This window comes from Macrosteles quadrilineatus, unplaced genomic scaffold (assembly GCF_028750875.1).
Source record: "Macrosteles quadrilineatus isolate MER2022 unplaced genomic scaffold, UCM_ALF_1.0 Scaffold_1__1_contigs__length_201487025, whole genome shotgun sequence".
Classification (NCBI taxonomy): domain Eukaryota; kingdom Metazoa; phylum Arthropoda; class Insecta; order Hemiptera; family Cicadellidae; genus Macrosteles; species Macrosteles quadrilineatus.
Genome location: NW_026542594.1, coordinates 148172159 through 148407573, shown reverse-complemented (window position 1 = coordinate 148407573; position 235415 = coordinate 148172159). Strand labels below are relative to the sequence as shown.

The following is a 235415-nucleotide window of genomic DNA, read 5'->3' as shown; positions in this document are numbered from 1 at the left end:
TTTGCCCCGTTTTACTTCATAAGTGAGCTAGTTCGCATGGCTCAATCACGTCCTGGTTGAAGTTCGTTCGCTACGCTTACTCACCTTTAGAATGGAGCTCGTTCGCTGCGCTTACTTGCCTTCAGGTTAGCTCGTTCGCTACGCTAACTCACCCCCAGGTTGAAGTTTGTTCGCTACGCTCACTCAGCTGTACCCGCGGGCTTGTAGCTTTGCCCCGTTTTACTTCGTGAGCTCGTTCGCATGGCTCAATCACGTCCTGGTTGAAGTTCGTTCGCTACGCTCACTCACCTTTATGTTGGAGCTCGTTCGCTACGCTAACTCGCCTCCAGGATGAAGTTCGTTCGCTACGCTCACTCACCTTTTGGTTGCAACTTAGCTGTTGTCATATATTAAAAAAAAAATAATAGTGCTGCACCCTGTTGGTAATCCTTGTAAGTTTTTAATGCTTTTGCATATCATAAAATCAACTTTTTAGTTGAAACAGCTGACTAAATTATTTAATTCCCTTTTAATATGAATACTCATAAGGTTAACATGGGGAACTATAGAGCCACTGGGGCAGAGCCCGAAAGGATTTTTGAAATAAGAATATGCATATATGTTAATCGGGAATGTGAGCTATCATCATGCCAAATTTCAGCAAAATCCGTCCAGTGGTTAATGCGTTCACTTGTCACAAACATACATCCATACATACATCCAAACTTTCTCATTTATAATATTGGTAGGAAGTTAGATTTCCCATCCCCATAGAGTTCAAAGTTGTTGCATATGGTTGTAATTCTAGCCAGTTTTCGGATCAAAATTGAGCCTCCAACAGAGTGTACTAATTGAAATAACTGATTTCTGTAGAATTCACCAAGTCTTCCCGTGCTGATAGAACCACTTTTATAAGCTACTAGCTGTAACCCGCGGGCCTTGCCCCGTTTAACTTCTTAATTTTGAAGATGATCTCGTTCGCATGGCTCAATCACGTCCTGGTTGAAGTTCGTTCGCTACGCTCACTCACCTTTAGGTTGGAGCTCGTTCGCTGCGCTCACTTGCCTTTAGGTTAGCTCGTTCGCTACGCCAACTCGCCTCCAGGTTGAAGTTCGTTCGCTACTCTCGCTCACCTTTTGGTTGCAAATTAGCTGTGGTCATAAGTGTAAAAGAAATAATAGTGCTGCACCCTGTTGGTAATCCTTGTAACTTTAATGCTATTGAATATCATAGAACAGAACCAACTTGTTTAATTGAAACAGCTGTTAAGGTTCTTCCATTTAAATATGAGTACTCATAAGGTTAACATGGGAAACTCCAGAGCCACTGGGGCGGAGCCCATAGGTCGGAGGGTAAAATCCTTTCTTAGTGAGCGTCTACTACCCAAAAGGAAGATGCCTGCCAAGTTACAGGTTCCTAGGTCTTATGGTTTCTGAGATTTCGTGGTGAGTGAGTGAGTGAATGAACGAGTCAGTGGTATTTGAGCTTTATATATATAGATTTGTTTAATTCCGCTAACTAATAATAATAATACCCCTGCCACAGCAACCTGACGACTAAGCGAAATTTCCCTTTGTCTGAATTGATTTTCAATCAAATTTATTTAAATAACATTACAATAGATTTAACGAGTACTTATTTGCTGCTACAAGAAAACTAATAAAGTGTGTCATTTTTTAATTTTCTCCGTTACCAATAACCGTACAAAAAAAACTTTGATATACTAAATTTGTGTTTTACGCTCTTTAATAAGGTCTAGAGAGATATTGGGAAATTTTGTGTTTTGAAGGTCAAAAATGAGAAAACCCATTTTTCACACCCATAAAAGCCCACGTAAAACCCCGTTCCCATGGTCCAATCTTGCTGGTTCACGAACTCATTCAAGTTTATCCCGCCTTACACCTTCAAACAAAATTTCATCAAAATCTGACAAAACTAAATATGTATACGCCCGCGAACGCGATAACTTGGTTAATGTTTGTCCGATTTTGATGAAATTTGGTTAAATAAATCTATGTCTTCTTCTTCTTCTATCTTCTATATAAATAAAATTAGAGTTTTGACTGTACTTTGTTCAGAATTATATACTTTTAGGTTATTTATACGTTTTATACATTAAAAAGAAGCAGAAACGAGTCTTATCTCTATTTCTGTCTGTCTGTCTGTCTTTCCCTTTGTCTGTAACACTCAAGATGGCATTTTACGCAATCTTCTCCGTGAAAACCAGAGTACCTATCAAGATCCAAGTCATTTTAATGTATTCACTGGATTGGCGAGAGTGTCTTTAGTGATTTAAATATAGCCTCACTACTTTGTAAATAAAATTACGGACGTTCAAAAATGCAGTTTTGTGTGATTTTTGTCAAATTTTCGTTCAATTTTTATCACATAATCGTCTATGAAATAACGAACAGCTGTTCGGATCAAGATTATTTTTTCTAGCTGTCAATAATATGTTTACAAATGTTGTTTACAAATACCGCAACCATTTCGAATCACGTTTTGAAAGCAAATCCCAACCAAGTGAGATTAAAAACGTTTTTCTTACATAACGGATTTAATTAATCGCAAGTGCAATAATATAGTCTAATAGTGTAACCGTAAATGAAATTAAATAACTCGACATCGTCCAAATCGGAACCAGAAATGCTTTGAGTATAAAATGTTTCTTGAGTTTTGACAACCAGAAAGAAGACCTTGAATCAGTGTTGTATAGGGCTGGGACACTGAAATGATCGTCGCCAATAGCTTACAAAAAAGGTTTCCACTCATTGACGGCGCTTCAATGGCGGTTGTGTAAAGTGTAAAGTAAAAAATCACAACTGCAGTGGGTGATTGTAACAGAGGTTTAACAGAGGAAGTGCTAAACTCGCTTTTCCAATGTGTCACTCGTTTATAATATTAGTTAGGAAGTACGATTATATGAATAAGGCTTTAATTATCCATGTTGCAATATATAAACTAATAACTGCATTGATACGCACGTAACTTCATTGATAGTATAAATCAAATAAGGAAAATGGAAATTCGATTAGTCTGCAGGTTTGCTGCGGAAGGGGTATTAATACCAATACTTTACACTTTTAACAACGCATCTACGGACCACCAATGATGTTTTGTGACGCGTGGCTACAATACTAAAACGTGTAGCGCCTATATACCGAACCACGGCAACCTCTGTAGCGACTTCTGGCCGAGACTGTACCGTTGGAGCTTATGAAATTTGGAGATTATGAACCGCATTCTTATCGTTGGAGTTTGTGAAATTTGGAGGTTGTGAAACGGTAGTATTTGAAAGTTGTATTTTTGGAGTTTATGAAATTTGGACATTATGAACAGCTCTGTTTATTTAATATATTAACGTTGGACATTGTGAAATCACCGTTGGAGTTTGTGAAATGTGGACATTATGAAACGGTGATTATTTGAAAGTTATAGTTTTGGAGTTTATGAAAATTTGGACATTATAAAAAGGCACTGTTTATTTAATATTTCAACCATTGGAGTTTGTGAAATTTGGACATTATGAACCTCACCCCTTTTCAAATTACATTTAAGTTTAATGAGTACATAGGTTGCTGAAACAGGGAAAGTAATATAGTTTTTTTTTTTTTAGTTAAACGTTAACAGATTAGTATGAAATAAATAATTTTTCCAAATTTGATCAAAACATTTTGACAAACAAGCAATAATATAACTCAATAGCTCCTTCATTAAACTATGGTAACAAAACAGATTTGCAATAGTCATGTAAAAAAATATATCTTTTTTTACGTCTAAAATTAAAAATAAAACAATTAATTGTGCTTCAATCAGTGAATGACAAGCTTCTTTACATGCATGAACAATTGAAACCAACAACGACACAATCACGGACACTGTAGCAACTCTTGGCCAAAAGTATTTTTTTAAATTGCTAGGTGAAGATTAATATTGATGTGGGTTCTTTTTAATGAGAATCAATGTTTCCAAAATAAAAAAAAATTGCTTAGTCTGCAGGTTTGCTGCGGCGGGGTTATTTAATGGCGATTTCACCATAAAACCCCATAAAATAACGGAAAAATTAAATTTTCTCGAAAATGGCCTAAACAATTTTGTTAAAAATATTGTATTTTTTAGCCCTTTAAATTGTAAACAAAATGGTAGAACTCCCATTCCTGTAAAAATTACGGTTGAAAGTTATTATAACTTACATTATTTTCTTATAAAAACCCATAAAATAAGGGAAAATCGGATTTTCGTAATTAGTCGGTTTTATTGTAATTAGTATGTAATGGTCCTAATAATTAATATTAACATAGTGAAACCTCAATTGCTATAAAAATTACGGTTCAAAAGTTATTGTAACTTATGTTATTTACTCATAAAAAACGGAAAAATGGATTAAAAAACCCCCGGTTCTGATTGAAATTCGTCTGTTATGGTCCTTATAAAAAATAGAGTAACCCCCCCCCCCATTCCTGTAAAAATTACGGTTCAAAATTTAATGCAACTTTTGTGATTTTACCAATTTAATATCATAGTTACTGTTATCGCTTACCCTTGATAAAGGGTTTTGACAAGCTAATGGGAGAAAGTATGTGTCAGATTACTGATACAATTTATTTTATGTCCTCCTTAACTCATCGTGGGAACCCCCCCCCCACAAATTCCCATTATCCAATCATGTTAGTTCGCGAATTCAAGTGAAATAAACGTCGGTTTACACGTCTGTACCAAATTTTATCAAAATCAGATCATGTTTGCTCGAGTTATCCCGTTAACGGACATATCAAATATAATTGAGCGAAGCTCACTTTCCCTCACTTTGTAACTTCTTTGTAAGAGCATCAGAATGTAATGGCTTGACCAATTGATATGAAATTTGGCCAACAGCTAAAGAATACTGAGCACAATGTTTTGGTAAAAAAATATTTTCGAATTTCCTTCTGGCTTTTATTTTACGGGTCACGCAATTTCGCTTGTTATTTTAATGTAAGTTGAAAGAAAAATTATATTGGGTTTATGGCATATGGGTTTATCTCGTTTCATTTAAATAAGATAAACATATGTTAATTGTTTGTAACTGTTTTGTTTACATTTCAATTTTTACTTTCATCCTAGGTTAAAGTTGGAAAGTAACAGTTTATCAATGGAAGTAACAGTTTTGCTATATTTGTTTTGAGCATTCCTCAAAGGCCACGTCGTAATATTGGTCGTCGCACCAATAATGCAAATATTGTAAGAGAGTGGCGTCGTGAACAAGAAGAACCAGAGATGAAGCAGTGGCGGAAGAAGCTGATAATGATAGGCAGTTAGCTAATCAATTCCAACATGAATTAGATGCACTAAAATTTTACACTTGCACTAACTGTCATCGGCAACAACTAACAGCTTCAAACCAATCACCGATTTGTTCGCGTTGTCGTTCAAATGCAACTAAATTCACGGCGTTAAATAATATGGATGTGTCAAGTGTCCCGAACGAATTAACTGACCTTACTATTGTAGAACAAATGTTGATTGCACGAGTACATCCTGCTATGCTCATTTACAAAGTACAAGCAAATGGTCAGGATGGCCAGTTTCACTACAAAGGTACAGTAGGCTATGCATTCTTTAGAACTTAAATAATATCGGGCAAACAAACGGTGAATCTGTTGAAAGGGAACATATTGTAGGGTGTAAGCTGCTTTAGACATTGACAATCTTTAAATAAAGCTTCGCTCATTTATGCGTCTAAAGTGTAACGGCAGACTACCCTAGTCTAAATATATAAAAGACAAAGTCCTCACTGACTCACTCACTCACTCATCACTAATTCTCCCACTTCCCATTTACCAAGGATGCTGAAATTCGGTACACCGATTCTTTGGGTATTAAATAGGAAAACTAAGTAGTTTTTATTCTGATCGGGCTTTCGGGCTCCACCCCAGTGGCTCTGGAGTTGCCCATGTTAACCTTATGATTTTTCTTATTTAAAAGGAATTAATGAATCTTAACAGCTGTTTCAATTAAACAAGTTGGTTCTGTTCTATGATATTCAATAGCAGTAAAGTTTCAAGGATTACCAACAGGGTGCAGCACTATTATTTTTTTTTATTTATGACAACAGCTAATTTGCAACCAAAAGGTGAGTGAGCGTAGCGAACAAACTTCAACCTGGAGGCGACTTAGCGTAGCGAACGAGCTAACCTGAAGGCAAGTGAGCGCAGCGAACGAGCTCCAACCTAAAGGTGAGCGAGCGTAGCGAACGAACTTCAACCAGGACGTGATTGAGCCATGCGAATACTTATGAAGTTAAACGGGGCAAAGCGCGGGCACAGCTAGTATCCTATAAAATATTATATTTGGTCATATGGGTGCTGTTTCATGGGTGTAAGGAATATCAATTTTAAACATTGAAATCCAGCATCAGTCAGCACTAGCAGTCGAGCTGATAAGACCCTCTCTTATCTTAGCGCACGCACGCGTTGCAAGTTTGAAACTGCTTGCGTTCAAACGCGTTTTCACGTGTTAAAATTTTACCTTTTTTAACATAATTCATGTGTAAGTGATTATGTCGTGCTGTGGCGTCTGTAACAAATCGTCCGAGGACACCGTGAATACAGTGAAATGCGTCTCATGCGGGAGTGTCTACCACGTGGAGTGCCTCAAGAAGCAAGACGGCGAATCTGTGAAACAAAGGTCGTGCAAGGACTGGAAGTGCAAGGAGTGTCGTCAAACAGCATCCAGCGGAGGCTCTGTGACTTCAACCACGGTAATCACTAAGGAATTTCTCGTTAAACTCTTGGATAATTTTAAAAATGAAATCTCTAAGGACCTGAAAGCAGTCAAAAATGAAACTTTGGAGTTAAAAGAATCCGTTCAGCATATGTCTAATTCTATTGATGACATAAATAAACAATTTTCCGAATTTCAGAGAGAATTAAAACAAATTAAAGAAGAAAACCAGAAGCTACGGGCAGATAACGGTTCCTTAAATAAAAGAGTCACTGAGTTGGAGGAGAGGGTGCGTAATATGGAGCAGTATAGCAGGAAAAATAATGTGGAGATTAGCGGGATTCCTAAAACAGAGAAAGAAGACGTGAAAACGATCATCAAGGAGGTCGGGAAGGCGCTGGGTTTAGAGGTGCAGCCAAGCCACATCGCAGCAGCCCACAGGATCCCATCCTACAACCAGGCACGGGTACCGTCATTGGTGGTGCAGTTCACAGAGAGGACAATGAAAGAGGCTTTCATCGCGAACTTCAAGGAGTCTAGGAAAGGAGGTTCACACCTAACTGCGAATGACATCAGTCGCAGCTTCCCACACGACAAGGTCTACGTCAATGAACATCTCTCGCCTGAAAACAAGTTGTTCTTCAAAAAACTCAAAGAAAAATGCCAGGAACTGAAGTACGCATACGTTTGGAGCAGAGACGGGAAATTTTTCGCTAGAAAAACTGAAGACGGTAAATCAATAAAAGTGAGTACTTATGAAGATATTTACCAGCTTAAATAAGCAGTTCAAATGGCTACGTTCCTAGAAGTTATTTTTGTCATTTCACTCAGTTCGATTTATGAAATTCTATTTATTTTAAGTATTTTTTTAACTTTTTTGTAGGTTAGCGAATGTCATTTACAATCTCCAACGAATATGAAACAAGTTTACCACATTTTTACAAAGATATTAGTAACGGAGGTTCGTTAAATTTACTGTATGCCAATATTAGATCTTTAAGAAAGAATTTCAATAGTTTTTTAGCAGAGGTTAACAGTGTCATAAATAATATTAATTTTATTGTTCTAAGTGAAATTTGGGTCAATGAAAGTGAAATTAGTTTTTATAAAATTCCTGGGTTTAATTTATTTGCTTGTTGTAACGATAATTATAGAGCTGGAGGGGTGTTATGTTATGTAAATGAGAGTATTGATACTACACAACTAAGCTTTAAAATGACCACTGCTGATGTTTTGCTTCTGCGTGTTAGATATAAAAATGTTTATTTCAATGTGTTCTGTTTTTATAGGTTGCATATGCACTCAGAAAATGATTTTGTAAATGAATTTTCCGATACTATTAATAATGTAAAGGGTAATACTATTTTGGTCGGGGATGGAAATATAAACCTATTAAATACTTGTCAGCCATATGTGCAAAACTATTTCAGTCTGTTACAAAATCATGGTTTTATATCTATGATAAAGAGCCCTACGCGCATAACTAATCTGTCTAAAACACTCGTAGACCATATTTTTGTAAGACATCCAAACATAACTGTTTTTAAAAGTATTATTTTTGATATTGGTCTAACAGATCATTGTTTATTGGGGTTGACTTTTGATTTAATGTGTAAAGGTAAATTAATAGATGATTCTAGCTTACTCAAACAAAAAGATAAAATAGATTTTATTTTATTCAAAGAAAAGTTAGAAAATGAAAAATGGGAAGACATTTTGCTTTCAAATGATGTTAATTATTGTTATAATATTTTTTATGAAAAACTATGTACTGTAATAAATAAATCTAAGTTAGCTTTTAAGTACAATAAATTTCAAAAATCTAAATCGTTAAGTCCATGGATAAATACTAATTTATACAATAGGATATCGAAAAGAAAGAAGTTATACGTGTTGTATAGGAAAAGGCCATTCGATATACATTTTGGAAAGTATTTTAACGAGTTCTGTGTCAAATTAAGAGAAGATATTGATTTTGCTAAAAACCAATTTTTAGCGAACAAAATTAATAATTGTCATGGGGATTCTTCTCAATATTGGAAGGTTTTAAATAATGTGTTAGGTACAGCTGATAAGAAAAATGTAACTGAAGTTGAATTGGAAAACAAAACAATTTTAAATGATCACAAACAAGTTGCCGAAGAGATTAACAAGTATTTTATCTCTGTCCAATGTCAAGGTCAAAGCTGCAACGGGCCTCCCCCTCCCCAGCCACGACCCTTGCATTGTTCTCCTCACTCCTTCTTTGTTGCTCCAACTACCATTCCCGAAGTTTTGGCTACCATAAATGGGTTGAAAAATAAAAAATCAACAGGTTTTGATCAAATATCTGTTCAACTTTTAAAAACTGTCTCTAAAATCCTAGCACCTGTTTTAGTCCACATGATTAATCTTAGTTTTGCATGTGGTACATTTCCTGAAAAACTAAAACAAAGCATCATAGTGCCCATTCATAAAAAAGGCTCGTCAAAAAAATTAGACAATCTCAGACCTATTAGTTTGCTCTCAGTTTATTCTAAAGTTTTTGAGAAATTAATGAAAGTCAGACTTACAACATTTTTGGATGGTTTAAATTTTTTCAGCAACTCTCAATTTGGTTTTAGGAAAGGAAAGTCGACAGAAGATGCCCTAATTACAGTCACAGACAAAATTTATCAAAGTTTAAATAGCAAAAACAAAGCAACAGGTTTATTTGTTGATTTTAAAAAAGCATTTGATCTAGTTGACCATAATCTTTTATTATCTAAATTAGATGCTGCTGGTGTTAGAGGTGTAGCTAATAATTGGTTTTCTAGTTTTCTCTCAAACAGAATACAGCAAACAAAGATCTTAGACCAACTAAGTTCTCCTCTACATGTCAGGACAGGTGTTCCACAGGGATCAGTTACCTCTGCAACCCTCTTCCTCATATTTATTAACTAGCTGTGTACCCGTTCTACGCACGGGGATCTTATAAATTCAGTTGAAACCTTACATCCAAGAAGATCTTAAGCTTTTGAGTGATTGGTGTAAAGCAAATAAAATGCAGGTAAATGTTGATAAGACAAAATACATAAATTTCAGTCTAATAAATAGTTTTAACTTTCCAAACAATCTAGTTTATCATTCTTCGAATTGTAATTTAATTTCATGCATTTGCAAATCAATTGAAAAGGTCAAGCATTTTCGATATCTCGGAGTAGTTTTGGATGAAAATCTAAACTGGGACAAACATATTTCCACACTACATACAACAATTAAACAAACTATAAGAGTTTTCTATTTTATAAAAAACATTTGTAATACCTTCTTACTTCGAACTCTTTATTTTGCTCTTGTCCAATCAAGACTCCAGTATGCAATTCAATGCTGGGGTGGAACTTTTAAAAGTTATATTGAAAAATTAAGGTTTACACAAAATCATTTTTTAAGGATAATAACTAAAAGTAATAAGCGTGAAAGCTCTTTCCCGTTATTTTCTCAATTGATAATACTCCCAGTTCAGCACTTATATATTTTTAAGGTTCTAAAACTCTTCTATGTACGCAGTGGAAATACTGGGACAAGCAACCTTTTGTATAATACTAGACAAAACAATCAAGGCATTTTCCGTTTACCTAAAGTAAACAAGTCTTTGTTCAGACATTCTTATCAGTATAATGGTCCTAAATACTTCAACCAACTGCCGGAAGATATCAGATTTTGTTTGACCTTAGATAAATTTTCTTCAAAATTAAAACATTGGCTTTTTAATTATCCGGACGTATATTTTCTTAATAATATACTAATATAACAATTTACATCAACCACTCAAAGAATTTTTCTTTTTCTTTTTTTCTGCAAATAAATCCGTCAAGTTTCGCTATTTTTGTAATTTCCCTTTGGTTTTCCAGTTTACGAAGAGGCAATACATTTTTAGTTATAGGAGTATTTCTGTTAACTTTAGGATTTAATTTTTTAAGCTCTAATTTTATATTCCTATGCTTAAGACGCCACAGAGAGCGGCAACTTGTATTTTTCAAGTGAAGAGACTGGACTCAGTTGTAAATAAAATTGTTTCATTTTTTTTGTTTTACGTTTGCCACGATTACTGGATAATGTGGCAACGTAGTTCCAAGTGATTGTATTATTTTGTATTTATTTGTTTTGAAGGAATAAACTCATTATTTCATTATTTCATTATTTCAAATGAGGATTTACTTTGTTAGTGTATAAATACAATAGGTATACTAAAGTATATTTCATTCATGGTTAAGTGGTTTATAAGTCACGTGTTCTGGCTTTCACTAGAGGGTGAATCAATAGGTTCAACTGGGCCTCTACGTGGACGTGGAGGGAGATATCTATTTTGCGGGCGAGGAAGTGACGGGGAGGACCCGGAAGATGTAGAGCCCTCAGCAACACCAAGCAACCCTTGGTGTATGACAGTGGTGTAGCAAGGCTTGAGCACCAGAACATGTCTCTGTTGAGAGCAGAGGTCGGGAGGAGTGTGCAGTTGACAGTCGTCTCCAGGAACCATCTCCTCCACAGTCGTAAAGTGGCGAAGGAAAGCCACAATGGAGAGCAGAGCCGCTGCCTGGGAGAGTACGCAGGCGGCAGCAGCTGCGTGGAAAGAGGCCCCGTATCGGTGTTCCAGATGGTTGTGAAAATTACGGTCCGCAACTACATCGCTGAGACTTGCAGCAAACACCATCAAACCACAGGCGAGGACTAGACCTGCAAAAGTTACCGTAGCATTACCATTTTGTACATACTAAAATTAGTTTGGTTAAATATTACAAATGAAAGACAGCCATCCATGTTTTTAAGATCAGACTACTAGGTTGATTTTGTCGGGACACTAAATATGGAAACCCAGAAAACCGAAAAACTGTTGTATATTGTAAGAATCATGTTACAATAGTTAAACTAGAGGTGGCTATGGACTCTAAATTATAATCTTTCCTTCCTTCAGGAGAAGTCAATAGCCTGTATTAGTTATACATACTAGAAGAGTACCTGTGTCTTGTACGGGGTTGGCGTATACATGGAACGTGCATATTGCAATTATACTTCATACTCGTGCTTTGCGTTTGCAATGGGGGAGGCCACGATTTTGCAAAATTTGGTTCTTTAAATTTGTATAAGTAAATGATAAAAAATTAGCTTTACAACTGCATCTAATTGCCTGTACGTTCACTACCGCAATAGTACAAAATGTTTTATCCATATGGACCAGCGACGCACATATGCGACGGTTGGTTCCTACCTAGACTGCCGTCGCATATATGCGACGGCTAGTCACATTATACAGACAGTCGCATATTTGCGTCAGTGTTCCAATGTTATCAAAGCGATTATCTATATATAAATCCCAAACTACCCATGAACTTTTGAGAAAACTCCCATGAAGTCACACCCCCATAAACCATTATTTTTACGGCAATGGGGTTCATACCATCTTGTTCAGAGTCAATAGGAGTATAAGATACTAAATAAATCAAATTACCACCAAGAGTAAACAGGCCACAAGCTGCCAGGCTCTTGAGGTCACTGAAGCAATGACTCGACACAACCAAGAGGTTTGCAAGACTGAGCATCGCAGTAGCAAGAGCAACCAAAGGAGTGGCGTACCTGTAACAGCCTCAGTTAGAGTTACACTAAAATAACAGAAATGCATTTAGTCAACATCATTGCACTCAAACGTCGACAATATAAAACACACAGAATAAAGGCCTAAGGTTTTACGGTAGGATATGAATACTAATTGCACTATATTAATTGGTTTGATTCAATCAACTGGATACTATAATGTAGGCTATAAAAGGCAAAGCCCTCACTGACTCACTGACTCACTGACTGACTGACTGACACACTCACTCATCACTAATTCTCCCACTTTCCATTTACCTAGGAGGCTGAAATTCGGTACACCGATTCTTTGGGCATTAAATAGGAAAACTAAGTAGTTTTTATTCTGATCGGGCTTTCGGGCTCCGCCCCAGTGGCTCTGGAGTTTCCCACGTTAACATTATGATTTTTCATATTTAAAAGGAATTAATGAATTTTAACAGCTGTTTCAATTAAACAAGTTGGTTCTGTTCTGTGATGTTCAATAGCATTAAAGTTACAATGATTACCAACAGGGTGCAGCACTGTTATTATTTTTTAAATTTATGACAACAGCTAATTTGCAACCAAAAGGTGAGTGAGCGTAGCGAACGAACTTCAACCTGGAGGCGAGTTAGCGTAGCGAACGAGCTCCAACCTAAAGGTGAGTGAGCGTAGCGAACGTATGTCAACCAGGACGTGATTGAGCCATGGGAACGAGCTCATCTTGAAAATTAAGAAGTTAAACGGGGCATAGCCCGCAAGTACAGCTAGTAACGTATAAATGTAAAAGATTTGTTTAAAAACTGTTATTCAGTCAGAATTAACAATATAATATACAGGGTGGTCTGGACCTAGCGTTATAAATTTTTTCGGGTGGTAGAGCAACACAAGTGTGACTCAAATCTACAATTAAAAAATATATATTCCATACACCCACTTGCAGAAACATTACTTAGATTTTTTTTAGAAAAACCTGCACATTTACACAACATTTTAAAATTCCTCTAGTATTTTCATACATTTTTCTAACTTTAACACTACCATCATATTCTCCATTAAATTCTATGTAAGAATAGACAGCTTTTGGTGAACCCAAAGCTTCAGAATTGCTATTTAAATTGATTAGAACTAAGAAATTTTGATTTTCACAAATATGATGAGGCTTCTTTTTAAGTACAGCTATTACAGTTATAACTGTAGAAAACATGGTTTAAGGAAAACAAAAACACACTATAACAAACCAAAAAGACACGCATGATAGTTTTTATTATTATAGAAACAGCATGAGGCTGCAACAAAATTTGTATCTAGACAAGTTCAAAACAAATTCCAAGTATTGGATTGATAACCAAACTAAAATGCAAGTTCATCTATATAAATAAAATTAGAGTTTGGCTGTACATTGCTCAGAATCATAAACTTTTAGGTTATTATTACGTTTTGTTTTATACATTAAAGAAACCGGAACAAGTCTCATCTAAATTTCTGTCTGTCTGTCTTCCTGTCTGTCACGGCCCAAGAGTCATTTTACGCGGCCTTCTCCTGAAAAACGAGGGTACATATCAAGTACCAAATCATTTTAATGTATTCACTGGATTGGCGAGATTGTCTTTAGCTATTAAAGTATGGCGTCACTGCTATGTAAATAAAATGACGGACGTTTAAAAACCCAATTTTGAGAGATAACGAACAGCTGTTCGAATCAAGATTATTTCTTCCAACTGTCACTGATATGTTTACATCGAATGTTGTTTACAAATACCACAACCATTTCCGATCAAGTTTTGAAAGCAAATCAAAACCAAGTGAGATTAAAAACGTTTTTCCTTACATAACGGATTTAATTAATCACAAGTGCATTAATTTGTAGGGTATCCGTAAATGAAAATAGAGATTCTTTGTGTATAAAATTGTTCTTGAGTTTTGATAACCGGGAAAAAGACCTTGAATCAGTGTTGTATATTAGTGTAGTAGAAATAACTGAAAATATAGCTTAAGGTGGAACTAATTGCAACAGAAATGATTCTTGCTGTGAATGGTAGGTAGTATGCTTCTAATCAACATACTAAAAGTATACACCCGTACTGTGGCACAAAATACGTTTTTTTGGCCGCCATCTTGAAAAAAATGTCAAAATTTGAATACTCGTGTTCTGTATGTATTTAGAACAAATAATAAATGTATTTATCAAGGTACAATTTTAACCAACTTTATTCAACACATATTAAAAACAAAGTGAACATGTAAACATTATAACCAGCTGATAATAGTTATAGAATAAATTTAAGTAAATAAGTAAAGATAGACATTTAGGATGTAACACCTCCCCTTCTTAGTGAGTTTCATAAGTTAAGTCTATCGACGGGTTTATGTGTCCGTTTTGATCGTCTCACTGTCATAGCGGAAGCTGGTGCCACTGGAACATCTGACATGTTGTTACTGGTCTCTGGTGCCACTGGTATGTTGGGATCATTGGCCTCTGGATTAATGTTGTGATAATTTGTTGCGTGGTTTTCGGTTGGTTCCTCTCTGACTTCTCCAAAATTTGTTGGTATGAATACTTGATTTTGCTCATTCCTTAATGAAAATTCACACAAGTCCCTCCCTGAGCGTCTAATTTGGTCTTGATGTCGTCTGATTGGGCCACTGCTTGTGGTTATTTCATAATTTCTTGGTCCTTCTTTTTTGTTGATCTTTCCAAACCCCCATTTGTTGCAGGTTCCATAGAGGCGGTAATCTTTGTAAATTTAGTCGAATTACCCATTCTGGCCAAAATATCATCAATGCGGGGCATGTTGTGTTCTGGTATTACCAAATGGGGATTGAGGGTTACTTTGTAGTCTCCACACAGTCTGATATTCCCATTTGCCTTCATAATCGGTACAACTGGAGTAGCCCAAGAACTCTGATTCACCTTTGTAATTATACCTTCTTTTTCTAGTCTGTCGATTTCTGCACTAACTTTTGGTAACAAAGCATAAGGTAGTGGTCTAGCTTTTTTAAAAACTGGTGTAGTGTCAGGCTTTAAGTTAAGAAGTGCTTCTCCCCCTTTGAAACGTCCAACTCTTGGTTCAAATATGGATTTAAATTCCATTAAAATATTGTGTACTTTGGGATTTGAGTGTTTAACTCTATCCAAGTCAGCTCCGTGAACGTTATGTATGTCTGACCAATTTATTTTAATGGATCTCAGCCATTCCCTACCAAATATCGTATCTCTATTACCATCGACTATATACAATGGAAGATATTTGGTTTGGTTACCGTAACCAACCTGAACAATGGTTTTACCCAATGGAACAAATTCATTTTTGTTGAAATCTCTTAAGATTATGTCTGGATTCATTAAAGGTCTGTGTTTAGGAAAAAACTTGGAAAAGTTACTTTTTGACATCAAAGATACTCCTGCTCCTGTATCTAGTTCAAACGGAATAGGTTTCCCATTTATTTTTATGTTTAACATAATTTTCCTAAATTTATCTTCTGAGGTATTCATAGAACAAATGTCAATAACATTAGTTTCCTTATAGAGGGATCCAACAGAATTGTTCATATTTTGTTGTAGAAATATTTCATTTTGATCTTCGAAGGAGTCTGTTATTTGTTTTACATTTCTTGAAGTAGTGTTAAATGTAGTCTTATTTTGTCTTTGCAATTTGATAGGTGCATTAGGATTCCTAAAACAAATCTTTGCTAGATGCCCTATTTTTTTACAGAAGTTACATGTTGTATTTTTGTGTTTGCATTCAGATATGTATTCATGTAACTCTCCACAACGGTAACATTGTTTAATATTGGTACTGTTTTTAGGTTTTTGAAAACTTTTCTGTTGTACAACATTTAAGTTAACCGGCAATTCATTGTTTTCATGATTGAATTTTGATTGGATTGTTATTGAATCGTTTTGAGCCTTTTCAATTACTTGAGCCATGTCTACAGCTTTTTCAAAACTCAAATCACTGTCACTTAGAGTAATTAATCTTGTCTGTATTTTTTCATCCCTTAGTCCGAGTATGAATTGATTTCTCAGGGCTTTTGACAGAAATGTGCCGAAATTACAATATCTAGACAACTTTCTAAGATCCAATGAAAATTCAGAAATGTTTTCTCCTTCATATTGATGTCTACAATGAAATTTGAATGTCTCTGATACTTCATTTGGTTTCGGTGTAAAATGTGAATTAAGAGTTTGAACTAATTCAGCATAGGATTTAGTTATAGGTGATACAGGATGCAATATATCCCTAAGTTTACTGTAAGTGTCTGATCCAATACAGTGAAGTAACGTAATTTTCTTTTTATCTTCCGAAATGTTGTTATAAATGAATGATATCTCTAGTCTTTCCATATACATTTCCCATGTTTCATATCTTTCATTGAAGGGCCCAATCAATGCTGAGTTAATCATTTGAATGTTTTGAGAGGTATTTGAATTACTTGTACTCACCTCCATCGTCGCCAAATTGTTCTGTATGTATTTAGAACAAATAATAAATGTATTTATCAAGGTACAATTTTAACCAACTTTATTCAACACATATTAAAAACAAAGTGAACATGTAAACATTATAACCAGCTGATAATAGTTATAGAATAAATTTAAGTAAATAAGTAAAGATAGACATTTAGGATGTAACAACTCGTAAAAATAACTTTTTGGGTATCAAATTATAGGAAATTTTATGCTGAAAAATGTTGTAATAGTGGTTATAAGCACTATTTAGAAATACGATCGTAGTACAAAATAACCCTGCCGCAGCAAAGCTGCAGACTAAAAGAATTTCCATTTGTCTTAATTAATTTTCAAATAAATCTAGTAATTCAGGTTTAAAAATCTTTGTACAACTAAATCTAGAGTTATACTAGACCGATTTTATTGCCTAATGGGTCGTTGGAAAGCTTAATTCGTGTAGATTTTCAAATAATTATGAAACTTTGATTTTTTTTTAAGATTTGCTAGGTGAAACCAAGATTTGTTGAGGTTGCAAGCATGATCTTTTGACTATAAATCGATGATAAATAACTCAATTTTTAAACAATATAGGTTGTTTGTGATTTAGCAGTGTGCTTTAGGTAGATCCGATCTTAATAATCAATAATTCCAATGGAAGCTGGTATTTCACTGAAGGTTTTTAGATAAAAAAACATATAGGATATTTTAACTGCTGGAATACATTTTTAATTGAAGTAAAAAATGAAAAATCCAATTTAATTTTTTTCGTAGAGTAATACATTTGATGGATTAGTGATGATGCTTGATAAAAAATATGTCCTTGCATAGCTTTGAGACCAAAATTATGAAAATCGATCGGGTAGAAGAGCCAAACGAACTCGAAAAAAAAACAAATTTATCTCCCGTAAGTAATGTACAGGGAGGCGGTTTGTGCATGACTCGAAATATACGTCAAAACGAGTGCTGATGCTTGATGGCAAATCTATGGTGCGTCCATACCTTTAGCTTTAAGCAAGATTTACACTATGTAGCAAAACCTGCTATATAACTTTTGCTATATACCATTGCTATATAACTTTTGCTGTATGAACAATTTACGGACAATTTTTGTGATTCTTTGGTGCTCGTGTTATATGCTATATGTAGCACAACCTCATTCGCATTCCGTATCGCAATGCGCGTTGAAGAGACATTGTTCGTGGCAGCTATCGCGGGGATCTTGGAAGTCAGAGAGAGAGGCGGAAGCGAAGATTTTAGCAAGTTTTAGGTTCGACCGCTTCTTGCTTCAAGAAATAAGTACAGTATAGCAGATTTATTACGGGACCTAAATGATGACGAATACGCTGACAGTCCATGATTAAAACGGGAAATACGGCTTCAAAAACGTTTTACGTATAACCACAACGCCGGTTGTCCACAGAACAGTTCAATTAAGTTTATAATTGCATCCCGATCCTACGCACTTTCCGTCACTTTCCGTTTCCAGTCCTTCCATTGTAAACAAAGATCGCTGAGCAAAACCGTCCGCACCCAGGATAGTCCAGGCGCTGAGGGGGTTTGAGCATGCATAAAAGTGTAACGTAATTTGACTTTTGATTGTTTCTATGGGTACCTAGTAGATGAAGAAAATCGATGTTGTCGCATTTCTAGGTGGTTAATAACATGGGGGGGAGGGGGTGAAGTTGGGGGGCCGCCCGGGGGGCCGCCGCGCACAAAATAGCTTATATCTCGAGAACTAAAAGTCATATGAATACGTTAGACATGTCAAACTGTGCAGAAAAATGCATTCTACAAATAGATTATGTAGTAGTTTCACGGAAATTGACAAGAAGTTACTAAAAATTATATTTTTTAAATTTACGATAAGTATAATCAGGAGTATAATGGTTTTTATTGTTGTTTAGAACCACTAATTTTTTAATTGACAACTTTTGAGAGTAGTACACAATAGGTAAATAGTACTTCTGTATAATGAAACTATTGCGGTACATAACTTAACAGCTATACAATCCTCAGATCCAATAAACATAACACAAACAAAGGCGCAAAACGCGTCGCGGTCATTGTTCCTGCTGCCGTAACTATTAATGGCGAATACAGTTCAAGCTGAGACTTATATTATACTTTTAGAAAGATGGATATTCAGAGGATTCATTTTCATATATATATAAAATAGTATTGAGCGACTATGTAGCGGGAAATATAGTTTGTAAAAGAAGAGAGTTCAAAACATATTTTGGCGGTGGATCGTTTCCATCACCATCTGAAACTGCAATAAATTCCCTACAATTTATACATCTCCGAATCTGAGGTTGGTTATAACAATTTTATGTAGTTTTGAAAAGGTCATAAAAATTATGTTTTCGTAAAAAAATATTAACATTTCACATTTTGACGTAAATTAATCAGGAAATTTCGATTTCAACTACATTTAACTATACATTTTTAGAAAGAGCTTTTACTCTTAAATTATGCAGTGTAACAAGGCTACAAATACAAGCTAGGAATACAATGGAAACTCCATGTACAGTATCTAAACTTAAATTTATTTCATTACAATACAAAATTGATGGTAAAAGAAAAGAAACTAAGGGTTCACAATAAAAGTTGACAAAGGGTGGCAAATGAATTTACTAAATTAAGCTTTAGGCTAGGCCTATTACAATAGTTCTAATTTAGGTTGAGGGGTTATATTGCATGGATCTTTATCTCAGGTGGGGTGATCGAGCGGCGTTTGAATTTAATCTTGTGATTATATATAGCCTAATTAAATTTTGTTTTGAAATATAAATTATGTTCGAATTATTTTCTGAAAGGTTAATTAATTTATGTTCTATATACGCTTCTATTAGTTTCTTGACTTTTAAATTCTGGTACAAAAGTTCAAAAGTTAGGCTTAAAAGTGTTGTAATGGCTTCGATCCAAGGAAAGAAAATGTCTACTGGAGTGATCTCACCAAAATTGACGTCTTCTTCACAGTTAAATTTCTTGATGTTGTGTAGTTATTAATGTTTGTAACAAGGACGGATCTTCTTTAATCAAATTTCACTAATTTATTCCAAATATATGCACTTTAAAAAAAATGTTTATATTAAAATATGCAGTTTACAATTTATATCTTCATGCTAGCTCAGCACTCTTAGAAGTGAGGAAGGTTTGATGCATTGTTGCATTCACATGTCAAAGCTGACTTTATCACGGAAAATTGTAGGCCACTGTTCACACATATATTATAACAATTTTCATTTGCTATAGAGCTAAATTTGAATTTTGACAAGTTATTTAAGTAAAATTATATTGAAATTGAAGCAACTTTGTTACAAAAAGTTATAGGTTATTATATATTTAAATGAAATAAGGTTATTTGAAAATGTTCTATATTATAATGTATTGAATCAATTACCTATTGGTCTGTTTGGCCATATATTATACAAGGTTTGATAAAGAGAGATGGATTGACATATTGATAAAAGTAAAAACATATGGTAAAAATTAAATTATTCTATTGAAAATTTTTGTGAAAATACTAAATTGTTACAGCAGTATAATATTTATTTACTGTTGATGCAATAAATTTATTTGTCATACAACAATTAAATACAATTTGGTAATTAAAGTAGTTTGGTAGTTTTTTATAATTTTATTTTTATGCGTATAAAAAAAAACCATTGATATTTCTACGTAAGGAATCATATTTTACACAACCTTAACTGGATAATATGGATAAAAACATTATTTTTATGATTTTTGCGGGTTAATTTAGACATTTCTTAGTTGAATAATCCAAAAATTTGCAAACATCTTGCTACTACGCCTAAAAGCATTGCTGAAAAATATAAATTTTTATATTATTATATTCTACATTTATCACTGAAACATAATATATATAATAGATATCTACTTATATGGGCATGTAACTGTTCTCTGGTGAATTATATGGTACCACTACAAAAGGGCCAAAATATAACCACCACTGGTACCCAGATAGGGTCAAGGATTGAGAGATAAGAAGTAAAATTATAATGCTTCGAACTTCAACTAATCAGCTGTTCAGGTCAATTTAATTGTTAACGATTGGTGCTATGATTCGTTGCATTACTGTCAGAGACAATGAGGGGCAAAGATAAAATAACCTCTCTTTTTAAGTTTTGAGTAGTGGTTTTTGGTAATTAAAATACTGTTGCAGGTTAATTAATGCACACAACTCGCGTAAATAGTGTTAACGACACTCGTAGAAGTTTTTAAGGCACTCGCCAAGGCTTGTATTTAACATTTTCTACTCGTATCGTTTACACTACCTTTACGCGATCGCCGAAACAGCTGTTGCACCAATTGTACAGCCTGGTCAGATGATGGAAACGTTCAACTACCAAATTTTTTATAAACTCTCTTCTTTTACAAACTATATTTCTCGCTACATAATAGTCCCTCAATACTATTTTATATATATGAAAATGAATCCTCAGAATCTCCATCGTTCTAAAAGTATAATATAAGGGACGCGTTGCAGAAAGTCAACAGTCCCGGAATGTCAAATAATTTATACCTGTGCCACTAGGTCAAAAACTACAATGTTTGCAGTGTCTGTAGATCAAAAATCCCAGTAAGTCAAATAGTACAGTCCGGGCTAAAAACGGGAATGTTGCTGAAAGTCAACAGTCCCGGAGGATCAAATAATTTATACCTGTGCCGCTAGGTCAAAAACTACAATGTTTGCAGTGTCTGTAGATCAAAAGTCCCAGTAAGTCAAATAGTACAGTCCGAGCTAAAAACGTGGTCTATGTTAAAGCAATTGACTTATTGGTAATTTGACCTAATGCAACAGCAGTTTTAATATAACGAAATACGGTAAAATACAAGTTCAGTTTCGCTGAGTCAACAGTGCCGGAAGATCAAAAGCAATAAAAGTGAACGTCGATTCAGTGTAAAGTAGACCTCCTGCAACGCTTACTACACCAACAAAACTTGCTTTTAGTTACTTCGTGTTTTGTCATAATTAGAATAGAGCTAAAATTATCATATTTGGTACATAGCTTATCTATTAATGCTTCTTGCCAACTGTTTGGTCAACACTGTAAATAGGTATAGTTTATGTAATGAAAAGCCTTTCGTCAAAATTTGTGGCATAAAATACACGCAAGGACGATCTAAAAATTTCTGGTTATTATATACGTTTGTAAAAGGAGATCCATTTAATTTTGGAACTATTTTATAAGTTATAATGTAGTCTACACATAAACTGTGTAAATGTATTACGCCTCGGAAGGGTTGAAACCTGTCCAAACTATCATATATATTATTAAAACGTAAATATGGTTTTTTCACATTCTGAATCAACCAGTCGACGGATTTTCATTATTTTTGTGTTGAAATAAAGATAATTTTGAGAACTAGGGAATGTCAAAGCCATAATTATAATTAAGGGTCCCAGTTTTTTAGAAATTAAGTTTCAATTTTTAAGAAGTCTAGCAGCCAACGCTTACCTTCTAAGCTAGCTTTTAGTACAATATAATTTGCTTAACATAACAGCTGTAAACATTCAGCATTTGGAAACAAATTTAAAGACATATTTAGAGTTGACATATTTATACTATGTGTAATGCTGACCATTGATCCATTCAATTCTTAGGTATGAGGATGGCAGATTAATTAAATATGCATAGTAAAATTGTAGGATGTTCAAATTATTTTTAAAGGAATCTTTATAATCATTGATTCGTTTTAGTCCCATATAATTTGTTTTAACTAACAACTGGTTGAATGTAATATTGTTCTATATAACTATTACGTTTTTGGCGAATATCCCATATAGGGAATAAGCTATTACCGTAGTACTTATGGTAACACCTGGACCCGCGGGACCGATTTAATTTTTCGTTTTGAGGTCCCTAGAGGCCAAAAACACCATCCGTTCAAATTCATATATACAGGGTGATCAACTCACGGAGTCCACCATTGGGAAATCGGAAACGGTAAGAATTAGAGAAAACTTTAAATGGGGCACATACCTTTAATTTTTGTGGCAGTTAAAATATGATTTTAGTTTTTTATCATGTTTTCGGATAGAATATGCAATTTAAAAACTTTGTTAGCTTTGACATTTTTTTGATAAACCCACTCGTTTAGGATTACAGCCTATGGAAAAATGACTTCCGGTTAACATTTTACATCATGTAGCTCCTAAACGAGTAAGTTTAGAGCAAAATTGCAAAAAGTAAATCAGTCTTAGAATTGCATCTACATTCCTTTAAGACTATAAAATAAAAAGTTTTCCACTTTTCAAGTTTGCCGCCATTTTTTTAAATAATATAATTCATATTTTTAATGAATTTTATGGTCTTTTTGGAATGTGGATGCAATTGTAAGACTTTTTTACTCTTCCCATTTTTGCTATAAACTTACTTGTTTAGGAGCTACATGATGTAAAATGTACACCGGAAGTCATTTTTCCATAGGCTATAACTCCTAAACGAGTCGGTTTATCGAAAAAATGTCAATTATAAAAAAGTTTTTAAATTGCATATTCTATCCGAAAACATGATAAAATATAGGGTGTTCCATAAGAAATTTCAAATTTGGCCGCCATTTTGGAAAATGGCGGCTGAATTTCAAAAAACTAAAATCATATTTTTAACTGCCACAAGAAATAAAGGAATGTCCCCCATTTAAAGTTTTCTCTAATTCTTACCGTATCCGATATCCCAATTACAATTGAAATTGTAATTGGACACTAGTAAGTACCAGTGCACTTGTTGCTACCTCCCCCCTTCGGTTTCATGTATTCCTCTCAATCACTTCAAACCTAGGAGGATTAAACATTAATGTTAATTAATGTTAAATCCTCCTAGATTCAAACCTTAAACACCCAGATCGAAACTCGCCTGTCGTTATTTTAACATCGCTTAATTTTTTTTACTATATTTTTCAAAAAAGGAAGATTAAATTGATTTACTTTGGATTTTAAAAAGTGGACGTTTTATTTTATTAAAGATTTATGGTGATACGTAAATATTGTGGTATAGTAAAGTATATTATATTGTAGTTAAGTGTTAAATTTCGAAATTTTAGGGTGAATCGAGATGAATCTTTTTTTATAACATGGGTCTCTCCTACCTTAACGTACATACCAAGTTTCATAAACATCGGTTGGAAAAGTGTAAAGATAAATATTTGTATGTAAAAAATGCAAAATGGCGGATATCTGGTTAACGAAACGATTTTGGAAAAAATGTTATCCTTCATTTTCTGTTTATTTTGACCCAAGGAATTACTAGGTAAATGGTCTCTCCGCTTATTTTTAATACCTTGTTTGTGATGTATTCTTATTAATATAAGTGAAAAATGTAAGCTGGTAATACAGAAAGATGTTTTATAAATAATATGAATGTACTGGTAATCTGTATATTCATCTTTTTCTTGTCCTTAGAACTGTAAATTAAAAGTCCACTCAGCAGTCGCATCGTACGATGTAGTTCTTTCCATGCGTTGCGAAATGCTAAATTTGCCGTCCTCTTCAACCCAAGTTATCTATTGAACCACTGATTGTAAAAAATTCAAAAAAATATATTTTACCCATCACACTTTTGGCTACAACTTTGCCACAGACAAAACCTCTCTAACCCAAAAACAAACAAAAATCTCGCATGCTAACTTTTTCATGTTAGAAATCACGATTTAAAACTATTTCACCATACATATCAATTTTTATTAATTATATCGGTATATAGTTTAAAGTTCCAACAAAATAGTCATTGAGTAGGACTAACCAAGAAGCTCTGTGCCAATTTTCAAAATCTTAGCACAACTTTAAGTACACCAAAACACGAAATTATTGAAGTCATGCGTCGAGAGGACTATCGTTGTTTTTAACAGATTATACTTTTGACCTTCCGGCACTGTTGACTCAGCGAAACTGAACTTATATTTTATCTTATTTCGTTTTATTTAAACTGCTGTTGCATTAGGTCAAAATCCCAATAAGTCAATTGCTTTAACATAGACTACGTTTTTAGGGACGCGTTGCAGAAAGTCAACAGTCCCGGAAGGTCAAATAATTTAAACCTGTGCCGCTAGGTCAAAAACTACAATGTTTGCAGTGTCTGTAGATCAAAAATCCCAGAAAGTCAAATAGTACAGTCCGGGCTAAAAGTTTAGTCTATTTTAAAGCAATTGACTTATTGGGAATTTGACTTAATGCAACAGCAGTTTTAATATAACGAAATAAGATAAAATATAAGTTCAGTTTCGCTGAGTCAACAGTGCCGGAAGGTCAAAAGTATAATCTGTTAAAAACAACGATAGTCCTCTCGACGCATGTCTTCAATAATTTCGTGTTTTGGTGTTCTTAAAGTTGTGCTAAAATTTTGAAATTTGGCACAGAGCTTCTTGGTTAGTCCTACTCGATGACTATTTTGTTGGAACTTTAAACTATTTACCGATCTAATTAATAAAAAATGATTTGTATGGTGAAATAGTTTTAAATCGTGATTTCTAACATGAAAAAGTTAGCATGCGAGATTTTTTTTGTTTTTGGGTTAGAGAGGTTTTGTCTGTGGCAAATTTGTAGCCAAAAGTGTAATGCGTAAAATATATTTTTTTGAATTTTTTACAATCAGTGGTTCAGTAGATAACTTGGGTTGAAGAGGACGGCAAATGTAGCATTTCGCAACGCATGGAAAGAACTACATCGTACGATGCGACTGCTGAGTGGACTTTTAATTTATCTAAGGACAAGAAAAAGGTGAATATACAGATCACCAGTACATTCATATTATTTATAAAAACATCTTTCTTTATTACCAGCTAACATTTTTCACTTATAAGAATACAGCATAAACAGGGTGTTAAAATAAGCGGGGAGATACTTTACCTAGTAATTCCTTGGGTCAAAATAAACAGAAAATCAAGGATAACATTTTTTCCAAAATAATTTCGTTAACCAGATATCCGCCATTTTGTATTTTTTACATACAAATATTTATCTTTGCACTTTTCCAACCGATGTTTATCAAACTTGGTATGTATGTTAAGGTAGGAGAGACCCATGTTATAAACAAAGATTCATCTCGATTCACCCTAAAATTTTAAAATTTAACACTTAACTACAATATAATATACTCTACTACACCACAATATTTACGTATCACCATAAATCTTTAACAAAATAAAACGTTAACATTTTTAAAAACCAAAGTAAATCAATATAATATTTCTTTTTTGAAAAATATATTTAAAAAACAGGCGATGGTAAAATAACGACAGGCGAGTTTCGATCTGGGTGTTTCAGGTTTGAATCTAGGAGGATTTAACATTAATTAACATTAATGTTTAATCCTCCTAGGTTTGAACTGATTGAGAGGAATACATGAAACCGAAGGGGGGAGGTAGCAACAAGTGCACTAGTATTTACTAGTGTCCAATTACAATTTGATGGATTTAACCAAAACCTTTTCTATTTCACTTATTTTCAGCTGTTAAATTTCAAACGATACGTTTTAGCGACATCATTAACGTTATTATCATCATCCTCGTTTGAGTTTGGGTTTGCAGCAATGTATTTTTATGAATAAAACCTTTAATTTGATACCAAACTTGACCTCTGCTGCTATTAATTGACTGTATGCACTATTAATTAACAGCTGTGTCTAAGGATTATGTCGGCCTTAGTCACAAACAGGACAACAAGATCGCTCCACTCATCCCACACTCATCTCCATTCATACTTGGCTTAAAATGCATACATTTTGTATGGTCGCCATTTCAAAGCAACATGGCTACATTATCAATGACAAACGTGGAAAACCTTATACGAGTGTGAGTAAGTCCGAAAACAACTCTAAAAAACAATAAGCAATAAATTGCAAGAACCGTTGCTTATATCATTGGGTATACACGTATGTACTGACGTGTATACTCAATGCTTATATCGAACGAATGTACATCGTGAGAATTTCCATTAGTTGTTCCATTTAGTTGTGTGTCCATTAGTATAATAGTTTAGTTGACTCTTTTAAAGTCAGCGGAAATTGTGACTGTTATTACCCTTGAAATAATGTTTGTGTAGTACTTTGCAATCGTACCAATGCTTAATAGAATCATACGATTACAATATTCTGGCTAGAATATGTCGCATAGAGTGGTGACTACTGTATCTTTTTGGTTTGCTTGTAAAACAGGATCAACAGAGATTTTCCATCGACTTAAACAATACGATAGGTACTCTCAAACTGTTCATTGCTATAACAAACTATCACACAGTTTGATGAATATTTGTGTGTAAACCACATACAGTACACCTGTAGTCTATCTATTTTTCCTTTTATTTTTCCAAGACTTTATAGAAAATCACGCATTACAAGATCAGTGAAGAAAGGTGTCAACCTTGTTTTATAGGTAAAGAAGAACACTGCTTCATGTCAGAGCATTCAGTTATCTTTCAGTTATCATTCAGTTTACCAAATATTTGGTGAGAATTGTAAATGCTAGTCGACCTGTACCTACCCTTCTAGACCTGTACGTAAAAAGAAATGTACTGTACACTGTTTAAGCTCGTCAATTGTACTCTGGATGAATGGGCAAGAGATAAGAGGGGCCCAATCAGCTGTTTGATAACGGTATTCGTGCGGTTTACTATTTGAGTTTCCTCGTTCATAATTCTACTATAGGCTTTATTTCTGCATAATACAACCGACTTGCTTGCCCGTAAAATATTTGGGATTGAAACTGTTTAATAGTAATAGTATTCATTAACGTATTATTATTAAATTTCTTGTTGTCCTATTATTCAACAGCGACTCGAAAACCCTTGTTTCTCTGTAGTACAGCAATATTGTTACGCACAAGTATTAAGATTGTTTAATACTGACATTGCATTATTATATTTTAATTTGAGCCTAATTACGACGGTCTACGTACACGTTATTAGTGATATAGTAACATTGTTTATTATCATATTGTTGTATTACACGAAAGACATTAATTTACGACGATCCTTCGGCTTACATATTATTGGATCATTTGTTTACGTATCACGATTGTAAACGTTGATTGTTGGGGTATAATTTTAGCGATTTAAATATTATACAGAGCACCTACGGTTAGGAACAAACTCCTACAACAGTTTTATTGTTATTTAACATACTAATCAACAATAACGTTTGCCGCCAATTGTATTAAATCTAATATGGGTCCTTGGAACCTATTTTTGTTAGTTTGGATGTACTATCTCTTCCCGATGGTGTAAGTGCTGACTGAGCCAGAAGACAGGCAAAAAACAGCCTTGCAAGAACAACGACTCATCCGTGCCTACCACGACCACTCCCGCCGTTATCACCGTGACACTGGCGTACTACACCCAAGGCAATAGTTTTAGCATAGATTTATCATTAACTTTAGATACTGCAAGTAGAGATTTCATTTAAGAGAAACAGATAAAGCATTGACTTTGGATACTACAAGTAGTCATCCCATTTATGAGAAACAATTATACAATTGACTTAGTGGACTTGTAGGAGACATCTCAATTACGTGAACTATATTTAGCATTGACTTTGCAAAAGTATTGGATTACAGTACTATGATAGCTCCGCTCAAAATTGCAAGCAGACAACTGCATTGTACACCTAGTACATATTAGTACACGCAAAATAATGCAAGGGACCTTGAAAGAGGCCTTTGGCATTTCGCACTGGCTACTCTCTACAACACGGGTGAATCTGTGATCTCTGTAATTTCTAAGTTTTTGACTGAGTTGGACTCATTGTGCAGTGTCTTGGATATGAAGAATGGTTTATTTAAAACACTAACTGTCATTATTAGTGACTTGTTCTGTTGAACGTTAACTGTAAGTAGCTATATGTGATGTCTTCATGTGCTAACCTCACTATGGAAATGGACTTGTATGTGGTTTAACTTCTGGCCAGACTAGCCGTGTCGCCACTCATATGCAGGCTGCCACTTTGTGTTGCGGACACTAATTTTCCCTGTCCGAGTTGTGGTCGAGATTTGCTGCACTTCATCTGAAGGCGCTCGCCAGTGACACGGGGAAGCGCATTACTGCCACAGGACCTTTTGCCTTCAAGTTAGCAAACACTTCCTGCATCGCACAACTGAACTTCTACAGCATCGCAGAAACGGAAGGCGGTTGGAAAATTCAACTAATTCCAGGAACTGCAGGGGTGTCTACTCTACAGCACGGATTTAGCCTACCTCTTCATTTAGAGTTGACAGCATTTGAACATTGGATGGCCTTTTATATATTTATTTTATTTGACTAACATTTTTTGTTTTTAATTATTGTTGCTGCCTTTTTTATTTCTTTGTAAATAAATTGCCTTTTATTAGTTATCTGTTTTTTCCATTATGGTAATGACAAGAAGTCAGTATCAATCCAGGGATGTACTTGATGACAATATGGAAAATGTAATAATAAGTCTTACCTCTAAATTAAATTCTCTAACAGCTAACCACCCTGATTTAGACTTAAGTGACCTTGTTTCTAGTATTGAGTTGCTAATGCAGAAAACTGAGACTCTTAGCTTGGATTTTGATGTGCAGCATGAAAGCTTGGAATCTGCACAGGCTGAAGTTCATTTGTTAAAGTCTAAACTTGGTGTTGAACAAGAACTGAGAGCGAAGGAGATGAACAACTCTTTTAAAATTCAGGACGAAGTTGACGAAGAAGTTACACTTCTTAAAAATAAAATAAGTAATTTAGAAAGCAAGTTACATGATCTAGTACTCCAATGTAGGGCTGCGGAGTTAGCCGCAAACTCTGCTATAAGTGAGCTAAAAACTGAAAAAGAAACCAGTATTAAACTATCTGAACTTAACAATAGTTTAAATGATGCAATTTCCCATGCAAAAAGTAAGATTAATGTACTTAGTGACAAGGTGCTATCTCTAGAAAGTAAAGCTGAACCATCTTGGAACAAAAATTTATGGGCTGATGATAATACACTTAACTCTTATTTTGAAGCGATGTCAACAGCTATTAGTAACAAAGATGAAATTGTTCTTTTTGGGCCCTCACAAACTCACTTGTTAAAATTGTGTAGTCAGAGTAACGTCTCGTCTGTCTTTGAACAACTTGTTTCTAGTAAGTTGAAGTTTGCTCTGTTTTGCCTGAATAACTCTGATAGCCCAGATGAGGACTCTGGTTCTCACTGGAGTCTATTGTTTTGTGACATGCAGAAATGTAAAGCCTACCATTTTGACTCTTTGGGTGGATTAAATGCTCATTCTAGCAAACTGTTAGCACACAAATTGAAAATCGATAATGTTATGGAAATGCCTTGTTACCAGCAAGACAATTCATTTGAGTGTGGGCTAAATGTTTTGGTTAATGCAAAACACATTTTACAGTTTTATTGTATCAATAAATCACACCTGTGTACATTTGAAGAGTGGTGGGGAGTAAGCAGATACACTCATCTGTTCTGCGGTGAATCACTCGTTGCTGTTCCTTCTGAGCTAGCATCGCAAAGTGATTCAGATACATGTGAAGATGTTGCAAACGTAAATTCAAACACGTCAGGAAATGATGAGTGGGCCACAGTGGGTCCCAAAAAACGCAGAAAAAGGCGAGTGTGTCTGAGTACCCCTGATGTAGTATGTAAAAACAAGTTTGGTGTGCTCACAAACAATCCTGTTATTTTATGTGACCAGGATAATAGTCAGTCTGATTTGAGTAGTGGCTCTGAGAGTGAGTCTAGTGTTACTTTAAGTAGGCATATGCCAAAAGCAAAGAAAAGAGTGTCACATTTGAAAGCTGGGACCACGCCATCATGCTGTCCCTCGGAGGTTCGTGAAAGCATGGATGATGAAATGAGTCAGAAGAATAAACAATCTGATTGTTCAGAATCCAAAATAAAGTCTAGTTTCAGTAATGTTTTAGTTATAGGTGATTCTATGATCCGTCACGTAAGGCCTGATTTGTTAAACAAAGGAGCCATTGTAGAATGTTGTCCAGGTGCTCGTATTCAGAGTTTAAAAAAAGTTCTGTTGAAATATGTTAACCACAAAGATCTAGATGTAATTCATATCCATGTTGGCACGAACAATCTGAGGAGGGGCTACAGGGGAGGTCCAGGGTACAATGGGGGCCAGGGCAAGCGCGAGGCTCTCCATGACATGGCTGACCTGCTGTTTACTGTAAGAAACAAATTTCAAAATTCAAAAGTTTATGTAAACAGCATAATAATTCGATCCGACCTTGGGTATAAAGCACTTCATGATTTTAACACACAACTTGATCTTATGTGTAATAATTTTGGAGTCATGTATGTGGAGGCCAACTGCTGGGTCGCGCGTGGTCATCTTGCCCGTGATGGAAGGCATCTCAATCGAAGGGGTGTGTTGCGTCTTGCTTCCTTGTTTGATGCGGTGATCTCTGGGGCACTGCGTATGATAGGGAGGACGTCACAATGCATTCCCCAGGCGGATCCGGTGACTCTCGGGGCGGACCCGGTGCCGAGCTCTCAACCTTCCCAGGAGGAGAGATCAAGGCCGGCCGTCCCTGGGGTTTCGGGAAACGAGCTGGCAGGGGCCTGTGCGTTGCGCATTTGAACATGCGCTCGCTCAACACAGGTTTTGAAGAGATGTCTGCACTGACAACTGATTTTGACTTTGATGTACTTGGCGTCACTGAGACTTGGCTTGGGTCAACTACCCCCTCCGATCACTATGAGATACCTGGCTATACACTCCTTAGAGCCGATCGCACGGTTGGAACTGGTGGTGGTGTCGCTGCCTATATCAAATGTGGTATAGTCTTTGAACAGGTCCCTTTGGCGAGTGTTGATCCAGGCATTGAATCTATCTCATTGATCCTCAGGGTGAGGGGTGTCAAGCTCTGTGTAGCCTTTGTGTACAGACCCCCGCATGTGAGCTACACCTGTCTTGGCTCCTTGCTTCGGGCATTGTTTGTGGATGTAGCAGTTCAGGTGGACTATGTGGTATGTTTGGGTGACCTTAATATAGATTTACTATCTAACTCCTGCCCTGAAGCTAAATATCTTCGACGTCACCTACGTTTCCATAACAGTGTACAGCACATCACTGAACCGACTAGGATCACTGACAGCTCAGCAACTTTGATTGATCATGTTATAACAAATAAAGCGTTGCAGTTAAATAGATGTGGCATAATTGACACTTCAGCTATACTTTATCATAGAAATAAGAAAATCACCGACCATAAACTTGTTTATTGTGAATTAGAAGTAAAAAAAGATAAATCTATGTCCAAGTTTGTAACCTACAGAGATTTTTCTAAGTTTAACGTAGGAGATGCGATTTCAATGCTACAGAATGTCGAATGGGGATTAGTAATGGGCATGAGCAATGCTAGTCAAATAAATTCTTTCATTTGCTCTTCTATAAAAAATATTTATGATAAACATGCACCGCTAGTAACAAAGAGAGTGACAAAGAAAAAAGCACCATGGAGGAATAATGAAATTATTATGTTAACAAAAATGAAAAATAAACTAAGGAGGAAATTTTCAAGCTCAGGGCAGGATGTAGACTGGGTGGATTACAAAAAAGTAAGAAACAAACTTAACAGGGCTGTATGGAAGGCAAAAAGAATTTTTTTCTCAGAAAAACTGTCAGACTGTAAGGATACAAGGACTTTTTGGAAATGCCTAAAACAGAGTGACATAGTAGTAGGAAAGGGCAGAAATAATTTACCAAATGATTTTAAGTCATCAGTTTCTTGTTCTGTAACACACATTCTAATCCTGATGTATCCCTCACTACATTTCCGCCTTGAACTGCATTATTTGACGAGCGTCTGGTTTAAATACATTAATCGATTTACAAGCTACATTATGAAATATTCATAATGTACCTTGCAAATCGATTAATAGATAGTCTACTAACTAATTTACTCCCTACAAATAATCAGGTAATACATTATTTAATACAGTGATATCAATGACAAATGTATATGATACTTTTACTAATACAATATTCTTAAATTTATTACACCTATTTGCAAATGTTTCAGCTACCTTGTCCACAGTAACATTTACATTCGTGTAGTTCTTGACAGAAGACTTTAATACAAAACTAGATGTATGTCTCTTGGACTTGACATAATTTCAAAAAGAAGTGATATTGTATACAACTCACAACAAAAATCAAATAGTTAGTATACGCTGTCCTAATTGTTATTTTTACTTCCGATTTTATAGTTGTAAACAAGGCAATAATGGTGGTTGGAAAACTTAAGTTTTTCGCATACTTGTCTTAATTTACAGATTCGGTTGCATCCTTTGTTAACCAAAAAGGATATTTACATTTATTGACAAAATAAAACTTAGACTGATCGATGATTATAAATTCGATGACAACTGCATTTGCATCACCATACTTATGCAAATAGGTCCAAAATAAATCTCTCATAGACAATATAACTTATAAAGACCGGCCTCTGCAGTAATATGGTTTACCGTACTTATTAATTGCGTACTTATTAATTTACCTTACTTATTAAAAAATAGCAAAGTGCCGAAAATTACCAATTTGTGGGTAAACCAAAGTAATCCAACCTAGCTTACTCTAACCTAACCTAACCTAACCCATGCTTAGATCAGCAAAGTGCCGAAAATTACCGATTTTGGGTAAACCCAGCTTAGGTTAGGGCTGAGGAGCTCAGCTAAAGGTTATTTTAGGGAGTCCTTGGAGGCTAGTGGCCATTTTGGATAATTTCAAACAGCTGCTGAAGAGCGATTTATCGTCCAAAAATATTTTTTCAAACACCAAAGTGATTATAATTTAACATCGAGTATAGTGTGAGATTAGAAATGTTCTTTGTAGTTTTTTATTGTTCTCCAGTGGAGTCAATGAAAGCTAACAGCCATCTTGGATTTGTCCCCCATAAGAGCGATGTTAATTACGTTAATTTCAGACAGCAGCTGGAGATTTATTTACAGCCCAAAAGTATTTTTTCAAACATCAGAGTGATTGTAATTTAAATATCTAGTATATTGTTAAATTATAAATTGTCTTTGTAGTTCTTACATTGTTTTATGAGTTACAACGTCTAGGCTCCAAGGACTCTTTTACACTCTTTTATTGACACTTACCAGTCAAATGTGGCGATATTAATGATTTATAACGCTTTTAACGATTTTCAAACGTGTTTTTCGTGGTGAAATATGTGTTTGCTGAAAAAGTGCAAGAGGAAAAGAAGTTTGAAATGACTCGAATAATAAAAAATAGGCTTCCATTAAAAGAAAAAAAGATTTTTCAAGCGCTTATAATCGCCGATTTCTAAAGCTTTTCTCGATTTCCAAACGTGATTTTCAGGGTGAAATAGTCGTTTCCCCCTAAAGTGCCAAAGGAAAATAGCATAATTTTGGTAGATAAGGTAAAAAATGCGATAAAACATAAGTAGTGCAAGTTCAGTATTGCCTCCTGGATTTCACCAATCACGTATTCAGACCCTAATTCCAAAATTTAGTTAACCTTGCGCTGAATTTTGAGATAAATATTGCAAACCCACAACGGACCTTTCCAGTTCTTGCTTATCTTTACCGCATATCTCTCTTATCTCCAAGACTACAGACTGCGCAATGAAGGAGGGTCTCGTGCCTATGCCTAATCTGACGAAGAATGAGCAAGAGCAATCGTACATTTGTTTTTTTAATTGTGGTGTAAAACTTTTTAATTTATGTGTAGATGTTATTTAATTTCTTGTTATGTGAGTTTGAATTTAGTATGGTAGCCATTTCAGAAGAAAGTATTAAAGTAATTTGAGATGTTAAGATTATGAAGAAATGTCATTTCTTTAACAGAAATACTAAGATAACTTCTCAAAATGACTTCTAAATTGTTATTTATTTTGCTAATGCAAACAAGCATCTGTTTAGTAAATATAATTAAATTATTTCGTTTATTACGATTGTGTTAGTGTATATTACTATCGATATATCGAACTATTGACAAGAATGCCACATTTAGCTACCCCATTCAGTTTTCATATTTAAAAATCATATCTTACAAACAGAACTTTCCAAATTAAACATCAAAATTATTTAACTGACCTTTACCCTATAGAATCAGGAATCCCCAAAGGAAGCGTACTTGAACCATACTTGTATATTCCCTTTACATCGGACCTACCAGAAATTGTAAATACTATCGTTGCCACATTTGCGGATGATATGACCATTTTATCTGTCCACGACAAACCGGTTCAAACTACAGCAAATTTACAGTTAAACTTGGATGAAATTTCACATTGGTTTAAAACATGGAGGTTCAAAATTAGTGAAAATAAATCAGAAAACATTACTTTTACCCTAAATCTGGCTACATGTCCTCCAGTATCCATGAACAATATTTACCACCCTAAAGTAACAGAAATAAAATACTTGGGCATGCACTTAGATGCAAAGCTTAATTGGAAGGCACATATCTGGACTAAAAGACAATATCTAAATTTTAAAATAACTAAGCTTAATTGTCTTCTTGGATCTAAATCAAAACTTAGTACACAAAATAATGTTACTTTGCAGAAAAGTTATAAAACCAATTTGGACTTATGGGATCCAACTTTGGGGATCATCAAGTACATCAAACATTGAAATTTTTCAACGATACCAATCAAAATTGCTACGTAAAATTGTCAACGCACCTTGGTTTGTTACTAACAGAACACTTCATAATAATCTTAGAATTTGAAAAGTCAAAGAAGAAATTACAAAATCTAGTGAAAAAAGATAATCAAATTGGAAAATCATTCAAAATCGTCTTATACAAAACAACTTTTGCAAAACTTATGACAGCTAGCCTGACCATACTACTGGAACGAATTACACGCGGTTGGTACCAAATGAAAGATATTTTCCTGTAGATGTGATGAATCCCTTTATTGAGCGGAGCGAGCGAAGCGAGCGAAGCTCTTATACGTCGACTTTTATGCATTTCGTAATACGCAAACTCCTCCTAGACGGCTGAATCAATCGTTTTCAAATTTTGCATGGTGATAAAGACCATATCGGTGAGTGCCAACATCTATATGGCGTTAAAAAAGTCTGTCAGGAATCCGTAGAAAAATGAAACTGAAAATTACATTTTTTTAACATTAGTCTTATGGGTTGCTAGGTAACCATGTTGGCTGAATTAAATAACAAGTAAAAAGTAAACAAAAGATTTGAAGTTTTAGCATGTGCTCATAATAAGCCAACTACCCACAGTATACTAGGAAATTACAAATACAGTACAAAAGGAAAACATCACTTGTTAATATTGAGCAAAGATTATACTTAAGATTACTCGATACATTGTAGTCAAGGGTAGCAGTGCGAAGTCTAGGATCTGTTTATGACGAATACATTAAGGTATCTGCAATCCTAAAATGCTATGGGAAGGGAAGGAAACAGGTCCGTGACGTAAGAAGTAGTGAAGGAAGTAGTATAGGCAGTCATAAAATGCTATGGGAATAGAGGGAAACAGGTACGTGACGTAGGAAGTGATGAAGGAAGTAGTAAATGCGAGCAGTCCGGAGTGTGGGGACTGTTTATGACGATAAGATTAGGGTATCTGCAATCCTAAAATGCTATGGGAAGGGAGGAAAACAGGTCCGCGACGTAGAAAGTGGTGAAGGAAGTAGTCAAGGCGAGTAGTCCGGAGTGCGGGAACTGTTTATGACGATTAGATAAGGGTATGGGCAATCAAAAATGCTATGGGAAAGGGAGGGAAACAGGTCCGCGACGTAGGAAGTGGTGAAGGAAGTAGTCAAGGCGAGCTGTCCGGAGTGTTGGAACTATTATGACGATTAGATAAGGGTATGGGCAATCAAAAATGCTATGGGAAAGGGAGGGAAACAGGCCCGTGACGTAGGAAGTGGTGAAGGAAGTAGTCAAAGTGAGCTGTCCGGAGTGTTGGAACTGTTTATGACGATAAGATAAGGGTATGGGCAATCCTAAAATGCTATGGGAAGGGAGGGAAAGAGGTCCGCGACGTAGGAAGTGGTGAAGGAAGTAGTCAAGGCGAGCTGTCAGGAGTGAGGGAACTGTTTATGGCGATTAGATAAGGGTATGGGCAATCCTAAAATGCTATGGGAAGGGAGGGAAACAGGTCCGTGACGTAAAAAGTGTTGAAGGAAGTAGTCAAGGCGAGCTGTCTGGAGCGTGGGAACTGTTTATGATGATTAGATTAAGGTATTTGCAATCCTAAAATGCTATGGAAAGGGAGGAAAATAGGTCCGCGACGTAGGAAGTGGTGAAGGAAGTAGTCTAGGCGAGTTGTCCGGAGTGTTGGAAATGTTTATGACAATTAGATTAAGGTATCAGCAAACCTAAAATGCTACGGGAAGGGAGGAAAACAGGTCCGCGACGTAGGAAGTGATGAAGGAAGTAGTCAAGGTGAGCTGTCCGGAGTGTGGGGACTGTTTATGACGATTAGATTAAGGTATTTGCAATCCTAAAATGCTATGGAAAGGGAGGAAAATAGGTCCGCGACGTAGGAAGTGGTGAAGGAAGTAGTCTAGGCGAGTTGTCCGGAGTGTTTGAAATGTTTATGACAATTAGATTATGGTATCAGCAAACCTAAAATGCTACGGGAAGGGAAAAAAACAGGTCCGCAACGTAGGAAGTGATGAAGGAAGTAGTCAATGTGAGTAGTCCGGAGTGTGGGAACTGTTTATGACGATTAGATTAAGGTATTTGCAATCCTAAAATGCTATGGGAACGGAGCGAAACAGGTCCGCGACGTAGGAAGTGGTGAAGGAAGTAGTCAAGGCGAGTAGTCCGGAGTGTGGGAACTGTTTATGACGATTAGATTAAGGTATCTGCAATCTTTAAATGCAATGGAATGGAGGGAAACAGATCCATGACGTAGGAAATTGTGTAGGATGTAGATGTGTGGATTTATGTATCTCCAATACTACGGTGCTTTCAGAGTGAACTAATGATTTTCCCCGAGCAAAGCTCGGTCCCCAGGTACTATAATCAAATGACGACACTAGCTTGAGGTTCGTGACGTAGGAACAGGTGAAAGAAGTAGTAAAGTCTAGCAGTACGGACAGTGGGGATGTTTGTTGCAATTAGATTAACGTATATAAAATACTAAAATGCTATGGAAAGCGATGAATACAGGTCCACAACGTAAGTGGTGAAGGAAGTAGTAAAGGCTGGCGGCAGTGCAGAGTGGGGGAACCGTTTGAGCAGATGGATAAATGAATTTGTAATACTTAAATGCTATGAGAAAGGAAGGAAACAGGCCAATGACGTAGTAAATGGTGAAGGAAGTAGTAAGGCTAACATCGCAGAGTGTGGGAACTGTCTTTGGCAATTACATTAATGTATCTGCAATCCTAAAATGCTATGGGAAGAGAGGGAAACAGGTCCACGACGTAGGGTGTGGTGAAGGAAGTAGTAAAGGTCAGCAGTGTTGAGTTTGGGAATGGATTAATGTATCTGCAATGCTAAAATGCTACGGGAAGAGACTGTAGACTGTAATATGTTAAAATGATTACGAAGCACAAATCGATACATATTTTCGATACATGCAATCGTTTACAATCGAAATTTACAACTGAGTTGACAACAGCTGATTTTTACTCCATAGAGGCTAAAAACGATTTTTACTCCCTAAATATTAAAAATGCTACTTTAGACCCGCAGCGCATGCATGAAAAAATACTGTTTTTACTGCAGTAAGACAAAAACAATATAATATGAACCCTTGATGACTCCGCTCAATTTTGTGGATGCCTCTGCGAACGCCACCTAGTAAATTAAAATAGGCTCAAAAATAAACACAAGAAACGAATTTAAAATTTTAAAAATAACTTGGGCCGTATGGGTTGCCATGTAGGTAACGAAATAACAACTAAATGTAAACAGAAAATAAAACCAAATAGAAGAAATTCCATTTACATGTCTTATTTATAGCATAGGGTAAATATAGATAAGTTGGAAAAATACATACTTTTGGTCAAGTTTCCGACCACAAGGCGAGCTCTCATCTTGCACTAAATTTATTGGACAATCACAACACCATTTACGACATTTAAACCTCCCATTCAGATTCGGCTGTGTTATCAAAATTATCTTTGTCAGCTAGTGTTGAGAGTGGTAAATCACTATACTTTTAACGTTGTATTATTGTTAATGTATTTGCTTATTTTTCTACTTTTGAAACAGACTGTAAATTAAATAAAGTTGAAACCCGATTAAGCTACAACCCATTTAATAGTATATTTCGTACCTAGGGCCAAAATAAGGTTTTGCCGGCTCGAGATAGTTCGACTTCGTCTCGATCGAGAGCTGCAAAACCATTTCGGTCCGTGGTACGAACGCTATTTTGCACCACACTATACCCTATTGCCACTATTCACCTCTATAATAATGCACACTGATGGTTAGCACAACTACAACTTTAAGGTTATGTGAAGAAATAATTCGAGGCATCAGCAAAAATAAAAATAAATTGTTGCTAGGCAACGGTGACAATAAAATAATTCTATGGATACTGATTGTGTATTTAATATGCATTCATGTTTTAAGTAAGTAAGCGGGCAGCTAATTTTGCGGCCCTAGGGACCAGCGACCACAGAATTAAAATTAAAATTTTAATTCTGTGGTCGCTGCTAGGGACCTGCTCGGTCCCCGAATAACGATGACAGCTAAAAACCTAATAATTCTATAGAATAACAAGCTGTACCCGCTGGCTTTGCCCCGTTAAACTAATTAATTTTCAAGATTAGCTCGTTCGCATGGCTCAATCAAGTCCTGGTTGAAGTTCGTTCGCTACGCTCTCTCACCTTTAGGTTGGAGCTCGTTCGCTGAGCTCACTTGCCTTGGGGTTAACTCGCCTCCAGGTTGAAGTTCGTTCGAAACGCTCACTCAGCTTTTGGTTGCAAATTAGCTGTTGTCATAAATTGTTAAATTGACACAGCTGTTATGATTCATTAATTCCTTTTAAATATGAAAAATCATAAGGTTAAGATGGGAAACTCCAGAGCCACTGGGGCGGAGCCCGAATGCCCGATCATAATAAAAACTACTTAGTTTTCCTATTTAATGCCCAAAGAATCGGTGTATCGAATTTCAGCCTCCTAGGTAAATGGGAAGTGGGAGAATTAGTGATGATGCGTGAGTGAGAGTGAGTGTGTCAGTGAGGGCTTTGCCTTTTATAAGTATACATAGCACATTCAACCAGCTGTTAGTTAAAACAAATTATATTGGACTAAAACAAATCGATGATTACAAAGAATACTTTAAAAAATAATTTGAACATCCTACTACTGTATTTTACTATGCACATTTAATTAAACTGCCATCCTCGTACCGAAGAATTAAATGTATCAATGGTCAGCATTACACATACATAGTATAAATAAGTCAACCATAAGTATGTATTTGAATTTTCTTCCAAATGCTGAATTTGTGTCACAAATACTGAATGTTACAGCTGTTATGTTAAGCAAATTATAATGTACTAAAAGCTAGCTAGAAGCATTGACTTATTGGAGAAGGTTAGCATCGGCTGCTAGACTTTTTAAAAACTAAAACTTAATTTATAAAAAACTGGGACATTAATTTTAAATTATGGCTTTGAAATTATCTAGTTCTCAAAATTGTCTTTCTTTCAACACAAAACTAATGAAAATCCATCGACTGGTTGATTCAGAATCGTGAAAAAACCCCATTTACGTTATAATAATATATATGATAGTTTGGACAGGTTTCAACCCTTCCGTGGCGTAATACATTACACAGTTTATATGTAGACTACATTATAACTCATAAAATAGTTCTACAATTAAATGGATCTCCTTTTACAAACGTATATAATAACCAGAAATGTTCAGATCGTCCTTGCGTGTATTTTATGCCACAAATTTTGACGAAAGGCTTTTCATTACATAAACTATACCTATTTACAGTGTTGACCAAACAGTTGGCAAGAAGCATTAATAAATAAGCTATGTACCAAATATGATAATTTTAGCTCTATTCTAATTATGACAAAACACGAAGTAACTAAAAGCGAGTTTTGTTGGTGTAGTAAGCGTTGCAGGAGGTCTACTTTACACTGAATCGACGTTCACTTTTATTGCTTTTGATCTTCCGACACTTTTGACTCAGCGAAACTGAACTTGTATTTTACCGTATTTCGTTATATTAATCCTGCTGTTGCATTAGGTCAAATTCCCAATAAGTCAATTGCTTTAACATAGACTAAACTTTTAGCCCGGACTGTACTATTTGACTTTCTGGGATTTTTGATCTACAGACACTGCAAACATTGTAGTTTTTGACCTAGCGGCACAGGTATAAATTATTTGATCTTCCGGGACGGTTGACTTTCAGCAACATTCCCGGGCGGCCCCCCAACTTCACCCCCTCCCCCCCATGTTATTAACCACCTAGAAATGCGACAACATCGATTTTCTTTATCTACTAGGTACCCATAGCAACAATCAAAAGTCAAATTTCGTTACACTTTTATGCATGCTCAAACCCCCTCAGCACCTCGACTAGGAGGCTACAACTGTGAACTGTTGGCACTAAATGCTACATATAGCAGATGCTAGGCGAAAAATATATGTATATCATTGCTAAAAATGGCAGTGTTAGATGTAGCTCGTATTTCTTTTGCTATTTACCGACTCCCGATGGATAGCACAATTTCTCTGTTACATATAGCAGTGTTTTATAGCACTTTTGAAAAGTTACTTTTTCTTCTTCTAGCAAATTTTATACAACATTGCTAGATGTTACACAAATCTGCTATATAGCATGTTTAGCTACATACAGTAGTGTAGACCAGGCTTATGGCCAAAATTATGAAAACCGGTCTAGAAGAGCTAACCCGACTTGGAATGAAAACCCAATTGTTTTTATAGATGGCAATAATTGATTTACCAGTATGTATAATCTAATCATACGAAACATGAGTTAATAATTTAACAGCTTATCAATATATTGTTATTTAATAGATTTTTCTTTGATTAAATATTGTTGTTAATAATTTGCATTTGTGTTTAAAGTGTGTTCCTTATGTTAAGTGTGTGATTCTAATGTTATGTGCTTAATCTGTACCAAATATTAGTGAGTAAAGTGGTGTATGGATTTCATAACCATTATTTTGATAGAGACCGTTGTATTTAACCCACAATGGGCTCTGTTGCTAGTCTATTAAATAAATAACATTAGGTTTAACGAAACGAGTACCTAGGTTTGCTGCTAAAAGGAAACTAATTAAGTGTGTTTTTAGTAAAATATTAATTGTTTAGTATAAAATAAATAAATCTTCAAAGTTTTATCAAAATATATCCATAAACAAGGAAACTACAACTTTTTACCATATTCTCCATAAGAATAACATGGGGATTTTAAATTTCCAATTTTTTGAATTTTCCCCGTTACCAATAATCGTACAAGACCCCTTTGATATACTTAACTATTTGTTTTTTAAGCTCTTTAAAAAGGTCTAGAGAGAAATTGGGAAATTTAACGTTTTAAGGGTCAAAAATGAAAAAAACAAATTTTAAAAGTATAAAATAACTTATAAATAAAATACTTTTCAAATGCCACGTTTTTAAACGCACCTTTTTTCGCCCATAGTGCATCACCGTTAACAGTATATTTTAAATTCAACCATTATATTCTTTTCCAGCATGAAATGTTCTATAATTTGATACCAAACCAGATTTTTTAACAATAGTTTAAAATTTTACACTTTTTTTAAATGACGACCAAAAAACCGTATTTTGCGTAGCAGTACAAATGTATATTTTTAGTATGTTTTTTAAAAGTGTATTACCTACCATTTCTAACTGGAATAATTTCTGTTGCAATTAGTTCCACCTCAAACCCTATTTCTACTGCACTATATGGCTGGGAAACTTACATTTTTTAAATGAGCGTTTTCAGTCGAGACTCGGCACAAGACCGACGCGCGTCTACATGTCCATAGTAAAAATAAAAGTAGGCATACCGTGTATTTATGTTTTATTCGTCATGTGTATAAGTGTACAGTTCGTGTATGTGTTTAAAAAAACTCCAAGACGCACCTAATGGGGAAGCTCAAGACCTTATAGGACTGATGATGGCGATTTAATTTTGCCGAAATGCATCTCCTGTAATAGGATACATTAGGATCGACCGGCGGCCACAGGTAATTAATTTAACCTTTTATTGATTGTCATACCGATCCGGAACAACAACAAACAATATAAATTGAAGTTGTGTATAATAGTTTGGCCAATGAAAATATGCAAACCAACTGCTGTTTTTATGCAGGGTGTTTTTTTTAAACTTGCATCTTTATTTATGTAAAAACCGCAATAGATAGAAATATGCAGTTGGCGGGAATCATCTATTGACGTAGGGGGCACAATTTTTTGAATTCAGCGTTACATTCACATTCCCCCCCCCTTTCCCCCCCTGCCCCCAACTTATTATTTTTTTTTTTTAAATAGCAAGGTACCCCTTGTGACATATCAAATAAAAGAGCATGAAAAAAGAAAATGTTTGATGAAAAAAATGGAAAATCGGTTCATTTGTGAGATATCCCCCCTCCCCCCCGGAACTTAATTTTTTTTAATAGCAAGGTACCCCTTGTGACATATCAAATGAAAGAGCATGAAAAAAGAACATTTTTGGTGAAAAAATTTTAAAATCGGCTCATGAATTTGTGAGATAATCCCCCCCTTTTCCCCTACCCATAACTTGTTTTTTAATAGCAAGGTACCCGCCCTTGTGACTTATCAAATGAAAAATAAATTTCACCAAACATTTTCTTTTTTCATGCTCTTCCATTTGATATGTCACAAGGGGTACCTTGCTATTAAAAAAATTTAGTTCCGGGGAGGGGGAAATATCTCGCAAATTTATGAACCGATTTTCAATTTTTTTTCATCAAACATTTTCCTTTTTCATGCTCTTTCATTTGATATGTCACAAGGGGTACCTTGCTATTTAAAAAAATTAAGTTGGGGGCAGGGGGGAAAGGGGGGGGGGAATGTGAATGTAACGTAGAATTTAAAACAATTGGGCCCCCTACGTCAATAGATGATTCCCGCAAACTGCATATTTCTATCTATTGCGGTTTTTACATAAATAAAGACGCAAGTTAAAAAAAAAAACACCCTGTATATGAAGGTTTCAACTGAATACTAAAAGAACGGCTACACAGCTAGTTTTATTTTATTTTCGAAATGTCCTCCATTCTCTCTGATGCAGGCTCTAGCACTTATATCTAAACTAGCTCTTAAATCGAATGCTATTTAAATTGGGAATAAATATGTCTTATTTATGGAAATATTTTAGTAAAAATGAAATCAGACAAGTGGAAATTCGCTTAGTCTGCAGGTTTGCTGTGGCGGGGGTATTTTTATTGTGCATTTCCAGTGCTTTGCGTTTGCAATTGGGGGAGAGAACGCGGAGAGGTTAATTGAGTACGATACAGTAGTTTTATCCCATCACTGTACCTAATTAACTGTTACACAACTACCATTAATCTTAGCAACAACATTCAACAGTAAAGTGCAGTTTTATAATTTTTTCGTTCTTTTAATTCAGTTAACGGTTAAAATATATTAGGCTCCTTGTTGATACAGTGTGTCTGGTCAGAAGTGTCAAATAACATCTTGTGTCTAACTGCATGATATGGTGTTTGAATTATTCTTATTTGAGGTTCCCGATTCTAACAGTAAATTAAGAGGATAAAAGTTAATTTATGTTTATTTAAAATTAATGGCAGTTGTTATGAGAAAAGTTAGTTATATTTCCATGTCAAAATGATTCAAACACATTAACAATATTATCTATTACAATTAATAGACAGGCATGTTTCTTTAAAACCTTTTTTCTCAGCTCGTCTTCATCACAGGGAAAATCTATGCATACTATTAGAAAGATAATAATAGGCTAACTTATAATACTGTTTATGGATACCAACCCTTCTTAAGGTACTTTTACATCGCTACGAACACATTATTATTTAATGATAAGACTGTTACTATGAAAGTTTAGACACCCTTGTTTGAATTTCGCCCACCAGACTTGAACACAGCAATGCTTAGTAAAAGCATGCCATTTGTAAAGCAGCGAAATGTATGTATGGCTGTGAAAGTTCTTTACTCTTGAGGATACAATCATATTTCAGGTATAAGGAAGAAAGATATTTCTCGTGTTTTGTATTCGGGATTCTTCTTACTCTACTACCGTGGACTCACCCGCTTGCTCGCTGTGATCTTCTCTGTATGTGCGATTTCAAAACGTTATTTTTAATTCAATGTTCAAAGTTAGTTGATGTTTACCAGTTTCGCTGGTAAAACCAGCAAGACTAGAGGAATTCAAGTAGAATTCATCACTGGAGACAAACAGGTTTGCACGTGTATTCTCTACTAACATCCACGGGCGTTGCACGTAAAACAAGTCTCGGGGCATTGCGGCTTGGGAGGGAACACTCACCTTATCTCGCTGATTTTTTTTGGGTAGCGGATTTTTATCACCCTGGAATTTTACACCCTGTACAAACGTAACGTCACAAACCAGGGGGTAAAATTCCGGCCGCAAACTTTTGAGTTTTGCGACATCAGTTCGATGGATTAAACGCGGAATTAAACGTATATTTTCACGGTTGTGAATTTAATCGGAACACATCAAATTATAAAAACCTAGAGTGTACGGGCCGGAATTTTACCCCCGGACTTTTACCCCCGGAATTTTACCCCCTAGCCAGGTGTATAAATTAGTGGGAATGGTTAATTCTCTTCATTAAGTTTTAATTTAATAGTAAACATTTTATTGTTAAGTAGCCTATCCTAATTTATTACAACAGTAACAATAGTAACATCAACTAATCGAACAGGTTTTTAATTTTTATTTTGAGATTCGAGTATCAGGATTCGATCATTGAAGCCAACTGTTGGTTAATATGATCAAAATTAAACAGCGAATTCTGTTTACTTAGTTGAGACTAAACATAAATAAATAAAGATAGGCTACTTAATAGTAAAATCTTTACCATTAAATAAAAATATAAATAAGAAAATCAATCATTAAAGCTACAGACATTATTTACAACATATACGTTCAAGAGAGTAATGCTGGCAAGTTACAAGGCGATAAGTGTCCGGCGACCGACCGCCAACCGCTGTTGTATGTTATTGAATTAACAGCAAAACTTTGGACCTTGTCCAAGTGTGCGAACCTTTCTTTGACTTCTCCACTACACGTTTAGCTGCTTATTCTTGTAACTGCTGTGTGGTTATGTTGGTCTGTTGTTTGGAATGCTTATTTTCAACAATTATTTATTATCTGCGTTCTACAAACACGAATACGGTAACATAAATTCTTTCTTTGATACGCCCACCTAACCGTTCAGCAAGAATACAAATAATTATTTTAAAGACTAATAGAGTTGGCCAAATTATACAGGGTGAAAGTTAAAGCAATACAGTAGCTATGGTTAAAGTGTCAATCCACTTTTTTGGGGGGTGTATACGAAAGAAGTCAATAAAATAAAATGATTATTTTCTAAACAATACAAGCAGAACATATTTTTTTAATATTTTCGATAGATCCGAGTACCGAACCTATTGAAGTATAGAACCTTATTATTAAGATTCTAACCTTAGATATGCGTGCATGCGATATAAATATAAATAAAGAACTATCCAATCTTATAAATTACATTATAAATTTTAAAATAAAATAAGCTGGTTCGATTTTTGAGCTCTATTCAATTTTAGTTTTGTTCATTTCTAAAAGATTTAAATTTAAACTTTAAGATACATATATTATTTTCAATTGGTTTGTTTGGCCAAGTTTCTAATTACAATCCAAGTCAATAGCTCAACACTGGAAATAAAGTGTGTGTCCATCCTAGTAAATGTAACAACTGTATCTGTTGTAGTCAATCTTAATAATCTTAATATTTTAATAGAAGTGGAAAGCAAATTTGAGATAACAATAAAACTGCTGTTCATTGAAAAGTGTCAAAGTTAACCTCAACATTACCTGTGTACTACATAGTTAAGTCTCTGGGATGGGGCCAGTGATATTGCCACCATTCGTCAACTTACTGGGCGCGGGATCCAGGTCTTTATCTTTGACACTCTTTCTCAGGAATTTATAGTTGAAACGATACTGGAATACTTAACACTCTGAGGGGAACTGCAATCGTCCTGCACAGTTCTTTATCATTTAATTGGTTAAGTATGCATTTTTAAACAAATAGAACTTTCTGATTAGCAAAATAGAATGAAGTTAACAATCGTAAGGCTTTGCATAGTCGGAGATCTCTAATACAGACAGATTACATGACTTTTGATCCTTTTGAAGGAATTTCCCATACAGAAAATGAGCTATTGCCGTAGGTCTCACGGTAAAAGACCCGAGACAGATTTACTTTTTAGTTTTGAGGTCCTCAGACTCAAAATAACCATCCGTTCAAAAAATTCATATATATTATAGGTGAGTGTCCATTAGCACGATACCCGTAACTCGAGTAAATATTATCCAATTTGGATTAAATTCGGTACAAACTTATAAACCAACATTTATTCGTACGAGTTTCCAAACCAATTTCTAGTTAACAAATAATGTAGTGCATTGAAACATGTTTATGCAGTGAACGGTTAAGGAGAATATTTAAAAAACCAGCAATCCAAAATTCACACGTTATTCTAATGGAAAATACATGTTAACTGTTGGAGTTTTTATGGGTATATTTTTATCAAATTTGGAAATTGTTTATATGTTACACTAAACTATTAACATTTCACTAAAAAAAACATGATTTTCCCTGTTGCAACAAAAACAATTACTCATTAAACCTAATTTTATTCCAAAATGGAATAAATATGAAATTTTTATAACCATATCTTGGTGTAAATCAAATCACGTAAAGAGGTATGGCTTAGTCTACAGGTTTGCTGTGGCGGATTTTTGATTTTTCAATGGAGCCATTTAATATAGAGGTCTCTATTCTGTCCTTATCCTTATTCTTTGGAAAAGACAAAAGTAGGATCAGAATCACCGGGTCGCATCTCTGACACACAGTTAAAAGTCTCTTGTAATTAGCCGGATTTGAACTCGGATCTTCCTGATAACAGTCCCGCACTCTAATCACTAGGCAAGCAACTCCCAAGTTTAGAAAAATAAAACAAACCACACTAGTTGGTATTTTGAAGGGGGAAAAATATAAGCACGTTTCTATTCCTAGTTGTATCATAGTAAAAGTACCATTTTGAGAATACGGTAATAAGGTTCAAATTTCAATACCCAATCTCAGGTTAGATGAACAACCTGAAATAAGCCTAATAAAATAAATTGTGAAAAGCAATTCTATCTAATACAATTGGTTTTTTTTTATGAAAATTTAAAAGATATTACAAGAATATCTTATTTAATTTGTATCTACTTTTAAAATTATAACTACTATCTGATTTATACAGCATAGTGTTAAATCTTGTGCATTTAAAGGATATTATTCATTTTATGGATTCTTTCCAATGTTCAAATAAAATTAAAACACTAACCAATAAAGTGAGTAGGATAGTGTATCCAATACCTCACGTGCTGTTCTTATTGGACATTGGTTCTACAGTATCAACATCGCCAGTTATTGACGTTTAGATTTTAAAGTTTTTATAGCAACATGTTACAGTGGCTGTTTTTGAGAAAGCTCATAATCCACTTTTAAACAAATTCAAACGGGCTATCTAAAACAGGCTATAAATATACTGGTACTTTGATGTTATTTTGAACCAGATTATCTGTTCTGCTTGTTTCATTAATTTAGATGCCGGTAATTTATTAATTTTAGCAGTGCCAGTAGAATATGTACTGTATTAAAATTTAAGGAAAGATACAGTAAATACTAGCCCAGATAAATAATACAAATGGCTAGTTAATATTGTTTGACATCACATCATTTAGCCTTTTTACTATCGGTGAAAAAACAACTAAAACAGAAGATTTATGGCTACAAAAAGTATTAGAAGCCAAGGAGAAAACTCTTTAATGTTGAGACTAATACGTGTTCCATTACTTTATGTGACTCTTTGTTCATTTCTCTTTGTAATTCAATTTGTTCAATTTTCCTTAACCAAACGTTTTGTATCCTAGAAGTTTGTATACTCGTTTCGTTTGTTAATTATTGTTTACAGTAATATTGGCAAATGTTATTTTAGCTGATGAGTGAACAAAAAAAAATATATACTATACATAGCAAGAATTTACTACTCAATCAACTACCTACTCGATATCTAGCACAAGCCGCATACAATCAGTACCTAATATCAGTCAATTAGACCTATCCTGGATACATAAGTATTTGTGGTTCAATATTGCTCCATTTAATTGCAAACACGAGGTGTTTCTAGTGGAAATCATGTGTACACCATAAAACACAAGACGAATTAAGCTGTTAATTTAAGGTCTAAAATAAACAACAGAAATACTTTGATCATATAAAAGTAACCACTTTATATCGTACCTCGTTTTTGTGATCAATGATGGTGTGAACTCTAGAGCTGACCACGTTATTCCCAGGTCTGCCTCATTCACTTCCCGCCACCCTGAGTATGGGATCAGCTGACACCCCGGCATCGGCAGTACTAACAACAAAGATTACTTCAACTTGTCAACCAATCTGTGCCTATTTGATTGTGAGTTAGGTAACTAAACCAACAGAAGTTCTACTATAGCTATTTCATCTCAACCCTGGGAAAGTTTATCTGATGATTGCTACAGTTACAGCCTCATTAAAATACCTTAAACTGTAGACAAACAAATTAATTTACCCAAACTTCATATTAACTAGAAAATAAACACACTCCTCGTTTGTATTTTATATTCGATTTTTATATGCTTAGGTATGAGTTCAAGAATGGATCGTATACAGAAATTCACATAGACTGTTTTATTAATAACATTCAGAATACGTTTAAGTAAACGCTATGATATATAATGCAATGAGTCAGAAGAAGATCGCAACGGTCTTTATTGTTATCTGGTGTAAAGATTGCGTATAGCGTGGCAAAAATTTAACTGAGATACTTACAAATGTATGGTTCAGATAGAGTGGAAGACAGCACTCTCTTGAGAGAAGCGCAAACACGCCATAAACCTATCCTAAATGTGACGCAACAGGATTTGGTCCTGGATCCTGGCAGAGTTAGAGGTTCTCTTGTGTATAGCCACCCTCCTGTCAGCACAGCACCGACAACTGAGATAAGGGACAATAGACCTGCTGTGACACCGAGCCGTGCCACCAACCCTCCACCACCACAGCACATGACATTATCTGTAACATCTTGCAGACATTGGTAACAAGATAACGTAGGTAAGTGACAACAGACCTTCTGTGACACCGAGCCGTGCCACCAACCCTCCACCACCACAGCACATGACATTATCTGTAACATCTTGCAGACATTGGTAACAAGATAATGTAGGTAAGTGATAACAGACCTGCTGTGACACCGAACCGTGGCACCAACCCTCCACCACCACAACACATGACATTATCTGTAACATCTTGCAGACATTGGTAACAAGATAATGTAGGTAAGTGACAACAGACCTTCTGTGACACCGAACCGTGGCACCAACCCTCCACCACCACACCACATGACATTATCTGTAACATCTTGCAGACATTGGTAACAAGATAATGTAGGTAAGTGACAACAGACCAGCTGTGACTTCGAACCGTGACACCAACCCTCCACCACCACAACACATGACATTATCTGTAACATCTTGCAGACATTGGTAACAAGATAATGTAGGTAAGTGACAACAGACCTTCTGTGACACCGAACCGTGGCACCAACCCTCCACCACCACAACACATGACATTATCTGTAACATCTTGCAGACATTGGTAACAAGATAATGTAGGTAAGTGACAACAGACCAGCTGTGACTTCGAACCGTGACACCGACCCTCCACCACCACACCACATGACATTATCTGTAACATCTTGCAGACATTGGTAACAAGGTAATGTAGGTAAGTGACAACAGACCAGCTGTGACTTCGAACCGTGACACCAACCCTGCACCCCCACAACACATGACATTATCTGTAACATCTTGCAGACATTGGTAACAAGATAATGTAGGTAAGTGACAACAGACCAGCTGTGACTTCGAACCGTGACACCAACCCTGCACCCCCACAACACATGACATTATTTGTAACATCCTGCAGACATTGGTAAGCATACATTGTAGGCCTGCAACTACTACAGACTTTTGGTTTTTTGATATTTATAAATTTTGGAGGAAGTATTTTTTTCGTCAACATATTTAAATAAGTGTTTTGGGTGGAAATATCCGTGTTAATTGGCTCACGGATATTAAATCTACGGAAAATGATGATTTTAACAAATAAGAAATCGATTGAGTTTGATTAAACTTTAGTACCGTATGTTATGGTCCTTTCAACTTTAAACAACGTGGCTCCATCTCCAATGCTGTAAAAATTACGGAACAAAAGTTATTGCCATTTTTGTGATTTTCCGATAAAATCTCATTGTTACTCCCTGTGCTTATCCACTATGATAAATTATTGTTGTCAAGCTAATAGGTGAAAGTAGACCTATGTATATTTTTCCTTTTAACGTTCAATTGATTTATTATTTCGGAAACTCTACATACATAACAATTTGTTTGTTATTCATAGTAGTAAACTACTGCTGATAACTCAACAGCATTTTTAGACATGAATCTATGAGTTAATTATAGTACTTTGGACTGGGGACGGCTTGGAATAACGTTTTAATAAATCAACTTAAACTGCGCTTAATTTACAGTTTTCCTGTGACAGAGAATTTAAAAATAATCAAATTGCACCTGAACACACCATATACAACCAAACTGCGGGCCTTTTGATTTTCTCCGAAATGAGAAAACAGTGACGGCACAAATTGAAAGCATACGTGTTTGGTGTGTAGCAGACCACCACAACGTTTCACTCGGTTAATTAATATTCTATCGCTGAATACCGCACCGCGTTACGCCGAAATTCAATTTAAGCCAATTGAAATCCCCTTTTCAAACCGATGTTGAGTTTATTTGAATGTATAATATTTTTTAATTCGAAGTGCAAAGGTAGTATTTAAAAAAATTAAATATAATATTTTGTATTGCAGACCAAATATCCAAAAATTGTAAAACGTTTGATACCGTATCCCTGTATTGACAATAAATTAAGGCAATTGCTCGGAAACGTTTCTCAAAATGTCTGTATATTTGGAACTTGTTATGTAGCTGTATATCATCTATATTGTTAACAATATTCCGGATTTTCCAGCACATGAAGGCAACAAAAAAGTAGCATATGCAAATACTCCCACAGACCTTTTACTGGCGCATTTTTCTTTTCCTATTAATTTATTTTGCATATGCTATTTGGACCTACATGGTATATTAGCCTGTATTGCCGAGACTCAAATATAGTTTATGTCTTTGATCAAAAGCAAAAGAACGAAGTTTCCTAGAGGTTTCAACAGAAAACTGATATTCGCCAAAACATATTTCAGAAAACGTATACTTAACAAATTGTGTTAAACTATAAACCACTTTGATCCAAATATAAAAACTAGTTTCTGAGCAATATTTTATTTTGAATTAAAGAAGCATGAGTTGATGACAAAACCACGTGCGTCGCTGAGTTAGTCGCGATATTCGGGTGTAATTAAGGGCTTAATTGCTTTGAACCTTTGCAAGTCTATTAATATGCGTCATGGTTCCGTCACCTGCGTTGACACACGTGCTACATTATTACTACTACTTAGGCCCACGCACGAATGGAAATGATTTTGACGCTGACGTATTGCATTACCAGAGTTGGTTATTTATTTTTGTTTACATACAATCCGAATTTAAACCATACAGCAGCTTTTACTTTTTTATTTGTCTGTTCGTAGCAAAAATAACCGAGTGTTTACATACTCGAATGTTTAACTTTACAAACAAGTCAAAGGGAAGCACATATAGCTTAGAAGTGGCTCTGTGATGAGGAGTGACCGACCAAGTCAAACACCACCGAGCTGACAACTTGTGACCCGGAATGGCAACTCTGTATCGTAAGATAAACTAAGCGGAAAACTGGCCAATCGCCCTTCTAAATGTAAAACTAAGATTGACTGTTGTTACATATAAAAGCACAGATTAAAGAATACACAGTAATGGCACAGAGGTACAGAGAGGTGGTAATTTCACTTATTTACAAACACTTTTTGTGTAAGAATTGAGATTTTTTAATTATTTATAAAATTCCATTATTTTTAAGAAATTTTTTGTTTGGTAGATTTTTAAAAATCTGGCATTTTTTTGAATTTTTATTCTTTTCGAAATTTTTGTTTTGTATGAAAGGTAGACATTATTTCTTGAAATTTCATCAACATGTTTGTTTTTTATTTACAATTTTAAAACACTAAAAACTTATCTAAAAGTGGTATGTATTTTACGCATGAGAATAGTTTAAACATTGGCATGTTATCGTATAATGTAAACTTGTTAGAAAAGCATCATACATTAATAGCCCAAAACACAACAACTGCCAACTGGGTCTCATTTCACCCAATAAGGAGATGTCTTGAAGGTACTTGAGAACAAATTAAAATGTAGATAACTGTTATATTTAGTTTATTTTTTATGAACTCTATCGATTTGGAAGATCAAATTACATTTCGTTATCTTATTCCAGGATGTTGTCACCTTGTTTTACAGCTATCATCATGAATACATATATCAAAGCGATGGATATTCGTGTAAAAGCAATACGTGAAGTTGGCTGAGCTAACAGATAAGAAAAACAACTCAGTTTTAACTTGGTTTAGCGTCAGCATAGTAAGTTTCTGAATTTAGATGACTGCAACTCATGCAACATAACTTTTTCAGATATCTGTCTCGGTGAATTTTGGTCGCGTTAGTTAATATACCAATAACATAATTTAATTAAAAAAATCAGGACTATACATAAACGCTGTTTTATTTATCTTGTGGCATTATTAATATTGTGTTGCTTTCCTGCAAAAGAGCCAAAGTAAACAATGTAGTCCAAATACTAGTCTTAAATTAGTAAGTTATATTAAACATTTAAGTATTTTTAATGTAGTTCGTGTCGTGTGTTAAATGTGTTTGTCGTTTATTGAATCGAAGCTATTCAAGCGGAATTAATGTATTTTCTTGGAATGACGTGTTTGACAATAGCAGTTCGCCGAAACATGTATCACTTAAAGGTTACTTTTTGGAACTGATAAAAGGTAATGTAAAACCAATTTACTACTAAATATTAACAATGTCTCATAGTCAGAAATACCTGTGTATGTTGAAAATTGCTCAGGGCAAAAATAATGTATTTTCAGTGCAGAGTTTGAGTTCGATAAGAAAACAATACAAAATATATACATATGCACTCTTGGTTTCATTATAGAGTTGAAATCCCATCATTAGCTAAAGCAAATAAATAAGGTTAGCAACTTAGCTAATAATATTTTGAAATCCCCTCTTTTAAAGAGCCTCACCTGTGCGGTTTCGGGCATCTGGTTCTATATAGATTACAGCTTCTAGGTTTGTAACTGCACTTTATAATAGTGTAAGTAATTTACCAGCCAGACCAGAACAACCCCCTTGGTAGGCCCCTAACTACGAAATTTAATTACACCCAAAGATGACGCTCGACTACAAAAATCATTAATACCCCCGCCGCAGCAAACCTGCGAATTTCCATTTGCCTGAATTGATTTTTATTTAAATAACATTTAGGTTTAACGAGTGCCTAGGTTTGCTGCTACAGGGAGGCTAATAAATTGTGTTTTTGATAAGATATTAGTAGCTTAGTATAAAATAAATAATTTGCCAAGTTTTATCAAAATATATTCGCACAACAAGCAAACTACAACATTTTACAATATTCTCCATAAGAATAACATGGGGATTTTAAATTTGCATTTTTTACATTTTCTCTGTAACCAATAAACATACAAAAAGACTTTGGTATACTAAATTATTTGTTTTTTAAGCTCTTTAAAATGGTCGAGAGAAATTTGAAAATATTGTGTTTTGAGGGACAAAAATGAGAAAACCCAATATTTACCCCATAAAATCCCCCGTAAATCCCTTCTACCATGGTCCGATCATGCTGGTTCGCGAAATCATTCAAGATTATCCCGCCTTACCTTCAAACCAAATTTCTTCAAAATCGGAGAAAAATTACTCAAGATATCGCGTTCACGGACGTATATATCCTCTTCAGGGACGTTTTTTGAGATTCAAAGACATTTGAGATTTGTACGCAAATGAGTACAGATATTAAAATCAAATTTCTGGTTTCGTTTTAAAAGATAATGTAGTAAACTAAATATTATTTGAAAGGTGAAAGCATATAATATCATAAACAAAAATTATTAAGTGTATATGTACATTATCAATGGGTTTCAGAACACATCAAAGTTCGCAAATTTACTGATTCACACATAACCTCACACAGTGTCCCGTCCCTTTCAACTGAATATTTCGTTGCCTTAGAAACATGTGGGCAGTGTTGCCAACCAACCTCTTTGATTTTCCCCGCACGAAACGACGGAAATCCTCGATCTTCCTCGCAAGGATACTAAAATTACTCGCAAAATCCTCGTTAGCATCAAAGATTAAAATAATTTGAAATTTCCCCATATTAACATGATAATATACGTTTCCAAATTTTCTTTTTTTTTACTAGAGGTGCAAATAACCGAACATACATGCATAACCTATTGTACTTGAAAAATTATGGGTTTTTGTAAATAGTATGAGTGAGTAGAGTGTGGTCTAGCCATAGACCAACCAACACAATGGAATTATAATCTATGATTTAACGCATGCATTATAATCAATAGTAAAAGTAGGTTTTCCATCCCTGAACCCTGATCCTTTGTCAAATCTCATCTTGGTTAATTTGTGGGTGTGCTTATGACAACGTCAAAATTCTTTAGCAATAACAAATCATAAACTATTTTTTTATTTTAGGGTATAATAATTCACTTAAGGTTTGTATTAAATCACGACCACCTAAATAAGAAAAAAACCTGCGTTTATACGGTACCTGAAAAAATACATTATAAATTATATAATACTTATAACCTTCATTAATAATAATATATTAGCTATTAGCTTTGAAAATTACATTATAAATCATTCAGATGGGGACGCCACCTAGGTACGTATTTTTACACAAATTTGAGTGAAAGATGAGTGTAGAATGGTGTGAGATGATCTGTGTTAACTTTGTTACTGATGACAAAGCTATTTCATCAGACAGGATAATTGATTTAAAGCCAAATCATCATGAACAGCTGAGTAATAAATCATAATTTGTTAGGTTTTAATAATTTCACTTTCACTACGTAGGCCTAATTGAAAGAAAATTTGAACTGAAGGCAACCAACAAACGACAAATTTCTGTAGCCTACAGGTGAAAAAGCTAAAAAAGGTGGGGTAGTTTGTTGTTAAACACACATCGGTTCCAGTCATATCCTCATAACAATAGTTCAATTCGAATTCACATTCGCTTCATGATTACAGAATTATAGCACGCAGCTCAGCTGAGTCAGTGACTAGTGAGCTGAGTTGACATAACAGCGACAGCTGGAGCTGAGCATAGAATTAGTACTTCACTTCACCATACTTCACTTCACCTCAGTCCAGTTTCCAGTTCGGCAGTTCTAATTTCACCCTCGTTTCATTTGTCTTCTTCTTCATCTACTTGTTCTTAGATCTTGATTGGTTGATTTATTGATTGATTGACTTTTTTCAGTTGCGGAAACTGTTCTTTCAATGCTTATATTCAGAGGGATTTTCAATATATTCTTAAAGAGACCCAGGCACTGAGAATACTCGATTATCAGAAAAATCCTAGTAGCTTTACCTGAAAATCCTCGAAAATACTCGCAAAATCTGAATCCTCGCATAAATCCTCGCGGGGTCTGGAAATCCTCGAAAAACGAGGATTTTCCCCGCAATTGGCAACACTGCATGTGGGAAGGAAAGGAATCAGTGCTACCAACTTTTGAGAAGTTAATGTAACCAATAGTAACCACTGTACAAATGTGGGTGTTTGAGAATCCTACTAATATTATAAATGAGAAAGTTTGGATGTATAGATGTATGGATGTAAGGATGTATGTTTGTGACAAGTAAACGCATTAACCACTGGACGGATTTTGCTGAAATTTGGCATGATGATAGCTCACATTCCCGATTAACATATAGGCATATTCTTATCTCAAAAATCCTTTCGGGCTCCGCCCCAGTGGCTCTATAGTTCCCCATGTTAACCTTATGAGTATTCATATTAAAAGGGAATTAAAGATTTTATCAGCTGTTTCAACTAAAAAGTTGGTTCTATGATATGCAAAAGCATTAAAAACTTACAACGATTACCAACAGGGTGCAGCACTTTTTTTTTTTTATTTATGACAACAGCTAATTTGTAACCAAAAGGTGAGTGAGCGTAGCGAACGAACTTCAACCTGGAGACGAGTTAGCGTAGCGAACGAGCTAACCTGAAGGCAAGTGAGCGCAGCGAACGAGCTCCAACCTAAAGGTGAGTGAGCGTAGCGAACGAACTTCAACCAGGACGTGATTAAGCCATGCGAACAAGCTAACTTATGAAGTAAAACGGGGCAAAGCCCGCGGGTACAGCTAGTAATACAATAAAATTGAAATAAAGTTAATGTACCCATATGAGCCTTACTCCCTGAAGAGGATATACAGGGTTAGTAAAAAGTCTGGAGACCCCCTGTTAATTTTTTAACGGCCCATACTAGAAAAACTAAACTCGTCACACCTTTATGGCATGTTATGAAATACTTTTTAGGCATAACCGCCACTTGGTGTACATCCCCAAAATTGAGGATTTTGGGGGAAACTCAAAAATTTCAAATGGTAAATTTTAAATGTTTACAATTTTAAACGTTAAGCTCCATTGAGTGACCCCTCATTTTGAAGGTCCTGGTAAAAGAAAACCAACAACGCAAACTAGAGGTCTCTATCTAAATCTAGTAAAACATGGCAGCCAATTGAAATTCTCAGAAGTGAAATTTAACTTACAGCTTTCCAAGTCTGGAGACCCACGGAAAATTTGTAACGGCTCACACTAGAAAAAATAAACTCTGCACACCTTTATGGCATGCTATGAAGTACTTTTTGGGCATAACCGCCACTTGTTGTACATCCCCAAAATGGGGGATTTCGGGGGAAACTCAAAAATGTTTAATGTTAAGCCCCATCGAGTGATAGTCCCCTCATTTTGAAGGTTGTGATAAAAGAAAACTAACGACGCTAACTAGTGGTCTCTATCTCATTCCAGTAAAAAATGCAGCTGATTGAAATCAGAATTAACTTGCAATTTTTATTCAATTGGCTACCATATTTTTCTGTGTTAAGATAGAGACCTCTAGTTTGCGTTGTTAGTTTTATTTTATCACGACCTTCAAAATGAGAGGTCACTCAATATGGGTCTTACCATTTGAAACTTTTGAGTTTCCCCCAAAATCCCCAATTTGGGGGGTGTACACCAAGTGGCGGTTATGCCCAAAAAGTTCTTCATAACATGCCATAAAGGTGTGCCGAGTTTAGTGTTTCTAGTATGGGCCGTTAAAAACCTAATTGGGGGTCTCCAGTTTTTACTAACCCTGTATATAAAAATTTGAACGAGTAGAGCCACCTACGATAATAGCTACTTTCCTATAGGGAAATTCGCTAAAAAGAGGTAGACATTACATTCCTGGAACCTAAAAAAACCAACTAAACTTGATATTAATAAGATACTGGTACGTTTAATCACTTTACAAGAAATGCGTAATGATTTATATATTCTAGCAACGGCACGTTGGCGTTAGATCCTACTTGTTGTAAACTAACAGGATTTGCCTGAACATATCTCGTGCATATCAATTGAGCAGGTTACCAGTTTATATACAAACCTGGAAACACGAACTAATCTGATATTACCAGAAATACAAATCAAAGGGAACCTGAGTTATTTAGGGACGTAAAGAGTACGGTTAAGCTGATGGGATTCCAAACGATACATTTCCCAACAGTAAAATAGTAGGATAAATGGAAAACCTGAATAGTAAATTTTAATTGATTATACTATGCAAAATTCTTTCTAAAGGTTAAGATAGAGCCACTGGTCGCGGCACCTCTAGGTTTATCGAATTCGAGTACATTATTTTGGAACCTTTTCCGTTAATTCACTACGAATGGACGAAAGGCGTGAAGGTCGTGGTGGAGGTGTAGGCTACAGCAATAATCTTCGATGACGGCCTCGGCTGTCTTAATATCCCATCGGATTAAAGATAGTTGTGGAGGATATAGTTAAAAATGGGAGTCAATCTGATACTGAACCCTTTTTAAATCCTCCTCTTAAAAGTACATGGAAAAGAACTCCGATTTAGGCCTGGATTTCTTACCAAACTAATAAAATAGGCTCATCCGAAGAATGACACGTAAAGAAGCAAAGATAATTTCAAAATCTTCAACCAATTTTTATTTGTGCAGATTATCCCCAATATTACTAACGAAAGTTTTTTTCTCTAGAGGTGTATAAAACAGCTAACCAAACGATAATTTTATTCTTTCATTAAATGTCAATTTTTTCTACAGCATAACAATACAATTTTGAGTAGTAAAGTTATACATTGTTCGATTTTAAAGTTTACTGTTTTTTGTTTGGTCCTGTAAATTTCCTTCACAAATTTTTCAGTTCAATCCAGATTGTAAAGTATAAAATATATTTATGTTATAACAAATACGTGAAAGTAATCGGGGATTTCTTGAAATAAATCAATATAAAAATATTTTTACCTATCATTCTTTTTAATTACTTTCACGACAAAGTGATTAGTGAGCTGACAATACTTACAGTTGGTCTACACGACACTTGCACGTCTTTACGGAGAGGCGGCAGTAGACTGACCAGGGGGTGTAGCAGGCATTGGGGGTGTTCCACCTCACGATGCGATATATCGAAACTATTCATCCGATAAAGCCCACTCAATCATTCATCTCTTTACGGGCGTATAAAACATAACATTTCGTACAATAAACTAAACTAACCCACACAGGGTGTAAACAAATGCACCCTCATCTCTATTAGACACGTTTCGCATGTGTCGTGGAAACATATTCACAATAAATGTTCAAACTGGTGGCATCCCATTACGTAACGAAAAATGAGCTTAAGTATAAACATAGATAAATCATACTCCCTTGTGTTGCTTAGTCTATGGTATAAATAAACCTTCAAATAGATGTTGAAGATGCATCTGAACTGAAGTCATAGCAAAGGTGTAATGTATGGTTTCGACTGCATTCTTGACAAACGCATTGTTGCATGGTTTGCGGTTGTTAACATGTGATTTACAATGGTGTGAAGTAATCAGCTGACCACTTGTCTATAAATAATACCGAATGTGCAATAAGGAGTTTTTGGAAATAGTTATTTGTGTAACTAGTGGTGAAAGTGGCACTTTGCTGCACACGAGAGCAATGTTTACGCACGAGCAGCAGGCGAGTGCGGAATGATCTCGAGTGCAGCAAAGGCCTTTTTCACTCGTGTTACACATTATATTTTTCCTACAGTCACTATTAAGCAAATAAATAATTAGTCTTTCAAACACTATACAACACGTTTTTAGGTTCAGCTGGCAACACAAATGGTGCCCTAGAGAAAGTAGTACCCGCAGTCCGTATCACTCCGCTATTTATCCTGGGCAAGAAATGTGCTCCGCGTTTTGAGAATATAGTTCCGTATGTTTTTGTAATTTGAAGTGGTTTCCGCGCCTAAAAAAAATGCTTTAAAGGTATTTTCTTGTTTATTAAGATCGTAGGAATGTTTTAAAAACGTTTAAAAGAAAAGTCCAGAAAGTTCAGAAATACCGAAACTATAAACACGAAATGACAGGTTAAATCGTAGTTATAATAGTCAATCAGCTGCTCATAGTATTATTATCTTTAAGTGTTGCCAACCTATTTCCAAGCGTACATGGATTACGTGCATAATAGAACCACGCTGTTTTGTGTTGTTTCGTTGGAATCCTGGTGTGCGGCAAAGTATAAACCGTACGACAAAGTATAAACCGTACGGCAAAGTATAAATATGCAGCAATTAGCAGCTTTCTGTACTATAAACAGTACAAGGAAGCCAACTTTGTCGGGTGACCGTAGGAAAATGTTATTCATATACTTTTAATTTCAATCCATACGATTACTAATGATTTGTGTACCTACTGTAATTACCATTTACTACGTAAACTAGTATCTATCTATAATATGCTACATATACAGTAAGAGGCTCGCTAACTCCGCTCAATTGCGTGAGATGATTATTTGCGTCAAAGTTGTGGGAGTCTGGAAAGTCGTAAAAAGCTGGGAGATGGTTCAAATTAAGGATCTTGGAACAACTGGGAAAATAATTAAGAAACCATAATGTTTACTGAAATTTAAGGATAAAGTGAAATATTTTAAACGCCTCTACTCCGTGTTGGTGGTAAAATAGTGGAATTTACAAAATGTTTAACAAAAAATTTTATATAACGTGAATAATGTTCCCCATAAGAATAGCATTCGAAGTCATAAACAGCTGATTTTTGTTAACTTCAGTACAGGTGATCGTGATATATTATCAAGCCTATAGGCCTACACGATGTTAACATTTGGACTACTTATTTGTCAGTCAACTCTGCTTTGTATGCTATAATAAATTCAAGGATAACGTAATATACAGTTATTGAGATGTTTTAGTTACATCTCTGCGTCATGCCTTATAATTTTGAATTGTTATTGTCTTTTTTATAGTTGAAAGATTTTTTTATTTGTTAATCAAATTTAACGTGGTAGAATTATGGGAGATGGCTCAAATTAACCTAGTGATCTTGGAACAAATGAGAAAATTAGAAACCATGATGATAACTGAAATGTAAATATAATGTAAAATATTTTACGAAAGCATTATAATAAACAGTCTTCTGTTAGTGGACAGTAGTCGTAAAAAAACTAAGCTTTGTTTTAAATTATTTTGTATTTACATATCCTTACACATTAGAGTAGTTCCTAATAAGTATGTTTTGGATGTATTTGATTCTTCAGTGAATTTTTATTACCCTGAACACCAGATGAAACCAACAAAGGTAGGGAAAAATATATGTGCAAAAGAAGTCAATATCAAAGTAGATGGAGATATATTATCACAACCCCTATTGAGAGGACTAATAATAGACATAACAGAAGAGATAAGTTAAACAGCAACGAGTGGTAATCAATGTTTTGTAAATAGTGATTACAAATATTTTTTTTAAGTAGACTAATTGTTTACTGTGCAATCCATAAACATATACGAGTATGATTCTATAAACTTGCAGTAGGATAGTATTTCTTACGATTTACGACGATTTGTTACGTGTCTTTAGACCATCTTGGACCGTTCTCTCCCCCCCCCCCTTTCCGCTGGATTTTAGACCTTGTTGGGGACAAGAACATTGGGTTTCGTGATCTAAGCTTAAAGGACACGTTACAAAAATCAGACATAAAAGTACAACTGAGTTACTTTTATAATAAATATAATCTCCTTCAGATCCCAGAAAGGTTTGTGTGAATTTAATGTATAAAACACAACATAAACAGTATTAAGATGTAACTTTCGTTCTTTTGTTTACAACAAGCAAAATAAAAAGCCACAAAAAGATAATATGTAGTTAATTGATTCGTAAACAGTTTCTAACGTATTAAATTTGATCATAATCTTAAAGTTGTCGTACGGTATTTAAATTAGTAATTTCCAGATTTGGTGTATTACGATCGTTTGTTCACCTAATTTGTAAGTTAAAGAAGTAAGAACTAGGATAACATACCTTCTAGATTTTTTTTATTTCACGTATATGGAATATTGTATTTATATCTTCACTGTTTTACATAAGCACAATGTAATATAGGTATTTATATGTGGTATGTGTAAGCCAAAATCCATAAGATCCAAAATCTACTTCTTTTGTGTAACCAAACAATTGAGTAGTTACACAAACCAATCAATTGTCATAAGACTTCCAATGCTAGATACAGTACACTAGTGATGCGTCTCAACTGTGTCGTGGGCACTACACAACGGCGTGTCCACTTGCTGAGTGCGGTGGAACAGGCTGTAGTCTATCAGGTAGGACATGCGTTCCTTGCTGTAGGACACCATGGGCTGGAACCTGTGTCCCCACAGCACCTCAGAGGGCAGATAACTGGTCCGCGCCTGCGAGGTCTGGCCTGTAGACTCCGTCGTGCCTTCCATCACCACGACGATCTCGAACCTGTCGTGCATCAGATCTGCGGCACTCATGCGGTAGAGGGGGCTGTGCTCGTCAATCCGATGCACCACTGTCATCGGCCAGATCATCACCAACTCACTGTCGTAGTCGTCTGCCTGCACCTCCAGCTTGTGCAGGTACGGAGAGATCAACTCCCCCTCTTTGGTGACGTAGTGCCGCAGCAGATGCACACGCAAGCTGACTCCGATGAGATGAGACTTGTCTCTTATGTCTCCGACTCTGAACATGAGGCAGAGTCGGCCGTCACGTTGACTTATCACGGCGTATCTGCTGAACAACAACGTCTGGGTCCGTTGCTTAGGACGAGCCATCTTGGCGAAGACGAACCCGACCATAAACGCTTGGATGACCATCCCCACGATGCTCTGGACACACATCACGACCATCGCCTCGGGACACTCTTCCGTGGTGGCCCTACCACCGAATCCGATGGTGCTCTGGGTCTCGACGCTGAACAGAAAGCATGACCAGAAGCCCTCGATGTTGACGACACAAGGGACCCAGTCGTCCGGTCTGTCAGGGTCCAGGTCTCCGTGAGTGATCACTATCAGCCACCACACACAGCCGAAACCGAACCAGGAGAGGAGGAAACTCATAGAGAATACGATGAGAGAGTAACGCCATTGGACGTCGACCATAGTTGTGAAAAGGTCTTGCAGATATTTTCTATTCTTTTTAGAGACGTGAAACTGGACGACGTTCTTGTCACCATTCTTGAGCACAGCACGTCTCCTGAGCCTTCGATGCAGAGCTCCTGGACTACAGCTACGTCCTCGGACACTGCTGTGGGTGTGCAGCGGCCTCAGCGACCCTGCCTTCAGCATCAGCTGGTCCGTCTCGCTCAGCACGCTAGCGGACATCGCCTCGTGTATCTGCGTTTCTTCTTCCATCACACACTTCTTCCACACCTCTCAATATACTGACTCTAACTCTGACGTAGAGCTGTTAACACCAGATTGTTTACTACTGGGTGCTAATTACTGTCATCTAGCAGACTGTGAAGGTTTCACAAGTGGCGGCTGCTATATTTGGTTACATCATTGACCGTACAAACTACCTACTTGAATGTTTAATTTTAGTTACTGAAATATTGTGTACTTGAAATTAGATCGTGTGATAACAAGTGGAGCTATCAATCCAGAACCAACAACAGTTCCTCATGTAAACGAAGCAGCTATGAGTAGCTTGCCATTAATCTGGATAGCCAAATGATGAAATGCAAAGCTCGCAGATCTGTTACTGAAATATGCTAAAGTATTAAATGATAATACATTAGACTACTTTAGAATTACATAAAACGCTAACGGAGCAACGAAACAATGGAGCGACGGAAAATAATAAAATTACAAATTATAATATGGGACAAACCCATTGGTACAATTCTGTGTATAGTCAATGGTACAATTAATTAAAGCGTTCTTCTTGTTTTGCAAACATGTGTTAGCGATACCAGTATTTTAAATTGTTCAGTTTGTTTGGTCGTTTTAAGAAATTTATATCCCTCGAACTTTACTCCACTATCTCTGTAATACTGTGAATTCATAATAAATAATTGATTAAATAATATATTTGCTTTTCAATTAACGACAATATATTGAAGAAGAATTTGTAGTACCTTGGCAAAATAGTATACATTTTGACACGACGATTCAATTAACGTTATGATTGTAGTCATTTTTGGAACTATTTCTTCACCAAAATTTGTTTACAAAGGGTAAATGTACATACAGCAGTCCTGCTCTACTCTAGTTTTCCTCTTTTTACCAAAGAAACTTAAGCAACTATTTTAGCTCCGCGACGCATGTTTTTAAAACATCTGTGTGTGCTGCACCATAACGAAAAACATTCAAATCTACAGCAGACATGTACAAGTAGGCCTACAGACAGAAGTACAGATTTGATTTTGCGTTAGCGCGATAACTCGAGTAAAAATGATCCGATTTTGATGAAATATAGTACAAACGTGTAAACCTACGTTTATTCGAACGAGTTCGCGAACCAGCATAATCGGACCATGGGATCAGGGGTTTTTGGATGGTTTTATGGGGTAAAAATGGGGTTTTCCCATTTTTCCCCTAAAAAAAAAAGATTTTGGAATTTCTTTTTAAACCCTTTTGTAGAGCTTAAAAAAATAAATAATTTAGTATATTGAAGCGCTGTTGTATGCCTAACGGTCACGGAGAAAATTAAAAAATAGTGTAATTTAAAATTCCCATGTTATTCTTATGGAGAAAATGAAAACTGATGTAGTTTACTTGTTTATGGATATATATTGATAAAATTTGGTAAATTTATTTATTTCATCCTATACTATTGACGTACCTATTGTAAAAAAAAAACACTTTTTACCTTTCCCGTTGCAGCAAACCTAAACACCCATTAAATCTAATGTTATTTAAATTGGGAATAAATATTTCTTATTTATGGAAATATTTTAGTAAAAATGTAATCAGACAAGTTGAAATTCGCTTAGTCTACAGGTTTGCTGCGGCGGGGATATTTATAGTGTACATCTAAAATCAACAAATTTATTGTATTTTAATTGTTTTACCAATCTAATAACTGTTCTAAACAAAAGGAATCTTGAAAAGGTAAATGGGCATTGGCACTGGACTCATTTTACCTTATAGGAAACTAGTTTTGGACCCTAAACTGCACTTGCACATGGGCCCCTTCGTAAATATTTATTTTTCATTGGATTTTCGGATAATTCACAAATCACAAATAACTTTCTTCGAATGGTAAAATTTGTTCAAATATGTAAAATATGACATAATTTTGGAAGATGACATATTCAGTTGTATAAAAGCAGTGTAGTCGATAATCGATATTTTCATATTGAGAACTACTTAGCCTCAACAATTATTAATAGTTTAGTACAACACTAACCCGTATTAACATTGTTTTCAAACCTCGCTCTATTCCTGACCTCGCCCTTGCCTCGGTCAAATATTAAATAGAGTTCGTGTCAAAAAGAGTCACACTTTAGGCCCTAAATATGAAGATACATAGATTTTTCAGCTGTATTTTTTTTAATGCCATATTTGATTACCGAAAATACCGTTTGGGCTATTAAATGCAGTAGTACAAACACACTAAACTACATCAATTAACAAAACACAATATAAATAGCTTATTCCATGCATTAAATTCTCTAAAAGCGGTTTTGTATTGTTTTCGTATATTAGATGTATATTTTACATGGGTAGGCCTAGGACTAAGATACTTTAAATACCGCTCCATTGGCTGCTACGCATTATTTGCGAAATAACCCATTTGAAACCTCTCTATCACTTGACTTGAAACAAGGTACTTGAAATCACTTTACCTTTAATGACCCATTGCGTTCCAAAAATTAGTTCGGAAGTAAAGAAAATATCAACAAGTTTTAAAATAATGTTAGTTTATGCTCGGAGGTTGTAGAAAATGGGCCTACTGAACAAACTTAACCAACACTTTTTTTTATCTGTAATCAGATATTTTATCTTTACTTCGAAATATTTATTTATATTTTTAAAATCTCTCGGGAGCGGTCCTTCCACCACGGGGAGCAGTTAGGAACCTGTACCTCTTAACCTCTGCTCTTTGACCAAACTTTCAAGTTTAAGTATTTACAGCTGACTTCAATTGATATATTTGACTATTTACATTTTTCCAAAATGCAAGCATTGAAAATTTGGAAGCCTATGGGGCGTAGGTCAAGGGAAATATGAACATAAAATGATTTAATATTGCATTGTCATCTATTTGTGAGCTGTTTCAAGAGTTTCAAGTCGCTTGCTCATCGGGAAGTTGGTTTAAAATCGATTGCAAAATTTGTACTGAACAGATTAAAATGTATGCAGTTTTTATACTAAGTAGACAAACTTAATGATGGCAATCATCCAATGGATATGAACACCACATCCACCTCCAATTATAGGCCTACACTACTCCCTGCTTCCTACTGTATAAGCAAGGCCCCACAGGAAAACGGGCCATGCTGCAGCGCAACACTACGTCACAGTGGTGGATATGACTTCTTTACCATTAAAAAATACCCCCGCCGCAGCAAACCTGCAGACTAAGCGAATTTCTATTAGCCTGATAGGATTTACACTAAAATGTCTCCTTAAAAATATCATATTTATTCCCTATTTAAATAGAATTAGTTAAACGAGTAGGCCTACTTAGGTTTGCTGCAACAGGGAGGGTAAAAAGGTGGTATGTTAATAGGTTAGTAAGAAATTAATGTATTTTCCAAATTCGGTCAAAATATGTTCATAAACAAGCAAACTACAACAGTTGACTTTTTCTCCTTAAGAATAACATGGGGATTTTAAATTTACAGTTTTTTGGAATTTTCTCCGTAACCATTAGATAACGCTTCAATATACTAAATTATTTGTTTTTTTATGCTCTACAAAATGGTGTGAAAAGAAATTGTAAAATTTTGTGTTTTTAGGGTCAAAAATGGGAAAAGCCTATTTTTACCCCATAAAACCCCCCATAAACCCCCGTTCCCATAGTCCGATCATGCTGGTTCGCGAACTCGTTCAAATAAATGTAGGTTTACACGTTTGTACAAAATTTCATCAAAATCGGATGATTTTTGCTCGAGTTATCGTACCCGCGGGCTTTGCCCCGCTTAACTTCATAAGTATTCGCATGGCTCAATCACGTCCTGGTTGAAGTTCGTTCGCTACGCTCACTCACCTTCAGGTTGGAAATCGTTCGCTGCGCTCACTTGTTTTCAGGTTAGCTCGTTCGCTACGCTTACTCGCCTCCAGGTTGATGTTCGTTCGCTACGCTCACTCACCTTTTGATTGCAAATTAGCTGTTGTCATAAATTTTAAAAAATCATCCCTTTTATTGTTTATAATACAGTACTTTTATAAAGGTTTTTATGTTTTAATATTTAACATTGGAGAATTTAAACGTTGTTAAGTGCACAGGTGTGCTGCGATTGGGGTTTAATACATTTGGACTTATTCAAAAGTAAAATAGTTTTCTGTGCTGCACTCTGTAGAAACACTGTGGCACTATTTCAAATCATGGCTAATGCTAATACAGAATGTTGTAATTATTCAAACCTACAAAACAGTTGGTAAAAGTAAACATCTGCTTTTAAATTATATTTATTTGTAAACATTGTAGATCAAAAAGTCTGACATTGGCCCACTTAAAACCCTCTGGGGCAGAGCCCTTTTGATAGATCTGCACCAAACTTCACTCGAACCATCCTTGAAAGATGCTTAATAATGCCTGAAAGTTTCATTACAATCTGTCGAGCGGTTTTGGAGTCCATAACGTATATACATACACACACACACACATACATAGTTCCTCTTTTATAGATATAGATATAGATATATATAAATATATATATAAATATATGTATAAATATATATAAATAAAGATTAAACATTAAAAAACTTAGTACCCAAGTAAAATTATTTATTAAAATATTTACTGACTATAGTTTCGGCTCTAAGGCCATTTTCAAAGTAAACAAAAATCTAAATAAGATATGTAAATAAATAAATAACATATGATATTATAAAACTTTTCTAACTTGTAACATAATTTTGTCTTCATTGATTAATTTATATACTATATGATGTGTTGTACTTATTTTCATTAAAATTTTCTCAATTTTGCTATTGTTTCATATATTGGGTTATTCAATTTTGGAATCATTGTATTTAAAATATTTGATTTGTTATTTTTGTAGTTCATATAAATATTAATTTCTTCTTTTACATTCAATTTTTCTCTGTCTTTTTCAATTTCTAATATTGTTAAGTTGTCTTCGATCTTAGTAAACTTATGTTTGGATTTTAGTAAATGATCTGCAAAATTTGATTTCATTGATGTTTTGTTCTTCGATTTGTATGCTTGTATATGTTCGTTGAATCTAACTTTAAAATTTCGATAGGTTTGTCCAATGTAGTAGTTGTCACAGTCAGAACATTTAATTTTGTATATACCAGATGCATTGTAAATATTTACTGTATTGTTTGTTATAGGATTGTTGGTTTTATTGTGTATTATTTTAAAAATGTTATTTTTCACCACACTATGATGTTTTTGGCTGTATTACATACGTTAATTGGTGGCTGAAAGTTACGTTTTGCTGGCCATGCCAGCTGTCATCGTAATTTGGGGACCGAGCAGGTTTTTACAGGCCGGGGCCGCAAAATCAGCTGTCCGCTACTTACTTAAAACATTAATGCATTTTAAATACACAATCAAAATCCATAGCACTGCAATAGAATTGTGTTATTGTCACTGTTGCCTAGCAACTATTTATTTTTATTTTTGCTGATTCCTCAAATTATTTCTTCACATAACCTTAAAGTTGTAGTTGTGTTGACTATCAGTGTGCATTATTATAGTGGTGAATAGTGGTAATAGGAAATAGTGTGGCGAAAAATAGCGTTCGAACCACGGACCGAAATGGTTTTGCAGCTCTCGATCGATTTAAGTTCTCGACTTCGTCTCGAACTTAAAAACTATCTCGAGCCGGCAAAACCTCATTTTCGGCCCTAGGTACGAAATATACTATTTCGTTCTGTAGCTTAATTTTACTGGGGTATGTTTGAATGTTTTCCTGATTGCTTTGTTAAAATTGTTGTTGTATGGGACGCACATGAATTTCTTTTCTTCTTTGTGTTTTGAATTGTTTTCTAAGTTTGATTTTAATTCATTTCTTTTCTTAATTTTCTTCTTGATCATATTATCGATCATTTTGCTTCTATATCCATTTTTTTCAGCTAGATATTTTATAGTGTCGACTTCTTTCTTGTAATTTTCTTTATTTAAAGGAACATTGACTAATCTGTGTATTAATGAATGAAAAGTTGCAATTTTGTGTGTCCATGGATGATTCGAATTTTTTGGAATTATTATGTCTGTAGTTGTGGGTTTTCTGAATATGTTAAAAGAATGTTTGTTGTTTTGGATGGAAATTGTTAGATCTAGGAAATTGATTTCTTTTTGTTGGGTTTCTTTGGTGAATTTAATTTTCTTATTAATATTGTTGAGATACGTTAATAATTGTTCAGATTCATTGTCATTTCCTTTAAATAAGCATAAAATGTCATCTACATATCTGTACCAATAAACAATGTTGTTTATGAAAAAATGAATGGATTTGTTTCATTAATAATTTTGGATTTTTCCATTTCTGTCATAAAGATTTCTAATAAAAGTCCTGAAAGGGGAGATCCCATTGGTAGACCATCTTCTTGAAGATAGAAAGACGAATCATAACTAAAGTAATTTTGTTTAACAGTTACCTCTGTAAGTTTGATAATATCATTTATTTCACTTATTTTCAATTTGTTGTGGTTTATTAGGTTTCTTTTTAATATAGATAATGTTTCTTGGTTGGAATATTCGTATACATATTGTTTACATCGAAAGATAAGAGTAAAACATCGCTAGGAATATCTATATCTTTAATTTTGTTGATAAGATCTTGGGTGTTTTTCAAAGAAGAATCAGATTCTAAACTTATATTATTTTTGATTTTGTTGTTTAAGTATTTTGATAGTTTGTATGAAGGTGAATTTATGAAGTTTACTACAGGTCGAATTGGTATGTCTTTTTTGTGGGTTTTGGGCTGTCCTCTTAAATTTGGTGCTTTTGAATTTGTTGCTTTTAATAGGATTTTATCTTTCTTATTGATACTTTTGCATTTCGTTATAGTATCATTTATTGCTTTTGAAAATTCATCCGTTGGGTCTTTCGTTAACATTTTATATTCATTGTTTTCTATGAAAGTTTTAACTTTGTTGTTGTATTCATTTTTAGATATTATAACAACTGAATTGCTTTTATCAGCTTTAGTTATCATTGAGTTATTTTCTTTCAATTTGTCTGTTATGGATTCAATAAGTGTTATGTTTTCTCTTGTTTCTGATTTTGTTGTTTTGTTGATAGTGTTGTTAACTAATTTATCAAATTCGTGAATGAAATTAAATCTCATTGGATCTTGAACATCATCGTTTTGTTTTTTAATTGCTATTTCCATATCTATTAGATCTCTTTCAATTGTTTTAATTTTGTAATCTAAATTTAGATTTGTTTTTAAAGACTTGCCTAACAGTTCATTTTCTTCATTGGTAAATTCAATGTTTGTTAAATTTTGTACTGGTTGACTGAATTGTTTCTCTATACCATTGCTCTTTAAAATTTGATGTTTTTGTGTTTCAATTAGGTTTTCAATTTACTTTTTGTGCGTTTCCCTCTTTTTAGCGAATTTCCCTATAGGGAAGTAGCTATTACCGTAGGTGGCACGGTAAGACCTAGACCCGGGACCGATTTACTTTTTCATTTTGATGTCCCCAGAGGCCAAAAACACTATTCGTTCAAATTTTTGAGCGGAGCGAGCGAAGCTCTTATACGTCGACTTTTATGCATTTCGTAATACGCAAACTCCTCCTAGACGGCTGAATCGATCGTTTTCAAATTTTGGATGGTGATAAAGACCATATCGGTGAGTGCCAACATCTATATGGCGTTAAAAATAACTCTCAGGAATCCGCCCCACTGGGTCTCAAAGTTTCAATGTAATCCTTATGGAAGCAGTATTTGACACATAAACACAAACATATGATCAGCTGTTGACTTTTGAATACAGTAGATAAAGAAATAGCTGATAGCATTATTCCACAGATATTTGAACAAAAACGGTATGAATCATAAATATAATCAAATGACGACACTAGCTTGAGGTCCGTGACGTAGAATATGCTAAAGGAAGTACGGGAAGCAAGGAAGTAAGGGTGAGCAGTCTGGAGTGTGGAAACTGTTTATGACGATTAGATTTAGGTATCTGCATTCCTAAAATTCTATGGGAAGGGATGAAAACGGGTCCGCGACGTAGACAGTGGTGAAGGAAGTACTAAAGGTTAGCAGTCTGGAGTGTGGAAACTGTTTATGACGATTAGATATAGGTATCTGCATTCCAAAAATTATAAGGGAAGGGAGGTAAACGGGTCCGCGACGTAGGAAGTGATGAAGGTAGTAGTCAAGGCGAGCTGTCCGGAGTGTAGGAACTACTTATGACCATTATATTAAGGTATTTCCAATCCTATGATGCTATGGGAAGGGAGGGACACAGGTCCGTGACGTAGGAAGTGGTGAAGGAAGTAGTAAAGGCGAGCGGTCCGGAGTGTGGGAACTGTTTATGACGATTAGATTAAGGTATCTGCAATCATAAAATGCTATGGGAAGGGAGGAAAACGGGTCCGCGACATAGGAAGTGATGAAGGAAGTAGTCAAGGCGAGCTGTCCGGAGTGTGGGAACTGTTTATGACGATTAGATTTCGGTATCTGCATTCCTAAAATTCTATGGGAAGGGAGGAAAACGGGTCCGCGACGTAGGCAGTGGTGAAGGAAGTACTAAAGGTGAGCAGTCTGGAGTGTGGAAACTGTTTATGACGATTAGATATAGGTATCTGCATTCCAAAAATTATAAGGGAAGGGAGGTAAACGGGTCCGCGACGTAGGAAGTGATGAAGGAAGTAGTCAAGGTGAGCTGTCCGGAGTGTAGGAACTGCTTATGACCATTATATTAAGGTATTTCCAATCCTATGATGCTATGGGAAGGGAGGGAAACAGGTCCGTGACGTAGGAAGTGGTGAAGGAAGTAGTAAAGGCGAGCGGTCCGGAGTGTGGGAACTGTTTATGACAATTAGATTAAGGTATCTGCAAACATAAAATGCTATGGCAAGGGAGGAAAACGGGTTTGCGACGTAGGAAGTGATGAAGGAAGTAGTCAAGGCGAGCTGTCCGGAGTGTGGGAACTGTTTATGACGATTAGATTAAGGTATCTGCAATCATAAAATGCTATGGGAAGGGTGGAAAACGGGTCCGTGACGTAGGAAGTGATGAAGGAAGTAGTCAAGGCGAGCTGTCTGGAGTGTGGAAACTGTTTATGACGATTAGATTTAGGTATCTGCATTCCTAAAATTCTATGGGAAGGGATGAAAACGGGTCCGCGACGTAGGCAGTGGTGAAGGAAGTACTAAAGGTGAGCAGTCTGGAGTGTGGAAACTGTTTATGACGATTAGATATAGGTATCTGCATTCCAAAAATTATAAGGGAAGGGAGGTAAACGGGTCCGCGACGTAGGAAGTGATGAAGGTAGTAGTCAAGGCGAGCTGTCCGGAGTGTAGGAACTACTTATGACCATTATATTAAGGTATTTCCAATCCTATGATGCTATGGGAAGGGAGGGACACAGGTCCGTGACGTAGGAAGTGGTGAAGGAAGTAGTAAAGGCGAGCGGTCCGGAGTGTGGGAACTGTTTATGACGATTAGATTAAGGTATCTGCAATCATAAAATGCTATGGGAAGGGAGGAAAACGGGTCCGCGACATAGGAAGTGATGAAGGAAGTAGTCAAGGCGAGCTGTCCGGAGTGTGGGAACTGTTTATGACGATTAGATTTCGGTATCTGCATTCCTAAAATTCTATGGGAAGGGAGGAAAACGGGTCCGCGACGTAGGCAGTGGTGAAGGAAGTACTAAAGGTGAGCAGTCTGGAGTGTGGAAACTGTTTATGACGATTAGATATAGGTATCTGCATTCCAAAAATTATAAGGGAAGGGAGGTAAACGGGTCCGCGACGTAGGAAGTGATGAAGGAAGTAGTCAAGGTGAGCTGTCCGGAGTGTAGGAACTGCTTATGACCATTATATTAAGGTATTTCCAATCCTATGATGCTATGGGAAGGGAGGGAAACAGGTCCGTGACGTAGGAAGTGGTGAAGGAAGTAGTAAAGGCGAGCGGTCCGGAGTGTGGGAACTGTTTATGACGATTAGATTAAGGTATCTGCAAACATAAAATGCTATGGCAAGGGAGGAAAACGGGTTCGCGACGTAGGAAGTGATGAAGGAAGTAGTCAAGGCGAGCTGTCCGGAGTGTGGGAACTGTTTATGACGATTAGATTAAGGTATCTGCAATCATAAAATGCTATGGGAAGGGTGGAAAACGGGTCCGTGACGTAGGAAGTGATGAAGGAAGTAGTCAAGGCGAACTGTCCGGAGTGTTGGAACTGTTTATGACGATTAGATTAAGGTATCTGCAATCAAAATCTGCTATGGAAAGGGAGGGAAACAGGTACGTGGCGTAGGAAGTGGCGAAGGAAGTAGTAAAGGCGAGCAGTCCGGAGTGTGGGAACTGTTTATGACGATTAGATTAAGATATTTGCAATCCTATGATGCTATGGGAAGGGAGGGAAATAGGTCCGCGACGTAGGAAGTGGTGAAGGAAGTAGTAAAGGCGAGCAGTACGGAGTGTGGGAACTGTTTATGACGATTAAATTAAGGTATCTGCAATCATAAAATGCTATGGGAAGGGAGAGAAAAGGCCCGAGACGTATGAAGCGGTGAAGGAAGTAGTCAAGGTGAGCTGTCCGGAGTGTGGGATCTGTTTATGACGATTAGATTAAGGTATCTACAATCTTAAAATTCTATGGAAAGAGAGGGAAAAAGGTCCGCGACGTAAGAAGAGGTGAAGGAAGTAGTAAGGTGAGCAGTGTGGAGTGTGGGAACTGGAAACCGTTTGTAGCAGTTAGATTGATGTATCTGCAATGCTGAAATGCTATGAGAAGAGGATGGAAGCATCCCTCCGACATATAAAATGGTGAAAGAAGTAGTAAAGGTTAGCAGTGTGTAGTGTGGGAACTGTCTTTGGCAATTACATTAATGTATCTGCAATCCAAAAATGCTATGGGAAGGGAGGAAAACGGGTCCGTGACGTAGGAAGTGGCGAAGGAAGTAGTAAAGGCGAGCAGTCCGGAGTGTTGGAACTGTTTATGACGATTAGATTAAGGTATCTGCAATCATAAAATGCTATGGCAAGGGAGGGTAACAGGTCCGTGGCGTAGGAAGTGGCGAAGGAAGTAGTAAAGGCGAGCAGTCCGGAGTGTGGGAACTGTTTATGACGATTAGATTAAGGTATTTGCAATCCTATGATGCTATGGGAAGGGAGGGAAATAGGTCCGCGACGTAGGAAGTGGTGAAGGAAGTAGTAAAGGCGAGCAGTACGGAGTGTGGGAACTGTTTATGACGATTAAATTAAGGTATCTGCAATCATAAAATGCTATGGGAAGGGAGAGAAAAGGCCCGAGACGTATGAAGCGGTGAAGGCAGTAGTCAAGGTGAGCTTTCCGGAGTGTGGGAACTGTTTATGACGATTAGATTAAGGTATTTGCAATCCTATGATGCTATGGGAAGGGAGGGAAATAGGTCCGCGACGTAAGAAGAGGTGAAGGAAGTAGTAAGGTGAGCAATGTGAAGTGTGGGAACTGGAAACCGTTTGACGCAGTTGGATTAATGTATCTGCAATGCTGAAATGCTATGAGAAGAGGATGGAAGCATCCCCCCGACATATAAAATGGTGAAAGAAGTAGTAAAGGCTAGCAGTGTGGAGTGTGGGAACTGTCTTTGGCAATTACATTAATGTATCTGCAATCCTAAAATGCTATGGGAAGAGAGGGAAATAGGTCCACGACGTAGGGGGTGGTGAAGGAAGTAGTAAAGGTGAGCGTGTTGAGTGTGAGAATGGATTGATGTATCTGCAATGCTAAAACGCTATGGGAAGAGACTGTAGACTGTAGGTTAAAATGATTACGAAGCACGAATCGATACATATTTCGATACATGCTGTCGTTTACAATAGTAATTTACAACTGAGTTGACAACAGCTGATTTTTACTCCATAGAGGATAAAAACTATTTTTACTTCCTAAAGAGAAAAATGTTACTTTAGACCCGCAACGCATGCATTAAAAACGACTGGTATTACTGCAGTATGACCAAAAGAATATAATATAAACCCTTGATGGCTCCGCTCAATTTTGTGGATGCCTCTGCGAACGCCACCTAGTTATATATGTATATATATATATATACTTATGTATATATATATATATATACGTCCGTGAACGCGATAACTTGAGTAATTTTTGTCCGATTTTGATGAAATTTGGTTTAAAGGTGTAAAGCGGGATAAACTTGAATGAGTTCGCGAACCAGCACGATCGGACCATGGGAACGGGGCTTTACGGGGGGTTTTATGGGGTAAACATTGGTTTTTCTCACTTTTGACCCTCAAAACACAAAATTTCCCAATTTCTCTTTAGACCTTTTTAAAGAGCTTAAAAAAACAAATAATTTAGTATATAAAAGTATTTTTGTTCGATTATTAGTAACGGAGAACATTAAAAAAATTATAAATTTAAAATTCCCATGTTATGCTTATGGAGAATATTGTCAAATGTTGTAGTTTGCTTGTTTATGAATATATTTTGATCAAACTTGGCAAATTTATTTATTTTGTACTAAGCTATCAATATTTTACTCAAAAACACACTTTCTTAGTTTCCTTGTAGCAGCAAACCTAGGTACTCGTTAAACCTAATGTTATTAAAATATATTTAACTGAAAATCAATTCAGACAAATGGAAATTCGCTTAGTCGGCAGGTTTGCTGCAGCGGGGGTATTTGCTATTATTGGTGCAATCCATTCTTGTATATATTCAAACATTTCTTCAATCGTATCTTCATGAAATATGGTTTTTGCTTCTTCATGTAGTGTATTTAATTTTGTTTTAATTAAGTGTAGTTTTTGGTAGCCTATAAACTTTTGATTTCTTCTTTGATCCAAATTTGTTTTGCTGTTCTCAATGTTCTTTGAGCTGCTTGAGTTTTTGAATTTGTTTTTAACTATAGTCAGTAAATATTTTAATAAATAATTTTACTTGGGTACTAAGTTTTTTAATGTTTAATCTTTATTTATATATAGTAGCCCTATTTTTCTATTTTTCACATGTATAAATATATATATAGTACCTGGGGACCGAGCTTTGCTCGGGGGAAATTATTACTTTACTCTGAAAAGTATTGCAGATACATTAATCCACTCCCAATCTACACACTGCTAACCTTCACTACTTACTTCACCACTCCCTACGTCGTGGACCTGTTTGCCCTCCTTCCCTATACCATTTTAGAATTGCAGATACATAAATGCCACAGACAGTTCCCACACTCTGCACTGCTAGCATTACTACTTCCTACACCATTTCCTACGTCATGGACCTGTTTTCCTCTCCTCCCTTCTCGTAGCATTTTAGGATTGTAGATACCTTAATGTAGTTCCCATAAACAGTTCCCAGGCTCCAGACTGCTCGCCTTTACTACTTCCTTCACCACTTCCTACGTCGCGGACCTGTTTCTCCCCCTTCCCATGGCATTTTAGGATTGCAGATACCCTAATCTAATCGTCATTAACAGTTCCAACACTCCGGGCTGCTTGCCTTTACTACTTCCTTCACCTCTTCCTACGTCGCAGACCTGTTTCCCTCCATTCCCATAGCATTTTAGGATTGTAGATTCCTTAATCTAATCGTCATAAATAGTTTTCACACTCCAGACTGCTCGCCTTTACTACTTCCTTCACCACTTCCTACGTCGCGCACCTGTTTCCCTCCATTCCCATAGCATTTTAGGATTGTAAATTCCTTAATCTAATCGTCATACACAGTTTTCACACTCCAGACTGCTCGCCTTTACTTCTTCCTTCACCACTTCCTACGTCGCGGACCTCTTTCCATCCCTTCCCATAGGATTTTAGGATTGCAGATTCCTTATTGTAATCGTCTTAAACAGTTTCCACACTCCAGACTGCTTGCCTTTACTTCTTCCTTCACCACTTCCTACGTTGCGGACCTCTTTCCATCCCTTCCCATAGGATTTTAGGATTGCAGATTCCTTAATCTAATCGTCTTAAACAGTTTCCACACTCCAGACTGCTCGCCTTTACTACTTCCTTCACCACTTCCTAAGTCGCGGACCTGATTCCCTCCCTTCCCATAGCATTTTAGGATAGTAGATAACTTATTTTAATCGTTATTAACAATTCCCACACTCCGGATTCCCATAGCATTTTAGGATTGTAGATACCTTAATCTAATCGTCATAAACATTTCCCACACTCCGGACTGCTCACCTTTACTACTTCCTTCACCACTTCCAATGTCGCGGACATGATTCCCTCCCGTCCCATAGCATTTTAGGATTGTAGATAACTTGATCTAATCGTTATTAACAGTTCCCACACTCCGGACTGCTCACATTTATTACTTCCTTCACCACTTCCTACGTCTTGAACCGGTTTCCCTCCCTTCCCATAGCATTTTAGGATTGCAGATTCCTTAATCTAATCGTCATAAACAGTTTTCACACTCCAGACTGCTCGCCTTAACTACTTCCTTCACCACTTCCTACGTCGCGCACCTGTTTCCCTCTATTCCCATAGCATTTTAGGATTGTAGATTCCTTAATCTAATCGTCATAAACAGTTTTCACACTCCAGACTGCTCGCCTTTACTACTTCCTTCACCACTTCCTACGTCGCGCACCTGTTTCCCTCTATTCCCATAGCATTTTAGGATTGTAGATTCCTTAATCTAATCGTCATAAACAGTTTTCACACTTTAGACTGCTCGCCTTAACTACTTCCTTCACCACTTCCTACGTCGCGCACCTGTTTCCCTCTATTCCCATAGCATTTTAGGATTGTAGATTCCTTAATCTAATCGTCATAAACAGTTTTCACACTCCAGACTGCTCGCCTTTACTACTTCCTTCACCACTTCCTACGTCGCGGACCTCTTTCCATCCCTTCCCATAGGATTTTAGGATTGCAGATTCCTTATTGTAATCGTCTTAAACAGTTTCCACACTCCAGACTGCTTGCCTTTACTACTTCCTTCACCACTTCCTACGTCGCGGACCTCTTTCCATCCCTTCCCATAGGATTTTAGGATTGTTGATTATTTAATCTAATCGTCATAAACAGTTTCCACACTCCAGACTGCTCGCCTTTACTACTTCCTTCACCACTTCCTACGTCGCGGACATGATTCCCTCCCGTCCCATAGCATTTTAGGATTGTAGATAACTTGATCTAATCGTTATTAACAGTTCCCACACTCCGGACTGCTCACATTTATTACTTCCTTCACCACTTCCTACGTCTTGAACCGGTTTCCCTCCCTTCCCATAGCATTTTAGGATTGCAGATTCCTTAATCTAATCGTCATAAACAGTTTTCACACTCCAGACTGCTCGCCTTAACTACTTCCTTCACCACTTCCTACGTCGCGCACCTGTTTCCCTCTATTCCCATAGCATTTTAGGATTGTAGATTCCTTAATCTAATCGTCATAAACAGTTTTCACACTCCAGACTGCTCGCCTTTACTACTTCCTTCACCACTTCCTACGTCGCGGACCTCTTTCCATCCCTTCCCATAGGATTTTAGGATTGCAGATTCCTTATTGTAATCGTCTTAAACAGTTTCCACACTCCAGACTGCTTGCCTTTACTACTTCCTTCACCACTCCCTATGTCGTAGACCTGTTTGCCCTCCTTCTTTATACTATTTTAAAATTGCAGATACATAAATGCCACAGACGGTTTTCACACTCTGCACTGCTAGCCTTACAACTTCCTTCCCCATTTCCTACGTCATGGACCTGTTTTCCTCCCTCCCATTACATTTTAGGATTGCAGATACCTTAATTTAATCGTCATAAACAGTTCCCACACTCCAGACTGCTCGCCTTTACTACTTCCTTCACCACTTCCTATGTCGTGGACCTGTTTTCCTCCCTTTCCATAGCATTTAAGGATTGCAGATACCGTAATCTAATCGTCATAAACAGATCCCACACTCCACACTGCTACCCTTGACTATAGAATCTAGTACCTAATCTTCAGTATAATCTTTGCTCAATAGTAACAACTGATGTTTTTCCTTTTGTACTGTATTTTGTTTTGCTAGTATACTGTGGATAGACAAATTACAAGCTACAAGTCTTTTGTTTACTTTTTCCTTGTTATTTAATTCAGCCAAAATGGTTACCTAGCAACCCATAAGACTAATGTTAAAAAAATGTGATTTTCAATTTCATTTTTCTACGTAATTAGATTTTTGATGGCAGTTCTAATTGCAGTAAACTCGTTTTTAGGCCAGAAATAAACTATATACAACATTTGAAGAAAATCGTCGGAGCCGTTTTCGAGATCTTGGTGCAAGCATACATACATACATACATACATACATACATACATACATACAAGCAAACTTTGCTCGTATTAGAGTATAGGATATATATATATATGAATTTGAACGGATGGTGTTTTTGGCCTCTAGGGACCTCAAAACGAAAAAATAAATCGGTCCCGGGTCCAGGTCTTACAATGAGTACTAGGGTAATAGCTTATTCCCTATATGGGAAATTCGCTAAAATCTTACAAACAGCCGGACTATTTACCTAAAACATATGGGATATGGCAATGAATTTATCAATGAATCTACCCACTAGTGTGACGTCATAGATCCTTCAGCATGGCTCGTGACGTCATGCTTGACGAGCATTACGGCCTGAGGATGGCCTGTTTTTCTAGTGGGGCCTTAAGAAGGGAGAAACTGCAACTGGTTATTCCCTTGTCTGTAATATGAGTTGCCAACCATAAGCAGGTATGTGACAATCCACAAGCTTAAAGAACCAAAGCGATCAATTCTTACTAACTAATGAGATTGATTGCTTTGCTAAACAAAAACAAAAATAGCTATTCATGTTCAAAAACAGTGTTTAACGACAATTTTTCCGAGGCAATTGAGAATGGGTTATGTTATTTATTCTTTTGCTAGCATAAGTCTTTTCCAACCTTAGTATGAACTTGTCTTGACATGGTTTTATTTTGCAATGATGCATTGATGCATCAATACCTGAATTAGGCCAGAGACAAAAGAGACGCCGCCGGCGACCGTTGAATATCAGAACACTGATCCCAGGGTTCTGAACCTCCAGAAACGCTGTGTAGTTCAAAACACAAGGCACGTTGGAAAAGTCCAATTAAATAATATAACATGTATTTAATTTATTCATGATATAATTTATATGCCAAGGACTTAACAAACACATCTTCATTTTCAATGTTGTGTGTGATACTTAAAAGTAATCTTTGGACTACTCTACAGGCATTGTAATGGTAGCATAGGTAGCTTCCACTTACAAATTTACCAAAACATAAAATTACCTAGGTTTCCAAATTTACATTTTAGTACAATTTGTCCCACACATAATTATTTTTTAAATAAATTTGACCCACATTGTTCAACGGGTTGTTTGTCGCCTATCCCCCAGTATGGTGTAGGCAATATCCAACAAATCTTGTCTATCGATTTCGGTACATTGCAGTCAAGAATGTAGGTAGGTACTGTAGATCAATCAGGCTGTGGTGGACTTAGGAAAAAGTCAGAATTTTATTTTTACTTACGTAGCATTGTCAAGTAAGAGTTAGATCAATTGAGGGCCTACTTATCGAGTCACTTTCTATAGAGAGAGGCAAAAAGCATAAATAAGAGAAGCAAATGGTAAGTAAAGAAAAAAAGAGATGGCAAGACTTAAGAAAATTGCTTATAAAGATGGGTTGAAAGAATGAGGTTTATTGATCAATAACATTTACTCATGTGTTTTTCTTGTAATCCATAATATTTGTTACACAAATTTTTATTTTTAAATACTTCTATTTGTTTATATCGATGCTCACTCCGCTCAATTGGCAGACATGAGGCCGCATACCTAGTATGTAGGCTATGCTTTAACTGCAAAATAGTATTCAAGTAGGCCTACAGTATCGTAAAACGTTGCAATAAAATGAGTTTACCGAGGAGTGGCCGGGGCTGGCACGACTGTTTGCCGGGACGTTTGTATCCATTACCCTGCTACATGCAGGCCAGTAGGGGGACGCGGAAAGGTCGCCCCCGGAAACATCATCCCCCTACGTCATATTGACGTCAGAGACCGGGGGGTGATGTTTCCGGCCACGGACACTCAATTTGAGTTGCAGCATGCACTCGTCGATATGACGAGTTATTTTTGAGTTTGCGTATTAATTAGATAATTATATTCACTTATCATATACAATTACCAGATTTTCTAATTAGAATTGATGTTAACCGGATACGTTAACCCCGATCGTTTTCAAAATGCACACCCCGGAAAGGTCCCCCCCTGCCATGATCACCCCCGGTATACCTGCTGTAGGGCTTGGGCTCGTGACTCGAGCCAGCTATTGTTCACAAGGGTAGAGACTGTCCCATATTACCACCGCTCGACTGAACTCGCAAGAATGGGAAGGATTTGGTATTATTACGCAAATGTTGTGGATATTAAGATAAATACAAATTAACACTTTGATATTGTGCTTTCTCTAGACATTTCCCCTTAATTTTATACATCAAATGATGTATAAATTACATATAGTTTTTTTCCGTCAATTAATATGAGCATGCTTCAACGACTCAACATCATAATACAGTCAGTACATACTTGACAAACATATTTTCACATTTCCTAATTCTTAAATTGTAAACATTGAGCAATAAATGATGTATATAATTTTTATACATTTAAATAATTGTCTGGATTTTATGGTAAAATAAATGCATTGATAATATTCCTGATTTGATATTGGTGAAGGACTCTTTCCCGTAAAAAGAATTTAGAAAGTAAATAGTGTATTGGTTAGTTTCTTCGGCAATAAACAGGAAAAAGCTCCCACTGTTTACGTTTGTGTTGACAGAGAAGCAAGCAACAGTGTCACATTCACTTTATTTCATGATTTCACACTGCTGATATTAAATAACTAAATTGACATTGAAGTAGTACAGTTATTCCATGAACGGTCGCCCATTGTTTTGAAAGTTACACATTTAAATCTACCTGTAGTTCGCAGAATATTAATACGTATAACTTAAAAGTTACGTACAACTGTATTTATAGCAGGAAGTATTTTTTGTAAAATAGCTTAGACTTCCCCACTTCAGGTATCCCTCCCAAGAATACCTGAGCCAAATACGTTTGTTTAACATAGTTAAGGAAAAGTTAGTCAGTTATTTACTAAAGTCAGTTTCAACTTTTTACCATAATTCGTACATTAACATAATTCATAATTATCAGTGTTATCTAGCCTGTGTACTTAATTAATTTGGAAGGGGTTAATTTGTGAACAGAACGCCTCATTGAGTTTTAAACAGATTTTGAAAATGTTAATGTAATTTGTAAAAAGTATACTCTGAAGTTGCACTAACAATAAAATCAGCTCTAAATATGGTAGGGGATTTTCCCCAGTGTTTTCTAGAGACCTGCTACACCGGTTCACATTTTTATAACCCTCAAAATTTTGGTATATCGATATAGACTACACACATTCTACAAACATGACATAACTTTCATGGCATAAACTTATAGGCCTACTTACACAGATTTGATTTCAGACAAATCTTAATTTTACCCAAGGGTAGAAGTATTAGAGATGTATAGTTTAAATTTACAGATTTCCTGAATACGAAGATCCGTTACGGTAGGAAAAACAACATTTAAAATTGAAACAGTATGCGGGCAAACACCGACGATCAATATTTAAGTAAACTACTTGTAACATAAAAACGTCAATGACAGTTTGAAACCAGCTGTTAGTTAAAACAGCACTGAAACGACTTTAAATTATTAGCGTCGGCTGCTAGACTAAAAAAATTAAACTAAATAAACGGTATCAGCATTCTGACACATACTTTCTCCCATAAGTTTGTCAACAACCTTTATCATGTGTCAGTAGTGAGACTAAATATACGCAAATGGGATTTGTACAATTTTGTTCAGAATTTAAAGGACTATAACATGCTAAATTTTATCAAAATCGTTCGGGCCATTTTTGGGAAATCCGATTGTTCTGTTATTTTATGGGGGTTTTAAGGGAAAATGACATAATTTACAATAACTTTTGAACCATAATTTTTACAGAAATGGGATTTGTACCATTTTGTTCAGAATATAAAGGACTATAACATACTAAATTTTTATCAAAATCGTTCGGGCCATTTTTGGGAAAATCATATTTTTCCGTTATTTTATGGGGTTTTATGGGAAAATCCCCATTAAAAATCAAAATTTCTAAAAAATTAAAAAAGACTATCAAAACTGTAAGGACTATAACATACAATGTTAAATCAAAGCTGGATTTTTTTCTGTAATCCTATTTTTCATTTTTATGGGGTTTTTATGGGAAAATAACATATTTGACCATAACTTTTGAACCATAATTTTTACAGATATGGGATTTGTACCATTTTGTTCAGAATTGAAAGGGCTACAACATACTAAATTTTTGTCAAAATCGTTCGGGCCGTTTTTGAGAAAATTCGATTTTTCCAGTTTTTTATGGGTTTTTATAGGAAAATCCCCATTAAAAATAAAAATTTCAAAAAAATGAAAAAAACGCCTGGAGATACCATGGATTAGAACCTACATACCAAATTTCATCAAAATCGGACCACAGGTGTGGTCTCTAGCTCTGTACACATCCAGACACACAGACACACACACACACACACACACACACACACACACAGACATCACTTCGAAAACCACTTTTTTGGGTCCAGGGGGACCCAAAACGAATATACCCACTCAAAACTCAAACTCGAAAATTTTGACGAAAACAATACTTTCTCCATATACTATGGTATAGGGGAGAAAGTAAAAAATGAAATCATGGCATTGACATTCCCTTCCTTAGAAAATTTTATTTATTTAAACACAAAAATCACGAAATCGCGAAAGTGGTTGATTCAGAATCTTGAAATGAAAAAAAAACTCTGTCACGTTTAAAAATATAATATATCTCAATTAATTGCACACTCTAGTGGAAATCGATGAAACCCACCCATAGGAATTCTTGCTTATCCGTTTACTTTTACTCTTTGCGTTTTTGTACCTACATGCCAAGTCAAGTCTTTTATTTATTTATTTATTTCCCAACGGATTGCACCTTTTTACAAAATATGTGTATACAATTTAGATGGCATTTGCAATATTACTATCTAGAAAAGTAATAACAATGGTAATAACAAAGTGATAATAAATAGTAATGGCAAGTAATAACAAATAGTGATAACAATAGTAATAACAAATAGTGATAACAATAGTAATAACAAATAGTGATAACAATAGTAGTAACAAAGTAATAACAAATATTAATAACAGAAGAATAAACTAAAAAGAGTATCAACAAAGAACATGAACAGCAAGTTTCAGCGATGAGAAGACAAATGTGCAGATGTGCTGGAGTGTGGTTGCTCAAGTGATCAGGGAGACCTTCTTTTTGAACCGGAGGGGCTTCTCGCCGAAGAAATCCAGTTGAGCAGCCGCCGTGCTACCAGCCTTGAGTAGACGGCTAATTCCGCTGTTGTAAGAGTAGTAGGCTGGGAGAAAGCGTCTGCTGAATATAGTCCTGGAGCGGGTGCCTCTGGGCGTGGTAATGTCGATACCACTCAGGATGTTGGGACAATCGACAAACCCGTTAACCAGCTTGTAGAGCATGAATATGTCGGCATGATGACGTCTTAAAACATTACATTTAAAACAATTGTATTCAATCTTCCATAAATTACAAGAAACAGTGACTCATCCATTTTCTCCGATTCCGAATATTTGTGCGCAATCTTGGCGACTTATGTTCAGTCTCCAGCATTTTGGAGGTGTTCGCAATTCAGACACACCCGTTCCCATAGTCCAATTATGCTGGTTCACGAACTCGTTCTAATAAACTTAGGCTTACACGTTTGTAACAAATCTCATCAAACTCGCAGCGTTGTTGCCCGAGTTACCGCGCTCACGGTCACATATACAGGGTGTATTTATAAAGTCCCGCATGGGCTTAATACTGTATTTTCAAAACGGCAATAGATAAATCAATAAGATTTGGTACAAAACACCACACCTAAAAACAACGTTTTAAAGACTGTCAGTTTTCTGTCATATAATGGGGACATCCCGCAAGGACAACAAAGGAGTCGCAAGGAGTCAGAAGGAAATCTTAAATAAGAGCATAGGTTGATATTTACAGATAACTGTAGGCATATTCTACAACTTAGTAAAACGTAATTTTTTGTATTAAAGCCATTTTTCATTTAGGACACAAATGATTTTTCTTTTTGCTTTCTTTATATGTTGTGCTCTTGGTTTTTATGTTTACCAGGTTTTTAATGATTTATTTGTTGCCAAAAACAATTTAAGAAAATATGTTTCATTATTTACTTACATTATTTTTACGTAGTTAAAATGACTAAGTATTTGATTTGATAGTTTGAAATATTATCAACACATTTTTCAACCTTTTCCCATATAAGAAGGTGTCCAAACACTACCAAATAGGTAAAGGTACTACAGTAGCAAAATGTGTATTTATAAAAAGAAATAAAAATAAGAATAAGAAACGAAACACACAAATTTAAAGTGCGTATCACAAAAAATTTATCTTTATGTTTTTTTCTTCTTTTTGTGCTCTTGATTTTGATTTTGATATATTTTATTGTTTTAATTATATTGTAAATGAAGTTTGTACCGGTACTGTATGAATTCCTTGACACTTTGTAGAATATTAAATTGTTATTCAGTTATATTTTTGTATTTTCTTTCCATAATTAAAATGTACAGGCCTAATAGACGATTTAGTACTCATTGTGTGAACAGTATTTATTTCTCAATTCAAGTGCCTGTCTTCCAAACTTTGTTACAAAATCCTAAATTTGTGTTAGCGAATTTCCCCTATAGGAAATAAGCTATTACCGTAGTACTCATGGTAAGACCTGGACCCGGGACCGATTTACTTTTTCGTTTTGAGGTCCCTAGATGCCAAAAACACCATCCGTTCAAATTCATAAATTTGATGAAATTTGGTACAAGCGTGTAAACCTACGTTTATTTGAACGAGTTCGCGAACCAGCATGAATCGGGGTTTATGGGGGGTTTTATGGGGTAAAAATCGGGTTTTCCCATTTTTGACACTAAAAACTTAAAATTTGCAATTTCTTTATAAACCATTTTGTAGAGCTTAAAAAACAAATAATTTAGTTTATTGAAGCTTTAATTATGCGCCTAATGGTTACGGAGAAAATTCCAAAAATCTGTAAATTTAAAATGTCCATGTTATACTTAGAATAAGTAAACTGTTGTAGTTTGCTTGTTTATATACATATTTTAATCAAATTTGGAAATGCATTCATTTCATACTAAACTATTATCATTTTACAAAAAAAACACCTTTTACCCTCCCTGTTGCAGCAAACCTAAGTACTCGTTAAACTTTGATGGTTCAAAACTGGACCCAGCTGTTCCTGATCATTGGGCTTTAAATAAATGGTCCTGGCTAATGAAACCGCTGATCTTAGTCAGTAGCAAAGCTACACAGATCATCTCACACCATTCTACACTCATATTTGGGTTAAAATACGCACCTAGGTGGCGTCCTCATATCAATTGATATTGATATATATTGAACTAATGTTATTTAAATAGGGAATAAATGTGATATTTTTACAGAGACATTTTAGCGTAAATCCAATCAGGCAAGTGGAAATTCGCTTAGTCTGCAGGTTTGCTGTGTCGGGGGTATTTTTAATTTTAATTGGCACTTTATGATACATTAATTGGAGTATATACGAATGTTACTATCGTTTAAGCAATGTAATACAAGTTTACAGCTCAACATTTCAAATTTTGATTACATATTAAAAATTTGAACTCACATATATTTTCCCCTTAGTAATTATGAAACATAATTTTGCAAACATCAGTAGCAAAAAAGTTTTCTAAACATATACATCTTATAACAAAACTAATTTAATGGTATATCAACACTGATTGCAAGTCCTCTTCTCGATTTAAAGTGATTCTGATATTTTGATTATACTTTCATTATATTTTGACTCTATTCCAGTGATATGAAACTAGCCTAGGCTGTTTCTGAATTAAGGTACTTTTTGGCATAACCTTTAGAATAGTATCATTTACATATTTGTAATTACTAACAAAAAATTATTTCGATAAGTTTAAGGGATTAATCCCCTAAAAGATATTATTATGTTTATTCTTATTTAATAATCTGTTTCTAATTTTCAAATTATTAATTAAATCGGGGCCAAACCTAAAGCAATGCGATTCATTTTTAATACATTTAGAAATTATTCTATTTTTAACAAATGTGTTGCTTAACAATTACCATAGGGTGTAAGGTAAGTTTACTGATGTTGATAAGTATAACTACCATTTAATGCAACAGAAAAAATGTATGCTTTACGCATTATCGTTGGTTATGAATTAAGTATAAAAGAATCATTTTTTAAAGTCAATCTTTGCTCGCATTATTTAGTTGTCTTAGAAGTTCATACACATCTAAATCTACTGATTGATATTCCAGCACAGCATCTGCAATTTTCTTCTGTGGAAAAGCTGTTGTCCAAGCGACAATAATAATGAACGAGCGGCCGACCCTCAGAACAATGGACTGGGGAGGACGGGCAGCAGGTAGGCTGCCGAGCAGCCCAGCCCTACTAGGGGTAGCGTTTCAGGGGGGGACGATTCCGGGGTGTACATAGGGGATGCCTTACCGGGGAAGACCTTTCCGTTTCTACTTGTTTGAATTAAATTAATAACATAATTAGTTCATATCAACTAGATTTTGATAAATTACTTGTCAAGCCCTTGGGGGGGAACGATTCCGGTCGCGGACATAGATTTTATACCAGCTGGTTGTCTGGTTTCGTGACGTCACGTTTAGCCTGGGGGTGATGTTTCCGGGGGCGACCATTCCGGCGACCCGCCAGTAGAATAGCCGGGACTGGCGAGTCTTCCCCATGCCTTCCTGTGTACCCCAACTGTCGCCGGCTTCGGTGGCCAGCTCGTGTTTCCCTGGCTTTAAGTACTATGAGCGAGCACCAAGCTCTAATATTTAATTAAGCTAATTTTAATGGGTATTTCTCAGGTCTATAATGTAGTGTATTTATTGAAAAAAATAATATTGTCTGAGCTCTCATGTTTTGATGAAAAAGAACAGTTGATGATAAATGATACACGTTGTGAACTAATGCTGAGGTACAAGCCCAAACCATCCTGACAAATATATTTTTACCACTACAGTAGCCTCAGCATACCACAGGGTATAAAATACTTTCCTAAATTTCGACTCCATGAATTTTCACAAATACTTGTAATAATTAAATCTGCACTGTTGCTCTCTTATAAAAACTAATAATGTTACAGTTGTAATAGTGATGGAAACAACCGATTGAAAACAACCGATTGTTGGTAAAAAACCGACTCAATCGGTTGTAGTTTTTGCAATCGGTTGAATTTTTAAACGACTGATTCGACTAAATTCAGTTTTAAGACTGAAATCAGTTGAACGTAGACTGGAAAAAGAACAATAGTAGTTTATTTTATACGATTGAAAACAGTTTGAACTGGAAACAGTTTTGGTAAAAGTTATAGACTGAACAAGTCTTTATAAGCATTTCGGTTGTTTCTAAAATGTTTCCATTGTATATGTAAACAGAAGCTTTCCTGTCTTGACAGGAATGCTCACTTCCGGTGGTCTTCTTAAACGCAAATCAAAAGTTTGTTGACAAGTAAAACGTATCATACAAAACATGTAACCTTTAAACCAATAATGTTACACATTTTTTTATGTTAAACAATTCTCTCTAAAATTTGTTTCATTTATTAGGAAAGCAAAGCCATTACATTTACCTAATTGTATTTGTTTGAATTTAAGTAATTTTATTTGGACAAGCATATTTTATTTGCATAAAATAAAACATTTCTATAGTTTAATATGGTATTATTTCAAACCATTAAGTATACAGATATAATTTTAACAAAATTTATGAACTTGTGCACAGCATTTTGTCACTGCATAGTTTTTTTTTAATACCAATAACTGATTTAACAATACAATATTTGACAAAGAACATCACCAATAATTTTATTAATGCCAATGATAAAAAATAACCATTTATAAAAGTCATTTAATGAATTATAAGAACCGAAAGTTTATATTTGTTGGAAGACGCAAACGAATGTTTGAATCAGAGGTTATTAGAGCCTAAAACATTCATTTAGTCTAAGCCTTCTTTCACACCAGCGCGGTGCGGGACCGTCCCGCACAGGACGAAGCTGTTTAGACTATTGATTCATATGGGAGCTTTCACACCAGTGCGGGTTGACCCGGACAGACCTAAACCTCCGTCCGGGTTGAAAAATCACCCGCACGAACCTAAACTTCCAATGCGGGTCGAATCCGCAAGAATAGTTTTTAGATCATGGGTTCTTATGTACGCTTTCACACTTGCGCGGGACGGGCTGGTTTTGCCCGCACATAAATCAGTAGTTTTGGCTGTCTATGCATATCAGTGGTTGAGTGTGGTTGATTTTGTTGTACTCTTGTTAATAGGCAAGTTTGCTGTTCTTGGTATTGAGGTTGAAATTTATATAGAGATTATTAGTTTGGTCAAGCTTTATATTTTGGTTTAGTTTGAAGGCCAGCGTGTATGACGAGATCATGTTTGAAGTGCGAGATTCATCCCACAGCTGTCACCATAACTTTTAAAAACACAAGGAATTGACATTTTTAGACACACGGCATCAATCCAATTAGGTTATTTAGCAAGGGGGCACTGTATTTTATTTTCGGATACAACAAGTAGCATAACCACCTTACTTTTATTTATTTGAATGAAATGCATCCAAAAATCACAAAGTTTCAGCCTGAAAACGCCCGGATCCGGGCAGCTAGTGTGAAAGGGCCTTGCGGGTCGCCCCGCATCGACGGTGCGGGACGGTGCCGCACCGCGCTAGTGTGAAAGAAGGCTAATACTATGCTTTCAACTGGTTTCATTCGGTGTTTAAAGAGACTGGAAACAGTCATCAGTCCGAATAGTATGTACGCAACTGTTTTCATTCGGTGTTTCATTCAACTGAAAAAACCGACTGAACAGAAAAATAACCGATTGATCGATCGGTTGTTAAATTCAATCGGTTGTCCCATCACTAAGTTGTAACTTATAGGAAGCAGTAAGTATCCGATAAAGGGATACTTAATTACCTATTATTGATTTTTACCCTCATCTTGTGAACACAAAAACATGGACCCTCACAAAATATGTTTTTGGTAGACACATACTCTTAATGAGTTTAACTGAAGGTGACATAATGCTTGATAAAAAGTGTATTTCAGAAAGAACCATTTATCTGGTCAACTTATACCAGCACTGTCCATGGTTATATAAGAGGGCCTCACCAAATTTTGCGACAAACAGGTTGCACACCAAGGTTGGCTGACTGCCTCTTGGCTGGGAAAGCATCATCTTGAACAGTCCAACTCTGATCAAGATCAAACCTAATGGTCTTGGATTACTGTATTAACACCAGCAGTAAATTTAACACCCCAGTGTTATATCTCTAGCACCCTTGTCTCAATACAGATGTTGATCACATTTCAGACAGAGTTTAAGCTATTTTGTTGGGTTATGCTTACAGAAATAGCAGCGATCACAACTAAAAGTTTTTTTTTTATTGCACCTGATGGTGAATACAACATCTGCTTTTGGTACCACAGAGTAAGTGATACTTGGTACTTAAATCAGATTACGGTAAAGGCGGGTTTCCTAGGCGCGGAAGTAGAGACCGGAGAGCGGACTCCAACAGTCTTAGGTAATTTAATGTTACTGTTTTCCTAGAAGCAGAGCAGAACACCATGTTAATCTCTTTTCCGCTCTCCGCATTCCTCTCTCCGCTTCCGCCCCTAGGAAAACCCAGCTTAAGAGAGAATTGAAAATTACAATAAGGGTTGGAATCAAAAATTTCTAAGAAAGTACAATAATTATTAGTTTAAACAAACTAATGAATATAATAGGTTACTTGCTGTCTTCGCAACCCTGAATCTAATGAAAGTAATATTTGTTTCAGGTCTTAAATATTAACAGAATTAATATAGGTAGGATTCAATTGTTTTTCCACTTCGTTCTTACTCGGCCCTCATATATTGTCAACAGATTATGTACCTGGGTAAAAACGCTTGTTTCACATTAAAATTGTAATTTATTTTAGGTAAAATCATCATAACATAATTGCTTTACAAATACAAATGTGCACATTTGAGCAGGCTACCATCTCTTAACAAAACATATTCATACAAGTTGATTTGCTGTAGCTTGGCACTGAGGTGGGACCACCCAACTGAGGGATTTATTGTATGTATGTACCTTTTATTCCATCTATTTGTGTTACAAGACAGTTAACACAATCATTAATATTTACCTCCTCTCTGCCCAACAAATCAAAACATGTTAATATTTACACTTATAGATGTTTTGAACTTAATTGGTATATGTATACTTAATTGGTAAGGAGGTTAATGGGTGATATTATTGTATATATCAACAAAGTTAATTTGAAAACGTAGTTCAACTAGTGGTTTAACATTTATTGACTGAATATACAATGTAAAGAATTTTTTTCTTGGTGTGGATAAATAATGGAATCATGGGAAGGAAAGAAGAAAATCATTTCAAAACATATTTATAAAACTCTTTAATGTTTGCAAATTAATAAATGTGTCTGTTCATTTCGAAAGCCAGCACAAGTATGAGAACTCACCTCTGTCAATAACAACAGTTAGGAAATACCACTACACAAAATAAACTATCATCATTAAAATTAAGATAAACAGATTCAACTATATATTTTATAACACATACAACAACATGGAAATATCAACAAAACATTATAAATCAATTTGTATTAAGGTTTTTATTTCGTTTTATTTTTTGAAATATATTGGCATTACGTCAGCACTCACTCGAACATTAATAAAGATGGCAGTTTTGTGTTCACTTCATTCTTGAGAAATCGGGTACTTTGGTTATTGTCACTAAATAGTATATATAGTGGGGCGGCGAAACCAACTTATTTTGAAGGGGAAAAAATTCTGCAATGACACCATCGAATCTTAGATCACCGATTGCGGTATTAATATTTAACACGTTGTTACTACACTTTAATAATGAATATCAACTTTTATACACATTATTTTTTATGAACATCTGTTTATGTATAATTTAACATGCGAACATGTTTAAATCGTTCTTTTCTCAACAAATATGGGTCACACGGGCACTCGCAAACGATGCAAAATAAAAGGACTGTTTTAAAATATTTACAATGCAATTATTAAAAGTGGTATTCGTCTACTAGCGTAACATATTTCCATAGCGTTTTCAGTTAAAAGAACAATGAAGTACTTTGTAACAACACGGTCAAACTAACCTAAATATACATCTAAAATCTATTTATCGAACGGTAGTGTGACAGAGAAAGCAAGAGTGGATGCTGCAGAGTGGAATGGTGTGACGACTGACGACCTCACACTACGTTGAGCAAGAGGGAGGGACTCCTGCCGTAACTTGGAATGGTTCAACACGCGCGCAACACTTTTTAAAATATTTTTAAAGAACTAATTTTAAAACATTAACTTTCTATATATTTATAAACAAACTCATAACTTGCGATTAATATGTAATTTCTACATAATCTGTTATCGTATATTACGTTAAATTCTTACATTAGAGTCAATAATTTATTAATATCTTCCTTACATCTATGATCCAAAAATATTGGACTCAAAAACAGATGTGGGGAGTCGGCTGCGAGGCCATTTCATGGCTCGTGGGTTCGGCGCCAAGCCCGACACCGACGACAATGGTATTCTACAACTGACTAAAATAAAAGTAATTTGTTCTCATAAAACGTCAACACCTTTTGCAACTTAGACTTTGCGTATTCTGGCACTTAAAAAAATAATATCATAACGAACAACTCGCGCGAGTCCTCTCTCGCATTTTATAAAAGACATAATATCTATAAATATAATAAAAATGATGATGATGACGAAGAACCTAATAAATGCTGCAATAGGTGTTAAGGAGTGGGATGTTGCACTAGCACTGTTGTAGCACTTGTTTTGTCCCTAAAGGTTGCCTACTAAAACGTGGCACAGGCTCTCTAGTAGTAGGTTTCTTGTTCCAACCAGCCACCAGGGTTTCTACGCAGGTAGAAACGTCGCACCTCATCATATATGAAGATAGAGATCATGAAGGGTATTGCTGGTAACCACCAGACAAACCTACAATTACAATAAAAATGTTTTAGAATTTTAGCATAATCTGGTTAGTATAACACAAGTTAAAGAGTATTTTTTTATTCACTACACTTCTACGAGTTATGCTGTTTTAGTTATGTGTTTACAACCTGCGAAACATCATATTTTCAACAACTGTCTATTGTTTACTACCGAAAGTAACATTGTTTACAACTCAAAATTGTCCACTGTCAACAACTTCAAACATTAGTTATTGTTTTATCAACTGTTTAAATTTTCAACAACTAAAGTAAATATTAACTTTGAATTGAAGGCATAAGCTAAAAAATTCTATGAGTTTTGCAATGAAGAAAAATATTATTCTTTGTAGTGTATTGAAAAACGTCCAAAACACGTGTGAAAGTGGGTCTATACATATTCTTGACCATTTAGAGTGCTCCATAAATCTCGCACTTCAAACATGATCTCAAATATGTAATGACTCACTTTCTACTCTTGTTATGAAATATACTATTATTAATCAAGTGGGCTACTGGAGCATTCAAATTATTTAAATTTCACTATAAAACAACTGTATTATTTGGTTGATGCTAAATAATTTTGAGAATTTGTTGGGTTTTCTGCTTCTGTGATTTTTATATAATACAGTATTAGAATAATGTATGCTGGAATAAAAATAGTCATCATACTATCAAACCAACAAAAAATCTTTAAAGAAAGATATTAAACAATCAATCAATAAATTTAGAAAAAACGTAATTTATAATGTTGTTGTAAACCTAAAATAATGGGTTGACAGTTGAACTTCTTGTTACAAAACTTTACAGTAAAAAAACATCTTGAGCATCACTTTAAAAATGTTAAAGTTTTAACAAAACGAGAGTGCTATAAATAGTTTGTACAAATATACATACTGTACTGAGGCAGTTAAACCAAACTGGATTGATTAATTTTTGGACAAACTTATCATACGAGCCTAAGGATTATTACTGTGGAACCCCTTAGCTAAACTGAGTCCCTTAATTACAATACAGATACCCAGTGCCTAGTGGTTAGCATCTGTCATTACAGCAGTAGCTTAGGGATCTAATGGTTGAAAATTGTTAAATTTTAAAAAGCATTCCAGGGGATAATAAAAGACAAAAAATTAATTGTATAGTTACAGTATTTCCTCATTACTTATTATTTAAAATATTTTATGAGTCATGTTACTACTTGCTACATTTAAACATCATTTGATTTGACCTTAAATCCATAAAATAAAATATTTATACTTTATTATCACAATTGCTATTTATTTTATAAAATACAAAAGAAATATAACTGATTATCTTTTAATGACGATTACAAAATTACAGTAGTCACAATTGAAATGTGAAACATTTGAAATTTTTTGTGGTTTTGTGAAAACAATTTTTTTTTTTGTTATTGATGACATTAATAATAAATATCTATTGTTATTGGTAATGAACGTATAGAGTGTGGGGACAGATAAAACACCATTTCACAATTCTATGACACTGAGCCAGGCTTCTTAGTAAAAAAAGTAAAAACGTACAATTAATTGTAATAAAAAATATAAACAAAGTCCAAGATTGAACAGCAAAAACATGTTTTCCCAAACTTAATACAGTATGTAGAGGAACAGGGCATCTCAATCCAGATAGGGGTTAATACACACAATTAATAAACACATACATGGTTAAAAACTGGAACAAAAACTCTAGAAACAATAACAACAAAACCTGTAACAATGGAGTCTAAAATGTTATCTAACATCTACTTTAGAATCTTATGTTAACTTACAGACTAGTCCAAAACTACGAGCTTGATAAGAGTAGATTGTACGTACAGTAGTATGAAAGCGAAATATACCAGTGAAGAGCAAAATAATAAGAAATAGAGAGGTAAAAAGCATTCATTTATAACTTGAAAAAAGTGAGATAGTAGGATGAAAATGTGAAAAACTTTGAAGCAGTATCCAACTCAATACTAAGGTGACGTATTCTGGCTGCTGCAGGACAGATATTTTATAAAAAGAGCGAAGCTAGAGAAAAGACAAACTAATACGAATTAATCTCATGAAAACTAGTGTAAGAAAAGATAACCCCATGTTGTGGTGTGGCAACCAACAACCAAACTGCCCCTGAAATGACAACATTTAGCTAAGCTGCTGTTGAAGCTGGCAAGTAAAAATGTAGCTTTATAAAAATGTAAAATTTATGAAAAATGATGAAACAATAATGTGATGATAATGAAATTTGACAATGTACTCTGCAACGAGGCAACTGGCGACACCCCTGACACAAACAAAGCAACATATTGAACAAACTCATTGGTAGTTTGAAAATCATTTATTCTTTGAAACTTTTAAGATATATTATGTATAAATATGGATTTTCAGTAGTTATTTTACTTTATTTGAAACGATAACATTTTAGGAGTTAGGTCTTATTCAAATTGTAAATGGTAAGGATAATATTCTTCAACATCAGGCAGGATTATATTTAATTCGGGATTTTTTTCGGGACAGGATTTGTTCCAAGAGTCAGTGATCGCGGATGACCAATGTGACGTCTTCGTGATCGCTGAAGACACGAGAACCCTTTATAATTAGTATAGTATAGTTATTACAGTTACATTAAGTGCTGGGATGGTAGGCCAAAATACCCGTTTGTGATTAGCCACCTGTGTTTTTGTAATAAAACTTGTGTTCTACAGTTAAATTGCACCAAATAATATGTAATTTACTTGTTTGAAAATAATTATTGTTATCTAAATGTTTTTACACATTCTTAGTTTAACAGTGTAAAGAGACTGGCAATTTATTTTGTTTGTCATTAATGCCATTTGAAACAGGTTTTACTTGACACTTTAAATGGCAAGAAATATCTTGTCCCATTCCAGTCCCAAAAATTGAGAAGTAAATAAAATTTCATTCCAAACTAAAAGTTCAATCCTGTCCACTACTTAGAATTTGTGTTTTTTTGCTATTAAGGGGCAAACAAAATGAAACTTCAATATGTCCAAAACAGCCAACAAAAACATCTTAGAAAAATCTTCGGCATAATTCAAAGCCATTTTATTACAACAATAGTTGTAATTTAAACATTTTTATTCATGAAGTTTTGTTTACCCAATTGATGTTTAAACATATTGAATTGTATCTAGCAAAGTTTACAAAATTATCATTCATGTTTTATAATCTTATAAGCATTTTAAAAGGACTCAAATAAATTTGGCTGTTATAATCATTCTATGTTTGAGATTACTTAAAAAATGTATGATTTCTTTTTATAAGTGGTAGTTATCATGTTTATAGTTAGCAATACAACTAAGACCCTTATATTATGTTAATTTCAAAACTGGACGGATTAGTTTATTTTTAATTAATAGCAAATATTTCCAAAACAAACTGAACTAGAACAAACCAAAGTACAAATCATAACAAAACTACTAGGAAGTTACAAGGGGGGAATATAGTATTGCTTAGGAGTCTGACAACTGATCGCAGTATTTACCACAATCGTTTAAACCATTTGCAGTTAAGTTAGTGTAGTGTAAATACCCAAACAGTTAGCATCATTAGTGTACGAAAATATACAACACCACCAACAAGAGAATCCCAGCCTAAATACAGACTACAGTACTCCCTTTACAAGCGTTAGGAATGCAGAGAAGTCAAGACAAAGACATACAAGAAGACAGCACTCAGAGCCAACCAGGACCAAACCAGAACCAAACCGAATTGACTTACTTAAGAGGGTACATCCTAAGGCCTTTGTCCATTCCTGGTGTGTATGAAAGGAAGCAAGCCAGAGCTGTTTCAAACACTAAACCGAAGTTCAGTGCCCAATTTCTGAAACATTGATAGCATATGTAATAAATGTTACATCTGACGTGTGTTTGGAACACGACTTACTTTAGGGGGTACATCCTAAGGCCTTTGTCCATTCCAGGTGTGTATGAGAGGAAGGCTGCAAGAGCTGTTTCAAACACTAAACCAAAGTTCAGGACCCAATTCCTGGAACATTCATGTCAAGTTATGGCTAAAACTAAACAACGAATAGTACGAGTTAGAAACAAAAGTGCATGCATGATTATGTTCATAATAAAAGCATTAGTAGCTTTCAAGGTACTAAAAAAAAACAAAAAAATGGAAAGATATTCTCAAAAGCATAAAATAGTAATGTAATTTTATTTAATATTGGTATAAACAAACCAATCTTAAAAACATTGACAAGGCATATGGAAAAATAACTAAGTATAACCAATTTTTGACAGCAAGTGATTTGATATAATAATTGATAAAAACAACTATTTGAAAAGAAAACCACTGAAATATTATCAAAATACTTTCTTTTTTTTAATTGTGTTGATTGGATGAAAATAGTTAGTAAGAACAGTTAACTAAAAAATTACCTTTGTTCTGGTTGATACCTTTACACATACCAGACCTCTGGATGACGCTACCTAAGGTCTGATGAAAGTGTGTACAGTGTGAAAAAAGCTATCCATATTTTACACTGTGGTTGAAACGTAGGAAACCTGAACAGTTGCATTTATTTACAAACAATTTACAACTGCTTTGGAATAAATTTTTTTATATTGAAAACAACAGGTGTAACAATCAATTATTTTAAGCTGAAAAGAATTTAATAAGTTCTCAATGTAAGTTTCATCAACAATTTCATTGATTTTTATATGAATGAGTTCTTTTCTACCAATAATAGTGGCCAGATTACTGTCGACAATTTCATGATGGACAAAATATGTTGTTTTAAAATTTAATACCGGGTGTCCACAAAAGATTATTTAGGTTTAAATATAACCCATGTTTTCACCTTTCAACATAATGTTGTTCTAGTGTTGGTTGTGTTGGCCACATGGTTTGGTTTTGTTTCAGCCACCATTGTCGGCAAGTTTGTTCATATAAGTTAAATAAACAAAGAAACCCAAAATTAAAAAAAAAAATTAACTGACCGATACAAATAGTGGGCCAACACAATAATCTCCTAGTTTTTCAGATTTAACTTAGTTTAATTTCTCCTCAAGTTGTAAAAAAAAAAAAAACATTTCAGTACACAAACTAAGGGCAAGGGCTTGTGGATACCTATTAGCAAGTAAGGAGAAAACTTTACAGTACGTGATTTTTTTTATGTACAATAAGCTAAATGGTTGCTTATGCATTTTTATTACCGAATAAAATTAACCCATTCATTTGCGGACACCCGGTGTATCGCTCACGAATAGATGTTACACAACCTAGACATCTACAGGCCTAGGAATATCTTTGATTCCTGTGAAGGCATAAAGGACTCTGATAGGGTGTACCTCATTCCTTGGTGGATGATGGAGTTTCGCCTTGTTTTGCAGATGATCAAGTCAGCCCACTGCACTACAACAATGGAGACGAAGAAGGCGGTGTGACACGTGTACTCAAGAGCCTTGCGGTCTCGGTATGTCTAAAACACATACATCAAGATAAGAACAATTATGTTTGTATGCTAACATAGCTCAGTGGCAAAGAACTTCCAAAACATTTCTTTTTTTGCCTAGATTTATGATAATTATATAAAAAACTACTTGTTAAACAATTAAAATGATCTTTAAAAATCATTGCACAACTTAAAAGATACTAAGGTGTGGTTCTATTCACTACAACTTTTAGCTGAGTGAACTCTTACATACCACTTTATTTGACACATTCATTGTTCAACAAATAATCGGAACATAATAAGAAACACACAATCATGATAAAAAACGCTAAGGTACCATCAGCAGGTGGATTTAATTTACTATTTTCAATAGTAAATAGCACATAGCATGGCACATTTTATCCCTCACTGATTTCAATCGTTTTAGTTGGGCTTTCTGAATCCATATAAACTGTTAGCATATTTTGAAATCAATCAAAAACACATTTCTAAAAAAAAAAAAATAACAAACTTTCTGGAAATCCTACCCATTCTTGGCCATATGAGTCTGTGAGATCGTTGACAGCCTTTGAATCCCACTGTTTACGGATTCCAAACAGTGTCAACGGCAAGAAGCCGTTCTCAGCCATGATGACAAAGTAGACGAAGAAACCAGCAGCAGCTTGGATCATACCAATCTGACCATACGCCATTGAAATCAACCTGTAATCATTGAATCAATTAAACCACTTGTAAAACTTGGTTTATGATATCAGTTTGATGAACTAATTCATATTCATGTTAAAAGCAACACTTATTTTATATGTCAAAGACACAAAACAAGATACTAATTGGCATCCTTCCTAAGTTTGATTATAAGATAATACAAATATATTGGAAGACATTCGATGAATGCACAAGTTTTCTATATTTGCTACATTCACTTGAAAGATATTACTCCATGAAAATTTGCATTTGAGCTATTTTAAAAGGCTATTCTCTATTCCTGTATCAAGAAACATAGCATAATTGTAAGAGGTTATTTATACAAAATCTTTGTTATACATTGTTAAACCTATTATTTAATAACTTCTAAGAATAAAACAAATTCTTAGAATTCTTCGATTCTTTAGAACCGTTGTTACCAACATACATATAACTGAACATTAGGACCTTTAATGAGTAATATTACTGTATAAAGAACTCAATATGTCTAAAAGTTACAATTATTTTCTAATAGTTAGAACAGATAACAGATTGCTATTATATTTTTTAAATCTTGAACGTTTGAAAAAAATGCTTTCCTCCAAATGTTTTGATGCAATGTAAGAAATGTATTTGAAGAAAACCCTTAGCATGTCAGGTAAAGCATAATAACATTGACTTCGGATACTAAAGTATAACATCCCGCCAATATGGACCAGGTATTTTTTGTAAAAACGAACATAGGTACCTGTAATTCTGTAAGCAAGTCACAGATTACACTAGTTTCTAAAATTCCTCTTTCTAAATTTTTTTGTTACTGAGATAGTTGACATGACATAAAAGATGAATAGCTTACAATATATTGTTTTATACATTTGATTTGGTTAAAAGTCTGCATTAGAAATCACTCATTTATCAGCGCATTCTGTCGGCAGCTCACTTCAACTATGTCCAATTTGATTTTAAAACTTGTGAAAACTTTAACATGGGGATGGAAAGTCTAGTTATATCAATAGTCAAATATAATAACTTAATAACTATGAAGGGTGAGCCAGATGTTTTTGAACAAGCGGAAGTGAGTGTGTCATCACACAAATACACAAACCAACTTGTGAATATGGCCATTGGGCACTCCTGCGAGTGAATCTAAGGTTTAGACAATTTCTTGTTGAAAAACAGTATTTTAAATACAAAGCACAACACCTTTTAACAATGGATCTATTATCTTTACATTGGAAACTAATGGAGAAAAAGTTTCATAAGCCATCTTAGTAAGCTGGGATGGCAAGCAGGGCCGTCGCGTGGTTTATTAGCGCCCGGGGCGGGATGTCGTTAGGCGCTCCTCCCCCGCGAGAGGGTCCCCGAGGTCGGCCGTCAACCGGTCGGGTGAAATAAAAATAGAAAACACTGCAGCTGCTTGTGTCTACAGAGCGACACTGTGATATTGCAATATTGATTTATATTAAGATATTTAAGTTGGGACAGGGCCTTCAACTCCATAGTGGGGTTCATTATTATGCTATTATTACTGATACATAACCAATGAAAATCTAACAACAACAGTGGCAGAATACTTGGCATTATTCACCCTCTTGTACCAAAATAACTTGATTCATATCTGTTTAGTTTCCAATGTAAAGACGGTCGAAGACAAAATCTCGCTACATGACAATAGATTTTAATTAATTTTCAAGCCAAACAAACAAGTTATGTCAGGCAATAAAATATTTTTCAAACAAAACTTCACAATTAAGCAAAAATCTTTTACAATGGCTCACCCTGAATACAAAACAATAGAAATTTCAATAAGTGTTTAAAACAGCATGCAGTGAAAAACATAAGAAATTTTATAACTAACACAAAGTTATAAAGAATCACTCTTTTGAGAATAAGAACAAATGCCGTGCATAGAAAACCAAACACTTGGACTGCCCATGTATTTACTCTCATTGCTCATTAACTAGACGAGACGACTAAACTCGTACATACTGAGGAGGTACAGTTTACCCAGTGACTGTTATACTGGTTTCTAGGCCAATGTAGCAAACATATTGCAAAATCGTTCCTTTATACACTAGGTTTTTAAGCTTCAACGCTTTTCAAGAAATTGCTAATCAAAGATAAAGTGGTCCTTTATGTCACACATTCCTGAAGCCAGAAGAAAATAATCTGTTAAGATAGTAAAACTTTTTGTAAATTTTACAAAAGTTCTCACTAAAACAGTTAACAAAAACGGGTCCCTTTTTTAATCTTTTGTCTATACCAGTGACAATTTATAAATTAATTCAATTTAAATGCTTTTGAGAAAAAGTAGTCCAAATCCATTTAAGTTTTGAGTATGTGCCAGAAATTGAATCCGTCCCTCGCGCACCGAAGTCTGAGACCCTAACCAGTAGGGTGGCAACATACCCAAATTCTTATGCAATATTAAGAAAAAAATAAAATTGACTGGATTAAATTCTTAATAGGCTGTTTGAATTGCCAATAAAAATCATTGGAAATTGCAATTGAAGACTCAAGTAGAGTTAAGTCTAAATTTCAATGGTTGCCTTTAAGAAGATTTTTAAAAAATTAACAAAAACTCAATATAAAATGACGAATTTCCAATTAAATAATCAACTCGAAAACAAAAACCATTCTTATATTTACAAACATCAAAAATGTACTTGAAAGCTACAAAAAGAGAAAATACAATATCAAAGTAAAATAATACTATAAAAAATGAATGTTAAATATCTTCATAAAGAAATACTTACCTTAAAAAGGAAGAGTGCCAAAAAATTGTGATAACATAAACATATTGACAACCGATCACATAAATATAGAGACGAAAGTATTCATGCCCCACACAGCCATGCTACAGCCACACATTCGGTCACAAGGGCCACCACAAATACAAAATCACTCTGTCACATCATTAGTTCTGTATACTCAATAGTCATTACTGTACTGTATATCAATTATATCATTATAATATAATATAAACATTCAACTATCTAGACACTACATTTTCCTAACTCTATTTAAATCAGCAAAAAATAACTAAAATATTTAAGCATAAAAAACAAAAAATAAAAAACAATGTAAAACAAAACAAATATTGAATGGTAATTTACTTTTATTAAATTTTGAAGTTTTCTATTTCTGTGATGTTCCTGTCAGAACCCAAACTTGATAAGATAATGCAGATTAAGTTTTAGTTTTACTACTGCTATTTTTTTTCTAACAATTTAATTATACAAATTTCTTGTAAAAAACTAGTAATTCAATTTAATAATAGGCAAAGAGATAGTAAATGTTAGATGAATAGTTGAAATTATTGATTGTTAAGTATAATTTATAATTTGCGGTTAAAACACTTTAAAGATGATGTTTGCTAACCTTTAAAAATAGATTTCAACAGAAGAGAAAGTGAAATTGTAAAAAAAATGTTATCAGGGATTTTGAATAACATGAAGATATGTAAAAGAATATAAAAAACATACAGGCATTCCGTTTTTGAAAAAAATAAAGAAAAAAACATGTAGTGTACAAGTGGTTCCCACCTGTGGTTGACCAAGTTATCCCTGTACGGATCGCGAGGCTGGCGTTTCATAATGTCCGACTCTGGAGATTCGTATGCCAGAGAAATGGCAGGCATCTAATAAAACATTGCAGTCACAGCAGTGATAGAAACATTACAGGAGCAGAGTTATATCACAGTCACAAGTATAGTCGGATGAAGATTCTGCAGCGCGGGACAAGTGAGTCATGCAGACAGTCGCTCCATAAGCCGTCGTGTCAAGAAGAATAAGAATAGAGGAGAGAAAGAAAAGCCGTACAGGAGGGGGGAAAGTGAGAGATGAAATGATTGGAGCAACGTGCATCGTGCGAGATAACTTACCCTAAAGACACTGCTAACTCACAGCGCCGTCTCAAATATCTCGGGATAGTGGAAGAAATTGATCTTATATTCACCTTACAATTTAATATTAATCAATTACCTTTCATTCACGAGTTTATCAGTGAATGGATTTCGTGGTTGCCGCTTCATGATATCTGATTCTGCTTCTTCGTAGGCGAGGGAAATGGCTGGTACCTGAGATTGACATGTTTTAAAACACGATGGATCAGTCTTAAATTGATTTAAACTGTAACCACAACGACTAAAACCTACCACACTGTATTTCTATACTAAACACTAAAAACAAAACAGAAAACTAAAACCCATTGACTGAGTGGCTAATCGAATTTGCTAAAGTGCTAAAGGTAAAACTAAGCTATTAAGCGTTCGGTGCAGGAGTGACAAATGAATGAAAGGTTTGAGTGCTAATCAAATCTACAAAGCGGTTAGGAAGAGGAGGGGTATTGTCCTCTGCAACTGTTAAGTAAAATAACTAGGATTATTAGTCGAGACGATTCCTGAAATAACAAAAGGGAGTTAGTTGTCCATGCTGTAAAATCCACAATCTGAAGTTAATTCCACCCTCACACACCTCCTAACTAATACCTTGCGTTGACCAAGGAATCGGTGAAAGGGTTCCGAGGGGGTCTCTTCATTATATCTGACTCAGCAGCCTCATAAGCCAATGAAATAGCAGGCACCTAAACCCACCAGTGTAAGAGAAAGCACCCACATGACATACAGCAAAATTTTGAGAAAATTACTGTTCACCTCAGATTGTGGCGTTATGTTGAAGTTGACTAGACTGTAGTAAAATTATGACTATAAAGTAGTCATAATTAATGTATACAGAGTTAAAGTAGAACTCCAATCATCCAAATCAATAGGGACCGACCACATTCTGATGATAAAAATTGAATAATTGGAAATTGTATTTGATAGGAAATAGTCAGAGTCAAGCCAAACTTTTATCGCCGCAATCGCAGAACGCGTCTGCAAAGATTACACAACCGAAAAATTCACGCTTTTGCCGCCATTGCAGAGGAAAATGATTATTTTCCGTGACTGCAGGAGAAGACGAAGATGGCCACAAGACCGTGGAAAATGTTCAACATTTTGCTGCAATCGCAGAAAACGATAATAATTTTTCCGTGATCACGGGAGACGATGATGATGTCTACATGATCGAGGGAGATAACTCCAGATCAAGGAGGACGACGATGTTTACGGGACCGCAGGAGACAATTTGATGATGTCTAACCTAAACGACCGTGGGAGATGTTCAGGATTTGCCGCAATCACAGCTTCTACCTTCGTTAATAAACAAGCAGTTTTTAACATTCTTTCTGTAAGCGATTCGAATCGTCGGCGATTCGGATATTTGGAGTTCTACTGTATATACTATTGGAGGCATTGTGTAAAATATTCTATAAAATTCTTTGAAACTTGGCTAAAATTGAAATATGTTTGAATTTCACAGCAAGGAAACATGTTGTAATCAAATAGATATACATACAAAAACATTCTAAACAAACAACTTGATATTGGGATGGGTGGCAGCCACACAATAAGAGATGAGGCGATCATTCCCCACTTACAAATATATTGTTCTACACTACTGCCTTTCAGGCCTAAGCTACTACAATGCTACTTAGTGACTAAACTAGGCAGAGAAAAGAGTAATAGTTTCAAAGTACTTGAGGTATTGCTTTCAGTTATCCATCACAGTGTTAAAAATGTCAATTCTGAAACTATCTTTGCATATCAACAAATAATGCAGAAGGACTTAAATAGTAATCTAAAACTACAAAATTAAAAAAAGTATACACATTTTTTGTTACTGAATAATATGAGTTTGAGTTCAAGTAGTATGGAAAAATATAAAAATATTTTGAAATGACCAACTGAGGTTAAATACATAATTTTTTTAGGATTTAGAGCAAATACTGTGATAAACAACAAAGAAATGGCGTGCAATCAGTAACCAAATATTACTGATAGTGATAGTGTTATTTGTTAAATAGCTTAGTTTCTTTCATACAGCAAAAGTAATGCTGCTTGCACGTGTTATTAATGTTCAAATGGCAAGAGAATTGCTATAACAACTGGCTCAGATTAAAGCTGCATATCAGAGTAACAAGTTAAGCACTTAGCATATAAAGTAACAAGCACCGCCGTGAATAAAGCGGAGCGTAAAACCACAACCTGGTACAATAATTTGCCAAATAAAAAACCGTTTTAGTTTTTATGTAAATATTTAAAAAATAGCATGATATTAATACAAGTTTGAAACTTCAACTCTAAATTAAGGCTTTTTTTGTGTGAACAAAAAATACAAGAAATAAATTTTGACAGACATTTTAAACTTGCCAAAAACTTATTTAAAAATAAGCCTGAGGATAGGAAACTATGGCTGAGTTTTTCTTGAGACTACTAATTATTAAAGGTATTTATTTTTTTTCAGTATTCAACTGCCGAAGGCTATCTTTCAAACTTTATATAGCTACATACAAACAACAAATTTTTGATGTATGCCTGAACTGAGATACAATGTGATTAAAATAGACATTTATAAATCATTTATTTTTTAGTTGTTATTAGATCCTATCTAAGATTTTCATAGTTTTACTATTATTAAAATGGTCTATACTGTAGGCATGATCAAGCCAGTTATGAAAAAAGCCATATCACATTCCTCATAGAAATTTGTAAAGAATTGTAGATAGTATGGTGCAATCTACGAAAATTGAAGATGTAAAACAGTGCTCAAAACCACTCAGTAATGTCAATGAGATGTCTTATGTTCCTCCAAACTACTTTCTTAAAAACAACTAAAAATACCCTAAACACTACTGTTAACTTTGTTAAACAGAATTATAAATAACAAAATATGTAATGTTAAGGATGTAACATAAAGCAAAAGAGCCTAGGTTTTAAGGATTTTTTGTGAGGATAGCAGACTTGCCTAAATGGTAAAAAGTCCAAACTGGCATAATAGAGAAACAACTTTACATTACACACAAAATTATATTAGACATTGGACCTAAAGAAATCTCTCTCTTCCTTAGTTGAAAATGCTGTCAGCGACAGTGATGTGTATGCTTCTAATGTTTTGTGTATTATAATGTAAAGTTGTGGGTCTATTGCGCCAGTTTGGACTCTTTCCCATTCAGGTAAGCCTGCTATCCTCACAAAAAAAATCCTAAAAATATGTAATGTATTATATTTTTTTAATTCTGGATTTGATGTTTATATGACATTTGAGTTATGTTTAATAGCTAAGGAGAATAGTGTTATTACCTCCCTAGTTAAGGATAATTAATAATAAATAATAATATTATTAATTAACCTAAAAATATCATTAGACGTAAACATTCCACGGTAATTATTTGCTCAGAAATGTAGGCTAAATATATTTACAAAATTGCAAAATTCATAATGCTTTATTTACAAGGGTTAAGAAATTTGATGTGTTTGTCTTTTACTTGGTAAGAGTACTCATAAGATCTTACTAATCAATGCCACTAATAAACTGATACTGAACTCACTAGTCAGTGATACACTGATATTTTATGATTTCAAAACCATAGGGATAGCAAGATGACCATAATTATAATCAGTAGCTAAACAAGTTATATTGTTGGACATTACATCTTTGATCTTGTTCTAACTTGTGCTAAAATGGTATTCAGGTTCTATTCTAACCCCTAGGTCATATATGCATATCACGTAAGTTCTAATTTACTAACCCTATCTAATCTATTTTTAGAACAAAAAAGTAAACTAATATGCTTACCATGTCAGTTCCCAAATCGATACATAGAATGGTGACGGTACCCAGAGGAAGAGGAATGTCCAATAGGATAAAAGCTAAGAAAGGTGAAATTTCTGGAATGTTGGATGTCAACGTGTATGCAATGGATTTCTTGAGGTTATCAAAGATAAGTCGTCCCTCCTCAACTCCAGTGACAATGGATGCAAAGTTGTCATCAAGTAGAATCATGTCGGCAGCTTGCTTGGACACGTCAGAACCTGCGATACCCATGGCTACACCTGCAAAATCCAGACCACAACAGTTAGATATCACATCTTATAAAACTGTTACTTAGACGGTTGAAATTGTGAATTCCAGGTAGTTTGTTTGGAAATTGACATGATAATGTCGCACATTATATGTACGGTATGTTGAAGTTTGCCAGGTTTTGTCTCAATGTCGGTCAGTATTTAAGTGAAAATGTGTCTCCAAGGAATCAGAAAATAATACAAGAAAACAATATTGAGAAGACAACATATCCTATCCCTTAACATTAACAATTCTAATAAAAAATGAAAAATGAGAAGTCCTTATGAATGCTAAATTAAAACATTTTTTGATTTTTTTTTATGCTCACAAAAAACCATTTAAGTAAGTGATAATTTAGGCCTACATGAAAGTACTGAGTTTACTGTAAATAAACTATTCAGACTATTCAGTTATTGAAAGTATGGAACAGTTAGGTTCAAAGTAAAAGCCCTCGTACCAATATCAGCCTTCTTGAGGGCAGGAGAGTCATTGACACCATCTCCAGTGACAGCCACAATGGCTCCCATACGCTGGCAGCCCTCCACAATGATCAGCTTCTGTTGTGGGGATGTTCGGGCAAACACAATCTCAGTATGGTATCTAAAATCATTCACAAGTACAACTCAGAAAACAGAAAAGATAAAATCTAAACTAAGGTACATACTTTGGTCATGGATGCTATAAAACCACTATGCTTTATTTAAAATTCCAAGTTAAAAAAGAGTAGTCCACATAAGTAAAACACAAACGTACTATTTCTTAAAATATGAACACTTTCCAGTACATAGCACTCACAGCTAGTTTAGTCAAAGGTTTTGTTAGTATACTCATACTGTTTGTTTCTATTAGCTATACTCAATTTACATGTCTCATGGAACATGGAATTTACATGTCTCATATCCATTTTTGTATCTTAACCATTGTTAGAATTTTGTGTTCAAATTAAATGTTTTCTGACTTTAATTATTGGGAAAAAAACTGTGGCCTGAAGATTGCTTGTAAATAAAGAGAGAATTAATTAAACAACATTATACTTTGGGTACTTATCAATAATGTTAATAGTGTTTTAAAGTTGTTTTTTTTTCAATTGAGATTTCTGCAGTATTCATTACAATCCAGTGTGCAGTATTTACCGAAGGATCTCATCCAGCTGGTCAGCTCCTACATCTCGCAGCTCTGTTCCGTGGACCACAGCAGCCTTGGCCTCACGAGGGTTCACTTCTGATACTGGGATGTTCAATCTCTGAGCGATGTCTTCCACTGTTTCGTTGCCTGTAGAACAAAACAATATGTTGGACAATGAAAAGTGTTTACATCATGTCAAAAATACCAATGTTTGGTCAATTTTTAACACTTATTCTGAATACTACGAATATTAAGGATTAAATGGCAGTCCCAAGAAGATCATTTCAGTCGTTAGTAATTTCCAAGATTAAAAAAATAGCTACTTCACCATTTACTTGATTGATGTTTTTGAATGGCAGCTCTTTTTAACGTAAGCCGTGTTTACACGATGCCAATTGGCGGGCAGGCTACCTGCTTCAGGTAACTTGAAATACACTAGAGGCAAGTAACCTGCCTGCTCTACTGGCCTCTTGTAAAGCGGCTTTAAGGACAATCAAGAACTAGTGTGATGTAGGATATATCTCTGTATGTTCACTGCAGTATGTGTGATGTCTAAGTAAATACATTAATTATTTTCAACATGGTTTATATTTGTTTGTCACTAGACTGCCTTTGATTTGATATTTTCTACTTTTGGAATGTACCTTCAGAGATGATTCCGACAGACTTGGCAATGGCCTTGGCAGTGATAGGGTGGTCACCAGTGACCATGATGACCTTGATACCGGCAGATCGGCACTTGGCGACGGCATCAGGCACAGCAGCTCGGGGAGGGTCAATCATGGACATGAGTCCCACAAACCTCATACCAGACAGGGGAAAGTTGGGGTCGTCACCGTCAAACTTGAAACCCAGGGGAAACTTGTCCGAAGGCAGCATTTGGTCACAGAATCCTGGAGAATCAATAAACCTTATATTTAAACGGGAAATATGTTTATTAACAAAAAATAAGATTGATTCGACAAAACTAGGTCACATGTACGAGGAATATATTAAATCAATGATATTTTTAAATCAATTAGATATAATTGTTATTTTTTTCTTGATTTTATATATTAAAACTTTACAGGGGGTTTTTAAATTTCAAGATTCTGAATCTTTCGTGATTTTTGTGTTGAATGAAGGATCATTTGGAAAGGAAGGGACCTTAATTAATACCATAATTTAATGGTACCATTCCATTTTGTAGTGTGCCATAATTTTAGTTTGGGGTTTCAGTTTAATATAAACTGAGTTTTAATTTTTTAAAGTCTAGCAGACTTTGAAACAAAATGAATTTGAAACAAACTTACAACAATAGTGTCAGGATTATTTTGAGTTTGTTTCAATTTAATTTGATTTAACTAACAGCTGTTTTAAACTGTCACTAAAAAGTATATGTTTGAAATTTTTAACTGTAAAGGATGTTCAGAAAATGTATAATTTTAAACTACATATATCCTAAACACATCATAACCCTTTTACATGTAAGTGGTAAGAGTATTTTACCAAGCACTCGCTCTCCAAGACCACCCAGTTCCAGGTAGGCGTTGTTGAATGCCTCCTTCATCTCCTCATCCAACACCTTCTCCTTGCCTCCGATGAAGATGGTGGAACATCTGTCTAGAATCCTCTCAGGAGCTCCCTTCATCACCATCAAGTGACGGGGGTCGTTGGGGTCCTCTGTCTCATGGATTGATACCTATAAAAAAATACAACTTGTATGAGCTACACTTGCTTGAGCATTGAAAACAGTTACTGTTAAAACCTTGAATAGTATCATGCAAAATTCATATAAAAAATCATATAAATCATACAAAATTATATAAATCATATAAAGCGATAGCCCAAATTTTTAAGCAACAGAAAATAACATAATAAGATACGAGGAAATATTTAAAACAACTAATAGTTATCTAATAGTTATTACTACTAAAGGGAAGAGGAGGCAATGGATAGAAAAATCTGGAGGCAGTGTGTTGGAGAGGCAAAGTACCACCTTGGGTACCAAGAGCCACGGCAGTAAGTAAGTAAGTAGGTATAGTTATCTTATCCTCAATAACTGGTCTTAAAAATGACTTCAAATCAAGGATGGACTAAATATTTATTTCAGAAATTTCGGGACGCGTCCTTCTCAATGTCAAACAGTTAAAATTAAAATTATGATGTGCTAAATTCAGTCTTGGCAATGGCGGAAACAACATCATTGTCACTGGCCATACCGGCAACATCTCCGGCGGTCGCGGGGATGTCTTCATCGTCACTCAAGGCACAGCAAAATTGATGACCATTGGAACAAATCCCGAATCAAATGTAATCATGTACGAATGATCGGAAAGACATTTTTTTCAGAAGTTTCAGAACTCGTCCATCCCAATGTCAAACTGTTAAAATTAAAATTATGATGTGCTAAATTCTGTTAAGAAAAGTCCTGTCTTAAGTTTTGAATAACCACTACTAACTGACCTGGTATTTGTTTGTTGAGTTGAAGGGAATTTCACACACTTTCCTGTTTCGTCTTCTGATTGACAAGACGTCTCCTAGAGCCAACTCCATGCATTTCAACAATGCTGCCTCAGAAGCATCACCATTAACTTCTCTGAAAATTTATATCACCTTGTAAAAATATAATAATAATAAATAATAATAAATAATAATCACAGCTTGGAAATAGTTAGCTATTTAAGAAACAAAAATAGTATATTTTTATTACTTTTGTAGGGGGAGGAATGATTTTAGTTAAATTTAGACTAATCTTTAATTACTTTGTCGAGGACCAAGTAAATTACTGTTTGATGTAAGTTAACTGACAATAATTATCAGAGTCAAGACAAGCAGTGTTGTTTCCTAGGTACAGTTGTTAGGTTGCAAACAACATGGGCTTTCATCTATATAATAATACTATTAGACAGAAGTCGCACACACACAAATCTTTGCCTTGTGCTGCAGTGGCTTAGTCACTACAGAAAAACCTGCTGATCCAAATTACATCTGATGGTCTGGCACTTTCAATAATTCGGCATCTATCCATAGGCTTAAACTTTTTTGTTTTTTAGGAAACAATGGAAATGGAAGGTTCATACATTTGATCATGAAATTTTATCATCATCATTTGAAGGTTCATTCACCTTCAATATGATTTAGTACAATTAAAACTTACTTCTTCAGAATAGAAACACCTTCCTGGCCTCCCTTGAACTCTGCTCTGTTGCAAAGTGTGGCGATTCTGGCAAGAGCCTTGAATCCAGGGCTTGTGCGATCGTATTGAACACCTTGAAAAATGAAACAAACAATCCTTGATATAATCTCTATAGAATAGATCTCTTTAAGTTTACCTAGGCATGTTTCTTTAATACTTTAGAAGAATTTTTCAAAGTTTAAAATAAATTAAGAAATATGTGTATAAGAAAAAACTTTTACCACTTTTTTAAGCTTGCTATGATAAAGTACAAGAAGGAAACGTGACAAGTAGAATTTTAAATAAAGCTATTAAAACAAATAGCTGTCAGAAATATTTTATATTTAAATACCTCTTAAACATAGCTTTTATCCGAGACAAATGTTTGTTTCAGCAAGAGGGTTATCTGCACCACTAGCAAGCTGGGTCTACCTGATTGATCTTCAGTGGTATCAGCTTCGATGATCTGATTGTCAAACCACATGTGCGCAACTGTCATCCTGTTCTGTGTGAGGGTACCGGTCTTGTCGGAGCAGATGGTAGACGTGGAGCCCAGGGTCTCTACAGCCTCAAGGTTCTTGACCAAGCAGTTCTTGGAAGCCATCCGCTTGGCTGTCAGAGTCAGACACACTGTCACCGTGGCTAGCAGTCCCTCGGGCACATTGGCCACGATGATACCTGACAACACATGCACATATAGAGAAAAAACTTATATTGTTAACACTTAAATATGTCCACAACTTGATAATTTGAACTGTTTCTATTCTAATTCGTATAAAAGCGTGTATACTATTTTTTAAGTAAAATTCCAGGTGTTTCCATGTTTTTCCATGGATTTTAAAAGTTTTTCCCAGGTTCCTGTGTGATTGTTTAGGCCTTTAAGTATAACAAATTCAAGGCCCACAGATTAACCTTTGTTTATCATATCACATTTGTACCGGTATTCCTAATTGTTCCAAAATTCTGTGAGCTAGTGTTGCAAAATTAATAATCCTTAATAAGGACACGTAACATGATCATTTTCATCATTAAGGTCATGAAAATCCATCTCCCACTACTGCGGCAAAATCCAGTTTTTTTTTCAAACTCTAGTGGTATTTGTGGTTGGTATACACCTTGTATAAATATTCCTGCCAACCTTATCAATTTACACGCAGCCTTATCAACTGGCAAAGTTGTAAAACAACTGAAATTGTTTAGTAGCTGGTATTAAAGTAATATATTCATCACTATAAAATATTTTGGACGGGGTTTCCCAAGGCTGAAAACTTCATTACGCTTAGCATGTACCATGTGAAATATTCATTCTCATTTTTCTGGCCATGTTTAAGAATATATACCTTACACCTTATGGTTTGTCAAACTGGATATCTTACCGATAAGGAAGATAACAGCGTCCAGCCAATGGTAACCAAGGGCGAAGGCAATGATGAAGAACGAGACTCCCAGGAACACTGCGACACCAGTAATGATGTGGATGAAATGGTGAATCTCCTTGGCAATGGGTGTCTCTCCTGTGTCCAGACCTGAGGCCAGCCCAGCAATGCGACCCATCACTGTGTTGTCTCCACAACTGATCACCACACCCTTGGCTGTGCCTGTACAGTAGTTGTAATGTCACATTTATAGTTCTCAACAATTAAGACTTTCAAAATATAAAGAAAACCCTGACATATAAAAATTCACAATCTCAAGAAAATATTACTGGATAATTTAATTCCAATCATAAATATTTCAAATAGATTTTGCTTAAATATGTTTTAAATCACTTAAAATGATTCGCAAATTTATGGAATCGCTTGTGATGGTTAAAACTAAAATGATTTCCTGTGCATTTTTAGATTTTTTTAAATCAAAGTGTAAAATGTACTAGTCAGATCAACTTAGCATCCAGCTGTACAGCTAATGCCTAATACGGCAGATAAACAATACTATAAGTTGAACTAATAGTTCTACATCGTAAGGGACAACAGTAGAACATTACATCTCTGTCAGCTATATCTGTTATTACCTTCGACTGCGTTTGTTGAGAAGAATGCCAGATTCTTGGTCTCCAGAGGGTTTTCATGAGTGAAGTCAACGCCTCGGCTCTGAGGCTCTGACTCACCAGTCAGAGATGAGTTGTCTACCTTGAACCCTCGGCATTCGATGATCCGGATGTCTGCAGGAATCCTGTCACCAAACTTAACCTCCACCACATCTCCCAACACGATGTCTTCTGCTCGTAGTGTCAGTTTCTCTCCTTGCCGAATAACTGTTGCAAACTACACAGAACCAAACAACATTCAGATCTCCTCCTATCAAATTTACTTTCATGAATAGCCTACTCTACCCTATTATAACCTAAATTGTACACTGTAAAACATATGTGTAAGTTCTATATAGAAACTTCATATAAATACTATTCAACCCTAATTTGAATTTTTCCAAATGACATTTAATAATTTTCCATCAGAATAAACTCTGTGCAAAAACTTTTACAATCATCCATAGCCAAGGTAGAAAATAGATTTTTTTATTGCTATATCTTTATTGAATTTACCACAAATGTTAGTCATGTTTATATTTTTGTTGAAGAGATATTTATTCCTATTGGTCCATGTAGGATGATAGTGTTCACTCAACATTGACATATTGTTGTAAGTGTCTAAAGGTAGATAACAATTGTGTACTACACTTTAAATTTCTGTATTACCAGGATTGAATGAATCAGATAGCCTCTTTCACTAACTCAATATGGCTCGAGTCTTCTCGGTGAGTAGTCAAAGAATTTGTAAAACAGCATAACAGCAATATTTTCAAGTCTCCTAATAAATGGATATATGATGTACTACTTATATTATTTGTAGTATTGTTTTAAATTATGATGGCATTTTTGCCAAAACTTTACGCTTGGTAAAAACAGTTCACTTGACACTTTGAGGCTATATGGATGGTATTAGATGCAGATATCTGCTAAGCAAAGTCCACATTTGTTATCTTCCTCAAGAGTTTTTGTAGATCAGTAAAATATTTGTGTTCAATTTATATAATTATACAGGAGGTATTGTCATAATTGAGAAACTTTTCAAGGTTATATTTTAAAGGAGAGCCAATTGGCTGGTAAGCATTTCTTTGTAAAGGAACATAAATCAGCAAGCTTACCTGAGAAAATTAAAGAGTCCAACAACTAAAAGATCCTACTCAAACCTCTTCAACCTACTCTCTGAACAAGTTTTACATCAGGAAGAAATATCAGTGTTATGTGTTGTGTTCTTATTGTGTATCTATTAGTTCCAGGACTTTAATTTTCCCAGGTTAACTTGCTGAACTCTATCTCCTCTTTTGTTCAAAAGAATTAATCACTTATAAATCAAGTATAAATATATATTCACTGTAAATAACTATCATTATGTGACTAAGACTAAACTAGGATAAAGATACTGTACTACTATCAGCCATGTGTGGGGATGGGGCACTACACATCAAAAGCTGGTGGGGTGCATCATGCATCTAGACTATTAAATTGATAAACCTTTGGAAACTTACAAATTCTTATCTTAACTGTAATCCTTATAACTAGGGAAAAGACACAGGTTGAATCTCATAATTTTTTAAAACTATTGCATCTGAAATCCGACAAATAATATTGTACGCTGAAATATGTTTTCATTTACAATAGGTCTTGGAAAATATGACATTGGTAAGAAATAGGTTTTTAGTATAAACCAACAACAAATGGTATAATCATAATCACTAGTTTTAACTCTGTAAACTGACATATTTCCTCTTAAATACACTTTGAACATCTAGTACAATATCTTGACTTACTTATGTATTAACAATTTAGAGCACAAGTAAAATATGTATATAAATGGCAATGACAAATAAATATCACAAATTTTGTTGGGTAAAAAATCACAATTATTATGAAAGACTGAATGGATTGAGGAATAAATTTGCTGGTAAAAATTTAAGGCAAATCGATTAGTTTAAAACAGAATAGGCTTTTAAAAGTTTAAGTTGTTTTAAAACAACAAATTATGAAAAAATAATAGCATGATTTCCTAAATGCTCTGATCTAAATAAACAATGTATTTTAACTGTTCTATAATCAAACCCATTTCACAATCATGCAAAAAGTATAACCATATTTTATGTTTATGGTTAAACTCTAACCGATTTGAAGATCTATAACACCAAACATAACCACACACCAGACCTAACGTGCAAAGTGACAATTTTACATCTGTTTCATTGTTATGTAAGATAGCAATTACAAATGTACTAGCCTATCACGAAAAATAGTGAAATTTTCAATTATGATTGAAATGTAGTAGTAAACTTTATTTTTTCTTCATTTTAATTGTTAGGATAGGTTGTCGTTATAATTTCAGTAGAAAATGTAAAGGCCAGGAATCAGAAGAAAGTGTGGCTTTAAAGTACTCATCGTAATAATCAAACTACTAAAGTATTATAAACAAAAAGTCATATTGTAAAGATTATTCTTGTGAAAAACATAGTCTTACAAACTTTTTCTGGTTGTATATAAAAACAATATTATATAAAAACACCATCCAGATTTGGTGTTGATATTAAATATGTGAACAAACAATGCATTTATTTATTTTTATAATTTCTAGATCTCAGAACTTCTAGAGTTATCTGTCCTGTTGTAGAAATTTTGAGGATATTAAATTGAAGGTTAAATGTTGTGTTAAATGTGGACTAGAAGAATCAACTTAGGTTCAACAGGTTTTTTTCAGAGTAACAATAATTCTTTCACTTAACAATACAAACATTACTTTGTGAAACACCTATGACTGGGGGCTTTTGTGATGATGTGTGGTAAAGTTTCAGTTTTTTATAATTAATGACTAATGAACTAAAGTGAATTATCTGTAGGTGAGTTTAGCCAATATTGCTCAAGTCTAGGTGTATCTTATTTTTCTTCGTGTGGAATAATATCAATTTATAATAAATCAAGTGACTTTTGGAAAAAATCTAAATAAAGAAGTGCTGAAAGTAGCAAGATAACTGAAGTAGCATGAAGTAACTTTCTATATAATAGTAAACTAGATCAGTCTTGCATCCATAGGGATCAGTCAAAAGAAGGAGAATTGAAATTTTACAGTAATAAGAAATAAGAATAGGAATGAATGCATTATTGTCATTACTTGTCAATGTCACAATTAATTAATCTCATGTGATAAGTCCACATAAACTAACACACCAAAACCCCAAATAGACGCTAAAACTATTACATTCTTTAACATTAAAAAAAAAACATTCTTCATAAAATACAGTTCAAACTAAATTCCATACCGGTACTAAATTTATACCGAGGAAAAACATTTGAAATAAAAAGTGTATATTTAGCCATATTTTTTTATTTATTTGTGTAGCATTAACTTAATAGAATGTTTTTAAATAACTGAGGTTTGATTTCTATTTGAAAAAAATCGTAAAAAATATCCAAAATTTTTGCCCAACATGTTTTAGAATAGCATTTTCACCAAATAGAAAATTAAATTAAAGGTTTTTTTAATACACATAAATCAATGAAACTTTAAAGGCTGTGTCCTCTGTTACCCCACAGGTAGTAGTTAGTCGGGGTTTTACTATAGTTTGGAATTTAAGGAAAAATTTGACAGACAGGTTGTGATGCAAAACTTGAAAGGCTCATTAAAATATATGTTTATTTGGATAAATTTAATCAAAATCAGAGAATTGAATGCGATTTGTACTCAAGTATAACCACTTAAACTAACGGTGTGGGGATCCAAAAAGAAAACAACAGTTTGTCTCATAATAAATAAATATGAGTCATATATGTGTGTTTGTAGATTTTCTTTTAAAACATGTTAAATTCCCAATATAGAGTTATCAACTAACCAATAAACTCACAAAGTGATACTAACCGTTGGAAGTTGGTGTTTTTAGTAATTTTGATTTGATTCCAAGCTTTTACAGCTTTAAAAAGTCTGAAATTAAAAACTGAAAATGAAATGAACAGTTTGAAAATAAATTGTTGATGTGCATAATTAGAATTGGGCAAATCTGTCTTGCGTGATTACGTTTAATATTGTAATTTATTTCTTGACTAGGTTTGATTTTTCCAAACCCCCCCCCCCCCCCCCCACTCCAAAATACATCCTCATCATCAGTTGATAAACATAATGTCATGTAAAGGATATAGCCATTATAGTTCACTGTTCTCCATTTTGCTGAGGCTATGGAATCATGTGCGACTCCTGGATTAATTTAGAGCTCATTCGTTATTGAGAACTTATTTAAGTTTTTTTACTTGTTTAACAATTAAGGTTTTGATATTAATATTGTGCAATTCCAACCATTGTTAGATATAAGCAGGCAATTTCAATTAAATGATTAAATATAGAAAATTAGAAAATAAAATAACCCAAAACATACATTAGTGAAAAACAGGTCTAATCTACAATATAAAAAATGTAAAATGCACGAAGTATAAAAGTGTTGTAGCAAAGTATTTAAAAATATTAATTTGAATCAAAAGCAAAATGGTTAATAAAGGATGCTTCAAAGCTTGTAGTAGAGCATTAGTGACACTTTAGTAACCCACATAGCAAAAAGTTTTAAAATATATAGACAATTAGCAGCATGTTTCATATAAATTAGTAAGTGCTCAATTTGTTAATAAATCCAAGTGTAAGGCATTATCAGTAACACAAGCGAGAATATTAAAAGACGATATATCAAAAATGTCGATTGCGAGATACGTAAAAGTTAGTCATAACTATCTCTACCTAGCCCATACATTGTTGGAACATTAAGTTTAAAATATAACTTAACTATAATAAGACGGATTCCAACCGATTACCTACCTGCGGAACCATATTTTTAAAGGACTCCATTATTCGGGAGCTCTTGCTTTCTTGGTAGTAGGAAAAGATTCCAGTAACAATGACGACTGCCGCCAACACAATGCCCAGGTACAACTGCGAAAGCGTGACATACAACTAGACTATCGAGCACTACACAAGCAATGACTGAGGAGGCCACGCCAACGCCAACACACGACCACACACGTCTATGCCGGCTCTGTCATGCAGCTACAGAGTGTACCTAACATCAGAGCTGGGGAGGAACAAGCTCTCAGAGGTTTACTAAATGTTTAGAAAGTTTGGTTTGTAAAGTGGCAGAACTTTATAAACCAAACTTAAGTGGAACAACAATATTTTAAGAGAGTATGATACAAGTGATGTCAAAACCAAACAAACTGATAAATTTATTCTTTGGATATATCGCTTGTAGTCGGTATCTAAGTATCTACTGCTATGAGGTGCATGTATGTAGTGTTGGGCATGCGATGAGCCGGCATGATCAATGATGGGTGTATGTACACTGGCATGACGAAGCAAACACCTCTCTTTCTGTACAAGTCGTCTGATGCTGAAATATAAGATGGAACATTACATCTACCTCGGTTACTGGAGCGTAACCTATACTGCTTGGATATTAGTGTTCTATCAATGACATAGGCAACAAAGACGTTTGAAAGAAAAACAAAGGCTCGTGTTGTTATATAACAGTCATCGCTGTAATATAATAGCCTAAAACAAACCTTGATCCAAGCAATATAGGTATACGGCTTCCAGATTACACAGACGGGCGGGGCAGGAGAGGAAGGGTGAAGCAGAAGCCTGACTAGTGCTCCGGTCCCTTACCTGTGGGACCAAATTTTTAAAGGATTCCATGATGGCGGAGGACTTGGCCTCTTGGCAATAGGAAAAGATGCCTGTCACAATGACGACCACAGACAGAACTATTCCCAAATATAACTGTGGAATAGACATCAGAAACATGTAATCGGGGACACCATTCAAATAAAAATGAAATCTACATACAAAGGCAATATGAGATGGGCCATTGGGTAAATAATAGAATGCAATAACGATGAGTGATGGCTAATAAGAATAAAGGAAGATAACCAAAAATGTGGGTTATATTTAGTTCTACCTTTGGAAAAATAATAAACATGAAATAATTGTTTAAGGATCACTACTTGAGTAGAGGTAGTATGTATACCCATACATGTAACTATGCTATTAACAAAGAAAACTGTTCTAACACAAAATTTAAAAGTAGAAGATAAGTATTATAAAATAAAAGAATACAACCAAGGAAAAGAACAACCAAGGGGCTAACTGAAGACAATTATAAAGAAACCGTAAAATTTTTACAACAAATCAAGATCTTTTCAAAACAGAAAAACCAACCTGTCAAGTTAGTTCAAAATAATAAGGAACTACTGTTTGGAAGAAAAGGAGGAAATATAAGACTTTGAACACAAAGTACTACAGCAAAACTCTATTAGCAATTGACGTACGAACTGTAGACAAGAACAAAAATCATAATTATTGAAAAATAGAAAGAACTATTAATAAATACTTTTACATCAAAAGAAATAATTCTTGGATATAATTTGACATGAGTGAAGTCAAAACAAATTAGGGAATGATGAGATAGTGGTCGGCAGGGAATAGGTCCTCTGGTGAAAAAAAGAAAAGGATATTAGTTTAGGATTAAGGGTAGGCTACAAGGTGTAGTTTATGAACAATGTACAAAATAATAATACAGTCAATAAACTGATAGACACTAGGGGACCAAATAAAACTTTATAAGTTTGGTTCTTTGAGACCAACCGAATTGTTCTCAGCAGTCTAAATATTCTATTACAGTATATTTAAAAGTGTTTTTTAAAGAAAACTGGATAGTCAAATAGGGTTTAATCGTGGATGTATGGACTTTGTCACATTAACAAACACAGTGACATTTAGTGTATTATTAGCAAGCAATACTTTTAGTTGGGAAATTGCTTAAGCGTAATAATCTGGATGTCACGTTCATCCGTAGCGTAAACACTACTTGTCTTGAAATTCAAGAACTTTAAAACTCTCTACTGTGTATATGATCATAATTAAATATAATCTTATAAAGATTTAACAATCATTCACTAAAATTAACAATTTTAAATTTCAAAATTTTGTAGGGTAATCAACATGTTTGTACAACTATGGTTTGGCACCTTGAAGGCTCTGAAGTCCATTTAATACTTTCTTTCCTACAAAAATATTTAAGGAACACAAAATAATAGTTCCCATATAAAAAAAAAATTACATTACAGTATTGTTGGTACTGAATTTTAAACATTCCTTCTTAATTGAAAGCTTAAGTATTTGAATTACTTTGAAGATACTTGAATTTCGATTTATGACGTCCAGCACGATCACATGAATTACCAGAAATACTCACATTGTCATCCGCAGGCTCTTCTACAGTGCTAGCCTGGATTGAATAAGCAATAAAACATAGGATAGCACCTATCCATAGTAGGAGGGCAAAACCACCAAACAACTGCTTGCAGAACTTTATCCATTCTGGCGTTGTTTTTGGAGGCGTTAATGCATTCGGACCATCTCTTTCTAAATTTTCTTTCGCTTTCGCATGCGTTAACCCCTGAAAAAGAACAATTACCCATTAGTTAACCTGAAGGACCATAAGTAATCATTTAATACCTCATTTTCCAAAATAAACTTATCACACACTTTTTAAATAAGTTCTATATTTCGGCACAAACCTTCTTCAAGAAGGCATATGCCGAAATAAGTTTATTTTGGAAAATGATTTAGCCGTTTGGCGGTATTATGAAGAAACATTTAATACCTCAGCAATTGACAGCATGCTACCAACCAACCAAACGTAAAAGGTGAAAGAGAAATGTTGGAACTGAGAGGTTGTAAAAATAAGATTATTTAAAGACCGCCGGTTAAAATTGAGAACCATGTACTATATATCTTTTTAAGGGAAGGAGTGAAAATGCTTTTACGCGTAGGTGGCCTGCCTGTAGTGTGAAACTCCCTCATTGATCAGACTAGAGACTACAGTACTCAGTAAAAACCCCTCTACTCTGTTGAACACAGATCTAGGGTTCTTTGTCATGTTAATTTTCCCAGGTTTGTCACATGGGACTTCAGTCCTTAGAACTCGCGCTGTTTCTGGCAAGTTTTATAAATATATTAATGTCAATAAAACAAATATTTTTGTAAAATTTATTTTTTTTTCAATTTTTGTATTGAGGGCCAAATGTACAGGGCATTTCATTACTAAAAGAGGTGAGGTTAGAGAATATTTGCTATTTTGTAAATTTCTAATAATTTTATATAACGGCTAGGATTCAAATCTGAGTTTTCATTTATATAAAACATGATTAGCCTAATACTGAATAACTTCTACAGGTAAACATGTTCACTAGGAAAATAAATACTAGAAATGCAAAAAATTATCGGAGTCAACATGTTTGATGTTTAAGACATTAATTTTAAAACAAATCCCTAAATAAAAATCCACAAATTGAAATTCCACTGATTCCATTACTCACTACTTATCAACTAAAGTAATCAAAGTGAGTGTATCAATGAGCAATGAATGAGTAGTGTTAAAATGGTTTTCTTATTAAGATGTTATCTGGATGAAGAGGAGGAGGGGGTATAATCGATTCTGCTGTTTCTCAGAAATACATGGGTAAAAATTAAGGTATAACCAATAGACAGATTATTAAGCCAGTTTTATTTTTATCAACAGCGCTAAATAGTGCTTCTGTTTGAAATTCATTATGTTATTCATTATGTTATATAATATTAGAGGAACAAATCTAAAAAATGTCTAGTTCCTGTAGAAAATACATTTCACATTAAAGGCAATGGCTAAACAAACAGTAGTTAATTACTGAAACAAGCATTTTTCAGCTTTTGTATGAACTTTTAATTTATGTATACACTTGGCTTTTTTGGACTACCTATTAAATTTGAACACTTTTTAATATTTATGTTAAGTTTGGGTATAAGATGTGAACATTCTACAACCTGTATCAATGGTGAGTAATTTCAAAAAAAATAGAAAAGTGGTGATGTCAACAGTGAAAAATAAGGGGTATAAAATGAAGGACATGGGTTTGAAGAAGTTTGTGTGAGAGGTTTAAAGAATAGTGAGGATATAAAAATGAAAAGCAAAGCAACTATCATTCTTATTTGAACCAATGGTTAGGTTAAATCCAAACAAAGCCAATGTGTTGGTTTAGTTGATATAAAGATATGCAATGAAACAGAAACGGTGTAAAATAGTATTGTTAACTGGAGCTGTTGGAATCATTTGTTTTAGTTCTAAAAGTATATTTATATTCAAAATCTTAAAAAAAGACCAGAACAGCAATAAAAAACCTTTTGTTGAGTTTGCTCAATAATTGTTTTTGTAAAAAAATAATTCCAAGTTGTCAACATATAGACCAATTTTTATTGTCTTAACGTAAATCAAAAGAAATAAGTGACAATGGAAATTTAAAATACAGTATCAAGAACTTACAAGTTTAGAAAAAAGCAACTAATCTAATAATAAATATTCTTCTTAAATATTACAAATATATCGTTACACAAGCAGCCTATTTGAAAATATCTAAATTTTAAAAGATGGATATGTAAGAATAATAAAACTTAATTTGCAGAATATCAAGGTGTATTTCAAGTTTTTCACTGCTTTCCTTTGCATGTTATGGCAGTTTGCTGTAAAAGTGACATTGTCCCGTATATTTTTAGTGTTTGGCAGCCACATTGCATTGTGTAAGCCCAATTCAACAGCCACAGTCGTGTGACCCATTTCTCCTTTACTTGCTGCTTGACAATGAATTAAGTTGTTTTTAGAATTTTACTCTGAGAAACAGTAACACTTTTACAAATATTAGTTATGTTTTGATCCAAGCCCAAATCCAACGTGGTGGTAGTTCATGAATTGGTTTGTCTGTATGGTTAGTTATATAAAAAAACTCTGAATCAAATCTTTGAACCTTTAAGCACAACTTCATTTATAATAAGCACGATACAATGTTCTTTAAAAACACAGAGGACATTATACAGATTGTTACAATCTTTCAGATATTTAAATTGAATTATAACATTCTAAACTGAAAAAACACTACCCTAATGTAGTCTAGACAAAAACTGTTACTAGTAATAATTCCCTAATAGGGAAAACTGCCTTACGTTCCTGCCAAAGAAAGTAATAGGTCAAAAGGTCTCTAAATGTCAATAAATTAGTAATTGGATTCTGATGTTCTGGATCTCAAAATAGTGATACAACTGAGTGACACAAAAATGGGTGAACAAAGAATGTTTTATCTTTATAAAACTGCATAGATTATAAATTTGTGGTATGTTCAGTTATTATACAGAGAAAAACACTTATTTCTACTTACTGTGTCCGGATGTGTACTAAACCTTTGATATAATTCTTCTACTGATATTTTATGAAAGTCAATATCCAATTCTTGTTTGAGGTCATCTAAGTCTCCTTTTTTCTGCTTTTTGGTCCGTTTTGACTGGAAATAAAATACAATCAGTTAGAAAAAGTATTTAAATGGTCATAAACAATCTTTATTATTATATATATTAAGTAATAAAACGCTACAAAGGTTTACCTAGAAAATGTGTTTTTTTATTACCTGCATATTTTGTTAACCTGAGGATAAAGATTAAATGTGTTCTTTTTAAATCACATACAATCCAAATTTTGTACTAGATAATATTGGCAAAGTACATTCAAAACATACTGAAAAACACCATAAATCTGACAGTCTCAAGTGGATCTCTCAGCTAAAGCCTTGTAATTGGTAAATGATTAATATGATAGTTGAAGAACACTTGCACTGTTGAAAGGTAATGTGGAGTTATATAACCACACAACATGATTGACAGGTCGTAGTCAGAGTATTCAGGTTGAAAGCGGAGAGCAGAGAGCAGGCTTGGCGAGTTGTTTATCAGTGTTGGTGTATACAGATATCACACCTGGCTGTAACCAGCTGACCTTCACATCTACATCTCATCTACTCTGGTTACACTAACACTACACTCAGCCACCCACCCGATCAGCTGATCATCATATCATCAACAACAATATAATACACGACAATGCAATGTATAGCAAATGTGCCAACAGTGATGTTAAATCTAAAAAATCACCATTACAACATTAAGTTACTTATTAGTGACAGCATTGAAAGTGTAGAAGAGAAAATACTCCTGTAAATAGGATAAAGAACAGTGAAAAGCAGATACAACAATTACAAGAATATAACATTTTCATCTGAACACGTAGATCTGAGTTGCACAAATTATACCACCAAGGGGTGCAATCCTGGAAAGCAGAAAAAGACCACCTACAGCATATGATGACAGAAGCTAGATGTGAGAAGCAGTGATGCGAATGAAGAAATAGAAGGTGAAAAAGTTATAATTAAACTGAAGGAAGAAATTAAAAAATGGAAGAAAAATATAATGATGAATTATGAAAGTAATAAAAACAAGGTGATTCATGTAGATAATAATTTTACCTAATAATCATTAAATTGACCTGAGAAAATTATGAACTGTGTTAAATGTTTTTTTTTGGATGGTAAAATAAATAATCATGTAACATTAATTCATTGTAAAAAGTTATTGGTAATGTATCATTTATTAAAAATGTGTTGAGTTCCAATTTGAGTTTAGTAGGTTCACAAGATCTTCCTGTTTTTGACAAGATTAGACTTACGTAGAATAAAAGTCCTCTTTTTGCAAAACAACTCAATTTGTGAAAAGTCAAATTGAAAGGGAATACAGAAGAGAAATGTTTAGTATGTGGGAATATAAAAAACATAAATCAAACTTGTTTGGTTAAAAAAATGAACAGATAGTATCATTTTAAGGGGAATAAAGAGTGATAACTAACTGAGTGTTTTAGCACTGATTTTAAACTCGTAGTGGACATTTTATGAAAGAACACTTCTGAGGCAAAGGAAGCTACCTTATAGGCCCAAAGGAAGAACACTCATTGACTGAAAAAATAATCGAGTACATTAGCTTAAACACTGCAAGCATGTCTACATCAAAGATGATTGTAATAAACTATTAACTTCCCTTTTGTAGAGAGCCTACTCAGGTGAACAAGCCACTCATATTTTATAGTTTGGTATATATAGTATATGGGACTTTAAATTATATTCCCCCCAAATAATAGTTTTCCTACTTTTGACAATCTTAAACAAATCTAAAATAAAACAAAGTTGAGTGGGCCTAAACTGTAAAACTTGCTTTAAATTTGTAAAAATAATCAGTAAAATTGTTTTATTTTTCTCCCTCTAAAAAACGTTGTGTTTTATGTCAGATTGCATGTTGCCCAAACAATACCTTAATAAGGCAGATTTTTTAAAAAAATTAGGAAGAAAACTAAAAAATGTAAGTAAAAGATAGGGTTCTTGACAGGCAAAATTAACAAAAAAAAAAACATGAAGAGGTTTACCCATACAGTAAAAACTCCAAACCAAGACTCAAATAAGTCAATTTAAAATTGTTGACTGTATATCAATGAAGATTTATTTTGGTCTGTGTCATAAAAGAATACAACTCTGGGTTGTTCACATCATAGGCACAAAGTTATTATATAAACGGGGTATTGTGTTTTAAGAGTCTTGGTTTGAGATTTCACTATACCACATAACAATTGACAATATACCACTTGACTCAGTGATCAGATCATACTGCGATTGTGCTGCAAGCAACATAAATGGCAATTAAATTACATTATTGGTTAGTAATTACATCTCAATAATAATAGCACAAGAGAAGTAACTGCCACCAGAAGAAGCCACAAGTATTGCTACATCCATAAATTATTGGTTAAGTAATGTTACAATAGAACCAGACGTACCAACAAATCAAATGTTGTAATATAATTAATCAATAGACAATAATTAACCATAAAAATATTATAAGGTATGCTAAATATGAAGGTCAGTGTATTATTTCAAAAATACTTTCTCCTCCCAAAATAATTGTTAAAAACTGCATTTTTTGTAATATACGTTATAGACTGGGCGTGGTACGTCTAGTTATATTGGAGTACGTGAGAGATGAGAGAGCAAGAGAGAGAGAGACAGAGTGAAGTGAGAGAACAGCCGTCACCGCAGTGTAGTAGGCCTACTGTAGTTGTATACCTTGAGTTTGCCATCAGCTGTTTTGTTGTCATCTGGAACAGAACGCACCGTAGCCACACGGTACGAGTCGGATCGTCCCTGAAACACCAACACTTAGCTATTCAGCGACACACAACACAAGCGACAGTACTCTAGCTCGACACTTACGTTACACTTACACAAACTATAGTATCCTAGATCTAAAAATAAAAATAATCATTACTGTATTAAAAAACTCATTTTTACACCTAATTTCCTTATCATACTCTTAATTAAAGCACAAAGATACGTTGCTCCTTTTTACCAATTTATCATACATTTATTCTTGTTTTCCTTATTGCCAATTACGAAACGAGCTAATCTATGTTCTTCTGATCGACCGTTTCTTCCAACATTCAAATGATGCATTGAAATTGTATCTTAGATCAATTTAACAAGTTTTGAAATAAGAATATTTTATGTAAACAAGAATAGTAAATCGATGTTCAGTGAATGCTGAACCATGACGGCCAGTCTCTATTGGTTAGGTAAACTGTAATACCGAGTGACGTGCAGTGCCAATCACTCACCCTATCTATCACTTCATGGGATTCTATTTTTGTGAGCAGAGGGGGTCATTTTACACGGCCAGACGTCCGTCAACACAAATACAGAACTAGTCATTAGGCGGTACGCGGTACAGTACAGTGATTGCGCAACTCGGCGATTGATTGGGCGTTCGCCAACCACAATTTGTTGGCATATTGATACCAAACTGCAGTATATTTAAATCAGATACCTTAAAGGTATTTTTAATTAGTAGAGTTAATTGTAAACTTAATTCGTCGACGTTCCGTTGCAACATGACAAAATTCTCTTCCCACTCAGTAGTAAATGTCTGTATACTGTACTAACAAAATTCCGCGTAAAAAGCAGCATTGCACGATACGTAGCTTACTTTTTTAGAAATGAGGACGACTTTCTTTGTTGATTGGCAGCTTGAGTTCATCAAGTGCACTACGTATTGGCGAAAATCTTGTAGCCTAATCTTGAAAACATATTTAGCATACAAAACCCCTTGTAACTTTACTGTCCCATTACGAAACTTAAACTAACAAAAAAGCCAATTATCAAGAAAGGATCTAATAAAATGTGATTCAATATTACAGTGTAAGATATGACGTCAGAGAAAGAGTGATTTAAATAGTGTATAACTCTGCTAAAATCGTACTCGACTGGAAACACCAGTCATCAGGGATGAGATTATTATTTTAATGATTACAGTGGCGACGTCAGACGCGACATTAGCGTTACTATACTTACAAGTTTTGGTTATGATCTCTGATTTAACAAATATCTTTGATTTTATCCACCCAATGAATGAATGTGAGTGCTATGACTGGGGACGGTTGCCAGAGTAGCCTATTGTTGAAATCAAACAAACACGCAGCTACAAAGCTTGTATTTGAGCAATGTTTTGATCAGCAGAACTGGCAATATTTCGATCACGAAACATAAACCTATTTTCATGTTTTAACACTATTCGTGCGGTCGACATGTTTGAACATAAAAGTTGCATTTATTTCAATGTTAAGCAATTGCGGGAATTCCCGTCATCAGCACCCAACGTGTTAATATAGCAATTTCTTTGTGTTATAACTACAAAGTTGAACCTTTATTATACAGGGCTACATACATACATACATTGGGAAGTTTATTAAAACACGAGGCGAAGAAGAAAAGTATTAAAGTATTAAGAAGGAATTTCTATGTTGCGGTCACGCGATGTTTCGGAGTCAGCGTCAGCGATTATAGCCTATCATATTATTTTAATGTACCTTGTTAGTAATCTTTTATCTGAAACTTTTGAAGACAAGTGGCAAAACACACTATTACAAATACATTACACAGTTTTTATTTTTTGCACAATAGATTGCCAAGAGTATTTAAAATTAGCGCGGAGTGATCGATCATGGAGTTCTCCAGGGATGCATTTCGGGACCTCTATTGTTTCAAGATTATAATGAACGGATGATGATGGCGATGTCCTGATTTTTATTATGATTCCATCCTCTCGTCATCTAATAAAGATCTTCCGTAGATCAACGAAGGTATGAAACGCAGACTACAAAAGGCTTCTAACTGGTTAGCGGCAAACTGTTTTTAAATAAACCGTGAAACCCCCAAGGATTGTTTGTAGCTTAGCTTAGCTCAAATTCCTCCCGTAAACAAAAATCCAGTGAAGCTTTTGGGGGCTGGGTTTCATAAAAGGTTCAGTTTGGACCAGCACATCGACCAGATAACAAACCGACTCCCACGTACTGTATCTCCTTCCTGCTGCTGAAGTTGAGGTCGTTTGTGACAGTGACCTATGGTCCTATTTTGTGACTTCTTCATGTTTGGGACCCATGGCACTGTTCATTCCTTCAATACCAAGAAATGGAACTAGATGTTTCCCGAGTTCGACTCTCCAGAAACAGCTATCTACAAATACAGGGACTTGAACTTTGTAACAAAATGCCAATGGTCACCAGAGGCTGAAAAAAGGTTCAGAGACAGGCTGATACAGTATGTATGAACATACGATTGTCAAACCGCAGTTTCAGGGCTATTCAATGGAATTAAAATTATATTAATACCCCCGCCGCAGCAAACCTGCAGACTAAGCGAATTTCCATTTCCCTGAATGGATTTACACTAAAATGTCTCCTTAAAAATATCACATTTATTCCCTATTTAAATAGAATCAGTTTAAAACATACTTAGGTTTGCTGCAACAGGGAGGGAAAAAGTGTTTTTTATGTAAAATGTTAATAGTTAGTAAGAAATAAAAACATTTTCCAAATTTGGGCAAAATATGTTTATAAACAAGCAAACTACAACAGTTTACTTATTCTCCATAAGAATAACATGGGAATTTTAAATTTACAATTTTTTGGAATTTTCTCCGTAACCATTAGGCGCATTATAACGCTTCAATATACTAAATTATTTGTTTTTTTTAAGCTCTACAAAATAGTTTCGAAAGAAATTGCAAAATTTTATGTTTTTTGGGTCAAAAATGGGAAAAACCCATTTTTACCCCATAAAAGCCCCCAATAACCCCCGTTCCCATGGTCCGATCATGCTGGTTCGCGAACTCGTTCGAATAAACGTAGGTTTACACGTTTGTACCAAATTTCATCAAAATCGGATCATTTTTGCTCGAGTTATCGCGCTAACGGACACACATATATACTGTATATATATATATACAGGATATATATATATATATATATGAATTTGAACGGATGGTGTTTTTGACCTCTAGGGACCTCAAAACGAAAAAAAAATCGGTCCCAGGTCCAGGTCTTACCATGAGTCCTATCTGGGGGTAATAGCTTATTCCCTATATGGGAAATTCGCTAAAACTAGCTCTATTTAACCGGGTCGACAGGGATTATGAACTCGTTTCAGATTGTTCAAATTGTCGATTTATTTATGTAAAGTATCTGCTTAATTTCATAAAGATGGGACAGGTTCAGGGGACTCTAAAACAGAAAAAAAGAGTTTTCAGCCCGGTATCAAAAGAGAAATCTATAATACCTCCATAGAGTAATCTGCTTACAAAAGGATCGCGTAACGCAATGTAAACCTTTGCCTCGACAATTGCCAAATTACCTGAACACTCCACTTGGGTAATTGCTGCGACAATACGGTATTGTTTTCGTTCGCATAATTTCAGGCCGATGACAGAGTAGGACGGCAAAATCGTGAAAGGCAAGGAACCCACTTAACTTGCCTCATAAGATTTTTCACAGACTGAACTGGATTTGAGCAATGTTATAGTGTTGGGATAGGCCACACAAGTGTAAAAAACGCCCACGAACGCGTTCGCGTACCTAGTAAAGTTTACGAGGTAAGTTGCGGTGCAAGTAAAATCGTCTATTACACAACACAACGAGTAGGTTTTGTTTTGTAATTACGTTACCCATGTGACACAAGATAAGCTTTATCTATAACTACCGAAGCCGAAGCGAGGACTGGTAAACAATGAATTATTCATGATTTAAAAGAAAACAGAGAACACATAGTTAACCGACACCAATGCCACATCCTGGTTAATAGATAACAGAGTCCACGGAATGTATGACTACTAGCTGACTAGTCGTTGATATTGCACATACTTGAACACTACACACTGGCGTATTTACAGTGCAGCTCGCCTCAGCATAGCGTTCACCTGATAACAGAGTCCAGCGAATGTATGATTCCTCGAACACAGGCAAAGATATGTTTTAAGAAGAGTCCAGTTGAATAGGATATGAGGGTATACTTTCGTCGTATTTACGTGATGTTTTATGAGTTGTTCAGCGCATTGGTCAATCACAGCTCAATATAACGGTCGCTGAGTGTGGTCACGCCCACTTATCAGCTGCCAGGGAGCTGCTAGGCCGCGGGTCGTTTGGCACACTCCTCTAGCTTGGCCACTTGGCCGACAACCGACATCGACAAATTATCCTATACTATAGAAACAGTAATTTACTATGACTGTTGCAACTGCAATCGTGACATAGGCTGGGGTTGTTTGTTATTTGGATCTAAACTTATTTTACCTTCCAACGAAGACACATAGTTTTTTTACAATCGGAAATTGCACATAAACTACGCTTATAGACTTTTAATTATACTGCCCCTTTATACGGTACTGTATATTAAAAGGGTTTACTGCATTCCTGTTGGTTCATCCAATTGTGTATTTAGTAAAATGGTGGTGTTTTACCATATCCAAAGACAATTAATTGATCATTTGTTTCGGTTTATATACTAAGAGTATATAACTGTATAACTATTATAATATACTATAACTTGTTTAATATACTAGGTTGATCGATTACTTTTTAAAATGCAGTCCATTCATAATATATACATGCCTATCATAGTTGTTGTTGTTTTTTATGAGAATAAAGATCAAAACCCCTTCATTGGCCTTTATGAATAAAAAAAATCACTGGTTCTCTTTACACAAACCACTCAATCGTAAATTAATTGTTTGCGAGAGTTGCAAGAGCACGAAGAAGGTTCGAAAGTGTCGAGTAACATTATCGTGAATTAACAAAGAAAAGGATTAAGGGAGAATTAATGACTCCGAGCAATCATTGCATGACAGTGTTGAAATACCACCGCCACAACAAACCTGTGACTAAGACAATTTGAATTAGTCTGATTGGATTTGTATGTACTTAAATATTTCCATAAACAAGACGCATTTAGATTTTACGAGCACTTAGGTTTGTTTCAACGGGGAAGGGAAACAGTGTTTTTGATCACATGTTAATAGTATAGATAGTATCTACATATATAGGTTAAAATAAATACATTTGCCAAATTTGATCATATCAACACTTATTTATAAACAAACAATCTACGTCAGTTTTATTTTAGGCCCTGTACACATGAGGGTGGCAGCCGCCGCGGTGGCCGCCTAGGACCGTACACATGGCAGCGGTTGGAGCCGCGGTTACGCTGCGGTTGCAGTGTGAATTGTCCGTCGCTCGACAGCCAGTACTGTATTTACCCAATTATTTTTCTTTTAAACGCGTAACGCTTGACAATTCTTTTCAGCAAAAAACTCAACTAACTCTTGCCACGCAATCTTTTTTAGTTTATGTCCTAAACGTATCTTCTTTTTGTACTTCTTTAATGAACAGTCAAAGTTTTCTGGTTCCACAGCAGCACGCATGGCCATTGTAAACTTACACTACGAGCACTACATCAACTCCAGCCACAGGTACACACTTCACCAACACAGAGAGAGAGAGCGATGTCCACAGAACAAGCGCGCAGATGTCTGTGATCCTATAGTAGCAACTGCAGTCAACCGCGGCGGCTACCGCCCTCATGTGTACGCTCTCATGCCAACTCTAGTAACTTCAACCGCACGGGAGCCGCGGCGGTCGGAGGGAAATCTACGACCGCCGCGGTTTGTTGCGGTTGATTGGAAGTGGGCGGTTGCATGTGAACGGTCCCATTTGCTCCTTTGTAATTTCAACCGCCGCGGTTCCCGCGTAATGGCAACCGCGGCGGCTGCCGCCCTCATGTTTACATGGCCTTACTCTATACAAATAATACTGTATAAGAATTTTAAATGTATTTTTTCCCCGCAACAACAATGATACAAATGCTAAATTATACAAATTTGGTTTTTAAGCTCAACACGAAGGATGTAATGCAAGATGAGCCTTTCCACGTTTAAGTTAAAGGATAAAATTTGGAATAATATTTTAAATGTCTAAACCTAAACTAAAACCGCTTAACAATGTATTACCATGAACCAATCTTGTTGGTTGGCTAAATAAATCAAGTTTATCTTACTTTACACATTAATGCCAAATTTCTGAAATTTGGCATTTCCTCAAAATGGGACCAATTCATTAAAATTACAAAAAGTAAATATGTCCATAGTTCTAGGACTTTCCGTTCCACCAAGGTACATTTAGCTTCTTCCTCATCGGGAAATTCGCTAAGAGGTCTCATTCACGAAATAATAATGTCAATTTAGTTTTACGTTACTGATTTCAAACGATTACGAACTCGAATTACCTGAGAAGTAAAGATTTTTTCCAAGCAAGATGATAACACTAGATTATTCGCACTGTGTTATTAAATTTAACTGTCACTTTTCAGGTTGATGTGATTATTTTATAAACCTTTCTTAGAGCAAGTTAAGCTGAATAGCTGATCACTAAAACTCAGCTGCTAACGGAACGATAAAATAACAAAGATAAAAAGATATGCTGCAAGAAGTTGAACAGGTTAAAAGTTACATACTTGTGTAACTTCATGCTAACACTGACACTGTGGAGCCATTGACATACATCGACACTACACCCAATATATGACACAGTAAGCAAATGTAGTGTTAGTGTTTGATGAAGAGGTGTTAACAGGGTCGACACGCGAGACACGGTCGATGGTAGTCTTCCCCTGACGGTACTTATGTAACTTCATGCTGACACTGACACTAGAAAGCCATTGACATAATTTACATACATCGACACTATACACAGCATGTATGACACAGTAGGCAAAGGTAGTATTAGTGTTTGATGAAGAGGTGTTAACAGGGTCGACACGCGAGACACGGTCGATGGTAGTCTTCCCCTGATAGTACTTATGTAACTTCATGCTGACACTGACACTAGAAAGCCATTGACATACTTTACATACATCGACACTACACCCAGCATGTATGACACAGTAAGCAAAGGTAGTGTTAGTGTTTGATGAAGAGGTGTTAACAGGGTCGACACGCGAGACACGGTCGATGGTAGTCTTCCCCTGACGGTACTTATGTAACTTCATGCTGACACTGACACTAGAAAGCCATTGACATACTTTACATACATCGATACTACACCCAGCATGTATGACACAGTAAGCAAAGGTAGTGTTAGTATTTGATGAAGAGGTGTTAACAGGGTCGACACGCGAGACACGGTCGATGGTAGTCTTCCCCTGATAGTACTTATGTAACTTCATGCTGACACTGACACTGTAGAGCCATTGACATACTTTACATACATCGACACTAAACCCAGCATGTATGACACAGTAAGCAAAGGTAGTGTTAGTGTTTGATGAAGAGGTGTTAACAGGGTCGACACGCGAGACACGGTCGATGGTAGTCTTCCCCTGATAGTACTTATGTAACTTCATGCTGACACTGACACTAGAAAGCCATTGACATACTTTACATACATCGATACTACACCCAGCATGTATGACACAGTAAGCAAAGGTAGTGTTAGTATTTGATGAAGAGGTGTTAACAGGGTCGACACGCGAGACACGGTCGATGGTAGTCTTCCCCTGATAGTACTTATGTAACTTCATGCTGACACTGACACTGTAGAGCCATTGACATACTTTACATACATCGACACTAAACCCAGCATGTATGACACAGTAAGCAAAGGTAGTGTTAGTGTTTGATGTAGAGGTGTTAACAGGGTCAACACGCGAGACACGGTCGATGGTAGTCTTCCCCTGATAGTACTTATGTAACTTCATGCTGACACTGACACTAGAAAGCCATTGACATACTTTACATACATCGACACTACACCCAGCATGTATGACACAGTAAGCAAAGGTAGTGTTAGTGTTTGATGAAGAGGTGTTAACAGGGTCGACACGCGAGACACGGTCGATGGTAGTCTTCCCCTGATAGTACTTATGTAACTTCATGCTGACACTGACACTAGAAAGCCATTGACATACTTTACATACATCGATACTACACCCAGCATGTATGACACAGTAAGCAAAGGTAGTGTTAGTATTTGATGAAGAGGTGTTAACAGGGTCGACACGCGAGACACGGTCGATGGTAGTCTTCCCCTGATAGTACTTATGTAACTTCATGCTGACACTGACACTGTAGAGCCATTGACATACTTTACATACATCGACACTAAACCCAGCATGTATGACACAGTAAGCAAAGGTAGTGTTAGTGTTTGATGTAGAGGTGTTAACAGGGTCAACACGCGAGACACGGTCGATGGTAGTCTTCCCCTGACAGTACTTATGTAACTTCATGCTGACACTGACACTAGAAAGCCATTGACATACTTTACATACATCGACACTACACCCAGCATGTATGACACAGTAAGCAAAGGTAGTGTTAGTGTTTGATGAAGATGTGTTAACAGGGTCGACACGCGAGACACGGTCGATGGTAGTCTTCCCCTGACAGTACTTATGTAACTTCATGCTGACACTGACACTAGAAAGCCATTGACATACTTTACATACATCGATACCAAATACAGCATACGTTAAAAGGGAAAGGTAGTAGTGTTTGATGTAGAGTGGGTGACATAATTAACAAGTAAAATTTGTATTTCAGGTACGTTTACACTCGTGAAAAGTAAAATACATAGTAAGGACTGGCACTAATATACCTCATTTTTCATTTTAGTTTCCAAATCATTCCGTAAGATATTGGCTGTGAAAATTGTATCTTAGATTATCTTTACAGATATTGGGCCCTTGATAAGAAATTGCGCGAATAAGTTACATGATAATTTACTCACTACAGTAATTTAAATGCAAACCTAACTCTTTCAAAGCTAATCTCAGATCTATAAACTCAGCAGGGATCGGATTTAGTTCCTTTTTTTTATTTCTATAAAGCATCATAAAACCTATGAATGAATTAATACAATTAATTGAGAACCAGGTTTAGTGCAGTTACACTTACAAAAAGACAAAACGAAAATTTGATCAATAATTGTTTAAAAATAACAAAAATAAAATAACTCATCCAATATGTTCGAATAAATTAGATTTAAAAATTCCAGATTTTGTACTCTTAGTACAAATAGTTAGCAAATAGTTAGTAGTTAGCAAATTAAACCTGATCAGTACCTAATAGAATCTAGGTTACGAGCTTAAACCGAGGTCTTCGTAAACATTTGTGGTTTGTGAGTCAGTGAATCGCCGAGTGCGTGTTGATTTGGTTATCCTATACGTTTGTTTGTGGGTTTGTTTGTAATTTTTTCCCGAAATCCAGATGGAGGATTTAAAATAAATATTTTAATAAGGGAAATGTGACTAAAAACTTGATTGGCGAAAGCCACTACCTCAGGAAACCTCTTTCGTTACACAACTAATTTAAAAATTAAAATTTGTACATTGCCCTATGGGTTGGCAAGTAACCATGTTATTATGAAATAACGAGGGACAAGTAAATAAAAGACTTGTAACATATGTCTATAACAAGCCATCAACAGTATACTAGCAAATTACAAAGTACAGTTCAATAGGAAAAACATTCGGTTGTAATTATTTAGCAAAGATAACACAGAAGATTACTCGACGTGGGAAAAATAGCTACGACCAAATACTGATTATTTTACTTGGCTCTCTCTCCCACCAAATCTTATTCTTTCAAGTAACAAAATTGTTAACAAACCTCCATTAAGCAACGAAATAAATATTTTAAAATATTAATATTTATCTTTTGTAAATGTAAATCAGAAATTAAACAACATTACTAATCAACTGTTTTCAATTTAAACGAGCAAATAAAGCAATGTTTATGCAAAGATAAGCTATTATAAACGAGTGATTTAGCCATTGATTATAAATTTTACAAAAATACATAGTAGGGCCTATATTGTTGTAAAAACTGGAGCATGTGTTGATGCGAATTTCGAGTTGGTGACGTTAGAGTGCACTGGCGTTGACTCAATGTTGCTCTATCAGGGAAGGGTAGATTCCACAATAATTATCAGTTATCAATCATTGAGATGGGGACGCCACCTAGGTGCGTATTTTAACCCAAATATGAGTGAAGGATGAATGTAGAATGGTGAGTGATGACCTGTGTAGCTTTGTTACTGACTAAGATCAGCGGTTTCATTAGTCAGGATCATTTATTTAAAGCCCAATGATGAGGAACAGCTGGGTCCAGTTTCTATCTGATGCACCTACTGTTTATAGTACCATGAAAGGCCAAGTAATAATCATTATATGGCTAGCTGTATTCAGTTGAATAAGTTTTAAAATTTATTAAATAACAAGAATTTATTTGATATGAAATTCATACGGGAGTATTTTAGGAGAAGTTTTAATTTTACTTTTTAAGAAAATATAGTTTACAAAATGTAGATGCCACTAAATGTTAACAAAAAAATAACATTGGCATTTGTCTCAAAAAGTTTAACTTATTGATGTTTTTGATAAAATTGTAACTATGATTTTAGCAAACCCTACTTTTAGAGTAGACATACATGAATGATAACTCAAGAAAAGAACTTAATCGCCAGCTATCTTATTTTATATCCTGTCTCATGCTTTGATGAGCAATGTCTGAAAATTTGTGGCTTTTTTATCAACATTTATTTATTTTTACTAAGGAAAGAATTTGGCTGCAAATGTAGGAGTACTGACTTTTAGGGCTAACAAATGTATTGGTAGACCAAAGTAGAAAGTAATTTGAACTTATAATTAATCAAGAAAATATCCAATTAAATTATATAAAAATTAAGTAACTATAGTAGGGATTTTTAATTGACATAAAACATGCTAAACCCCAATCAAATACCAGAATCTCAATTTCTTTAGAAGTAGGAGCGCAAAATCTAAAGACTGTCACCAATTATATCGCCGGGAAAAGAAGGTATTGGGTTACACGACAAAATTTAAAGAGAGCGATTTCGAATCTAAATTGATTTTTTTTAAATATTTTTCATATGCTGTCATCAGAGCATGAAATTGAACAACGGGTTTCATTTTCTAGAGGGGATAAAAATGACGTACGAGTAGCACTAATGTTTATGCACAATAAGCTTTGGTTGAAGTGCTTGGACCATGAGTCCATCCCTCTTCAAGCAAGCACTAATGTTTAGCCATCTCAATGTTATTTTATGTCATATTTTATTTAAGATTACAAAGGACTTATTATTTCAGCGAAAAACTGTTATGGTTTGCAATAACCCATGTTTCGTATTATTAAATTATTAAATTATTATTATTAATAAACATTATTAAATGTGACTGTTTAAAATACCTATTAAAATACCCTAAATTATTAATATATAATATCATACTAATATTAAAAATGTTAAAGTTTGTGTGTTTGTTTGTTTGTATGTTTGAGGATCAATCACGCATTAACTACAGGACGGATTGGGCTGAAATTTGGCGTGATGATAGCTCACATTCCCGATTAACATATAGGCCTACTATCTCAAAAATCCGTTCGTGCTCTGCCCTAATGGCACTGTAGTTCCCCATGTTAATCTTATGAGTATTCATATTTAAAAGGAATTAAAGAATTTTGTCAGCTTTTTCAACTGTTTAAGTTAGTTCTATGATTATGTAATAGCATTAAAAAGTTATAAAGCTTACCAACGGGGTGCGGCACTATTATCTTTTTTGGATTTATGATAACAGCTACAGTTGAACCATTGACTCAAAGGTTGAACTAAGCAGCAACAAAAAGCTGTGATATGCAATGAGAACTGTCAAAGTAAGATGGTTTACAGTTATGTTTATGTTTTTAATTTAATGAATAATTTGTGATATTGTGCGAATGTTTGATATTTATTTATTTTCTATGGTTTCGATGTACTGGTGGAACGTGTGGCTATGGTAGATGTGTTATACTATAGCATACAGTAAATTTAAAGAACCAAATTTTCTCAAACCGTGTTCTCTCCCATTGCAAACGCAAAGCACGAGTATAACTGCAATGAGCATTTTATACTTACCCGTACGAAGGACGGATACTCTGCTAGTTGTATTATAATATTGATTTCATTATTAAACCTTATCAACCTAGCAAGGTTAAGGGCCCCCGATACTAACGTATAATTGAACAATTACTTATATCACGCACAATGTTCATGGGGTGAAACCATTATTGCATCAAGAGGGTTTTTCCAACTACTGTACTACTAACGAAGGAATTCCGGTATTAACTTTAAAAGTAGATTTATGTGGGTAGCAGTGAAACAGCATGAATAAATATGCAATAAAAACAAATGCAATCGTTGGGATTATGTCTACATATAGCTAAATAAATTGTTCAATTGTTAGAATCATGCTGTTGTAGTAGGCCTACTAATTAAATATACATCAGCCGGTAAAACTATACTCGTGCCATTGACCAAAGGATTAGATTGAAATAACTGAAACCATGTCAAATAATGTAAAATCTACATTTGATAAACATTCGGTATAGACAGGGATACAAGAAGTTAACTTGATGGAGTATAAGTACTTCACATTTGTATATGAAACTACCTAGTAAACCGTGTACGACAAACTATTAGGTTGGAGTTATTGAATCAATTTAATAGGTTATGACTCTACCGACCGACTTGACCTACGAGTTTATACATATTTAGCTAGTATTTGATCAAAGTAATTAAGTCAAGTAATATACAAAGACAAACCAGAATTTCATAATGAAAGTTCAGGATAAAAATTATACAATCTTTATAGTTAAAATCTAAGGAGGCTATATCTCCTAACAATCCTATTAATTCAGAAATACTATTAAAATTCAACTGGAGGAACCATTTGACTAACAGTTAGAATTTGCAAACTAATTTTAATTAATCAGTTTGCCTTGCACTAATTCAAGCTTTAAGCTGTGTTCAACATAACATTCACGACCGTAACTAAACTTTTTCTTCGCACTCGTCCAATCTCCGAATCTATACATCCACGACTCTCATCACCAACGTGTCTTGGCCAGTTGGATTTTAGCTCTATTTATGATTATTGAGCAAACGTTATTGAAAACGTAAGAAATTACAAAAGATAATACAAGCAATACAATTTAGAGAATATAATTTGAAAACTATTTAATAACGCGTGGTTAACCTACCATTTTTCCTTTTAACACTTTTACTCACTTCAGTAATCGTACACATAAACGTGGAAATGGGACATCTACTTTAAACATGTAATGGCAGAAGTTCTGGAACCTTTTACTTAGGTGTTTACAACTATAATGAGGAGAATCGACATTAGACTTTAAGTAGAGTTCATTATTCCCATCTACGAATATCACGGGTGTCTATGGGCAAAGAACAGTTCAGTATTCGATAATTAGTATTCAGTTTTCAGTAATGGGAACAACTATATCAATTTTCCTATGCTAGAACTGCTACTGTATAACGTAAATTATAAAGATAAGTTACTACGAATTTGTATTGATAAGTTGAATTATTTATGAACAAACTACATAAAATTTGTTTATGATTGAAAAATACATCAAACTTATTACAGTATAAATTGACTGTACGAAATATAAAGTTTTACAAGTGATTGTTTCGCAGGGACGTGTGTTACATCATTACAAACGGATAATGTAGCTCAATAATGCATAATTGATCAATTACTTTTGGATTCTGCCTAAATCGTTCAGCTATATAAATTACTAATGGTGAAATTCAAATAATTTTCAACCTTGGAAAATATCAGAATTTTCAAGATGGCCGCGATCAGTTGCTGAACGCGCAACTCCGTTAATCGATCTCGAAAACCCGAGCATGATTCTCGAAATGAGGTCATGCCAAAGCTACAAAAACCTAAATTCATTGTATTGTATCCATGAAATTTCGACACACGAGAACTTTATACATTCAGTTTTTGCGTTGAATTTCGTTTGAAAATTTAAATGAAAAATCTAAATGGTCCAAACTTGAATTTTCAGCAGCCGCTTTATTTCTTAGTATTCGTCGAATATTAATTTTCTGCTTCGGCAGTAAAAAATGAAATCGTAGAAAGTACCATAATAGTGATGTGATAAACTCCTTCTACATAGCGGTTAAAGGAGTTTACATCCAAATCCAATCGATATTAGTTTGAAAAAAGTGTGAACTCGATATGTCTGATGCTTACCAGAGGTGAATATACAATACAGTACTTATTATGGAACTTGTCTGAGAAGTTTCTTCACCTGCCAAATATACAGTAAAGGCATACTACATATACGTGAAAGTAGTGGTTGGATTAGTTTTATAAGTTAACTTGTACAACGAGTCGACAGTGATACATTATACAATATTCATATTGTCTCCGCTGAACAGTGCGAGTGAGCCGGAACCGGCGTGTTCGCGAGTCCTCTCGGTTACTCCCTTACATTATTACACTCAGCGTAGTGCAATGAACAATTGTATTACGGCTTTATTCGTATTTTTAATGCCTATATGTTTTATAAATTATACATTTTCATTACCGGTATCTACAGTATATTTATTTAGCAGATGGGTTGAGTGACTTGCGCGCCGGGCGGCCCACCCTCGCTATCTCGGTTCTGATCATCTGATCGATACCTCTATCTGCCTCTTGTCTATTGTATACCCATTCTTTTCTTTCTCTGATAGCCCTAATGTAATTGCACTGTCACACTATCTCGTCACTTAGCACTCCATTTGACACATCACCCGTCAATCACGGCCTCAGGCACCTTGTCGAACCTATTAAAAATTAATGGACTCCTCATAATTGAATGGGTATTTTTTTGAAAATTGTAAGAAGATCGGCTAGTTATTTGATCGGCCTAGTAGGTGATTGATTGATTGATTAACTACAGGGGTTGGTAACTGTAACTGACCTTGTCCTCTGGCATGGTGGAGGAGGAGGTGCGGGCACGGCGGGGTAGCGGAAGACGAGGGCCCGGGGGCACTCACAAACACGGGCACGGGACACTACACTGACTCGACACCGTCCATCAAGAAAAGACCCCGGTCGACCGGCCACTGACGACGACGACGACCCTGCTACCTCCTGCAATACCACTTTATTGAAATATCCTACTGGAGGGGTCCGCTGGCTGACGTCACACTGCGTCACCTCCTCTCCTACCCCGCGTCGGCAATGTTCGCTCGTGTTCGGCGCTGCTCGGCTCCTAGTCAATACGCGCCGGCCAGGTCAGGTCGTACCTCTCGCACACACGCGCCGCCACACCACCGCCACCGCCACCGCCACTCAGGCCTAATGCCTATCAGCTAAAGTCTTCCGATACAAGTAACGTCGAAAAGCATTTAAATAAAATATTAACATTTAGATCCAATCAGTCCAAGTATATGTAATTTGATTAAATGAACAGAGTTTATTACTTTAAACAAAACGCAATATAAGAAAGATTTATTGGGTTATTCAATGAACAAGAGGGGTTAATTAATATGTTTTAAGCATACAGATACAAACGCACAAGAAATTTAAAGAATTTGAACTTCTTGGGACCTAACACTGAAAAAAGTGGTATAAGGTTTGGTATAAATGTCGCCTAGAGAAGGAGAAGGAGAAGGAATCTAGAGAGGATTGCTGAACGCGTTCGATAAAATACCTTATGCAATCAATATCGCGATAACATAGAGAGCATATTCGTGTATGAAAACTCAACATTGGCCTTCGCTGGTAAATAAAAAGGATTTTGGCCAAAGTAGATTTTTTTTTACTTTTTGAGCATAATATTAATGAATGTTTACTTTAAGCATTTTCTTGCCAAATAATTAAGTTTCGGCTAACAATTTTGCACTGTATTTTCAATTGGGATCGCTACTAAATGATGTTAAGTTTATAGCGTCTGTTCTTATGTTTTTCAATTGACTGAGGATGGTCGAGATTACAAGGGTATGTTTGATTTATTTCCTCTCAATATTCGATTCATGTGTTCTAGTAAATAAGAAGAAATGTTGTTGAAAACCCCCATAAAATACAATGTTAGGGTAAGGTATTTATTTACGACAGCTTAGTTTTCTTATCAGTACAATTAGTGATACAGTGCAAGCCATAAAAAGTCAAGGATCAGAGTCTTATCTCGTCTCTTATGTTAGGAGACATACACACATTTACTTAATTTAGGCATTACTATAGCAAGTCACGTGTGCATTCAAGATTTTATTGAAAATATTCTAAAAATGATGGTTAGTTTATAAACTTGATAGTGGCTGTAATCTTTAATGAAATTTAAAGTTTCGCTCTAAACCGTAGTAAGCCTAACGTCAACTGTAAGATATTATCATTTACCTGTGTGAGCAAAAATATTACTACCATAAAAATATGAAGTTAGTATGGTTTTGTAATAAATATAAATAAATCAACTAACAACTTCGTCACATTAAAACACATAAATTTAACATTTTTGAATTTAAACACAAACAACTTGCTAGTGCAATTTCGGGCTTTTGCAGTAGAGGCGGTTTATTATTTATATTTAGTATACTTCTCATAGGCCTACGTATTATTTTCAAAAAAATAATTATATAATTACAATTAACCACTAACTGTTTCATAAAGAGGTGTCCAGACATTTTAATACCATTCACAAACAAACTAATTTACCCTCTAATTCACGCATAGGCCTATCTAGAGGTGTGGTCTTGCAAGAAGAGTACAATCAATGAAAATGATGGTTCGTAAAACACGAACAAATGAGTGTAAAGCAAAGGTCGTCGCGAGAAATGTGTCGGTAAAGACGTTTCCCATTTCTATAAGAAATATTTAATGAGTCGTTGCTATTAGCTATTGACTGAACTCGTCAATACCTAACACAGGCGGGTCTTTTCTACAGACACGGAAAGTTAACATTTACTGTTCTTGAGTTCATGACATTTTACATCGATTGAACATGGAGAGTAAAATGATGAAACAAAATGATGGTTGAGAACTTTTATTATCAAGAGACCCTGTGGTGTTGGGATGGCAAAGGGATCACGGGATGGTTTATGTAGATTAAGGTAAAACTCGTACAGGCCGTAGTTACATCACCCTGTTTTACAAACACTTCGGTAGTTTTCCAAGATACACTACACACGTAGCAATGGCAGCGTTTGGCCGACCAATATGGAGACATTCCAAGGATTATCTTGGGCTCTCGACACAATCACGTTTTAAAATAAACTGGCAACACAAGGCACATTACCGTACACCAATCAAGCTGCTAGCTGCCTATGCAGTACTGGCCCTATGTGGCTACAGAATCACAGTTTGTGGCGACATCAGTCCCTAAACACATGTCATTTCAGTTCTAAGTTTGCCGACAGTTAGTTATCTTAATGTGCTGAGGAGATCAATCGGGCACAATAACTCTTGTCACCAAACCACAGAACGACGGACCACTTTCAGTACCAAACTTCTGAGTTCAAAACCAAAGCTGGAAATGTATTAGGGCATAGCTACTGTATCGATTTGGTTTTACTGAAAATACGCTTAGGGAATGTTATTATTAAGGATGGATTGGGTAAGGCTTAGTATTTCGAAAGAAAACAACTATTACGAAGTTTAAATTACAAGGACCAAATCGGAAAATGCCTACACTTTGCACATATACCGATTATGCTTAAAGGCTAAGTTAACAAGGTAGATTAGACAAACACAAAACCAGTAAACGAGGTCCTTGGTATGACAGTGATAACACTTACTACATTGCTACCATTGACTTAACAATACAGACTACAAAAGAGAGAAAGTTATTGCTAACGCGTATTGCATGTAACTTTTGCGGAGATCGTAGAGTAATAATTAACAATACGTGCCTGATCTCAAATAGATTATTATAGGTTCAGGAGACATGAATCCCTGCCTGATATCATAATATACAGTAGAGTTATTATATGCTCATGATGAATGAATTCCTGCCTGATCTCATAATATGTATTAGATTATTATATGCTCATGAGACATGAATCCCTGCCTGATCTCAGATACAGTAGATTATTATATGCTCATGATACATGAATCCCTGCGTGATCTCATATATAGTAGATTATTATATACTCATGAGACATGAATCCTACTTTATATGCTCATGAGACATGAATCCCTACCTGATTTCATATACAGTAGATTATCATATGCTCTTCTTGATATTCCTAATATTTTTCCGATTGTGATCTGCTAAAGTGACATGAGTCCATGCTCGATCAAAAACCGATTGTGTAGCCTACATCACTCCTAGTAAGGGTGATTTACCATTTCTGCATTGTCTCTCAACGGATAGGTATATCTGAGGATGATTTTATGTTTTGTTTGTTTACCTCAGAAACGCCTTACCATCAAACTCTTACACAGAACTTCATAATGTCACAGTTTTGAAATGACACATTTTTAACCAATATTTTGAACATTTGTTCTTCTAAAGGTTTAACCAGAACGTCATATGGGACCTGGATGTTTTCCAACGTCGGCGGCGCTGTCGGTACGTCACGATGATGCGGACGCGTCACACACAACACAACAGCAAACACGATAATAGAACAGGGCGACCTCGCGCCAAGCGCCCGCACCGTCTGGGCAACACCAACACCAACACCGCACGTTACAATAACGTGTCAATGGTCAATGGTAAACACCAAGTTGAATATTGATTGGGATCTGTCAAAACGTGACCCCCTCATGGCGTGGATTAAGTTGCAGCGTTCCTTGAACTGGTGCTCGGCGGAATCTTATTTGAAAAAAAGTTCACATCCACCTCTGCAGTATGGAAGCACTATTAACGTATAGTACTATTCATTCTCAATTAATTGTTGTGCACTAAAGCCAATCTGTAAGAAATGTGACGAATGGTGATATTTTATATACACTACCACTACGCGAATAATAACATTCTATTCCAATGTTGGCTAGTTTACGTGTGCTGCTGTGGACAACTCTTATTCCCGCGATGGTAGGTTTTAAAATGATCGGTTATTTTGTATTGGCCAATGGAAGAAAAAGTGATTTGGCAAGAAATCCACTGTACAGTAATGTGTAAAACCTTTAACCCTACCTGATATCAAGGGTTTGTCTTAAAAGTACTGGTGTGTGGTTCGCATAACTGTTGACATGTTAGACTCAAATTGTCCACAATTTTCGCAGAGATTAATAATTAAGGAGATACAAAATAAATTGATTTCAAATCAAATAGGTTCAACTGCAACTGACCGGGTTATTTCAAAATCTGAATATTTTTTTAATAGCTAACAACTTTAGAAAAAAAATTAAACAACTGCCGAAAATATCAAAGTGTTATGCTTAAAAATAAATAAATCCAATAACCTATGTAAATCCACTCACTACATCTTATTAAAATACCCCCACCAGAGCAAACCTGCCGACTAAGCGAATTTCCATTTGTCCGAATTGATTTTCAATTAAATCTATTTAAATACTTTAGGTTTAACGAGTACCTAGGTTTGCTGCTACAAGGAAACTAATAAAGTGGGTTTTTAGTAAAATATTAATAGCTTAGTATAAAATAAATACATTTTCCAAGTTTGATCAAAATATATTTATAAATAAGCAAACTACAACATTTTACAATATTCTCCAAAAGAATAACATGCGAACTTTAACAATTTTTTGGAATTTTCTCCGTTAAACCGTACAAAAACATTTTGATATACTAAATTATTTGTTTTTTAAGCTCTTTAAAAGGTCTGGAGAGAAATTGGGATATTTTATGTTTTGAAGGTCAAATATGAGAAAAACAAATTTTTACCCCATAAAACCTCCCGTAAAACCCCGTTCCCATGGTCCGATCATGCTGGTTCGCGAACTCATTCAAGTTTATCCCACCTTACACCTTCAAACCAAATTTCATCAAAATCGGGCAAAAATTACTTGGACAAATTATTTATATAGGCTACATATATAAAAATGTACACGAATGGTATTTTCGGCCTCTGAGAACATCAAAATTAAAAAAGCAAATCGGTTCCGGGCCTAGGTCCTACCGTGTCACCTACGTTAATAGCTACTTCCCTAAAGGGAAATTCGCTAAAATGGATAAAAAATTTCCCATTGCATTTTCAAAAATTTTCAGGGTGAATTAAACATTTCCTTATCAAATTCTGCATCATGAAGTACTGTTTAAAGCAAGTATGCTTCTACTAAAAAACATTGGAAAATTAAAAAGTTTCTGTTTTCTAGGATATAATAGGGTCAAAAGGAAATAATAGGGCTAGCTACGGCGCCACCACCACTATAAGTCTGGGCGCGGTGCGAGGCACAGTGCAACCCCATCGATCTCTTCACCACAGCCACAGCAGCGGCACAGTATCTATACATTGGGGTTGTACACTACTGTGTCACGGCTATAGTGGAACACCTTCATTGGTACATATTCACGTAATTTCACTGGGCCATCACTCTTTCGCATTAACTCGTCGTCACACATTATCAATCTTGACACATTAAAGATAGTTTCTATTAGTTTGATCATTGCAACCAGGATCAACACATTGCATTATGTCTTCGAATTTCGCCCCGCTACTAACTGAGCGCTTAGTTAAATTTTAACAAGTATGATATTTTACGAGTTAGAGTTTTTCTGGAATGTGTGTCTTTAATACCACTTACATTAATTAGATGTGTTAAGTGGTTTGCGATCCTTTTGTTTGCATCCAGGAACGGCGTTAACCGACGAAATCCGTTTAAAAATTTTAAGAACTTTAATGTTGGGGTTTAACAGATAATAATGCAGCCGATGGCTTTTGTAAAAGGCCCCTAACGTAAGAAACAACTTATCTTAGTCAGTAACAAAGCTACGCAGACTTTTATCCAATCTACACTACACCTACATTCATATCCAGCTAAGAGACTATAGTAGGTAGTCTCTGACTCTGATTCAATAAGACATAACATATTATATTGTTAGTATGTAAAAACATTGTTAAACCATTGTTAAAAATTGTAAAAACATTGTAAAAATATTGTTGAAATGTAAAAACATTTCACCCTAATTAGAGTTAAAATTAACTTGATTCACCATAACTCAACGTTCAAAAAACAGCAATTTCCAAAGGAATAATACAGTTAACTGGGTACTTTTTTTTATAAATGGGTCAAACAGTTATCAAATATGCAAGCCTTGCAAAGTTATTCTTTTCACCGGGCTAAAATAAACCATTTCTATTCAGAGCACAAACCCGATTTAAAGGTTGGTAGATTTTTTGAGTGGATTAATGGGAAGTGGGCCTAGGGCAGCGGAAATAAAGAATCAACAAGAGCTAGAGGAGATGAATGAATCGTCCTTGGGCCATGTAGTGTTACACCATCACCATACCCACTATCATTTGTTGGCGGTTGGTCTACGTCCGGCGCGACGACGACTCCGCCCCCGACTACGCTGACCCTCAACACAAGGTTCAATCCCTTGCTACTAGTGTACCACCAATATCATCAGCACTAGTTGGCGGTTTGTCTACGTCCGGCGCGACGACGACTCCGCCCCCGACTACGCTGACCCTCAACACAAGGTTCAATCCCTTGCTACTAGTGTACCGCCAATATCATCAGCACTAGTTGGTGGTTGGTCTACGTCCGGCGCGACGACGACTCCGCCCCCGACTACGCTGACCCTCAACACAAGGTTCAATCCCTTGCTACTAGTGTACCGCCAATATCATCAGCACTAGTTGGCGGTTTGTCTACGTCCGGCGCGACGACGACTCCGCCCCCGACTACGCTGACCCTCAACACAAGGTTCAATCCCTTGCTACTAGTGTACCGCCAATATCATCAGCACTAGTTGGCGGTTGGTCTACGTCCGGCGCGACGACGACTCCGCCCCCGACTACGCTGACCCTCAACACAAGGTTCAATCCCTTGCTACTAGTGTACCGCCAATATCATCAGCACTAGTTGGCGGTTTGTCTACGTCCAGCGCAATGACGACTCCGCCCCGACTACGCTGATCCTCAACACAAGGTTCAATCCCTTACTACTAGTGTACCGCCAATATCATCAGCACTAGTTGGTGGTTGGTCTACGTCCAGCGCAATGACGACTCCGCCCCCGACTACGCTGATCCTCAACACAAGGTTCAATCCCTTACTACTAGTGTACCGCCAATATCATCAGCACTAGTTGGTGGTTGGTCTACGTCCAGCGCAATGACGACTCCGCCCCGACTACGCTGATCCTCAACACAAGGTTCAATCCCTTGCTACTAGTGTACCGCCAATATCATCAGCACTAGTTGGCGGTTTGTCTACGTCCAGCGCAATGACGACTCCGCCCCGACTACGCTGATCCTCAACACAAGGTTCAATCCCTTACTACTAGTGTACCGCCAATATCATCAGCACTAGTTGGTGGTTGGTCTACGTCCAGCGCAATGACGACTCCGCCCCCGACTACGCTGATCCTCAACACAAGGTTCAATCCCTTACTACTAGTGTACCGCCAATATCATCAGCACTAGTTGGTGGTTGGTCTACGTCCAGCGCAATGACGACTCCGCCCCCGACTACGCTGATCCTCAACACAAGGTTCAATCCCTTACTACTAGTGTACCACCAATATCATCAGCACTAGTTGGCGGTTTGTCTACGTCCAGCGCAATGACGACTCTGCCCCCGACTACGCTGACCCTCAACACAAGGTTCAATCCCTTACTACTAGTGTACCACCAATATCATCAGCACTAGTTGGTGGTTGGTCTACGTCCAGCGCAATGACGACTCCGCCCCCGACTACGCTGATCCTCAACACAAGGTTCAATCCCTTACTACTAGTGTACCACCAATATCATCAGCACTAGTTGGCGGTTTGTCTACGTCCAGCGCAATGACGACTCCGCCCCCGACTACGCTGATCCTCAACACAAGGTTCAATCCCTTACTACTAGTGTACCACCAATATCATCAGCACTAGTTGGTGGTTTGTCTACGTCCAGCGCAATGACGACTCCGCCCCCGACTACGCTGACCCTCAACACAAGGTTCAATCCCTTACTACTAGTGTACCACCAATATCATCAGCACTAGTTGGTGGTTTGTCTACGTCCAGCGCAATGACGACTCCGCCCCCGACTACGCTGACCCTCAACACAAGGTTCAATCCCTTGCTACTAGTGTACCACCAATATCATCAGCACTAGTTGGTGGTTGGTCTACGTCCAGCGCAATGACGACTCTGTCCCCGACTACGCTGACCCTCAACACAAGGTTCAATCCCTTGCTACTAGTGTACCACCAATATCATCAGCACTAGTTGGTGGTTGGTCTACGTCCAGCGCAATGACGACTCCGCCCCCGACTACGCTGACCCTCAACACAAGGTTCAATCCCTTACTACCAGTGTACCACCAATATCATCAGCACTAGTTGGTGGTTGGTCTACGTCCAGCGCAATGACGACTCCGCCCCCGACTACGCTGACCCTCAACACAAGGTTCAATCCATTGCTACTAGCGTACCACCAATATCATCAGCACTAGTTGGTGGTTGGTCTACGTCCAGCGCAATGACAACTCTGTCCCCGACTACGCTGACCCTCAACACAAGGTTCAATCCCTTGCTACTAGTGTACCACCAATATCATCAGCACTAGTTGGTGGTTGGTCTACGTCCAGCGCAATGACGACTCCGCCCCCGACTACGCTGACCCTCAACACAAGGTTCAATCCCTTGCTACTAGTGTACCACCAATATCATCAGCACTAGTTGGTGGTTGGTCTACGTCCAGCGCAATGACGACTCTGTCCCCGACTACGCTGACCCTCACCACAAGGTTCAATCCCTTGCTACTAGTGTACCACCAATATCATCAGCACTAGTTGGTGGTTGGTCTACGTCCAGCGCAATGACGACTCCGCCCCCGACTACGCTGACCCTTAACACAAGGTTCAATCCCTTGCTACTAGTGTACCACCAATATCATCAGCACTAGTTGGTGGTTGGTCTACGTCCAGCGCAATGACGACTCCGCCCCCGACTACGCTGACCCTCAACACAAGGTTCAATCCATTGCTACTAGTGTACCACCAATATCATTAGCACTAGTTGGTGGTTGGTCTACGTCCAGCGCAATGACGACTCCGCCCCCGACTACGCTGACCCTCAACACAAGGTTCAATCCCTTACTACTAGTGTACCACCAATATCATCAGCACTAGTTGGTGGTTGGTCTACGTCCAGCGCAATGACGACTCCGCCCCCGACTACGCTGACCCTCAACACAAGGTTCAATCCATTGCTACTAGTGTACCACCAATATCATCAGCACTAGTTGGTGGTCTACGTCCAGCGCAATGACGACTCCGCCCCCGACTACGCTGGCCCTGAACACAAAGTTCAATCCCTTGCTACTAGTGTACCACCAATATCATCAGCACTAGTTGGTGGTTGGTCTACGTCCAGCGCAATGACGACTCTGTCCCCGACTACGCTGACCCTCAACACAAGGTTCAATCTCTTGCTACTAGTGTACCACCAATATCATCAGCACTAGTTGGTGGTTGGTCTACGTCCAGCGCAATGACGACTCTGCCCCCGACTACGCTGACCCTCAAAACAAGGTTCAATCTCTTGCTACTAGTGTACCACCAATATCATCAGCACTAGTTGGTGGTTGGTCTACGTCCAGCGCAATGACGACTCTGCCCCGACCATGCTGGCCTCAACACAAGGTTCAAACCCTTGCTATCAATATCCCACCAATATCATCAGCACTAGTTGGTGGTCTACGTCCAGCGCAATGACGACTCTGTCCCGACCATGCTGGCCCTCAACACAAGGCTCAATCCCTTGCTACTAGTGTACCACCAATATCATCAGCACTAGTTGGTGGTTGGTCTACGTCCAGCGCAATGACGACTCTGTCCCGATCATGCTGGCCCTCAACACAAGGTTCAAACCATAGCCACAAACCCTTGCTATCAATATCCCACCAATATCATCAGCACTTGTTGGTGGTTGGTCACCGCCCCGGCCCTCAATAAAAGGTACCGACATCTTAGTTATGAAATTTAAATCATGAAACTGTGGCTTTAGGTTTCCGAACCTTTGCTTTCCACCGCTTTAGTAAGAACAAATCTCGGAATCTATCCAAGATGGATGGACATTTAAGTCTATGTCCGACCTGGGGCCCCATAAGGCCCCACGGCAACGATATCTTGGGTTCTAATCTTGTACCTGCCCCTGCAACAACCTTGTTCAGTACAATGCAGTCCACCTTTGTACTGCATCGGGTCCCAAATGCTTTGCTGGATACGTTCCACGGCAAGGCCTCTGTGGCCCATGTGGACGGACAAATGCGAGGTTAAAAAGGCCACAAACCTCTTAAAAACATCTTGAGAGCCCTAAAACCACTATAACAATTTCTGAGTTGTTCGTGTGTGGTATTACACAATTTTAAAACTGCAAATATTACACATAGCAAATTGTATGATAATTCTATACACCTCCAATTGAAACATCATTCGCGTGTGTAAAAATTAGGTACTCTGCCAGTTTTTAATGGAACCCAGCAACCAGAAAATGTCATAGGCTTGTTTCCACCAGTTGAACTGAAGGGGGATAGTTATTGCATAATTGCAATAAACACAACCTCGCCTAACCCTAAATTAATTCATTTAAAGCCTATCTTAAGCTGTAGCTGTAAAGTAAATCGATTTACGTGGTAGTGCCAGATTAGATAGTGACGGGACGATGAGATTATATTAACCACTCGATGTGGATTGAAGCGGTCGCATCTAGTTACGACCTTTCTTTTGTTGAGGACCTTTTGTCCGCCGTATCCTTGTATGTTGTAGTGTACGACCTCCCACTATTCATCATCAGCACGCCAATGCCTATAATGCATCCTCTTTGTTCATTTAAGTTAAATGAAACCGTTACACACTACTAATTTGATGTTTTTTCTTGATTCCATTATGTTTTGAATCCGAAACCATGACTGGAGGATACATATTTTTTTATTGCTATGCAATGTTTTATCAGCTTAACATCAAACAAACTGTGGGAGTGTTAGTTTTCATCATCTAAAGTGTCTATTTAATTTGGATTTATGGTTCTAGCATTTTGGAGACAAAGATGCAATATTTTTATTCAAATAAACATTTTACATTGTAGTTGATATTTCTGTAGCCCGTCCCTTGTAAACAGGTGCCATAGATAACTATAAGTAATACAAAATATGTACTGTAAATGCTTATTTTATTCTCAGTGATTCTACACCCAAATTGGAGGTGTTGGTTGTTTGGGCTTATTTGAGGTTTTGATTGGGGATGTATAAAACTTAAAGACTTGAGTTTAAAACAGAACTTAAACTCTAAATTATATTATAAGAATATAATCTCACATCTTTTGGATATTCACTCTAGAATCATCTTGAATACTCAAATACTAGAGCTCGCCCCGTGGTCGAAGACTCAACCAATAGTATATTTCATTACTAGGACCGAAAGTGGCATTTTCCGGAGCGCGCTCAAGTTTTTGTGTGAGGCGAAGCCGAACACAGGAAAATCCAATTTCACATGCGAGGCGAAGCCGAGTATGTGAGAGCTATTTTCACGTACGAGGCGAAGCCGAGGACGGGAATAATGGAGCAAGAGCCGGAAAATAACTTTCGGTACGAGTTATGAACGATACTTTTCATCACGACGCAAAAATACACAAACACAGAATAACAGACCTCAGTAATATTACAACTAGTTTATTTCTAAATTATTTATTTTAAACATCAAAATAAAATCTTCTAAAAGGAAACCTTTGTATATTTCTCGATTAATCTTTTTTTAAACATAAAAAAAATCTAAAGGGAACCTACTTCACAATCAAAAAATTAGAAGTTTATGGTTATGTTTATTGTACAGTTTTCATTGTTGGAGACATTCACTCCTTCGTTTAAAAGTTTTTTCTGAAGTTCTTGAATCGTTGAAACGTTTGTAGTGGTCGTGTTTGTTTCATCAACTTTTCTTACTTTTCTCTGAGGACATTCTTCATCTTCTGAGTTGTTAAACACATGATCAATGTCAAAAAAATCTATTTGGCTTCCTGAATGTGTTTTTTCTACAACATTTCTGTTTGTATTCTCAGCAGCTGTTGAACTCATTGCATGCGGATTTTTAAACAGTTTTCTTGACAGTTGTAATTTTCTTCCAATGGAATTTTCTATGTAACTCTCTGCGACATTAGAGGATTTCCAACCTCCGTGTGATTTAAGGGCAAGTAAATCCCCTCCTCCCTCAACTAGCATGGTGGCTGAGGTACGCCTGAGGGCGTGTCCAGTATAGCGCTCCGGTTCGTCTAATTTAAGGTATTCTGCTACCTTTTTTGGGATTGAACTGATTGTGTGACCCCCTACATTTTGTCCCACGCATTTACCCTTCCTGTAACCAATTAAAAATCGGTTACTTTTCATTTGTCTGGGGCGCAATAACAAATATTTGCGAATCAAATCACATGGTCTATATGGACAGTTGTCATTGGTTATGGTAAAACTGCGTTTAATGTGTGTTTTGCCATCGTTGAGAAACACGACAAAAAAACTGCCATTGTCTGTAATATCTTCTACTTTTAAATTTATAAGATCGTGGTTTCGACAAGCTCCATAAATACCGAGCGTTAGGATGACTTTGCTCAATAGCCATTCATTGTCAGGAGCGTTAACCATGAATCTTTGAATTTCGTCTTCAGTAAAAACCTTAGCTTTTGTAGGTTGATAACCCACTGATTGACGTTTAAGAAATGCTAGAGATTTGTTAAATTTGGATACATCCACATTTTCTTTTAATTTCAAACCACTCTTTATCATAGAAAATTTACTCCACAACGTTGTTGGTTTCATGCTTTTAGATTTCTCAGATAAATATACTAATAAAACTTCGTCACTTACATTCTTTGGTAAAACATTGTGTCCTTGGCACCAGTCCATAAACTTCCTGAACTCCTCATTATACCTCTCTCTCGATTTCTCTGGAAGGAGGTTTTTGGTTATCTCTAAAGCTTTCTTCGATAAATCGTCCGAAATAATAGACATATTTTGGCCGCTTTTAAATACGCACTAAGCTAAAAACACAGCAAAACAAGCTTATGCCTGTTTATGTTTACATTTAGATTGTCAAAAAATAAAAACAGCTGATTCAAATCATTAAATTAAACTGTAACAAAACACTAGCGCGCGTAGTGAATAAATGGAGAACTAATTGAGAGCGACGAAAGTAAATTTAGAGCGAGGGAAAATCAGCTGATCGATTTTTCCTCGCCCTAAATTAGAGCTTGGGAAACGGCTACTTTCATTGATGTCAGCTGTTATCGAAAATAGTTACTTTCGTTACGGAGTGATGAAAAAGTATATACAGTATTGTGCAACTTCTCTATTTTCGCCCCCCCCCCCCGCCATAAATAAAACATGAAACATGGAATTTCTTACATTTGTTTTGATTTCCTGTTTATTTTTTGTTTATTTCAACCGATATCCTTTCTTTTGGTATAACCATGTATAACCCATGTGTAATTGGGTTTAGTAGTATGGCCAGGCTAGTTGTCGTAAGTTTTGCAAAAGTTTTTTTAAAAAAAGATCTTAGTTAGAAACAGTGTAATTCAATATTTTTTTTTAAAAAAGGGGGGTTTGATGACGGATTTCAACGTGTTTATAAGAATGTAATGTAATATTGATTCATAAAAAGTATGATTTTTTTTTATTTAAAGCCGGTAAAGTTGAGAGCTTTACATGATTAACTACAGTTCTGTAAAACAGATGCCTGGACGCAATCGATAGAACAATGTTGACTAACTGATAACGTAATACAGTACAGCCATGTTCACAGTATGGCCCAAAATACACAAAACTTGTGGTTATTAAAAAGCTGTTGTTGAATTGTCGACCAGTTGTCACTACTGTTGCGTTCAATGCTTAACAGTTTGTATTATTTGAGGTTAGTTTTTGCCTACACAAAACCTGAGTGGGGAACGATTCGAAGTTCATCTTTCGAAAAAAAACTTTTTGTCGAAAATTGGCTGTGAGGATGGGCCCCGTTTAACACACATAGGATTAAGTTATAAGACAAATGTTTACAATAACTCTCAAAATGTTTATGTATTGATGCTTTAAAAGGTTTGAAAATGACAATTTTCAATGAGATTCCGCAAGCCACCGCTATCGAACTCAGGAACATACAACAACTCATCTTTGTCCAAATCAAGTGGTCAGGGCTTTGGTTCGCATTATTTATGTCGGGTCACAATAACAGGCAGTTATAACCGGAGAGAACCGTGGTGTCCGTCTATTTGTTAATTTCCTCTCCAGAGCCTGGACAGAGTGCTAATTGTGACATCCTGACAAGGCACTTGCCACTTGGTATGTGGCCGTCGTGTGGTCGTGGCCCACGGGCTCAACGCGTGATACCCTCTACCGCTCCACTGCCATACAGATGTTAATAAATAGTTATGGCTCTGCAACTAATGCAACATCGCATTCAGTAATCAAACTACATTATAAATCTTTGACAATCAAGTTTATATAAAACAGCGACGAACAAATTAATAGGTGCGTTATTTATGTTGTACAAAAATGCAGGATAAGAGTAGATTGGAGTGATATCCATACAGAAGATCGATTGTTTCTTTAGAGAGAACTTTTAGTGTAATCATCAAGGACATATTCAAGTATGAGCCATCTTTTAATGCTATGTAGAAAAATACGTCTTTAACGACAAACTTTTGTTAAGCTACGTTTAACGCATCTTATCAAGGCCGCGCACTTACATCAAGAAATTACTTTAATTACACTATGGTTTATTTTCGGAATCATGAAATTTATGTTTTACCCCACGTAAAAGGTATGTGTGATGCATGCTGTTTCACATATCAAACTATTTATTGTACTGTATTTACAAATAATTACAAAGCCGCAAGCCAAGTTGACGTGTTTGCACTAGGGAGAGAGGTTATGCAAATTTAACAGAGCGGTCTTGACAAGCGGCCAGAAAGTTTGCAATCGCCAAAGCGGAGCCGAACAAAAACTGTGTTAATTCTAAAAGCTGCTAGCCAATCAATAAGCAAAACTGTTGGTAACACTGAACGCGACCTCACCCCTACATATTATGCACTAGTGATATGAAATGCGTTAAGAACTAATAGATTTGGCGGTTACAGCTACGCACACTAACCATACACACCTGCTTCTCTACCACCTGCCAGTCATAGTTATGCTGTTAAACTACTGTACTGTACTTTCAAAGTCGGAATTGTGATGCAGGGTCTAGAAAAATCATACTTTTAAAACTACAATAATTCACTGATTAGTCTGAGCTGCAGACAACATATTGAATTGTTTACTGAAAACAATCATCCGTTCGAAACCTGAGATATTTTCTCCACGGTACTATGACGTGTTTGCCTCACGGGGTCACAGTACACACTATGTACTATACAGTAACAGTGATCGACGAACATTCAAATTAACATTGGCCAGGGCGAACAAGGAACATTTCAATTAACATTGGCCATTGCTAGGAAGGAGCATTTTCAAAAAAACTGGCCACGGCGACCAAAGAGCATTTCTATTAACAATGGCCAGGGCAGTCAAGGAGCATTTTCATAACATTGGCCATGGCAATAATGGCAAACACTGGTCATGGTAAGCAAAGAGCTTTTCCATTTACACTGGCCAAGGCAAGCAAGGAACATTTTCATTACAACTGGCCACGGCGAGCAAGAAGCATTTCTATTAACACTGGTCACGGTAGCCAAGGAGCATTTTCATAACATTGGCCATGGCGAGCTAGCAGAATTTCTGTTGACATTGACCATGGTGGACGAGTTAAATTTCCATCAAGATTGGCCATGGCAAGCAAGGAACATGTTTATTTCGATACATAACTCCACACACACACACACACACACCACTGACATAACCGGTTGTGCGACTTGGACTGGAACACCTCAACGTAACCAACACTAACCTAGACTTAGCAAACTCGCAACAACCACCATCAGCACATCAGTACCACTACAGTACTACCACACGATCAGCTCAACCAGCTAACCGACTCTGTGCAAATAATACATCAAACTTTATAGCAAATGTGACAATGATTATTTCACAAGACTCTAGTACTATTTGTCAGGGGACAATCTAGCTGACCTATTAATTATTAGTTGAAAAAAATAAACCCACTTTAACTGTAACAAATAATGTTTAATCGTATAATAAGTTAGTGATGCATTATACTGATAATAATAAGTTTAACCACTAGCTTTTTACTACTCCATTTTTATTACTCCATGCTAAGAGCAAATCTTCGGTATTAATATTAGAAGAGAAGTAACTTGAATTAGGAACTTATTATTAATATTAGCAGCATTTACTAAATGGAAATAATTTTGTTTCATTTTAATACAAGCAACAAAAAACTTCGATTTATCGCAGCCAGAGTGCTAATAATTAACTGTACTAGCCAAGATCATAACCAAGATCATAAAACAGATCTTTCTACAGGTTAACATATTTCGAAAATATTTCTAAAGAAGGATTAATATGAGAAGGCAACCTTTTATTAAACTAAAGATCGGGAATATATTTTAGACGGAAAACGTATTATGCTACAAATAGCAGCAATTTGAATTATTTGTTCACACAATTTTTAAAATATTCGAAATTTTGAAATAGATTAAAAACTTATTTCCGGGATTAAATATAACCAAAATATTGACAGTTTAAATTTAAAAATCAATTTCTTATTGACGAATAAATGACATTTTTGATCTCCACTTCTTTGGCACGCGTCAGTCGCAAGCGGGTTTCCAACGTAGGAGCACATAAAAGCCCGCGATAGTGAATTAATAGGCTAAGGGAGTATGTTATACATGATACTACTGTGTATCAGTGCGATGTTCTATTAGCACAGTTTCAAGAGAGTAGACAAGTCAACTATAGTTAATATATGCTATTAGTAGGACTTTTCGAAAATCCTAAATGATTACCAATGCATAATAGTAAGGTACTAAATTTAGTTTTTCAAAGAATCTATCAATCAGAAAGGGCGTTCAACCAATCCGACGCATGGCAACCTATTTCAAATACTACGTGCTTGTATAGAGATACAGAATCTTTTGTAAAATGTATGAAGGTGGTTTTAAAAAAAATGTATTGAAGTCAACTGAACTGCCATGCAAATTCATTGCTCTTGGACCAACTCCGAAAGTTTGATATATAATTAGCAGTCACAGTAGAATGGGTCTCATGAACTGTGTTTAAGCTTACAAATTAATAACAATCGTTCGTTTTCAAAGCATAGCTTTCAAATAAAGCAGCAGAGGCATGGTAAACTAAATATTGTAGGTGACCTAATAGAAATAGTCATGATTACATTATGCTATGTTAATTATTTTAATTGATTTTTGGTGTCAGCTCAAAATAGGCTACACATTAGTTTATTTATGATAATTAATTAGGAGTTAACCCAGTACGTCAGACACGCACTGACCTGCATACTTGAGTGATGAGTGAACAACAAGCTATCATCAATGTTTACAATGTAACGAATCAGAAATTGTAATTACTTTGCAAGGATTGAGTAAATTTATAAATAAACAAAATATATTGAGAAAAATATGTGAACGTAATAATGTAGGTACCTAAGTCATATTATGAAATGTTGTTACCTAAAATTGAAATTGACACAAAATATTAATTAGGGTCAGCGTATTTTGACAATAAACTTGCGAAAATGCACTATTTAATAGAAGGTGGACACAAATAACTTGAGTTAATTTCAAATTTTACCACGGTAAAAACAAATTCCCTCATCGCAATAAACGGCTTCTCGTTCACTCTTTTTATACCCACCAACTTACATGAGTATTTCCCAATAAAACCGTATGCCCACTTTCCATGTAGTTTCTAAGTGTGCTTTTCAGGATATCATTCGATCGATCATCAATTTGTATACACGATGAGTAAATAACCACGATGGAATTACTTGGTTTCCAATGCTATTATGAGTGTGTCTGTGTGTGTGTCGCTGATTCACAGACAAGAGCGCCAACAGGAAGGCATGGAATCGCATGTGTACCAGTAACAGTAACAGAGGAGGTGGACGGAGGTGGGAGCACGCATAATGAGGATGTGAGTAATTTGAAACACTGAATGAATTATTGCAAAAAGCCGCGCGCCTTCCAGACGACTCTCGGTCGCCCTACCAGCTACAGCAGCTTCAGCACCACACCGTCAACACGTCAACATACACCCACCCTCCTGGCCAAGGAGGATTGTACTATCCAGTGGACTTGGTACTAGTAGCACCAAAGTAAATTGTAGCAACCAATATTCACAGAGGCATACAAGCTAAACTGTGACATTTACTAACCACTGTTGTTCAGAATTGGCCTCATCTTGTAGCACCGATGAAGTAACATCCAATATTCACAGAACTACAAGCTGAACTGTGACAATTGCTGACTACGGCTGTTCAGCATTCTTGGTCTCATATTGTAGCACCGATGCTCAGGGCCGTATTTCCCTAACTGCAGAAACGAGGGTTGCCGGGTGCCTCTCACTTAAAGGATTTTTTCTCTAGATGAATTAATTTCACCAATAATCTATTAGGCGATCGCCAAAAGCACCTGCCACGATTAAGTAATCGTAAATCACGATTTTGCCACGTTCGCAGGAGACGATAATGAAGTTATGCGACCGCAAACCATCTTTACTACTGTATTTCACCGTGAACGTAGGAGTTGTTCACGATTTTGTCGCGATCGCAGGAGACGATAATGAAGTTATGCGACCGCAAACCATCTTTACTACTGTATTTCACCGTGAACGTAGTTGTTGTTCACGATTTTGTCGCGATCGCAGGATACGATAATGAAGTTATGCGACCGCAAACCATCTTTACTACTGTTTTTCACCGTGAACGTAGTTGTTGTTCACGATTTTGTCGCGATCGCAGGAGACGATAATGAAGTTATGCGACCGCAAACCATCTTTACTACTGTATTTCACCGTGAACGTAGTTGTTGTTCACGAATTTGTCGCGATCGCAGGAGACGAAGTGATGTCTCCGCGATCGTGCAAGATGTTCACTATTTTGCATTGAACGTAGGAGACGTTCAAGATCCCACCCTGAGCACCGAAGATGCCCGCTTTTGTCGCGAGCGCGAAAGACGAAGACTACCGCAACCGTAGTATGGGAAATCCCGCTAATTTTTTTGTCTGTGTTTACTACTTCGCCGCGATGTCAGAAGTTGTGTAGACCAAATGTAGTGTAATTATAATATGTTTAAAAACATTATTTACAAAGCAATCAGATTTTTACGCGATATCTTGAGGTCAACTTTTTTATCAAACCCGAAGTAAATCAAATATGGCCCGGGTACCCCTAATATTACTATTTGAAAAATTAATGGAATTATTTATCACCTAGTCTACTACTGTAACCTCCTAGTTCTATTGGTCGATCGTATTGTCGAATACAAAAGGTCGCGTTTATTGGGTTGAATCAATACCAAGTAAGTGTATTCATGAACCCCTAAGTTATATCATAGATTAAACAAAATGATGGTGGTCTACGGATCCATAAACTGAAGAATAAGAATAGAGGGGCGTCTCTGGTGTGAGCCACCGGGGCCTTATAGATAATTACGGCCCTGCTGATGCTAACTGTAGCATAGTACAATAATCACAGAACGACTAGCCAAACTGAAGCTTTTGCTTACCACGGTTATTCAGCATTAGCCGCATATTGTAACACCGATGCTAACGGTAGAATACAATATTCACAGACCTACTGGCCAAACTGTGAAATTTGCTTACCACGCGGTTATTCAGAATTAGTTTCATATAACACCGATGATAACAGTAGAATACAATATTCACAGACCTACTGACCAAACTGTGAAATTATCTAACCACAGTTATTCAGTATTAGTTTCATATTATAGCACCGATGATAACGGTAACGTCCAATGTTCACAAAACTACTAGCCGCACATATTTTGTTTTATATAATTAATTTTGATGACACACGCGATAACTTGAGTAATTTCCCCCCGATTTTAATACAATTTTGAAGATGTAGGGCGGTATAAACTTGAATGGGTCTACGAACCAGCAAGATCGGACCTTGGGAACGGGGTTTCACGAGGTAAAAATTGGGGTTTCTCATTTTTGATTCTCAAAACATAAAATTTACCAATTTCTTCCTAAAAAAATTTAAAGAGCTTAAAAACAATTGTTGAGTATATTGAAGGTTTTTTACGTTTATTAGTTACAGAGAAATGTTAACAAAATTATAAATTTTAAATTCACCTGTTATTTTTGTGGAGAGTAAGTAAACTGTTGTAGTTTACTTGTTTGTGTACATTTTTTGGTCAAACTTCGCAAATTTATTTATATTTTAACTAAGCTAAGAATATTTTTGAAAACACACTTGTAGCAGAAAAACTAGGCACTTGTCAAACCTAATGTTATTTAAAAGATTTAATTTCAAATCCAATTAGACACATGCGAATTTGCTTATTCTTCAGGTTTGCTGTGGCAGAGGTATTTTTAAAGTGCCATGCCGCGGACAAATAATACAGTATTATACCCGGAGAAGCCAAAAAGGGATCTTTGTTAAAAATTGTGGGTTGTCTTCGCTTATGTAGGCTGTGATATTTGTCACGGTATAAATATAAATGGCGAGAATTTGTGAAGAAAGTAAAAAGCTTTGCAAACTATAACAAACAAAACAAAAATTAAAAATTAGAGCAAGTGTAAAAACTAGATTCGTTCTGTGGCGCGGGGCGGTCACGGTATCGGCACTGTCGCAACGTTAGCAAAGATGTGGTCTATGTAGGGTGTATTGGTCAAGCTGGACAGGAAACAATCCGCTCACTACAAGTGACCTTAATTGCCCCTCTCTCACTGCCTCTATCTCTCTCCTCTACACATCATATATAGAACTGAAGTCCGTAGTCAAATTAGAACACATTTAGGGGTTATCACGACACACTCCGTTCAAAAACAGAAACACCAGTGACAAAAAATGATACAGAAAAAACCTTTCTCGTATGTGACCCGACCCCCTTTGTGGTGTATCATATGAGAGGCCACACATTGAATGCACTAACAAAACTAAGTCGAACAATAAAATCCACCGTTATATGAGCGAGTACACACCTATTTGGGCATCGACGATAATTTCACTCAATCTATATAGAACACTAATCCAGCTGCTAGGAGGTCACAAATTATGGATATTTAGTCATGCACTGTGGGTGCGATACTCCCTGGTGTGGATTAACGTCCACACTAGTGACTACTACGACTATCCGCAGTACTATCCTGATAAGTAGAACAATTCGCTAATTACAAGGCAAATTGTCGTTCGGATTCCACTATAAACTTTAGGTACCTTAGTTGCCATTGGCTATATGGGTTATTAATTAACAGCTGTGTCTAAGAAACATATTGGCCTTAGTCACTAATAAGACTACAAAATCATTCATCCTACACTCATCTCTAATTCATACTTAAATTAATTTAATTAATTTAATCTTTAATTCATAACTTAAAATACCTAAATTAGTATGGTCATTATTTCAAAGTAAAGTATTACAGTAAGTGTTAAAGTAACACAGAAACTAAATTTACTGATCGTAAATTTTGTCGAACATTGTAAACCGTCAGGTGAAAAAGGCACAAATTACATTTTGTAGAAAGTTGTTTGTTTCAACATAGGAGAAATAATTAAAAATTGAGTGAAGGAGAGTGTGCGAGGCGGAAGATTGGACACCGTAGCTGAGTTCATTTAGGAGCCAGGATATTGGAAAACATCGATTCCGGGGACAGAAAACAACTGCGACTGGTTCATCAAAAGTAGGAGCGACTACAACTTGTCGGCGGGGCAGTTACGAACTACTCAGTCAATGATAATCGATCGATGAACGCACCGTTGCGATTTTACTTAATTGGAAACAATTTTTTTTTAATACTTCCATGTAGATGGCAATATGAGTAAATGGACGAATTATTGTTTTAACGTATCACAATTGACGTTACGAACGCTACAACCTAAATTTCATTTTACAATATTAACAAAAAAAAGTGTAATGGTACGCTAATAATAATTTCCTCTGTGAGCCTAATCACTATATAATTTTATAAGACATTACGTATCGTGAATACATTTCTTTATATAATACAACGTTCAAAATATAAGTTATTCTAGACAGCTTAGAATTACTGTAATTAAAATAACTTTAAATTATAAATCGTAAAAATAATTCTTATTTAAGATTCAGAATACTAAAAACCACAAATCTGTTAGCCTGTTATTAAAATACTGTAGTAAACCGTGTAGTGAATTAAAAAATAACAATTAAAGTTGAATAAGTAGTAATCCATTTGATTTCCACTTAATTTACAATACTATATCCAGTAGTTTAATCACCACTCTAAAGTTAATTAGTTTATCCACCTTTCAATTTACGTCCAAGTAAAGTATTGATTAAATTCCTCGGTACATAGATGAATCGTATTACTTAACCAATAATTGCTGGAATCGCGGCGCGGAACGGCCTAATCAAGCTTGAGATAACATTCAACAATACGTAACTATACGCCAAAAGAACAAGTTCCTACTGATATTAGATCTTTACTTGGAGTTGCTAGAGTTTCAGTAATGATGGTGATTTATGGCATTTCCATTCAACATGAAATTAGGATGACATTATGTACTATTTCTTCAGGATCATGTCAATGTATATGGGTACAAAACACACAAGTAGCTACTCGATTATGACTTTCTACCTAAAACATTATATTCTCCAATCTCGCATGTGATACAACTTATACGATTAGGGTTTCTAGTAGACGCAACTGGGACAACTGTGGTCTCATATATTGATGGTCTATTTTTGTCTACATAGGTTTAATCATCTCGTTGACTTCTATCAATGGTTTTACTAGTGCCATGAAATAAACTGCCAGTTATCTCATTGGATAAAATCAATAGCTGGCATTATTTGGATTGGCGTTTAATGGAATCGTCTCACATTTGCCGAGCAAGTTAGGTTTAGGTTAAAGTGTAGGCCTAATTTGCTTTTTATCACTTTTCCGTACGCCTTAGCGGTATGGACCCCAAATTATTTAGATTTTGGAATAGTTGCTTCATTAAAACTTCCATCTTTTATTCGAAATTGATCCAATGTGATGGTTTTAAAATAATGTTCGTAATCTTTATTGGCTCGAAATTAGATTGAGAACCATATGTAAACATGTGAGTTTCCAATAACATTATAATTCGTGTAAAATTCATCCGATTGCGATGAACTTTGGTACAAACGTGTAAACATACATTAATTTATTGGAACGAGTTGGAAATCAGCATGCTCGGACTATGGGAACGGGGTTTTATGAGGTAACATCTGGTTTTTCAATATTTGAACGTCATAACATCAAATTAATGGAAATACTTCTTTACTTTTTTGTAGAGCTTAAAATCAAATAATTTAGTATATTGAAGCGTGTTTGTTCGCTTAATGGTCACGGAAAAAATTCCCTAAAAATGTGAAGTTATTTGTATAGAGATAAAGTATTGTTGTAGGCTTACTATGTTGTTTATGGGTACCTATAATTTTATCAAATTAGGCAAATTAAATTACCAATAGTTTTAAATTTCTCTGAAAACACGCTTGATATTACCTTCCTTGTAGCAGAAAACCTAAGAACTATTTAAAATATTGGTATTTAAATAGTAAATTAATCTGACATTTGTAGGGAACTAGCAGAGTACCCGTCCTTCGTACGGGGTTGGGATACTAGTATAAAATGCTTATTGAAGTTATTGGAGAGAACACGGTTTAAGAAAATTTTGTTATGTTAATTAATCAGGTATGCTATAGTATAGCACATCTACCATAGCCATAATAATGTTCTACCACTGCACCTAAACCATATTGAAGAAAGTATAAACAATAGTGCTGCACCCTGTTGGTAAACCTTATAACGTTTTAATTTGATGCTATTTAATAGCATAGAACCAACTTGTAAAGTTGAAACAGCTGACGAAATTCTATAATTCCTTTTAATAATATGAATACTCATAACGTTAACATCCAGAAACTCCAGAGCCACTGGGGCGGAGCCCGAAAGAATTTTTGAGATAAGAATATGTCTATATGTTTATCGGAAATGTGAGCCATCATCATACCAAATTTCAACCCTATTGGTTCAGTATTTTTCGCGTTTACTTGTCATAAACATACCTCCATCCATACATCCAAACTTTCTCACTTACAATATTAGTAGGATATATTAATGGAAATCCGAAAAGGGAGATGGAAAATCACTTGGCCTACAGGTCTGCTGCAGCGGGAGTATTATTTTATTTGCCTATTTTTTGCTACTACTTAATATAAAACTCAATAGAACGTTTAAAGCAGAAACTGGTGCAAATTACGAAGATTCTGCTACAAACAGAATACTTCGGAAGCGAATTGTGTTTTGGTTATAAGAGGAAAGTAAAATGCATATAATTTACGAGGCTAAACAATAAATCTAATATAAAATACAGAGTGGGCGTAAACTAAAGAAGCAGCCTTTGAATCCACTTAGCCTAACAAAGAGGTGGTTTCAATTGCGATGAGGAGCTCTTCAAGATGGAAACAAAGACTCGCCCGCAGCACTAACACTGTTCATTCTACTGCTACAAACATCTGTGAAGCTTTGCATAGCCTCTACCCGCTTACAACGGCTATCTAGAGCGATCCTCCACCGCACTAACACTGTTCATTCCACCGCTACAAACATCTGTGAAGCTTTGCATAGCCTCTACCCGCTTACAACGGCTATCTAGAGCAATCCTCCACCGCACTAACACTGTTCATTCCACCGCTACAAACATCTGTGAAGCTTTGCATAGCCTCTACCCGCTTACAACGGCTATCTAGAGCGATCTCCACAGCACTAACACTGTTCATTCCACCGCTACAAACATCTGTGAAGCTTTGCATAGCCTCTACCCGCTTACATCGGCTATCTAGAGCGATCCTCCACCGCACTAACACTGTTCATTCCACCGCTACAAACATCTGTGAAGCTTTGCATAGCCTCTACCCGCTTACATCGGCTATCTAAAGCAATCCTCCACCGCACTAACACTGTTCATTCCACCGCTACAAACATCTGTGAAGCTTTGCATAGCCTCTACCCGCTTACATAGGCTATCTAAAGCAATCCTCCACAGCACTAACACTGTTCATTCCACCGCTACAAACATCTGTGAAGCTTTGCATAGCCTCTACCCGCTTACATAGGCTATCTAAAGCAATCCTCCACAGCACTAACACTGTTCATTCCACCGCTACAAACATCTGTGAAGCTTTGCATAGCCTCTACCCGCTTACATAGGCTATCTAAAGCAATCCTCCACAGCACTAACACTGTTCATTCCACCGCTACAAACATCTGTGAAGCTTTGCATAGCCTCTACCCGCTTACATCGGCTATCTAGAGCGATCTCCACAGCACTAACACTGTTCATTCCACCGCTACAAACATCTGTGAAGCTTTGCATAGCCTCTACCCGCTTACAACGGCTATCTAGAGCAATCCTCCACCGCACTAACACTGTTCATTCCACCGCTACAAACATCTGTGAAGCTTTGCATAGCCTCTACCCGCTTACATAGGCTATCTAAAGCAATCCTCCACCGCACTAACACTGTTCATTCCACCGCTACAAACATCTGTGAAGCTTTGCATAGCCTCTACCCGCTTACATCGGCTATCTAGAGCAATCCTCCACCGCACTAACACTGTTCATTCCACCGCTACAAACATCTGTGAAGCTTTGCATAGCCTCTACCCGCTTACATTGGCTATCTATACTCCGTTCAAACAGCCGTGGCACCTGACGGGTTAGGAGAACTCATAGAAACCCTTGGGGCCTCCTAATCCTTCAGTTGCCACGGCTGTTTGAACGGAGTATAGAGCAATCCTCCACCGCACTAACACTGTTCATTCCACTGCTACAAACATCTGTGAAACTTTGCATAGCCTCTACCCGCTTACATCGGCTATCTAGAGCAATCCTCCACCGCACTAACACTGTTCATTCCACCGCTACAAACATCTGTGAAGCGTTGCATAGCCTCTACCCGCTTACATCGGCTATCTAGAGCAATCCTCCACCGCACTAACACTGTTCATTCCACCGCTACAAACATCTGTGAAGCTTTGCATAGCCTCTACCCGCTTACAACGGCTATCTAGAGCAATCCTCCACCGCACTAACACTGTTCATTCCACCGCTACAAACATCTGTGAAGCGTTGCATAGCCTCTACCCGCTTACATCGGCTATCTAGAGCAATCCTCCACCGCACTAACACTGTTCATTCCACCGCTACAAACATCTGTGAAGCTTTGCATAGCCTCTACCCGCTTACATCGGCTATCTAGAGCAATCCTCCACCGCACTAACACTGTTCATTCCACCGCTACAAACATCTGTGAAGCGTTGCATAGCCTCTACCCACTTACATCGGCTATCTAGAGCAATCCTCCACCGCACTAACACAGTTCATTCTACTGCTACGAATAAGTATCTTTGTATAGTGCCTCCGCTAACTACAGCCTTATGTAGCATTGTTATCCGATTCAATAATACAATTTATTAATATTTTACAAGGCAGCTGCGATTGTGGTTCTGTAATGTCTATACGAGGTGCGGATTTTAACATTTCGATTTAATTTTCCCTTAACCTCTCTCTGGGGGAGGATTAACTTATGTAAATTAACGTTCTTAATATTTATCACCCGTATAGTAGTCTCGCGCTCTTTAAGGTGGTTATGTCCTAGGACGGCTTAACATTTGATGTAAGAAGCCACAAAGAACATCTGCTGTAAGCATATGGTTTTAGATATAACATTTCCCGAGAAAAAAAAAACTCTCAGTTTGTACGCGCGATCTCGATCTACACGAGTTGATATGCATACATTACACACTGAGCAAAAGACATGGACATGGTTGAAATGGAAATTTAACATCGCAGTCGGGTAAAGTTTGGCTGTTAAAAGCGATTAACGTCAGGACGTGTGCATTCTTCCTAAGACGGAAAAAAGGAAAATAATAACTAATTAAGAATGTGCAATACAACTTGCAGTTCAACTCTAGTAGGCAACTTTCACACGAAACTATTATGGGTCATACCCGAAAATATTGTCTATGTTTCCATCATGACATGTGTTAATCCACATAATAAGACTCTACATTCAATTAAAAGTTGTCTATTTTTGTATTGACTTCACCGTGCAGTGATCCAAACTGACGTGTCTGGCTGGGATTATGTCATGTAGGTTCGCGTGCTAATACATGTCACTTACGAGATGACGCGGGTTTCATTATGAATTAAACTTTAACCAACACAAGTCAGACACGCCCTTATCATTTGCACGCGCCAACCCGCAGATTGGTATTTAGCATTTACACTAATTAAAATCCAATTTTAGTCGTCATTACTAATAGGAGATGAATTTGAATGGTTGGAAATATTGGAAATATAAAATATTAATTATATTTATTCTATGATTTCATTTTAAAACACAACAAATGCCCATCGAACACATGGGTTTAGTTAGAACGTAAATAAAAATAATAATAATTAAGGAACACGAATTTTTCTATGTCAGGTAAAAAACCGATAGATTTGAAAAATAGCTTTATGTTTCACACGTTAAACAAATGCGATAGTTTTTCGTGTGGCTCTGCAGTCTATTGGGTTCCTGACCACAAAGAATTTAATGGTAATGTTGAGAAGGACCTGGGTGTGTTGCAAGCCTAATATGTGACTCGGACAAGGGACGAGTTCGATTCCCGCAAGTTCACAAAGATTTGTGGGGGTTTGAACCGCTTTTACTATTCAAAGGGTGTGATTCTACCAAACAACATATCGCTGGCTCTGGCGCTGACAGAAAAATATGTGATCTCCGTTATATTCGGTATGTTAATTTCATGGGGAAATAAGACTAAAAGTATCACTTTATGAACATTTGAATCCGATCCTGAAACACTGACGTCTGAATCAAGAACTCTCGTGTTCACCTTCTCGACCGCCACGCCGTCTAACGTTATATTCATTTGAATTATTTTATGTCAAAATAAGAGTACTGTATTTAAAATCCAAATTCTAGCGACGATATGTGGTTTTGACATATTGCTGAGTGCACTCAAATCAAAGGAGCACACACACACACTGGTTCATTGGTCAGCCTTGTTGATTCGTTTTCAAATGTGTTTTCTTTCAATACATGGTACATTCAATTCTCCTAGAGAAAAATTGCAATATAGCAAAATTGCAATCTGTCTCTGGTTTTCGAGGATATTAATATTTGTAGAGTAACTAATAAAATGTTTCAATTTTGAACAAGCGATTAAATTACCTTATAATAAATGTAACAGGAAACATTGCATTTAATAGTGATGTGTTATCATTGATTACATTATTAAAACAGCGACTCTTGAGGCTCACTATAAAAATCACATTTTAGAAGTAGAAAGGTTTACACTCCTGAGGATTACCTGACCTCCTGGGGGACTCCTGAGGAGGTAGACTCCTGGACCTCACAAACGAATAGGATGATCCTAGCGTGCTATTGGGTATGAGACAATGCGATGGGGAAATAGCCAGTGGTCGTGGTAGGTCGATTTGTTAATTATGGAAATTGAAAAAATAATCAGCGCTGTAATAAAATTAAAACTTCAGAACGAGAGAAATTAAACATTAAATGCAATATACTATTGTGACAGTAGCGAACAGCCTACACATAGAAATATGACAAATAGCGGGTATATGAATTGATAATACGTGTATTGTGTCTGAATTACGATGTTGTCATTAATCATTTTACCCAGTCTGTTTTATGATTTCGCGTATAATTAATTATGCTTTCAGCAACAGTCGGACTTTAACAAATCAGGGGAAAAAGTATTTCACTGACAATAATAACCTTGTCGGTTCCTTTAAATTTATGAACTATCTTTTCAAGTATATTAGGGGATCGATAAAAATGTAATTTTAGTAAGAGTACAGTAGGCCTACCAAGTTAGTTCCTTGAATACGAGATTTTTAACTTGTATGTAATTTTAAGTAACCGTTGCTACCGGGTACAGATTGACGACGAGTGGATATTCAGAAGTTGGGCATTTCTTTGTGATAGGGTGGAGACTTGTGATGCTTAGTTTAAAACGACATTACAGTTTGTTCCTAATTAGGTATTTTGATTGACGTTTTCTTTAAATTTTGTATTTTTATCAACTATTTCAGTATCAGTACAACTTATTTGCCACTGCACTGGGAAAAATACATTGTTTGGTGCTTTCGCGACCGAAGTAGGATTCAATACGACAAATACGTGATATCCAGATAGTAATTCATTCCCATTCGGGTCACATAGAAATTCAAAATCTGATAATAAGTCCATGATGATGAGATGTTGGTATGGGTATAGTGGGTACTGTATTGTGTTACAGGGTAAGGGTAGAGGGTTGTGTAAGGTTGAGGGGGCCTGGATCGATCGGCCCGGGCTTGGACTAGTCCACCTCCCGGGGGTGTGTTCCTCACCTCACCAAACCTACATCATCATCATACACTCCAACATTTTAACATCCAATTGTAAAATAACTAAAATCAAACGCACCTAAATAAACAAACCTATGTGTCTAATAGAACATTGTAAACGCGTATTCACATGTTTTACCTAACGATCAATATGAATATCCCTCTTTTTCTTCCACCATGAAACTATGTTTTAACTGACTACACTAGGCGGCATGGCCTACAAACATGCTGTGACGGGACGGGACGTATGTGTAATTTGTTTAAACGGTTAACTAACAAGAGAGTGCTCGACTTAGGTAATTGTGATAAGACACGATTAGAGAGCGAGTCAAGGTCAAGGGGCGAGATAGAGAATAGCAATACACGTAGGTTTGTAACAGTTGTGCTTAACTATGGTAGTTTATATACAAGATTTAGTGGCCGAGTCCTAGACAAATAAAGTAGGAAGTAAAATGTAAAATACAGCTCAACTAATAAAGGAAGCCACCCTCTCTATATTAGGAATTAACACAACGATAGCCGGCATTGGATAGTTAATACCATAGAGTTTTTATTCAAATCGAAATCGCTCGATAAATATTTCTCATTGGCGACCACAGAAGGCGGGGCTTGGGGAAAAATAATTCCCCAAATTTCCTTAATAAGTACTAATGGATTATTTGAAAAATATTTTTTTTATCATAACTGTTAAATAACTGTCAGTTAAACTACTTTAAAAAGGAATTGACCTTTAAAGTTGGGTTTTAGCCAAGGTACCACAGAACACTCAAGCTAAGGTCGATTACATTTGACCTATTTCGTCTGGCTCTAAGCACATTATTAATCGATGATCTACGAACGTGTAGAGATGCTAATTATTGTGCGTTCGGATTGATCTAGGAGTAAGATAACAATTGTAATTCCAATAAAGCGTGTTCATGAATAGGATTAAGACTAACAGTTCAAACAAAGGAGCTGGGAATGCTAAAATGTCATTAGCATAGAACCATAAACCCCTGAATGAACGTGTCCAGAGCGGAAAATGTCCAATATTTGATACTTAGCTCTTCCCTTCCCACTCCAATGTATAATTAATTACTGGCGCATTGTTTGTAATTATTGTTTAAATGTTACTTTGTGCATGTTCTTTTACCAGTCCAGAGTTCAGCGCATCGTGTCCAAGGTTATTTGTGAGATACGGTCTGCACACTAGGTTAAACCTTTACATTAAGCTTACAAGGACATAAATAGTGCCTGGAATCGCAAAATATACAACTACATATGAGTGGAAACTACATGACGGAGTTTTTCAACGCATCCAGATGTAAAAACATGTGACTATATTAATACTACAACTCTGTACATGCATCGATAAGCATAAGCTAGCTTATTTCGATTGCAAAAATAACTACAATACATTATCCAACTTAGAATAATGTTTTTTACCAAAAGGTTTGCCACAGCATCATGACAAGAACAAGAATATATCAAAAAGCTTGTGCGGACATCTGATATGTACCAATAAAAAAGGTTTAGTTTTGCTGTAGTGGATTTATTGACTTAACTTGAGCATTACAGGTCAGAAGGGCTGAAGTCTAAACACATTTGCATTCAAGGGACAGGACGCTGATTTACTATGTTGTTTTCCAAACATTAACAAGTGCTAATTGGGAAGCAAAATGTCCAAGGTTAGGCAGACAATAGTGAAGCAGAAAAGACTATGTTTAGTCTGTTCTAGTAATTTCCATCACAGTCGCCTGATACTCGGTTGGTTGTCAAGTTCTTACAACGACGGTTCCTACAAAGTCCTGAAACTATATTAGTCTGACTGTATGTTGTATAGCCTACTGAAATATGTCCAATAAGGAAATTCTAGTACACTAGTAATGCTTATCACAATTAAAAACATGACAAAGAGTCATATATTAGGTAAAACTGAGCCTGAGCTCCGTATGGTGGTATTTTAAGAAACCATGCATAACACATTAATTGTTTGGACATCCCTACTCTATTAGCACAGTTAGGACATCATTGAGCCAAAGATGCAATTCAATCCTGAGACGAGGGCGAGGGTTATTGGTTATTGAGCTTGATTTGACGAGACCGAATTCAGTTATTCATTTAGACAACTGTAGAAGATGAGGGAATGGTAAACAATTACCGAATAGAGGGTTTGTATTTTATGTCCCCTTCTGCAATGAATGATGTAAGAACTTATTCTACTACACATTATACTACCTAGTTTCTCAGACATTTAAAGAGATGTTTTGATGTTAAGATAGCTAAATCCATAGTAAATACCCTACCCCCCACAGTAAACCTGCAGACTGAGCGAATTTCCAATTAAATCTATTTAAATAACGGTGTAGGTTTAAAGAGTAGGCTACCTAAGTTTGCTGCTACAAAGAAACTAATAAAGTGTGTTTTTTTTTTTGTAAAATATTAATAGCTTAGTATAAAATAAATAAATTTGCCAAGTTTGATCCATATATATCCATTAACAAGCAAAATAAAACATGTTATAATATTCTCCAAAAGAATAACATGGGAATTTTAAATTTACAACTTTTTGAATTTCCACTGTTACCAATAATTGTAAATAACAATTTGATATACTAAATTATTTGTTTTTAAGCTCTTCAAAAAGGTTTAGAGAGAAATTAGGAAATTTTTTGTTTAGAGGGTCAAAAATGAAAAAAAAACCCAATTTTACCCCATAAAACCCCACGTAAAACCCCTTCCCACCGTCCGATCATGCTGGTTCGCGGACTCATTTAAGTTTACCCCGCCTTACACTTTGAAACCAAATTTCATTAAAATCGGACAAGAATTACTGAAGTTATCGCGTTCACAAACACACACACACATATATATAAATTTGAACGAATTGTGTTTTTAGCCTCTGAAGACATCAAAATGGAAAAGTAAATCGTTCCCGGGCCTAGGTCTGTCTATAGGGAAATTCGCTAAAATAATAAACTTATAACAGTAGAGGACAACTAGCTATTTTCAATACAATATGCTAAACCTTCACAATACAATAACATTCCCCGATCAAACGGTTGCAAACAGTTGAGTAGGGGTCGGCAACATGTGGCGGAGAGCAGATAAGGGTAGTCCCCAGGGTTATGATGTGCGTTATATGCCATCGTACGATGCATGTCTGTCGTCTACTCATCATAGTGCACGTCAACTGCTCAACTACAAATATGGTCAACTACGGCAATCAGTGCATGAATCTACTTTGCTGGCTTTGGTACGTCATGCCCGCTCATTACGGATATTAGCATAGATAAACCTACGCCTTCTTGTCGATCAACTGAACTGAATTATTAGGTAAATCTTCAAGGAAATGTTTGAATATTTTATTTCTAGTTGTTAAACAAATATTAGTCATTTTACCAAGTAAAACAACATTTTTCAAAATATTTGCTTGCTCACTAGTATACATATCTAAAGAATTATTGACACACTGTAAAATTCACCAAAACACAATAGAAACATTCAATCGACGTCAGCAATCAGCAAACTCAAACATCCTGCAAACTGAGCATGAAACAAATATCTACACAGGCTGCACATTTTACAGTGGGATGCTTGCAGTGTCCGAAGCCATGTTATTATCTTGAGGAGAATGTGATTACACTGAATCATACACTACACTACCTACAAGACTAGCATTCTTAAATTACCACGTGTCTTAATTGGAAATGACATACGTTAGATAAGATCCTGCTGGATTATTCTCGGACATCTGAAGTGTTAACATGGCTGGCATCGATATATGTTTATAGTATGCATAAAAGCATCCAAAAATCATTTAAGTTCCAAAATTTAAAATACCCCCGCCGCAAAAACCTGCAGACTAAGCGATTTCCATTTTCCTGATTATATTTTCACTAAAATATCTCGTAGAAAATGTCAGATTTACTCCCTATTTTAAAAACATTAGTTAAACTAGTAGGCCTACATAGATTTTCTGCAACAGGGATGATATAGGTAATGTTTTTAATGAAATATTACTAGTTCAGAATTAAATAAACAATGTTTCTAAATACACAACAATGTTATCAAAATATGTTAATAAACAAGCAAACTACAACAGTTAACTTGTTTTCCTTCCAAAAGAATAACATGAGAATTTTAAATTTACAGCTTTTTTCAATTTTCTTCTTAACCATTAAGCGCAAAACAACGCTTCAGGAAAATAAACTATTTGTTTTTTTAAGCTCTACAAAATGGATTAGAAAAAAAATTGTGAAATTAAATGTTTTTAGGGCCAAATGGGAGAACCCAATTTCAACCCCATAAAATCTTTTTCAATAAACCCCTCATAAATCTGCGTGTTCCTATAGTCATGCCGGTTCACAATAACGTTCCAATAAACGTAGGTTTACGTTTGTAACAAACATAATCAAAATCCGAACATTTTTGCAGATGGTGTTTTTGACCTCTGCTGACCTCAAACAAAAAAGTAAATCGGTCCAGGGTCCAGGTCATAGAGTGAGACATACGGTAATAGCTTAGGGCTACTACTTATGGGAAATTCGCTTAAAGTTATAACTTATTCTAAAGGATCAAGATCAACAACTTAACAGTTTTAGACCTACAAGAAAAATTACTAGTTATGCTTACACCAAACTACTCAACATGGGCTTCATGGCCTCAACCGTCAGAAGCATATGAATAAAAAAATATGTCAGTGGTTATGCAAGGCAGAGTTTGCTTAGAATAAGAAATGCAACAATTAGGCTGTTCAATATATAATTTGGCAGACTAATGTATAACCAATAACAATTAAAAAAAAAATTATCAGTCAAATGACTTTGGTTAAACAGTTCTACATTTAATTGAGTACCAATTCCTCCCACATTTGATACAACCCATAAATTCACCAGTAACATGATTGGTATGAAGTGCATCAATATGAACAGTAGCCAGTAATAGACCAGATAGTTCCACACTGATTTCCCTAAGGTCTCTGAATCTTCCGCCTTGTTACTGTATGGTATTTGGATTTGGAACAATTTTTGTTTCTTTTGTACAGTAGTATAATTTCCGATAATAAAGTAATATCTTTTATACCTGTTTTTAGGATTCGTTAAGGAATTTATCATGGTGGTCATAAGATGTAGATCCTAAAAAATTCAAAGTTTTGTCCCCAGAAGTCAATAAGGAATTAAGGAATTACTTTAAAACATATACGGTAATTCAGATTATTGCTTTCTACAAATACTTTTTAAGGAGGTTAGATGGGTGGCTAAGTAGTTTTGGGAATTGCGGTTATCAGAAATTTACCAAATCAATCCTGAGAAAAGTCAGTAGCTTTCCATTGGTTTGGATCTCGAACTGGCTGACCTTCATCATTGGGTTTTTAAAACTGGTCCGGCTAGTAAAACAGCTGGTTTCAGTCAGTAACAAAGCTACACAAGGTATCTCACTTATCGCACACTCAACTTTCATTCATTTTTGGATGTATACACCCAGTTTTACCCCAATCTTACTCAGTTATAATAGAAATACATAACACATTATCCTTCCCATATTTTATAGAGTTTAAAATTTACTTAATCGCCTTTTACTACAACAATAGGTACAAATTTAATATTCAGATATAATACTGTGTTGCATCATTGATTATTGGATACTGAAGCAGACACTCCATCTATCTGAACCAGCTGTCACCATTTTTTTATTAATTGATAGGTATGAAATAAATGAATCAGCCAAGTTTGATCAAAATATATCCATAAACAAGCCAACTAGCCAACTACAACATTTTACAATATTCTCCAAAAGAATAACATGGGAATTTTAAATGAACAATAATTTGAATTTTTGACGTAAACAATAACCGTACAAAAACACTTTGATATACTAAATTATTTGTTTTTTAAGCTCTTTAAAAAGGTCTGAAGAAAAATTGATAAATTTTGTGTTTAAAGGGTAAAAAATAAGAAAACCCCATTTTTACCCCATAAAACCCCCCTTTAAATTCCGTTCCCATGGTCCGATCATACTGGTTCGCGAACTCATTCAAGTTTATCCCGCCTTACACCTTCAAACCAAATTTTATCAAAATCGGACGAAGATTAGGCCTACTCAAGTTATCGTCAAAATGAAAAAGTGAATCTGTCCCGGGCCTAGGTCTTACCATGAGACCTACGGTAATAGCTACTTCCCTATAGGGAAATTCGCTAAAAGAACTTAGTTCTGTGAGCCACTCACAGAATGTGCTAGTGTCTAAAATTCTATTTCCTACATCTTTTTTTGTTGCTGACACAGTTGATGGGTCATAACAGTTGTTGCTATGGCTCACAATTAGTCGTTTGATCAGTTTGGCTTGGTAAAAAAGTTGGTGTATGACAGAAATCAGTATATAATTAACATCTGTAAAATCTGTCAGTGGCTCACATCAACTACTACAACGATTTTGATTTAAAAAATGTTAAAAACTTGAAAATGGGGATGGAATGTATAGTTGTATGAATGGTCAAAGGTTGTATGTATTGTATTATTTTAGACAGTAAGAGCTGGTCGCTTTACTTTTATTGGTATGAGGAAGAGAAAAGAGTAAAGGAGACAGTACTAACAAACAATTAATTTACAAAGTTTTAAGACTATCTGGAACCTACAATGAGCAGTCACACCTCTTCACCCTCACACATTATTTCCTCACCCCAAAACATAATTGTGTTCGTTGTAAAACAACAGTAGGAAAGCAATATGCAGCAGTGAAATGGTTTCTGATTTTTTTAAATTAGTTTTGAAGAACTACAATGCTTTTTTTTAAGAAAATAGGTACCTGATTACCATTTCCTCCTTATAAGCAATCCCAGTGTATTAATCCCAATATTGTGATTATTTGATGTTTTTGTCATCTTTTTTTTAGCGGAGCGAGCGAAGCTCTTATACATCGACTCTTATGCATTTCGTAATTCGCAAACTCCTCCTAGACGGCTGAATCAATCGTTTTCAAATTTTGCATGGTGATAAAGACCATATCGGTGAGTGCCAACATCTATATGGCGTTAAAAAAGTCTCTCAGGAATCCGCTCCACTGGGTCTCAAAGTTTCAATGTAATCCTTATGGAAGCAGTATTTGACACATAAACAAAGACATATGATCAGCTATTGACGTTTGAATGCAGAAGATAAAGAAATAGCTGATAGCATTATTCCACAGATATTAGAACAGAAATGGTATGGATCATAAATATAATCAAATGACGACACTAGCTTGAGGTCTGAGACGTAGGAAGTGGTAAAGGATGTAGTAAAGATGAGCAGTCTGGAGTGTGGAAACTGTTTAGATTAGATTTAGGTATCTGCATTCCTAAAATTCTATGGGAAGGGAGGAAAACGGGTCCGCGACGTAGGAAGTGGTGAAGGAAGTAGTCAATGCGAGCTGTCCGGAGTGTGGGAACTGTTTATAACCATAAGATTAAGGTATCTGCATTCCTAAAATTCTATGGGAAGGGAGGAAAATGGGTCCGCGATGTAGAAAGTGGTGAAGGAAGTAGTAAAGGCGAGTTATCCGGAGTGTGGGGTCTGTTTATGACCATTAAGGTATTTGGAATCCAATAATGCTAAGGGAAGGGAGGTAAACAGGTCCGTGACGTAGGAAGTGATGACGGAAGTAGGAAAGGCGAGTTTCTCGGAGTGTGGGAACTGTTTATGACGATTAGATTAAGATATCTGCAATCCTACAATGCTATGGAAAGGAGGGAAACAGGTCCGTGACGTAGGAAGTGGTGAAGGAAGTAGTAAAGGCGAGCTGTCCGGAGTGTGGGAACTGTTTATGACGATTAGTTTAAGGTATCTACAATCTTAAAATTCTATGGAAAGTGATGAAAACAGGTCCACGATGTCGGAAGTGGCTTAGGAAGTTTGAAGTCGTAAAGTATGAGCATAGTGTGAGAACCGTCTGTGGCAGTTAGATTAATGTATCTTCAATCCTAAAATGCTATGAGAAGGGAAAGAAACAGGCTCCACGACGTAGGAAGTGGTGAAGGAAGTAGTAAAGGCTGGTAGTGCAGTGTATGGGAACCGTCTTTGGCAATTACATTAATGTGCAGGAGAACCTCTTTAATCCGAACCCCTGTAATCCGAACGTCCACTAATCCGAACGCCTCATTGCTGTACTCTGTACACAGTACAGTAGTTCTTTATTGTATATTTATTTATTGATATCCGCTCCATAATTATTTCAATTGTAATGTACAGTACTGTTTATTCCCTATGTTTACTACTGTATTAAATAAACACTGTATTTTACTTTAAAAAGAATTTTTTTCTTTTCCCTATTTTTCTCTTTTCCCTAGCTATTGTTATGTAAAAACAACAATATGTTCTGTAATCCGAACTATTCAATAGTTCGAACTACCCCCGGTCCCAATTAGTTCGGATTAGAGAGGTTCTACTGTATCTGCAATCCTAAAATGCTATGGGAAGAGAGGGAAACATGTCCACAATGTAGGGGGTGGTGAAGGAAGTAGTAAAGGTGAGCAGTGTTGAGTGTGGGGATGGATTAATGTATCTGCAATGCTAAAATGCTATGGGAAGAGACTGTAGACTTTAGGTTAAAATGATTACGAAGCACGAATCGATACATATTTCGATAAATGCAATCGTTTACAACAGAAATTTACAACTGAGTTGACAACAGCTGATTTTTACTCAATAGAGGCTAAAAACGATTTTTCACCCCTAAAGTGTAAAAATACTACTTCAGACCCGGAACACATGCCTTTAAAACGACTGTTATTACTGAATTATGACAAAACAATATAATATGAACCCTTGATGACTCAGCTCAATTTTGTGGATGCCTCTGCGAATGCCACCTAGTTTAAATTTTGTTTTACTAAGTTGTGTGCATTGATTTGGTATATTATATCTCTTTTTCTTAAAAAATAACTAATTATTTCAGTTCAAAGACACACTTTCAGTAGTTATCTATTTACAATTTTATAAGGTTTGGTAACTTTTCTGGTTATTATCGAATACTGTACCGGTATTATGAAGTGCAGAAATTTAACTTGTGTTACCTTTTCCTCTTTTGGTTTAAAGAATGTTTTTAAATTGAATTTAAACAATTCCAATTTAGCCTCTTATATTAAGATTTTTTCTAATAATGGGCTGGCGATAAGATTTTAATGTTCCTTTGATCTAAACTCAGAACAAAACTAAAAGATCCTACATATAGGTAGGCTACAGACAAATTTTGTAACTGCGAAAAAACGCCATGAAAAACATAGCTGTTTTTTTTAATTTTTTATTCTTTTAGAAAATATGACAATGGGTGAGTTTGCTATTCCCAGAAAACAACTAAAATATTCGTCAAGTAGCAATTAAAGTGTTGTCAAGCAACAACAATTTTGTACCATGGATTGACCCTAATTTTTGTGAAAAGAACCTTTTGACACCATTTGAAATATGATGGCCAGTTTCATAGAAGAAAGTTATGTACAAATAATTCCAAAAAAATAGGAAAATGAACGGAAATGCAAATAATTTGATTAAAAGAAGGTTTGATATGGTTTAATTTCATACCATCACTACTACATCACTTTACTAGCTAACATAATTGGGAGTATTTTTTTAGGGAAGCGAGGTATTGACAATTGTTGAATAAATAAAATAACACTTTGTTACTACCATTTTTCTAATGGTAACAATCCTATGCACTGCAACACCTAGATAAGTTTCATCGAAGATACTTTTATGTTCTGTTTAAATCCAAAAGCTGTTCATTGTAGGTAAGAGTGTGTAGTGTTGTCGTGTTGTAACCACAGTCACACAACATAATCTGGTTAAAACTGGATTTTTAGAACGTGAATCAAACGTGTTTCATTTACATGGCGATAGCATGGCTGCGGGTTGCTATGTAAGGTTTGGCTGCTAACAGCTTGTCAATAACAGGTCTGATAATGTTGATGTGCAAAGTAGGTCAGGGTCAAAAATGTTATCAAATAACTCAGTCACCATGTGTCAAGGCCAACTGTGTTCAAACAACCTGTCACCATTATTGATTTTACTTGCTTTACTTTTACTCATCAAAAACAGCTACAAAGCTTGAATACAATTTTTCACATAATAATATTACATCCCAACTTTTCTATTACAGTAAGGTACATTTTGGCATAACGAGGTTATCATAGAGGTAATGACTATTTCTTGATACTTATTAAAAACTAAAATAAATTTAACCAAGAAATTCTCAAATGTGTTACACTCTGAAACCGGCGGACTTATTTGTTCAATTCACGTTCCTTAGAAAATAACCAAGGAAATAGAATTGTCACTATTACAAATACTAGATGTATTTCAACATAGCTTTTATGCCAGAGTAATTTTCCATTTAAAAAAATGTAATTTCATCTAGGCTATGTGCTGAATAATAACTGTACAAGTTTTAATAATTAGTTTATATCACATAAATGACAAATTTACAATTAATTTTAACTAAGATTCATTATGGAAATGAAAGATGCTGCCTAAGTTATGCACTACACAAAAATGTTGTCAAACACATTAGAAATGTATCTGTGAAATTATAATTAATTTTTATTTACTAAGATTTAATGTGTGCTAAATACTCTTGAAAAAAAATCTCAAAGGAACACTGAGGTTGTCTTTCATGATTATGATATTTTCCCGGAATCCCATTCTTCTTACTAGATGACAATCTTAAAAAAAAACCAACGGAACACTGTAAGTGAATTGACGCTCCACCATAGGGTTTATTATTTCAAATTAACTAATTCAATACAAAATTCACCTTCAATCAGGAGAATTTTTCCCTGTCATAAAAAATTCTGGTATCAGAAGGATGGACATTCTCAATAGTATTTCAAAACACATCTTTGTTTTTAATTGCAATGCACACCAACCTTTTTTCCCAAAAGGTGGTTTGGATTAACTGCACATTCAGACTGGCAGAACTGTATTCTACGGTGCTGGACTGCTGGTGTTATTGCTAGTTTACTGGAATAATGTTTAGAGCGACTTTAACGTAGCAGAAAGTCTTTCAATATTGAATTTGAACAAATTCTTAAAAGCTGCATTTAAATTAATTCAGAGTAGAAGCAAGTAGACGTACCAAAGGGCTTAGACTTGGGAAAATGGTGATAAAAGATTTTCACAACAAAGGTTCACTGTCTAGCCTGAGCAAAATACTGGAAAAGCACAAACCACAGGACATTACAGAAATCATTAGATAAAAGTCATGATTAAAATGAAAAGAATATTACTGAAATTAATGAAAAAAAGTATAATAAAATCACAAAATTAGATTGGGCATTGCATCACAAACTTCAAGGAAATAAACAGTAATTGAGCCCTACAAATAATGAGAATCGGAGAAACTGAACTAAATATCCAGTTGCAAACAGGGGTGATTCATTGTACAATAGGGAAGGGGTAGGGGGAAACAAAACATATGATTGAGAGTACATAGTGGTTGGCGACAGGGAAGGAACAAACGATGTATCTGACCTAGGCGAAGTGGTGGGATCGTAGTTTAATTCATTTTCTTCTTCAGCTTTAAAAATGATATTTAAAAGTTCAAATTTTACTTTGTTTCGTAAAATGTGTCAGCCAAGTTTTGAAAAGATCGCTCAAAAAGCGAACAGTTGCCACGCGTGGTAGCGAGCGTGGCACGTGAACGTGCTGTGTGAATGGTCTCATATGATAAGCAGGGAAGCGATATTTTGAAAAGTAGCTAGCGTACATCCAGCTACATGTGCGGTGTGGAATGGCCTTTATCAACGTTGTTTTTATGAACTTCCCTATTTAATCAATACTAGCAGCAAAACCCAGCTTTGCCCTATTCTAGTGATTATAGAATTAACTTATTTTCTGTTTTCATAGATGTACTCATAGCTTGGTGCTATTAAATCTATATGTATAACATTCTTTGTAGCACATGTTTCCTTAAATCTATCTTATATACTAAAAGACTTTTGCAAAACTTATGACTGCTAGCCTGACCATACTACTGGACCGAATTACACGCGGTTGGTACCAAATGAAAGATATTTTCCTGTAGATGTGCAGAATCCCTTTATAAATTAAAATAGGCTCAAAAATAAGTACAAAAAAATAATTTTAAATTAAAAAAAAATAACATGGGCCTTATGGGTTGCTAAGTTGGTGACGAAATACCACAAAATATAAACAGAAAATCAAAACCGATTAAAGAAATTCCAATCACATGTTTTATTTACAGTGTGGGTTGAAAATAGAGAAGTTTGCACAATACATACTTTTGGTCGAGTTTTCGACCACGGGGTAAGCTCTTGTACTTATTTAATACGCAAGCATGTTTTTTGTGACAATTACTCCTCCGAAAATACTGAACTGATTGACATGTTTTTTATGTCATTGGAAAGAGCATACCGGTAACGTGAAGTTGTGCAGGAAACTTTCTTTTTAGGGAAGCAGTTAGATAGTGAGGCCCTGGGGCCCTTTAAAGTTTTGTATTTCTCCATAAGATTAACATGGGAAACAAACATTGCTATCAAACTCCAGCTGATGTCAAAAATTAAAAATGAGAAGAAGAACATATGTTAATTGTAAACAGTCAATAAGTTTGCTAATTTAACAGTTTGCTATGAACATTTACTTACTGGTTGAAATGAAATATTTACTACTGTATTTGAAATTGGGTTGGCGTAAATATTACAATGGAAAAAAGCGAAAGTTGGATAAATTGATATACTAAAAAGAAAATTGAATTAACACTGTGCTGCATTTCTTAGTAATCATTGAAAGATCCTATTTGCAAGCTATGGAAACATAGGAAAGTCATAGAACACCATCAAGGAGGAGAAATAGAAATATTGTTTTTTTTTTATATTTATAATCGTTATTATGGACAACCTAATGCGGCTACGAGTAAGGCTATTTGTAGAAAACACTAAAAAACAAGATCAGGTTTTGAAAAATGATAAGATAATTACAAGAAATGTTAATTATATCGATCTGTTATGTACCTATATCTTGAGTATATTTCATAATCTTTGAGTCGACTCTTTCAAAGTCATCTGAAACTATTACTGTTATTCGTTTTAAAATAGCGCCTGTAATACTTCTAGCAATTGCTCGAATTCAAGCAACAGGGACACTAGTTGCAAAATAAAATATTAACAGCAATTAAATTATCCAGCTGATCATAATGTAAAATATATGTTCTTCATAAGGATAACATGGGAACTTTAAAAGCTACTGGGAGAGAGCCCAAGGGTGTTTTTCAAAAATGTAAGGTCAGTTTGCAAATCTACGCACCTAGACGAACATTTGGTTATATAATATGCGAGGTTAAATCATAAAACAAAAAGCCTTATTGTTCACAAAGTTTCATGTAGCGTATTAATAATATAGAAGGTAGATTTTTTTCACGCCATTGAAGTACCCTAATCTGTGGTTATACTATAAAAATCTTGCAACCCTGAAGAATTTGGTTTTGTAGGATTCTCAACTATACAATGAATGACAAATTTCATGTAGGCTAATACAACATGAGTGTTAGGAGTGGATGATACCTTCTATCCCAGTGACAGCCTAGCTCACTTGGGGCCGACCATTAAGCAATTTTCGTTACAATTCAGTAATAGCTACAACGTCACTCTCTCTAGTGCTCCTCAAGGCCCTACTATATCATCATCTAGCAAACCCTTGCAAATATCTGCATCCAGCCTGACCCTTCCTATTCAATGTCAAACAATCAATGTGAATCAATCTCAATTATTTTTTGGGGGATGTAGTTGGTGAGTGGAAACATCATAAACCGAGTTTTTGGCACGGTCAGAATAGTAACCTAGATTTGTTCATTCCCTCTTTGAGGATCAACAATTTTGAGTATTAACATCCCACACTCATCATGCATTGACATTGTTACTTATCAAAAACAAGATAGAAAGATAGAAAATATTTTACATTACTAACAACTAATATACTGATTGTTCTTTAATACTTGTAAAATAATTAGGTTTTTAATCTGTGTCCGCTAATTTGTTCCACCATGAAACTGATGCTGTGACAATTAGGTCATTGGTCACAGTGATCCAAAGTACACTGCAGCAGACCCAATGAAGATCAACTGTGTTGCTGTCCTGAATCTGAATTGTATAGGCTCTAATATGGTTTGGCATTACAAAAGTGTAGTACTGTAATGGAACCACTGGGTACACTAAATGCATCACAATATGTGCAATATTGTGAAAAGTAATGATCTCTTTGGTATTTCATAGAGCTGTTTAGGCAATATAGTGTTACCTAGCGTAACAGCTTTTTATATTGATTCTAACTAAATTCAAACCGTTAATGTAGTAGAAATGAAGAAGTGTCGTAGTGCTAGTTTTTTATGAATTTCCTACTATGTTTTCCATGATTTTAAGAATTAAAGTAACTTGTATTCAGCGGTCACAAAATTGAGTGTTCAGTCTAACCTTAAAACAAACCAAAGTTATTGCTATAAGGAACATATTTGTTGTTAATTAAAATGAACCATCAGTGAATGCAGCTACACTGGATTGATATGTTAAGACAGCATGTCCACTGACTTGGTTAAAACAGCATGGTGATACTAAGAAAGTTTGTGTACCCATTTCACACAGGACACAGGACTCCAGGAACAATTTCAGATCACTCTGGTAAGAAGGGAGCTTAGGAACACCCTTGGACCACCCAATCAGATTCTCTTTCGGTAGGTCATTCTTTGTCACATTCCCGTCCAGAGAAAAGTGGACAAATTGAAGGGAATCGTCTTCCAAGGTAGAAGGTAGCATCAGGGCTGAATACACACTGGTGGATTTTCGTCCCTCCATACGATTGCACCCTATGGGACACCACTGCAATAATGGAGGTATAATAATAGATGTTGGGAGATACAGTGGCAGTTTTTTGGAACACATGGACATCTCCATCTTTGAAGACAATCGGGTAATATTGAACTCTTCAAGTTCAAATCCAAGAAGGTCTGGGACAGCTTCACAACAGTACATCTGCAAATGGGTGATACACTATGTTGGGCCTCTTAAACTCAGGGATACTGGGGAAAAAGCTATTGAAAAGCTAGGAAACACAGTTTCAGATCTTGTAGGCCTATTCTTTCTTTGAAATTTCTCTCCTACACATTTCAATCAGACATTATGGATTCAGAGGTTGATGGAAAGGGCTTGCCACAACACGATGCAACTAGACACATTGGGGCTACAGGGAGAAATTGCTTCCTCTGAGAGCTGAAGAAAAACTTCAAAAACTGTCATCATACAAATGTTTTATACAAATAAGTTTTCAATTGTTTATATTCGTTCTAAAACGCCTGCTGTTATTGTAATGAATCGCTTTGGTAATTCGGTTATTCTATGCGTTCTTCCTCTTGATCGATGCCCCGAATATTGACGTCGCAGCTTTCGTTTATGTAATGCATGACATATTGTAGCGTTACTGTTTGCAGAACGAATAATTGTTTTGCAAAAAAAAATTGTCAACTTTCTACAGAAATATTTACTGCAAATAACAATTTTATTAACTTGTTATAAGTATTTTTAACATTAACCTAGGTTAGATGTAAGTAAGGGCCATGTGTCCTTAACTTTGCCTGTGAAAAAAAATATAAATAAAAATAAAAAAACAACCTGTCAGGCAGTCTGGGCTTTCTGCAGCCCTCCTCGTCTTTGTGTGATAATGTTGCAATGTCGTCTGTAGTTCTGAATTGAGGCAAAATTGCTAAAAAATCTCTTAACCCATTTTTTCTTAACTGCAAATTTTAGAAACCGGGATTGTGGATGTCGTGCGAGTTTTCTAGTGCTTGCCTTTTTCAGCAACAGATCTTTCCTAGAACCGTGACATTCAATTGCAGACTGTTTTTTTAGTTTTTGTGAACTATATTCAGATTTACTGTGGCAGAAAGGCAGGCCTAGTTTATAATAAGACGTAGTGGAAAGTGTAGAGTTAATAGTGCCGGTCATAAAGAAAGAGAAAAATTCTACAGAGTGATTATTACAGAAAAATATCGGATTCAGTCTGGAAAAAAACTGTGATAAACGGATCAAAAAATTTACTTTTGATTGGTTAAACTATTCAACTTTTACCCATATAGCAAAATAGCTGTATCACATGCCTTCACACAAAAGGGATTAAAATTCATTAGACACCTTGATTTTTGTGGTTCATGAAGGCAAATTTTCTGGGCTAGTTTAAGAAATGCCAGCCAAATCCAGTGTAAAAAGTAAAATATAATTTCAACAATTAATTATGGATGTGATAGTGTGGCTGTAAAAAAGACTAAATAAAGGTTTTTGTGTAGGACACATTAGTCTAAATTTGAATTGGCAATAGGGTGTAAATTTTGTCTAGAAGAAGAGGACATTTTAGTTCGGAAAGTAAATCCATTGGATTTAAGATTTTACCCTGTATAACTTCTGTAATGACGTCATTCGCCTATAGGGTCTGATGATGATTGAAGTGACCAATCAAAATTAATCACCACTTACCATCTTTTATATGTATTTACCATCTTGTGAGTCGACAGTAGGCCTAGTATAAAATATACATAGGCTATTTTTTTATTTTTTTTTATTTTTTTTACATTTAAAAAATCTACTTTCTATAAATTTAAGAACACATGTACAATGCTGATCAAGAAGTTATTTCAGTTAGGCTCACATAATTTTGTTTCTAAGAAGGTGGTTTTATAATTTCAATCACCAAATGTAGGCAACTGCAATGGCATTTTCAGAGAGATTTTGTTATAGAATTAGCATTTTACAATTTGGAGGATGACATTATCTATATGTGTTTTATCGAAGTGAATTTGTCTACATTCAAAGAAATATATATATTTAATTAATATTCATGAAGATTATCATTGAAAATGTTCCTTGGTGGTATTATAATTAGAAAGTTCATATTGTAAACACACTGCATGAACAGTCCTTTTGAATTTTTTTTTTAAACAGAGCAGACATCAAAATGCATTATGCAGGGTATGTAATAAATATTATATTAAACACAAATTTTTAACGATAATTCAAGGTAGGGTAACCCATGAGACTAATAATTTGTACAAAATAATTACTAGAATATAGACCTATAGGGGCTATTGCCCCTACAAGCCACTAGTCATAACTAAGTACAGATCAAGAAAATGCCATGGCAAGGGACGGGGGCAGGGCACGCCACAACGAAAGTCTCAATTCCTGTTTTTTACGTCTCTGGATAATAATGACAAAAAGTTATACGGTTATACTACCATAGATAAAACCATATTATGTTTTATCTGTGATAAAACCAAAGACCTTTATTTCTTTTGTCTATGGATAAAACATACTCCCTCATGAAAGACCATCAAATGTATGTACGTCTGACGTCTGATAAGAAAAATCAATGTAATTGTAATATTGGCCACCATTTTGGATAGAAAAGAGATAGCTGTCACTTGGTTAACAGTCCCCACAGACAACGGGCCAGTGATGCAACAAGGTAAAAAAACCATTTTGACAACTATCATATGACGTCACTAATCATCATAACTAAGTACAGATCAAGTGACGCACATATGCCACAGACATCCCTGTAGACCTCTGCAGAGAATTCAGGGCCTTCAAATAGACTGTTACGAAGATATAAGGTTTTTGAATTACATTGGACAACGACGCGAACATGCGACGTCAGTCTAGGTATTTTAATGTAACCAGTCCCTGTTGTATATAGGCAACGGGTCTCTGGTCCATATGAATGAAAAATTTTGTGTTATTGCGGTAGTGAACATGTTAAACTTTTGATACTTTGCAATGAAATGGTGACCATACAAAGTAGGTATTTTAAGCCAAGTATGAATGGAGATGAGTGTAGGATGAGTGGCGTGATCTTGTAGTCTTGTTAGTGACTAAGGCCGACATATTCCTTAGACACAGCCGTTAATTAATAGCCCATACAGCTAATGGCAACTAAGGGACCTACAGTTTATAGTGGAATCCGAACCACATTTTTGCCTTGGTATATACGAATTGGTCTAATTATCAGGATAGTAAACTGCGGATAGTCGTACTACTCACGCGTGCGGACGTTAATCCACACCGGGGAGTATCGCATCCACAGTGAATTCCTATTATGTAAATATCCACGATTCGTGACCTCCTAGTAGCTGGATTACAGGACGTCATTACCCGTAAACTTAAGTTATACCTCGAACACAAAACTAAGGGGACCTTTACAGATTTTAAGATATTGAATTGCTAAGAAACTTCATACTAAAATCATGTAAATTTTTATTTTTTCCCAACCCGGTAACCATTAGGTGCACAACAAGGGCTCAATATTCTAAATTATATGTTTTTTAACCCTCCGAGTGTCCCTTGTTTTGGCCTTAATGTCTGCCTATTTTTGGCTCATTTGCAAGGTTTTATTAAAACGGATCTGAGAAGCTTAAAAACAATGTTAATTATACTGTTCTATATACCATTTTGTTTGGAAAGTCATGGGCTTCAATATTATATATAAAACATAAGGAACATTTGTTTAACAAAATTTTTAGGTTTAAAAAAAAAAATTTTGGAAAATTTTCAAAAAAAAAAATAAGTTCGGGCTCAATGAAATTGTATAAATTATAGGCCTATAAATATTTGAAAATAGCCACTTTGTTCTAAATTTTATGAGGATTACAAATATATAATCATATAGTGAGGTAAGTTATAAAATAAAATAAAAATATTTTGGAAAATTTTCAAAAAAAAAAAATAAGTTCGCGCTCAATGAAATTGTATAAATTATAGGCCTATAAATATTTGAAAATAGCCACTTTGTTCTAAATTTTATGAGGATTACAAATATATAATCATATAGTGAGGTAAGTTATAAAATAAATAAGTTATGAGTGAAAAACAGATTTCAGTACATTGCGTTTAGCTAAGAATGCATAGCCTAACCATAGCTAGGAATCTGGCTGATAATTTACATCAATATCACTACCTACTTCTTCAGGATCATCAACCAGCCCTTCAAAATCACTTAAATCTTCTTATAATAAACCACGTCCCCAGGTATATCACTACTTTTGATTTTTAACACTAAAACAATGATAAACTTAATAAAACACATCAGTCATCGGTCCGAGGATAACCAAGCTGTTTACAATTACGCACGTCAGCTGTCTGCTACAATTACGATCGGCTCGGAGAACATACAGCGCTGAGACAGACCTCTGGAGAAAGCTTATAATTTAACGAAAAGAACGATACCTAACTCGATCCAGTTCAATCCGATTCAGTCAGTCATAGAGCCTTTGCCGTAAACAGTGTTCGTGAGTCGCTGCAGCGACGCATGACACTCGGAGGGTTAAGCTCTATAAAAATAATGGTTTAGAAAATAGATCTTAACATTTTTTGTTTTGAGGGTCAAAAACAGGAAAACCCAATGTTTACTCCATAAAACACCGCTTCTATAGTCTGATCATGCTGGTTTGCGAATACGTTCAAATAGACGTAGGTTTACACGTTTATAACGAATTTCATAAAAATTGGTCTTAACATGCAATATACGTGGTAAATAGCTACTGATCTCTAAGGACTCTAGGTACCTCTTTACCTTTTTGATTAGGCCTAACTTAAGTTAAGGAATGTGTCTTAAAGGAGTTAAAAAAAAAACCTTAGCTTATCAGGGAATTATAGGTACATGATAACTTAGGCTTGACAAAAATAAATCAGAGGATCATCTTCAAATGGTCCAAAGTCGTTTGGTCCACAGTTTATATTGCCGTTCGTTTGGTCCAAAATCGTTTGGTCCAACAGTTAAAAACTCGTTCGTTTGGTCCAAAATCGTTTTATCCAATTTCATTTGGTCCAAAGTCGTTTGGTCCACAGTTTATATTGCCGTTCGTTTGGTCCAAAATCGTTTGGTCCAACAGTTAAAAACTCGTTCGTTTGGTCCAAAATCGTTTGGTCCAACAGTTAAAAACACGTTCGTTTGGTCCAAAATCGTTTGGTCCAAAAGTACAGGCCAAACTAGAAGTAAAATGTTGCATTGTAGAGTAAACTTATGAAATATACTGTACGTTTATATTGCCGTTCATTTGGTCCAAAATCGTTTGGTCCAACAGTTGTAAAACAGTTCGTTTGGTCCAAAATCGTTTGGTCCAAAGTATAAACTATTGCGTCCCTCACATTGAAGGCGTTCAAATATCCCCCGTCGTATACAATAATAATATTAATACAATTTTTGCTTTAAACATGTTGAGTTTCTATGTTTTTAACGTTAAAGACGCCATGTTTTGTTGTATTCAAACCACTAAAGCGTACATAAACAAACTTAATGCTCAATAGTGTATCATACGGTTGGAAATCTTATAAATTAACAGTTTTTATCACATTTGGCGACCTTCTAATATACAGAGTGTTCAGTGGACCAACGTGTTTTAAATGTTTATCATACACCTTAATTTGTATTGTTGTACCGGCACCTATTTACAATGGAGTGTTTACTATTGATCATGGTTGTCTATAATTCTTAATCAAAAGGTTAAAATAGAACATGAAAATTACATTAATTAGCCTACTCATATTTTCTGGACGTCCACAAATTCCTGGTAAAAATTTTGTCTTGCAGAATTATATATAAGGATCTTATTTTCTTATTTTAAAATTGATGTTCTTCTGTATAATGTCATGTTTAGCAATATAACGTTCCATTACGAACAGTTATATAATCTTAATATTACAGTAACTCTTTCAATCATTTCTTATTGCATTATGTTATATCTATTGTACTGGTTGGTGTCTGCCTTTTTGACTACTTTTGCCGATATTTTGTCTTATTATTCAATACTGACAGATCATCACGAGATTATTGTTATACATGTGTATTTAATCATTGGGCAATTTCCCATTAGGCTATGTAATACGATACAGAATAATAAAAGTGCAGAAGGCTTTTACAGTCTATGAAAATGAATGTTAAATAGGCTACTTTTATTTATCATAGACATATCATTAAGGTACATCAATAATTATAGGTCTACTCTTTGTGATATGCGTAATTGTCTGAGACAAACATTCAGGCACGTTGCCCATATTTTTTTTTAATAATAGTGGTTTTCAGTAACTGGATAAAATTTTTAATAATTTTATGAATAAATGCATGATAAGTTATAGAAAGTTATTAATCCTAAATTCCAGTTTATTACATACTTTTAGAGAGTTTACTTTGATGCATTCATTCAGCTTAGTGAAAGAATACACAATGGAGTCAGTGAATGTTATTCAACTAAAGAAGTGATGCGCATGTTTACTGGCGCTACTCAGCAACAAAAATTATTGATCTCTCAAAGTTACTTACCCAGATGGTGACATCAAAAAGGCCCAAACTCCATACTATAAATAGTTTCTCAGACCAAAGTCAATTTAATGCGCTTGAATTGTGGCATTTATTAATTCGGCTTATATTTCTCGTAACCAACAGATTGTTCATCTGCAGAAGAAGATCAGTGTGCTCTTATCGTGTCTAATAACATCCAAACACAGAAACCTTAAATTACAGTAGTACCTATATCTTGACAGATGGTTTGCAGTAGCATCTGAGCCAGTAGAGCCACTGGGGCGGAGCCCGAAAGGATTTTTGGGATAATAATATGCTTTAATATTAATCGGGAATGTGAGCTATTAACATGCCAAATTTAAGCCCAATCCGTCCAGTAGTTTATGCGTGATTGAGCAACACACACACACACAAACACACACACAAACTCACAAACTTTTAGATTTATAATATTAGTAAGATTAAAAAATAAACCATCTGTTTGACATTAAATGCAAACTCAAAGCAAAGTCAATATTTATCCACAAATCTAGGGAATTAAAACGCGTTGTTTTAAGATTGACTGGGGATAAAAAGTAAACATTACACAAACACATTATATATAAATAAATATATGTATATGTACGTGTTTAGAAATGCAAACATATATATTATTTAGAAACATATCACAAAACAACAAATAATAGGCCTCGGAAGGCAGGCGGTTGGGTTGACGACGTGACGGCGATTATTTGAACGCCTTCTATGTGAGGGACGCAATAGTTCATACTTTTGGACCAAACGAACTCGTAATAGAGTGTTGAATAAAACGACCCGATCGAATGGTCCACAGTGAAACGTACAGTCTATTTCATAAGTTTACTCCACAATACACAATTGTAATTCTGGTTTTGCCTGTACTTTTGGACCAAACGATTTTGGACCAAACGAACTGTTTTAAAACTTGTGGACCAAACGATTTTGGACCAAACGAACTGTTTTAAAACTTGTGGACCAAACGATTTTGGACCAAACGAACTGTTTTACAACTTGTGGACCAAACGATTTTGGACCAAATGAAATACTCCCCAACTGGATCATAAAACGATTTTGGACCAAACGAACTGTTTTAAAACTTGTGGACCAAACGATTTTGGACCAAACGAACTGTTTTACAACTTGTGGACCAAACGATTTTGGACCAAATGAAATACTCCCAAATCAGAAACTTAAGTTGTAAAATTAAATGATTAGGCCCATTAGAAATCATAATTGATAATCGACTATTTCCTTGCAATTAAGTTCAGCAATGTTTAGAGACCTCATCAATATTGGTCTTATGGGCGTGTCGGGAAAAACATAGCCTAACTTAGGCACAGTGTTAAAATGCATATACCGATGAGTTAACCTATAATGGCTTTGACATAATAATCAGTTAGCATATATACATAACCTAATTGTTCTTTAGAAGCCAGATTAGAATTAATACTAAGATAAATTGCAAATAAGTTAGTAATTATAACTTACCAAGTCTGAATTTTTGGACGCCATCTTTTGACAACAACTTTTCCAGATCTTGAACCCAAACCAAACCCAAACCCAGTAGAACAGAACAGAACCAGAACCCAACCCAATTGCCCGATTCGATTCAACAGCGGCCCGCCAGCCAGCAGCCAGGCAATAGGCAAAAATCAAGAAAATGCCATGGCAAGGGACGGGGGCAGGGCACGCCACAACGAAAGTCTCAATTCCTGTTTTTTACGTCTCTGGATAATAATGACGAAAAGTTATACGGTTATACTACCATAGATAAAACCATATTATGTTTTATCTGTGATAAAACCAAAGACCTTTATTTCTTTTGTCTATGGATAAAACATACTCCCTCATGAAAGACCATCAAATGTATGTACGTCTGACATCTGATAAGAAAAATCAATGTAATTGTAATATTGGCTACCATTTTGGATAGAAAAGAGATAGCTAACTCTAGTTTTCACCATTCTTTAAGTTATTGTAAACTCTTCAAAATGAGGTGTCACTTGAAGGGGGTTGATTCATTTAAAATTAATTTTAGGTGAGTCGAGACTCGGCAAGAGAGATGCTTGCATCATATTATATCCTGTTCGGTGTTTTAATAGTAGGCCTACATGTATTTAATGTTCGTTTTGTGTATGTGTTCGATTTTAAACTCTGACGTGACCATGTGTGTCGAAGAATCAAGATTTTAATTTTCAAGTCCTGGATTTGATTAAATGATGATGGCAATATATTTATTATTATTATTATTGCCTATATAGATATTTATAGGCATGCACTGTGGATGTGATACTCCCTGGTGTGGATTAACGTCCGCACGAGTGAGTACTACCTACGACTAATGCAGTATTATCCTGATAATTAGACCAATTCGTATATAACAAGGAATAATGTGGTTCGGATTCCACTATAAACTGTAGGTCCCTTAGTTGCCATTAGCTGTATGGGCTATTAATTAACAGCTGTGTCTAAGGAATGTCAGCCTTAGTCACTAACAAGACTACAAGATCGCGCCATTCATCCTATACTCATCTCCATTCATACTTGGCTTAAAATACCTACTATGTATGGTCGCCATTTCATTCAACAGTAACAGTATCAGTATTTGCCGAAACGTACGTAATCCTACTGGATTAACAAAACCCACAAGGCAGTCTGCAGGTACCCTTTATTGATTAGCTAACGTGGTTTAGAAAAACAACTACAATATGAAGTAGCTTGTAAGGCTATCTACTACTATCTACTATCTAGTACGAATGATATGATTCGCTGATTGATATGATGGAAATAATGTCCCTTTACGATTAAGTTTTCAAATGATAAGCTTACTTAAACATTTATTTCGTTGAAAAAAAAAAACGTACATATAAAGTAAAGAAGGAAAAAATTATCACATCAACATAGGCACTGCAATAAAGCAAAGACCCGTTTATATTGATTTCACATATAATTGATATGTTTTACCCTGTGGCCTGTACTACTGAGCTTTTTTCAAAGTTCAATCTTTACATGCAGCTCAGTGTGTAAAAAAAATAAACTATAATGGAAAACTTGTATTACCTTTTGTTACAAAGTCAACCACTATTATTATTATTGTTAATCAGGGCACATATTTTATCAATTTAAATATAGTTTCAACATAATACATAACAGTTATTATTTTAACTTGTTCTGTTCCATAGTTCAAAACGTGTACGTATATTTGTATTAATTTACAACATAATTTAAAACATTTGAGTAAAGAAATATAGTTACGTTACAGATATTTAATTGATTTAAAACAAAAGTGGAAGTTTCCTCTTTTTGTACACAGGAACGGTACGGGCCATCTTTGATATGTTGGGAAAGACACTTACTCTCAGACATTGGTTAAGTGTACTGGCTAGTGGCTCTGCAATTTCATTTACAAAATGGCCTTCAGGACTATTATTTTGGTCATACCAAAATATATCTAAAGTGGTCAGTTATATTTCCAATATTATAATGGTTTATACCTTGTGATTTTTGATGCAAATAAAATCATTTATTCATTATTCATTTTATTCATCTTGGTTTTGGACGACTTAAGCCTGGACACAATCCTTATTATGTCCCTTTGGTCGATAGGTTTCCATTGTGTTAGGCCAATGGTTGGGGGTACCCGTCTGACATTAAGTGAGAGATCTTAATTGGTTTGTTTCGGGGATTGTGTTTAAGACACGCTCTACATTTCCCAGCAAAAAAGCAATAAAAAGTCATATCTGGACTAGCATTACACCTTACAGTTTTGGATGTTGGAATGCCTCTAGATTCGTTTACCAATGACCACGCAGCCTTGCAGGGGTTCATGTCAGATTCACTTTTTTATTTCCCTGTTTTGTTTTTTTTTTAGCTAAATTAACCTTAAGTTTATTAGAATTTTTAGCCTTTAGGTTATTGACCTGTAGCAGATAAAATATCTATCTCTTACAGCTAAGACCATAGACTAAAGCAACACAAGGGAGTGAGTATGTTTTATCTATGCTAAGACCAAGTCCTAATATAATTGACTATATATTATGGTCAATGCTTATATCTAGCAAGCTCTGGTCTGGAGTATATCATCATGTCTTAGTTTCTAGGTTTGAATTTTTGACTTTATTGGTTGATTTATTATTATTTTTGTTCAAGATCTTGGCTGGGAAATATTCATTGAAAATGGCATTCATTTGGTTGAAAAACAGTTCAAAAGCTAGTCCAGGTTCCTTAAACTGCAGTGCAAAACTCCATTCAACCTGTGACTAACCATTTCTAAAATAAGGCAGGAGATCCTCTTTTATATTCCTAACACTCTTAAGTGTAGTCTAATTACCACGAAGGGATAATAATTCTAACGGATTGTGTTTTTGGCCCCCTTAGGCTTCAAAACGAAAAGCAAATCGGCCCCCGGGTCCAGGTCTTACCATGAGACCTACGGGGTAATAGCTAATTTCTATTTTGGAAATTCGCTAAAAACTGAATTGTTGTTTAACAAAAAATACATACTATAAACCCATATTTATAATGGAAAACATGCTCACCCAATGAAACTTACAAACATAGTTTACTTACCGTGTCAAACCACACATTAATAAAGACACATTAATAAAGATTGTCATGGACCACCAAAATAAAAATGGAAATCTCACAGTTGCATGGTCAAATATTGTTTTGCTAGCCTTATTTGACGAATCAGAAAATAAAAAAGAGTATTTAAAAAAATCTAATCATTCTATCTAATCTAATCCCAATCTGATTTGATATGATCATCTGTCACCTTTATCTGTCAAGTGTCAAGTAAAGCAAAGCAAGAGTGGCAACGTGTACGTTACGTTATCTTATCAAATAAATATACCTTCAAGGTTTATTTTTCATAATAGAAATACAAAATGTGCCCATAGTTGGAAATTGGATGCCGGATATAGGTTAACTTAAATAATTGACATTTGAGTCAACTGTATTTATATTATAACTTAATTGAAGTGGGACTGTACAGCGTTTGAAAGTAAAAAAGTTTGCAGTAAGTAGGTTTTGCCTATGATTGTGATTGTAGATTCATATTATTTTCAAGCTAATTAATTTTTTATTTGGATAAGAATCATTCTTTGGCCCTATAAACCAATTCCCAATTGAATGACTGAATAGGCTAGCACAAATGAATACAAAAGGGTTTGTATCCTATTCATTGATAGTGTACTGAATTTGTCCCAATAGTCCAGTGGCTTAGGGCTTTAGTTTACGAATACCGTTACCTGGCGGATAAAAGCACCAAATTTGGCATAAAGGTACCTTAGGGTATCCTACTAATAAGTTTTAGCCTAGGAGCCCTTTTGAAATTCACAGAGGATACGCGTCCGGTAACCAGACGTGGATTAGGCGTCCGGTAGTGACGTCACCGGGTTGTGGGGTCCCGGAACGCCATTACCACAACGATACGATGTTCGGTCAGCGTTGTCCGTGGTGTTGTGGATAGAGTGCTCGGCTGATATCCTAGAGGTCCCTGGTTCGAAACCCATGGGTTTCTTTAACTTTTTGTCACAGATTTTGCTTTGAATGTAATTTCTTCTTAACTGTACATCTTTTGTTAGAATTTTTGGCATTTATAATTTTATGTTATGAAGAGAATTGAACCTTCATTTGATTTTTTAATTATCAGCAAGTTTGGTTGGTTAGGTTAGGTTATGACAGTAACTGCCAGACGCCTAATCCACGTCCGGTTACCGGACGCGTATCCTCTGCGTTTGAAATTTTATATATTTCCATACACTGCACCAAAATCCAAAATGGCCGACAAATAGACAAAAACTACCTTTAAAACAATCAATTCTGCTGTTAACTCTAAAATATAACTTAAATCCAACCAAGACTCTACAATTTACAAACCGGAGACATACTAAATTATATGAATGAAATCTTATGTGTGTCTGGGTGTGAGTGGGTGGGGGTATGTGTGTGAGTATTTATGTAACGAAACCTGTACTGGACATTGCGCAAAAATGGTCAAACCAATTTACTGCAAATTTGGTGTGGACTTTGTTAGTATCATATGTCAACATTTAGATCTGTTTCCTTTTATTTATCTATTTTTATAATTTTATTTTGTTTATTTTTACAATTTTCATATATTTTTGTTTTTTTATAGATCTACAGGGTTAGGCAAAAGTATGGAACCCCCCAGTTAACTTATTAACGCGTTGCAGTAGGAAAACCAAACTCGGCATATATTTACAAAATAAAAATTGCAATTTTTCATCAAAGTTACAATAATTTTGCCTCAGCCCCCAAAATGGAATATTTTGGGGCAGCCCCAAATTTTTAAACTTAAAAACCTATCATGTGACCACTCATTTTAAAGGGTTTATCAAGATAAATTGAATGGTGAAAACCAGAGGTCAATATCGCACCCCTAATCAAAAAGGCAGCCATTTTAATTTAAGATGAGCAAGCAAATTAAAGATAAAAGTCTGGACACATCCAGTTAACTTTATAACGTGTGGCAGGGGGAAAACCAAACTCGACACATGATTACAACATAAAAAAAAATCACTTTTTCATTACTGTTAGAACTTGTACCCGGCTCCCAATATGGGGTATTTAGGGGCAGTCCCAAATTTTCAAATGTAAACACCTATCATGTGACCCCTCATTTTAAAGGGTTTCTCAAGACAAGTTAAATGGCGCAAACTAGAAGTCAATATTGCCCCCCCCCCCCCCCCCTAATACTACTTGCTTACTTTCCGTGTCCGGAAATCAGACTCTGCTTTTCCAAAAAATAGCTACCGATATGGCTTTGTCATTCGCATGTAAAAGATCATCTAAAGTGCAAGACTGGTCTAGGCGTGGGCAGATCAGCAGATGGCCAGGATCCTGAACAGCACCACACGCGCACAAAATGTTTTCTTCGTGTGGTAAGAGACCCCATTTCTGCATGTTTGTCTTGCATTTTGGTACCTCGACCCTAATTCGATTTAGGGTCTTCCACACCGTGTAATGAAGGCCTCCACCAGGAGCCATAAGTTCCTTCCTGGCTGGTAAGGAAGGGTTAGTCAACGTGGCCTACCACCTTGCCACCCGATTGCTTGAGAGTGGTCCATCCAGGACTCGTGTCCGTGATAAAAAGCTCTTTCTGGACCGATGCCGTCGCTCTGCAGGTTGGTGGCCGTGTAATGGGTGACGAGGGTCTGTCTCTTGCTTAGTCCTTTCTGCGTCGGCAGCGACATCACGTCGGATTGATGGAGGAGTGATCCCTATGATAGGATAGAGTTTGTGTACTGGGGTTGGTTTTAAACACCCAGTTACAATCCGAGCCATGTCATTGACAGCAATGTCAACCTTTTTTGCAAGTGGCGATGCATTCCATACTGGTACAGCGTACTCCGCAGCCGACACACTGAGCGCTAAAGCTGAGGTTCTGAGGACATTAGGGTTAGCACCCCAGCATCTGCTGGTGAGCTTCCTGATGATATTATTCCTCGCTGAGACTTTACCTCTTGTCGCAATACAATGTGCCTTAATGTCAGTGTGCGGTCCAGTATGACACCAAGATATTCCCCCCTAATCAAAATGGCAGTCATTTTGAAATATACCTTATTAACTTTTTAACAGGTTATAGCTGGAACACTAAACTCTACATACCTTTATAAAAAAAGATAATTCACCTTTTGGTCAGTATTAAATAATTAAATTTTTAAAGTAACTGGGATTGTCAAGACTTTATTTTTTGCTTGCTCATCTTGAATAATTAAAATGGCTGCCATTTCGATTTGGAGTGGGATATTGACCTCTGGTTTGCACCATTCAACTTCTCTTGATAAACCCTTTAAAATAGTGATGTGACGAGTCGAGTACTTGACTCGTTAAGTATCGAGTCCAATGAAGTATCGAGTCGACTCGATACCAAATCGGCGATACTCGAGTACTATTACTCGTGAACTAAAGCTTGCTAGATCCGCCGCTACGAGTCCATAGCGCTTGGGTTGGGTGCATTTAATACTCGTCTACTCGAGTCGAGACTCGGATGTTGTTCCAGATTTTGCCACTACGAGTCGACAGCGCTTGTGTGCTTGACACTGACAATTCGTATTAATACACTGCTAAAATGTTTAAGATATAGTTTCAAAACTATCCGCTACGAGTACATAGCGCTCGAGTAATTTGCTTACTCGGGTCAAGACACTATTAGACTGTTATTAATCTAAGTTTTATAATAACGAATAAAATCCATAATTAATTATCAACTCAATGTGAGATGAATCGCTCTCATCTTAAATCTACACAGAGTATAAAACGAGTCCGAGCCAAGTCTGTCCGACTCGAGTAAAGGGACTCGAGTCCGAGTCAAACAAGTTCCATTTCCAGTATTCGCACGGCAGCTACGAGCAGCTTCGGTGCTATACAGTATACAGGCAAGAATCGAGTCCAGTACTCGAGTACCGACTCGAGTAGTTGTGGTATCGAGTCGAATTGACTCGAGTTGGGAAAGTACTCGACTCGTCACATCACTACTTTAAAATGAGTGGTCACATGATTGGTGTTTACATTTGAACATTTGGGGCTGCCCCCAAAATACCCCATTTTGGGGGCTGAGGCAAAGTGGTAATTTTGATGAAAAAGTGCAATTTTTTATTTTGTAAATATATGCCGAGTTTGGTTTTCCTACTGCAACGCATTAAAAAGTTAACTGGGGGTTTCCATACTTATGCCTAACTCTGTAGATCTAAAAATACCCCCGCCGCAGCAAACCTGCCGTCTAAGCGAATTTCCATTTGGCTGAATTGATTTTCAATTGATCTATTTAAATAACATTAGGTTTAACGAGTACCTAGGTTTGCTGCTACAAGGAAACTAATAAAGTGTGTTTTTAGTAAAATATTGATAGCTTACTATTAAATAAATAAATTTGCCAAGTTTGATCAAAATATATCCATAAACAAGCAAACTACAACATTTTACAATATTCTCCATAAGAATAACATGGGAATTTTAAATTTACCATTTTTTTAGTTTTCTCCGTAACCAATAACCGTACAAAAACACTTTGATATACTGAATTGTTTGTTTTTTTAAGCTCTTTAAGAAAGTTTAGAGAAAAATTGGGAAATTTTGTGTTTTGAGAGTCAAAAGTGAGAAAAACCAATTTTTACCCCATAAAACCCCCCATAAAACCCTGTTCCCATGGTCTGATCATGCTGGATCGCGAACTCATTCAAGTTTATCCCGCCTTACACCTTCAAACCAAATTTCATCGAAATCGGATAAAAATTACTCAAGTTATCGTGTTCACGGACACATATATATATATATAAATCTATATATATATCTATATATATATACATATATAAAAATTTGAACGAATGGTGTTTTTGGCCTCTGGGGACATCAAAATGAAAAAGTAAATCGGTCCCGGGCCTAAGTCTTACCATGAGACCTACGGTAATAGCTACTTCCCTATAGGGAAATTCGCTAAAAAAGATGAAAATTGTAAAAATAAACAAAATAAAATTATAAAAATAGATAAATAAAAGGAAACAGATCTAAATGTTGACACATGATACTAACAAAGTCCACACCAAATTTGCAGTAAATTGGTTTGACCATTTTTGCGCAATGTCCAGTACAGGTTTCGTTACATAAATACTCACACGCATACCCCCACCCACTCACACACAGACACACATAAGATTTCTTTCATATAATTTAGTATGTCTCCGGTTTGTATTGTAGAGTCTTGGGTGGATTTAAGTTATATTTTAGAGTTAACAGCAGAATGGATTGTTTTAAAAGTAGTTTTTGTCGTATTTATCGGCCATTTTGGATTTTGGTGCCGTGTATGGAAATATTTAAAATTTTAAAAGGGCTCCTAGGCTAAAATTTATTAGTATACCCTAAGGTACCTTCATACCAAATTTGATGCTTTTATCCGCCAGGTAACGGTAATTACACTAAGCCACCGGACTACAAACTGTGAAACCCCTCAAAACATTTGTGAAAATGTTAACTGACAATAAAGATTCTGATTCTGTTACAAGGGAGGATTAGCAAAGCTGCAACACAAGTCTGGGTCCCAAGTAGGGCTGCACTTTACTTTACGTCCTACATTAATTTGAATGAAAATACCGATTGATAGGCCTATATCGATTATTCAATATCGATTAATCAATATTATGATTACTCACTTTTTTGAATGCGGTATTCTATACATCGATTATTGCATTGTTTATGTTTTAATATTTACATTTTTGTTTTCTTCATTGTTTTTGTTTGTAGGCTATAAGTCATTTTTAAAGAACTTCACCATGAATTATCATCGAGAATTAAGTCAGAGTATTTGGTGTAGTCCTAAAAATTGTTTCAAATGGATGCAAGATCAAGGATTAGTACATGATAGCCTACCGTAGGCCTACTCCTAAATGTGAGGTCTGTAACGAAGATATGAAAGTTAGAATACGAGGTGAAAATCAGGTAGATTTTAATTTACAAATTTAAGATAAACTACCTTAACTGATCATAATTACAGCTGATATATAATTTAAAATGATATTAAAAATCAATTGAAAATAATTGATACCTATATCGATTGATATTTTCATTCAAATGAGTGTCTAGGACTTAAAGTAAAGTGAAGCCCTAAGTAGGCCTATAACCTTTTTTGTAGCCTATACATTCTTTTCTTATATCTTAGTACAAGTATAAATTGACACAATCCAACTCACCTAAATGCTTTTGTTCTAACTTAGCATTTAATTTAACATGTAGGCTAGCTTATAGTATGTAGGCTACTATAGACGTTGTATTATTTACTTCGATGGGTAAGATTCAATCTTAGATATCCAGATGAAAATTTGATTTTAAAGAAGCAAGCGGCATTTCTGCATAGGCTAGTAGATATCAAAAATATTAAAATAGAAACTGGTATGGATCATAAACATAAATAAACGGTACCTATCTGACACGTACTTTCTCCCATTAGCTTGTCAACAACCTAATATATAGCATGGGTAAGGGATGCGATTAACTAACTACCTATGTTATTTTTTTGTAGGTAAGTTAAACTCACAAAAGCTGTATTAACTTTTGAACCATAATTTTTGCAGGAATGGGAGTTTTATACCATTTTGTTCACAATTTAAAGGGCTACAATATAGCCTAGGGCCTATTACATTTTTATCAAAATTGTTTCTGACATTTTCAAAAAAATCAAACTTTTCTGTTATTTTATGTTTTTCTTAAATAACCACTAAAAAACAAAATTTCAAAAAAGTTAAAAAAAATCCCTGGAGGTACCATGGATTAGTACCTACATTACATACCAAATTTCATCAAATCGAACCACAGGTGTCTAGGTAGTAGCTCTTTACACATCCACGCATACAGACACACACACAGACATCACTTCAAAAACAATTTTTTTGGGTCCAGAGGGACTAATACAAATATGTCCACTCTCCATAGGAGAAAGTGAAAATGATGTAACTGGCCCGAATCCTTATACTAATAACATTAACATATGGTTAAGAGACAGTTCCATTTAAGTTAAGCAATCCTAAATCTTTCTGGCCAGTAAGTTAACATCATTTGTTTGTGTTTATGATTCACCTTGTCTTTTCTAGTAGCCTTAGCTTACATATAATATCTTCCTCTACAAGAACATAATGTGTTTTTGCCTTTACTTTCTATTAACAGCAAATTTTTTTTGTTCTAGTTGTCGACTATGCAGATTGCAGTTACTTGATAAAATACACTAGGCTAACTTTTTTAAATGGCTCAAGGTAAGTACTTCAATTGAAACCAGATGCATTTGTAGGGTTGACAAAATTATATTAGGCCTATTATAATAGGCTACTAGAGCTCGCCCCATGGTGGAAAACTCTCGACCAATAGTATGTATTGTGCAAACTTCTCTATTTTCACCCCAGGCTGTTTTTTAACATGTGATTGGGATTTCTTCCATTTGTTTTAATTTTCCTGCTTATATTTTGTTGTTATTTTGTCACCAACATGGTTTGCCATATTGGTTTGTCCATGTTAATTTTTAAGAATTTTAAATTAATGTTTTGTGCTTTTTTAGCCTATTTTAATTTATAAAGGGATTTTGCACATCTACAGGGAAATATATTTCTAACAGTTTGCATAGATTTTCCCTGCGATGCACAGGAGCTGAGAATAAAAGTTTTCAAGAAACGTGCTTGTCTATTTAATATATAGGCCTAGAGTTTAACCCATGTTAAATCTGTATGAGAAAAGTTGAATTTCCATTTTTGACCCAATTAACAAAACATAAATATTCTCAAAATGCAAATAAAACCTGCACATATAGGACCGAGAACCTTTCTTTAAGTACAACCCCGTGTGTAATTCGGTTCAGTAGTATGGTCAGGCTAGCTGTCATAAGTTTTGCAAAAGTTTTTTAATATATAAGATGACCATTGTCAACACCCCCAGTGAAGTGTAAATTATACCTCATGAGTCCATTACCATAGTCATATACAATATTGGTTGTTGCACAATGTACTTTGAAGACACAATCGGGATACAAATCACTTTTTTTTTAAACTACACAACTCAACATGTCCAGCATATTGTCGAAAAACCATAATTGGGAATAACGAATAGAAATTCTAACGAATAGCAATATTCGTTAGTTTTTTTGGCTAACTTCTATTTTATTCGTTAGTTTTAACTAATAATGGTTTTTTATTACCTGTTGTCAGTTCCAAATAATATACAATAAATATTTGGAACTGACGACAGGTGTAATAAAAAACCATTATTATTAGTCATTATTACAGTTCCGGGGCTATTAATGAATTTTAAGTTAGTTTTAAAACTAACTAATCTAATAACTTCTATCAGTTACTTTTTAAACTAACTAACTTATCAGTTATTTTTTACTGAACTAACTAATAACTTCTAACTAGTTAAAATTTTTGACTAACTTTCCCAACTTGCCAAAAACAGTCATAACTCTATCGTAAACAGTTGAATTCCATAATATCTTAAAGTTTTGTCCGTATGTCAGATCGCCTATTGCTATTATGTAGTCCCTGTATAGATGCCATTGTTTTGTTACCTTACTAACACACTTTGGTTGAATATCATGTTTTCCATGTAAACAATAGGAAACACTTCTGAATAAACAGTTTCCATCTTCAATAATTGGAGTTATGTCAAAATGTTTATAAGTACAGGGTTCCCAAGGACCTGGAAAGTCAGGGAAAGTTTTTAAAAAAGGCCAAAAGTCAGGGGAATATTTTAAAAATAAAGTTAAGTCACCATGAGACCTGCAGTAATAGCTTATTCCCTATGTGGAAATTAGATAGGCTAAAAGGAGGTGTACGGGATAGTGGGGGCTGTATTTTAATAAGTACCTATAGATTTCCTGCTGCAGGGAAGGTATTGAGGTGTGCTTTTTATTGAAATGATGATAGCTTTGTTTGAAATAAACAAATTTGCCAAATTTGATTAAAATATATCCATAAACAAGGTTATCTCCATAACAGGTTGGCATACGACAAAGCTTGGTAAGATTAAGTTAACATGTGTGTGTAAGCTAAGCACTCCTTAACTGCCTTTGTCAGACTCAAATATTCACCAAATTCTTCAAATATCTATTATATATTTAATACGCGACATGAAACTTTGTTAACAATAAGGCTTTTTTGTTTTAAGATTTAACACCACATATTATATACCAAAATGTTCCTCTAGGTGTATAGATGTGCAAACTGGCTTTAGTTTTTCGAAATATACCTTTTTAAGGGCGTGGGCTGCCCTCAAAGTTCCTTCCATAAGGATAACATTGTGATTGATTTGAATGTTATTATATTCTGAAACGAAACAGATGTCAATACATTAGTAAAAAAAATTAAATCCCAGCTGTTTTGTTTGGTTTTGAAATGTAAATAGTTTGCATGTTTTTAAAAATAATTAGAACCCCAGCAAAGAAATGTTATTATATGACGAAAAACATGTTTTACATTATATTTTCGTTTAAACATGCAAGGGACCCGACGACAAAGAAATATTGCCGGTCGGACCAGTGGGGCCTTGGTCGGACACGGCAAGTCAATATATGGCAAGCAATGAAAAACGTAAGGAGCCGAGCCGAGGAGCTTTAACAGTTAGTGGCAATAACGTGTGCTTACAAAATTACACTGACAAATACAAGAATTCAGCAGCATTCACTTGGTGAGATGGCATTAAAATGTCAGAAATGTGGTGCGCTACATTTTAAAGAAGAACAAAGAGGACGAGGCGAAGCATTTTCATCCTGCTGCCATAAAGGAACCGAGCTACCTCCATACCGAGAAATCTATTATATCCAGATCCTACTTAATGGAGCAAATCATTTGAGCAGAAACTACAAAGAGGACATTAGATCACACAACTCTGCGCTCGCAATGGTCAGCACTCGAGCTAAAATTGAAGAACATAACGGTGGAGGGCCTTTCATGTACCTATAAGGTATTTATCACCCATTTGCCACCTTTCAACCGTCAGAAGGGGAGCATCCCACATATGCCCAAATTTATATGTACGGACGTCGAAACCACTGTTCAAGAAAGAATGCCAATCAAAGCTAATGGCTCTTGCAGCACTGAGCTCATGCACATTTTACTCAACATTTGGTTGATATTAATCCATACGCACAAGTTGTCAGCATGATGAGCTCGGTCCTGCAAACTATACTCCTATTGAACAGCAAAAAGAACTTAGAATGCATATAGCCAACGATCGAGCTCAAGACCAATCTCGATACAACGACGCAACTTCTAACGACGTTGCTATAATATCCTAATTTATTTTCGTGCGAATTCACCTAGTTTGACATTAATGACAATATCACGGAATCTATGTATAAAGCTAATAAGGATCACAAACTTTTAAGAAAACCCTAAACCTCATACTTGAATGAAAGATCTTTCCCCGAAATTTCCCTGAAAAATATGAACTTGATAAACTTTCTGTTAAGTGACGAACCCCACATTAAAGGCTGTACCAGTATTTAATCATATTTAAAATATTGAAGATGCATGAACTGTTATTTTTGTATTCATATGGGTTTCCTGGGTTTATGGGCTCCCTGGCCCTGAGTTGACATTTTGACTCATATCTTTTCTATGTTGCGATCAAGTTATTAATTTTGATTATGATACACTGCTTAAAATACATAAACCAAATAGATCTTCATTAAAAAAAGCAATAATTACTATACTATTGAGTTTTGTCTCAATAGACAAAGGTGGGTGCATGTTAACTGTTTTTTTTACATTTGTTTTTAAGACCCACAATATATTCTCTTAAGTATTTTCATCCTGTTGCGAAGCACGGGATGTGCAACTAGCCGCTAGTTAGTTGTAGGCCTAAATCTTCTGAAATAGTGTGTGGGATGTATAGATGGATTTGTAAGACAGATACTTCTTTTGCCATCAACCTTTATGGTCAAACATGTCATCACTGTCCAACTAACTCATCTATATTTTACACTTGCTGAGTAATTTTTATTTATTTTAACAGCTCTGTCCATTGAACAATACTGCAGAGTGTGTGGATTGGAGACCGCAGGTCACAATCTTATTCTTATATATAGTGAGGATGGGATTGGCATGGCATTAGAAAAGAAGATCCAGGATCATATACATTTAAAGGTGATAGTATTTTGATTCATTTAATTATCAAATTAAGAGAATTTGCTTAAAATAATATTTTTCATCATTCTACAATAGTGTGTAGGACTACAAAAATAACATTGTCTTAGGCCTACTTAACGATAATAAACATAATAATAACAGCTACATTTTTAAGTTTTGAAAGAAAATTATCCAATCCCTTTTCTTATTAGGCTTGCCTTACTAATAAGTTACTAGACTGCTTTTGTTAGACATCTTGGGACTGGACCCATCTCTAAACAATGAATATCTTAAACCATCACACCTCAATTACGGGAACCACTTTAAAACCATTCATCATGTGTACAACATTTTAAAATAACTTCTTGATCAGCATATAAGGAGTTGTAAATTTTTACGGAAAGTAAATAAATTATGCCTATAAACACCCGTCATAAGTTACTGTATTTCAGGTCTTTCGCATATTATGTCTGATGACTAGTATGATGAGTATCCAATCAAAATCGATCTTCACTACCATATTTCTTCTTGTTAAAACAGTATAAGTATAAATATATGATTCAAGTGTTACTAAGACGTAACTTAATTTACTTACTGTAATATTTTTCAACTAAAAAATAATTGAATACCTACAGCAGTAACATCAGTTCAGTGCACAGTAATGTTTTTTTATGTAACCTAGGATTGTTTATGGATAAAGAGGTGCTTTGCGTGTATGAGAGTATTAGTCATATGCAAATGCCATGTTTGAACCGAATGGATCGGAAATAGAGGGAGTCAACAAAATTGACATATTCTTACCCATATTAGCCTAACAGCCCAATGACTAATTTCAGCATGACCAGATTTAGGTAGTTGGTTTCTAATTTCTAAAGATTTAATCGTATTCTGTCTTATTAATAAAAAATTTTTATAAATAATTTGCATTTAATTGAATTCTTATTAAATGTGAGAAAAAATAAATGAACTGTATCAGTCAGTATGGAAAATCACAGTGCAATAAATATGATAAATAATTAAATCAATTGTTATTAGAAATTGAATAAATGTTTATGTGCATTTTTATTTACAGGTAAAGGAGAATGATTGTTTGCCCCAGCAAGTGTGCCTTAAATGTATATCTCAGCTCAATACCTTTCAACAGTTCTTTGAAGCCAGCCACAGCGCAGCCTTCAAACTGCACCAGATGTTTCTTCCAAATAAGGTAATGGTAACATATTTAGCAAATATTGTACTTAACCAGATTGGTAATTTTACTCACCAGTGGCGGGTATATTTTGGCCCATTTGTAGTGGTAACATATTGAATAATATGCCTGTAATCTACCTACTCCCGAACGTAAGCTCAGTCGCTCGTTAATTAGTTAATGAGTAAATTCTTGGACAACAAGACAGAAAGTGTTAACTGCAACGAAATACCGTTCTCGGTTACAGCAATGTGCCACTTTTCTCAGAATTTACAAATGTCAATGAGATCGTCAAGAAACAACACCATGAAAGTTCTACGATAACGTTTGCTTAGTAAATTGATTAGTGCAAGTAATATTTTGAATGGAGCACAGTAGCTGATATAATACTACTGCACTTTTGGTCCTTGGGAAGCTGTGGCTGCTGGTACAGGGCCTCTCAGCAACGTGGTCCAGGGATCAGCGAGGGGAGTGACTCAGCAGGGGGAGAAGGCGCCTTCTATGGGAACTGAAGCGACGTTCTTGGGGGGGGGGGGGGCGATGACTATGGTACAGTCAAAATGGCAAAAGATCACACAAAATACACTTTTCTCCAAAATATCAAAGCACTTTAAAACCAGATCGTACGTAAAAACTAAACGAAACAACGCCTTTTTTTGACAAAAGTCACAAGTCAGTGCACGATCTCGAGCACATGTTCAAGTGAAAGTTAAAATTAAATAAATCACTGTCTAAAAAGTTCATAACAGAACTAAAAAACAACTTTTACAACGTATTAATGTATTTGAACGGGAAAAAATTATATATTTATGCGCTGATTGCGGTTCGAAGGTTTATGGCTGTGATGATAATACATGCAAAACTGACCAAGTGGCCATTGAAGATTCGGAACGTCTTTCCCTCTCCACTAACATTGAAATTGACCAATGAGAGGACACGGGCTAAGAATAAGTCAGGAAAGGGTTCGCACTGTATTGAGTTTCAGATGTTTAAAACTTGTTGAATTATGATTTGTCATTAAGTCCACATATATTTCACCACGGAACAGTTTGTTTGTGAATATAAGTAGTGCTCGATTTGTGGGGGAATGCGGCGGAACGGAGTTCCGGTACCTCCCTTTCAGAAAGATAAAAATATTGGCTTAAATTGGTACATACATAGGTACAAATTACATTAAATAGGTTATAGTTCCGTCACCTAATTTTTTACAATTCTAACACTGAATATAAGTAGGACATATATATACATTTTTTGTGTATGCGTTTAGAGCGTAGTATCAAAAGGTTTGCAAATTTTCAGATTATGAACATTAGAAATTTAAAAACCAATCCACAAGAAAATTGTTTAACACATTTAATCTAAAAGTAAAGGTTGTGTGAAATATGATTCCCTACGTAGGAATATCAATGTTTTTGAAATACTCATTAAAAAAATTGATATACTGTACATCTTCTTTTTTTTGTTTAAATGTTTTTTGTTAAATAGGAAATAATTAAATGCATCAACAGGAAATAAATATGATACCGGTACTGCATAGTAGAGAAATAAAAGGTATTTTTAAAAATATATAGTTATACCGTATGCAGTTGAATCATAAAGATCCTGAGTAATTGACTTCAGAATGTAAAATTTTGAAATTTTTAAGAAAAAACATAATTTTTATGACATTTTTTAAACTACGGTACATACATTTTTACAAACAACAATTGGGGGGATATATAAATTGTAGGGAATTTATTGTAGTTTCAGAATATGTAATAATATTTGTACACAATTGTCGATTGCCAAAAACAGCTGTTTTGATGGTCAGGTGATGGAAACGTTCCGCCGCCAAAATATAATTTGGATTCTCTAGTTTTTCAAACTATGTTTATCGCTACATAATACTCACTTAATAATGTTTTATATATGAAAATACACCCTCCTCAGAATGTCATCTTTCTAATGGTATAAGATTCATTGCGGTTTAAAACTGTTTTCATGGTTTAATAATAATATAAAAACCTAACCCCATGTCAAGGACCACTGCTACTGAGAAACCAATTTTCTGTAGTCCCTACAGAACCAGCGCTAGATTAAGGGTTAAATTGAAATTCCATCAAATTATGTCTGTTGGAAGGTATTCAAGCGATTTAGCTCATTTTAGTACCCATGCAAAACTAATATGCAAAACTAATAGTACGGTAGCTCCCCTTCACAATATATATTATATCAGGGTGTACACCGCCTGGTTAAACTGGGAATTATGCTGGAGTTTTTTTTTACCGGGAATTATCCGGGAATTTTGTGGTTTTTCCTGGAATTTTCAATTTACCGCGGTCGCGCATGACAACCGTGACGTATCTGTGATAACCATTTTTCAGCAATCGCAAGAGACGATTATTATGTCAACACAACCGTGGGAAACAGTCATAATTTTACCGCAATGGCAGAAGACGATGATGATCTTCAGACAAGTGCGGGATATGATATAGATTTTTCCGCTATGGCGGGAGTCGATTACGATGTCCAGGGATTACGGGTTGCGAGGGGTTACCAGAAGCTTACCGTGATCTCATGCAAATACAATCACCATTTTATTTATTTTCCAATTTTTTGGTGCACCCCAAAAAAGCCAATTGCCTCGTGCCTACCATGCCCATATGGTAATTCGGCCCTGTACCCATGCAATGCAATGAACATTCAACCCAAATATGAGTGCTTGGTAATTATGTAATTAGTTTGATGCCTTTTTTTCTGATACGAGATGATTATTTGTAGAATAGTCAATTAAAAGCCAAACAATGAAAGACAGGTGGCTGGATTCATTAATCAATCTAGCCTACCAGCTAATTTGGGAAAGCCTAATACTAAATACTAAATACTGTTTTTGTACCCCACTCCTCTGTCATTGGCACCTTAACTGAGTATGGCTATGGAAAAGAATTAATAATTGATGCACAAAGTGACCCAGTTTAAGATTGCAGTGAATAGAGTTTTATGGAGTTATTATTGTTTTTAGTTAATCATATTTATGGAGGACCAAATAATTATAAGCCATAGCCTGTGTATAATCCTCTAATGAAAAGTTAAATTAATAATCAGCTTATGCTGTGTGTAGGATTTACCAGTTAATGTTGAAATATTTATAAATCTGTTTGATTCTAGGAAAAGGAGGAAGAGGACGACCTTTGTAAACTAGAAAATATTGACATTTGGTATGTAAAATAACAAGACTTGAATAGATAAAGATTCATTATTGTTGTACTGAAAATCGGTGGGTAGGAGCAAGGCCACACTAAAAAAACAGGCCGTAATGCTTGTCAATAATGACGTCACGTTAGAAGATGGCAATGATGTAATGTTTGCCATTTGTGATCAGCTGCTTGTGTTAATCTTTCCTTGGAAAATAAATAAATAAATACCTACGTCATGGCTATCTTCTATCGTGACGTCAAAATTGACGAGCATTACGGCTTGTTTTTAGTGTGGCCTTGGTAGTAGTGGATACACCATGTGAGAATTTGTCAAAGTAATAAACGGCAATTGTATATTTAACCAAATAGAAGAAACAAAATTCAATGAAACAGCTTCTCACTAGTCAGAGTACTTTTTGTGGCTAAAAGTATGCACACATGATGTGTGCAGTGTGCTTTTTATCAACGTAGTAAACTCTCTCTCAATATACAATTAATTTTAATTTAATGTATTATGAGCTGTTGGCCTGTCCTATGTACGGGAATCAAGAAGTCGATTAAAACTTAATACAATTCAGAACAGCTAGTTTACACGCACAAAGAAAAATTCTGGCAGTTGTAATAAGGAAAATCATCTTGTAAACAAATAGCACGTAACTACCTATTTTTTTCAACCGATTATAGGCCTATACGATAAGCATTTTTAATCCGATAATTTTACAATAAAACCGCGATTGTGTCGATTTGAAAAGCCTTGGAGTGAGATTGGCGGCCGATTCACACACACACACACTAACCACAAACCCACTGATTTTGAGTACAGTAGCTACACAACTTACCGTATCGTATCTTATCTTACTTCCGTGGCCACTGAAACTTTGATAGGATTCTGGCCTCCCACTATCTTCTTTCCCCTGCCTCTTCTAATGTAGTAATGTAGATCCCCAGTCTGGAGATTGTCACTGCCAAGATGAATTAAAACATATAAATACGAACACTAAAATAATTTGCATAAGCTTTCCTTTGAGGACTCGGGGGTAGAGCCTCGATTTGTATACAGCAATGGTTATAGAATCATACTTATTCCCTATAATCAATAAAAAATTAGAGTAAATAAACTAACCTCATAGTTATATAGAATATTTTCATATTCAACCAGCTGTTAGCTAAAACCAATTATATTGCAATAAAACAAACAAAAAATTTTACTAAAAACATCTAGTATTTTACTATTATATTTAAATAATCTGTCATCCTCATACCAAATAAATGAACGTATCAATGATTATAGCATTACACATAGTATAAATAAGTCAACCCTACGTATGTCATTTTGTTTTCATCCAAATGCTGAATTTGTGTCACAAACGCTGTATGTTTACAGCTGTTACGGTAAGCAAATGAAATTATTCCAAAAGCTAGTCTAGAATGTTAGCATCGGCTGCTAGACTTTGTAAAAATTAAAACTTAATTTATAGAAATCCGAAACCCTAAACTAAAATGATGGTTTCGACATTCCCTAGTTCTCGAAATTATCTTTCATTCAACACGAAAATAATGAATATCCGTCAAGTGGTTGATTCAGAATCGTGAAATAAAAACCTTGTTTGTTTTAATATATATGATGGACCCTGGTTATATTGTTTTAGTTTATAACTAAATATACCTTTATTTACTTATGTTAATTTTCAGGGAGGGGTTAGAACCAGAAATATTAGATAGTGAAAACCCCAAAGCTAATGACTGCTCAATAAACCTAACAGATGGAAAAAATAAAAAGGTATGTTATCTTTGATTTTTGAGCCTCAAAACCTAGGAATTTCGTGATTTAACCAAGCCTCGTAGTGGGGCGGTGATTTACTAGAACTCTTAAGGGTAATAAACAAGGGTAAATAAATAAGGGTAAATAAACAGGAAACTATTATGCATTCATATCAATCGAGAAATGCACACTTATTACAGTCCCTTCTTTGTAGCCTTGTAAATATTAATATATTATTTTATGACCTAAGATTAATTTCCATAATATTTATGTATTAGTTAATAGAGACCAAACTATTAGTTGTTTAATAAGGGTCAAGGTTAGGGAATGCAACTTTAAATTGTAACAATATCTCTTTAAAAAATTTAGATTTAACTCTCTAAATAATGTTGGCACATAGATGGAGAATCAAGTTTATCATTTGGTTATGAAACTCTAAATCCTTTGCAGGTTAAGAAGACAGAAAAGAAGTTGTCGTCATCGGTGCTGTGTCACGTTTGTGGCAAAGCATTTAAAAGTATGACAAACTTACACGCCCACAAGCGCACTCATCTACCTGAAAACCTCAAGAAGAAGTTTCAGTGTACAATTTGTACCAAGTCTTTCAGGACTAAGTAAGTGGTTTGATAAATTACTAAGTTTTTGCCTGAAAATGCCCAGTTCCTGTTGCCAGTGTGAAAAGCCTTCCGGGGCAGTTGGGAATTAACTTATGTTCCAACTCGGGTCCAAGATCATGCTGGTGTAAAAAAACCAAGAAGGCTAAGACCTAATTTTATTTTTATAAATTAGATATATTTAGTTTATATAAATATTAGTTATTACCTAAATGTTTTTTTTTGCCCTGTACAGCTTCCATCTGTCAGAGCACATGAATGTTCACCAGGGCGTGACACCATACAACTGTCAAGAATGTGACAAGCAGTTCCACAGCCGAGCCCTGCTGAGACAACATCTCCAGGTGCACCAGCAGAACACCAAGGTAACTCAGATAGCGCTGGACTTCAAACAACAGTTAAATGCCATGTAAATCTGTGCACATAGTTCTACTATGTTTGTGATGTTAGGCATTTTGTAGCATCTCTTTATGTTAGCACCTGGCCTTACATATCTAGGACTAGGAGGTTTTTCCCATGTGTCACTTTGATGTTTGATCTGTGGTGCAGGTGGCATGTCCTCACTGTGGTCTGCTGTGTTCTCGCAAGGCTAATCTGAGAGCTCACATGAAGACCCACGAGGAAGGCCGGTCCTTCAGCTGCTCCCTGTGCAAACAACAGTTCTCTACCTACAGTGAGATGCTCTCTCATAGGAGACAACACAGTCAACAGGAGATAAGGCTACTGTTGCAACAAGACCTCATTACAGACAAGGTAGGTACGTCCAGCTCAATAATATATTAGAAATAGTAATTGTTGTCTTTCTGTACTACATGACTGTTGACTGTTTTTTTTTTTATTTTTATAAGTCAATAAGATTGTTTGGTCGCAAGGGAACTCTGTTCATAAGTTCAGCAGTTCTTCAACTTGCCACCATTCCACCATTGTCCCTTTTAGCACGGTGGTTAGGGTGGCGGCATAGTGCAGGCTGACCTATTTGGCCTCGAAATTGGATTTCCAAAAATAAGGGTACAAAATACACTGTTCAAACAGGAAACGAGATACAGCTTGGACAAAATTGCTACATGTAAATTGTTGTTAAGCTCAGAAGTAGGGACGTTTGGATATTATCGATATTTTTATTTCGATACCAGTAGTATCGGTCTCGGTATCTAATAAACAGATGATAAAAAGATGATCATCATCTCCTTGAGAAAAGTTTTAAAGAAATTATTGCAAATTTTGGTCAGGCCTGTGGTGTAGTCCCTACGTGTTTACCAACATTTGACAAAATGACCACTTTCAAGTTCTACATTATTTGACAGAACCATTCAATTTATAAATTTAATACTTAAATCCAATAGAAATACGATTTTGAACATTAACTTTTTCTCTGTAATCTGTATTCTTGTAATTTTAATGTCTCAGTAATTGGGAAAAAACGAACCTGAAAATAAATCTTACCCAAATTAACACACCATTTTGGCTACAGGATATCTAATTTTGTTGTTAATTTACAGGATTACTTAATCACATGTCATTTTTGTGATAAAATATTTACAAACAAAAGGATACTAGCAACACACATGGATAAAGTGCACGGTGGCAACAGTTTGACAGTGAAGTGTGGGGATTGTGGCAAGCTGTTGCAGTCTCAGCGCTCTCTAGTGTACCACCAGCGCTCACAGCACTCTGACGAGCGGCCGCACCGCTGCGCTCACTGTGGTCAGGGCTTCCTGCTGCTCAAACTGCTGCAAGCACATGAGACCAAGCACACTGGCGAGAGACCTTTCAAGTAAGCAATGCTATGCAGACAAACAATCTGACTATCATGCGATCAGCAATTTCTCATATCTCTGCTCTGCTCTCATGTTATTGGTCTAACATCAACATACTTGCAATTCTTACGTTTTATTCCCAACAAACATTTTATCTTAAACTACAATATAAATTACAACCTGAAATTCAGGAAACTTATGTTTAAACTTCAATATAGATGGGGTTAAGTTAAACATTACAGTTAGTTTTGACCTATTTAAACCAGTTTTATAGTGGAATACACTATCTGGCACAGTCATATTTGTTTTCTTCTCACAAAAGTACTAAGTAGGAGTAGAGAGGTGTAGACTTGTAAACATAAATCAAGAAACGTATTACTCACAACATTTACATTATGCTTTAAGAAGATCTTGTATTAAAAATTATTTTTCCTACAATCACCTGACAAAGTGGGCTTCCTTGCTCTGATTATAGAACAGAAAGTTGGCTTCCTTGCTCTGATTATAGAACAGAAAGTTTCTAATTGCTGCATTTACTTGCTTTTACCGCACGCTTCTTTTTTTTGCCGTCCACCAATGACCAATGGCAATATCCCAAAAACAATACAAAACGTGTGCTTTTATTATGCACTTAATCCGTGTACACTTGGAAATAGGTTGGCAACACTTAAAGATACTACGACTACAATCAGCTGGTGCAGTTGTTGCCCATTTTGTTCAACGCTTGGATTTAACCTAACCTAAAATGTTTTGTTTACCGGTTGAAAGACTAATTATTTTTATGCTTAATAGTAACTGCAGGAAAATATGATGTGCAACACGAGTGCAAAGTGCCTTTGCTGCACTCAAGAAACTTTCCACACTTGCCTGCAGCTTGTGTGTAAACATCTACACAGGTAACTATTGTATTTATCATTGACTACGTCAGCCAACTTTTTAACCTTAGTTTTCATATACAGTATATTCTCTGTTTCAATTATGCAATGCCTATTATCTTTTTACTTCCAGGTGTGATACTTGCGGAAAAGGCTTTAGGTCAAGAAATAACCTGTATCAACATTCTGAAAAGCATGGCGGCAAAAGAAAATTCCAATGCACTGTTTGTGGGAAACATTTTCAAAGGAAAGCAGCGCTGAATGTTCACTTTAGAATTCACAGCGGCGAGAAGTCGTTTGTATGTGACAAGTGTGGTAGAGGGTTCATTCAGAAAAATGACCTTGTGAAACACCAGAAGACCCACGAGGAAGGAAACTCCAAGGCACACACTTGTGGTCAGTGCTTGTTTGTTTTTGGTTCCAAGAAAGAACTAACCAAGCATAAAGAAGAAACTCATCAAGAGATCGGTGTTGTTCCCCTTATAGTCACCAATAACATGTTTGAAACTCATGTAATAACTGAAGATGGACAAAGATTAGTCTTCCCAACAGTTAGTAGAGCCTTCGAGCAGAGTGATACAATCACAACTCAAGTTACTGATATTTGATTGGTTGAAATTATTTTGTCATCTTTCTGTACAGAAAGTGATTTTCAGCCACTTGCTATAATTATTCTTGTCCTTGGCTTTGCCTCGTACGTGAAAATAAACCTCATATGCCTTATATAGGGTAATAGGAATTTCCCATTGGGAATAAGCTATTACCCGTTTCATGGTAAGACCTAGGCCAATTTACTTTTTGGTTTTTATGATCCTAGAGGCCAAAAACACCATCCGTCTCTGTGCAATGTATCGAAAATGCATCAAAATTCAGATTCAATACATCGAATCGTGATTCGATTCAGTGGTGATCAAAAATCGATTCGATTCATGAGGGAGTCAGTATACATCTACAAAAAAGGCCTGTAGAAAGTCAATGCAATACAGGAGCGTTTCCTTTCCTGCGTTTCCTTTGGGAAGGCGTTCTTATTTAATTAATTCGTTGCTTGTAAATATTGCTTTATTAATGGTTTTATAATTTTTTTTGACATTGCAAATTATGAGAAGTTTTGTTAAGTCAAGTGTAAGCAGTGTGAGACATGTTTTACTACTGTAAACATAGCCAAACAAGAAACGAGTCACCCCAAAATCATTCTAAAAATAACACAAGTCTGAAAAATTTGTACTCGATACTTAACTAGTAAGGTTGATCTTTTAGACTGATAAATTTGGTATTTTTGTAGGTCTGCTATGTATACCTTGTGGTTTGTAGGTCTGATTCTATCCTCTCATTTTATCAATGTAAACCAATTATTGAAAGTTTCAGTATAAATCTTGCAAATGTTTTTATTTGTTTACACCAAAACATATCTTTATTTGTAAAATCAATATTATAAAATGGGTAACATGCTTTGTATGATCCTGCAAGTAAAAATTATGAAATAGGCAAGTACAGCAGCTCACTGACATTTCCAGCAATACAGGTTCTTCTTATATGATTAAAAATAAATATTTTTTCACCTAAAATGTATATATATGTCAAAGGACTAATACCACATCAACAAAAATTTGTATTACACAAAATGTGACAAATTTTAATTAGCCTATTGTTATTTCACTCCATTTACAAGTATGAAAAAAAATGCCGTATTGCTTCAAATCGAGTTGCATCGATTCAAATCGAAATTCTTTTGAATCGAATCGTTGCTTCGAATCGAAAACTTTTTGCTGCTTCGCACACCCCTATCTGTCTCCATTGGTACATGTATAAATTGCCATATAGGCCTACTACTTCTTATGGAGAATGAAGAATGAACTTAATGAACATTATTAAAATTGGGATTAAATCTGTCCCTGATGAATACTTGAGTAAAAAAAAACCAATTAGGCAAATATAAATATGCTCACTTTGCTCAGTCAGCAAGTCCATGCTGCTGTTAGAGTAGGCATATTTGATATTGGTTGAAGATCTTTATTTTCCTTTAATATAGTTTTTATTTAATGTGTTTAAAAGGTTTTTAATTCAAATTGACTTGACGAGATTTTTGGCATCGGTATCAAGAATCTTAAGTCGATTTTCAGTTAAGGGTATTTACAATTGATAAATTTTTGTATAGACACAAGTTTACTTTTAATATCAAGTAAGATTAAAAATTTGTTCTGCCTTATTGGTAACTTAATGTGATGTAAACCAAGTTTTAATTATTGTTATAGGCTGTGGAAAGAATTGATGTTTTTTGTTTTTTGTTTTGCTTTATGCACAGATTTAAGTAAGTCGTATTACCAAAATGTATTTATATTTTTATATAAAAAATAAATCTATTTAATTTTTAGTTGGTGTTTTTCCATTTATTTTTATGTACGTTTATAAGAAAGCTATGCATATTTTTAATACTTCGAGTTTATAAAGGTCTGTAGAAAACTACAAATATGGTTTGAGATAAGCACTATAGAGTCTTTGTTACCATAAAACATATATTTACTCATATAAACATGTAAACTTGACAACAGTTTAATATCCAGTGTAATAATGTACAGTGTTCAACTGTAAGCAAGCATTGGGTCTTCATCTCTTCTCCGCTTCCTGAAGTAAGCTTCCATTTCTTCATCAGTGGGCTTTTTCACATCAAACATGCTGTTGTAAGGTCTCTTCCGCTCGTCCATTTTTAAAAGACGCTCGGCCTCTTCTTCGTCTTCCTTTTGTTTTTTCATTGCCTAAAAAGTGTGTAAAATTAAATAATGATGCTTTTCTTACCCTTCCTCCTTCTCTTCAAATGGCTATGGTAAACGTATTAAAGTCGGGACCACATAAGTTTGCAGTTGAGGGAGGAGCCTATTTAACATATGGTTTTGAATGAACCAATGAGAACCGTGCGGTGTTGCCAAATCTAATACCAGCTGATTTGAAAATATTGCTTTGTATATTTTAAAAAGTGTTGTCAACAGGCGATGTGGCAACGTCGCACTAGCCTTGTCTTGTGATTGGCTGCCACAAACTGCAAACTTACGTGGTCCCGACTGACATGTTTAATGGCAGTAAAAGCAATTTAAATCACCAAACTAAAATAAACCACATATTTATGATCTGCGCATAGACATTAGGTGGAAATAAAACCCATTAAAATACTTGTAAGATAGTAAAATTTTCTTTGAAAATATATCACAACAATCTCAGTTTCATGAGAATTTACTTTATGGTCTCTGTTGTGTTTATTCAGTATTAGCACAGAAAACATACTACTATATTAGTTACTTACAGCTTTTATTTTTTCTTCTGTAGACAATTCTTTATCCTTCTTTTTCTTCTCCCTTAGTTTAGTTTTACGCAGTTTCTTTTTGTTCTTCTTCTTTAGGGGTTTTTCTTTTTTCTTCTTTTCACTTTCACTTTCAGACTAGAAAAGATGGTAAAACACTTCTTAGTAACAGATAATTATTTTTACGCTTGTAGAAGTAACGTTTTCTAACAAATCATCCCGTATTTGGAAATACATTTTTTGTAATACACAACATACAACATGGATCTACAATTTTATAGGCACATACATATTTTGGGCTGTTCAACGTCACTGTTTTAAAGATGGTGGTAATTAAACATAACTTTTGCTAATTTAAAGGAAAATTTAATTTTAAATCTCTACTCCGAAAAAAATACTGTTCAATACTCAATGAAATAGTGACCATACATAGTAGGTATTTTAAGCCAAGTATGGAGATGAGTGGCACCATCTTGTAGTCTTGTTAGTGATTAAGGCCTACATTCTTAATAAATTCTTCATAGGCCTAAATAAGTAGAACAAGAACAAGACTAAACATTTTGAGCTTATGTTGGATAAGATATCTTTCAATTAATAATGAACTATTTTCATCCCTCAATGCCACAGGAGTTCACTGAATTTATTATGTTCAAAACTGGATGCAGAGCTTACAACTCTTGATTTTTTTTAGGAAATTTCCAGTATTAAGCTATTTAGTGAACATGCCTCACGGCGAAAATTTGACCCAGGAGTGCTTAAATATTTTTATTTTAATGTCCACCAAGGCAAAAAACACTGTCTGTTGAAATTAAAAAAATATAATAAACAGCATGATTAGACTATGGAAATGTGTTTTATGGGAAGTGTTAGGGGTTAAAGTTGGGTTTTCCCATTTTACCCAAAAAACAAAAAACTCCTTTATGTACTCACCTCACTTGAAGAGCTAGATGACGATGACGAGGAAGATGAAGAACTATCATCCTCAGAACTTGATGCTTTCTTTTGTGGTGGAGAATCAACTTTTTTGAATGGATTTTTGTCAACCTCAAGAGGGACACTGACATTTGCAGCCTTCCCAGCTTCTCCAGTACAATAAGAACCCTGTTGAAGTAAACAATAGTTTTTAACACTTAGGTAATAATATTTGTAGCTAGACTACCTGTGTTTTTGGATATGTTTTTTGAACTATTAGATAGGGATGACTGATTATATTGAAAGACTACTTCAGATACCTTGCAGGAATTATAGAAAATGTTCTCAATATACATTCCTTTTTTATATTGGACTACTTTTGAGTTCTTGAGACAGTTTCTAAAAACAGAAGAGGGGTCACTTAAAATATACTTACCGCTTTGTTTTAAGGCAAATATTAGGCAATTATTTTTTATTAACTTTGAGAAAAACACTTTATGAACATTAGCATACTAGGACAACCTCACCTTGATGAGAGAGTGACAACACTTGAATCCCCAGGCGCCGTTGTGCCACCATGAGCCCCACACAGATGTGTGGTTGTTCGGGAACACATCTTCCTCGTACTTGGACCTTGCTATGCTCTTCTCTTGACCCTGTTATAACAGACATTGAAACTAGGAAAAACAAATAGGTGCATATTATTGAATAAAAAAAAAAAACAGTAGGGAATTTCAAACTACTGCAGAACCTGATCAGTGTAATGTAAAAGATTCAGTTATCCTCAAAGTAAAACATCGTGACACCAGAACGTTCTTTTTCCAGACAAAATTTGGATATTTCAAAACAGCGGACAGGGGCATTTGACCATTGATGAAAGAGTGTTTACAAAATATGTTGTGTATGCTGAAATTTCAGATTACTAATACAACAGAAATTTGAATAATTTATGTTAGCCTAATTTGTTTATACATAGGTAGTCACATTCTGTTTTTTTTTTTTTTTTAACTCAACCAACATAATAATTATATTTAATAATATAGATTAAATATTTTATCTATTAAGCTGTACTATAGTATTTGTTTTCTTATCGATTTATTTTAACCTATAAAAAAAAGAATATTGATTGTTTATTTTCCCTTTACTTAACCCTGGTTTTCCTAGGCGCGGAACGTGGAGAGCAGACTCCTCTTGTCTTAGGTAATTTAATGTTAATGATTTCCTAGAAGCCTAGCAGAACGCCGTGTTAATCATTTTTCCGCACTCCGTTAATCATTTTTCTGCTTCTAGGAAAACCAGGGTTAAGTAAAGGGAAAATAAACAATCAATATTCTTTTTTTTTATAGCTTAAAATAAATCGATAAGAATACAAATACTACAGTACAAAACTATGTAAATGAGCACAATAAAACAAATGTTATAGAATAACAAATACAAAATACCTAGGCCTATATATTTTAAAACAAATTGGGTTTTTGTTTTGGTTTTAATCAACTAAACCTTTGTTCGGCCACTGGGCAGTCTCTAGTTATATTTTTAAAAGGCAACAATACTAGACCTAATTGCCTGTGATTTATATTTACCTTGATAACTTTGCCGTATCTAGAGTACTCTACGTAGTCCTCAGTCTGGGCTAGTAGCAGCTGTTTGGGCGGGGCTTGTAGATGTTCCTCTCCACCGTACTCTTGCAAGATGTTCTGTTGTACTCTGTGTTTGAACTCGTCCTTCTTTTGCTCATAGTCCTTCTGTAGCAGCTCCAACTTAGTGGGTTCAGCCAACAGATGGACATCCACGCCCTTCTCATACGCCTCCCATGCAAACAGTTGTGCTTTTGCGTGTTTCCTTGTGTCACCCGTGAACCGCACAAAGTTCTCCCCAGCATAGTCTTGCCTGAACCAAGATGGGTTTGTTTTATTAGCAATCACATCAATCAGATTACACTTGCAGCATTCAAACTAGGGTGACATTGTTGAGTTAATTTTACCCAACTTATACAGAGTGCCCCAGAACTCTTTGGAACACTTTTGTGCACAGTAGACCCTCTATAATCCAGCACTTCGCCACTCCGGCACTCCAGTAATCCGGCATCTTTTGACGAAGAGGTCTTCCCCGATCGCGGGAAAATTCTGATAATCTCCCACGGCCGAGAAGGATTCATCATCCACGGCCGTTTAAACATTATCATTGCCTCCCGTGGTTACGTAAACGTCATTGTCGTCATGTGCGATCATCACCTTCTGCGGTCACGGAAACGTCATTGTCGTCTTGCACGATTGCGACAAAATCACGAACATCTTCTGCGGCCGTTTGGACATTATGGTTGTCTTCCCCGACCGTGGCAAAAATCTGATCTTCTCCCACTGCCCTGTAAGCATCTTCCACTCCCGCGGTCAAGGAAACATCATTGTCATCTTGCGCGATCACGGCAAATTCATGAACATCTCCCACGGTCATGGAAACATCATCGTCGTCTTGCGCAATCGCGGCAAAATCAAGAACATCTCCCGCGGCCATTTAGACATTATCATCGCCACCCAGGGTCACAAAACGTCATGCTTGATCCAATAGCGGTTTCTGTTCTCGCGATCCACGGAGATGTGTTTTAAGTAATAAAATAAACTTGTTGCAGTGTTTTTATTGATAAAATTCCAGTAATCCGGCATTTTTACCAATCCTGCAGTATCACGGTCCTATATCTGCCGGATTACTGAGAGTTTACTGTATTTGTTCCATAGGTCAAAACAATGCAAAAACAGTTAACACCATATAAACATGGGTCTAAGATGCCTGGTTTTCTGTCTGTATGTGATTTTCACAAATGAATCCATAACTTTCAAACTCCTTAAGTGATTGACTTGAAACTTGGTACGTAAATAGTAAAAAAATCAAATCTTTGCACAAAGTATCAGATTTATAAATTGTACTAATCCAAAATAGCGGCCATTTAAAATCTTCTATCTTAAATATATTTAAAAAGAGTGGTGATACAAAAAATATCAAAAGTAAGCAATTTTAGGAAATTTAATGACTAATCCAACGGTACTTATAGATACGTTTCTAACGGTTGTAAAGATCCATGTTAAGTTTTTAATTAACAACCAAGATATAACAATTTTTGTGCGACCCAAAAGGTACTGTCCGACACGCCATACCTCAACAACATGACGGAGGCAACAATGGGAAAAAAATTAAAACATAACATTCATATAAAACACTGTCTAAAAAAAAAATTTATAACTTGGTTGTTTTTGTACACATCCAGACTCAACAATTTTGTCAAAAACAATACTTTTTCCTTTACTATGTAGGCTACGCTATAATGGTAGAAAATAAAAAGCTATACTGAGAGTAAACAAAAACTGTATAATAGACGTGGTTAGTGAGTGTAGGCCTGTCAGTTTACTACTTAGGACTTACTCTTCTTCAGGTTTCACTATGTCCTCCTCATGTGGGTTATCTCTCATAGATCTTGTCTTGGGGTCGTAGTAGGCTGAATTCGGGTCAAGATTTCTCAAGTATTTTGCTGTATCTTCTCGAATTCTCAGATTTCTAACAGTAATTCTCTGTTTACTGTCAACTTTCGTACCAGGCATGTCGACTTCGTCTACGTATTTATCCTCATCTTCTTCATCATCAAGCTCACTTCCCTAAAATTAAAATACAATGATGCCTTTGAAACTCAGTTATTAAAATTATATGACTCCAATACACAAAATCAAACTCCAGGACTATGTCTCCAATAACTATTGCATAAGAATCTAAAAATATGTCTTTACAACATTTTAAAAAGAAATATGGAATAAACTGAGTAGCCTAAAAAACTCTTTTTATTTTTTTAAATATTATAATGGAAAACATCGCTATGGCAAAACAAAATTGAAGATCAGGGTGGAAATTTGTTAATATTCGTGTCATCTTCAAAGGTTTTTGGACCAAGAGTTCTTGTATTTAAAAATACTATTACCATTACCATTTAAAGTCAGGGCTTATCAAAACCTATAAACAAACCTCATTGTCTCGAGTCAACAATCTTCTTGTTGAGAGGTTAATGACAGGACATACAATCTGGATAAAAAATAAAATGAAAGTTTTACCTGCCCCTCTCCAGCGTTCAATTTGTCAGCTCTGAGTTGTCTTTTAGCCTCTTCTATCTTGTGATACTGATCTACAATCAGTCTGTGTTGAGACGGATCGTAGCCAGCCCAGCGGTCCCGTTTACCATCGTAGTCTGCGTCAATTACAGGCTGTACAAACTCATCGGGTGCGATAAGTGTGTTGGTGAACTTAGCTCCGATTTTCCGCGGCCTCTCCATGCAGTCCTTGCGTTTGTGAGTGATTGCACCACAATTCTCACAGGCTCCCTTGCGGTACTTTGTAGCTTTCACCTCCTAAAAGTGAGTGAATGAATGAATGAATAAATACCCCCGCCGCAGCAAACCTGCCGTCTAAGCGAATTTCCATTTGGCTGAATTGATTTTCAATTGATCTATTTAAATAACATTAGGTTTAACGAGTACCTAGGTTTGCTGCTACAAGGAAACTAATAAAGTGTGTTTTTAGTAAAATATTGATAGCTTACTATTAAATAAATAAATTTGCCAAGTTTGATCAAAATATATCCATAAACAAGCAAACTACAACATTTTACAATATTCTCCATAAGAATAACATGGGAATTTTAAATTTACCATTTTTTTAGTTTTCTCCGTAACCAATAACCGTACAAAAACACTTTGATATACTGAATTGTTTGTTTTTTTAAGCTCTTTAAGAAAGTTTAGAGAAAAATTGGGAAATTTTGTGTTTTGAGAGTCAAAAGTGAGAAAAACCAATTTTTACCCCATAAAACCCCCCATAAAACCCTGTTCCCATGGTCTGATCATGCTGGATCGCGAACTCATTCAAGTTTATCCCGCCTTACACCTTCAAACCAAATTTCATCGAAATCGGATAAAAATTACTCAAGTTATCGTGTTCACGGACACATATATATATATATAAATCTATATATATATCTATATATATATACATATATAAAAATTTGAACGAATGGTGTTTTTGGCCTCTGGGGACATCAAAATGAAAAAGTAAATCGGTCCCGGGCCTAAGTCTTACTCTAATGATGTCAACATGAGACCTACGGTAATAGCTACTTCCCTATAGGGAAATTCGCTAATACCCCCGCCGCAGCAAACCTGCCGTCTAAGCGAATTTCCATTTGGCTGAATTGATTTTCAATTGATCTATTTAAATAACATTAGGTTTAACGAGTACCTAGGTTTGCTGCTACAAGGAAACTAATAAAGTGTGTTTTTAGTAAAATATTGATAGCTTACTATTAAATAAATAAATTTGCCAAGTTTGATCAAAATATATCCATAAACAAGCAAACTACAACATTTTACAATATTCTCCATAAGAATAACATGGGAATTTTAAATTTACCATTTTTTTAGTTTTCTCCGTAACCAATAACCGTACAAAAACACTTTGATATACTGAATTGTTTGTTTTTTTAAGCTCTTTAAGAAAGTTTAGAGAAAAATTGGGAAATTTTGTGTTTTGAGAGTCAAAAGTGAGAAAAACCAATTTTTACCCCATAAAACCCCCCATAAAACCCTGTTCCCATGGTCTGATCATGCTGGATCGCGAACTCATTCAAGTTTATCCCGCCTTACACCTTCAAACCAAATTTCATCGAAATCGGATAAAAATTACTCAAGTTATCGTGTTCACGGACACATATATATATATATAAATCTATATATATATCTATATATATATACATATATAAAAATTTGAACGAATGGTGTTTTTGGCCTCTGGGGACATCAAAATGAAAAAGTAAATCGGTCCCGGGCCTAAGTCTTACCATGAGACCTACGGTAATAGCTACTTCCCTATAGGGAAATTCGCTAAAAGCACTTTATTTTCAAAATACTCAAAACAAAACACAAGTTTGTCTCACGCAGGGAACGTGCCTAAACGCTACAGCAATAACCTCACGGTTGTCTGCCAGGTTGGCACGTCTAAAACTAAATCTAACATAACAGTTTTTAAACTAAACAATAAATTAATTAATTCCTTTAAAATAAAATTGAACATCTTTCCTTAAACTAACAATGTATAACCACGATTTTAAAGTTAAGAAATAGAATTACAATTTAACAAGTTTGTCTGAATTCGTTATAGTTATATTGGTTTATTTTTATACTGTTGAGAAGTTTGTAGAAGCAATTTAATTTTTGAGATAAGTTTTTTAATTGTTAAATTCTTGTAAGATTCACCAGTATTGCACTTTTTAGATAATGTACTAACGTGCACCAATATCTGCCATTTAGGATTAGGCCTCAAAATAAAAATAAAAGCATTTTAAAATTTTTAGGGAATTGAAGGATGCACATTTTATCATCTTACCTCAATACTGTGGATAGTATTTCATATACGCTACCTTATAAGTAATGTAAGTACATATTAGCTAAAAGTTTGTATTTTTCTTTAAATTTTTCAGTTCAAAAAAGTTGAATTCCTTAAAATTGAATCTGATCTTTGGCTGTATTGTTGAGTAATTAATCATATTTAGTTTAACACTCATGGCTCTATTTAAGGACCTAAATTGTATGCTATAACAGATCTTTCTTTTAAAAAGAGTACACATTAATTATTTTAACATTTGCCAGCTTTGAGAACTTTTACAAAAAAAAACGGTTTTAAGTTTTGCACAAATGACTGTAACGGCCTAAATTAGCCTATATTGCTAGGCAAAAATGGTTGCATCTGAAAAACAGGTATGATAAAAAAATTAACCTGTTTTGAGGATCTTAAATTTAAAAGAACAACATCATACAAAAAATATTGAAATTGGTCTAGCAACCTTTAAGTTTTGTTTTCTTATGCGATCGCTGCAAAATTATTGTGCAACAACATTTTTATTACAAGAAAAAAACCAAAACCGACATTTTCCATAAATTTTACGGTTTCTTTTCCTAAAAATATGTAAAACCAGCAAATGTTCTAAACCGACCACTCCCTACAAAACCCTTTAAATAGGCCTACTAGAGTACCATTACTTACATTGTTGACACCACGTTTGTACCATAGGTCTATGGGAGTTGGCTTCTTGACGCTCTCAGGTTGTATCCGTTGATGCTTGAGAGTGGGTCCTTGACTGCCAAAGTACCATGGAGCGGCAGATATGTACTGAGGTATGTGGGGGTTGATATCTCGCCCCTCCTCATCAACTGCAGCAGGGGCTGTGCCTGCCTACAACAAAACAAATCTGGATACTTATCTGTTAACTGTGACAGAGATGCATAGTTAATACCGTAGTTTGTGGCATACTTTGTGCCACACTTTGGTGATCTGGTCATGCCATTCAAGATCCTGACCAAATCGTTCTTGTTGGAAACGTTAACTGAACACATTATTTAACACAGAGGAGACAATTTACCGCAATTCATAGGCCCTAAGAGCCAGCTCTGATGAGAGTTTGATTAATTAAGACATTATAACACTGAAATACGTGGATTGTTCAACATAGTGAATATCTAGTATATAAGTCAACTGGACACAACGTGAACTAACATTTGAATTAATAATCAATAATAAATGACGGAATAAATGACATAGTAAATTTGACTAGATGATCTGAAATTACATATTATTAAAATACTATTACTACGACACAATACTTCAAGGGGGCGTCCCCCCGTTTCCCCAGCAATTTAGAGACCCATGTTTGTTGTAGGAAGCCAGGCACTAGACAGAGAGTTGGTTCACTCGTTTTTACCCGCCTGCTCGCTGCGCATGCGCGAGCAGCTCTGGGGTTGAGATTAGGCGGGACATTCAAATAATTGCCGTGCTGTGGAGATTGACTCCACAAGTTCTAAACCAAAAGCTTGCTGTGAGAATTCTTGGGGGCCTCCAGCAGCAAGATAGTTGCAGTGGATCTCTTTAAGTCCCTCCATATCCTTCCATTAGCCGCCATTTATATCTGCGAGGTTGTTGCCTTTTCGACTTACCTTAACCTCCCAAAACATTCGATGGGATTGATGGCATTCGAATATCCATCAACACAATACCCGAAACCAAGCTAATTTCAACCTTCCTGTTCACCAAACCTCCAGATTCTCTAAGAAGCCATCCTATGCCGGATCCAGACTTTTTAACCTTCTCCCAAAGGACATCAAAGCCGGCAACCCAGGAACAATGAAGAGAAGACTTCGAAAATGGATTCTCGAAGAGCCTGTTTACAGCATCTAGGAGTTTGAAGCCCGATGTAGAAGAATGCCGCCTTTGTGAAAGAAGCCAAAGATATTACCAACCATAAAAAATGTATTTTAATTTGAACTTTTGTAACACTATTTCTAAGCACAATGCTTATGTAATAAAGTTATCTCTCTCTCACTCTCTCTAAACATGTAAACAAATAGTAAAATCGAGATCCAGTGAGATAGTGAAAATAAATAGTAGGCTAGGCCTACTATTCTAAAACTGTATAAGATAGCTGGGCTAGCTTACCTTTCTAGCTTCTTCTAATTCTTTAGCCTTCCTCCAATCTTCTCTTGACTTCTTTTTTGGCTCATCTTCTAAAGAAGTTTTGCTTTTTAATATTTCAGATATTGGTGTATTATTCGTAACAGCCATCTGCAATGGAGATAAACTAAGAAATCTAGGTAGTTAAGTTTATGACCCATTTCATTTAGTAAATATTCATTCATTAGAAGAAGTCAGGGGTTAGGCCTAAAATATACAAACCTAATATAGTTAACTCCAGGCTTTTTCAGGCAAGTAGGCCTTACAACTCGTTTGGTAAAAAATTTGACTTTTTACCTAAACCTACATCTATTTTACAAACCGTATTGAACCGGTCAGTCAATTGGATTTCAATTGATTAAATCCCCTGTCACACGGAGCTGGTTCCAGCAGCTAGTTCTCGCTGCGAGAACTAGCAGCTTTAGTTGCTAGCTCTCCAGCGCGCTAGAAGTCCTGTTACACGAAGCTGGAGAACTAGCGCTACAACTTACAAGTATGGGGATGTAATTGGATGTAACTACATCCTCCGTAGGTAACAAAAATAATGTTGGTATTAGAAGTGATGTTTTTTCAATGATCAGCCATCATAGAAAAAAGTGCCACGAAAAAATAAAATATCTATAGGCCTATATAAAAACACTATTATTTTGTATCTACTACGGGCATGTAAATTAACTAATTAGAATCGAATAGGTTGTGGTAGGCATATCTTTATCCTTCATCAACACAAAAAAACTCATTCATTTAATTAATATATGCGAGATGTAGCAATCGTAACTACGAGAAAGTTATGACAATGCGTGAAAAAATTTCTAAACACGAAAGTTTAAATTTATTCTTGATTAGTTTAAATATGTGTTCAATTAATTTAAATTTATTTTCCTTAATGCACGTAAGACAGAGCTGGAACGGTGCTAGAGACTACAGCTGGGTGGTCACGTGACCTGCTAGTGACTCTTCAAGCGCTAGTGTTTCTAGCAGCTGGAGAATCAGTCACACGATGCTGGTTCTAGCTGCTAGTTACTAGCGGCGAGAAAACCAGCTCTGTGTAACAGGGGCTTAAATCTGTGACTAGGCCTAGACTTAACTTACTGTACTTTATATAATCATATCATATAAGTTAAGTTATGTTAGGTTTACACTATGTAGCTGGAGAGCTATAAATAGCTCTGCTATATAAAAATAAACTATATCTAGCTCCGTCAGCGACATATAGCTCAGCTAGATGTAGCTCTGCTATAAGTAAATTTTGATGCTTAATTTTGTGTAGCAGAGCAACAAGCATGGGAGGAACCAGAGTGTTCAGTTCCCTCAGCCAGATGCCAAAGAAGAAGGTAGTTCTTGCAGCAGCAGCAGCCGCTGCTTTCGCTCTAGCTACTGTGATATTTTCAACACAAAGAAGAGAAAGAATATTTTGGATCAAGCCCTCACTTCAGGCTAGGACACGAAACAGTGGTGACCTTTTGAAAGACCTTAACAAGGGTGATAGAGACAACTTGAATTATGAAATTGGTTGTGACTGCACAGTGCACTAGACGACCTCTAGGGAGGGGGCAGCTACATATAGCTCTGCTACAAACAAAAATACACGTATAGCATAGCTATATGTAGCAGAGCTAGATATAGCTCAGATACCCTCTGATGTTTACCAAAACTTTTGGATACCTCGTTTTCTGCTATATAGCTGTGAAATCCGGCTATATAGCCCAGCTGTCATGTTACTTAATTATTACGATTACCTAGTTACCTAATTCAACTATCACTCTTCATTGTTAAAAATCACAACTGCATGTCACTTTCATTGAAAATTCATCTTTGCATGTATCCTGTATGTATCTGCACAATATTTAACAGCATGTAAAAAAAGTATTTTGACGCATGTATCACGATGTAAAATTTATTGTAAAAATTGTGTTTGCCATCAAAATTAATAAATAAATTAATAAACAGCACAGCCACGCTTGTCCCTTCACACATGGTGGCTGCAGCCTTCTCGCCAAAAAGAGACTTTTTGTGTCGTATCTGTTGGCACTTAAAACAACCGAATGAAAATATCAGTCAATATATCGATTATTTGATATATCGTTTGGTTAGTTAGGTAAGGTTAACCTAACCTAACTAACCAAACGATATATCAAATGAAACAATTGAAAAATCTATATTTGTGATTGTTTGTGCCAACAGATACGGAAGTCTACCTTAAGTTATGATTTATTCTTCTAAATGGAGCCAAGTTTCTTGCTGTTTTTCCGTGTCAGAAACTTTTGCTCTACTAACAGATCGAGTACGGTACGGTAGACCTAACGTTAGGGTAATAAGTTACTGAGCTTATACTAAGGTCTTTATGTTATATTGAATTTTTTTACCTTATCTACCAAAAGTATGCTATTTTAAGCATTTACAATAGCCTAGTTCTAAGTTATTTTTGGTACAGAGAAGGTAAAAAAAATCAATATAGGCCCTAACATAAGTAAGTCAGTACCTAGCCTAAGTTCTATATTACCGGCCTAACTTACTTAAGCTTATACTTCTAACCACACACTTTTCCAAGAATGTATTATCTTTTTTAAACTTAAGTTATCACTAACTTAACTTAGAACAAACAGCCCCACAAACCATGAAAGTATCACAGGTGCGTGCGCAGCTTCAAAAAAGCAGATAGCAGTGACATACAAGTGTACAGGGAAGGGAGTCAGACGTCAAAACAAGCTGCATGCACACCCCCAAAATCTAGGTCGTAGCTACCAAAGTCCATTGGACATAACTTAAGTTACAATGGCCCGCCTCCAGTTGAGTCGCTAAAAAGCACGGTGGCAGCCACTGACCTGCGACATAGTTCTATGGCGACCGGGTCGCTGCCGCCGATAACTTAACTAACTCACAACTTAGTGGGGGAGCTGAGAATGAGGTAGGCCTACCACTCTTCCCTTCACAATAAAAACGTCCGCCATACCACCAGTTGTAGATATTAGTTTTATTACAGTATTTAAAGAAATAAATCAGTCTTTAAATTTTTAAAGATATGACGCAATCTATCCGACATAAGTCAGTCAAGGATTAGGAATACAAGTATTCAAGTAAGTAAGTAAGTAGGCATTAGTATTCAAGTAAGTGTAAAGGACCAAACAACTCGGCTGCACTTTACTTGACGTCCTACACTCATTCGATTGTTTTTTTCAATTCGATATTTTCATTCGATTGTTTCATTCGATATATCGTTTGGTTAGTTAGGTTAGGTTAACCTTACCTAACTAACCAAACGATATATCGAATGAAGCAATCGATTAATCGATATATCGATCGATATTTTCATTCGAATGAGTGTAGGACGTCAAGTAAAGTGCAGCCAACAACTCAATGCAATTTTATACATCTGGTGGCTGCGAACTAGTGAGAAGGTGGTTTAGAACAACTAACTTTAGTGGCAGAACTAGGCTAAGTAGGCCCTATGTAGGCCTATTGACGGTAAGACGTATCACTCAGTCACACCATTGACTATTAACACTAGTGTTGAGTTTAAATAGTCAATGGCCAAAGCCTAGGCTTTAGCTTAACATCCTTATATTCTTACAAAAATAAACTTGCTCATAGGCCTACTCATTAAATGAGGCTATAGCCTAGTAAAAATAATGACGAAATATTTAAATAACTTATGTAAAATTATAGGCTTAAGTTACCGTTTACACTTTGTTTAGATCTATTCAGCAATTTAAACTGTAGGCCTAGGTCTCGGCTACACTTCAAAAAATATTTCACATCAATAATAACAGAGTTTTGACACTTCTTTCTTATTATTATTCCTCCTCCTCTGTCATCACATCACTACAAACTACAACTATCACTTTTACCAACTGACTGACTACCAACCATCACCTCACCCTTCACTTCACCACATCGTTTTTTTTTTTATCTAATGCTGTTTTCTACAAACGTCTAAGTGAGTTGCACCATTGATTAATCAATCCATTGAAATAATAAAGGATTCATTCATTCATTAAGTAAACAATGGTATTTTTCTGGTGACCGAATTTTAAAATTCGTGATAATTTTGTTTGTGCTATCTGTTAAAA

The 235415-nt window shown here is 35.5% G+C and overlaps 5 protein-coding genes across 15 annotated transcripts; 1 reads left to right on the top strand and 4 right to left on the bottom strand.

Moving 5' to 3' along the window:
* Positions 1 to 10910: 10910 nt before the first annotated feature.
* On the bottom strand, positions 10911 to 50668 carry LOC129001424 (uncharacterized). The gene is made up of 7 exons (XM_054428687.1): positions 50491 to 50668; positions 50267 to 50323; positions 50155 to 50211; positions 49745 to 49987; positions 49178 to 49298; positions 12149 to 12273; positions 10911 to 11376 (listed from the first exon to the last, which is right to left on the bottom strand). The coding sequence occupies exons 1-7, from the start codon at positions 50666 to 50668 to the stop codon at positions 10928 to 10930; spliced, it is 1230 nt and encodes a 409-aa protein (XP_054284662.1). The 3' UTR covers positions 10911 to 10927.
* Positions 50669 to 62619: 11951 nt separating this feature from the next.
* Positions 62620 to 63953, bottom strand: LOC128982976 (ATP-sensitive inward rectifier potassium channel 12-like). The gene has a single exon (XM_054402098.1). It carries the CDS (start codon positions 63941 to 63943, stop codon positions 62804 to 62806), a length of 1140 nt encoding a protein of 379 aa, XP_054258073.1. The 5' UTR covers positions 63944 to 63953; the 3' UTR covers positions 62620 to 62803.
* Positions 63954 to 92525: 28572 nt separating this feature from the next.
* LOC128986991 (sodium/potassium-transporting ATPase subunit alpha) lies at positions 92526 to 195210 on the bottom strand. Of its 10 annotated transcripts, none has more exons than XM_054407655.1 (20): positions 195099 to 195182; positions 127508 to 127585; positions 124733 to 124855; positions 121741 to 121944; positions 119310 to 119423; positions 114479 to 114731; positions 113844 to 114065; positions 112900 to 113145; positions 112450 to 112561; positions 111756 to 111888; positions 110799 to 110991; positions 109955 to 110203; positions 109319 to 109457; positions 108643 to 108785; positions 107919 to 108175; positions 104729 to 104823; positions 100083 to 100257; positions 99452 to 99582; positions 98040 to 98141; positions 92526 to 94141 (listed from the first exon to the last, which is right to left on the bottom strand). In XM_054407655.1, exons 1-20 carry the CDS (start codon positions 195120 to 195122, stop codon positions 94021 to 94023), a joined length of 3114 nt encoding a protein of 1037 aa, XP_054263630.1. In that variant the 5' UTR covers positions 195123 to 195182; the 3' UTR covers positions 92526 to 94020. The 10 variants fall into 10 exon arrangements, with proteins under 10 accessions (XP_054263630.1, XP_054263646.1, XP_054263636.1 ...); XM_054407671.1 differs by lacking the exon at positions 98040 to 98141 and adding an exon at positions 97875 to 97976; XM_054407661.1 differs by lacking the exon at positions 104729 to 104823 and adding an exon at positions 103785 to 103879.
* Positions 195211 to 198415: 3205 nt separating this feature from the next.
* Positions 198416 to 219589, top strand: LOC128986975 (gastrula zinc finger protein XlCGF57.1-like). Of its 2 annotated transcripts, none has more exons than XM_054407623.1 (11): positions 198416 to 198627; positions 205309 to 205375; positions 209124 to 209254; positions 210309 to 210440; positions 213570 to 213619; positions 215291 to 215378; positions 215811 to 215974; positions 216210 to 216339; positions 216524 to 216727; positions 217474 to 217748; positions 218740 to 219589. In XM_054407623.1, exons 2-11 carry the CDS (start codon positions 205366 to 205368, stop codon positions 219212 to 219214), a joined length of 1659 nt encoding a protein of 552 aa, XP_054263598.1. In that variant the 5' UTR covers positions 198416 to 198627; positions 205309 to 205365; the 3' UTR covers positions 219215 to 219589. The 2 variants fall into 2 exon arrangements, with proteins under 2 accessions (XP_054263598.1, XP_054263592.1); XM_054407617.1 differs by having other exon boundaries at positions 210309 to 210446.
* A 1510-nt stretch (positions 219590 to 221099) lies between these two features.
* On the bottom strand, positions 221100 to 235167 carry LOC128986968 (pre-mRNA-splicing factor Slu7). The gene is made up of 10 exons (XM_054407604.1): positions 235023 to 235167; positions 231331 to 231456; positions 229885 to 230073; positions 226905 to 227198; positions 226228 to 226457; positions 224394 to 224700; positions 223338 to 223466; positions 222829 to 222999; positions 221902 to 222036; positions 221100 to 221359 (listed from the first exon to the last, which is right to left on the bottom strand). The coding sequence occupies exons 2-10, from the start codon at positions 231454 to 231456 to the stop codon at positions 221186 to 221188; spliced, it is 1755 nt and encodes a 584-aa protein (XP_054263579.1). The 5' UTR covers positions 235023 to 235167; the 3' UTR covers positions 221100 to 221185.
* Between the last annotated feature and the right edge of the window lie 248 nt (positions 235168 to 235415).

Bases quoted from the DNA above. Each gene is read 5' to 3' on its own strand.
- LOC128986975 (XM_054407617.1), top strand. The intron at 216,340-216,523 runs GTAACTCAGATA...TCTGTGGTGCAG, and splicing joins TGCACCAGCAGAACACCAAG to GTGGCATGTCCTCACTGTGG. The intron at 217,749-218,739 runs GTAAGCAATGCT...TTTTACTTCCAG, and splicing joins ACTGGCGAGAGACCTTTCAA to GTGTGATACTTGCGGAAAAG.
- LOC128986968 (XM_054407604.1), bottom strand. From the start codon at position 231,456: ATGGCTGTTACGAATAATACACCAATATCTGAAATATTAAAAAGCAAA. The intron at 230,074-231,330 runs GTAAGCTAGCCC...GTTTTGTTGTAG, and splicing joins AATTAGAAGAAGCTAGAAAG to GCAGGCACAGCCCCTGCTGC. The intron at 224,701-226,227 runs GTAAGTCCTAAG...ATCTTGGTTCAG, and splicing joins ATAGTGAAACCTGAAGAAGA to GCAAGACTATGCTGGGGAGA.
- LOC129001424 (XM_054428687.1), bottom strand. From the start codon at position 50,668: ATGTTACAGATAATGTCATGTGGTGTGGTGGTGGAGGGTCGGTGTCAC. The intron at 50,212-50,266 runs GTCTGTTGTCAC...AAGATGTTACAG, and splicing joins ACGGTTCGGTGTCACAGAAG to ATAATGTCATGTGTTGTGGT. The intron at 49,299-49,744 runs GTAAGTATCTCA...CTTTGTTGTTAG, and splicing joins TCTATCTGAACCATACATTT to TACTGCCGATGCCGGGGTGT.
- LOC128986991 (XM_054407655.1), bottom strand. From the start codon at position 195,122: ATGGCGTCCAAAAATTCAGACTTG. The intron at 124,856-127,507 runs GTATACAACTAC...TTTTATTTCCAG, and splicing joins CAGCTGATGGCAAACTCAAG to TCAAAACGGACCAAAAAGCA. The intron at 110,204-110,798 runs GTAAAATACTCT...TTGATTCTCCAG, and splicing joins TCTTGGAGAGCGAGTGCTTG to GATTCTGTGACCAAATGCTG.
- LOC128982976 (XM_054402098.1), bottom strand. From the start codon at position 63,943: ATGGAAGAAGAAACGCAGATACACGAGGCGATGTCCGCTAGCGTGCTG.